General features: G+C 52.8%; 13 protein-coding genes, 1 long non-coding RNA gene, 3 other non-coding genes and 2 pseudogenes across 23 annotated transcripts; 10 read left to right on the top strand and 9 right to left on the bottom strand.

The window, feature by feature from the left end:
* The first annotated feature begins 13,180 nt into the window (after positions 1 to 13,180).
* On the top strand, positions 13,181 to 25,077 carry AARS2 (alanyl-tRNA synthetase 2, mitochondrial). Its single transcript, XM_043907618.1, has 22 exons — positions 13,181 to 13,443; positions 14,096 to 14,287; positions 14,807 to 14,952; positions 15,178 to 15,345; positions 16,110 to 16,254; positions 16,853 to 16,998; positions 17,202 to 17,310; positions 17,674 to 17,712; positions 17,814 to 17,925; positions 18,343 to 18,476; positions 18,859 to 19,003; positions 19,220 to 19,392; positions 19,945 to 20,058; positions 20,160 to 20,300; positions 20,995 to 21,132; positions 21,224 to 21,333; positions 21,486 to 21,594; positions 21,888 to 22,010; positions 22,213 to 22,323; positions 22,895 to 22,978; positions 23,091 to 23,201; positions 23,635 to 25,077. Exons 1-22 carry the CDS (start codon positions 13,207 to 13,209, stop codon positions 23,797 to 23,799), a joined length of 2,952 nt encoding a protein of 983 aa, XP_043763553.1. The 5' UTR covers positions 13,181 to 13,206; the 3' UTR covers positions 23,800 to 25,077.
* A 1,499-nt stretch (positions 25,078 to 26,576) lies between these two features.
* On the top strand, positions 26,577 to 42,378 carry TCTE1 (t-complex-associated-testis-expressed 1). The gene is made up of 5 exons (XM_043907617.1): positions 26,577 to 26,645; positions 35,536 to 35,911; positions 37,503 to 38,071; positions 40,085 to 40,534; positions 42,078 to 42,378. Exons 2-5 carry the CDS (start codon positions 35,632 to 35,634, stop codon positions 42,285 to 42,287), a joined length of 1,509 nt encoding a protein of 502 aa, XP_043763552.1. The 5' UTR covers positions 26,577 to 26,645; positions 35,536 to 35,631; the 3' UTR covers positions 42,288 to 42,378.
* Positions 42,379 to 42,957: 579 nt separating this feature from the next.
* Positions 42,958 to 50,546, bottom strand: TMEM151B (transmembrane protein 151B). Its single transcript, XM_043907616.1, has 3 exons — positions 49,883 to 50,546; positions 47,341 to 47,781; positions 42,958 to 46,930 (listed from the first exon to the last, which is right to left on the bottom strand). Exons 1-3 carry the CDS (start codon positions 50,006 to 50,008, stop codon positions 45,794 to 45,796), a joined length of 1,704 nt encoding a protein of 567 aa, XP_043763551.1. The 5' UTR covers positions 50,009 to 50,546; the 3' UTR covers positions 42,958 to 45,793.
* A 4,052-nt stretch (positions 50,547 to 54,598) lies between these two features.
* Positions 54,599 to 62,230, top strand: NFKBIE (NFKB inhibitor epsilon). Its single transcript, XM_043907615.1, has 6 exons — positions 54,599 to 55,213; positions 57,571 to 57,673; positions 58,419 to 58,641; positions 60,071 to 60,159; positions 60,272 to 60,511; positions 61,157 to 62,230. Exons 1-6 carry the CDS (start codon positions 54,846 to 54,848, stop codon positions 61,220 to 61,222), a joined length of 1,089 nt encoding a protein of 362 aa, XP_043763550.1. The 5' UTR covers positions 54,599 to 54,845; the 3' UTR covers positions 61,223 to 62,230.
* A 767-nt stretch (positions 62,231 to 62,997) lies between these two features.
* SLC35B2 (solute carrier family 35 member B2) lies at positions 62,998 to 66,346 on the top strand. The gene is made up of 4 exons (XM_043907614.1): positions 62,998 to 63,149; positions 63,677 to 63,873; positions 64,046 to 64,200; positions 64,846 to 66,346. The coding sequence occupies exons 1-4, from the start codon at positions 63,139 to 63,141 to the stop codon at positions 65,782 to 65,784; spliced, it is 1,302 nt and encodes a 433-aa protein (XP_043763549.1). The 5' UTR covers positions 62,998 to 63,138; the 3' UTR covers positions 65,785 to 66,346.
* Positions 66,347 to 68,148: 1,802 nt separating this feature from the next.
* HSP90AB1 (heat shock protein 90 alpha family class B member 1) lies at positions 68,149 to 74,171 on the bottom strand. 2 transcript variants are annotated; one of them, XM_043907612.1, is made up of 12 exons: positions 74,155 to 74,171; positions 72,225 to 72,371; positions 71,715 to 71,921; positions 71,459 to 71,618; positions 71,198 to 71,331; positions 70,758 to 71,066; positions 70,225 to 70,390; positions 69,845 to 70,035; positions 69,589 to 69,736; positions 69,196 to 69,464; positions 68,604 to 68,937; positions 68,149 to 68,519 (listed from the first exon to the last, which is right to left on the bottom strand). In XM_043907612.1, exons 2-12 carry the CDS (start codon positions 72,369 to 72,371, stop codon positions 68,410 to 68,412), a joined length of 2,175 nt encoding a protein of 724 aa, XP_043763547.1. In that variant the 5' UTR covers positions 74,155 to 74,171; the 3' UTR covers positions 68,149 to 68,409. The 2 variants fall into 2 exon arrangements, with proteins under 2 accessions (XP_043763547.1, XP_043763546.1); XM_043907611.1 differs by lacking the exon at positions 74,155 to 74,171 and adding an exon at positions 73,731 to 73,881.
* Positions 74,172 to 74,290: 119 nt separating this feature from the next.
* On the top strand, positions 74,291 to 76,753 carry LOC122697133. Its single transcript, XM_043907613.1, has 2 exons — positions 74,291 to 74,918; positions 75,960 to 76,753. Exons 1-2 carry the CDS (start codon positions 74,369 to 74,371, stop codon positions 76,142 to 76,144), a joined length of 735 nt encoding a protein of 244 aa, XP_043763548.1. The 5' UTR covers positions 74,291 to 74,368; the 3' UTR covers positions 76,145 to 76,753.
* A 7,975-nt stretch (positions 76,754 to 84,728) lies between these two features.
* On the bottom strand, positions 84,729 to 94,760 carry SLC29A1 (solute carrier family 29 member 1 (Augustine blood group)). 2 transcript variants are annotated; one of them, XM_043907609.1, is made up of 14 exons: positions 94,621 to 94,760; positions 92,247 to 92,356; positions 90,972 to 91,054; positions 89,040 to 89,121; positions 88,723 to 88,925; positions 88,478 to 88,617; positions 88,092 to 88,226; positions 87,902 to 87,999; positions 87,650 to 87,728; positions 87,121 to 87,218; positions 86,788 to 86,896; positions 86,451 to 86,536; positions 85,701 to 85,900; positions 84,729 to 85,377 (listed from the first exon to the last, which is right to left on the bottom strand). In XM_043907609.1, the coding sequence occupies exons 3-14, from the start codon at positions 90,998 to 91,000 to the stop codon at positions 85,266 to 85,268; spliced, it is 1,371 nt and encodes a 456-aa protein (XP_043763544.1). In that variant the 5' UTR covers positions 91,001 to 91,054; positions 92,247 to 92,356; positions 94,621 to 94,760; the 3' UTR covers positions 84,729 to 85,265. The 2 variants fall into 2 exon arrangements, with proteins under 2 accessions (XP_043763544.1, XP_043763545.1); XM_043907610.1 differs by having other exon boundaries at positions 94,635 to 94,746.
* Positions 94,761 to 95,287: 527 nt separating this feature from the next.
* LOC122696785 lies at positions 95,288 to 98,279 on the bottom strand. The gene is made up of 5 exons (XM_043906920.1): positions 98,259 to 98,279; positions 97,830 to 98,193; positions 97,478 to 97,775; positions 97,107 to 97,238; positions 95,288 to 95,297 (listed from the first exon to the last, which is right to left on the bottom strand). The coding sequence occupies exons 1-5, from the start codon at positions 98,277 to 98,279 to the stop codon at positions 95,288 to 95,290; spliced, it is 825 nt and encodes a 274-aa protein (XP_043762855.1).
* A 365-nt stretch (positions 98,280 to 98,644) lies between these two features.
* Positions 98,645 to 99,880, bottom strand: MYMX (myomixer, myoblast fusion factor). Its single transcript, XM_043908730.1, has 2 exons — positions 99,851 to 99,880; positions 98,645 to 99,411 (listed from the first exon to the last, which is right to left on the bottom strand). The coding sequence occupies exon 2, from the start codon at positions 99,351 to 99,353 to the stop codon at positions 99,099 to 99,101; it is 255 nt and encodes an 84-aa protein (XP_043764665.1). The 5' UTR covers positions 99,354 to 99,411; positions 99,851 to 99,880; the 3' UTR covers positions 98,645 to 99,098.
* A 2,349-nt stretch (positions 99,881 to 102,229) lies between these two features.
* LOC122697745 lies at positions 102,230 to 102,603 on the top strand (annotated as a pseudogene).
* A 12,566-nt stretch (positions 102,604 to 115,169) lies between these two features.
* Positions 115,170 to 115,242, top strand: TRNAG-CCC. The gene has a single exon. It is a non-coding gene; the product is annotated as a tRNA-Gly (tRNA).
* Positions 115,243 to 116,953: 1,711 nt separating this feature from the next.
* Positions 116,954 to 117,058, bottom strand: LOC122697922. The gene has a single exon (XR_006342248.1). It is a non-coding gene; the product is annotated as a small nucleolar RNA U13 (small nucleolar RNA).
* A 3,229-nt stretch (positions 117,059 to 120,287) lies between these two features.
* On the bottom strand, positions 120,288 to 132,747 carry CAPN11 (calpain 11). The gene is made up of 22 exons (XM_043906919.1): positions 132,729 to 132,747; positions 132,395 to 132,642; positions 131,960 to 132,029; positions 130,727 to 130,845; positions 129,728 to 129,861; positions 129,359 to 129,527; positions 126,808 to 126,891; positions 126,629 to 126,714; positions 126,376 to 126,450; positions 126,090 to 126,250; positions 125,706 to 125,875; positions 123,886 to 123,897; positions 123,389 to 123,600; positions 123,040 to 123,079; positions 122,868 to 122,936; positions 122,725 to 122,782; positions 122,547 to 122,611; positions 122,196 to 122,264; positions 121,555 to 121,633; positions 121,343 to 121,459; positions 120,843 to 120,901; positions 120,288 to 120,725 (listed from the first exon to the last, which is right to left on the bottom strand). Exons 1-22 carry the CDS (start codon positions 132,745 to 132,747, stop codon positions 120,699 to 120,701), a joined length of 2,142 nt encoding a protein of 713 aa, XP_043762854.1. The 3' UTR covers positions 120,288 to 120,698.
* On the top strand, positions 132,746 to 132,969 carry LOC122697130 (annotated as a pseudogene).
* A 10,027-nt stretch (positions 132,970 to 142,996) lies between these two features.
* On the bottom strand, positions 142,997 to 168,367 carry TMEM63B (transmembrane protein 63B). 3 transcript variants are annotated; one of them, XM_043907605.1, is made up of 25 exons: positions 168,097 to 168,367; positions 164,409 to 164,549; positions 161,645 to 161,827; positions 161,287 to 161,366; positions 160,963 to 161,001; positions 159,887 to 159,977; positions 158,187 to 158,224; positions 157,099 to 157,241; positions 156,949 to 157,000; positions 156,124 to 156,232; positions 155,489 to 155,559; positions 151,661 to 151,741; positions 151,075 to 151,198; positions 150,342 to 150,475; positions 150,124 to 150,261; positions 149,829 to 149,982; positions 148,459 to 148,565; positions 148,134 to 148,220; positions 147,895 to 147,960; positions 146,519 to 146,681; positions 145,827 to 145,932; positions 144,665 to 144,832; positions 144,313 to 144,428; positions 144,113 to 144,193; positions 142,997 to 143,811 (listed from the first exon to the last, which is right to left on the bottom strand). In XM_043907605.1, the coding sequence occupies exons 3-25, from the start codon at positions 161,801 to 161,803 to the stop codon at positions 143,626 to 143,628; spliced, it is 2,493 nt and encodes an 830-aa protein (XP_043763540.1). In that variant the 5' UTR covers positions 161,804 to 161,827; positions 164,409 to 164,549; positions 168,097 to 168,367; the 3' UTR covers positions 142,997 to 143,625. The 3 variants fall into 3 exon arrangements, with proteins under 3 accessions (XP_043763540.1, XP_043763539.1, XP_043763538.1); XM_043907604.1 differs by lacking the exon at positions 164,409 to 164,549; XM_043907603.1 differs by lacking the exons at positions 164,409 to 164,549; positions 168,097 to 168,367 and adding an exon at positions 167,491 to 167,641.
* On the top strand, positions 167,699 to 180,601 carry MRPL14 (mitochondrial ribosomal protein L14). Of its 3 annotated transcripts, none has more exons than XM_043907608.1 (3): positions 167,699 to 167,835; positions 177,482 to 177,573; positions 179,959 to 180,601. In XM_043907608.1, the coding sequence occupies exons 2-3, from the start codon at positions 177,503 to 177,505 to the stop codon at positions 180,323 to 180,325; spliced, it is 438 nt and encodes a 145-aa protein (XP_043763543.1). In that variant the 5' UTR covers positions 167,699 to 167,835; positions 177,482 to 177,502; the 3' UTR covers positions 180,326 to 180,601. The 3 variants fall into 3 exon arrangements, with proteins under 3 accessions (XP_043763543.1, XP_043763541.1, XP_043763542.1); XM_043907606.1 differs by having other exon boundaries at positions 167,780 to 167,933; XM_043907607.1 differs by having other exon boundaries at positions 167,814 to 167,937.
* On the bottom strand, positions 171,880 to 171,952 carry TRNAP-UGG. Its single transcript has one exon. It is a non-coding gene; the product is annotated as a tRNA-Pro (tRNA).
* Positions 180,602 to 205,173: 24,572 nt separating the features above from the next.
* LOC122697744 lies at positions 205,174 to 208,111 on the top strand. The gene is made up of 3 exons (XR_006342165.1): positions 205,174 to 205,346; positions 206,811 to 206,958; positions 207,977 to 208,111. It is a non-coding gene; the product is annotated as an uncharacterized LOC122697744 (long non-coding RNA).
* Positions 208,112 to 270,048: the final 61,937 nt, after the last annotated feature.

Below are 270,048 nucleotides of genomic sequence, written 5' to 3'. Positions count from 1 at the left end.
CATGCTCCTCTATTGTGCCCTGTGGTTCCTGAAAGGACAGCTGAAATGTGCGAGAATGACTCATTAGCAGAGACCAGACTGCTGGAGGTGACTGGTTCCTCAGACCCCACTAGATCCCCAGTCTGTCTCCCGATGTTATACACATGCTTCTAGTGGCCCTAATTCTTGATCTGCCGAGAGTGAGAAAACCAAACACCATAACTGTTTAGAATTGTATGTGCCAAACACACACACATAACACACATCAGATGGGAGGTGAGTAGACGTGGTTGATAAGATGGGCCTTGGAGCCCAGTTGTGTGGGTTCAAATTCCTGATTACCATTCATTGTGTGTGACCTTAAGCAAGTCACTTAACCTCTCTCAGTTTTTTCATCTGTAAAATGGGAATAACAATAGTAACTTACTTCACCGGGCTGTTATGAGGACTAGATAAGTTTTTATATATAAAGTAGCTTACCTGGTATACAGCATAAGCCCAATAAGGGACAGCTGTTGTTATTAATATGAAGTAAGTTACTAATTCCACAGGTCGAGTGGCAAAGACACTCGTTTGGTTTCTTTGTTGTTGGTGGTGGTGTTTTTGCTTTTGTTTTATTTCTTTTTTGGTCATGCCACTTGGCCTGCAGCCCCTGAAGTGAATGCATCAAGTCCTAATAACCACAAGACCACCAAGGAATCCCCAAACCACCAGGGAATTCTCAACTCTCCTTTGAAGTAAGCTTTATGAGCTTTAGGGCAGTACCTTTCAGTGCTCAGAGGCTCTCATCCCTTACCCCCCGGATCTGGGCTAAAGCCGCTGGAAGCCAGAGGGCCAGAGAAATGGAGTGTCATGGTGAACTGGAATCAGCTTGAATTTTGATATGTTTTATCTCACTCACATCCTGCATGCATTTTTAATGGCGTCTCAAAGACGAACACAGGAAGCCAAAAGCAAAGGCAAATTGCATTAACGACAAGATTCCTGATTCTGTGTTTACTTTTTCACTCTGCAGACATCCTTACAGACAGACAGTGGCTGGCCCCATTTCAGGAAGGGATAATGGAAACCTGCGCTCTAATTTATTAAACACTTATTGCGGAAAGCGCTTCTCATCATATGTCTCTAGACCAAAGCCAGAGTGACCAGCTCTGTCCCTAAAAGCCTGAACGACAAGAAGCAAGGAAACCACAGGGAACTGAGACCCTCTGGTGAATGAGCGGAGTTGCAGCCAGGAGCCGCAGCCATTACAGGATGCCAGTCTTTTAGGATGTGTTCTTGGAGACAACATACTTTTGCATCCCCAAATCCCACAGATAGGCAGGGTCTACCCAAATACCTCTGTGAAAGGGAAAAGAGAAGATGACAAACTTAACTGTGTAGAATACATGTGCATGTGTCCATGCATGCTTCAGTTGTGTCTGACTCTTTGAGACCCCATGGACTGTAGCCTGCCAGACTCCTCTGTCCATGGGATTCTCCAAGCAAGAATGCTGGAGTGAGCTGTCATTTCCTACCTCAGAGGATCTTCCCGACCCAGGGATCAAACCCACATCTCTTATGTCTCCTGCATTGGCCGGCAGGTTCTTTACCACTACCGCCACCTGGGAAGCCCTTAGAATACACATAAAACAGAAGACAAGAGAGGTGTTTTCTGGCAGTCTAGTGGTTAAGACTCAGTGCTTTCACCGCTTGTGGCCCAGGGTTCAGTCCCTGATCAGGACAATGAGATCCTGCAAGCTGTGAGTTGGCAGCCAAAATAAAAATTTTAAATAAAAAAGCAAAGAGAAGTAAAACTAGCATCAAAGTAAAGCACCTTGACGGCAGAGTCATGTGCATGATAAGACACATGTGCATCATTAAGACACAGAGTCCCGGCTCTCACAGCATAGTGCTGGTCTTTGAAATTCCGATTAATCAGGGCCTACCAACACCTTAAAATTTCCTGTCTTGATGTGTTCCAAGGAACTGGACTGAATTGTCTCATATTAACTTATAGCCTCTTATTTTACATTTTAGTTGTTAATTTTTTGGTAGGAAATGCACTTACACCGCCTGCAAACACCATAAAAAGACAGCTCAGCTGGTAAAGAATCCACCTGCAAAGTGGGAGACCCCAGTTCGATTCCTGGGTCGGGATAGGCTACCCACTCCAGTATTCTTGGGCTTCCCCGGTGGCTCAGATGGGTAAGGAATCCTCCTGCAATGTGGGAGACCTGGGTTCGATCCCTAGGTTGGGAAGATCCCCCTGGAGGAAGGCTCCAGAATTCTTGCCTGGAGAATCCCCACAGACAGAGGAGCTTGGCAGACTACAGTCCATGGGGTCACAAAGCGTTGGACACGACTAAGCAACAAGCACACACAGCCTGCAAAACCGGAACTCTGAAAAAGTAGACAAAGAGGGGCTTTCCTGGTGATTCAGTGGTTAAGAATCTGCCTGCTAATGCAAGGCACATGGGTTCGATTCCTGGTCCAAAAAGATTCCACATGTCACAGGGCAACTAAGCCCGTGGGCCACGACTACTAAGCCCACCTTCTAGAGCCCATTAAACAAGAGAAGCCCGTGCACCTCAACTAGAGAGTAGCCCCCGCTTGCTGCAACTAGAGAAAGCCAGAGCGCAGAGACGAAGACTTAGCACAGGCAAGAGTAAAAAAATAAATAAATTTTAAAGTAGACAAGGAAAGCCTCCTTCCCACTGTATCCATGACTGGGACGGGCCCCACCTCCCCTGCTCCCGCAAAACCACTGCTCTTCCTTCGTATTCCTTTCAGAGCACTACAGACAAATACAGATGTGTGTTTTTTCCCATCCGTTGTACACAGCAATAGCGTACAACTCACACTACTCTTTTCACTTTTGGAGATCTTTTCATAGCATTTCATACAGAATTTCTTTATTCCAGGTTCTCTCAAGAAAGGAAAAAACACTATACATGAACCCCTGGCCTTGGTCAACTCTGACAGGAGAATGGATTCTTTTAAAAAAAAAATGAAGTACAGATGATTTACAATATTGTGCTAGTTTCAGGCATACAGCAAAGTGATTCCGTTATACATATATTTGCTTAGATTATTTTCCTTTATAGGTTATTATAAGACATTGAATACAGTTCCTGTGCTATACAGTAAATCCTTATTGTTTATCTATTTTATGTGTAATAGCTTTTTTAAGCCCACACTCCTATTAATCCCTCCCCTGCTTTCTCATTTGGTAACTATAAAGGTAACTATTTAAGTTTGCTTTCTCTGTGAGTCTGTGTCTGTTTTGTACACAGAGTCATTTGTATTATATTTTAGATTCCACATATAAGTGATATCACATGTGATTTGTCCTTCTCTGTCTGACTTAACTTCACTAAATATAATATTCTCAAGGACTATCTATGTTACTACAAATGGTGATTTTTCATTATTTGCATGGATAATATTTCATGTACACATACCACACTTTATTTACTTATTTGTTTGTGCTGGGTCTTAGCTGAGTCACATGAGGTCTTCAATCTTCCTTGCAGCATGTGCGATTTTTTTAGTTGCTGCCTGAGAACTCTTAGTTGCAACATGTGGGATCTAGTTCCCTGACCAAGGATTGAACCCAGGTCCCCTGCATTAGGAGCAAGGAGTCTTAACTGCTGGACCACCAGGGAAGTCTCTGTACCACATCTTCTAAAAGATCAAAACTAACTCAAAAAGATACATGCATCCCAATGTTCATAGCAGCAATATTTAGAATAGCCAAGACATGGAAGCAACCCAAGTGCCCATCATCAGATGACTGGCTTGAGAATGGATTCTTAATTGAGAAGCCCCTAGGAAAGCTGCCCAGACACTTCCCTCAGTGAGCACCACTGGCTAGTCAAGCACACTGCTGAGCCACAGGGCTGGGCTCCTTGATACGCTCCCTATATCTTTAGCGTATCCTTTAGCTCCCTATATCTTAGAGTATCCTTGATACGCTCCCTATATATATCTTCCCTCTGCACAAAAGCATCTTGGGCCCATGACACAACCCCATCACTCACAACCACGCTTAAATGAAACTGCTTACTCTTCAGCTGCTTTGTAATACACATGCTCTTCTTCTGAAATTAGAGAAATGTGTAATAAACACTGCTGCTGCTGCTAAGTCACTTCAGTTGCGTACGACTCTTTGCCACCCCATGAACTGTAGCCCGCCAGGTTCCTCTGTCCATGGGATTCTCCAGGCAAGAATACTGGAGTAGGTGGCCATGTCCTTCTCCAGGGGATCTTCCCGACCCAGGGATCAAACCTGCATCTCTATGTCTCCTGCATTGGCAAGCAGGTTCTTTACCACTAGCACCACCTGAGAAGCCTGTAATAAATACTACTTTTTAAAAAAATCAGTATCTAAGCGACAGTGCTCTGTTACACATGACCTGCAACTTTTGAGTCCTTTTCCCCACTGTCTAAAATAAATGCCTCTAAATTCATTCTTTTTTTTATTTTTTGCCAGGCTTCACAGTTTACTGTATCTTATTTCCCCGACCAGCAACTGAACCCACGTCCTCAGCAGTGAAAGCATAGAGTCCTAACCACTGGACCACCAGGGAATTCCCTCATCCTATTTCTGATGCATTTCACAGTCAGTTGCAGATATCAGAACACTTTACCCCAACAGTTCAATATTCATATCAACTAGATTCAATATTGCTTTAGTTTTTTTTAAATTATAAACCATACAATTTTTAACTGATGCATAGTTAAATCGATTTACAATGTTGTGTTAATTCCTGCTCTAGAGCAAAGTGATTCAGTGTACATATATATATTCTTTTTCATATTCTTTTCCATCAGGATTTATCACAGGATACTGAATATAGTTCCCTGTGCTATACAGTTGAACCATGTAGTTTATCCATTCTATACAGACTAGTTGGCATCTGCTAATTCCAACCTCCCCAGTCCCCCCTCCCCCCAACCCCCTCCCCCAACCCCCTCCCTATTTGCAACAACAAGTCTGTTCTCTGTGTCTGTGAGTCTGTTTCTGTTCACTGTGAAATGTTTTGACATGAGTTTTGACAAACACTTACAATGCCTCAGTAAGCCAAGACACTGCTGTTGTTCTCTTTTCTATATGCCAATTAGGAAAAGACTGCTCTGCTAGGGGCTGCAGCTAAGACGATGAGCAAATAGCCCATAAGACTCAACAGTAGAGGTCCTGCTTTCTCTCAAGGATGCGCCGTAGGACAGAGTGCACAGAAAAATGCCATGCTCCAAGCTATCAAAAGTCCAGCTGGGAAGGGTAAACGGAAGACAGGAAAAACTCACAGGATTAAAATCCAAACAGACCCACAGAGACCAGAAACCCTGAAAAGGGTCTGAATTAAGTAGTCTGAGTACTTAACTGGCTGTTTATTTCTACCATCATCTTTTCTACTTTCTTAGCACCTCCTGCCCCCAGCCACGGATTATTTTATGTACTTCTGATTCTTGCTACAGGTGACACGCAAAGGTGTGGCTAAGAAGTCACGGAAGGGCTTCCCTGGTAGCTCAGTGGTGAAGAATCTGTCTGCCAGTGCAGGAGACATGGGTTTGATCCCTGGTCTGGGAAGATCCCACATGCCGCAGAGCAACTCAGCTCCTATGCCACAACTTCTGAGCCTGTGCTCTAGGGCTTGGGAGCCCGTGTGCCCTAGATCCAATGCTCTGCAACAGGAGAAGCCACTTCAATGAGAAGCCTCAGCACCAAACTAGAGAGTAACCCCTGCTCGCTGCAACTTGAGAAAAGCCTGTACAGCAAGAAAAACCCAGCACAGCCAAAAATAAATAATTTTTTAAAAAAAATAGGAAGTTATGGAAAATAGCCATGGGAAAACTGACTCGAGATGTCGCAACCTAACTCATTGTGTCATATGAAGAAAAGATCTGTCAGCAGAAGACACAGGGAGTCTAGAAGCATGGGTTCCACAAAACAGAAGACCAAGGATCAAGAACGCAAGAGTGTATCTTCAGCCCGTCCAGGGGAGAGTATATGCTAAGTCTGGCCAAGGTGAACATTCCAGTTGGATTTGCAGGTGTGTATCTGCCACCTTAAGTCAGTCATGTCAGCCACGCACTCCCCTAGTTACCTTGTTCTGCTCATCAAAGACGCTTCAAAGACATTCGTTTCTCATGCTCCTGGGAGACAGAAAGCAACAGCCAAGTGTCTGATCCACCGGGCAGTTTCAAGTTTCCTCATTCTGGCTTGTGTAGTAATCACCTGTGAAGAGGGCTAGCATGATCTGGGCACAATGGGCCACTCATATTTATTTATTTTTATAATGTTTGTTTATTTATTTATGCCTGCACTGGCTCTTCATTATTGCACACAGGCTTTCTCTAGATGCGGCAATTGGGGAGTTACTCTCTAGTTGCAGCGCGCAGGCTTCTCATTGCAGTGGCTTCTCTTCTTGTGGAGCACGGGCTCCAGGGCGCGTGGGCTTCAGTAGTTGGGATATTCCCGGACCAGGGATCCAACCCATGTCCCCTGCATTGGCAGGCAGATTCTTAACCACTGGACCACCAAGGAAGTTCTTTTTTTTTTTTAATTTTTTTTTTTTTTTTTTGCCAAACCACATGGCTTTTGGGATCTTAGTTCTCTGACCAGGGATCAAACCCAAGTCTGACAGTTAAAGTGTTAAGCCCTAACTACTGGACCACCAGGGAATTCCCACACTCTTTTCTGTCTTTTATCTTTAAAAGATATTTATTTGAAGTACTGTTCCATCAAAAAAAGAAAAATGGTTTTTATTGGTTGGATATGGAATTCCAGGTTGACAAGGTGTTTTGTTTTGTTTTTTAAGCACTTTAAAAATGCCTTTCCACTGTCTTCTGGCCTCTGTTGTGGCTATCTAACATAATTTTAAAATGTTATAGTCACCGACTCAATGGATATGAATTTGAGCAAACTCCAGGAGATAGTGGAGGACAGAGGAGCCTGGCATGCTACAGAGTATGGGATGCTACATACATGCTACAGACTATGGGGTCACAAAGAGTCAGACATGGCTTAGCGACTGAAAACCAAGAAGCTAACAGTCTCTTGTCTCCACTTTAAAATACCAAGCTTCCAAAGGAGGGAGGGCAGGGGGGACCACATATATACATCATTATGTTTTTGTTTAAGATTGTGTTTTAAGATTTGAGACATGAGACTAACTAAGGCCATTAGATGAGTTAAGGGCCTATATGGATCGCCTATAGAACTCAAATACAGCTCAAGGTTCAGGATTTCAACCATTTCCCTGAAAATGACCTTACTCATGCCAGCCCCCTCCCTCCATCACACTCAGACGGCAGAATCGCAGCCCTAACTACACCCAGTAATCTATGTGCTCTGTGCATGCACCTGAGCAGCTAAGCATGGATGGAGAAAATCCCATTGTGCTGATCAGTCTCAGTTTAAATCAAAGACCTCAAATCTTAAATGAGCAGCCAACACTGCCAGCTAATCCTACCACACTTCCCCAGCAAATCTTCTCTCTTTCCAGGTGGCAATTTCACCTCTTCACCTCACTGCATACTGACAAGGAAATAGACGTCTGAGGATGAGTCCTCCCTAGCTTTCCCAGCCTAGATCCATTACCTACTGCATTTGTATCCACATCTCCTCCTCTTATTGTAATGGAAGGAGTGTCCTTGCTTGTGGCTACACTTTGCACTGAATTTTTCAATCCCCTCAAGTACTTAAAAACTTGGCTACTAAAAAAAAAAAAAAAAAAACTTGGCTACTACAATAATATTCTCATTCTTTTGCTTTGTCAGTTTCTTCTCTGTACTGGATCACACCCATGTGCATAGAAAGACTTAATGTTGCTGTTCTTAAAAATAAATACATTTCCTAGAGCCCATAGCCCCTTCCAGACTTTTTTTCTGCTGCTCTTTCTGCAAACTCACTCCCAAGTTGTCTCTATTTCTCTGCCTTCTCATTTCCCCTTCTCACTTACTCCAATTGGCCTTTCCATCCCACCATCCCACTGAAAGTTCTCCCACTTTGCCCAATCCATTCATTAGGTCTCTGCTCTCATCTTGCTCAGCCATCAGCAGCACTTGAGGCAACTGGCCACTCCCTCCTACTGGAATATCATCTTCTCTTCTCCAGGCTTTGGTATGACCTCACTCCTTCCAATTTTCCTCCTGATTCTCATCACTTTCTCAACTTTCCCTCCAGCACCTCAGAATACTGGGCCAGGACATGACTCTCCCCTCTTCTCCTCCATCCTGCTCTTCCAATAGGTAATCTTAACTTATCCAGGAGCACCACTGTACTAGTGACTCCCAGATCTACAGCCACAGCCCTGATCTTCCTTCTGCACTCCTGACTTTGATATCCAACACTGAGTGACATCTCTACTTGGATGTCTGAATTTAAACTTATTACGTCCAAAGCAAACTCTTGACTTCCCTTCCACAGACCTGCTTCTTCCCCAGGCTTTCGGAGGTCAGTGAATTGGCAACACTAGCTACCTAGCTGCAGGTCAGAAACTTAGAAGTTAGTCTTTTCTTTCCCTGGTGGCTCAATGGGGAAGATTCCCTGGAGAAGAAAATGGCAACCCACTCCAGTATTCTTGCCTGGGAAATCCCATGGATAGAGGAGCCTGACAGTGACTTAGTGACTAAACAACAACATACATACATACATATATATATATATATATATATATATATATATATATATGTAAAATCTCCATGTATAGATGGAATCCAACCACTTTTGAGCTCCTGTCCATCACTTCTTTCCTGAACAACAAGGTTCTAACAGGTATTCCTGCCTCCCCTTTTGCCCCCACAGTTCATTCTCTCCCATTATAATGATCTTTCAAACGTGTAAATCAGGGACTTCCCTGTGGTCCAGTTGTTGAGAGGCCACCTTGCAGCGCAGGGAACCCAGGTTCGATCCCTGGCGTGAGAACTAAGATGCCACATGCTGCAGGGCAACTAAGCCAGCCAAGCCAGGACCAGAGTCTGAGCACCACCACGAAGTTCCCACATGACTCAGTGACGATGCCTCGTGCCCCAACTAAGACCCTACACATCCAAATAATTTTTAAGTGTAAATCAGATCATGTTGCTCCTCTGCTTAAAAACTGTCCCAAAGAACATTTTATCTGTACATATATATATTCTCCCCATCTCTGTCCTCTATAAAAAATCTAGAAACAAAGACCAACCCAGCAGCAATGAGCATCCCAGCACCTAATTAGTAGTGCTGAACTATCATTTCTCACTAAAAGTAACTACTCTTTTTGGAATCGGCTGATTCCAAGTTTGGGGTAAGAAATGTCTGGGGTCGCCAAACTTTTTTCAAAAAGCCAGGCAGTCTTTCAGATTTTGCTGGCCAAGAGGTAAAATCACACGGAGATTATGGAGGTCCTTACATTACCATTTAAAACGTAACCATTTGAAAATACACAAGGACAAACGCGAGCACTTGGACGCCACTAAAGCTTGGGTTCCGGATCCCAGGCGGCTCCCACCCTTCCAGCCCCGCCGTCAGCGACCCCAGCCCTAGCCGGCTCCCCAGAGCTCTGAGTGGCCGCTGGGATCCGCAGCCTCTGGTCGGCGCCGCCTCCCCGCGTCCGAGCAACAGGCAGACGCAACTTCGATCCTCGCTAGGACTCCCGGAGGGGCCGCGGGGAGCGAGCACGTACGCGCACATAGAGCTGCCAGCCTCACACACCCCACTTTGGAAGAAAAGGGAGATCCCCAGAACGCCCAGTCCCAAGCAAGTCTTTGTCCTCACTATTCCCATAAGTCCTCTACCACACCCCTGTTACTCAACGTATGGTCTAGGAGGACATGGGTACCAACAGCACTACTTAGGAACCTGTCCGAAATACAGAATTTCAACTTCATCCTAGACCTACCGAATCATTATCTACAGGTTGAACAAGATTCCAGGAGATCCCTACGCATATTAACGTTTGACAGTGTTGCTTTCACAATCCAGATAAGGCAAAGCCATAAAAAAATACATCAACATAGGAACACCTCTTATAAATTGAACTTTTAACCTAGACACTAAAATACAGCCTTTAGGACTTACAAGCGGAAGTTCCCCGAGCCGAGTTCCTTATGCTTAGTAAGGGTGAAAATCCCCTTGTGTCTCCTCTGACCATCGGTCTAGGACGGAATGCATCACTGACCTCAGGTTCCTGCTCTAGGAGTCAATGGGGAAATCGGGAAAGAAGATTTCCATTCCCAGAGTTACTTCTCATGTATAAGGCGGAAAGAGAAGGTTCAAACATAGGGGCCCTTGGACTTGCCGAGGTCAGTCAGACAGCAACATAAGGGCAATCCCTATCCCAGGGAAGACCATACCCAAACCCAGCTAAACAACCCCCAGGAAACAGACATCGTTTATATTCTAAACCTGAAATGAAATTCCTATGAGTATTAAGGCAGTGGATGAGAACTCCTGAGAGAAGTTCCCAGGTCAGTAATTTCCCAGTCTGGCACATTCTCTCCTGTATTCATCTATCTTGAGAAACTGCAGACCATAAATTTAACTTCCTCATCTGATGACAGTGGCAAATCAGAGTAAGCACAGCCCAATCCTACAAGAACCACGTGGCTTGACTGGGAAATATTAAAAAGAGACTGATTTACCAGAAGATACCATATTCCAAAAAAGCATTTTTAATGGCAAGGACAAAACAACAAGATGGGGAGAAAACTGTTTTTCAAACAGAAAACAACCCAAAATAAAATCCATGATACATACTACAACATGGATAAGCCTTGAAAACATGCTAAGTGAAAGAAGTCAGTCACAAAGACCATACATTTTGTATGATTCAATTTACAGGAAATGTTCAGAATAGGCAAATCGTTAGAGACAGAAAGTAATTAGTGATTGCCTAGGGCTGGGAGGGATGGGGTAATTGGGGGTTAATAGGTAAAAGGTATGGGGTTTCTTTTGGAAGTGATGAAAATGATCTAGATATTCTAAAATATAAACAGCTAACAACTCTGTGAATGTAATAAAAGCCATTTGAATTGTACACTTTAAGTGGGTGAATTGTATGGTAAGTGAACTGTATTTCATTAAAGCTGTCTGGAAAAAAAAAATCCGTGGCTCCATTCTAGATCCACAATAATCTACAAATAAGGAGTTCCTACTATAATGCAGACTTTCTGGGCAAAATCTGAAGGGGGAGAAAAAAGTTGACGTCAGTCCTGAGGAGAAGCCCTAGCTAGATTTCTCTAGCAAAATACTCCCATTTCAATTTGGGGAAGAATTTCACAGGCTTGTCTCAAGATCATGAATCTCACAGAAATCCCCATCTGGCTTTAGGTTCCTGTTCCAAAAACACTGGAAAAACCAACAGAGGCAAAACATACTTTCAAAACAACACCTTTCATCTGCGTGGGCAAGGGAAGAAACAGGATGGATGTCTTGGGTTCTGTCAGAATACAAAGTTGAGAACTCACTGTCACTATAGAAACTCAAGTCCAAAAAAAGACCACACATTTCCCAAGGCTAACTCTCTTCAAAGTCCCTAAATAACATAACTCACAAAGAATGGAGGCCAGAAGAGCCCGCTGGTTAGCTGAAGCCTTAGAGATGATCACATTCATCTCAGTGCTGTCGAGGCTTTAATTGAGACAAATTCTCTTCTTGACCTGCTTAATTTCCCAAATCAAGAGCAGAGGGTATCAAGAGAAGCCCAGTGAAGACCCTCGCTCCACCTATAAGTGCCTGTGTTGGCCTCACGGTGGAAGTTGTTACCATGGAGAGAAAGACAGAAAGGGGGGTGGAAAAGGTATCTCTCTTACCCTGAAGCAAAAATACACAAAAGCCTAGGGCACTGGGAGGCTGAGAGAAAGAGAAATCTCAGCAGCTATCAGCCAACAGCTTCGTCCTGCCCTGACAACTCGGATTCCCTCTAATCCCTAGGCAAATTAAAAGACCAAATGTTATTACTCAATTAATAATGGAACAGCTGCTGCTTGGCTTCTGCATCTCCACTAAACTTCTGCTTCAATCCCTAAGAACAAAATGGCCATTTCCAATGCCAAGGGCAAAGGGAAATGAGAAGTTCACAGCACAGTACCTGACACATACTATTTAGGTATCAATAAATATTTGTTAGGGCTTCCCTGGTGGTTCAGACTGTAAAGAATCTGCCTGCAATGCTGAAGACGCAGATTCGATCACTGGGTCAGGAAGATCCCTTGGGGAAGGGAATGGCTACCCACTCTAGCATTCTTGCCTGAAGAATCCCATGTACAGAGGAGCCTGACAGGCTACAGTCCACGGGGTTGAAAAGACTTGGACATGAATGAGTGACTAACACTTTCGCTTTCACTTTCAAGTATCTGTTGAATGACTACTGAGTGAATGTTGATATCACCTCCCTTAGCCGTCTCTGCCTTCTTCCCTCAGCCTGGAAGTACACACAGGTAGACATCCGGGCTTCTCACGTGGCTCAGTAATAAAGAATCCACCTGCCAATGTAGGAGATGTAGGAGACGGGGGTTCAGTCCCTGGGTCAGGAAGATCCCCGGGAGGAGGAAATGGCAACCCACTCCAGTATTCTTGCCTGGAACATCCTATGGACAGAGGAGGGCGGCCGGCTACAGTGCATGAGGTCACAAGAGAGTCAGATATGATCCAATGACTGAGCACGCACATACATGCACCACACAGAGTTGAATCCACACCTATTCACTGCAACTCCATTTGTAATCTTGCAAAATAAGAATTACTGATATATTGACAAAAAAATTTAAAAAAAAAAAAGAATTACTGATATAATACAGATTTCTGGAAGGTAGGGACTGTTTAAATTTTTTTTTTTCTTGGCTGCGGGGCATGGCAGATAGGAGCTCTGTTCTCTCACCAGGGATGGAACCCACGCCCCCTACATTGGAAGCACAGTCTTCACCACTGGACCACCAGCAAAGGCCCCGGAGGGTAGGGATTTTTGTCAGTTTCACTACTGATGTACCTTAAGCGCCTGAAAATGCCTGGCACACAACAGGCTCTCAGTGAATATTTGTTGAATGCCGAATGAATTAAGGGCCTACTATGCGGCAGGCCGCTTGTGTTATTAATAGGCAGACTCCTGCAGGCGCCTTCTTGCCGATCACTTCTACCGGGAGCCAGAAGCGGTCTTGAGTCCTCCTGCCGCCAGGGGTCGTTGTAGGAAACGCCAGGCCTGCTCTCGTTACTTCTATCCCTGCGATACCCTTTGACCTCGTGAAGTATTGCCCCCAGTTAAGATGGCGGCGTCGGTGGCAGCCGCAGCTGGACGACTTCGGCGGGCCATTCGAAGGTCGCCCTCATGGCGGGGCCTTCGGGCGCTCTCATCGGAGGCCTCTCCAACCCAGGCCGCGGCCGTACGGGACGCCTTCCTGAGCTTCTTTCGCGACCGCCATGGCCACCGCTTGGTGCCCTCCGCCTCCGTGAGGCCCCGCGGCGACCCCAGTTTGCTTTTCGTCAACGCAGGCATGAATCAGGTAGGGGCTGAACCACGCAGGGCTGGGCGGAGTTTGCAATTTTTTTCCTTAGAGAAAGGCGCTGCGGGATTGGGCAAGAGACGCAAAGGGCGGAGCTCCTACCTTTCGGGGAAAGAGAGCTTGCGCGTAATTAGGCAAGGAGTTTGGGGTGCAAATTAGCGCTTGGGGAGAACTCGATCGGGAAACTTCTGAGTTAAGGTTTTTAGTTCCAGGAATGGCGGGTGAAGGTTGACTTTTAGTTCCAGGAATGGCGGGTGTGGAGTCCCATGGGGGCAGACTGGTGGGGGAAGTCTGGCTTCATTTATTAGTTTTTTTAAATAAAGATACCATTCATTAAAACGTTGAGTACATGCTGCTGTGCTAACCTATGTGCTCTAAGCTTTCGACCTTGAGCACCACTTAGCCTCTCTAGACTTGCCCTGTTTCTAGCCACCAACACATTCGTTCTCATTTTACTAGAAGAGTCTTTCATGATTTATTTGTATGCCCAGACACCACCAGAGATGGGTGCTCCCAAGTTGCCCCCCGGGCCAAGACTTCACAGTACTCTCAGGGGCCATGGACAGCCCTCAATCTGAATCACCATCTCTATGCCCACTCCCTGCGTTTCCCTTCTGTTAGGATATGTCTCTCCCCCTTCCTGTGTTTCCAGTTCAAGCCAATCTTCCTGGGCACTGTGGATCCACGAAGTGAGATGGCAGGCTTCCGACGGGTAGCCAACAGCCAGAAATGTGTGAGGGCTGGAGGACGCCACAGCGACCTGGAGGATGTGGGCCGAGACCTTTCCCATCATACCTTCTTTGAGATGCTTGGCAATTGGGCCTTTGGGGGTGAATATTTTAAGGTCAGTCCCCAGGAAGCCCTGGAGCTAGGAAAGGGTCAGTGGTCAGCCAAGAAAGGAGCCAAGGTTAATCCTGTCTCCACTGTTAGAGTCGGCTTAAGCAGGGCCTCATACCAGACACAGAGGCAAAGTGCTCAATGGACACATATAATAGAAATGTGTCTCGCTTCCCTGGTTGAGCTGTAAACTCCTTGAGGACCAGGACTATGCCTCCTGCCTAATGGCTGATCAATAGTTATTGTGAATAAAATGCAAATGCAGGAGTTAAAAATCCTCTCAGGCTGAGGTGGGTAGGGGGTTTTATGGAGAAGGTGGGGCCTGGAAGAAAATGGGATTTAGAAGAGAGGACACTTTCTATGCAGGAAAATCTCAGAAGCAAAAGAGTCATGGCTTGTTCTGGAAACCAGGTGGGCAGTGGAAATGGTCTTGTCTTAAGCCGAGGGTGGAACTCATGTGGCTTGATGGGCACTTCAGTGGGGCCTTCTCACCCGTCTTCCTCTTTGCACTGGGTTTCCACTACAGGAGGAAGCTTGCAGCATGGCCTGGGAGCTGCTGACTCAGGTCTATGGGATCCCTGAGGACCGGCTCTGGGTCTCCTACTTTGGTGGTGACCCCAAGGCTGGGCTGGGCCCAGACCTGGAGAGCAGGGACATCTGGCTCAATTTAGGGTGAGTCCACCCCCACTTATGTCCCACTCCTGGAGCACAAGAAAACTGGGAAATAACCAGCACCGGACCTCAGAGTCTCAGCATATCCTGTGATACTGTAGGGTCAACCCTGTTCCTTGTCCTGCTGATCTTAATGGAAGGACTCCCTGGCAGATAGCAGGGGTGGGGTAGGGGGTCCCCGGCTTCTGCCTTTGTCTCCCACCATCCATCTGGCTTTCTTCTCAGGGTGCCTGCCAGCCGCGTGCTTTCCTTTGGGCCCGAGGAGAACTTCTGGGAGATGGGGGATACTGGGCCTTGTGGGCCCTGTACTGAGATACACTATGACCTGGCCGGTGGGGCAGGGGCCCCCCAGCTGGTGGAGCTTTGGAATCTGGTCTTCATGCAACATAACAGGTAATGGGTTGCAAGAGGAGGAGGGAAATCCCAGACGGAAAGTGAAAAAGTTGGCAGTCAGGAGACTTTGATCCAGTTGTTATGAAAACAAATACTTAAACAGCATTTACAATGTGCCAGGCATATTTCTGGGGGCTTTCCTGGTGGCTCAGATTGTAAAGAGCCTGCCTACAGTGAAGGAGACCTGGATTCATTCCCTGGGTCAGGAAGATCCCCTGGAGAAGGGATTGGCTACCTACTCCAGTATTCTTGCTTGAAGAATTCCATGGACAGAGGAGCCTGGCAAGCTACAGTCCATGGGGTGACAAAGAGTCAGACATGACTGAGCGACTAACACTTTCACTTTCAGGCATATTTCTAAACACTTTTCAGATGGTAACCGATTTAGTCCTCATCTTTGCCCGTGACATTGCAACTAGACACTGTGGGTCTTTGGACTCTGCTCTCTTATAAGATGGAGTTGAATTTGATAATCTCTTAAGATTTTCTACCAGCCTTGACATGCCTCTTTATAAAACAAAGAATTGTGTCCCAGAAAGTGGCGGTCTGGATCTAGGCGAGGGCCCAATCACCCTTTATGAGAAAGGAGAGGACCCAAGGCTATCATCATCCGCTTTGGGGGAAGGGGGGGATGATTCTGCCCGCTGGTTCCTCCTACTGTCGGCCCCCCAAATCCCCTCCTCATCCCTTTATGCCACTTGAGCATCATACGTGCAACCCTATGGGGGCCTCACCTTGCACACCTTTCCCGTACACCTGGCCAGAGAGGCAGACGGAAGCCTGCAGCCCCTGCCCCAGCGGCATGTGGACACGGGAATGGGCCTGGAAAGGCTGGTAGCCGTGCTGCAAGGCAGGCGCTCCACCTACGACACCGATCTCTTTTCCCCGCTTCTCGACGCCATACACCAGGTAAGCCCACCTCTTCCCTTCCAGAAGCCACTCTGACCTGCAGCCCTTAAGGCTCACCACCAGTGCTTTCTCCCTTTGTTGAGAACTCAAGAGTATTCCTGCCTGTGGGGACAGTGAGCAGCCAAGAATGTGAGGATGTCAGACGTGAGGCTCCAGTTCACGTTGACAACCTGATACTGCTCCTCACTCTTTCCTCAGTAGTTGTGATGCACATACTTAGTTGTGGCATGTGGGATCTTAGTTCCCCAACCAGGGATCGAACCCAGGCCCCTGTATTGACCAGGGAAGTCCTTGATTGTCACTTTTAAAAGGCATTCCTGTTGCTGTGCGGAGGTTGTGCTGGAGGGAAACTGGAGTAGAAGCTGAGAAATTGGGAGGCTGTTTCATAATTCAGAAAAGACAAGGTGTGGCTTAGGCTGGTAGCAGAGGAAGTGGAGAAAAGTAGATGGATTTGAAAGATCTCTGGAAGTAGATGCAAAAGCCCCTACTGATGGATTCGATGCAGAGAGCAGAGCCAAGTCAAGGCTGGCCCCCGGGTTCTTGACTTGACTAACGTGAGTGGCAAGGCCAGCAGCCGTGTCTCATCTCATGCTTCCAGGGTTGCGGGGCACCCCCTTACTCAGGCCGCGTTGGGGCAGCAGACGAGGGGCGCACAGACACAGCATATCGCGTGGTGGCTGATCACATCCGCACACTCAGTGTCTGCATCGCTGACGGCGTCTCCCCTGGGATGTCTGGTGCCCCGTGAGTCTGGAAGGGCTACAGTGAAGGGCAGGGGTTGCTGTGGGCTGCAGGGGAGAGGAGGGAGGGGGATGAAGAGGCGAGTGGGGTTGAGATGGCAGGCGGAGGAGGAAGGGGGCATACACTCTGTGTCTTGCCCTCCCTTCTCCCCTCCCTGCTGACCCAGGGCTGCTGGGGGCTCGTATCTGGGCTCTGATCCCCTCTAGGCTGGTACTTCGTCGGATCCTCCGTCGAGCCATACGGTTCTCTACTGAGGTGTTGCGGGCACCACCTGGCTTCCTGGGCAGCCTGGTGCCTGCAGTGGTGGAGACGCTGGTAAGTGCAGAGCTTTGTCGCTTCCCTGGGCCTCCCAGGGGACTCGGAGAACCTGTCAGTGAACCCAAACAGTGACCCTGCCTGGGTTCCCCACCCTGAGTGTCTAACCCAGAGTCTTCTCAGCGGGCTTACAGAAAGCAGGGAGCCTCCTTGCCCAGGCTGCTGAGCCTTTGACCTCAGGAACCCCTTCTGCCTGTATCACCCCCTCCCCTCCCTAAAGAAGCTGATTCCCCATTTGGACCCTCCCCCATCCATCAGCCTCTCTGAGCCCCCAAGGCAGCTGTCCCCAGGGAGGGCCAGGGTGGAGGGGCAGAGTGAGCTGATTGCCTCTGACACCGCCTCGGGCCTCTGCACTGTCCCCAGGGAGACGCTTACCCAGAATTGCGGAGGAGCTCAGCCCAGGTACTGGACTCGAGTGGGCGAGGAAGGGGCTGACGAGAGCTGTGGGGAGAGGCTCTCCCTCTCAGGAGGCCCAGCTCCAGCCCTGCCCTGCCCCTGTTCAGATAGCCAGCCTGGTGTCGGAGGATGAGGCGGCCTTCCTGGCCTCCCTGCAGCGTGGTCGGCGGGTCATCGAGCGGACCCTGAAGCGCCTGGGGCCTTCCGACGTATTCCCAGGTGAGCAGGATGCCTGCCCACGGTGTGAGGGTCCCACTTAGGTGAGCCTAGCCCAGGCCTCACATCTCCACCCCGACGTCTCTCTCCACCTACTCTCTCCACCACCGCCCAGCTTCTCTCTTCCCCACTGCCCGGCTGGGCCCGCCCCTGGTCGCTGCTTTCCAAGGCTGGCTGCAGGCCAAGAATGAACTTTCCTCCTCTGAAGTGACATTTGCCAAGGGAGGACCCTGGGCTGCCCCCAGCTCCTGCTTTGCAGCCTGAAGGTGACCCTCCTCTGGGGCCTGCCCAGTGCCGGGAGAGGGACCATGTGCTTGGCGTCCGGTGGCTTCTGTGGTCAGAAAAGCCTTCTCCCGACTCCCTCCACACTGCCCTCCCTCCCTCAATAGCCCTGATGCCCCTCATCTTCCTCCCTCATAGCCGAAGTGGCCTGGTCCTTGTCCCTGTCTGGGAACCTGGGGCTCCCCCTGGACCTGGTGGAGCTGATGCTGGAGGAGAAGGGGGTGCCTCTGGACACTGCTGGGCTGGAGCGGCTGGCCCAGGAGGAGGCCCAGGTACCAGCCGGGCAGCCCCACCGGTTCTGTTGGGTCACAGCCCCTCCCTCAGTCCTGGGATCCTGTGGGAAGAGGGAAACGGGAGGCTGAGGTAGGGGCTGTCCGCTTGCTCAGGCACCCCCCGCAGCCCGCGGAGAGGAAGGCCAGCGCAGTGGGCCACACGGAGGAGCAGAAGGGGAGAGGCCAGCACGTGTCCTCAGAGGGGCCATCGGGGGCCGCAGTGGGTCCTGGTCCTGAGACCCCTGCACGAGGGGAGGTTGACCAGCCAGCCCAGGGCCTGCCCAGCCCGAGGGCTTATCCCAGAGAGGGTGCGGGGTGCACAAGCTGTGTGGCGGAGCCGGGTCTCCACGCACCCCCTCGTGCACACACGCCTGTCCCACAGCACCGGGCACTGCAGGCCGAGCCGGTTCAGGAGCAGGGACTGCGGCTCGACGTCCACGCCCTGGGGGAGCTGCAGCGCCGCGGGGTGCCCCCCACCGATGACAGCCCCAAGTACAGCTACTCCCTGCGACCAGGCGGCGGTTACGGTGAGAGGCTGGGCTGAGGCGGGTGGCCACGGGCTTGCCTGACCGCGATTGGGAGGACAGAGATCAGCCACCAGGCCTGTGCCTTCCCCGGGGGAGCCGCCAGGGGTCGCTGTGGGTCCCGGCTGGAAGTGCCCCCCTGCCCCTGCTGATTGGCTTCAAGGGAGGCGCGGGCCCAAGCCCCTGCCTGGCAGTGATAAGCGGTCTTGGCCCTGGCAGAGTTCGGCACCTGTGAGGCCCAGGTGCTCCAGCTGTATACAGAGGATGGGAGAGCTGTGGCCTCCGTGGGGGACGGCCAGCGCTGCGGCCTCCTCTTGGACAAAACCAACTTCTACGCTGAACAGGGAGGCCAGGCTTCCGACCGAGGCTACCTGGTGCTGGTGGGCCAGCAGGTGGGTCCCCCACTACCACCATCACCCCCAGCGCCCACCACACACACACACACCACACACACACACACTACCACCATCACCCCCAGTGCCCACCACACACACACACACACACACACACACACACACACACAACCACCATCACCCCCAGCGCCCACCACACACACACACGTTCCCCACTTCTCCTGAGCTAGCAGGTGAGCCCCCCACTACCACCATCACCCCCAGCGCCCACCACACACACACATGCACACACACACACACCACACACACACACACACGTTCCCCACTTCTCCTGAGCTAGCAGGTGAGCCCCCCACTACCACCATCACCCCCAGCGCCCACCACCCACACACACACACACACACACACACACACACACACACACACACACACACACACACACACACACACACACACACACACACACACACACACACACACACACACACACACACACACACACACACACACTCCCCACTTCTCCTGAGCTGGAAGGAGCCAAGGGGAGGGAGAGGCGGCAGCAGTCAGTGCCTCGGTCCTGCCCTTCCCCAGGACGTGCTCTTCCCAGTGGCCCGGGCCCAGGTCTGCGGAGGCTTCATCCTGCATGAGGCGGCAGCCCCTGAGTGCCTCAAGGTGGGGGACCAGGTGCAGCTGCACGTGGATGAGGTGAGGACCCCGCCTCTGCTGTCTGTTCTCCGTGTCCTGCAGCCCCATCTCCCTCCCCATCCCACCCGCACCCAGGACCCTGGGTGACAGAAGTGTTTCAGGCCTGGCGTCTGAGCTGCATGGAGAAGCACACGGCCATCCACCTGCTCAGCTGGGCGCTGCGGCAGGCCCTGGGCCCCGGCACAGAGCAGCGAGGCTCCCATCTCAATCCCGAGCGGCTGCGCTTCGACGTGGCCACGCAGGTGAGCCAGGCACGGAGAGGCAGCCTTCATACGAGGCGCCGGGCTTAGAGTCTGGTGGTGTGGGAGTCTGACCAGTAAGAGGGCTGGACTCCCCTCGCTCAGTCACTGGGGGACCTTGGGTGGGGGGCTTCCCATCAGGCCCCTCCTGCGCCAGCGAGGGTCAGGCAAGCTGGTGTCCGGGGTCCTCTCTTGGCCTTCAGCCGCCCAGCTTCCTTGTCCCTGCTGTCACCCAGGCTGTTCTTGCTCAAGCCGAGCTGCCCTCTTCCTTATCTGTCATCCTTTCTCCATGTCCATCTGGCTCAAATCCTGCAGGAAGTGCTCACTGACTGAATCCTATTCTGCCTGATGACTCCTTCCTTGCTCCTGCGTCTCCCCCATCCTGTATTTCTCTTCCACTGGCTGCCCCTTGTAAGCTCCTGAAGTACAGAGCCTCTGTCTTCTATTTCCTGGTCAATTTTCAGTGCCTAGCGAAAGAAAGGTCTGCTGCTTTCAATAGGCCCAGTTCCCAGGTCGTTTTCTAAGGAAAAGAATTGTCTGCTCCGCAAACGTATTGAGGATGTGTTATATACTAGGCACTGTTCACTGTTGTGTACTAGCGTGGGGCTAGTTCAGTGAACATCGAGTGCTTCATCGTGCATCACTCCCAGGCACGGGGCTGACTGCCTGTCGGTCTGTTTCCCCCACAATCCCCCAGGCCCCTTTGACCCCAGAGCAGCTCCGGACAGTGGAGGGCACTGTGCAGAAGGCCGTGGGGCGGGATGAGGCCGTGTACATGGAGGAGGTGGCTCTGGCACGCACTGCCCACGTCCCTGGCCTGCGCTCCCTGGATGAGGCAAGTTGGGGGAGCCCCGTTGGTGGAGATCATGTGAGTAACCACCCCCCACTCACAGGGCTGTTCACAGACCTGCGCCTCTCACCACCAGGTGTACCCAGACCCTGTGCGGGTGGTATCCGTGGGGGTGCCCGTGGCCCATGCTCTGGACCCAGCCTCCCAGGCTGCGCTGCAGACCTCCGTGGAGCTGTGCTGTGGGACGTGAGTCTCTCCTCTCTGCCCACTCTGGCCTGGGGCCCTGGACCCCCTCCCTTCCCTTGTCCCTGGAGCCACCAGCCGCTGGCTTGGAGCTCCAGCTGCTCTTCTCTCTCTTGTCATCCCCCAGACTTCCTCCTCCCTCCCTCTGCCCACAGGCACCTGCTTCGCACAGGGGCCATAGGAGACCTGGTCATCGTCGGGGAGCGCCAGCTGGTCAAGGGCATCACCCGCCTGCTGGCCGTCACTGGGGAGCAGGCCCAGCAGGTCAGCACACCAGCGGGGCCTGGGAGGCTTCTCTGGGTGTGGATGGGGCAGGGAGCACACAGCTGATGTGGTCGGGCCGGGGAATGCCCAGCAGCAGAACCAGGATTCATACCTGTGCACTGAGCCACACTAGCTGCTGGCAGCTGGCATCTGTTGTCATCATTTGATGCCTTGATGCGTCCTGATTGTTAAATGTTTCTAACTTGTCCCCACCCAGCAATAGGTCAAGAACCCCTGTCTTGGGGAGGGCAGGTAAGCCACACTGCCCTGACCGTCCTGTGCCCTCCCTACAGGCCCGGGAGGTGGGCCAGAGCTTGGCCCAGGAGGTGGAAGCAGCCGCAGCTCGGCTGAGTCAGGGCAGCCGGGATGTGGCGGAGGCGCATCGGCTGTCCAAGGACATCGGGCGACTCACCGATGTGAGGGCCACCCCCACCGTGGAGCTGCCCCCTCCGCCTGGCCCTGTTCCCCTCCCCAACCCTGCACCCTAGCCCAGATGTTTGTTGTTTGTCTGCAGGGGGGCGTGCGGGGTGTGTGGCCCCTTCCCTAGCCCTGCTGGGCCCTGCCTCAGGGACCGTGACTCAGTGGGGCCAGGGAGTGATATGCCGCTTCTGACCACAGGCCGTGGACACCGCCACGATGCCCCAGTGGCAACGGCGGGTGCTTCAGGCCACACTGAAGGCGCTGCAGCGGCGTGCCAACACTGCCATCCGGAAACTGGAAATGGGGCAGGTGAGAGGGGGTCTGGCTACACCCCACGGGGCAGATAGCAGGCACACTTGGCGAGCATCAGAGATGCTCTAGTATGCACGCTGAGACACCTCCAGGCCTGGTGGGGAGTTGAGGGTGGGTGGCAGTTGCTACCTCTCCTGCCATCTGGGTGCCATCATCAGGTCATTCCCCCACTTCCCTCTGCCAAGCTGGGTCTCTCCCCCAACTCCCAAGCCTGTCTCAGAGTCTCCCTCCAAGAAGCTAACTTGATTACGCCATTCAGCCCTAATTGTCCTTGAGTGCGGCTCTTCCTCCCTCCGCCCCCCTTCGCCCATCTGCACTCCAGTCCTAGTCCCTTCACCTTCAGCGGCCCCTGTGTAGGAGCCTGGAGCTATAAGGAAAGGGAGGAGTGAGGAGGAGAAGAAGGACATAGAAGGGACCCAAAACAAGGTGGCCATTCTCGGCAGAACCCCTGGCATCTTTGCTGGGGGACGGAGGGCGTGGGAGGGTATTTCTGGGCTGGGGCTCAGGTCAGAAGTGGGGGCCGATTGCTTCCCAGCCCGACCTCTGCGCTATTCTTCCTGCTTCCCAGGCTGCACAGAAAACCCAGGAGCTGCTCCAGCGGCACACGGAGGGGCCCCTGATTGTGGACACAGTTTCCGCGGAGTCCCTCTCAGTAAGCGTTGGGTGTGGGGTGGGCCCAGGGTGTGGGGAGGGGAAAGTGCTGGCAGGGAGGAAGCTGGGAGTCCAGGGAGCTGCGAGGTTGTCATCTGCCCTCCCCCGTGCAGGTGCTGGTGAAGGTGGTCCGGCAGCTGTGTAAGCAGGCGCCCAGCACATCCGTGCTGCTCCTCAGCCCCCAGCCTCTGGGACAGGTGCTGTGTGCCTGTCAGGTGGCCCAGGTGAGGGGGGGAGGGCCGCCCCACCCCACTCATCTCCTAGTCCAGCTTGCTGATCCCTTGTCTTTTATTCCTCCCACACAAGAGAGCCACGGCTGGGTAGAGGTGATCTCTGAGGATACCCCAGGATGGGGACAAGGCCACCTCCTTGTCCCCAACCCACCCCGTCCCCCCCCCACCCTCAGAGGATTCCCTCAATTCCCACCACCCCACCCTCCAGGCTGCATATTTCTTGCAAATAGGTAGCAGCCATTCAACCTCTATAGATGCATTCCCAGCCCATCCCTCTCCTGTCTCCTCACCCAGTTACCCACGCCCACCATATGCCCGGCTTAGGAGAGGGCTCTGCTCACTGACTCCACTCTCCAGGGAACAGTGAGTGGGTGGGGCAGGGAGGGCTGCTCTGCATCACTGCCCCTTCTGTTTCTGTCCCCAGAGTGCCATGCCGGCCTTCACGGCAGAGGCCTGGGCGCTGGCCGTGTGCAGCCACATGGGGGGCAAAGCCTGGGGCTCTCGAGTGGTGGCCCAGGGCACTGGAAGCACTGCTGACCTGGAAGCTGCCCTCAGCACAGCCCGAGCCTATGCCCTCAGCCAGCTCTGACCAGGCTCACTCAGGGACTCACACACGCTGAAGAGACTGCGGCCAGGGCGGTGCCCGGAGCCCTGCAGGAGCCAGCAGAACCTCCCCGGAGGCTCAGCAGAGGACTCAGGTCTGGAGGCCAAGCAGCTGCGCCAAGAGGGTGCCCTGGGCTGGGACTTGCACAGACACAAGAAGATGGGGGCTGGGGAAGACAGAAGTGAGCCTGAACATAGACCCCGCGAGGTGGAGGTGGAGACGCACACGGCTGTTCTGGCTGTGATTGTTCATTAAAATGTATTTCACAGGATGGGAAGCTCGAGGGCTTCCCAGGTAGCGCTAATCATAAAGAACTCACCTGCCAATGCAGGAGACGTAAGAGACCAGGATTTGATCACTGGGTCGGGAAGATCCCCTGGACAAGGGAATGGCTACCCACTCCAGTATTCTTGCCTGGAGAATCACATGGACAGAGGAGCCTGGCGGGCTATGGTCTACAGGGTTGCAAAGAGCCAGACACGACTGAAGCAACTCAGTACACACACATATAGGAAGCTCCAGGACATTCTTTCACCTAAAAAAAGGCAGCCTTTCCCTTCTCAGCAACCTGGAATGGGTGCCCCATCCCCAGTTTGACCCCTCACACTGGACTGAAAGGCCACCTGGCATCCAGATCTGAACTCCCCTCATCACCACCACAAGCGCTTGGCCAAGCCCGCTGTGCCAGCCTGTTCTGAGCACCCACAAAGGCCTCCCTAGCCAAGATTGAAAACTGTCATGTGAAAGTCATCAGAGCTGGGCAGATCCTCTCTGCTGTCACTTATTTCATTAACAACTTCTCATTTTAATGAAGGCTCTGATGATTTGTTGATAAAGTGAGCCAACAGGGACTTCCCTGGCGGTCCAGTGGCTGAGACTTCAAGCTCCCAGTGCAGAAGGCTTGGGTTTGACCCCTGGTCGGGGAACTACTAAGACCCAGCAGAGCCAAACAAGCCAGCAGGTACTGGTCAGATGCTGAGACTATGGCAAGAAACAAATAGAACTTCCTGCCCTTGTGGAGCTTTCTTCCCATGGGGAAACAGCAATGACGAGAAAGAAGAAGGTATCAGATGGGGGTGAGATCTATGGAGAGAGCAGACGGGTTGGGAGGGTGTGAGCCCTGTGGACATCTGAGGGCAGAGTCAGTGCAGAGGCCTGAGGGGCAGGTGCTGGTCTTGGGGTCAGAAGCGGGCAGAGCCAAAGCAAGCCTACTCTTTTTTTTTTTTTTTAAAACAACTTAAAAAAATTTTTTTTTTATTTATTGTTGGTTGTGCTGGGTCGTCACTGCTGCCTGCAGGCTTTCTAGTTAGGGCGAGTGGGGGCTACTTTTTGTTGCAGTGCATGGGCTTCTCATTGTGGTGGCTTCTCTTGTGGACCATGGGCTCTGGGGCATGTGGGCTCACTCGTGGCGCATGGGCTTAGTTCTTCTGTGACGTATAGAATCTTCCCGGACCAGGGATTCAACCCATGCATTGGCAGGCAGATTCTCACCCACCATACCACCAGAGCAGTCCCAAGCCTTCTCTTTTAAAACAAGTTGCAAAACACCTGCCCCAAACCTGAGCTGAAGCTGAAATTGGCAGCTCAGAGCAGAAGGAAGGTGTGGAATGGAGGGCAGTTGTCCTTCCCTCCCAAAGTGAATCCACCCAGGACCAAGCCAGACCTCTGTTTGAAGATCTCTGTTGCTGGATGAAGGAAGGGGAACTTGGAGGACCCATCCCCAAGTCAGAGCCTCCCTGGCTGCAAAGTTCTGGGCCCTTTAGTCAAAATTTTGGAGGAGAGCAGGCCTTCCTGACAGCATTTCTTGCGTGATTTCTCATTCTAATTGAGGCAGTGATGATTAGTTGGTAAATAACTGATGAGGGCTTGAAACGGGCCTGGAGCCCCTGGCCTCTGGCTGCCTGCAGTCCTAAGAGGTTGCAAGACTTCCTCTTGGGATCTGAGCAACTGTGGCAGTGCCCAGTGTTCAGTGCACTGACGGAAGGCCTGGCTCTTAACACACAGTCACCACAGTAAGGATACTGGGTTTTTTTGAGGAGTTAACTGGGCTTCTAAGGTGGCGACTTATCCAGGGTAACCCAGCTAGTAAACATTCACAGAACTGAAATTAAGTTCTGCCTCCAGTGAAACTTCCCATCACCCTTGGTGGTTCTTCCCATCTTGAAGGACGATTTCCTTTTCTATGAAAGCTGGTCATTTCACAGAAGCTGGTCATTCCTGGTGTTGGGCTTAGGGCTGTGGAGGCTTGGGGTCTTCTGCCTGGTGCCACTCAGCCTTGCTAACAGCCTGGAGAAAGGCCGAGCTGGCTCCAAAGGGATGCTGCAGCCAGGGGTCAGCCGAGGGCCTCAGGAGAGTTCAAGAACTGCACGTGCCCTTCCATCGCCCTTTTCCGGAAGGGAATGGCCACTGGTGCTTTTCCTGGACCGTCTTCCCACTCGTCATCCCCACCTCCATTTTCACACAAAAGGCCCCCGAGAAGGAAGAGCCCCGTAGCAGTCCAGGCGCCCTGCCCCATCCCCAGCTCCCCGCCTTTCCCCGCAGAAACCCACTGCTCCTAAACATGTCCCCAGGACGCACAAAGCATGTCCTGCGGCCAGAGTTCCCACTGCACTGTCCTCACACAGTGCCTTAGATGGGGACACGTATTTGCATCGATCCTGGGCCAAGGCGCTCGGCGACAACCATCGAAGCCCGGCAGCCCTGCCCTCCACGGCGCACAGCCGAGTAAACCAGCTTGCGGGAGGACGCATGCGCACCCGCCCGCGAAGCCCCGCCCGCTAGCGATGCACGGCGTCCCTAACAACCGGCGTTGCGTGGGGACCTGCGGGAAGGTGAGCGCCCAGGTCTCGGGAGCGGTGAGGCAACCTCTGGAGAGAGAACACCCAGCCCCAGTCTCCCCTAGCAGGCTGAGCTCTCTCTGCCCCCATTCCCCCCACAGGGCACGGGAGCACCCCCCCCCCCAGAGTCAGCCCACCCGGCCGAAGTCTGCAGGTGGCCGCAGCCTTGGCTCCCGTGAGAAGGAAGGGCCGGCCTATACCTATGGGAGGCCCCCACCCCCATATGAAGTTGACCGACCGTGACGCCTTCCTCCCTATGGCCCCTGCAGACTGGCCCAGGGCCTGCGAATCAGGGGAGGGAGGGTCACCCGAGATAGAGAAGGGGAAAGTGGAGTGAGAGTCGGTCATGGGGGAGAGCAGTCCCTAGTGCTGGGGCCTCAGCCTTCCTGGAAAGACCGACCTCTATTCCCAGCTCCTGGGGCTGCAGTCCTTCCTGCAGATCTAGACACTTCTGCCCTCCCTCCCTCCCATGACAAAGCTGGTTATCCTTGGTCACCAAAGAGAAGGAGGGCCCCTTCACCCCAGGCGGGTTGGGGGAGGGACTTGCTGGCCTTTGGAGCTGAGCTTCCCTGGTGGGGTGTCTGAATCAAAGGTAGGGATGAGGGTGGAGTTCTTTTTTAAGACAACAGACCTAAGTGGGCAGTTGGGAGGAAAGCCTGGCCCAGGGGTGTGATAAGTGTGCAGACTGTCTCACCAGCAAAAGACCAGGGTTGCTGGGCTAGAACTCTGTCAGGGAAACTTTTTTGCCCCTCTTTTGTGATTCCACAAACTCTGAATTCCCAAATGGGAATGACTTGCCCTGAGGTGAAGTCTGACACAGTAGGCAGGATAGGGACTGGGGAAATGTAGACAAAAGCCAGGGCCCCCAAGGAACAGCTGACTGAGAAAGCAGGAAGCACCATCAGAGAAGCTGGGGGGGTAAGGGACGTCAAAGCCCAGTGCCCGAGAAGGGATGTCCAAGGCCACAGAGGTCCTCACAGAACCTAAGGAAGGCCTGGCACTTCTTCTCAGTTCAGAGGAAGAGAGGTGAGGACCAGGGATGACGTGAGCAGAAAGGGGAGAGGACTTCCCCTCCCCTAGCATCTTCAACGTTCCCATTTGGGCAGGCAGGTGGAGCCTCTGCCCAAAGTGTTTGGATTCAGCTAAGCACTTGAGAAAGGAGGAGGTCTGAGACGTTTGAGAGGAGGGAAGGTGCGGGAGACTCGAGCACTGAACCCTACGTCTGGGAGGAACATGGAGGGCCCAGTGTGGGCCACGGGGCAGGAGAGCACAGCTCTGCGGTATCTCTTGGGTCCTCTTGGGGCCTCAAAAGCTGAAGTGATCATCAGTTCTGCAGAAAGGCCCTGTGACGGAGCCTGGGCTGTTCAGGTCAGCACCAATGACGGTGACCCCAGGCTCCCACAGGAGAGAGTGGGAAGCCCACTGGAAAAGTACCATGACAACTGAGTCTGGGCAATTTAGGAAGCAATGCCAACATCCCGTGATTTGTCTCTGCTTTTTGTGCAGGGAAGTGAGGGACAGCTTTGGACAGACATTGGTTCAGAGCTCAGCTTCTCCATTTACTGTGATGCTTAGCAAGTTACTTAAGTTCTCTAAGCCGCTGTTTTCCTGTTTGTGAAATGAGGATAGTGTTATAATAACAATATTTGTCAATAAGTCTGAAGATTTCATAGGCTTATATTGGTACAGCATCTAACATCTTTGTCATGATATCTAACACTTACCTTGAGTGTTGGCTCTGGGCCCAAAACTATAGGGAATGTCTCACACACGTTTCCTGGTGGCTCAGACAAAGAGTCTGCCTGCAATGCAGGAGACTCAGGAGACACAGTTTCAGTCCTTAGGTTGGGAATATCCACTGGAGAAGGGCAAGGCAACCCACTCCGGTATTCTTGCCAGGGGAATTCCATGGACAGAGGAGCCTGGTGGGCTATCGTCCACGGGCTTACCAAGAATCAGACATGACTGAGTGACAACACTTTCACTTTAGTGCTTCCCAGGTGGCACTAGTGGTAAAGAACCTGCCTGCCAGTGCAGAAGACACAAGAGATGCAGGTTCAATCCTTGGGTTGGGAAGATCCCTGGAAGAGGAAATGGCAACCCACTCACTCCAGTATTCTTGCCTGGAGAATTCCATGGACAGAGGAGCTTGGCGGGCTACAGTGCATGGGGTTGCAAAGAGTCAGACATGACTGAAGCGACTTAGCACACAAGCATGCGCACACATTAGCTCCTTTAATCCTCTGGATAATCTCATGAAGTAGGAACCCAAGTTACTATCCCATATTACAGATAAAGAGATGGAGGCTTAGTGGGGTTGCATGACTTGCCAGGTTCTCCCAGATGTTAGGGACGGAGTGGAGATTGGACCTCAGGCGGTGTAACTCCTGAATCCTGAGCTGGCTGTTATGCTGCCTCCTCCTGTGCACACACTACTGAGGGCCTGCCGAGCTGCATGTGTGCACACTCAGTCACATCCAACTCTGTGCGACCCCATGGACTGTAGCCCACCAGGCTCCTCTGTCCATGGAATTCTCCAGGCAAGAATACTGGAGTGGGTTACCATGCCCTTCTCCAGGGGATCTTCCTGACCCAGGGATCTAACCTGTGTCTTCTACCTTGGCATGTAGATTCTTTACCACTGAGCCACTTTGGCCTAGAATACAATAAATCGGAGCTATGTATAGACAAGGAGGTGGTTCACGGAACACTTGTCCACCATCAAAAATGAGGACAACCCTGCCCAAACTGGGACATCTCATCCCTTTCTATTGCCTGTGCTTGGGCATGTAGAGAGCAGACCCTAACACTTAACCCTGTGAGCTACGAACTATTTCAGGACCTGGATACTGGGCCTGGAGACACAGCTGGGATTGGGGGAGGGGGAGAAGGACTCACCTTTCCTCAGGGCTTGTGGCAGGGTTGATGTTGGCGACATAGCATGTGAGGCCCCAGGGGTCCATGACCTACAGGTGTCAGGAGATGAAGGGTCACTGGTTGCCCCCACGTGCCCCATCTGGGGGCAGGGTGTGCACAAGAAGCACGCACTCGGGCATTCCCTGGCCGTCCACTGGTTAGAACTCAACCCTTTCACAGCTGTGGCCTGGTTCAATCCCTTAGTTCCCTCAATCAGGAAACTTAAGAGCCCGTAAGCCCCGCTGTGCAACCACAAAATAAAATTAAATAAATAGCAGCACAGGGTTCACATAGGGATATATACACACATGTACAGACTATTAAGATTTCGTTTCATTAGGGAGGAAATGCGTTTTACTATGACAGGTATTTCTTTTGTCAGGGGCCTGAAATTCCCATTGTGGGGTGCCACGGACCTAGTTGCTCTTCCAGCCTGGGGAGACCCTGACAGCCTGACACATCCTCTCTGCAGTGAAGACAGGATGCCTGCTCCCCTGGGAACAAGAACAGGCTCTTTTCTAGTGGAAGGTGGAAAAGAGTGGAAGAGCAGGGCAGTGTGGTTAGGGCAGCCAAGCTCCTGATCTGGCCCCAGCCCTCCGATTTATTTAGGGGCCAGTTATTTCCTGGTCTGGTCTTCAGTTTCTTCATCCATAAAATGGGGTTGAGAAGCCTGCCCTGACTCCACTGTAGAATAAGACTCTAACAAGAGAAACATTCTAAAAGAAGCTTGTAACTTTTTTTTTTTTTTAATATTTATTTGTTTGGCTGCATCCAGTCTTAGTTGCACTCATGGGCTTAGCTGCCCTGCAGCATGTGGGATCCCAGTTCCCTGACCAAGGATCGAACCCATGTCCCCTGCATTGCAGGACATATTCTTAACCACTGTATCAACAGGAAAGTCCCAGAAGCTTGTAACTTTTAAGTGCTGAGCCGATGTACATTGGTGATGCTGTCAGCGAAGAGATGGGAGGTGGGGTTGGAGGCTCGGGTGGTCAGGAGAGGAACAGGCCACCAGAGTTAGACATGAGGAACAGCCAGGCAGCTTCAGGCCATCCTTTGAACTAGTTCATCTACTGATTTGCAATTGTTCCCATAATTTCATTCACAAAACAGTAAGCCTACCCAGATAGTGAGGACCTTTTGGTCACAAAGGAGCAGAAACCCAATTCTTAGCTTCAGCAAGAGAGACTTGCTAGAAGGCCATCAAGTCAGGTCTCAGAACTGAAGGAGGCCGTCAGAGGGCCTTCAGTGATGAGGACTGGGGACGGGAGGTGCGCGGTACCGTCTGTCCTCCCTCTCCTGCTGGTCTCCACCAGGCGGCACGTCCTCCTGCTGCCGCAGACCAGCCTTTCCCATGTGAAGGGAAACAGCTTCCAGCAGCAGGGGATCTGTATCCTTCAAGGACATGTGTCCTTTCTACCTCCACTTGGACAGGTCCCAGGAAGGACTCTGATTGGCTTATATCAGGTGCGCCCCTGAACCAATTGCTCTGACCAATACAGGGTACTCCTATTGGCCAGAATCTATGATCAGAGGGAGGTGGGGCAGCCCAGAACACCAGCTGCTTCCCTGGCAGACCTGACACCGGGTTAGGGATTAGAGAGAAAAAAATGAGTAAGAAAGAGGACTTCCCTGGCGGTCCAGTGGCTAAGACTCCACGCTCCCAATGCAGGGGGCCTGGGTTCCATCCATAGCTGGAGAACTAAGATCCCACATGCCACATGGCGCAGTTAAAAAAAAAAAAATAGAAATAGTCCCCACACCTGGAGGAGCCCACAGTCCATTGTGGGTGTGAGGAGAGGTTCGTTAGTCCATTGAAGCGACACAGGTGCTGGGGATCTGACAAAGGGAAGGGGGAGACAAGAAAAGCCAAAGGCTCCAGGGGGGAAATGGTGCTTGAGTTCAGGCTCAAAATACCAGTGCTGGTCTGCTTCCCCCAGCAGAGACTGCAGGAAAGGCCTTCCAGGCAGAAAGAGTGGCTTGAGCAAAGGCTGGGTGGCACAGATTAGCCTGTTGTGTTCGAGATGCAGAGAGGGGTTTATTTCAAACAGAGCATCCGGCCATGGAGGGCCTTCTGCTCTGAGGAGCCAGGGGCTTACCCAGGGGCCTGCCAGGACAGCTGTGAGAAGGCTGAGTGCTGGATGACACACCCAGGTGCGAGGCAGCTGCAGCTACAATGACAGTGGACGATGAGGCCCTGCGCTGAGGCCAAGCAGGAAGGGACAGGAGGGACTGCGGGGAAGGGAGTCAGAACCGAGGGGACACTGCCGTGACCAGGCGGGGGGTCGGTACTGAAGGAGAGAGGTGAGTCCCCAGCTTCCAGGTTCACACACCTGGATGGCTCCTGATGCCTCTGGCCAAGGTAAGCAGCCAGGAGGAGGAGAGCCTTGGTGGAGGCACGGAGTGCTCTTGGGGGGCAGACTGCGTCTGCAGGAGCCTCTAGGTGGCCAGTGGCTGTGAGTCTGGAGCTCAGAGGAGACAGGGGAGCTGCAGCCCAGCAAGAGGAGGAACAGGGCAGGCAAGGCTCAACCCTGAGGGATGGGCAGAGTCAGAGGAGCCTGTGTTGGAAGCCTTTGGAGAATATCCGAGAGGCCAGGGGAAGAGTTGAGAGAGCGGCAGCCGAGCAGTGATTGAGAAGAACAGGTTTGGGCGCGTGACTTGATACCATCTTTGTAACATTAGTAACTGGCAGGCAAAGAGTTCATCATGCTCATTATCCTTCGAAACATACTCTGTTTTATATTTGATTGATTCTTTTAGGTATATATATATTAAAAAAAAAAATTTGGAACTAAAAGCCTTCTTAGAAGAATCCTCTGTCTGGTAACAATTTGCTTGCCAAAAATATTTCTGTGATGTTGAGTTTTTTTAAAAAATGAAAGTGAAAACTACCAATCTGATCTTATTATGAGGTTAATATTATCAACACTTGCCTTTAAAATGACATCAGACCTGGGGGTATGGAGGTCTCTGTGAATGTCATGGGACAGTAGGGGCTCTTGTTTATACCAGCCAAGCACGTGGAGCACATGCAGGGCCACTCCTGTCCCCTCCTTCTGAGGCGATGGCTCAGGGCCCTGGACCAGGCCCTGGGCAGGTCATGCAGCGTCCTACCAGAGAAGACTGCGGGCCCCAAACAGCGGCCAGGCAGTTAGGACCAGGCCTGAGGAGCCAGGTCCTAAGACAGTGAGGCATTAGACGGTGAGAACAGGGCCAGCCTGTTCCAGGGAGCACCCCGCTAGGCCTCAGGAGGGGTCCCCCAACATGTGGCTTCCCAGGAGGAAGAAGGGCCCATTGAGCAGGATGGTGAGGCCAGGCAGTTCTGTGAGAGGCCTGGAGAGCCACGCCAGGCTCTGCTCCCAGGCATGGCCCAGAGGCTGTCCTGGGTTGCATCTGGGACCAAGGGGAATACCGGAATGTGTTAGACCAGAACTGTGGAGGGAGCCCCAGGCGTCCAGACGCGGAGCTGGCGGGAGCAGAGCTGGCCTGTTGTCCCTACCCTCCTCCTCTGGCCCAGACTGCCAGCCCTCCACCCCCACCCCGTCCTGTCCAGACCCGAACATCACCACCACCTTGCCCTCACGTGTCCCCTGGAGGAAGGGAAGCACCTCACTCAGAGACACCATCTCAGGTTAGTACTCAGAAGCAGGTCTCTAGGGCTTTCCCTCTCCAGCCCAAACCCCTGTCCCTCAGAATGCCTCCATCCTCCACACACCCACTCTGGTACTCCTGCCAAATACTTTTTAAAATGTTTATTTATTCAGAACACGGTACCTTCGTTGCCTCCTGCAGGATCTTGCATTGCGGCACACGGAGACTGGTTTTTTGTGGTTGCCTGGGCTTAATTGCTCCAGAGCACTTGGGATCTTAGTTCCCTGACCAGGGATCAAACCCGTGTCCCCTGCATTGCAAGGCGCAAGGCGGATTCTTAACCACTGGACCACTAGGGAAATCCCACTCTTGTCAAATACTATGAATATGATCCAAGTATTATCTCAGGGGAATCTCCACAAAGCCTGCATAGGAAGATATTACTGTGCCCTTTGACAGATAAGGAAACTGGCACTCAGACCAAGTAACTTGGCCAAGGTCACACAGCAAGTGCCTGGCAGAGCCAGAAATGCAAAGTCATCTGGGGCCTCCAAGCAACATCCCCTCCCAGCCATACCCTCGGAGGGACCATGAGTCAAAAAGGCCAGCTGCTTGTCCCACAATGCATGGACCCAATCTGTTTGTCAATTTGCATTTGATTTGCATAAGTGTGTCACCAAAATACATAGATATCTTCCTTACACTGCCCCCTCCTGCCTCCCTCTCTCTCTCTCTCTCTCTCCCCCTCACACACACACACACACACACACATTCACACAGCCAGGCTCTTCCTCCTTGAGATGCCTGGAGGACTGGGGAGCACCATCTGGTCCCCTCCATCTGCCAAGGACACCTTTGCTGGTTTCACAGTGTTCCTGCCCACCGGCCACGACCCAGTGCATGGAGTCGGGGAGCAAACCTAGAGCGGGAGCTCCGTGCTGGGCTGAGCAGACCCTGTTCTTCCCGAGGTCCTGGGGGTGGGGGGGACACTGCAGCATGGGTGCAGGAAAGGACAAACGGGGTGACGGCGCGCCCGGATACACCCTCTGTCTTCAGCCCCAGATTTAGCTGCCTTGTAGCCTCCCACACTTTCCCACTGCCGCTTGTCTGGAATGCCCGGAGCCTGGGAGAAATAGGAAGACTGGGATGGGGAGATTGAGGGAGGGGCAAGCTAAAGCCCACTGAGGGAGGAGGAGAAGGTGCTGAGGCCCTGGGCAGGGTATGGGTCCGGTTTCCCTAGCCTTCCCTTCTGGCCTGCACTGCCTAAAACGGGAGCCACTAGCCACCAGATTTTGAAGGTTTAAATGCATATACCTAATATTTATATAGATAATAATTTTTATATTGATTACATGTTTAAATATTTTGGACATACTGGGTTAAACATAAAGTTAATTTCACTTGTTTTCTCTTTCCTTTCTTAATGTCTATAGGAGAAATTTTTAAATAGTAAATGTGGCTTGCATTTTGGCAGCCATTCTATTTCTATTTCTATACTTCAGTTGGCCAGTACTGTGCTTCATCCCTTCCTCCTGGTTAGGCAGTTGTTTTTCTGTAAAATGCTTAGTGGCAGGGAGCTGTTTTAAACTAAATGTTTATCATACCTCAGCCTTTTGGCTGAACTTGACAGACTGAGTTGTTGTTGTTGTTATTTATGTACCAGTTTTTGGCTGTATGGGGTCTTTGTTTCTGTACGGGGTCTTTGGGGCTTTCTCTAGCTGTGGAGAGTGGAGACATGGGCTTAGCTGCCCTGTGGAATGTGGGATCTCCCTAACCAGGGATGGAACCCATATCCCCTGCACTGGCAGGCAGATTCTTAACCACGAGACCACCAAGAAAGTCCCAATAGGCTGAGTTTTAATCCACCTTTGTTATATATAAGCTGTGTGACTTTAGGCAACTCAGTTAACCTCTCTGAGCTTCAGTTTCACATCAGAAAAAAAATTAGCCCATCAGCGCCTATCTCAAAAAGGCTTCTGTGAGAATCAAATGAGCTGATATGCATAAAAAAACTAAAAAAAGGGACATCATGCAGCAATTGCTCGTAATTACCGCGTAGCTATTATTGTCTGAAATGTGGCTCTGCCGCTTGCTACAGCCTCATGTGTCACGGAAAGCTGTGCCTCTTCGGATGCATTATTTTAGTCACTCTTCCCAATCATATTATTGGTAACTGCTATCCTCATTTCACAGGGGAAGCATCTGAAACCCAAAAAGCTTCAATAACCGGCCTAAGGCCACCCAGCTGGTGGGCTTTGCACCTGGACCTGCTCTAGTCCAGAGACTGGCCCTTCAGAACCACCCCGTGCTATGTCTGTTGGTAAATGCCCACCGAAACCCTCCAAAATAACAGCTCTCCCTGCTCCTCTTTCTCCAGGTTCCCGCCAGCACCCAGGATCTGCCTGTCTGAGAAGCTCTCCGTCACGTGCCCATCACCAAGGGGCCACCTGGCCCTGTGTTGCCAACCCCCAGCATGCAGGAGACCCAGACAACAGAGTCGCCGTCAATCCCCAGCCGGTCCTCAACCTCCACCCAGGACCGGTCTTCCGCTGTGGGCCAAACTTCGAGCACAGGCCCACAGCCCTCAAAGCCCACCCCAGTTATCCCCCCGCTGGTGAAGTCCACGGGCCCAAGCTCTGGGTCTGGGGTCCGGCGGATGCGCAGGATCATCGCTGAGGACGCTGAGTGGTCACTGGCCATTGTGCCCCTCCTCACAGAGCTCTGCATTCAGCACATTGTCAAGAACTTCCAGAGTGAGTCTGTTCCCTCCTCACTTGGGAGAGAGAAGGCTAGGAGTGGGGCAGGGTGGGAGGGAACTGCCTGGAGGCCAGGCCTCAGAGCTGGGTCTGGGGGCAGCCCCTGCCGTCTCCTACAACATCCTCTTGTCTTGTTCAGCCCCTCGGTCATGTCTGACTCTGCAAACCGGTGGACTGCAGCATGCCAGGTTTCCCTGTCCTTCACCATCTCCCAGAGCTTGCTCAAACTCATGTCCATCGAGTTGGTGAAGCGATCCAACCATCTCACCCTCTATCATCCCCTTCTCCTGCCTTCAATCTTTCCCAGCATCAGGGTCTTTTCTAATGAGTCAGCTCTTTGCATCAGGTGGCCAAAGTATTGGAGCTTCAGCTTCAGCATCAGTCCTTCCAATGAATATTCAGAACTGATTTCCTTTAGGAAAATGTCCTCATCCCCACTCACCTCCTCCCTTACCCCCTACCCTGAGGCCAAGTCAGTTTCTCCAGCCATCCCCACTTCCAGGCCCCACCACACACCTCCCCCATCCCACACTGTGCCCTCTATATCTAGGCCTGCTCCTTACTTTTCCGACTCTCTCCAACAAAGCCTGGCCCAAACCACATCTACCTCCTCCTCTAGAAAGCCCTCCCTGGTTGACCATCCTCCACTCGCTTGGAGTCTTCTATGGGCATGTATAGATCCTTGGTTTGTCGTGTACTTTAGTCTCTGTTAATGTTCATCCTTTTCAAAGATGAGTCGCCAACCTCTCCTACCAGACGGGGAGCTCTCTGAGGACAGGGCCATCATGTTATCTACAGCACCTGTCACCACCAGGCCTACAATATATTCATGTGGCTTGTTTACAGTCTGCCTCCACTAGTAAGATGGAGCACCTCCCTCTGTTTTATTCACTCTTGTATCCTCAGCACTTAGGATGCAAGGATAGTACGTGGTACGTAGTGTGTGTGTGTGTGTGCTCAGTCACTTCAGTCGTGTCTGACTCCTTGTGACCCTATGGACTGTTGCACTCCAGGCTCCTCTGTCCGTGGGGTTCTCCAGGCAAGAATGCTGGAGTGGGTTGCCACGCCCTCCTCCAAGGAATCTTCCTGACCCTGGAATCAAACCCACATCTCTGCCTCTTTTATGTCTCCTCCTGCATTGGCAGGCAGGTTCTTTATCACTAGCATCAACTGGGAAGCCTGTGGTACATAGTAGGTGCTCAAAGAAAAAAAAAGTTTTTGTTTTGAAATGAATGAATCAAATCACATTGGGAGCCTCTGAAGTCAGAAATTACCTCCTCTACTAGATTAAGGGAAAACTGAGGGCTGGACCTGGGATTCTGTCTCAGACAGAGAGCTCCCTGAGACCAGATGGTAAGATGTCCACCTTCAACCAGGACCACCCCAGAGTCAGGAATGGTGTGTCCCTCCTCAGATCGAGCCTCCCTGAGAATGAAGGCTATCTCTTCTCACAGACTGGGGCTCTCTGAAGGCAGAGGAGGGTCTTCCCCTTTCCTGGGTGCCCCCAGACAGACAGGCTGAGCCCAGGGTACCACAGTGCAGTGTCCCCAACACTGTGCCTCCTATTTGCCTATTCTTGCTCCCAAAGACAACCCCATCCTGAAGCAGCTGCTCCCAGAGCATCAGAAGAAGGTCCTGAGCCACCTGTCTCCTGACCTGCCGCTGGCTGTGACCGCCAACCTGATCGATGATGAGAGCTACTGGCGCCGCTGCTGCACGCAGCGGTGGCCCGTGTGCCACGTGGACAATCACGGCGGCAGCTGGAAGCGCATGTTCTTTGAGCTGCACCTGGAGAACTTGCTGAAACACTTCATCCCGAACACCACCGACCCCGCGGTGATCCTCAGCCTGCTGCCACTCTGCAGGAACTACGTGCGCGCCCTCCGGGTGGATCAGTTCCTTCCGCCCGTGCAGCTCCCAGCCGCGCCCCGTGGCGGGGATCAATCCGATTCCGGCAGCGAAGGGGAGATGGAGGAACCGGCCATGGACCACTACCAACTGGACGACCTGGTGGCTGGCCTGAGCCATCTGGAGGAGCTGGACCTGGTATACGGTGTCAAGGACTGTGGCATGAACTTCGAGTGGAACCTCTTCCTCTTCACCTACCGCGACTGCCACTCCCTGGCAGCCACCGTCAAGGCCTGCCACACCCTCAAGGTATCACCTACTCCCAGCCTCCCCCCACCTCCCATTCTCAGCGTCTCTCTGAGTCCCTCTCCCCTTCCCCTCCTCCTCCATCACCGCCTTCTTGCTCCTATTTCCTTCTCGCTCCTTGACCAAGTGTCCTTGGTGGCCCTGGACCAAACTGGGTTCTGGGAATGCAGAAACGCACACGGTTCTGCCCGGCCCATTCACCAGCTATTTATCCAACACTCAACTGCACCCCGGGCCCTGTCCTAGGTGCTGAAGATTCCACAATGAGCACAATTAGACCATATGTGCTCTCCAGCTGACAATCTGGTGGGGATAAAAGGCACTAATCAGCAATCATATAAATGCGAAATTGCAACTCAAATAGGGTTGCCAGATTTACCAATAAAAATACGGGGTGTCCAGTTAAATCTGAATTTCAGATACACAACGAATTTTCTTTTCTTTCTTTTTTTTTTTTTTTAGGTTAAGTATGTCCCAAATATTCTGGTTGGAAGAAGGAGAGCATGCCAAGAATCAGAGGGGGAGGAAAAGGAGGACATGGCATTGTGTCACAGAGCCTATGGAGGGAGGCATTTCAAGATGAGGGATGAGCAGCAGTGGGGTGGGGTGGAGCTAAGGACTGGATGTAGCAAACTTTGAGGTCACTGAGGGGAAGCTATGTCAGTGGAGTGCCAGGAGCAGAGTCCAGATCAGAGGTGTTTGTGGAGAGAGTGAGAAGTGAGGAGACAGATCAGCTTTTTCAAGAACTTGGCTGTGAAAGGAGAGAAAGGTAGAGCAGTAACAGATGAGGGTTTTGGGTTTTTCCTTAAGAAGAAACTTGCATGTGTTTAAAACCAATGTATAAAAACAAAAACAAATGGATCCTAATCAAATGCATAAGCTTTTGCACAGCAAAGGAAACCATGAAACAAAGAACCTTCAGACTGGGAAAAAATATTTGCAAACAATGCAACAGACAAGGGCTTAATTTCCATAACATACAAGCAGCTTATACAACTCAATAACAACAACAAAACAACCCAATCCAAAAATGTCCAGAAGACCTAGACGTTTCTCCAAAGATGGCCAACAGGCACATGAAAAGATGCTCAACTTAGCTAATTGTTAGAGAAGTGCAAATCAAAACTAGAATGGGGTATCACCTCACAAAAGTCTAGGAGAGTGCAGGGAAGGGCTGACTCATCCAAAAGACCTGGATTCAAAACCTGCCTCCATGGCTTAATCACCGTGTGACTATGGGCAAATGACGTTTCTGCTCAAAGCCTCCATTTCTCCTGTAAAATGCAGAGAACTTGTTCGATCTCACTAGGATGCTGGGGGTTAGAGATCACGGCTATGGAATGCTGCAGCAGCATGCCCAGCATGTAGTCATTACTCAATAAGGGGTAGTCCTTTCCCTACCAGTTGCCACCAGTTCTGCATCACTGTCATGCTGGGTAGACCTGCCCTGCCCAAAAGTCAGCCAGGTGGTTGAATCCTTTATCCCTTACTGCTCCGCCTCTCTCCCCCTTCCCAGCCAAGTTCTTCTCTCTCTCTCTCTCTTTAATATTTATTTATTTATTTGGATGGGTCCATATGCAGCATGGGCTTCCCTGATGACTCAAGCAGTAAAGAATCCTGCAATGCAGGAGATGCAGGAGATGTGGGTTTGATCCCTAGATTAGGAGAATCCTCTGGAGGAGGGCATGGCAACCCACTCCAGTATTCTTGCCTGGAGAATCCCACAAAGAAGCCTGGCGGGGTACCAGTCATAGGGTCGCAAAGAGTTGGATACAACTGAAGGGACTGAGCCACAGATGCACAGCTGCAGCATGCGGGATCTTCTATCTTTATTGCAGCATGTGGGATCCACCTCCCATACCAGGGATCTCATCTGAGCCCCCTGCACTGGGAGCTCGGAACCCCAGCCACCGGATAGCCAGGTTCTTGAAAGAACAGAATCTCGGGCGTTCCTGGCGGTCCCTCTTCTACCTGGGGGAGGTATGTAGGCAGGCACATTCTTCCTGCTGTCCACAGATCTTCAGACTGACCCGAAGCAAGGTGGATGACGACAAGGCACGCATCCTAATCCGCAGCCTTCTGGACCACCCGGCCCTGGAGGAGCTGGACCTGTCGCACAACCTCATCGGGGACCGGGGCGCGCGCGCCGCCGCCAAGCTGCTGAGCCACAGCCGCCTGCGCGTGCTCAACCTCGCCAACAACCAGGTGCGCGCGCCAGGCGCCCATTCGCTGGCTCACGCCCTGGGGCACAACGGCAACCTCATCTCCCTCAACCTGCGCCTCAACTGCATCGAGGATGAGGGCGGCCAGGCGCTCGCCCACGCCCTGCATACCAACAAGTGCCTCACCACGCTGCACCTTGGGGGCAACGAGCTGTCCGAGCCCACCGCCACCCTTCTGTCCCAAGTGCTCACCATCAACACCACGCTCACCAGCATCAACCTGTCCTGCAACCACATCGGGCTGGTGAGCCAGGCTTCTGGGGCGCGCGGGGCCAAGGGGAAGCCCTGGGGCCTTGGGCGGAGGGCTTGGAATCTGACTGCTGCCGTACTTACCGGGAAATTGTTAGGGCCACAGCCTTTACCCAGTTCTCACCCCAGCTCTGCCATTTAGCACTTGGTTAAATTTACTTAACCTTTTGGGACCTCCATTTCCCCATCTGTAAAATGTGAATAGTAATAGCATCTACCTCTAAGTGTTGTTAATGGGCGGATTAAACGAGTTATAATTGTAAAGAAGTTAACCATTGCAGATACTGGCTGGGTCCTCAGTATTTACTAGCTGTTGCTACTACTTGGGATTCTATACTATCCTAGGCACCCAGTATCCGTTAGTTTTTCTTAACCCTCAACTTATCTAGTAAAATAGCCCCACTTTATAGATGGACAATAGTCTCAGAGAGGTTAGTGAGTTGCCTGAGAGCATCCAGTCAGGTTGAAAGCCTGGGTCCTTCCCAACAGACAGTGTCTTTCAAATCTTGACCAAGTCTCAGAGTAAGAAATGCAATTTGCATGAGCACCTAGTGAACTCATACATCAACATAACATAATTGAAATTTAGCTTGCACTGCTTGTGATATATGCTGATGTTTTCCTGTATGATGTCTGCTACCTCATTTTTTAAAGATGCTTCAGTGACCCATTGAGTTGACTTTGCAACATACTGTTGGGTCACAACCACAGAAAACCAGCATTCTGCCTCCCAACAGGAAATTTTTCTTACTGGGCGAGGGCCACCCAACCCAGAAGGGGCTGGAACTATGAGGCCGAGAGAAGAAGGCCCTCCAGGCACTCCAGTTAGGGCCCTGCACCCTCTACCAAGCCTCCCCAGAGGACAGTCTGGCTCACAGACACTGACTCCAGAGAGAGTGCTCTTGGCTACAAGTAACAGAAAGCTTCAATGGGAAATGGCTTAAACAAGAGAAATGTTCACGGTGTCCCATAATCAGAAGTCCTGGAGAAAGGGGTTCTGGGGTTGGGGAGTTCCTTGGCTCAGTGCTTCTGAGGTACCTCGGCTCTGCCTACCCAGCCCCACGGCCCCGTTGTCTCTTGTGTGACTCTCATGGGCCCAAGATGGCGGCTGTACTTCCCACAGGGCTACGCTCAGAGGCAGGCAAAAAGGAGACCACTCCTCTCTTCTTTTCTTTTACGAGAAAAAACTTCCCACATGCCACTCCCTCCAAACTTCTTCCTTATATCTCACGAGCCAGATTGGTCTCACGTGCTCGTGGCTGAACCAGAAGAATGGAGTCATCGTCACTGATACAGCACCATGTTTTTCAAACCATTGGGGTTGAAAAGTCCATGTAGTGAATTTCAAGCACCATTTTTCTCAGGGAATAAGATGGAACAGAACAGAAAACGCTACACAAAGTAGGAACTGTGTTGTGAAGTTGTTGTTCCCATCACGTCTGTATATCAGTATGTGTACATGTGCACACATCCACCCATGTCTGTGTGGTCCTGGGTCGTGGTGGAAAGTGACCCTTTCCCTTGTGTTCCTGACCCAGGATGGCGGGAAGCAGCTCCTGGAAGGCATGTCAGACAACAAGACCCTCCTGGAGTTTGATTTGCGCCTGTCAGACATCGCCCAGGAAAGCGAGTACCTCATCGGCCAGGCCCTCTGTGCCAACCGTGAAGCAGCCCGCCAGCGGGCCCTGAATCCCAGCCACTTCATGTCCCCAGTCACTGCCAAGGGCCCTGAGAATCCTGTGGGATAAGATGGGAACAGGGCTGGGGCGGTGGCCAGACCTAGGTCACTGCCCCAACCCCAGCCCTCATTTCATGCCCCTGCCATGTCTGCTCTTGAGAGTCACCCTGGTCCCGAGGGAGGGGGAGGTGAGACCAAGACTATCCTGGGGGTGAGTGACTGAGGTTCTGCAGGGATCTGTGAGGAGAGGAAAGAGCATGGGATAGAGGTAGGAAGTGGGACTTAGCCCTGGTACCTAGGGAGAGGATATGAACGGACTCACTGAAATGACTGACTTCTCCCAAGAATACGGAAAGCCGACCCTGAGACTGTGAGGCCCAGACTCTCCCACAGGGGCCACCCATCTCCCCAACCACCCTCCTCCCCACCGTTGTTCTCTCTACCAAACAGATCCTTGACCTCTTGACCTTCAAATACACTCACACTCTCTCCTCCACCCCAGGTTTCAGCAGAGCTCTGCCTGGCTCTTCCACCCTCACCACTGCAGATGCCACCTCCCTCTTACTTGACTCTGCTTAAGTCTTCCAGTTCTGCAGGTCATGCCAGCCCTAGTCCACCCCACCCCCAACCTGGGCAGGAGGAAACAGAGGTGACGGGAGGGGCTCAGACCCAGCGGCCTCCCCAAAGAGTTGCTCACAGGACTGGGAGATGGTGAGAGAGGTGTGACCCTGGGAGGGAAGTCAGTGAGTCATCCGCAACTTTATTATCCACCAGTTTGATTTATACAATCTTTGCGCTTGGAAATCCACGACAGAAAGGCCACAGTGTGATGCACCCAGTTGACAGAGACCTGTCTTCTTCCCAGCCAGGCCCAGCCCACCCCACAAGCCCTTGTCCCAGGACACATGAAACCTTCCAGGCACCCTCCACGAGTCCCCATCACTCTACCACCACCCGCCCTGGGGCCACACCCACAGGAATCACATCTCCCCATGAGGCCATGAGAGGATCTGCCTGATGGACTCAGGCTGAGCCCCAGGGCCCATCCTCCACAGACTGAACCCCCAGCCCCGTTTCCAAAGGGTGGGTCACAGGCTGGAACCACAGCCTAGGAGCGCCTTCCAGGGACTCCTTCCAACAAGCAGGCACGGAGCAGAGCACCAAAGGGGGCTTGGGAGTGACCGCACACGTGTGCCTGTCTGGGCAACTTCAAGTCTGTCTGTGCCTGACACCCTCTGACAGTTCCGGAGTGCAAACTTATAGGTGTGAGGGTGTGTGTGAGTGTGTGAGTGTACATAGCCACAGCTGCTAGCAGAGGTTCTAATTAGAGAAACAAGAACATTCAGTGTAAAGTTTAATTTTAGAGATTAATTTTTCTGGTTTTCGTTTTCCCTGGCAATCAATAAAGCTACCAAGAAAATAGACCAAAGACTTGGTTTCTCTCTAAGTCTGTGCGTATGTGGGAGGTGTGAGGCTGTCAGTGTGAGAGGACCTAGGCAGAAATGGTCAATACAGGCAAAAATAATCACAGCCCCTCCCCTCTCCCCTCCTCCCAGCTCAAGCTCTGTCTCAGGCATCTGCCTGAGGCAGGGAGCTGAGTTCCTCCCTCCCCAGAGCCATGAGGTGGCCAGGATGCCCCAGACAAGGGTGTGACATCCGGGTGCCAGCTGGCCAAGAACTGGGTGCCAAGGCCACAGCTCGCCACCTGTACCTCGCAGACATCCATTCAAAGGAAAGAGGGGCGCTCCAACCCCCAGGCCCCTGAAGAGCACAGTGCTGGCAGGTAGGTGGGCACTGCTGCCCAGGGAAACCTAGTGGGCAGCTGTCCCCTCCTGCCCAAGCATCCCCTTCTCCGGCCTCCTCCCCTTCCCACTCAGCCATCTCCACCTGAAAGTTAAGCTCAACCCCAATGCGCCACAGGCCATGGTGTCCCCACAATCTGTGCACCCCCAACTGCCCAGGGAAGGGGAGCAGGGGAGCCAGAGATGTTGCATAGGTGGAGGCCACGCCCCGGGCGGTGTGGGCCTGGCCAGGCTGGAGGAAGAGGGGAGAGGAGTGGCTCTGATGGCTCAGATGAAGTGAGAATCATCAGCGGCGAGCCATGTCGAGGCTGAGGGTTATCCTCTCCGGCTGCAAATGTGAGCTCACTCCCTGGGCGCTAAGTCAGCTGGGAAAACGTTAGCCAGGGGAGCTGGGCGGGCAGGGGTTTTGTACACAGACATGCACACGGAAGCACATCAGGGTAGGAGCGGTGGGGGACAGGACACGGGGCCAGCGCCCTGGGGTGGTGACAGCATGCCCCTTTGAAGACCCTGGGACACACAGCAGGGCTTCAGCTCACGGGCTAGGGGAGGACAGAGGGATGGGGCAAGATTTAGAAAATTCCTGCCTCTGACCCCACCAATGGAACGGAGCTTCCTGCTGGGCTTGTGACAAGGTCCTCAGCCCCGCAGAGGCTCAGCTTGAGGACGACCACTATCCACTCCTCCCCACGAACACGGGGGAGCCAAGGGTCGGCCCCCACGGACACCCCCACCTTTGAGGATCTTTTCTGATCCTTTCCTCTTTGACTCCCACTTGCTTCCTGAGTTCTCTGTTGTCACCCAGGCCTGTCTCCTAGTCTCCCCGCTGAGTCGGACGCCTTGGTCAGCTTAAAGGAATGCCGCCTGAAGGGGGTGCCCTCCCAGAACAGAGGCAAGGAGGTGAAGTTTAAATGACTGAGGTGCACTGCCCTCCACAGTTTGCCTTCCCCCTCACCCTGGCAACAGCTCTTCAGAGCCAGGGAGCAGGCTGGGGAAGAAGAGCTGTGGTGAGCAGGTCCCCCCAGGACCCAACCTCCCCGGGGGGGCCCAGGGAGATAAACAACAGCGGTGGGAGTGGCGGAAAGGAAACCCCGATCTTCGGATCTTGTCGGGGCCAGCGCCAAGAAGAAGAGAGCAACATCTCCAGGGCTTTGAGATGGAGTACCGCGGCTGACACCTGGCCCCGGCCTCAGACCCACTGAATTCATTAGCTTGGTTGGAAGCCAGCCCTGCTGTTCTCCGAACCACTGCCCCCTTGGTAGAGTGAGGCCCCCGCAGGATCAGGCTGCAGCGAGGAAAGAAAGCCGGCCGGCCCTTCCCGCCCCCTCCTCCGGCCTCCAAACCTCCCCAGCTGCACAGCGAGGGCCTCTCCCTGGAGACGGAGCCCAAGGCGGGTTCCAGGGCGCAGTCGCCAGGTAACAGTCATTGGATCCATTGAAAGGCGGGACAGGGAATCGCCAATGTGCGAGTGTGTGTGTCGGAAAGGGAGGTGACCCCCTAGGAACTCAGGGGCGGGCAGGCCTGGAAGAGACGGCTCTGCGGGGGTGGGATTGTCTCCCCTCCCCCCAGCTGTTTCTTTATGTACAGGAAGTGGGGGGGTCGGATCGGCCCCGTCTGAGTCTGGCCCGCGCCCCCTCGCCTCCCACCTCCCCACCCGCGCCGTTCCCAGCACGGCCTCGGCCACACTCGTGACTCCCCCCTGCTCCACCCGCGGGACGCGCCGTCCCGGCAAGGGGCAAGGAGGAGGCCGTCGGGCCGGTCCCGGGACCCGGGGTCACAGTGAAGTCTCTACGCAGGAGCCGTGGCGGTGCAGCGGCCGGTGGCTGTGGCCCAGACACCCCTCCTGCCGGTGCACGATGAGCACCGGAAAGTAGAGGGCGTCGTGGTAGGGCGGCGGCGGCCCGGCCTCCTCCTCGTCGTCGTCCTCCTCGTCGTCCCCCATGCTGGCCTGGCTGGACAGTCGCGTCTGCTCGGTGGGACAGCTCGCCTCGTTGACGCTCCCGCTCCGGCTGCGCCACAGGCAGCTGCGCCGCGAGCCGTAGAGGCGGCCGAGAGAGAAGCGGCTGCCCCCGCAGCCCGCCCCGACTCCTCCGGGCCCGGGGGCGGCCCGCGGGCTGGCGCAGATGCTCAGGGCGCTGCGCGAGAAGATGGACGAGCTACTGACGGCGCGCTGGCAGTGCTCGCAGCTGCGCCGGTACGGGGCCAGGCCCGCCGCTCCCGGTCCACCCACCCCACCGTAGCGGCAGGTGGGGGCGTAGCCACCGGCCGCTCCCCCAGCGCAGCGCGCGCCCAGCCCCGCCAGGTCCATGAGCACCGCCTCCGAGTAGCTGGGCACCAGCTGCTGGTTGGAGCGGATGTGCCACTCGAGCTCCGTGCTGTCCACCGTGTTGACCCGCGGCAGGCGGTGCGTGAGCGGCGGCAGCAGCTCGTCGCTGGGGCTGAGGCCGCCGCCGGCGCTGCCACCCGCCGAGCCGGGGCCCTCCAGGCCGAAGAGCTTCTCTACGTGGTAGTGCGCGTAGGCCGTGCGGTACTCGGCCAGCACGCGCAGCGGCCACGACAGCGTGAGCAGCGCCGCGGCCCAGAAGGCGGACGAGCAGGCGTACCAGGGCGGCCTGGCCGGGTCGGGGAAGGCCACCATAAACTCGCGGAAGTCCACGTTCTTGAGATGCATGCCCTCGCGCGCCTCCATGTAGTCGTCCAGGCCCTCGTTCTCGGCGAAGAAGCGCGCGCGCTGGCACAGGTACGCGTTCTCGGCCTCCACGCTGGCGAAACTGAAGCACTTGGTGAAGCGCAGCCGTGTGGCCGGCGCGCCCTCCAGCCCCACCAGCGCCTTGGACACGTCGCGGACGCCACAGCGCGCGTAGTCGAACTCGGCCTCGGCCACGTGCGTGTTCACGCGCTCATGGTAGACCTGCGGCGCCGGGGAAGGCGGCGGGGTCGCTTCAGTCCGCTCACCCTCGTCCGCCCCATGGCGGCTCTCGGCGCCTGATCGAACCCTCAGCCTGTCCTGGCTTAGCTCCCGGTTGGAGCCAGGTAGGATCGTATCATCTCCAGAGACACAGATCCTGGAGTCAGACTGCCAGGCTTCAAATCCCAGCTCCACCACACACTAGCTGTTTGACTTTGATATTGGTAAAGTAGTTAGAGCAGAACCTGTCTGCTAGTGTTTGCTGTTATTTTTATGGTGGTGGTTATTGCTCTTCTGTGGCAGTGCCCACAAGAGCTCACTGCGGGCTGTGCTCCCCCTGGGGACAGTCGGGCAGGGTCCCAGCCCTTCCCCCTCCCATCTGGACCGGCCTGTGCTCCCCTCCAGCTCCTCACCTGGGTGGTGGTGTAGGCGTCTCCATTGCGGTATCGGGTGACTTGGCGCGTGCGGCGGACGTAGTGGTAGCTGATGGCCTTCCACCAGATACAGGGCGTGGCCTGCTGCATGCGGCCCACGCGCTCTCGCACGCTGCTCACGTCCACCCGGTGCTGCAGCTCGTGGCGGGCTTGGCAATGCCAGCACTCCACCAGGTAGACGGCATACAGCATGAGCAGGAAGGCCAGGGGGATGTAGACATAGCCGTTGGAGCAGGGGCTGTCGTGGTACATGAGGCTGTTGCCCTGGTAGGCGCTGCTGAAGGTGAGGCGGGTCACCGTGGTGACGTGGCACCAGGCCACCGCCCCCAGGCAGCCGTACATGAGCAGCGAGAGCAGCAGGCACTTCCAGTGGGACTCACGGCAGAGGGACTTGGTGAAAGAGGGCTGGATGGGACGCTGCTGCTCAGATGCGCAGGCAAAGGGCCGAGATGATTGGGGAGTGAGACGGAGGGGCAAGACCCAGTACAGAGGTGAATGCGGGAAGGGAGGGCCAGAGGCCAGCACCCGAGATGACAGGCAGAGACAGACAGGGACGTGGAGAGAAGAGTCAGACCAAGATGGGAGGCCAGGATCAGAGATAAACACAGAAGTGACCCAGAGTGAGCCATGAGGACAGGAAAAAGGAACGGAATGCCAGTTTGGGGAAGTTCAGAGAGAGATATCCCAAGAGGCAGAGGGATCAGAGCCAGGGGTGGAGGGAGAAGGCCCAGATAGCAAAGAAGACACAGATGGGCAGGATGGCACCCAGAGGAACAGTCCAAAGACAGATACAAAGATGGCAGTGAAACAGGAGAAGGTGTGGGTAGGGAAGACAGGGAGGACAGACAGGCATCAGCGAAGGCAAGTCCCCAGCCCAGACCCCTTCCAGGTATTCTAGGAAAGGAGGGAGGGGCCCACTGACATCCCCTTCCCACTTCACAGGTGGGGCCCTCCCTTCTTCCAGAACCTAGGAAGACCCATCCACCTCCCTCATACCTCCCAGGAAACCCCAAGCGCTGTCTCCTTCCCCAAGCTCTGGACCCCAGGTCCCTGGCAAGTCTCCTTAACATCCTACTCCTGTTCTAAGATGGAAAGCAGGGGGTTTGTGTCCCTGAGTAGCAGGTGGTCCAGGAGGAAACATCCAGAAGGGCAGAGGCATATGGCTGGGGAGAGGGGATGGGAGACGGGGGTGGGGGTGGGAGGCAAGGAGGAAGATATTTGTGGCCCAGCTCTTTGACAAGAGAAAACAATTCTCAGTACCCAGGCTTCTTAAAGCACTAAATCATGTTCTGCCCTGCGGTGGTCCCAGTGAGTTGTTTATGTGTCTGGCTCCTTCACTAGACTGGGTGCTCCTGAAAGCAGGGCCTCATTCTCTTTGCATTCTGGGTGCTGGCACCCACAGCCACTCAAGGACAAGTATCCTGAGTCAGATGTCTGGTGGCGACCTGGGCTTTCCCTCTGCTCCCCCATCTGCTCCCCCCACCGTCTAGCTTTAGGAACCCTCCACACACCCTCCTGCTGAGATCCTGACTTATTCTTTCCATTCCCCTGCCTGGACCTGGAGGCTCCCCAGGGGAAGGGAGAGAAGGTGGAGAGACGAAAGGCACAATAACAGGCAGTGGGCCCTGGACTGGTGTGAAATCCAAGGAAAGATCTGGAAGTACAGATAGGTGGCTGGCTTAGGAAGTAGTGCTCAGCACACGCAGACAAGATTAGGGTGCATGTGCCTTTGTGAGAGCCTCGCCCTTGGGGGGTGCATGTGTGCCCCTTTGCATGCCCACTTGAGTGTGTGCTTGTCCCAGTGAGCGTGCGTGTGACAGGGGCCCTCCCTGCAGGTCCCGCCTGTGTGCTTCTGCCCCAGTGCAGTGTGTGCGGGAGCGTGCATGGGAGATTGGGGAGCCCCTGGTACTTTCCTTCATCGCTTTGTCTCCAGTTTAGTATGCCCCCAACGAGGGGTAGGTATGCTCGGTACCAACACCCGGAAAGATTCCTGGGAGTCCCCTGGAGGGGGGTGCTACACGGACCTTGGATGAAAGAGGCGCACGTCCCCCTCCACACAGCCCCAGTGACCTCAGGGGGGATGGCTTCTGCTCACATTTGACCTTCTTAGGACCCCAGCTCAGGTAACACCACCGTTTCCTCCGTGGACCTGGCAGGTACTCTCCTGCCTCCCGCAGCCCCTCTAAGTCACCCTTCCTGGCCTTCTAAAGAGCATCTCCCTCCGCGAGATAGGATCCCGGCTACCGTCCCCACCCCCACTCACCCGGGGTCCGCGAGGCTCCGCCCCTAGGCCCCTCCCCCTGCCCGGGACCCCCCGAGCCCCGCCCCCGGCGCGGCCCCTTCCCCGACACCGCGGACAGCTCCGGCCGCCGGGCGGGGGCAGCGGCGCGGGACTGCGGCTGCGGCGGCCGGCTCGGGGTGCGGGGCGCCGGGCGCGCTGCGGCGGAACCGGCGGGGGAAGGGGCGCCACGCCCGGGGAAGGGACGACCGCGCCCTGGGAAGGGGCGCCACCGGCTCTCACCTCCTCTCGGGCGGGGCCCTCGTCCGTAGCCGCCGCCGCCGTGGGCTCCTCCGGGACCCCGGGGCCGCCACCGCCGCCGCCGGCGCCGCCGCCGCTCTCTCCCGCGGCCGAGCCAGGGGGGGACATGGCGTAGAGGGGGCGCGTCGAGCTCAGGGCCTCCCGGGGGGCTGCCGGGGGCCGGGGGCATCCTGCGCCGGCCCTGGGGAGGGGGGCGGGAGGGGGCGGGGCCCTCGCTGCTCCCCACCCCCCGCCGGGGGGAGGGGGCCTGGAAAGGGCTCCACGGGTAAGGGGCTTGGGGATGGGGATGGGGAGGCGGGCTGGGGGGCCGGGCTGGGGGGGCCGGGGCCGGGGGCGGGTGTCACCTTGAGGCCCTCGCGGCGCCGCTCCGCCTCCCGCCCGCTCCCGCCGCCGCCTTTTGTCTGAGCGGAGCTGGAGCCAGCGCGCCCCCCCTCTTCCTCCCAGCACAGGAGCCCCGCCCCCGGCCCCCCAAACTCCGCCTTCCCCAAGCCTACCTAACAGCCACCCCAAAAGGGACAAGCAACAGGGGCTCCCGGCACCCCTTCCTCACTCCCAGCCCCGCTCACTACCCTCACCGCCGCCATCCTTCCGAGGAGGAGAAAACTAAGCCCAAACTCCTCCGTCTGTTCGCGGAGGGGGCGCCAGCGGCCAGCTCACATCCCTCCCCACCGTTCGTTCTCGCAAGTTCCCAGGGCTGAGAGTGGGGAGAGGAAATTGAGTTGGGGAACCCTAGGCAAGATCCCCATTCCCAGTTGGATGGTAAAGGGTTAAGGCAGGACTTCAGAGGCCAGACCCAGCTGAACAAGGTTGGGAAAGGCTGAAAAGGAAAGGATTGGAGCTGGATGTGAGGAAGGACTAGCAGAGGGCAGAAGAGAGGATATTGAAACCAGCCTTCACTGAACTAGCTCTCTATCCTAGAAGAAAAACCCCAGAGAAGCAATGAAGTGTGTACATTGCCCTAGACTGGAGATCAGGAAACCTGAGAAGAGATTCTTAATCCGGGCTCTGTCATTAGCTGTGTGACCTTGGGCAAATGCCTTCCCCTCTCTGAGCCTTAGTTTCCCCATTTGTGCAGTGAGAAAGTTGACTGAACAATCTCTAAAGCTCTGACTTTGAGTGTAGGAGGCCAAGTCAGAGGCCACATGCAGGTCGCCTGTCTCTTCATGTCATCCACCCACAGTGCTCTTTCCCACCCCAGTTAGGGGCAGAAAGAAAGCTGCCATTCATTCATTCCTGAATGCATCCATTCAATAAGAAAGTATTAAGAACCTACTGTGCCCTGTATAGAAATGCAAAATACAATTGCCCATCTTCAAGGAGCACAAAATCTAACAGGGAAGAAGGACACGGAAGCCTGTCATTATGAAAAAATAAGATAAAGGCTATGTTTGACCCATTTGTGTGTGCACAGTCACCAAGGAAGCCTGTTGTGTGTCATGCGCTACCTTAGTCTTTGACATATAGTGACTTTCCCCATTTACCCACAAGGAACCAAGGCAGAGAGGAGGTGAGGGACTTTCTCAAGGTCACCCGCTGGTACTCACAGAGTGGTCCTAGAATCCAGACCTTTCCCATTCAAATGTCCATGGGGATCTTCAGGGGTTGGAGGTCAGCTTGAGGCAAAACCTGGATATCTGATCTTTGGAAATAGAGGACAAGCCCACTGCTCTGCTGACGGTCCTGCCCCTCATCTGGGGCAGAAGAGCCTCTACCTTCACCCACACACCCACCTCCCTGCTCTTGGTCCTGTCTCCATGTTACTACTCTTCTCTTTCCAGGGAAGCTGAAGGGGGCTCTTGGTCTGCCTGTCACTTCAGTACTACCCAGCCTGTGTGATCCTCCCCAGGTCAGTGAGTCCATCCTCCCTGCCCAAACCTAGGGGGAGTATGGTCCCAAAAGGCATGGTTCTCCTTCATCCCCATGGCAGAGGAGGAATCTCGTTGGCTCATTCCAATGTCTCTCTCCTACCCATAATTTTTGAGAAGTCCTGCCCACAACTAATTCTGACTCCTCTTCTGGTTTCAGTTCATTTCACCTAATTCAGTACTTACTGCAGATAGAGAGCAGAGGTTCTAATCCTGGCCTTTCCTAACCCAGATAGGATCTTCACACTCCCCATTTAGTTGTTCTAATCTTCCTCCTGTTCCCCAGCCCCACTGCCTTCATCACTCCACTGCAGGGGGCTTCAGAAGAGAGATAGCTCAAGTTCTTTTGGCCAACCCCGGAGCTTTCAAGAGATAAAAGACCACCTCCCCTTTCTCCATACACATGCATTACCCCTCCTTGGAAGCCCAGAGAAAAAAGGGGGCTGTGGAAGGAGCCAGCTGACCAGCTGGTCACCATAGCAACTGGGCCTGTTTCCTGAAGATGAGTCTGGCTGGAGTGGGCAGAGATGGGGAGTGGGAGCATGACAAAGGGAACCAGAAAACAAGAGAGAGAAGAGGACCTTGGAGAAGACTGGGTGGGGCTGAGGGAGTGAAGTCAGGACCCTGATCATGCTGTGACTTGAGTCAGAGTGCCCAGGTCATCTTTCCAGATGACACTGCCATGGTCCCTGTCCCCATTCGTGAATTGTACTCAGAAGGGCTTCCTATCAGAGTACAGACTAGGTGCTGGAAGCAGTTAGTGACTCAATGCTGACCTCATGTGGCCAGAAAAGGGGCTGCTACATACCCGTTAGGGTTTAGAGCCAGACACGGATAGGTTTCTGGCTAGGTTAATGGGGTAGGTTTTTCCTTAAAATCAGCCTGTGGGTATAACAGAGGTGCTCCCTGCACACCCTTGAGTTCTTGTGTCCTTGCAAAGGGCTCGGATGCCCCCAACTTCTTAGACCTTCATGAAGGAAAGAAAGTCACTGAAAACATTGTTTGTTTGTTTTTATTTGGCTGCACCTGCCCTGGGGCTTAGCTGTGGCATGCAGAATCTAGTTCCTTGACAAGGAATTGAACTTGAGCCCCCCTGAACTGGCAGCTGAAAGTCTTAAGCCCTGGACTACCAGGGAAGTCCCTCACTGAAAACATTTTTAAAGTTTTGTATGAGGAACAGGAGAACACAGCTCTACACTTTCAGATTGTTTGACCTTGGGCAAGTCAACTCACCTCTCTGGGCCTCAGCTTCCCAACTTTAAAATGGAGATGATTTTGAACCCAAGTGGTTAAGGTCTGTATTTTTGCTGCAGCCTTTGAGATTGGGAGAGGAACGGGTCAGGGGAGGAAGTTGAGGATGTCTGAAATCACAATGACCCCAAGGGAAGGAGATGCCTCATTTTCCTTGGGCTTTCCCCTCATGGCTCCTCACCCTCTCATGCTCAACACAGCCTCCCCACTCCAGTAGAACAGTGGGTCACCTCCTCCAGTCTGTCCTCCCCCCTCCCTTCTCCCTCCACTCACCCCCTTCCCGAACAGAGACAAGATACTTCTCCCCAGCCCTCTTCCCTTCCCATTTCCAGTTCAAATGGAACCTCCTCTACTGCTCACCCCATTGGGTAGTTGGCCCCATGCTGTGTCCCTCCAGCATCCTGTTCCCACTCCTGTCTTAGCCCAATCATTCTGTGTTGTAACTGCTAGGGGGTTTTGAAGGCTGGAACTGTGGGACATTGTTTGTTTGTTTGTTTGGGGGGGGGTGGTAGTTGTTGGTTATTACTGTTACTGTGAGCCTCCGTTTTGCTTCCAGCAGAGAGAACAATGTCAGGCTTATAGAAGAAGCTCCTTACATGTCTATCAAATGGATGAATAGAATGAGGTTTCATGGGGAGGGTGGGAGGGAACCTGGTTAGTAGCTGTGTGTTCACACCCCAGCTTCCTTCCTCCAAAGCCAGAGATGGGAAAGGGAGATGTTTTCTTAGAGGTGATTTTTCTAAGAGCATTTCTGGAACTTGGGGTAGGGGATAAATATTGGGCAGCTGATTTGGGGCTCACCACGTGGATGGGATTTGCCTACAGCCTCCTGAGGCTAGGATCAGGGAAAGTAGGGATGGGAAAGGCGGAAAGACGTGCTGGTACTAGGTCTGAGGCTGCCAAGGGGACCTCAGCAGAACGCTGCCCAGAATGTCTGGGGCCTCCCCATCCTGGCCCCACCATGAGGAACTACACTTGCCCAACCAGATACTGTTACTGTCTGAGACTAGTATTTTATCCCTGTGAGGAATGACCACTCTGCTTTTTTAGACTTTTCAGCAGAAAAACCACTTGCGAAAAGCACATCCTCATGTCCAATTCTATGTGATCTGAAAAACTGACACAGGAGACTGTATCCAGAACCCAAAGGGAGAACTCCTTTAAAGACATGGGTGTCCCCTTTGTCTCCGGGAAAAGCAAGAGAAATTGAGAGTAGTAGGCCGGCGACAGGTAGCACCTGTCCCACCTCCCACGTGCCCTCCCCAGAAGACGCCCAGCTTGTGCAGACGATTAACATATATTCCTCTTAAACGAAAGAATAAATGAATGAATGGAAAATGAATGAAGAAAACAGAGGAAGTGAAGGAAGGAAAGAATGCATGGCATTAATACATGAAATGAAGGGAGGGGGAAAGAGTGAATGAATGGACGGTTGGATGAATGAATGAATGGGTGAGTTAACGCAAGAGTGAGTCAGGACCGGGGAACCCCTGACTCGGAGCCAGTGCAGAGGGCGGGGTAAGGGGGATTCCGAAGGGCGGGGCCTCCGTCCGGAAGCGCGGCGCCTGCCGGGGGCGGGGCCTGAGGGCGGGGCGAGCGAGCGCTTCTGACTGGGCTGCCCAGCTGCCCCGAGTAGCGGCTGCCGTGGACCCCGGCGGCGCTCCGAGCCTCATCCACGCTTCTCGCCGACCCCCGCAGGCCCCCCAGCAGCCTGGGAAGGAGGCCATTTCGGGTCCCGCACCCGCTCTGCCAGGCGGACCTGCAACCCGGAAAGGCGGCGAGGAGTCGGATCCTGCTGGGACCGGGCCCGGCGGGCCGGCGCCGCGGGGATGTCGGAGGCGCGGAAGGGGCCGGACGAGACCGATGAGAACCAGTATGACTCGGGCATCGAGTCTCTGCGCTCCCTGCGCTCCCTGCCCGAGTCCACCCCGCGCCCAGTCTCGGGGCCCTCAGACGGCGGGGGCCCCCAGCCCTGGATTCATCCTCCGGGAACCGCCAAGGAGCCAGAGGAGAAGGAAGACACGGACGGGGAGCGGGCTGACTCCACCTACGGCTCCTCATCGCTCACCGAGCCCCTGTCCTTATCGGGGGACCCCAGGACCGAGGACGCAGTTTCAGACTCACCGCTCCCCGCCGCCGGGGCGCTGAGCCCTCAGCAGCTGGAAGCACTCACGTACATTTCCGAGGACGGAGACACGTGAGTATGGGGGCTAGGGTAAGAGAGGACCCCTTCCTCCTTTCCAGTGCTAACTCGGGGCCTTCCCCAGGAGCCGGGCAACAGGCCGGGCATTCCCTTTGTGAGGATCCCTAAAGGCACCAGCTCTGGAAGGGGCGGTCCCCACTCTCTCTTTCAAACTGAACTCTCAACCCACTTTTGAGCTGTAGCCAGACCCAGTCCAGAGGACCTGGCATCGTCTGTCTGCCCCACCTTTTGGCAGGGCCCTTACCAGGCACCTGGAACCCAGCTAGCATCTTGGAAATCTACCAGTAACCCATCCCGGGGAAGAGAAAATTCCCCTGACCAGCCTAGTTTTGTTTTGTTTTGTTTTTCTTGCTGGGGGACAGGGCATCCTTGTTTGCTTAATATCTGGGATTCCCGGCCTCTGACCTCAGAATGCCCTGTCTCAAAGAACAAGAGGGGCCAGTTACAGGCTGCCAGTGGGCCCAGGAAGCTGGGGTCCGACGTGCTGCCAGGGTGCATGGCTGAGGCTGGCCTGTGGAGTAAGTGAGCCAGGCTGGGGCACTCTTGCCCCAGCAGACAGACAGGCGGCTGGCTACCCCAGCTAACTTCCTCCTCTGTTGAGAAAGGGGAAGTGAGGGCTAGAGTCAGCCTTACCGACACTCTCCACCTCCTGAGCCCTACAAATCCCCCTCACTGTCCTGTGTGACCCCTTCACTTCGTCCTTCCTCCCCAGGCCCAGGTGGAGCTTGGTGGAGACTGGGCTGGGGTGAGGGTGGGGGGGTCAGAGGGGCAGTTGAAGTAAGAGGCAGTTGTGTGGTAGGGGCTGGCCAGGTGAGGATTCGCCCTTCAGGAAGAAAAGACTGACGAGAGGGGGGGTGGCTGGGATTTGGGGATGGGAAACAGAGTGGAGGGGGGCTGGGGTCCTGGACCTGGGATGCTGGAATGAACCGGGATGAGGAGGCGGGAGCTCTCTGTCTTGATCTGCTTTTTTGGAGATGCAAAGGTCCTGGCTGGCCTCTGACAGAGACAGACTCTGGACCCACTGGGTGACCCTAGACCTTTTTGTCCTCTGTGCCTAGAGATCACCAGCTCTCAGGCTCACAACCAAGATTGTGCGGGCTCTGTGCAGAATACCTGTGGTTGACCTTTGACCCGTGGAGTGGAGGCTTCTGCCCTGCCCCCCTTGCTTAGCCTCTCAGTCCCAGCTTTAATTGCCTCTAGTTAGAGACAGATGTGGAATCTAGACCTGGGGGCGGGGGGAGGGAGGGAGGTGTCAAGACCCCCCAGGGAGTTCCCTGAGAGGAGAGGGCACTTTCTTCCCTCTGGAGGTGTCTGGGCTGTGGACATATGGAAATGGGAAGAGGAAGTGGGAGGAGGGAGACTGAGGGAGAGAGGGAGGTGGCTGCAGGAATGTGACCAGAGAGCAGGCCCTGGCCGAGGGGATTTCCAGCGCGGTTCCTCCCTCCCTCCCTCCGTCACTCTCTCCTGGGCCTCGCCAGCCACCAAAGCCCGCCCCCCCTCCTGCCCCAAGCAGCCCCCTCCCCAGCCCAGACGGGCCTTTCAGCCAGGCTTCCCCCTGACAAATGCCCCAGCAGCTGCCCGCCCCGGCCTAGACCCTCCGGCTCTGGCTTTCATTTTCCCCACCTGATGTGGGGAAACCCCAGGGCTGGAACTTCCCCTCCTGGCCGCCCCAGGTTAAGGCTCTTTATCCCCCACACCAAGCGCACATTTTCTGCACTGCACAGTCCTCCTCTCAGAGGCACACGCAGGAGCGGGGCCCCAGGTCAGGCCCTGTCCCGGCCCTGCTGTCTGAAGAATGGCCCTCTGGCTGGCCCGTGGAGGGCAGCAGAAGAGGGTGCTACTCTGTCTCCTTGCTTCTCTTCCAAGCGCTTCTGTCTCCTCTCTTTCGGGAGGTGTTTATGAGGGGACAGCGGGTGACCCCACCCCTGCCCTCTCTGCCCTCCCCACTGAGGGGGGCAGAGGTGGGGAGCCCAGCTCTGGAAACCACCTCTGTGCTACCCCAGCGGCTTTCAGTTTGGCTTTGAGCTGCAGCTGCCTGGTGGGGGCCCCAGGGGGCCAGAGGGGAGCGGGGTGTGGGCAGGGTGGACAGGAAGGACCTTGTCCCGTCAGCACCCTGCCCACATTCTCACTCAGCCAAGACCCTCCCAAAGGCCAGAGATGGGAACTTGGAGCTTCCACCCTCGGGATCCTGGCTTCCCACAGCAACCCTCACTTCCTGGCCCGAACTCTCACTTCCTGCACCTACCCTCTGGGTGGCAACTTAGACACTGATGGGTTCCTTCTAACCCCAGAACCCCGGCCCACTCTGTGTGGCCTGAGCCCTGACCCCACACCTTGCCTCTGCCTCCCAGGCTGATCCACCTGGCGGTGATTCACGAGGCCCCCGCTGTGCTGCTGTATTGCCTGGCTCTACTGCCCCAGGAGGTCCTGGACATTCAGAACAACCTTTACCAGGTGGGTGGAGATGGTGGGCTGACCAGATAACCTATGTCTGCCCCAGCAGCCATCCCCAGCCACCAGAAAGCATCCTTTGGCTGCTCCCTCAGGGAACCATATGCCAGACACTGGGCAAGAAGCTGAGGACAGACAGACAAGTAGGAAACAGACTCTGCCCACAAGGTGCTCAAGCCTGGCCTAGAGGACTCGTGTCAACAGCTAATGACACAGCACGGTGACAAGAGTGGTGACCGAGACACATACCAGCTGCTGTGGGAACCACTGTGGGAAGCAGCCAGGGAAGGTGTTAATACAGGACATGATGTCTGCAGGGAGCATTCAAGGAGTGTGCCGGGCAGAGCCTGCGCGATGCCTCTGTCGCCTCCTGCTGAGACCTCAGCCCCTCACCTAGGATAACAGGCTTCCCCAGAAGATGAGAAGCTAGATTCTGCTCCCACCATCACCATCACACCCTGTCCCTCCCTGCCCCAGCTCTGTTCTTTCTCCGGGGCCGGGGGTTGGGGGTGGGGTGGTGCTAAGGGGACTTAAAGAGTAGCAGGGGGCCACTTGCCTCACCCTACCTCCAGAATCGGGGCCCCGAGAGTTTGATAGGGGATAACAGAAGGAAGACCAGGGCCATAGCCTTTATAAGCATTCCTCAAAGAAGGGGCTGGCTGCTGGCAATTCCCATGCCCACCCTGGCAGGTTCCCAGAGGTTGCAGCACGTTGCAGCCACCCCGTGACCCTTTCTTTGTGCCTGCAGACAGCACTCCATCTGGCTGTACATCTGGACCAGCCAGGTGCAGTTCGGGCCCTGGTGCTGAAGGGGGCCAGCCGGGTGCTGCAGGACCGGCACGGCGACACAGCCCTGCATGTGGCCTGCCAGCGCCAACACCTGGCCTGTGCACGCTGCCTACTGGAGGGGCAGCCAGAGCCGGGCAGAGGACCACCTCACTCCTTGGACCTCCAGCTGCAAAACTGGCAAGGTACAGGTGGCCTCAGGGCCCCTGGGAGGAGGAGGGGACAGGAGACGGGGACCCCACTCTCAGGGAAGGGAGGGCCACAGCTTGTCTATTGATACATCTCCAGTTCTAAGCACACAGGTACTCAGAATACCTTTGTTGAATGAAGGAGTGAATGAATGAATGGTTTCTGGTTAGAATTTATGGAGAACGTATTACATGCTAAGCAGAGAGCTCAACTTTGCCCTCAAGATGTACAGTTTGGGGGGCTTCCTTGGTGGCTCAGTGATAAAGAATTCTCCTGCCAGTGCAGGAGACACGGGTTCGATCCCTGATCTGGGAAGATCCCATATGTCGTGGAACAACTAAGCCCAAGAGCACCAACTACTGAGACTGTGCTTTAGAGCCTGGGAACTACAACTGTTGAGCCCATGTGCCACAACTTCTGAAGTCCGTGTGCCCTAGAGTCTGTGCTCTGCAACAAGAGAAGCCACCACGATAAGAAGCTGTAGCGCTGTAACTAGCAGAGTAGCCCCTGTTCACTACAACTAGAGAAAAGCCCGCGCAACAACGAAGACCCTGGCCCAGCCAAAAACAAATCAATAGATAAAATTATAAAAAAAGAAAAAAGATATTCAGTTTGACAGAGATTAGATGAACTCCTTAATCCATTCAACAAAAAGGTACTGAGAACTTTCTCTGTACCAGACATTATTGTAGGAGCCAGACCTGTGTCTGTGAGTAAAACAAGAGAATATCTGAGACAAGCAATAAACATAAGAAGTGAGTTCTCTGGCAGATTAACAGGCAGTCACTGCTGCCTGGGGACAGGAGAGCCAGGTGAGGGGGCTTAAGTAGGGGGTGGTGGGGCTTGATGGCATTTTTAAACAGAGGGGTCAGGGAGAACCCTCATGGAGCAGGGACATTTGAGCAGAGACTTGAAAGAGATGAAGGATGTGAATTTGCATCGAGTTCTCAAGAAGAGAGGTAGCACAAAGACTAGGGGGGCTTATGGAAGGAGGAGGCCCCCGGGGAGGGGCTGGGGGCCTGAGGATCCCTAGAGCTCTGAGGAAGGTGACTTTTAGAAGGGGCCCAAAGGCGGGTAGAGTTTTACAAAAAGACTGTGTGTGTGCGCGGACAGGGGAGGACACTATGTGGTGGGGGAGGGTGTGTGTATGGGGGGGGGGGGGGTGTCACTCAGCAACCTGACTCCCGAAGCGTGAAAGTTTCAATAACATGACTGAAAAGGTGGAAACTTTGAGTTCCTTTCCCCCCAGACTTTTGAGGGGTTTTTTGGGTTTGTGTTTTAACAGTCTTGTGATCAGAGGCACTGAGTAGGCAGGGACAGGGCGGGGGGGTCCCTTGGGGCTGAGGGGTAAGGGAGGTCCCTGAAGAAAGGGAGAGCGAGCTGGCAGATGCAGCCCCCACCTTCACCCCATCCTCCCCATCTCAGGTCTAGCCTGTCTCCACATCGCCACCCTGCAGAGGAACCGGCCACTCATGGAACTGCTGCTTCAGAACGGAGCTGACATTGATGTGCAGGTGAGGTGGCCCATCAGAGAGCTGCCGGGCCCAGGGCCCAGGCACGGGGCCCCTCTTCTTAGAGGCATGCCCCCTCTGAGGGCCTTGGCTGACATCCTTCTCCCCCCCGCAGGAGGGCACGAGTGGGAAGACAGCGCTGCACCTGGCCGTGGAGACCCAGGAGCGGGGTCTGGTGCAATTCCTCCTCCAGGCGGGTGCCCGGGTGGACGCCCGCATGCTCAATGGCTGCACGCCCCTGCACCTGGCGGCAGGCCGGGGCCTCAGCAGCATCTCGTCCACCCTGTGCGAGGCAGGTGCTGACTCCCTGCTGCGAAACGTGGAGGATGAGACTCCCCAGGACCTGGCTGAGGATGTAAGAGGCAGACACTCAGCTCTGCTGTCCAGGGCCTCCCACATCCCTACTGGAGACAGGAGCTATCACAGCTGAAAGGGCCAAGGAGTTAGGAGCCTGGGGTTGTAATCCACGACTCTGCCACTCTCTCAGCCTGTGTTCTCAGGACCCAGGGCCCGAACTTGGGACTCCTGCAGGAGCCATGCAGCTAAAGCGGGCTGGGTGTAAGACAGCCAGGTGCTGGGGCCTGCAGGAAACCAGTCTTTTGTCTGAGGGTCACTCGCTCTACTCAGCTTCAGCAGATTCTCGCAGCAGAGGAAGACGGACCCAGTATTTCCAGATCTTGGATTTTTTTTAAAGAGAGATAAAACCTAAAGTTTGTGTAGAATCTTTCCCATTTTTAAATATTTGATGAAAAAAAAAATTCAAAATGTTTTGTCAGTGCCCTCTCTCGACACCCTCCGCTCCCAAAACGAAAGCCAAAACAGGCCCCAGTTGCCCAGATAGACCACTGTTTGGGGGATTAGTAGGAAGATTTGCTCCCTGATGTCCTTCAGGGATCACTTGGTGGGGAGGAGAGGGCCTAATGGGTCTCCCAGCTTCCTTCCCCCACTGCCGCCTCTGTCCACCAGCCCTGATCTTGCTTCTCTCCATTCCTTTCCTCAGCCCTTTGCCCTGTTGCCCTTTGACGACCTGAAGATCTCCGGGAAGCCACTGCTGTGTGCTGACTGAAGCCGGGACACGCTCTCGGACCCCGGATGCTCCCCCTCTTCCCATCTGGAAGCTGGAGCCACAGCTGCTGCAGTCTGGGCCCAGGCCGTGTGTCCTGGGAACTGCTAAGGCCAGAGCCTGGGGCCAGCACAGTCTTAAGCTGAGAGGAACCATCCCAAGTGAGAGAGCCAGTCTGGAAGGAAGAGCTTCGGAGTGGATAGAAGATTCCTCAAAGCCCCAGGCAGCGTGGGCGAAGCCTGTTGGCCTCTGTCGAAGATGGCAGGGCTCTCGTCTCTCCCACATGGGGTCAGCCTGAAGCTGCCAACCAGTTAAGACAACATGGACTCTTCCAAATGAGGAGAGATACTGAACTGTGAGTGAGCAGGGCCCCGAAGGGTTCCAGCTCTCTGTGGAGGAGGACTCTGAAACACTGTTGCTTAAAGACTTCACACAGAAGGCCCTGAACTTCTGGGGATGGGGAAGTTTCAATAACATGACACTAAAACGGCAGAAACTTTTAACTCCCACCCCCACCCCCAGTTGTTTGCGTGTGTGTGCGTGCGTGCATGTGTGCACTGGGGATTTCTAGACAGACCTGTCCTGTGACCTTGTGGTGAAGGCAGAGAGAAGGAAATTGGTACTTGAGCAGTGTAGGGCCTTGCCAGGGAGGGTAGGGAGGCTGATGGTCCTCAGCCCTCTCTGTTCAGCCCAGACTCTTGCCCTTTCTGTGGAAATGTAGAGGATGGAGGAAGAGAAAGAGGAGTGAGAAGATGCAAGTGGGAGCCTCATCACAGCCCTGGAAGAGCCTGGGGAGAAGGGCTAGTCTGTGAAGAGTACACGAGGGAGCGTGGCTTTGTATGTTTTTTTCTCTCATTCCACATGTTTGAGGCATCTATTAGGTCAGGCTTATGCTGTGATAGAATTTGGGGAATAAAGCAATACAGTTTCTGACCATTTAGAGATTATAGTCTAGTGAGTGAGACAGATATTAAAATCATAAACATCTAAATATGTAATTGCAAGTTGCAATGGAAGGAGAAGCTCGTGGGAGGGAGAATGATGGACTGGGTGGAGGGCCATACTTGGTGGTCAGGGGAGGCCTGAGTAGGGGACACGTTCTCAGTTGCTCAGTCGTGTCTGACTGTGACCCATGTACTGTAGTCCACCAGGCTCCTTTCCATGGGATTCTCCAGGCAAGAATGCTGGAGGGGGTTGCCATTTCCTCCTCCAGGGGACCTTCCTGAGCCAGGGATCGAACCTGCATCTCCTGTGTCTCGACTTGCATTGGCAGGTGGATTCTTTACCACTGAGCCACCTGGGAAGCTGCAGGAGGGGACAGGGGAGAGCTTCCCTGGGGAAAGGTTTTTTGGTGAATTAGTAGAACCGGGAGCAAGCCAGTACGAATCTGCAGGGAATGGGTGAGTGGGCGAGGTACACGGAGGACAGGTCATGCACATCCTCAAAGGTCATGGGGATGGGGGAGCAGGACCGGCCCAAGCCCCCAAAGCAAGTAGACATCTTCCTGCCAGAAAACGGGGAAGCGGTAACATAAGGGGGGATGTTAAAACGGTAACATAACGGGTATATACTTGGAATGCAGAACCTCCATATCCGCGTCCCTAGGACGGCAGTGGTCACCGCCACCTCCAGGCCGGTGGACAGGGCTGCGGGCGATGACGAAGCGGAGGTGGCACCGGGCTCCTGCGCGCCGAGCCTCGTCTGCCGCCGGGCCGCGAGGGGGCGCTATGGCCCAGCGGCGGCCCGGGGCGCTGCATGGTCGCGGCCGGGGGCGGAGGGGGGACCGCGGGAGGGAGGCGGGAAGAGCGTTGCACTTCCGCTGGCCGGCGGCTCCTGGAGGCCACTGTGGGAGCGGAGGGAGCGCGCGGCCCGGGGCCCCGCAGTCCCCGGCCCCCCCTCCGCCCCACGCAGCCGGGACCATGGACCCCAGGTGGGGACTAGGGGGTGGGGGGGAGCGGCGAGCCCACGTGACCGAGCCCCGCGACACGTGACCGCCGATCCTCCGCGCGCGCGGGGGGCCGGGCGGGGTCCCAGCTCCCGGGCGGGTGGCCGGCCTAGCGCCGCCCGGAGCTGGCGCGGGTGGCGACGCGCCGTGGCCTTGTGCTTCTCGGGGCCTCCAGGAGGGTCGGGAGGGACCCTGGATCTTTGGGAGCTCCGAGGGCGGGATCGGGGGGCGCCGCGCCTCTAACCGGAGCGGCCGGCGGGCGCTGGAGGGAACAGAGGGAACCTGTGTGGCCGGAGGGGCGGGTCCGCTCTTGAGGACGGAGGGAGCCCAGCCTGGCCCGCGCCGCCCTCCACCCCACCCCCCCCTCCCAACCCGGGAGAGAGAGAGGCTCTTTGTCCGTGCTGGGCTGCAGCTGAGGGGGGCGGGGAGGAGGCTCTGGGCCCTTCTCCAGTGTCGTCTCCTCTGGAGGGCCCAGAGGGTGAGGAGCTGTACTCTGATCTTGGTGCCCGCAGGTGGTGGGCAGTGGTGGTGCTGGCTGCGCTGCCCTCCCTGGGGGCAGGTGGGGAGAAGAACCCCGAAGCCCCTCCGGAGTCATGGACACAGCTCTGGTTCTTCCGCTTTTTGGTGAACGCGGCTGGCTATGCAAGCTTTATGGTACCTGGCTACCTGCTGGTGCAGTACTTCAGGCGGAAGAATTACTTGGAAACAGGTGTGTGGGGAAAGGGTGGGGGAAGTGTGCTTGCTCTAGATTAAAAATTAGGAGAGTTGGCCGGCAGTGCAAAGGGGATGGGCTTTGGCACGGGAGGCAGGGCCGGCTGGCGGCAGTGGGGAAGATGAAGTGCTGGGAAAAGTTTCTGTTTCACCTTGTGCACTTTCTCCAGGTAGGGGTCTTTGCTTCCCCCTGGTGAAAACGTGTGTGTTTGGCAATGAGCCCAAGGCCCCGGATGAGGTTCCCCTGGCTGCCCGGGCAGAGCCAGTGGAGACCAGTCCCACTTGGCAGGCCCTGAAGCTGCTGTTCTGTGCCTCGGGTCTCCAGGTAGGTAGGTGGGCTCTGCTGCTTTCCCTGGGTGGGGTCCCCGAGGAGCCAGCATGCTCACCCCACCAGTCCCAGCAGTTGGCTGGTGGCTGTGTTTGTGTGTTCTACCAGAGGCATACCATCATCTTAGGGGTGGTTGGAGGAAACACTGTCTTTTCTTTCCTATTTTCTCACCCTCTGGGATTCTTCCCTTCCTCCTCTACTGTATGTAAGACGGACACTGAGACGCTGACCCCATGGCATGTTGGAGTGGGCACTTCTGTTTCCACCTTGTATGCTAAGTTGGACTCATGGGTGTCCGATCTTTGTTAAAAAGTCTAGGCCCCTGGAATTGGTTGAAAATAGAGAAGAAAATACTTGGGATGGAGTCAGCTCTGACATACTCTATTGTGGGGACAAACAGGGTCTGGTCAGTCTTAAAGCATTAATCATTGTGTTTCACACACACTTGATTCTCAACAAGGTGAGTCCAGGTTTGGGAGAGAAGAGGCAAGTAACTTGTTACTACAGAGAGTTACGGTGTCCATCTTAATCATTTTCAACATCATCCTGAGAAAGGAGGAGGTGGTCAGGATGCTTTGGGGCCTGCCTGCTGTTTCCTTCTCTTGTGTATCTTCTCCGCTGTCTCTGCCCTGCCCTGCCAAGGTGTCTTATCTGACGTGGGGAGTGCTGCAGGAAAGAGTGATGACCCGCAGCTATGGAGCCACAGCCACATCGCCAGGCGAGCGCTTCTCCGACTCTCAGTTCCTGGTGCTCATGAACCGCATCCTGGCCCTGATGGTGGCTGGCGTCTACTGCATCTTATGCAAGCAGCCCCGGCATGGGGCACCCATGTATCGGTACTCCTTTGCCAGCCTGTCGAATGTGCTCAGCAGCTGGTGCCAGTACGAAGCTCTCAAGTTCGTCAGCTTCCCTACCCAGGTGCTGGCCAAGGCCTCCAAGGTGATCCCCGTTATGCTGATGGGAAAACTGGTGTCTCGGCGCAGCTATGAGCACTGGGAATATCTGACGGCTGGCCTCATCTCCATCGGGGTTAGCATGTTCCTGCTGTCCAGCGGACCGGAGCCCCACAGCTCGCCGGCCACCACGCTCTCAGGCCTCATCCTGTTGGCAGGCTACATTGCCTTCGACAGCTTCACCTCCAACTGGCAGGACGCCCTGTTCGCCTATAAGATGTCATCGGTGCAGATGATGTTTGGGGTCAACCTCTTCTCCTGCCTCTTCACAGTGGGCTCCCTGCTAGAGCAGGGGGCCCTCCTGGAGGGCATCCGCTTCATGGGGCGACACAGCGAGTTCGCAGCGCACACCCTGCTGCTGTCCATCTGCTCTGCGTGTGGCCAGCTCTTCATTTTTTACACCATTGGGCAGTTTGGGGCTGCCGTCTTCACCATCATCATGACCCTCCGCCAGGCCTTTGCCATCCTCCTCTCCTGCCTCCTCTACGGCCACACTGTCACTGTGGTGGGGGGCCTGGGAGTGGCTGTGGTCTTTGCTGCCCTCCTGCTCCGGGTCTATGCCCGGGGCCGTCTAAAGCAGCGGGGAAAGAAGGCCATGCCAGTCGAGTCATCTGTGCAGAAGGTTTAAGGGCCCAAGGGATGACTAGGGCCCGCTCACTGTACCAGTTTTTCTCTCCTACTGTCACTTCTCGGAGGCAGCTGGCTCCAGGGCACAATGCAGGTTTCTCTACCAGCGCTGCAGCAGGGGGCAGGGAGCCCAGGAGGCGGCCTTCCCCGTTGCCTTAAGTCACCAAGCCTCCAGTGGGCAGGGTTCTTCCCAGGGTGGAGAGAACAGTGGGGGACTGAGAAGGTGGAGGGGCCTTCCGAAGCCCCTCCCTTCTCCGGTTCCCCGAAGTCTTGCCCTGGAGGCTCTGCTCTTGCCCTGCCCTGACTACTACACTTTCAGACTCCGAGACATGCGTTTCTTACTTCGGTGAGAGGCACAGGTGTAGGCTCCCGATGCTGCTTTCCCAGGAGAGAGAGTGAGCGATGGTGCTGTGCTGGGCGAGGGGTTGGGAATCCTGCCCGGCACCACCAGCCCCCTGCTCCTGGATCCCTAGGCTCTGCCCTACAAACCAGTTGCAGGTTTTGGTACTTTGGAAATATAACTTTTGCTCTTATGATTTATTTTATTAAATTAAATTGCTGCAGTGGGTCTGGTCCTGTGTTTTGGTTGACTAAGTACAAACTTTGAACTTCAGATACCTAAAACTTCCATTAGCTCAGAACAGCCTACAATTGCTGTTTTACGAGTGTCAAATGTTTAACTTGTTTAAATACTGAAAGTGAAAAAAAAAAAAAAACCCAGTGGTTGTTAACATGTACCATTTCTTTGTCCTTGTTTGTGGCTTGGTGGCTGACTGGAAACTGCAGCTCAATGCCCAGCAACACCAGTGAAGGTATACTATCAGCCCAGGAAAAGATCAAAACTCAGAAAGTACTGAATGTATGGTTTTGTACTACCATAGTAAACTCAAATTTTGAGTGAAAGATCCTCTGTATGTGCTCAGCTTAGCAAAGGGACTTTTCAAAGTGTTACGTGCTAAGTTGCTTCAGTTATGGTCAATTCTGTGACCCTATGGACCATAGCCCACCAGGTTCTTCTGTCCATGTAATTCCCCAAGCAACAATGCTGGAATGGGTTGCCATTCCCTTCTCCAGGGGATCTTCCCGACCCAGGGATTGGATCCAGGTTTCTTACGGTCTCCTGCATTGGCAGGTGGGTTCTTTACCACTATACCACTCACCTTCAGTGTTCATCATTATTTTTAAACAATTGTAGCCAATTCAGTGTTAATTTCTGCTGCACAGCAGTGATTGTTTCACAGTATTTTTTCCACTATGGTTTATAACAGGATACTGAATGTAGTTCTCTGGAGGACTTCTACATAGGAAAACTTAGGCCAGCTGACCCCAGCGCCCTATTCTGTCACCATCTCAACCACCAGTCTGTTCTTCATGATTTGATTCAGGGATTCATTACATTTTCTACATATATCCCACATAGGTGGTTATCAAGTGGTATTTGTCTTCCCTGTTAGTATAACCTCCAGTTGCATTACTTTGTTTTTAATGGTTGAGGAGTAGTTCACCGTATATGTGTACATCTTCACCTGTCAATGACCATGTGTCCACTCGACTACTGTCAGTAGTGCTGCTGTGAACACAGGGGTGTAGGGTTTTTTTTTTCGATGTTTTCTTTGGATGTTATGTCCCAGAGTGGGACTGCCATTTTCAGTTTTCTGAGGAACCTCGTTTTCCACTGTGGCTGCACCAAGTTTGGACCAACAGAATCCCAGTCCCATCCACAGCATAGGAAGGTTCCCTCCAGCATGTGAGTGCAGCTTTTACACGATGGCCGTTCAGACCCATGTGTGGTAGTACATCATTTTGGTTTACATTTCTCAAATGAGCATCTTGAACATCTTTTCATGGATCTACTGGACACCTGTCTTAAGAGAAATGTCTGTTCTTTGTCCATTTTTTGACTGAGTTAAACGAGCCATTGTGGAAATTTAGCCTATGTCCACTGCATCATTTGCAATTATTTCCTCCCACTTTTGACTACAGCTCATTTTGTTTTTGACTTCTAAATTTACCTGTGATGGTTTTAATGTCTTCTCATGTACCATAACTGGGCTTCCCTGGTGGCTCAGCTGATAAAAAAGAATCTGCATGCAATGCAGGAGACCTGGGTGGGGAAGATCCCCTGGAGAAGGGAACGGCTACCCACTCCAATGTTCTGGCCTTGAGAATTCCATGGACTATATAATCCACAGGGGTCTCAAGAGTCAGACAAAACTGAGCGGACATGGCTGAGCAATTTCGACTTTCACTTTATGTAACGTGTTATCTATACTCAGGATGATGGCAGGTTAAGATTTGTGAAGGGATACATACAGGATAACTCCAAACGCAGCACTGTATATACTTAAATCTACGAAAGCAGAACTGTGTAAAAAACCTGCATCTTCTTTATTTTTAATACTTTAATTTCAGAACAAAATAAACAAAACACAACACACAACATTCAAACCCCATGTCAAACGTGGAAAGGGACAGGGCTTGAGGCCCATGTATCCTGCCTTAGAAGGAAACAAATAAAACCACTAGACATCAGCAGAGGGAACCACATGGGCCAGAGCCACTGGGGCTGCTGCTTCGGGAGCCACGGGGACGCTATACAGAGGGAGCAGTCTGCAGGGGAAAACTCCTAATCTACTTCTTCCATGCGAGAGGCGTCCTCGTCACCCTCAAGGGGGGGAATCTCATCAGGAACAGCAGCACTGGGCTCCTCTGCCGTCACCTCATCTTCATCAATGCCTAAGAGCAGGAAAGAAACCATTTCAGACAAGTCTTCAAAAGTGCCCGACACCCCTTACTACTTGAGAGGACACGCATACTCACCCAGGCCAAGCTTTATCATGCGGTAGATGCGGTTGGAGTGGGTCTGCGGGTCCTCGAGCGAGAAGCCAGAGGAGAGCAGTGCAGTTTCGAACAGCAGCACCACCAGGTCCTTGACAGCCTTGTCGTTTTTGTCCGCCTCTGCCTTCTGCCGCAGGGTCTCCACGATGGGGTGGTCAGGATTGATCTCCAGGTGCTTTTTGGCCATCATGTAGCCCATGGTCGAGTTGTCCCGAAGTGCCTGGGCTTTCATTATACGCTCCATGTTGGCTGTCCAGCCATAGGTGCTCGTCACAATGCAGCAGGGTGAAGACACGAGCCTGTTGGAGATCGTCACCTGAGGGCAGTCACAGAAACTTGTTATACTGAATCAAATTACCACCTCAAGGCAAAGATGGTTACCTACTACTCTTCAGGGGAAAAATGTGTCATCTTTGGCAAATTCTATAGAAACACCAACCTTAAGAGAACAAAAAGTAGAATGGCACTGAACAAATCAGGCTGCCTAAACCACTGACTGTGTAGCAGCCAAAGATGGAAGGAAACCTCTCTGAAGGCATCTCTTACAAGGTAACTTAGCTTCATAATGGCTTACCTTCTCCACCTTCTTATCCAAGATCTCTTTCATGAGTTTGCAGAGGTTCTCAAACTTGGCCTTGCTCTCTTCCATCTTCTTCTTCTCCTCCTCGTCCTCAGGCAGCTCCAGGCCCTCCTTGGTCACGGAGACCAGACTCTTCCCATCAAACTCCTTGAGCTGCTGCACACAGTACTCATCGATGGGCTCCGTCATGTACACCACCTCAAAGCCCCGCTTCCGCACGCGCTCCACAAACGCAGAGTTGGCAACCTGCTCTTTGCTCTCACCTGTAGGATTACTCAGTGTGACTCAAAGGCCAAAATGCCTCATCCTGCCAGTTCCCCAAGACCCTTGAGTGTTCTCCCCACACCTCTCAAAAAAGGCTTTGATCAGACCCAGATTCCAACGCACCAGTGATGTAATAGATGGACTTCTGGGTCTCCTTCATGCGAGACACATATTCTGAGAGAGAAGTCATCTCGTCTCCAGACTGGGACGTGTGATAGCGCAACAGCTCAGAAAGGCGTCGCCGGTTAGTGGAGTCCTCGTGGATTCCAAGCTTTATGGGTGGGGAAAAAATCATTTTGTTAAGAAGTAACTTATCCTCCAAGTGAATTAGAGAAAAAAAAAATCCATTATAATTATTAAGCAAATACTTCCTGCTTACCTTTAGGTTTTTAGAGAATGCCTCATAGAATTTCTTGTAGTTCTCCTTGTCTTCTGCTAGCTCAGAGAAGAGCTCAAGGCACTTCTTAACAATGTTCTTACGAATAACCTTCAAGATTTTGCTCTGCTGGAGCATTTCTCGGGAGATGTTCAGAGGAAGGTCTTCAGAGTCAACCACCCCACGGATGAAGTCTGAAATCAAATATGGAAGCTGGGTTTTAAAGATACAGGAGTGGCGGGGATAAAGACAACAGGTATATAAGGTCATCTGGATTTAACAGAAGGACCGATTTTCTCACCAAACCTTCACTTGTTAGATAAAGACTCCAGTCCCCCTGAAAACGCTGAAACGAACTACATTAGGGCAAAAAGATAACTTACTGAGGTATTCCGGAATCAACTCATCACAGCTGTCCATGATGAACACACGGCGGACATACAGTTTGATGTTGTTCTTTTTCTTTTTGTTCTCGAAGAGATCAAAAGGAGCCCGACGGGGGATGAACAGCAGTGCTCTGAATTCCAATTGACCTTCTACAGAGAAGTGCTGAAAGAAATCCAAGATAAGCCAACTATGTAGTTCAAGACAAGAGTGGCTTTTTGTCCCAATACCAAAATGTCCAGTTCCTTGAAACAAAAATCTTCCTATCCCTGTAAAGAAGATTTAAGCCCCAATGCCCTAAATGAATCCAACATGGTACAAGCACTGTATAATCTTTGGGTCAAAGACTTCAGGTGGGTCAAGCTGCCAGAGACAGTGAGGTCACGGGGGAAGATGTCATTTCTCCACCCTGGAAGGGTCCATTAGCAAATAAACGCATAGCATTCACAGTTCCCAGCTACCAACCAGTTGCATAAGTTCCCTTTGTTCATATCAGCTCCTCCTATTGAGCCAACAAGTTAAGACGTCTTACCTTCACTGCCAAGTGATCTTCCCAGTCATTGGTAAGACTCTTGTAGAACTCGCCATATTCCTCTTGGGTGATGTCATCAGGGTTCCTGGTCCAAATGGGCTTGGTCTTGTTCAGTTCTTCCTGATCAATGTACTTCTCCTTTATCTTCTTTGTTTTCTTTTTCTTATCTTTGCCACTATCATCCTCCTCGTCTGAGCCCACATCTTCAATCTTAGGCTTCTCTTCATCATCTTTATCTTCCTCTTCTTTCTCACCTTTCTCTTCTTCAGCCTCATCATCACTGATTTCCTTCTCACGTTCTTTCTCCAGCTAGAAGTATCAAAGATGACAGTGTCAAGAGTACAAAAAAGCAAAAAAAAAAAAAACAAAACCCCCCCCAAAGTCCATGCAATTCTCTAAAGCAGCAGTTACCTGCACTTGAGTTACCAGTCCATACTCACATAAAGTGTGATGGGATAGCCTATGAACTGTGAGTGCTTCTTTACCACTTCTTTGACCCGCCTCTCTTCCAAGTACTCTGTTTGGTCTTCCTTCAGGTGGAGAATCACTTTGGTACCACGGCCAATAGGTTCACCTAGAAAGAATCAACCAGAACAGAGTGTAAGGAACTAAAGAAACGCAGAACTGTAACTGCTTTACACACACAGTGCAAGAGCTTCATTACTGTTTCCCCAGACACCGTAACAGGAATGCTAACTCACCATGGTCAGCACGGACAGTGAAGGAACCCCCAGCAGAAGACTCCCAAGCATACTGTTCATCATCGTTATGCTTTGTGATCACAACCACTTTCTCTGCCACTAAGTAGGCAGAGTAGAAGCCCACACCAAATTGCCCAATCATGGAGATGTCTGCACCAGCCTGCCAAAAAGTTTAAAAAAGTCAAACTCAAGTTTCAAAGAAATGGCAAAGCAAACACCAATAATATAAATGGGGTGTGCCTAACTAACCACGTACCTGAAGAGCCTCCATAAACGCTTTAGTGCCAGACTTGGCAATGGTTCCCAAATTATTTACAAGATCAGCTTTGGTCATGCCAATGCCCGTGTCTACCAGAGTCAGAGTACGCTCCTGGGGGTTCGGGATGATGTCGATTTTCAGCTCTTTACCACTGTCCAATTTGGAAGGGTCTGTCAGGCTCTCATAGCGAATCTTGTCCAACGCCTGAAAGTACAAAATTGCAGTTTTACAATTCTGCTTCCTCAAATTCCATTTCACCCAAAAGAAAGTTTTTTAAATTCTCCAAACACCCTAATTCTGATTACCCCTTTAGCTTGTAGGTTGAAAATGACATCCAGTGGGTTACAGTACCCCATCTATCCACAGAGAGCAAGGCAATAGTTTTTGGAACGACAGTTAAGTTTATATCCCCTTTATCAGTAAACACCACAAAATGCCAAACCACTCCCACTTGGAGTACTTGAAAAACAAAAAACCAATATCAATGAAGACATTCAAGGCACTCACATCAGAAGCATTACTGATCAACTCCCGAAGAAAAATTTCCTTGTTGGAATAGAAGGTGTTGATAATAAGAGACATGAGTTGGGCAATTTCTGCCTGGAAGGCAAATGTCTCCACCTCCTCCTCTCCATGGTGCACTTCCTCGGGCATCTAAAATAAAAACGCAAGAATTTAAGACTCCTCAAGTTCACCCTCAGCCACAATACAGACTCTACTCAAGCTGTTTCGAGCTGGGTACTAAGACTGGAAAATCCTCCCCCTCTATCAATTTCAGGCAGCACCTTAGAAACAATGTGGGGAGGGGTGCGCCTAACACGTTGAACAAATTGCGTTAATATTTCTTGTATTTTGAAGCCAAACTGCCGTTAAGTGAATCACAGATCAGCACAATCTAGTTCATTTGTTAGGCACTCCAACCCAGGTATCTCGAACGCTTGAGGTAGACTCACACAAATTTAAATACGCAAATTACTGACTATAGTTCTATCTTCAAGGTAACTAGTTTCACATTAAAGGGCAATAATTTAAAACTGTCCTGCCATTAGATAACTCCAAAGAGATAATGTGGTACTGCTGCCTCCCCTAGGGAGCTGTCCCATAGAAACAGCTAACTCGAGATTGGCGGGATGCCCATCCAGGTGGGCTATTAAGACAAAGAACCGATAAAGCAAGGGCTCCGTCGTGACCCCTCAGCACACGTGACTGAAACTCAAGACCAAACCAAACACTAAGATGGTGGCCTTAGTCTGCGGGGCCGACTCTCGTCACGGCTGGACATGCGTCGACCACGCGAGGAGGGGGCGCCACCGCGCAGCCTCCCTTCGCCCCAGCATCCGGGCACCAGGGCGGGGCGCCGGGCTCCACAAGCTTCCAGAACAATCTCAGCTCTCAGCGAGGGGCGGGGGAAGGGATGTGCCCACGAATCCCAGAGCCTTCCCCCTCCGCTCGCCAGCCCCTCCTCCACCGAGACGCAGGAAAGATCTGGAAGGATGGAGGAAGCACGATATACGCTGCCGGCGACCGAAAACGGAGCTCGCCGCAGACCCTCACGGAAAAGCCCCGAACAAAAGGACTTTAAAAAAATTAGCGTCCTACAAAAGAAGTGGCACAACCTGGTCATGACCAGCCTTGCTGAGTCACAGCGGGCGCGCCCACCCGCCCCGCTCGGGGACCCTCCCGGGCCCCGTAGCCGCGTCCGGAAGTGGAGAGGCAAACATGGCAGCGTCCCGGGCCGGCGCGGCCACCACGTGCAGTGCCTACCCCTCCGCCCCATTCTGCGGCCCCACAAAACGACGCTTAATAGCTGCGGAAAAGCAGCCCCGCCGCCAACAGTAGAAAAGTGTCTTATTAAGAGCTCGCTCCCACCCCCCCCCCCGCCAGAGAAGAAATGGGAGCGTTACGCCAGAAGCCGCCCCAAAACAAGATGTAGGTCTCGGAAAGGAGGCATAGGCCGAAAGCTACGCGAAAGAACAAGCTACCTGAAAAGCCCAGATAAGACCGGAGCCTTACCTTCAAAGATAAGAATTACAGGTACTAGAGAACACCGAATGGGCAATGGCTGCCTCAGGCTCACTCGCCTCAAGAAGGCTGCACAGGGGTGACTCAAGAGAACGGCTGAGTGCCCCCAATCGCTTTATATAAGGCGAAGCACAGCGCAGCTGCCCGCCCCCGAATCCCTCCGCCTTAAAGGAGGATGCCTGTCGGCCGCGCACCTGCCGCCGCCCGCCCAGCCACCCACCCACCGTGACGTCACGGTCCAAAATAGGGGAGGGGGCCGTGAAAGGCGGGAGCCGCAGGCCCGGAGAGCTCACGTATTTACTGATGTTCACAGCCCCGTTTCCGAGCTCCAAAAACAGGACACCATCAGAAACAGATGTTGGGAGTGCTCATATAACATAGGCGGTGGAACTAGAGGCGAGGATTCCCCACTGACCTCTGTAAAAACCTGCAGGGCAGGCGTCTCCACTCCCGGGAGTCCCAGCCTCGGGACTAAGATCCAAGCCAAACAGGGGTCACCCACTCCCCGCTACGCTCCTAGGTTCGACCTCCTCATTAGAAGCTGCCCTACACATACTCCAACTGCCTGATGCGGGAAAGGGGTCTTTTCCGCGGGCGTTGCGGAATTAAAGAGGTCCCGCTTCGTGGGCATGCCCGGGATACAGGCCCTCCCGGGGGCGGGCCGGCGTTTCGCCGCGGGGCGTGGCTCCGGCTGCGGGTCGGGCGCTGGCTCAATCCGGCGAGGGGATTCTTTGCCTGCACACGCGGCGGAAGGAGCCAGGGCGGCGGTGCTGCGACACTTCCAGCAGCTTCCAGACGGCCAGGGCGGCTCTGCCCCGCCCCTTCCCTTGAGGCCCCGCCCCACCCTCTGCGGCCTGGGCTGTGTCTGCGGCGGCTCCGCCCCGCAACCGCACTGCTGGGATCCTGGGGGCCAAGGAGGCTATGCCCTCATCGCATTTCCTCTAGGAAACTGCAGATGGGACCGTCTACCCTACCCGCCAGGCCCAGATAGCCCGGCACTGCGTCCTTGGTGGGGTGGAGCGGGGATGACCCCACTTCTCCTCCCATCGATCACACAGCACACCGGCCGGTGGGGCGGCTCTGAGGGCGCCGGCTTCAGAGAGCAGACACTGGGGATGGGGTCGCGTACCCGACGGATTGCCCCCACCCTCCACCCCCAGCTTCTGCAGCCGCCCACAGGTGCGGGAGCGCCGAGACTTGCATATCGAGTTGTTTCTCAATCTGGCTTCCTTTTTCTTTTTTTTCCCACCTTCTTCCCTCCTCCTGCAGCTGCTTACATATGGGAAAAGTCGGGTCTCTAAGGACTCCTGCAGGGTGGCAGGAGTTCTTGTCAGCATGATGACTCTGGTCAGAGTGTGGCCTGCTCCAGATGCCAGAACCAAGTCGTTCCCCTTCGGCTGTGGCGCCGGAGCCTCAAGGCCATGGGCCTGCCCAGGGAGTGCCAGACGGACGCCCACGTCTGCTGTCTCTGCCCCGTTTGCGTACCCTCCAGCTGGTGAGCTGGCCTTGCTTTTCCAAGGCCTTACCTCTGAAGCCTCCTTCATGCAGATACCCTCCAGGAGAGAATGGCCCCTCCCTACGCCGTGACCCTTTGGATGTCCAGCAACTCCTTTTGTGACCTTCTTTGTCGGTCCCTGGCATCCTGGGGAGAGTTGCCCCACCACCCACCCGCGGACCTCCCTCAGCAGCCCTGAGACTGGTGCCCAGTCTCATTCTTTAACATTTTCTTTGTTCATGTGTTGGGTTCCAGGGAACAAAGGACCCTTGCCTCCCTTCTCCTTGGCCCACACTACAGCCCTCAACAGCTCTGCCCCCATTACCTCAATTTCATCTCTCCATAGACTTCTACTTTTCTTCCTTATGGTGTGGGAGAAGCCTGTGGCTGGGAGAAGTCAATGACTGTGGGAAGGGGCATGGGCGCTGCTGCTAGGAGGGGCCCTCGGCTGCTCTGTTTCTGATGGAAACCTCAAACCAGGAGCATCACCCCCACCCCAGTGCACAGAAGGGGTTAGTTAATTAGACACCTCCCTGGTTCACTCGAGCATCCACAGTATTTTACAGTCCTGTGAAGGGGTGGGAATGAGTCTGCACACCTAGAAAGTGGGAGAGGAAGGCTTTAGTGAGTACCCCTGGGTGGGTCAGCTCAGAGCCTTCGCTCCATTAACTCCCGTGCTCCCTGTTGCAGAAATCCAGTAGTGCGGATGATGTTTCCCTTCCCAGGCTCAAGCCGGAAGCGGAACAAGAATCACTCCTGTGGACCAGTGTCGGGACCAAAAATTCCTCAGGGGGTTCCTGATGGGAAAATCTCAAGTCTCAACACCAGCACAGAAATTCTGATTTCTCTTCTGGAAGCCTCCCAGGATGACCTCTCCAGCTCACTGACACTCACTGAGCTCCACTTGTAAGCCTAGCCTTACCACGCGGAGATGCGGCAACAAGACAAGAAGTCCTCAGCCCACTGGGGGGAGCTGCGGCAGACCAGCTGTGAATCAGAGCAGCTAGAAGCAGGGGAGAAACCTCAGAGTCTCCCAGCTCAGCCTGGGGAAGGTGGCCGACACAGGTCTATACCCAGCAAAGGGAAAGCATGGGGAAGGCACGGCCCTGACAGAGGGACCAGGAACCCTCAAGGGAGGCAAAGTCAAAATGAAAGAAAGTGAAGTCGCTCAGTCGTGTCCGACTCTTTGCTACCTCATGGACTGTAGCCCACCAGGCTCCTCCGTCCATGAATTTTCCAGGCAAGAATACTGGAGTGGGTTGCCATTTCCTTCTCCAGGGGATCTTCCCAACCCAGGGATAGAATCCAGGTCTCCCGCATTGCAGGCAGACACTTTACCATCTGAGCCACCAGGGAAACCCGGGGAGGCAGGGGGCACTGAAAGCGGCTCAGCAGGCAGGCGTCAGGTCACATAGGGTCACAATGCCATGCTAAGTAGTTCTGACCTTAACTTAGGGTCAAGGAAGTCACTTAAGGCTGTTAAAGATGACTTGACCCCACCCCACCCCGACCCCCAGAAGTCTTTTCTCAGCAGCATTTGCAATCCTTGATGTTCCCAAGATACCCTTTATTTCCAACCAGGCCTCAAAGACCCAGCCTCACCTTCTGCTGCCTGGAGCAACGCCAGATGAAGCAAGGACTGACAAACTATGGCCCTCAGCCAGTGGTCTTATCACTTGCTTTTGTGTGGCCTGTGAATAAAAATGGTTTTTACAATGTTTAATGGTTGAAAAGAATCAAAGGAAAGATAGTATTTTGGCATGTGAAAAGTATGTGAGGACTTTCCTGGTGGTCCAGTGGCTAAGACTCTGCACTCCCAAAGCAAGGAGCCTGGGTTCCATTGATGGTCAGGGAACTAGATCTCACATGCCACAGCTAAAAGATCCCACATGCTGCACCTAAGACCTGGTGCACCCGAGTAAAATAAATATTTTTTAAAGTAGATGAAATTTGAATTTGTGTCCATAAAGTTTTACTGAAACACAGCTTTACTTCTCTGTGTACATGTTGTCTTCAGTTTGTTTCACACTGTAATGAGGGAGCTGGTAGTTAAGACAGAGACCATATAGCTTGCAAAGTCTAAATATTTACCCTCTCACCTTTTGCAGAAAAGTGCTGCAGACCCCCGATCTAGCTAAAGCGACGTAGGGTCTTGCAAGCCACACAAGACCTGGATAGAGGCTTCCTGCTGCTGCTCATTCTGGGACTTCTAGTTAGGAAGTGCAAATGGTCATTCATGGGGGTCAGGGGTCACTGAGGGGAGTTTAGATACAGGGCAATGGATGAATCAAACAACTGCGGGCATCAGGACATCAGAGACTGTATAAGCATGGAGACGTAATAGATGTGAATTTGATCCCTGGGCTGGGAAGATCCCCTGGAGGAGAACACGGACAACCCACTCCAGTATTCTTGCCTGGAGAATCCCATGGACAGAGGAGCCTGGCAGGCTGCAGTCCATAGGGTCACACAGAGTCAGACATGACTGAAGCGACTCAGCATGCACGTAGCTCTGGATCCTTAACCCCCAGAACAGGCAGCCCCCCAAGTTCAGAGCCTGCCAGGCATCCTCTATATCAGTTTTGGTCTTCCTGGTTTCACCAAGTTTACATCTCTCAATTCCTGAGCTGACATCCTCCTGGGTCAATGGACCTGACATTAAGATAACGATGGGACAGCTGAGCAGGTCTGCAGGGCCAACCAGTGTTCCATCTCTTTGCCTTAGTTTCCATGTTCTGCTGGGACATGCCTTGCACAGCATTTGCTCATTTGATTGTTATGTTATTTTTTGATGCAGTGGCAAACGGAAATTTTTGTTCATTTTCTGTTTCCTGGAGAGTCTGAAAAGCAATTGATTGTTGTGTATTGATCCCACAACTTGGTAAGCTATGTTACTAATTCTTAATTTGTCCGTCAGTATTTGTTTTATTTTCTTGTTTTCTAGTACAACCCTAGCTATCATCTGAGAACAATGATATTTTGGTTTTTGCCTTTCTAACCCTTGTGTGTCTTATTTCTTGTTATACTGCACCAGCTAGGACCTGCAGAAAAATGATGTGTGAAAAGAGTGGTCCTGGGCATCCCTGTCTCCTTTCTGATCAGAAAAGGAACCCTTTATCATTGAGCATATTTACTGTCTCTGCTCCCCACTTGTGATACATCTTAAACTGAATAAGTATCAGGATTTTTTTTGGCATCTATTGAAAATATTGTTTTTAAAATTTCCTTTATCTATTGATATTTTTAATTCATTAACAGACTTACTAATGTTACACTGAGATTATCTATTTTCTTTTAAGTTTTGTAGAACCCATCTATAAAACTGCCTGTTGTTTCTATTGTTTTGTATATGAAAACCTTTTAGGGGCTTCCCTGATGGTGCAGTGGCTGAGACTCTCTGCTCCCAGTGAAGGTGGCCCTGGGTTTGATCCCTGGTCAGGGAACTAGATCCCCATGTGCTGTGCCGCAACCAAGACCTGGTGCAGCCAAATAAATAAATAATACATAAGATTTAAAATTTTTTAAATAAAACATTTTAATTAGAAACTCAATTTTTTTTCATGATATATGTGCACTCAAGTTTTCTACTACTTACTCCTTGAGTGAATTTTGTTTAATAATTTTTCCGGATGTTTCTTGAAAGCTTTAAAGATTATGGCATTCTATTTCCTTGACTAACTTTTAAATCTCTGTTCTGTCTCAAGTATGTCTCCTTATTCACTCCTACAATTCTTTCTTGTGTCTTTTCCTTTTTTATAATAATCAGTTTCACCAGGGACTTATCTATTTTATTTACATAATTTTTCTGCTTAATTCTTTAATTTTTTTTTTACTTTATTCCTTTATTTTTAAAATTTCTGCTAAACTTTTTCTCATGGATTCTATTTTCAGGGGATCGAGTCTGTTGTTCTTTTTCTATTTTCTTAACTTCAATACTTGGCATATTAAATTTCAGCCTTTCCCCTTTTCAGACATAAGGATTTAAGACTATAAGTTTCTTCTCAAGTACTATTTTAGCTATATCCCACAAATTTCAATATATAGTATTTTTAACTCAGTTTAAAGGATTTTGATTACCCTTATGGTACCTTTGTTGATCCATTTATAAGTGCTTAAAATGGTCAGTTGTTTTATATTATCTTTTCATTTATGCCAACAATATACAATGGTATGTATGGTGCTGAACTTTTGTATTTGAGACTTCCTTTGTAATCTAGGATGTGGTTAATATTTATAAACCCTCCATGTATGCTTGAGAAAAAGTATCTATCACCTAGCTGTTGGATAAGTCTAAATATGTTAAACCTACTAAATCAAGCCAGTTAATTGTGTTGTTCCAAACAAACAAAACACCCACTTGGAGACTCCTTGGGACATAGCTTGGAGAAGGGAGAGGCTGAAGGTGGGGAGCTCACACAGGGGTGGGGCAGAGGCAGGGTGCATGCCTTTTCTGAGGTAGGGTGACAGAAGTAGGCCTGAGGCAATGCTCTGTGCTCCCAGAGCAGGGCCCGGATTCTATCCCTGGTTGCGGAACTAGATCCTGCATGCCACAACTAGAAAGATCCTACATGCTGCAGCTAAAGATCCTGCTCGCTGCAACTAAGACCTGGTGCAGCTAATAAATGTATAAAAATTAAAAATATCAAAAAAAGAAATGGGGATGGGGAGGGAGGGTCAGGATGGGGAACACATGTACACCCATGGCTGATTCATGTGAATATATGGCAAAAACCACTACAATATTGTAAAATAATTAACCTCCAATTAAAATAAATTAAAAAAAAAAGAAATGGGGGCTGAGGGGAGGAGGACCACTCTGGGTTGGAGGGGTCTAGAAGTCTATTTCAGGATTGTGGGGCATCAGAGAGAGACATTCAGGAGGCAAAGGCTGACGGCTGAAGTCAGGGGCAAGAATGAAATATGTCAGGAGAGTGGGGTGTGAAAGCCCGAAATTGTGGTCTAAGCCATTCAGGAATTGTAAATGGGGCACACCTTTGGTAACTTTCTCTTTAATATTCAATATCAGTGTCTTGACTCTAAGGGCATAGTTATATGTGGCCTGGGGGGGTGTGACAGTCCTGGCTACCTGCTGTGGTCAGCCCAGCCCCCAAATGCCTGTCCTCCTGCCATTGCCCCCACCAGGCAGCCCTTTTTGTCCTGGGCGTTGTTCAGTGTTCTGGGTCCCCTCTGACTAAGAAGGGAAAGCATAACCCCAAACCGGCTCAGCTCAGAGCAGATTATAGTCGGAAAGGTGCAGGGGGCAGGTGACACCGCAAACAACTCTGACCTGCTTAACTGTGCTGCCTGACGCCTGTCCTGCTCCAGGCACAAGGCTCAATGTGCAGGTCTCAACTGCCCGGATTTCTGGGTCAGTCACAGGACTCAAGGCTTGCCTGGTCCACCTGCACCAGGTAAGAGACGGGTAGGGCCATGGTACTGCTGGTGGGGGGTGAGGAACTCACCAACAGGAGGGGCTGAGGCTACACATCAGGAAGGACCTTGCTGGTTTCTCCCAGGAAGGATGTCAAGGGAATTCGGGATCCTAGGAGGCTTAGAATCCCTGGGATGTTAGAAGATGCCTCTCTGGAATGTTCTGGAGGCAGGGAGGCAGGTGATGGTGCCACCCTATCACGTGAGGCTCTGGACCTTTTCCCACGCCCTTCACTACCTTGAAACGTGTGTGTGTGTGTGTGTGTGTGTGTGTGTGTGTGTGTGTGTGTGTGTGTGTGTGTGTGTGTGTGTGTGTGTGTGTGTGTGTGTGTGTGTGATGAGGGCTGAGAGACACAGAGAAACAGAGACTTAAACGTACCTGGTGCTTTGAAGTTTACAAACTGTTTTCCCATCCGTTAAACTTTCCAACCTCGGTTTTATGGACGAAAACAGGCATTGGCCATCGTCAGCCCTCCTTAGGATTATTAGACGTTCGTAGGAGTCAATATATGTAAAAGGAGCCGCAGGTGAGCGTTATTCATTAACTCCGTGAGTTTCACAACCGGGAGAGGTAGGCTAGGCAAATATTATTACCCCTGCTTTACAGATGAGCGACTGTGACATGGAAAGCGCTTGGCTCAAGGTCTCCCGGATTTAACGGGCAGTAAAGTCTGCCCCCCACCCCAACTGGCAGGGGCCAGATGCGAAGAAGGGCTGCGCGGATGCAGGCCGCGCTCCCGCGAGGGGGCGCGCGCAGCACGCTGACGTCGCGTCCCCAGCCCCCGCCGCGGGGCGGGGCTAAGAAGGACGCAGGCGCCCCTCGTTCGCGTCCCTGCCTGGCGGTTCTCGGCTGTCGCGCGCGAGGCAGGGACCCGAGTGCTCGTTCGCACTTGGCTGGGCTGAAGGAAATGAGGTCTGGTTCTCGAGGCTTCCCGGGGCTGAAGGTGCAGGGGAGGGGCCCGAACAGCGTGGAGGGAGGAGCCGCGGGTCGCTTAGATGGGGGCTGGGAGCCCACCAGAGGTCGCCCTAATGACTCTTGGCACCTCTGTCTCTAGGGCTCGCATCTCCCGCACCCAGGCTCTCCCGCAGACTCGCTTAATTCCCTTAGCAAGTCCGTACACGTCACCCCGTTAAAAGAACAAGAATCTGGGCCACAGAGGATGGGTGACACAGATGGTTCTTGGCAGGACCAAGATGGAATCCTCGTCTCTGAATCTGAACCACGTCCCCACCCCGTACAAAGTTCCTGGGAGCGGGTAGCTGTCCTGAGCAGAAGCCCCTGCTTTTGTGAGGTCCTGCTGACTCATTTAGTATTTGCCCTGCTGTCTGGAGCCAGAACGCCGGCGGGCTCACTGGCAGGGATCACCCGAACCGCCAAGGCTGTGGGGCTGTGGTGAGCACACTCTCCCAAGGGCACCCACGCAGGAAGCCGGATCAGGTGGAGATGAGCGGGAGGAACCCAGCTGGGACACAGGCTCCTGGTGGGTTGTGGGGAAACGTGGGTTCTGCTCACCTTCACCCTCCCTACTAGCTTGCCCCAGGAACCAGACAGGCCTCCCTGGAAGCCTGGCTTCCCTCCTTCAGACTGCCACTCTTCCTGTGTGTGTCAAGACTTGGGTTTCACCCAGGGCCTGCTGGCCAGAACCCGGCTATCTCTTTAAGGTGACTCTGCACTTCTTTGCTCACATCCATTTTGAATCACTATCAAGAGTTTTACATCCTGAGAATAATTTTCCCAATAATGGGGGGGGGGGTTTCCTTTCAAGCACCTGCTTGCGTCATACTACCCCACACTCTACTCTTCCCATCTTCACTCCAAAGACTACAAACAGGTATATTCCAATTCATCAGTTATACGTGATGGTTCACTTCTGTTTTTAAGGATGATGGCTAATTTTGCTGGGGCTCTTTAACTTTTCAAAGATTTGAAGCCCCAACAATTCACCAAGTAAGATTAAAAAAGAGGAAAGTTTCTGTGGGGCTGTGGCGGCCACCTCAGGGAGTACAGCAGCCTATGCACAGACCACTGCTTGGGGCAGAAATGTCACACGAAGGAAGGCGACGACCAGTACAAGCCCAGCCTTTGCCCACTTTACAGGAAGCAAAGTGCCGGGAGGAAAGGTGAGGCCCCAGAGGCCTGCCTCCCACAGGCAGCGTTGCTTGCAGAGCGCCCACTTGTGGTCAGAAACTGTCACTGCAGTTGGGCCGGCAGGACCTGTTGTCTAACCCCCAGAGCTTTCTAACCACCTGGCTCTCAGGTGAGGATGGTGAGGTCTTGAGTAAAATTAATGAGATTCACATTTTTTGATAATTGCATTAGAAAAATTTTTGGAAAAGATATTCTAGTACTCATCTTCAAACATCAGTTTCAGTCAGGGGACTTCCAGTGGCTAAGACTCCACATTCCCAATGCAGGGGGCCTGGGTTTAATCCCTGGTCAGGGAACTAGATCCCACGTGATCAAGCACAGTCAGATAAATAATTTTTTTTTCAAAGTTCAGAAAGATGTGACTGTAATCTAAAATGTTTGTCCTTCAAGTCACTACTGGAGTTGAACTGAGTCCTACCACACAGCTGGAGTCTGGCCTGCAAAGACTGTGAGGGGGACAAACAGATTCAAGGAAGCGAACATTTCTGAGTATCTCTGGGAGCTTAGAGTGAAAACGTCAAATGTGGACCTGAACCTGAAAAACATGACTGGTAACTGGAGTAAGATAAGAGCATAAGCCACAGTTACAAAAGGTGCAGAAGGGGAAGGAACTATGGAAACTGGTGGCTGCTGGTGGTGGAGGAAGATCAGGAAATGCCTGACGTGCTCCAGGATATACCAGCCTGTGACTGAATGTTCTTTTCAGATTACTCTGCAGCCGTGTGTGTGATGGGCTGCAGTAGACCTGGCTGGAGTCCTGAAAGGCCAGGCAAGAGGCAGGAAGGGGCCCAGGGAAGAAGCACAGGGTCCCTGAAGGGCTGTGCTGAGGAAGGAGCCCTGTAGGACTGTCCGCTGTGGGTACCATGGGTCTGTCGAGGAGCAAAGGGAGCAGAGAAAGGGTGTTTTCTCGCAGCCTCGTGACCAAAGGGCTCTGCAGGGATGGGAGAAGACTCAGGGCACCCCTTGCTTTTGAAACTGATAGGAAAGGAACACCTTGTTTCCCACCAGCCTCAGATTACGTGTCCTGGTTTGATGTGTATCCTGGGGTATATCTGTGGGCTCCAGTTCCCCATATGATAATACTTAACTCTCTGTTAGGACTTCGGAGCTAATCAAAGACCCTTAAAAATGTGCCAACATCCCTTAAAGAAGTCTTCAATTAAACTGTCAGAAGTAAAGCCCTGACAGAAGTGCCAAGGGCATGGGGGAGCGGTGGGGGGTGGGGGTCAATGTCAGCTCAGCAGCCAGAGCTCTGGTTTCACTTCCTATCAGGAAGAGCTCTTTCTGAGAAGGGGGACTCCAGTGGTATGGCCCCCTCCACCGAGTCCTCTCACGGTCCTGAGTCACTGCACACCTCCCCAGGCCAAAGTCTGGGAAGAGAAAGGGGCCCAGCTTCAACGAGGACACACAGGCCCCTTGTTCGCCAAGGAGTCTGCCTTGACTTCGGGGTCAGGGCCTAGTGCCAGGCAGGGCAGAACCCTCCAGCTGCAGCCTCTTCCTGCTGGTGGGGTGGGGGTGGGGAGGTGGAGCTGGCTGCTTTTAGAGAGGTCCCTCCCCAGGGTTGGGGTGAGGACAGAATGGAGGGGGTGACACCGAAGACAAAGGGAAGATGGGGCACTGTCTCCACGCCCAGGCCTCTGAAAGGAGGAATGAAATGGCAAAAGGAAATAGCCTTTCTCCATCTCAGCCAACAGTCTGGGTGTCCTGGCTCCAGGCCTGTCTCTCTTCTGTGGCCCCAGCAGGAGGCACTGTAGTGCCTCTGAGACTACAGAGGACCAACCCCACCCCTCAGGCCTTGGACCCAGGCCCAGTGCTGGCCAAGGCCCATCTGGGTCATGCTCATCCCCCCAGACTCAGGCTGCCATCCCTCTAGCCTCTCCAGGGCGTGAAGCCAGGGCTGCAGGACACAAGGAGCCACGGAGGAAAAAAAAAAAGTTTATTTAATCAGCCTTTGAAGGCACCTGGTTTGAGTATAAAAAAAGGCAGTAAAATGGCAAATGTACAGGGTTCATGATGGGTAGGAACATGGAGAGGTGGGAGGAAGAGGCACATGGGGAGAAGGGGGCTGCGGAAATACCAGATCAGACTTCAGAACAAGCAGTCCTGGCCCCCGGCCACCCTCGGTACAGGCAGACGGACAAGACACACAACTCACACTCTCTGAGCCTAGGAACCCCTGCCACTCTGCCCGGGCAGGCACTGGTCAGAGCCAAGAGTGGGGGGTGCACGTGAGCAGAGACTGCGTCCCCTCCCTCGGCTCTGACCCTCCAGCCCACAGTGTCCCCATGTTCATCCACACAGGCTCTCTCCTTGGGGCCTGGATGCTGGGCCCAGTGCAGGCCATGAGCAAGCAGAAGATGGCTAGACAAGAAAACCTCCAGAGGACCTCTGCCCACCCCTAAAGGGGAAGGCAGGACCCGGCAGCTGGTGCCATCTTGCTGTCCATCCGCGGTCACACGACTGCCCGGAACAGGAAGGAGAAGACAGCCCCCAGGGCCAGGCCCAGAGATAGAAAGAAGGCCATGATGGCTCCAGCTGTCTCTGCCTCAGCCGGCTTCACTTTCCTAAAGGAGGGAGGACGAGCCGACCTTAGGATGTCCCCAACCCCAGTCCCCAGCCTCACCCAGAGCATCTCATTCTGCTGACCCACCCACCTGTCCTCCTCTCCCTCTTGGGGAGGGGGTGTGTCCTAGGGCTGTCTCTACCTTTCCCTGGGAGCCCCTCCTCCCCTCCCACTGCCTGGGCCCCAAGAGCCAGTGGGCTCCTCTCTCAGCCTGGAAACCCTGAGCTCCACGATCAGAAGTCTCCTTCCGCCCACGCTCCCTCTGCTGAGTATCCCCGGCTGGAGCACTAGACCGCATCCGAGGCCACCATACTCCCCACTCACTTGGGCCCGAAGCACATGCAGAGACTGGCGAGGTAGCCATTGGAGAAGGCGAAGCCAGCCATGAAGATGATGAACCAGGAGTCGTGGTCAAAGACCACAGGCAGGTTGCGGCGGGGCTGGACGTTACACAGCAGCAACAGGGGCACGAAGGCCAGCCGGGCCAGCACCAGGCTCGGCAGCCAGTAGCTGTCCTTCCCAGGCTGTGGGGACCAGGCCATGCCACAGTCAGGCTGGGCCAGCCCCCAGGGCTCCATTCGGAGGCCCTCAGGACCTGAATTGAAACCTCCAAGCCTAGTTACCCTTGTAGGGGTACTGATCGGGAGTGGCCATGGTAGATAGAGCCTTCTGGCCATGTGCTACAGCGTGACCTGGGTGGTGATTATCAGGGGTATGTGTATGTTTACGTGTGTGTGTATGTGTGTGTAGTCATTAAACTGTACATCTACAACTTTTACACCTTATTATACACAGATGTCTCAGTTTTTAAAAAAAAGCACGTGGGGAGGGAGGCGGGAGGGGGGAATCGGGATGGGGAACACTTGTAAATCCATGGCTGATTCATGTCAATGTATGGCAAAAACCACTACAATATTGTAAAGTAATTAGTCTCCAACTAATAAAAATAAATGAAAAAATAAATAAATAAATAAAAGCACGGTCCCCTTTCCACCATACTTTCTTGGTTCCCTCCCTGGGTGTCTGTCTGGACTCTCCCACCTCACAGGGGCTTGGAGACCCTCCTTCACTTACCCACATGGTGATGGTTGTGAGGCTCCGGCCCAGCCAGTCAAAGACATTGAAAGTCAAGAAACAGGACACGGGAATGAAGTAGTCCTCTGGAAGACAAACAGGAGATTAGGAGAGGGTTAGGGGGTCCAAGAAAGGCAGGATCTAGCAACCCTGACTCTCACTGGGACTTGGGTTTCCCAGCTGTGAAATGGAGAAGATGCTTCCAGGCCGGGGAAGGGTAAATGGACCAGCAGAGTCTGGCTGCGGAGGCAACAGCCCAGGCTCCCCTCTCCCAGGCTCCTAGCCCTGCTCTCGAGTCCCTGTCCTCCCCCATCCTGGGAACCCATGGTTTCCTCACTCCAGGCGCTGCTGCCGTCAATGCTGGACTTGACTTCAGCTGTCACAGCAGGAAATAGCCCAATGGTGATGGTGAAGACGAAGCAGACGGAGAAGGCTGGGACTAAGATCTGGAGGAAAGGGACCCTGGTTTGTGTCTTCATGGTGGTTGTGCATCATTAAAGAATCAAAATTCCCCAATACACACACATGCACGTGCACATACATGCAGGAAAATTCAGGAAAGTGGCCAGTCTCCAGTCAGAAAGGGAGGGGATGGGCATGGGGTTGGAAAGGATCAGAAAAAAGGGAAGAAAGGGAGGGGTAGAATGCAGGATGCCCCAGCCCCACATACACTTTTGAGGATAGTGCGGACAGAGTGGCTTTCCTTGGTGGGCTGAGAGCTGGGGGCTGAGAATCCGGTCTCCTCTTGGCCTGCTTTTGATTCCTCTCCTGGGGGGTGACAGGTGGTAAGGGGGTCTTCAAGTTATGGGAGGAACAGAGCAACAGGAAATGACACAATCCCCAAAAGGGCTGGGGTCAGCTGGGGGTGGACACCCCCTTAAACCAGTGCACAGCCCCACCCAAGGCTTAGCCCAGATGATTTCCAACCCCCACTGCCTAAGTCCTCTGGGTCCTGACCTCTCCCAGGAGTCTCAGGTCAGGCCACGCCCTGCCCCCAAATCCGTAATTGCTTCCCAGTTGCATTCAAAGCCACCCAGAATCTCCGCCAGCTTCTCTAGCCCAGCCCTTGTTTACTGGTGTTACCCCTCACCCCCACATCCCTCTGGCATCACTGCAGGAGGCTCATTCTTGCCCCCAGCTCATGCTAGCCCCCTGCGGAGCAGCCATCCTCCACCCCAGCTTCCTCAGGTTCTTCAGACCTTTACTAATGAGGTCCAGCTTGGTCTCCTGCTCCCCGGGCCCTTCGAGCTTGAGCTGCCGGTAATAGCGGTAGAATTCCTATCAAGTGAAGGAAGGTGGATTCAGAAGCAGAATCTCAAAAAAAAAAAAAAGAAAGAAAGAAGCAGAATCTCCAGAGCTTCTCCTTCCCACAGGTTTTGTCCCCTTGGCCTGGAGCCCTGGGCCCCCTCTCTCCCTGCCAAGATCTCCAAACCTGGGGTTCGAGTGCTCACCAGCCGTGGCAGGCCCAGATAACAGATGATGGTCAACATGATAACTCCACAGGCTGTGATAAAATAGCCAAAGGCACTTTCCGACAGCTCGGAGCCACCTGGGGCGGAGGGTGTCAGCGATCAGAGGCCGGCCCCGTCCCCTCCTCCCCGCAACCACCAGGGTGACAGGCAGACAGATGGCAGGACTTACTGGCAATGGCGCAGATCATGGCCACGGAGGTGAAGAAGCCTGCCAGGCCCTGGCCACTCATGATGGGGGCCATGTAGCTGGCGGGCAGGAGGCCAGCCAGGCCAAACAGGCTGCCCTGCAGGATGGCGCCGAAAGCTGTGCAACAGGGTGGACAGTGGAAGGGAGAGGGGAGCCGGGTGGGTCGTGGGGCCTTGGCAAGTCCTGCTTGACCCCCAGTAAGTCCTGACGCTGAGCAACCCCTTTTCTGCCCACTCCCAGGGCCCCATCTCCCAGCCCTGGTCCTTCCCTGCTCAGGCTCTTGAATCCTCACCACCCAGAGAGAGGAAAAGTTTCCTCTCTGACCAACCATGGGACTTCTGTCCAGGTCCCCACCCAGCCCTGCTTACAGTTAATGAGCATGATCTTGAGCATGGTGATGACGAAGAAGGACAGTGCATGCAGGGGCACCTTCACCAGGATGGCAGTGATCAGGAACACCAAGAGGATGGCCACCAGGCTGCCCAGGATCCGCACAGACTGGGGGATCCTGTTGGAGAGGAGGTGGTGGCAGAGATGGGTGGTGAAGCTGGGGGCCCAGCCCAGAGAGGGCAGGAGGCAGCGAGGGGGTCAGGGTGGGGGCCTAGGGGCTCACCTCTGATGCAGGAAGGAGTTGAGGCAGGTGAAGATCAGCAGGGGCACCATGGCACATAAGGTCATGACGTTGTTGAAGATGGCGCTGAGATGGTTCCGCTCTGGCGAGGGTGTCGGGGGGCTGGCTGAGGCCTGGATGTCTTTGCTTACTTCAGCAGAGGCCAAGGACATATTCTGGGACATGTCCAGGCGGCTTGTGAAATACTGTGAGGATTGCAGAGAGGAGTGTTGGCACCTTTCGCCCTGTGCCTGCAAGCACGTATCCAGGCCTTAAATGCCCAGTGGATGAGCTCCTGGGAGCCCATTCCCACATCTCACCTTAGTGGCTGTCATGAAGAAATTCCAGGGCAGCAGTGTGCCCAGACCCAGTACGAAGAAGATAAGCCAGACGGCTTTGTACCTGGGGATGGGAGAGGAAAGTGGGGCCAGGTGACCCACCATCCCACCTTCCTTCCCAAATCAAACCTGGGGCAGTCCCACCCACTTCCATCTCTCCAGCTGTCCCAGGGCGCAGAATATGCAGAGGAGGAGGTGGCCTGGGATGGGGGAAAGGGCACAGATGAGTCCCGAGGGGGAGGGGGATCAGGGACATAGGACCGAAGGGCATGGCCAGAGGACCTTGGTTCTCAGTCCCAAAGACTCGGGGGACCCTGCAGGCTTGGGAACCGATGTGACCCACACATCCGGAGGTGTTTTTGGAAATCTTGCTAAAGGCTGGGGGGTGGGCGGGTGAGTGAGAAAGCAAAACACAAGTCTTCTACCCCTGCTGGGTAGGCTGGAAGTGACTACACTGTCTGGGCAGGGCTGTGTGGCTTTCTAAAGAGGAATCTGAGGTCAGGAAACTCCCAGACCATTCTGGATCTAGGAGGACAGGGATGCGGGTGTCTTGGGACAGCTGGGAAATGAGGGAGCTGTTTTTTCCTGGCCCAGACAGAACCAGCTTTGTAGGCTGCACCACACAGGAGGCCGGGAGGGATGGGCCATGAGACGTCATCTGGGCTCCAGAGTGTAAATAAGAGCCTCCCAGCCTGGGTCAGGACACTCACTTGCCCCAAGCCCTACACCTCGGGGCCTATCTGGGATGGGACAGCTTCTCCCAGGCAGCCCTGTGGTCCCCAAATGTGTCTGCCATACTTTCCCCAGTGTCCACACCTGCTGTCTTCACAGAGCTGGCAGGGACAAGCCCAGGGAAATGAGGAAACTGGTCAGGCCAGAGAGCAGGGCTTGGCCCCGCATCCCAGGTGGGCAAGTCTGAATCCTGACAAATGCAGCCCCCTCCCATCTCCCTCCTATAGTCTTCACCCTGAGGAAGAGAGGCAAGGCCTGGATTCAGAGGCCCAGATGAAGGGAGCAGCTCCCAGCCAAGGTCCCACAGGATAGGGACCCAGTGTGGGGCCACTGGAGGAGGCGGAGGGGGTTCAGAGGGCTGCCACCAGAATGGGGGTGCTGGGATGGGGTGGTAGGCAGCCTGGGAAAGAAGGACACCAGGGAGGGATCCTAGCAAACAACCTTGGGCCCTGTACTTACTATGTCTCCTTAAATTCCCTCCCATCCAAGTAAACCCCACCTCTGCTTCACAAGTGGGAGGCAGTCCCACAGAGATAAAGCTAAGTGCCTAAGATCCCACCGCCAGAAGTGACCTATGGCGCAGAGGGCCGGGATGAGCAGGGGATGGGGCTGGGGGACTGTGATGAAAAGATGTTTTGGGGACCAGGCATGGCTTCATCAACTTTCTTGGGGTCTAGACTCCTGGAAGAACTTGAATACAGCTACAATCTCTTCCCCCAGAACACACACGCATGGCCATAGCTGTGGGTCTAACTGGAGGGAAGTCCCAGGCTCCGGAGGTGGGGAAGTGAGAGGGAGGTCAAAGCCAGGACCAGGGCGGGCCAAAGTCATCTGAGGCCGAGGCCAGCTCCATCCGCTGGCCAGCCTGGGAATGAGGGGTGCTGCCAAATGTCTCCCCGCGGTGCTGGCGGGAGGAGCCGGAAGCTGCCGAAGAGCAACACTGGGAACTCCAACAGGCCAGGGAGGGGCCACCACCACCGCCCTGGGCCTCCCTGGAGACATTGCACTCAGCACGCAGCCATGACACGCAGGGCCCCCTGATGCAAACGTGACCTGTAGCTACCTGGCTGGAAGGCTCATCAGCAGTGGCAATCCCAAATTCCAAAGGACACAGCACCCAGCCCCCCTGGAGACCCATTCCCGCTCCCCTGGATCCACAGCCCAGGTCCCCCTCCCCGGTACCTGTCCTGAGGCTGGTGACTGGTTGTCATGGTGACGGCGTTCTTGGTTATGCCTGGCTGACAGCTTCCTCCCTCTGGTGCTTGCTGGGGGCAGAAGCAGTGTGAGGCCCTGTCGTGGCCCTGCTCCCCTACAGGCCTCTTCAGACTTGGTGGGTGAGGAGGGCCAGGCCGACAGAGCAGGCAGGCTGCAGGGTCCTGAAGGCCCTGCTCCTGGCCCTGTCTCTCAAGGCTGCTCCTTTTGACCCCCTCAGGCCAGTCCCACTGAGCCCCCCTGCCTGCTCAGACGCTACCTGGCTCCCGGCCTGGCCTGGCCACTGCCTCCGCTATTTTTATCCCGCAGCTGAGGCTGTCTGTGAGCAGGGAAACAGGGGAGGGTGGAGAGCAGGAGAGGAGGAGGAGGAGAAAGTATGGCTGAGAGGGAGGGAAAAAAACAGGCAAAGGCATGACGGGGGTCATGAGAGGATGAGAGGGGTCAGCGACAGTGACAACGATGGAAGTGGGGACAGAGGAGGGAAACAGAAGAGAGATAAGGGGGAAGAGGGAGGGAGGAGGACGCAAAACAAACAGATCTGCTGCAGCAGCAGCTTCAGGCGTGATGACCAGGCCAGCCAGAGAGGCCGGCCTGCCTCGCTCCCTCCCTCCCCGGGGCAGCCTCCCTCCCCAGGGCTCTCCCTCTGATCTCTCTGCTCTCCTGAGGAGCCCTTGGGCTCATGGCTAGGGCAGGCTCTGGAGAGCCTGTCCCCTCCTGCAGGCAACCCAGATGCCAGCCTCTCTGTGGGTGGCACCTTAACCATCCTTTCCAGCCAATGCCCAGAGTTTTCCTGGTTCCTGTCCTGTTTTCCAGGAAAACACTTCAGGACGTGCGTGTGGGCACAGCTGCTCCCTTGACCCCCGGGGACATCCCATCCCCCCTCCCCCCCACTGCTGGGTTCCTCTCTGACTCATTCCCAGGCCCCTGGCTTCTTCCCCTTTCTGAGAGCAAAGTTGGAAGCAAGATGGAGGGATGGGAGCAAGGGCCTGCCCAGTCCCCAGCCTCTCCACTTCATACCCCTTCCCTGCTCGCCGCTCAGGCGGGGGGGGGGAGGGCGTGGTTCCCTGGCACTAGGAGAGGAACCAGCTTTCCCTTGGATGGCATGGAAAGCCAGGCAGGAATTGCTTCTTGGCCTTTTGGCTAAGATCAAGTGTAGAAAGCCAGCCAGGCACGTGCGAGCACTAGAGCCAGCTCTGCTGTTCTGGGTGAGGACTGGCTTCCTCGCCCACCTGGACCAGCACTCACCAGATGCCCAGACTTGCCAGCAGAAGGGTCGGGGCAGAGGGGGTCCGGGCGGTCTGTGGGAGGTGGTCCTAGCTCAGAGGCAGGCGGCAGGTCTTGTCCATGGGCTCCTCCTGAACAAGGGTCCAGAGTGAAAACTGCGGCAGCAGGCGTATCGGGAGAGAACCCCCCAGGTCCTGCTGGGGGACAGAGCACCTCCATTCTGAGAAGGCTTCTGCACTAACACAGCCAGGGAGATAAAAGCCAGCCCTTATCTCCCACCAGCAGTCTCAGCAGGAGAGCTGAGGGGGTGGGTCCACTCCCAGGTGCAGCCAGTACTCCAGGCCCCAGCCTGAGATGGACAGCCCTAGGGCCTCTGAGAAAGGACCTGGACAGACCTTTCTGCTCCTCCCCAAAATTCCTCTCCACCCCTCCCTGCGTCAACTCCAGCCTCTCCGAAGGCCTTCCTCCACTCCTCCCCCCACTACACCTGGACGATGACAGCACAGGGACAGGAGAGGCAGACCCAGACACCCCAGAAGGAGGCAGAGGGCTTCTTTCACTCTTCCTTCCTTTCCACAAATATGTACCAAGGACCCCTGCATGCCAGCCAGGCAATGTTCTAGGCACTTGGGAGAGCGGTGAACGACAGTTTTTACATTTTCTAGAAGGACGGGGGTGGTGGTGAGAGGGCTCTACTCTGGGGGGTGGGCAGAGGAGGTGAGAGACTCATGTTTTCTATTAGGTAGAAGGAGGGAAACCCCCAGCTTCTCACTTCAGCCAACCCTGTGCTCCACCCACAGGCAAGATTCCTGGCAGTCAAGAGCAGGTGCAGTTTCAACATAGGTGGAGACTGGGGTGGCGGACAGAGTATCTCCTCTTTTTCAGGAAAACCTGGCTTAGGCTTAGGAGTATTCCTTTCTGCCCTCTGGCCCTCCTCTTCACCTCCCCCAGCCCCCCCCCCACCCCCCACCAGCTACACCCCTACTCTGTGTTCTAGGCTGCCCCCAACCCCAGCCCTGGGCACAACTCAACTCCAGGGGCAGCCCACTCCTCCTGCCCACATCCTGAAGGTCAGTCACCCCTTTTGCTTTTGTCTGCCTTGGCCCAATCAGGGATTTTATACCAGTTCAGAACAACTGGTTTCCCTCCAGCCATGCCCTGGCCTGCCCAGATGGGGCCCTGATAGCAGCCACCAAACTGGGCACCTCCCCGGCCCCCTGGTCCCCTGGCTCCCAACACCTCTCACCCACGCCAGCTTCTAGAGACATCTCTGTGGTGGCATCAAATTCACCACTTCCCTGGATCCCATATGGGGCAGCCACTACCTGCAGATACACTCTCTGGCCCTTGGCTGCCTTCACCACCACCATAAGCTAATATAGATTGTCTCCATTGAACAGATGAGTACAGCTGAAGTTCAGAAAGGTTGAATCATTTGCCTAAGGCAACAGAACTAGTGAACGAGGGAGCTGGAATTAAAACTCAATGTGAAGTTTACGCTAGGCTCCTTCTGGGGAGGGGAGGGAGGTTTAAGGGCAGCTTCCCAGCCAGCCTCATATACTGGGAGGTGGGGTAACTCTACTCCAACTAAGGGGTTAAAAAATAAGGTGGGGGAAAAAAAATAAGGTGGGGGTTAAAAAGTAAGGTGGGGGTTAAAAAGTATGGTGGGGGTCAGGTCATCTCCAGTCTGACTTGTGTTGGGTGTAAGGCGCTCCCCCACCCCATTACACACACATCCTGGCAAAGAGAGCTCACACAGAGGAAGAAAAGCCAAGAGGATCTGGAGGTGACCGTGACCGAGAGGAAGGGGCAAAGGAGTGGCCCCAATAGGGGTGAGGGGCAGGGGTGGGAGCAGCCTTCATCCGTCACAGCTCTCCCCTAGGAAGAAAATCTGGGATGTCCTTTAAAGTGAAGCAAGGGTGTTCTCTCTGGGAATAAACGAGGACGCGCCCAGGAAGGGAGGGAGGCCAGGTACACGGGTTCGGCCAATAAAAGGCCGGGTGTTAAAGAGACAGCGCCTCGACCTCTACTCCGCGTGCTCTCCAGTCCAGTCCCCGCACCCGGCGCAGTTAACGGTGCGGCCCCTCCCCAGTACCAACGACGAGATTGATCGAGATTAACCTTCAACTCGCCCGCCCCTTGGGGAGGTCAGCTCGGCCACAGGCAGTTTCAGGCCCGGTAGCCAGGTCGTCCCCGCCTGCTGGGGTCCAGGTCCCCGCACAGTAACCCTATGCCCGGGCCCCGGCGCGCCACGTGCTGCGCGGCTCCGCACGGGGGCCCCACCCCGCATCCCCCAGCCCCGGCGGCGCAGCTGCCAGGCCCAGCCTCCCTGCCCGCGTGGCAGGAGGCAAAAGCGGCGCGCCTTCCGCCCCGGCGACCCCCGGACCCCTCTCACCCGCCGGGCAGCACCTGCTGGGAAGGAGTTCTCCCGCGTGAAGGTCTGCGCGCTCTCCCGGGCCGCTTCCCGCGCCCGCCCGAGCACATTCAAACCCGCCCTCCGCTCGCCCCGCCCCGGCGCGCCCCCGCCCGCATCCGCTGCCCGGCGCTCGCCGCGGCCCCGCCCCCGCCCCGCCCCCCGCACGCCTGCCTGGAGCAACAAGGGACCCCCAGAATCGAGACCCCGTACCTGCCTGGCCCACTCTTTGTACTATTTCTGTATACTGGACCTCTGGGGGCCCTGCCCCGCCAAACGCTGCCCCATCACGGAGCACGTGGCGCTGAGTACATCCCTGGTCTCCTCGCTGGGGTTACACAAACTCCTACACGGCCGTCTCGGGACTCTCCCAGCGACAAACCTGCTCAGGCAGATCCGGAGCCCCCCACCCTCCCCCCTCCGCCCCGTCCAAACCCCGTCTCAGATGTTCCGTTATGGCTCGCGAAGCTGCCTCCTACATACACCACTCTCCCACCGCACCCTTTTCCTTTCCAGCGCTCCCTTCCCTTTTCAGTGCACTTTCTTCGTTTGGAGCTATCCTCTCAGTCCCCATGCCGGGGCATCCCTCTGACCGAATCAATATGATGGGTGACCAGGGTTTTCCCACCTCGAACACTTACAGATCCGCTCACCCACAACTGTGATTTAGAGAGAGATGTGTGTAGGGGGTGGGGGAGAAGGTTGGGGGAGGGGGTGGCAGCCCTACTGTAGCCCTCTTATGATTCACCCTTTCTAAATCCAGAACTTTGGAAAAGCTAAGGTACTGCTGGGAACGGGAAAAGTCTTACATCCTGAGTGAATCCTGTAATCCTGATACTCAGGGAGGGAAGCCTTGCTGAGCCCCACATCCTCCCAATCTGAGGAGGAAGGGGGTGGGCACGCTGAGGGATGATTAGTTCTTCTTGTACCTGCAAGGAAGGAGGAAGAATTCCCTCCTTTTTGGTTGGTCAGTAAATTTAGGGGACAGGGGAGTCACTGCCCCTGCAGCAGCCCTCAGTACAGGAGGACGATCCAAAGGCTAGTGAGATTGCTGAGGACAGAAAATCCAGTCCAGTCCCACTCCTTTAACCCAATTACCCAAGAGGCTTTTACCCTGGAGAAAGTCACAGACACTAATTAACAATTAGCAGTGCTAACATCATAGGGATGTTAGTACTAACACCCTCTCTCCAGTGAACAGACTAGGCTTTGAGGCAAAGGGTAATTTTTCTTCTTAGGACTGATCAGTGGGGTCACCCCAAGATACTCAGAAGAGCTGTTGCCAGCCTACTGGCTCGGAAACCCACAGAGACATGATACACCATCATCCCCCGGCCTTAACCAGCAGAGGGCAGGAAGAGGGATATGAGTAGTGTTTATCTAGGCACTGCCCCACAGCTTGAGGGCAGCTTCATGTCTGGGTCTCCCCCACCCAATTCCTACGCTGTGTTTGTCAAGCCTCTTTCATCCTCTCTGGGCCCTCCTCTCCCCTTTTTCTTGGCCCCTGTCTCTCTGCCCATCCTCATTTCCCGTCTCTGAGCCTGTGGGGGTGGCGGGCTTTAGTGGCCAAATGGATCCGGCATGCGTGGCCAGGCTGGTGGCAAGTGGCTGCAGTTGTGTGCAAAGGGGGCTGGAAGCGGAAAGAGACTGGGAGGAAGTGGTGAGGGTCCCAGGCCAGACAGGGGAAGGCTGGTTCCCCTCCCTACCCCTGCTGAAGCCTAGCCGGCTAGTAGATGGCAGCAGGCAGGGCTGTTATTGCTGGACAGAAGCCTGTCTGGCACCCTCCTTGCCTGGGCCCCCAGCCAGCACCCACACCCCTCCAGCACCGCCTCTCTACGCAGGGATGGTTGCTGAGGGCCAGGGCCCTCTGCTGGACAGCCTCGGAGCCCAACTCACAGTGGCCTGGGCCCACCAGGCCCAGCCATTCGCTGCCCAATCTTTTGGCTCCCTCAGGTCCCGGGTCCAGTAGGGTGTGAAGCGCTGATCCAGCTGCACCCCCCACCCCCACCCAATCCCCCACCTCTGTGAGGCTGTGACCTGTGACTCCCTCCTCCCCCTTCCAGGCCCCAAGGGTGCCTCATCACCTCACACACACAGTCCTATCTTTTCCTAGCCCTGCCTCCATCTGCGTTTGCTCTAAGTGTGTTTGCTTGGCTCTGCAGTTTGTCACCAACATGTCTCATGACTATGTTCTCAGTTGTGTTTGTGACTCTTTTGTGTGTGTGTGTGTGTGTTTGTGACTCTTATCTCCATGGCCTTGCGGCAGGGCTGGGGCCAGAGAGAGGCCAAAGAGGCAACTTGCCTGAGGTGCAATATTTAAGGGGGAGCCCAAATATTCCAGAATCCAGATAAATAATGTGTTAATACAATATTAAAAAAAAATTAAAGTTAATGAAAGAAACAAAAATCCATGACGAACAAAATATCAGCTAAGATGAAGACAGAATCCAGCCCTCTCAGTCAGATACCTCAAGTCCTTCACCTTCCTTATTGGGTGTGTAAAGGGGTCAGGGTTCAGCAAGACTGGACTTGGTTTTCCAGCTTCATGTCTCAGACCTCTGCCCCATCCTTGGCTCCGAGGTCTCTGACCCTGGACACATCTGCAAGTGATTAGAGGAGGGCAGTCATCTCACCACGGCCTCCAAAGTCCGCCAGAAACCGCAGATGCAAACTCCGTTGATTTACACCACCCCACGAGAGCCCCGCCCACTCCGTTCTCTGCCTCGCCCCGCCCCGCCCCGCCCGCCCGGGAAACAGCAGGCCCCGCCCCCTCGCCGCTGCCCCGCCCCTCGCCGCTGCCCCGTCCCCTCGCGGCTGCCCGCCTCTGCTGCCCGCGCACCTGCTGGGACTTCCCAGGGGGCCTCCGGTGTCAGGGAGCCGGGACGGAAGTTCCCAGGCCAGTTGGCCCCTGGTCCCCGTTTGGCCTCCTCCCTGCGGGACTGGTGTCGTCGCCGTGGCCGGAAACTGCAGACTGCGCCGGGTCTGACCCTTCTGTACCACCGGGCAGGGAAGGGGGTGCAGCGTACTACCCCGGCATCCGCCCCGCGCACGGTTGCAGACTCCCGAAAGAGGAACTCTCCGGGAGGCCAGCGGGAGGAGAAGCCTGGAGCGGGCTGAATAAACAAGGCGCCCGGGGCCTTGGAAGGGACCAGGGGTTCGAATCTCCTTCACCCCGCCCCTCCCCAGGCTACCTCTCTGAGTGGGCGGGGGTGGGGCGCGAGCACGTGCACTGGCTTTTGATGACTCCGGGAGGAAGCAGATGGTGTCCGGGCGTGGGGAGGCGGTGTCTGGCGGAAAGCCCCGCGGGGCCGCCTTGGGGGCCCACAGCTCTGATCTCGAGTCTTCCCCCCAGGCCAGCCTTCTAACGGGGTGTGCAGACAGGGTGAGGGCCCTGAAAGGGGTTTTGTCGCCTGTCGTCCTCACTTTACCGCTTTGAACCGGGAGCCCGGGGCTGGGTGGAGGCGGGTAGGAGGGAGGAGTGTAGCCGAAGAACTGTAAGCAAATTATCTGGAAGCAGGTATGCAAATTGCCTCTGACAACTCTTGTTTGAGATCCCTAAGGGGCCTCCCACTGGAGAGGAGAAATGAAGAGGTGAATTCCTCAGATCACATGCCACCTACCCTGTACCCCCTAGATACCATCCTGGGCAGAGTACCCCTCAAGGGTATGCATCTCTAGTCTGCTTCTCTGGGGTTCTGCCCACAGGGTCCCTCCAAAAACAAATCTCCCTCTTCCCACACCACTAGCTGAGAAGAGTGTCCACACTCGCTGGAGGACATTAACCTCCTTACCTTGAGCTGCCAGCAAGACCCAAGACTGCTAACTCCCAGTGTGCGACATTCAAGTTAAAAAGAGAAACAGCTTCCAGGGCATTGGGACTGAGAGGGACAATGACAGAGGTAGCAAAAGGAAGGCTTGAGGTGTTCCCCCACCCGTTCTCCTCTGGACAGTTTCGACTGTCCTGCAGTGCAGGAGTGTGACAGGACTGTCAAAGGCATCCTAAGAATTAAAGGCCACAAATTATTTATTGAGCCCCTATTGCATACTGGGCTTTGGGGGCAGGAGTAACTCCCTGGGGAACCAAGTTCTTATTATTTGGGAAATCTCAAACCAGAGGCAGTCTGGATTAGCCGAATTGTCCATTGTCCCAGGGTTCCTCTTTGGACCTCCGGTCTCCATTTGCCTGGGTGGTGGAGTGTCAGTTCCCCTCCCTCCAGGGGCCAGAATGCGGGGAAGAATGCTGGGAGGGAGGGACGGTGATCTGTTTTCTGGAAGCAGAGCATCCTTCCAATCCTTTCTGCTGGGAGGGGGGGCCATGTCCTAGCTGGACCCCTCTCATGCTCAGTCCCCCACCATGTCTTCTGCCCACTGGGGAGGCTGCAGTCAGTGATGGAGCCAGGACTGTCTTACTCTGAAATAAAGCATTTCAGGGGGCACAGCTGCTACCAGGATTCATGGCCTCATTTTTGGGAGGCTAGCCTCTCCCTCCTCTCCAGGCGGGCCACTCTGGAAGTCTCCCCGGTGTCCGGCGGGCGTCTCTGACTGAGGACGAACAACAGACAGCCCAGCAAAGCCTCTCTCAAATCCTGGGAGCCCAGGCGGCGGGCCAGCCGGCGCAGCAGGGGCAGGAGGTGCTGGCGGGCCAGGCGGGCAGCGGGCAGCAGCAGGCGGGCCAGCAGCGTGCGGAGCAGCAGCGGGAGCAGAGGAGCAGGCATGGCTGGTGACTTGCAAGGCGATCCAGACTCCACGCTCTCCTTTCTGCTCCCTTCTCACCTGGCAAAGACACGAGGAGGTGGGCAGGAGTAGACTCCTGCTTCAGTTTACACCCGCCAGCCCCCAGATCTCAGTTCATGGATCGTTTTAGCTTTCTGGAAGCCCTTTCTCTGGGAAGGGTGGCTGGGGCCAGAGGATTCTCATCACAGCACGGATGGAGATGGAGTCAAGGCAAGAGTGAAGCCCGCGCTGGGACCTCCAGCTCGCCATTTCCAGCCTCTGGGGTTCCTACTGTCCCTAGAATCCTCCCTTCCGTCAGTCACCTGCTCCTTCTACACACCCTCAGTCACCTGGCATTCCCTAACCCCTCTCCCTCAATCCAGCAAGAGCTCTTCCCTAGACAATTCTAAATTCTCTTTTCAGGGACCTTGATCCAACCAGACCTGACACTTCCTACCCTCCCAGTTCCCCACCCCCACCCATGGGCAGCAGCTCTCACCAGTCAGACTGCTGCTCAGCGTGGATGTCTGGCTGAATTTGCCTGTAGGGGCCACATCCTGAACACTACACAGGGCTGCCCCGCCCAGCTCAGCCCCACCCAGAACAGCTTGCCTGGGTTGGGGGAGCAAGGGAGAGACAGCTGTGTTCTGGTATCTGGTAGGTGAAGGGAGGGGGCAGCTGGGCTGGAAGAAGAGATGCAGTAATTTCTCCTACCGGCTGCAGACCTCAGAGTCTAAACCCAGATTGCACTTTCTAATAGTGTGATCTAGGGCACATTGATTCTTCTAGGTTCCGGTCACCTCATCTGTTACCTGAATACTTGGGAGGAGTAACTGGAATGGGACAATGCATGAGACCCACTGACCCAAACCTCAGAAGCACTAAGGCTGCAACCCACACACCGGGCATGCTCAGAGCAGCCCAGACAGAGAATAGGAGCAGGGCAGGCATTGTGGGCTTTCTCCTGGGGAGTGGAGAAGTGGGGTCAGAGTTCATATCATAGCTGGACACAGCGGGGTAGAACTCCCACTCAGGGATGGGAAGAGGCATACCCACGTCAGGACCCTGTCCACATTTTTCTCTGGAAGATTAAATGGAGTTCCATGAGATAGCCAGGTAGAGACAGTCCAGATTTGTTTTATTTTGTTTTTAAATACCTCATACTGACATGTGCACACTGCTATATTTGAAATAGATAGCCAACAACCACCCGCTGTATAGCACAGGAAACTCTGCTCCATGCTCCATAATAACCTAAATGGGAAAAAAATTGAAAAAGAATTTTTTTGTATATGTATACATATGTATATATTCAGGTATACAATATGTATACCTGAATCACTTTGCTGTACACCCAAAACTAACACAATATTCTTTTTTTTTAACACAATATTCTTAATCAACTATACTCCAATATAAAATAAAAATTTTTTAAATAGTACATAAGGTAAATACCTCATTCTTCTACTTCCTAAAATTGGTATAATTTCTGCCTTGATGGACTCAGATGAGATAATGGCCATAAAAGTGTTTTGTAGAATAAGGACATGGGAATATGATTGTTTATCATCAACCTGTCACCACCCACCATTAGCATCATCATGATCTCCACGTCTCCACCATCAACAACCTTGAAGGAAGAAAACTTTCAATTTTGTCAAAAAGGTCTGTCCTCCTTCTACCCAGAGGAAGCAGGGAGTGGGTGGCAGCTAGAGTACAGATGTATAGATGTGGTCTTCCTTTCCTTCTTGTCCTTTCCAGAGGAGTTGTGATGGTCAGTGTTTTCCCTGGACTATGGTTGGGACATGTATTAAGTACGTGAGTGTGTCACACCTGTGAGTTCATTTTGTTGTTCAGTCGCTCAGTCGTGTCTGACTCTTTGTGACCCCATGGACTGCAGCACGCCAGGCTTCCCTGTCCTTCACCATCTCCTAGAGTTTGTTCAAGCTCATGTCCATTGAGTTGGTGATACCATCCAACCATCTCATCCTCTGTTGCCCCTTTCTCCTCCACCCTCAATTTTTTCCCATTATCAGGGTCTTTTCCAATGAGTCAGCTTTTCGCATTCAGGTGGCCAAAGTGTTAGAGCTTCAGCATCAGTCCTTCCAATGAATATTCAGGATTGATTTCCTTTAGGATTGATTGGTTTGATGTTGCTCTTCAAGGGACTCTCAAGAGACTTCTCCAGCACCACAGTTCGAAGGCATCAATTCTTCTGTGCTCAGCCTTTTTTATTGTCCTGCTCTCATATCCATTCATCTCATATCCTGCTCTCATTTCCGACTGCTGGAAAAACCATAGCTTTGACTATACGGACCCTTGTAGGCAAAGTAATATCTCTGCTTTTTAATATGCTGTCTAGGTTTGTCATTGCTTTTCTTCCAAGGAGCAGGCAAGGAGTTCATGATCTCACTCAGTTTTCACCATTGCTCTTCAGGGAAATGACTGTTATGGCGTTTGTACAGATAAGGAGACTGAGGTTTAGAGGGGTTAAGCAATTTACCCCAGATCACACAGAGGATAAATGACCTGGTCACCCCACCAAGACCTGCCCCTCCTCCAGGCTCTCCCATATCTGTAAGAGGTAACTACCTCTTTCTAATTATTCTGACGAAAGTCCTGGAAGTTATCCTTCACCTCTGTCTTCTTATCACCATTCACTACCCGCATTAGTAAATCCTGAAGGTTCTGTTTGTCATCTTTCACCAGAATCATTATAATAGCCTTCTAACTGGTGTTCTTGTTTCTCTTTTCCATACAGTGACCAGGGTGATCTTTCTAAAACATGAGTCAGATCCTGTCCTTTTTCTGCTTAAACTACCTTTTCATTAAGAATTAAAGCCAAAGTCCTTTTTGTGCTGATATCGCTCTAGCAAACATGGTGAACATTCCAAAAACCCGCCAGACTTTCTGTAAGAAGTGTGGGAAGCACCAGCCCCACAAAATGACACAGTACAAGAAGGGCAAGGATTCTTTATAGGCCCAGGGAAAGCAGCGTTATGACAGGAAGCAGAGTGGCTATGGTGGGCAGACTAAGCCAATTTTCCAGAAAAAGGCTGAAACTACAAAGAAGATTGTACTGAGGCTTGAATGTGTTTAGCCCAACTGTAGATCGAAGAGAATGCTGGCTATTAAGAGATGCAAGCATTTTGAGTTGGGAGGCTATAAGAAGAGAAAGGGCCAAGTGATCCAATTTTGAGCTTCATATTTTGTTTTATTATGAAGACAATAAAAGTTTGAGATCATTTACTTCATTTAGTTCCAGTTGGTTTTTTTGGAAGGGAAATAAAAATGTCATCAATAAAATCCTCTTTGGGAAAAAAAAAAAAAAGAATTAAAGCCAAAGTCTTTAACTGTGACCTCTGAGGCCCTGGCTTCCAAGTTCTAGTCCTTGCCTGTCTCACTGTGGCAGCCACACTGGCTTCCTGCTGCTCCTTAACTGTGCCAGACATGTTTTTTTCTCAGGGCTTTTGCACCTACCATTGCTCCTGCCTACAAGGCGCTATCTTCAGGCATCCATATGGTTCCATCGCTCACCTCCTTTAAATCTTGGTTCAAATGTTATGCATCCACTCTATTTAACAGGCCATTCACTCCACTCCATCCTGCCTTTTCTCCATCCTCTCTTTTGCTTTATTGACCTCCTCAGCAAATCCCTCTCACAAACTATATCCTCCTTCCTTATCTTGCTGATTGTCTGTGTCCTAGAATATAAACTCCATGAGAGTAGGGACTTATGTCTGTTTTGTCTGCTGCTCTGTCCCCAGTGCTCAGTAATAAATATTTTTCGTAAGAATAAATAAGGATGTATTCTGTCAAGGGCTCCAAATCCAGGCCTGCTTGCTGCAGAGCCTGTGCTATTGAGCCCCAGAGCTCTGTGAATCTGAACACATTTCTAGGATGTGTGCAGAACCCCTGTAGGCCACAGTCAGCTGGAAAGAGCCACTCAGAGGGGAGGAGCTGACCACGGTGAGCCCAAGGGAGGGGAAGTAGGTTCCCTCTGGGATCTGCCAAAGTATGTAATCTCCAGAGAAACTTAGAGGTCCCACCATGCACTGACCCAGATCTACAATTGCTGTGACCTTGGGTAAGTCACAATCCATCCCTCCCAATTCAGTGTACACAGATGTGAGATCCTCTGAAACCGTGGACAAGCCCCTGTGTCCTTGTCTTCTTAAGTAAAATGTTGACTCAAGAGTTCATGACTGGGAATGTGAAGATGTAGAAGCAAAGAATAGCTGTTGGACTAAAGAGTTGGTAACAGTTTAGACTCTAATTCTGCCACATAAAACAATCACCGAACATCCAACAGTGAGATCCTTGGATCCTGGGCCTGGGGCTGGACTTCTGTCCCTTCCCTGTCCCCGGCAGACAGTGAGGGGCTCCAGGGGCCCGGGACAGTGAGGCAAGTAAAAGAAACAGGATGTTGTCTCCGGTAACAATGGGAAACCCCAGAGGGGGTTGGGAAGGGAGATGGGGCAAGGGCCGCAGCTGTGTCCAGGGCCTGGATCTGGTTTCAGTTCATTCTCTACCCTTCATCCCCTTTTGGGATTAACTCACTTCATCTCCTTCCCACTTTCACCTGGGATTAATCCCACCAAGTGGCCTTCCCCAAGGCAGAAAAGGATTTCTTCAGCCTTTCCTGGAAAGATAACCATCCCTTTTGGCAACAGAGCTGCCAGCGAGCAGTTCCTTCTAGTTCCTGATTTAGCTTTGTGTAATGGATCCTGATTGCATGGCTTTGACCTCTGCCCCCAATCCTCTGCTGGCAGGGGAGGAAATTGGCTAAAACTCCTGTTCCTCAAAGTCAATTAAAAAGAAAGATGTATTTGGGTGCCAACTTGTGAAGTTAAGGCCTGTAAGCTGAGTCATAAATGACCCCTGAGGTCCTTTCAGTGGTTTTCCCTGGTACCCAGGCTTCCCGGAAATGTCCTGGGGACTCCCTCCCCCTGTACATAGACATCATTTTTTTATATAATTTTCTTTATTTATGTATTTATTTATTGGCTATGCTGGGTTTTAGTTGCTACATGGGCTTTTCTCTGTTATGATGAGCTGGGGCTGCTTTCTAGTTGCAGTGTGAGGTCTTCTCATTTCAGTAGCTTCTGTTGTTGCTGAGCACAGTCTTCAGGGTGCACAGGCTTCAGCAGTTGGGGTTCCCAGGCTCTAGAGCACAGGCTCCATAGTTGTGGTGCACAGGCTTAGTTGCTCCAAGGCATGTGGGATCTTCCTGGACCAGGGATCGAACTCACATCGCCTGCATTGGCAGGCGGATTCTCTACCACTGAGCCCCCAGGGAAGCCCACATAGACGTCATTTAATTGGGCCGTTCATGTCAACAGCAAGCATGTACGCAGTGCTGAGGACACAGGACACACACATCAAGAGTCAACAGCATGACCGACAAGGACATGGGCAAACCAGTTCAGTGGTGAGAGTTGGGAATAGAGCTGACGGGTTCTCGTGAGACCTGGGAGCACTGGGCCTTCTGCTCCTCCCACCCCTGTCTGCTGTCTTCATCTAGGGCTTCAAAGCCCTGTACCACCCTGCCAGTCATTCTACTAGGACCCAGACAGACCCGTGACGAGTGTTTCCAATGGTCACTCCAATCTGGACTCACCCTCCGGCTCTGGGGCCCTCAGTGCTGCTCTGGATGACCAAGCATGCTGGACAAGGCCAACTGGGGGTGTGAGTGACTTCTTGGAGTTGTGCTGCTTGGCGGTTCTCCTCCCTACAGTGCTAATCATCATATAATCTGCCTCAGGCAGGATCAAGAGTTGGGAGATGTCCAGAACTTGGCTTTTAGAAGGTGTTCAATAAATAACATTTTCCTGCCTGATTGGGAGTTGGGGATTTGCAGATGCAAACTGTCACATGTAAGATGGATAAACAACAGGGTCTTACTGTAAAGCGCAGAGCTATCTTCAATATCCTGTGATAAACCATAATGGAAAAGAATATGAAAAAGAATATATGTAGGTAGAACTGAATCACTTTGCTATACAGCAGAAAATCAACACACACTGTAAATCAACTACACTGCAATTGAAAAAAAGAATGTCCTTTCTTCTATCATTTTGGGTTGTCTCTCCCAGAACATCCTGTGTCTAAGGCCAGCCAGACAGGTTGCTCCTGGAAGGCCTGGTACGATGCACCCTGACACCCATGAACAGCCAGTGAGACTGGGTGCTGGGGCTCATTTATCACTTGAAGAAGCCATGGAGGCCTGGATTCTGGTTCTGCCGTGTTCCAGGGTCATCATCCCTAGGGGTGATCAGCACTGGGCTGTAGCCAGTGGGCCATTGAGAGCGATATCAACCCCCAAACAAGGATGCCGAAAAGAGGCCAGAGAGGCCTCACTGAGGGCAGGGAGTGCTGAGGGGAGCAGGTGCCGAGAAGCAGGTGCGGAGGCCAGCCAGGTATAGGACATGTCACTGGGGAGGGGCAGAGTCCCAGCCTTATCACTTATCACAGTACCTCTCTGCCTGCGACAGTAGTCACTAATCTACCTAATTGGGGCCACTCTGAGGATTTGAGACCTGAACATGGTGACAGCTAAGAGAACACTGTCAGTCCTCCAAGGTTAGAGAGGGATGATCCATTTCCAAGACCACCTTTCCTCTGCCCACCAGTTCCAGTCAATGACAGACCCATGAATGGGCAATCAGCCCATAAGACACACACGAGAGACAGGCTCATAGGACGTTCAGAAGGGACTTTCCCTGGAGGTTAAGACTCTTTGCTCCCAATGTAGGGAGCACAGTTTTGATCCCTGATCAGGGAGCTAGATTCTGCTTGCGGGGTGGGAAGGGGTGGGGTAGGGTGGGTGGAAGACATGAAGAAAGGGGTTGCCCGAAAAAGTAGCTAGAGCTGACAGGTGCAGCCCTTCCCTACCACAAGAACAGTTGCTCTGGACTGGGGGAGGGAGGCTCAGAGAGGGGCCTGTATAGAATGCAACTCATTGTCCCCACGGAAACAACTGCACCTCTCCCCAGACTCAGCTGACAGGCCCTGAGGTGGGAGGTGGGAGCCCTGTCCACTTGGCAAGGCATCGAAGAAACAGTCAGCTGTTGGGGTAGACAGCTGCTGCCTGGACCTGGGGGGGAGGGCGTGGACCAAGCGGGTGAGGAAGGATGCACCTGGCATGGTTGATGTGGGGGTGGGGGAGGGGGGAAAGCCAGCCACAAACCCCACAGGCCCCAGGAACAAATCTAACAAAGGCTGAACAGACCCTCATGGGGAAAACAAGCACATTTAAAAATATACATATTTATTTACTTATTTGACTGTGCTGAGTCTTAGTTGCAGCAGACAGGATCTTTGATCTTCACTGCAGGATGTGGGATCTTGTTTCCGGACCAGGGATCGAACACAGGTCCCCTGCACTGGGAGCTTGGAGCCTTAACCACTGGACTACCAGGGAAGTCTTCAAACACACATTTTTACATAAGGACCGAAATAGAAGCCCTTGTACATGGACGGATATGACAAGGTGATGTTCAGGAAGGTATCGTGTTAGAAAGATGTTGCTTCTCCCCAAAAAAGAATCTGGAATTCAACAGGATTCCAGTTAACCCAGGATTGTTGGTTTTTTTGTTTTTGTTTTTTTCCTTTCTGGAATTGCGTAAGCTGATCATAAAATTTGTGTGGAAGGAAAGAGGCTAAGAAGAGCCAAGTCAATCTGAAGAAGAAAAAGAAGAAGGGATACCAATCTGGCCTGACAGATACTACTGTGGCCAATCTGGTAATATGGGAGTTAAAACTGCGGCAGAGGGGACTTCCCTGGTGGTCCAGTGGTTAAGCATCCACACTCCCAATGCAGGGGGCCTGGGTTGGATCCCTGGTTAGAGAACTAGATCCCACACACTGCAACTAAAATGAAAAGTGCTTCATGTCACAACTAAGACTCTACCTAGTTGTATTTGTAGGCGCAGCCAAATAAATACATTAATTAATTAAAAAAAAAACTGTGGCAAGATGAGAGTACACACAGTGACTAAGGAACAGAATAGAGAGCTTAGAAGCAGTCTTAAGGATATATGGGGCAGAGGGGAAATTTCTGGTCAGAGGAGAAGCGATAAACAGGATCAGAAATAGAACTGGACACAGTTGGCCATCAATGAGGGAAATATATTTGATCCTCTCCCACAGCAACTACAAAAATAAATTCCAGTGGCATTAGAGACATGAATGTGGAAAGTAAAATGATGAAATATAGGAGCTGATCTTCAGGAATTTGGGATGATAGAGAATTGTTTTATGGATTTTTAAAAACCTTTTTGCTAGGGCAATTTTCAAAATTATACAAAAGTAGAGACAACAGTATAATGATTCCCCATGTATCAATCATCCAGCTTCAATAATAATTCGAAAACATTTAACAAAAGACACTATAGGAACTCCCCTGGTGGCCCAGTGGCTAAGAATCCACTTTGCAATTCAGGGGATGCAAGTTTGATCCCTAGTTGCGAAATTATATCTCTCATGCCATGACTACTGAGCCCTCATGCACAACTACTGAGCCCTCACGCAACAACTACTGAGCCCTCAAGCCAAGACTACTGAGCCCTCAAGCCAAGACTACTGAGCCCTCACGCCAAGACTACTGAGCCCATGCCACAACTACTGAGTCCTCACGCCATCACTACCGAGTCCTCACGCCACAACTAGAGAGTTCATGCACCACAATGAAAGGTTCCTTGTGCCACAACTAGGACCCAACACAGCCAAATAAATTTAAAAAACAAACAAACAAAAACAAAAGACACTACAAAGTGAAAGTCTCTTACAGACTGGGAGAAGAAATTTGCAATCCACATAACTGAAAAAGATTTAGTATCAATCATAAATAAAGTACTTTTGTAATCAGGAAGAAAAGGACACACACAAAAAGCATTACAGAAAAGTGAACAGAGGATATTTGCAGGTTATTTCTTGAAAAGGAAAGATGATTGGTTCATAAATGTGAGATGCTATTTATCCACTCTGGTTCATGGAGACAGGCAAAGTATTTTCCAAGAAGAAATTCATGGAGTACTGGACACAATCATTTTACAGGGCAATTTGGCAATATCTGGTAAAGCTGAAAACACACATTTCTTTGGAACTCAGCAATTCTACTTCTAGGTGTGACTCTAGAGGAATTCTCACAGATGTGCACAGGGAGATATATATGAGGAAGTCCATTCATGGTTTTTATAATAACAACAACTAGAAACAGCTTCACTGTCACCCAACAAGATAACAGAAATATAAATGCGATCAAAATGGAATACTATACAGCAGATAAAATGAATGCAATCTCGTATATTAACAGGGATAAGTTTCAAAAGAATGATGTTGAATAAGATAAAACCAAATGGCAAAAGAATATAAGCCAAATCATACCAAGTATTTAAAAATGTAGAACACATAAGCAAAAGTATATATTTTTTATAGATACCTAACCCACATACGCCCATATAGTAAAAGTTGAAACATAGATGGGAGGGACTTCCTTGGTTGACCAGTGGTTAAGACTCAGAGCTTTCAATGCAGGGAGTATTGGTTCCATCCCTAGTCAGAACTAAGATCGCACATGCCATGTGGTGTATACAGAAAGTGTAAAAAAAAAAAAGTAACCTAAGAAACATAGATGGGAGAAAGGTTCTAAGTAGCTGTGTCTATAATGTATCGTGTTGTTGTTGTCTAGTTGCTCAGTCATGTCCAACTCTTTTTCCACCCTGTGGACTTTAGCCTGCCAGGCTCCTCTGCCCATGAGATTTTCTAGGCAAGGATACTAGAGTGGGTTGTGCCATTTACTTCTCTAGGGGATCTTCCTGACCCACAGATCAAACCCGTATCTCCTGCGTTGGCAGGCGGAGCCACCTGGGAAGCCCCTGTAATGTACTATCCCTTGTTTAAAAAGAAAAAAAATGAATGAAAAGGGCTTCCCTGGTGGCTTAGTGGTGAGCAATCCATCTGGCAATGCAGGAGACATGGGTCCAGTCCCTGAATTAGAAAGATCCCACATGCCATGGAGCAACTGAGCCCATGGGCCACAACTACTGAGCCAGTGCTCTAGAGGCTGGTAGTCCACGTGAGGCAACCGCTGAAGTTAGCGCCCCCGAGCCATGTTCCTCAGCAAGAGACGCCACCGCAAGGAGAAGCTCCTGCACCACCACGAGAGAGCAGCCTCCATGCACCACAGCTAGAGAAAAGTCAGGCAGCAGCAAAGGCCCAACGGAGCCAAAACTCCAATAAATAAATAATTTTTTAATGAATAAAACTACGGGAAATATGGCAAAATGTTTAGTTCAGTTCAGTTGCTCAGTCGTGTCTGACTCTTTGCGACCCCATGAATCGCAGCACGCCAGGCCTCCCTGTCCATCACCAACTCCTGGAGTCTACCCAAACCCATGCCCATAGAGTCGGTGATGCCATCCAGCCATCTCATCCTCTGTCGTCCCCTTCTCCTCCTGCCCCCAATCCCTCCCAGCATCAGGGTCTTTTCCAATCAGTCAACTCTTCACATGAGATGGCCAAAGTACTGGAGTTTCAGCTTCGGCATCAGTCCTTTCAATGAACACCCGGGACTCATCTCCTTTAGGATGGACTGGTTGGATCTCCTTGCAGTCCAAGGGACTCTCAAGAGTCTTCTCCAACACCATAGTTCAAAAGCATCAATTCTTCAGCGCTCAGCTTTCTTCACAGTCCAACTCTCACATCCATACATGACCACTGGAAAAACCATAGCCTTGACCAGAAGGACCTTTGTTGGCAAAGTAATGTCTCTGCTTTTTAATATGCTGTCTAGGTTGGTCATAACTTTCCTTCCAAGGAGTAAGCATCTTTTAATTTCATGGCTGCAATCACCATCTGCAGTGATTTTTGGATCCCCAAAAAATAAAGTCTGACACTGTTTCCACTGTCTCCCCATCTATTTCCCATGAGGTGATGGGACCAGATGCCATGATCTTAGTTTTCTGAATGTTAAGCTTTAAGCCAACTTTTCACTCTCCTCTTTCACTTTCATCAAGAGGCTTTTTAGTTCCTCCTCACTTTCTGCCATAAGGGTGGTGTCATCTTCATATCTGAGGTTATTGATATTTCTCCCGGCAATCTTGACTCCAGCTTGTGCTTCATCTAGCCCAGCATTTCTCGTGATGCACTCTGCATATAAGTTAAATAAGCAGGGTGACAATATACAGCCTTGACGTACTCCTTTTCCTATTTGGAAGCAGTCTGTTGTTCCATGTCCAGTTCTAACTGTTGCTTCCTGACCTGCATACAGGTTTCTCAAGAGGCAGGTCAGGTGGTCTGATATTCCCATCTCCTTCAGAATTTTCCACAGTTTATTGTGATCCACACAGTCGAAGGCTTTGGCGTAGTCAATAAAGCAAAATGTTAACACTGTCTAATCTTGATGCTGAATACATGGACATATTCTGTTACATTAATTGCTGTCCTCTTCATCTTTTCTAAATTCGGCATATCGATCATTTAATAATGAACATGGGTCCCCTTCACGTCTGCCCTTTTTCTCTGGATCTCTCTAACACTCTTCCATCTTTTGCCCTCTCTTTTACTCCTGGCATCCAACAAGTTTTTGGCCTCCCTGAAGTAAAGGCAGTGTGACCTAGCAGTTAGGGGGCATGGTGCCGGGAGGCAGACCTCTTGCTTCTAGCGGTCCCATGGGGAGGGGGACTCCTCCTTTCTGTCACAGTCTCTCCCTGGGTGTCCAGCACTGACCTCTTTCTGCCCCTTCTCCTTTCTCTGGTGCCCATAGTGCTTTGCGCCAGGGACAAGGCTGGCATCAGGGGGTGGGAACAGAACAGACAAGGGAGGGAGACCAGGGAAACTTCTTAGATGGAGGTGATGCAGCCACGCCACCCTCCATGGTCTGAGCTACAGACACCAAAGGATCCACAGAAGCTCTCCTCTCTCTCTTCTCCCAGGCTAAGCTCTTTCCTCCTTCCCCCATCTCTCTCTTGGTGAGGAAATTCTGAAAATGAGGGAAGGGATGGGAAACCTCATCCTCAGAATGCTTGAGGACCTACAAGTGTGGGTTTGGGAACAGACGTCTTTAAGGACTTACCACTGAAGGTAAGTCCATGTCAAGTATGACAGAACAGATGTCTTTAAATGTCTCTGTTTAATTCAGCTGATGAGTATTTATTCTATTTGAACCTGATAACACAAATGTCGAAGAAGAAAAACTGTGGGTGTGGTTCTTTTGTTTATTTATTTATGGCTGAACTGGGTCTTGGTTGCTGTGCGCCTCTAGCTGTGGCGAGTGGGGGCTGCTCTCTAGTTGCGGAGTGCGGGCTCATCATTGCGGTGGCTTCTCTTGTTGCAGAGCACAGACTCTAGGGCGCGTGGACTTCAGTAGTTGCAGTTCGTGGGCTCAGTAGTTATGGGGCATGGACCTAGTGGCTGCTTAGTGGTCTCACAGCCTGTGGGATCTTCCTGGGCCAGGGATGGAACCTGTGTCCCCTGAATTGGTAGACAATGGACTCTTAATCACTGGACCACCAGGGAAATTCAACATTTTTATTATTTTTAAGAGCTACATTTTGAACATGTCTCTATCCTTGAGAGGTAAGTGGTTATCTACACAAAAGTCTACCTACAGATTTACCATTGGAGTTAGAATCGGACCAGGAGAACATGGCTGTATGACTGGGTCACAAAACCCAATTAATTAATTAATTGAAGAAGGCAGCTCTCAGACCAAATAATGCTAAGTGTATTATTTAATAGATGGGCAATACAGGGTGGTAGTTAAGCAAGTGGAGTTATACGAAATGAAAGTCGCTCAGTTGTGTCTGACTCTTTGTGACCCTATGGACTGTAGCCTGCCAGGCTCTTCTGTCCATGGGATTCTCCAGGCAAGAATACTGGAGTGGGTAGCTGCTCCCTTCTCCAGGGGATCTTCCCAACAGGGGGATTGAGACCAGGTCTCCTATGGATTCTTTACCATCTGAGCCACCAGGGAAGCCCAAGAATACTGGGCTGGGTAGCCTATCCTTTCTCCAGGGGATCTTCCCAACCCAGGAATCAAACTGGGGTCTCCTGCATTACAGGCAGATTCTTTACCAGCTGAGTTGCTAGGGACACCCGAGGAGCTATATGACCCGGGTTCAAATCCTAGCTTCTCTACTGCCAGTGTGGAATCAAGGCAAATCAGTCAAGAACTGCTCTGTGCCTTGGTATACTTTTCCATGAAAAGGGCATAATTTGTTGGGATGAAAGGCATTAATATCAGTGGTTGGGTGTTAGAACAATGCCTGGTATAGAAAACGTGCCTGATGAACAGTAGCACTCTTTTTTATAATGTACCCACTCCTGGTATTCCTTCATCACATTGCCATTTACAAGGTACGTCATTCACTTGGTCCTCATAATTCTCCAGAGTGTTCTCTTCTGTAGACAGACGAGAAAAGTGAGGTTCGAAGAGGACCTCGGGGACAGTCGGAAGGAAGGCAGTCAGACCAGGTGACGGGGCTTGCATATCAGACCTAAGAGGGTACCAAGTCCAGCCAGGCCAAGTTAGCCCTCCAGGAATCACGCTGGATGGAGAGCTTTGAGGGTTCAATGTGGGAGCAGTCACACATTAGCTGGAGAGTCTTTCCTTTCCTCTATGTCAACAAACTTATTTAATATTCATACGTGCAGACACTCGAAATATATCAATGAAAAAAACAGTCCTGCCCCCAGTTTATGGTCAGTAGGGAGACAGAGTAAACAGGAATTACAATACAGAGAGATAAATGTTCTGCCAGGGGAAGTGCCTGGCACCTTGGGAGAATGGGGCAGCCTGCCAGCAAGGGACCTGGGTGTGTGCATGCAGCACGGCTTCTCAAAGGGGGCCCCCCTTGGAGCACAGAGCCAGGGAAGTTGGGGGGACTGTGGGGAAGGGAAACCAGGGCTGCATTGGGGCAGAGGAGGGGCAGAGTGTGACAAGGGTCCTGGGGAGATCTGCTGCCGGAAGGGGACCGTGTCCAGGCGAGGAAGAGCTTGAGGAAAGCCCAGAGACCAGAGTAGCGTGAATTGGGGAAATATTTGACGCGCAAGACAAGACGTGGCCGGAAACCATGCTTAGTGAGTCTTGGATCTTACTCCTGGCTGGTTTTACTAGCAGAAGGAGGGAAACCAGCATTGTTTGGGAGGATGAGTTGATAAACTCAGGTTTCCACCTGGGTGGTTCTAAAGAACAAGGGAGACCAGAAGTTTGACGTCTCTGGCAGGGAGTGTGCAGCAGTTAAACTTGGAGCGGGTGGGAGTGGGGCAGGAAAAACAAGTCCAGGAGAGAGTGAGTCTGTTTGGGGGTGGGCAGGAAGGAAACATCCCCCCCATGTCAGCGCCTCAAGATCACCTCCTTGTGAGACAGAACAGGGACAAAGAGAAACCCAAGAGGTGGGAAAGTGCAGTTATCCACTCCCAAAGGGATTGGATAAATTTAAGAAATGTACTTTGTAAATAGAAAAACCTACACACAATTAAAAACATGCATAGGCACTGGTAAACTGAAAACGGTTATCCTGGGAGGAGGAGTATTAAGTGAGTTTTGCTTTTCATCTGTGTACTTTTCTGTGTTTTCTGTGTGCTGATGAGAATGTGTAACCGCTAAAGTCGATAAAGGACAGAATAAAGGTTATTTGCTCACAAGAGGCATCTTCAGCATAGAGTCAGATGTCACCAAGAGATCAAAGGCCACCGGGAAGGATTCCATTTGTGGTCCAGTGGATAAGAGTCCGCCTGCCAGTGGCAGAGACATGCGTTCAATCCCTGGTCCGAGAAGACCCCACGTGCCTCTGAGCAACAAAGCCAATGCACCACAACTACTGAAGCCCGAGCACCCTACAGCCTGTGCTCTGCAACGAGGGAAGCCACCCCAGGGTGCAGCTCAGGCCCCACGGTAAGAGTAGCCCCTGCTCGCCGCAACTAGAGAAAGTCTGTGTTGCAACAAAGACCCAGAGCAGCCGAAAACAAATAAATAAATACATCAAAAAAAAAATGCTACCAGAAGAGTGAGGAACTAGAGGGTCTTCTGGATGTGTCTGTGAGAGGGGCCCCATGGCCTGGAGAGGTAATTTCTGAGGGAGTGAAGGGGTGGAGTCTATGGGGCAAGCTTAAAAAACAGAGTGAAGAGACACATGACCAAGGAAAATATTTGCAGCCCCTGTGCCGACAAAGGTCAAATCTTCCTAAAATGTAAATCGCTCCTAGAGCTTTATAGGAAAAAACATGAAAGCCCAGTATAAAAATGAGCAAAGACTAGAAAGTGCTCACAGAAAATGAAATGCAAGGAAAACATGAATATTTGCTCAGCTTCAATTTGCAAAAAGAGAAATGCAAATTACAAGGTCAGAAACCGTTTTTCTTTTATCACATTATAAATATGCAAAAGTTTGACCACATACTGCCTTGAATGGGGAAATGTGTGCTCAGTGGTTCAGTCACGCCTGACTCTTTGCGACCCTATGGACTGTAGCCTGCCAGGCTCCTCTGTCTATGGAATTGTCCAGGCAAGAATACTGGTGGGGAAATAGACACTCTCATATTGCTGGTAGGAACTAATTGGTATTACCTTTATGGAGGAGAATTTAATATGTATCTGAGTTACTGATTTATATATTCTTGAGCTCAGTACCCCCCTTTTAGAAATTTATCTTATAGAAATATTTCCACTATATAAGATGACCTATGGACAGTGTTAACTATAGCATTGTTTATAGTAGTGAAAGGTTGCAAACAACTTAATAAATAGCTGATAAATGATGAGACTTTGCTGCAGTGGAATACTATGCAGCTATAGTAAATCAAAAGGAGAGACTTCCCTGGTGGTCCAGTGGTTAAGACTCTGCACTCCCAATGCAGGGAGCCCAGGTTTGATCCCTGGTCTAGGAACTAGATCCTGCATGTCATGACTAAGACCCAGCATAGTCAACAACAACAAAAAAATCATAAGGAAGCTCTCTGTATACTAATAGAAAAATATCTCCAAGATATGTATCTCCTCCCCGCACCCTTCTCCCCACGAGCAACTGTTTTTTCTCTGTGTCTATAACTCTGTTTCTGTTTTTGTCTGTTCATTTGTTTTATTTTTTTAGATTCCGCATGTAAGTGAACTCATGTAGTGTTTGTCTTTCTCTGTCTGACTTATTGCATTTGGCATAGTACTAAGTCCATTCATGTTGTCACAAAGGCCAGATTTCATTCTCTTTTTTGTGGCTGAGTAATTCTCCATTGTATGTATATAGTCTCTTGACTATCACAATTTCTCATACTTGCCTTGTTTTTGATGATGTTGACAGTTTGGAGGAGTATAGGTCAGGAGTTTTGCATCACGTGTCGCAACTGGGATTTGTCTGATATTTTTCTTATGATTAGACTGGAGGCTAATCTTTAAAATAAATATTTATTATTTATTTATTTACTATTCATTTTTGGTTGCAATGAGTCTTCATCCCTGCAAGCAGATTTTCTCTAGTTGCGGCAAGCAGGGGACACTCTTGGTTGCAGTGCACAGGCTTCTCACTGCAGTGGCTTCTTGTGTTGTGGAACATGGGCTCTAGAGCACAGGCCCTGTAGTTGTGGCCCACGAGCTTAGTTGCATCCTTGGCATATAGAATCCTCCCGGACCAGGGATTGAATCCGTGTCGCCTACCTTGGCGGGGAGATTCTTAACCACTGAGCCACCAGGGAAGTCTTGGGGTTTGCGGTTTGGGGGAAGGAAACCATAGACATAAAATGTCATTCTCATCACATCATATCAAAGGAATATTCTATCCACATGGTTTTTCTCTCTTGATGTTAACCTTGATCATCTGCCTGAAGTCGAAGGTCCTATTTGTTAGATATTTTTTTGGCCATGCTGCACCCCTTGTGCGTTCCTAGTTCCTAATTCGGCAGTGAAAGCAGAGTCCTAACCACTGAAGCGCCAGGGAAGTCCCAGGTTTCTCTACCTTGAAGGGACTCTTTTCTCTCAGTTTCCACCCTGTCCCTCTTTGGAAGGAAGTCACTATGAGCTGCCCACATTTAAGATGTGGGGAATTACACTTGACCTTCGACATATTCCCATCATTGTGATTTTTGTTTTTGCTATTTTTTTTTCTTTAAAAGCATTTCCGTACTTTCTGGCACTCAGGATGCTAGGGGCTCATCCTGTATATTTCTTGTCACACCCTCCACCCTATTCCTAGATTTAGACATTCCTTTCTCACTTTTCTTGTGATGAGAACTTTTAAGATCTATAGTCTTAGCCATTTTCAAATACACAACACAGTATTATTATTTTTTTTTTACAACACGGTATTATTAACCATAGTCACTGTGCCATATGCTACATTCCCATGACTTTTTGTTCTTTTTTTATTTCTTTGGCCAACCCGTGCAGCTTGTGGGATCTTAGTGCCTTGAGCAAGGATTGAACCCTGGCCCATGGCAGTGGAAGACTGAAATTCTAACCGCTAGACCACCAGGGCATTCCTTCCAGCACGTGTTTGTCACTGAAGTTTCTTCCTTTTGACCACTTTCACATATTCCACTAAGTCCTCATCCCCACCTCTGGCAACCACCAATCAGTTCTCTGTATCTATGAGTTTTTTTTTTTCTTTTACATCAGACAGGTAATGTGCCGATGTCATAACAAGGTTTGGAGGGAGGCACATGTCACGCAGCAGCGTGAACACCCAATCATCATGCTCATGATCTACGAGTTGTTTTTAAGTTATTTAAAACATTTTTTTAGATTCACACATGAGATCATCCTGTGTTTGTCTTTCTCTGAGTTATTTCATTTAGCACCGTGCCCGCAAGGTCCATTCCTCTTGTTGCAAACGGCAGGATTCCTGGTCTATTTTGACCCTACTTTCTCAGAGAGCAGAGGAAGAAACTCCAGAGCTATTCTGGGGGACCTATGTTTCCCCGACATGACCTTGTCTTTGCAATACAGATGGAGGCTGAAGAGGGGGTCTGAAGGGAATGGGGGTAGCAGCTGTGGAAAGGGGTAGTGAGTCACCCCGAGGTAAACTCTACCACATGACCTCAGTCACAGGCTCAGCGCGTGCTGAGCAGGGTGCTGGCAGCATGGTCTCATGCCCTTCCCCAGCAAAACACTGCCGTGAGCAGAGGAAGCTCCCCATGCTGAAGACCAGAGAAGAGCAGAAAGTGTGATTATAGACCATCTCTGGTGATGGCAGAGATGGCATGGGAATGGCCTCCCAGGCATTGGCGGAGATGGGAGTCAGGGGGTGGGAGGCAAGTGAATTTGAACGGATTGAGTCAGAAGGAGTGGTCAGGGTGTGCATGCAGAGTGCAGATTTGACCTCCAAGAGGAGAGAGCAGCCAGGCCTGGCCATAGCTGGGGAGTGGGTAGGAGGGGGGACAACTTCTGTTTTAGAGTTTGGGTGTGGAGGAATGTGATGAAGATATGTTTGCAAACATATTGAATGAATGCGTGAATTAGATATATTTATTCAGTGTATACTGGTTCATCTCACTTCTCTAGTACAGCGCAGTCGTGTGGTCAAACTCTGAGGGTGCCTCTCACATCCTAATTGGGGTGAATGGTCCCCCTTGGGTTGTTCAGAGCACAGACTATATATGGGGTTCTGCTCAGCATGGTGACAATGGAGGCAGAGAGGGTAGGGGGTCCCTGGAGGAAAAGAACCAGATACTGTTTTTTAACATAAGAGAAGTCATTTTGAGCCTAAACCTATTTTGTGACCTTGGCCCGGCCACAATGCTTGCCCTTGAGTAGGTCTCAGTAATGATGGTCTTAGGGGAATGGAAAAACAAATGACTCATGAGGCAAAAGAAGTAAGAATGGCTAATCAGTTATAAATTATGACTTCCAGTTCTGTTTCACTGGTAAAGATTAGCCCAAAGTGCTCAACCATCAGCTCTACAGAAATGTATGGGATGACAAGGTTGACCTTTTCTGACCCCTGGTGACTTCAACTGAAGCCTGTCCTCTGTTAACCTTTGCCATAATTTCAGGCAAAATTCTCCTCCTCTCAAGCCCCTTCATGTATATGCATATACCCTCAGTTTAAAACTTCCAATACAAATTTTAAAAATTACTTTTTTTAACTTAAACACAAAAACAAAACAAAGAAAAAACTTGCCCAATTTTGCTGTTTGGGGCGACACAGCTTTGGGAAAGATCTCTGGTGTTCTCCTTATTTGCTGCAAGTAATAAATCCTTCCTTCTGCTCTTTGAGTTGGTTGTGTCTTTTGGCTGAGCATCCACTAAGAGGGGAACCCAGTTTTCAGGTGACAATGAGAGCTTTACCATCTGTGGGAAGCACAGTGCTTCACCCTCTTAATCTTAGTCATCCATACAGCACCCCTCTGAGACAGGCACTATCACCCCCATTTTTTGGGGGGTTATGCCGCATGGCTTGCAGGATCTTGGTCCCCAGAGCAGGGAGTGAACCCCAGCCAAGGCAGTGAAAGCCTGGGATCCGAACCTCTAGGCCATCGGGGAACTCCCTGTCACCCCCAATTGACAGATGAGAAAAAGGAGACTGCTAGAGAAATAAAATAACTTGCCAAGGCCACCCAGCTAGAAGATGGTGACATCTCCCGCTGGGGCAAGGGACGAGGAAGGGGTGGGGTCAGCATCTCACTGGGCTCCCTAGAACCAACTGGGGCTGCCTGCTCCTCTCAAAAAGTCAAGTTTTCCAGCCTCTCCCAAACGATCCCTGCTGCTACCTAGGGACCTTAGCTCCTTAGCTGCTCTGAAAGGAAAAGGTGGTGGTGGAAGACAGGGTGGAGGAATCAGTCTTTAAGACCCTTGTTAACAGACTATGGCCTCTTTCTCAGACAAGACTGCAGAGGCGAGAGGATGGGAGAGGAGGGTGGCAGGGCTGGAAAAGATGGCTCGGAGGCGGTGGGGGAGGCAACGGAGATGGGTGGTTGTCACAAAGGAGACAGGGGGCAGGGCTGGTGCTGGGAATTGGTCACCAGATCCAGGAAGACTGGAATCCCACCCCCACCCCTAAGCCTAAGAGGAATGGGTGGGTTTAGTGCATAGAAGGAAGTCTCTGGCCTCTTAGTGCAGGAGGAAACCAAGCCAGCTACCCTTGGAAGCTGAAAGTACACAGAGCCGGGACGGATTCCAATTCATTGGGGGTTTGGATTCGTTAGACCCTATTCTAAAGGAATTTACAGGCTGTCTCTATGCAAGAGGCTGCAAAGCTCCCAAGCAGAGTTACCCGGGGCGAGGCGGCGGGGGTGGGGGGCGCGGGGGAGAGCCACGGGGAGATCTGGAAGGTCGAGAGAAGTGCAGCTGGGGGCACGGCTGGTGGTGTCAGCCTTCCCGCTGCAGCAGGAGGCTGGGGTCTAGGGGCGGGAAGCTGGAGGCATCTGAGGCTGGGACTCCAAGGTCAAGGACTGGTGGACTAAGGATCCCGCCATCCTTCCGATGAGGACAATAGCCAGGCAGCAGTTTTTAAACAATAAGGGTGATTTGAATTTGAATACCTTTTAAGGTAGGAATGAAACTAATCTGTGGCCACAGTCCCCCACCCATCCCCAGCCATACATCCAGGAGGCTCCGTGCATTTCTTTGACTGGCTGACTCCTGTAGGGTTTTTGAACTCTGAGACAGCAGCAGTGCCATCTTTGGCGATTCCAGTCTGAGGGAGGAGATGGGAGGGGATGCTCAGTGTCTGGCGGCTCAGCTCTCCCCTAGGATGTTGCTCCGGGTACCACGCTGTGATAGGGCATTCCTTGCCTTTAGCATCCCCGACACTGTCCATAAATGCCAACAGCGCCGTCTAGCTTCTGTGACGATATTGCATTTCCAAACGCCTCCTGGACAGGGGAGTGGTACCACCCCAACGGAGAGCTACCGGGTTCCCCCTTTTTGGTGCTAAGGAAACGACTTACACCCCTGCCAGCCTCTTCCTGACGTAGAAACACAGAGACACAGAAGCCAGTGGCAAGTGTTGTTCATTATAATAATGCCCCCCACAGCCAGTGAGGGGGAGGAGGGAGGGGCCGTGAAACAGGGGAGCCTGAACAGGGTGGAACGCGTGGACCACCTCCCCAGCCGGGGACACTGGGGAAAGTGTCACTTAACCTGTAGTGAAATATGCTTGGAGAGGGAGGAAACTGTGGAGTAAATCCAGCCACCGGAAGTCTGGTTGGGGTAAAAGAAAAACACTTTGAATGGGGAGGGTGGGCCCGGAGGCCCACTGGTGGAGTAAGCCTGGCATCCGGGGTCCATTCCATCAGCAGAGACTGCAGAGCTGAGTGCCGCAGGGAGCACACCGATCCCAGGCCAGAAGCCCTGGGGTCTGGTGGTGGTGCTGATGGTGCTGGTGGTGGAAGGAAGTCGGGCTCCTGCCGTGACTCTAACCCCACATAGTTATTTGCAGCCACTGTGGGGTGAGAAGAACGTCAGAAGATGGACGAGGTGGGGGTGGGGCACGATGTCCGTGGAGAGGGAAGGGTCAGCGGAGCCATGGGTGGGGGTGCCTGAGATCCCTTCCATGTACCTGGTTCAGGTCCAGGGAAATCTGGCCGGTGTTCTTAGGGTCCATGGTTAGGAAGTACGCTGTTTCGGGGAGGAGGCAGAGGGAGGAGGGTTGGGAGGTGAGTCAGTGGTCACCCATTCTCAACTAGGGCAGAGGTCAGAAAGGGTATCCCCCTCTCCAGCTACATCCCCAGTCCAGTAGGGAGTTAATGATAAGGACTCCTTCCTAAAGCCTTGCTCTGAACCACGGCCAGTTCTGAGTGCTCTCAAATACTATCTCATTTAACCTCTACCATGGACCTATTCAGGCAGCACTGTTATCTACGCTTAAAGGCACAGAGATACAGTGACTTGGTCAAGGCAACAGAGCCCACAAGTGGTGGGGCGGGGATGTGAACCCAGATTGTCTGCGCCCTGTGGAGGGGAGTGTTCTGGAGCAGTGCTTCTCGTGCGGGTATGCGGGAGAAGGCCGGTGGGCCAGTGGCCCGGGGTGGGGTGTGGGCAGGTGCCCGCCTGACTCACTGAACATGGCCTTCAGCCTCAGGAAACAGCTGATGAAGCTGTCAAAGTCCATGATCAAGTCGTCATTCGCATACCTGGCCACCAGCACCTGTATCACCTTGTTGTTCAGTTTGATGCCTGGGAGAGAGAGGGGTGTGGAAAGAGAGAGTCCAGCCCTTTGGCCGCTGCCTCCCCCGTCCCAGCCCCCAGCCCCTGTCCTGCCCCTAACCCACCTGCTTTCTCAATTGCCAAGCGCATCTCATAGGTGTTCAAGGTGCCTGACTGGTCCTGGTCACACTCTCGGAAGATGTCCTAAAGGGACAGGCAGTTGTGGTAGGGCCGTGTGCAGGGCCCAATGCTTCGCAAGGGATGAAATGCTTTACGACCACTAGGCAAGCCCCCAGGGACCCCCTGCCCCGTCCCCCGCTGGCCCACACCTGAGCGCCCATATTCCTACTGCCTGGTGACCGCCGAGCTGGTTCCTGGCACCTTGCTCAGGGCTCTCTGCCTGTATTCTTTATGTTAGTTGATACCTAGACTCTGCTGGTTATTGAACATTTTTTTTTTTTTTTAGCCACATTGCAAGGCAGGGATCTTAGTTTCCTGACCAGGGATTCAATCCACACCCCCCACACTGGAAGAAGTCCCAACCACTGAGACTGTCAGGAAAGTCCCGGGAACTTTTTGACTATTTCATATGGCAACATGTCAACAACTCCATCCCAGGGTGTATGTGTATGTGTGTGTGTGTGTGTACATGTGCACATCTAGTGAGGGGCTCCTGTTATAGTTTCATCTTTGTTAGACCTTCTAGTCCTCATTCCTCACAAGGACCTCTCTCACCCCCATAAACTGCCCCTTCAATGCCCTTTACCGTCCATTTCTTGATTTTTCTCCATAGGACCTGAAACTCCCGAAGCCCCAGTTTGCCAGAGCCATCTTTCTGAGAGGAGAGGCAGTCAAGGATATCAGAGGAGGGGGTGGGGAGGACATCCCAGGGGCCAGGAAGCAGAGCGGCTCACGGAGGTGGGGACCAAGACCGAAGGGTCCTGTAGGTAACTGTGGTAACAGCCAGAAGAACTGGCATCTTTCGTCATCCCAGAGCCTAATCCCCATCCAGGAGGGCATGGCTGGCCAGAGAGGTGGCCACCTTGGAGCCAGGCTCAGGGGTAGGGTGCTGGGGCGGGATAGCACTGGGCAGGCTGGCCCACTGACGGGAAGATACGTCCAAGAGGTTGATCATGCAGCGGCACACGTCCAGGCTGAAACCATTGGTTTTGAAGTTTTTGACTGTGAGGGAGGTAGGGGGCAGAAAGAAGGGGAGGGGTGAGCTGAGTGTTGCTGGGGTGCGGGGAGGGACAGGGGTTGATTAAGGGAATGATTGTAGGGGGTGGAAGACTCACATCTGGAGACCACCTTGTTGAGCAGCTTCTGTAGCTCATACTTGCCTATCTCCTTGCCCTAGGAAGGGGGACCGTAAACGCCCGCTCTGGCCCCTTCAGCCCCCAGCCACCCCCTTTCAGCACCCCAGACCTCTGCCTCTCACCTCTCCACCTGCCACTATGTGAAACAAACGTATGAAGTCCGGGTCTATGTCGTTCTCAGAGATCCTCTCCTGGAGGGAAAGGGGTGGGAGAGGGACACGGTCCAGAGTGCTCCTTCACACCCCAACCCACACATTCTGCCTCGAATCCCCCAACCTCATGGCCTCCCCTCACCTCTTGGAGAAGCTCAGCGTAGTTGGCTTCATCCAGTTCCCTGGGCAGAAGTGGATGAAGGTGTGGAATTAGCAGGGGTTCAGGGAAACAGGGACTTCATTGGGAAGGGTGGGGAGGTCATGTGTGTCTGAAGCAATAGGAAATGGGTGCCATAGGATTGGGGTTCCAATTCTGACTCTGCTACTACCTTGGACTTCCCTGCCTCATGCCTCAGTTTCCTTGACTGTAAATTAGGGACAGAGTGTCCGGGGGGGGGGGGTACTACCAGATGACTGATCCCTGAGCATGACATCCTACAGCTCGGGGTGGAGGGCAGGTGGCCTTGGAGCAGTGAGGTAGGGCCCCTCACCAGGTCTCGCTGTGCTTCTCAGTGAAGACCCGCAGCAGGAAGTCGGCGTCCTTGTGTGGCTCGAAGGTGGAGGGGATGATGATGTACTCCCCTGGGGGCAGTTGGAACTGGCTGCTCACCTCCCGCGAGTTGGTGAAGATCTCCGAGAAACCCAGGTCCTGGTACTTGACGAAGAAGTCCTTTTTCAAGTGGACATCCTGGAGGTTCTGAAACTGTACGTGCCCTGCAAGTGGGTCCAGGGTCCTCGGGGGGAGGGCAGGGAGAGAGGGACCCCCACAGTGAGGCCCAGCTGGGCAAGGTTAGGGGGAGCTGTCCGGCTGTCAGGTAACCCCAATGTGGTCGTTTCCTCCCCTGACTCCCACCCAGGGCCCAAGATGGCTGGAACCCTGACCCAGTGGCCCCCAGAGTCCTTCACTGAATTCCACCCCTGGCCCATCTACACGCAGCCAGGTATGGGGTGGGTGTCTGCCAGGCGTCAGGCCCCTCGTCTTCAGTACCTCCTTTGGGATCTGGGAAGGGAAGAGAGAGGAGGGTCAGATTCCCAGGATGGGTAAGGGGCTCAGGTCCGTGGAAGCCAGGCTGTATGTGTGTGTGTTGTGGGGGCTGCTAATAAGGGTCCTGGGACACCAGTGTGGGGAGGAGCATGGGATCTAAGAGCTGTTAAGTCCCAGCTTTAATAACCTTTCCTTTTGCTTTGGACAGCAAAGTATGGTTTACGCCAAGTTTTGCCAAGGGGATATTTTATCACTTCGGGTTAAGGATGGGAAAGGAAATCCCCCAGAGGTGGTGAACTAACTCGCCCAGCCTCACACTTCTGAGCAGTTGGAGAACTGGGAAAAAACACGGGAAGAGCATTTTCCATGGAGTGCTCATTTCCCCCAGGAAGTTCATAGAAACCCAGAAATGAGCACAGAGAAGTCTATAAAAATGTGACTTAAGCCAAGATAAATACGTTGCTCTCCTGCAGAAATATAGGTTCCTGCAGAATTTATATACTAACGGCCCAGGGGAGCTCTGGGTGGGCGTAGAGAAGGTAGCCTTTCTGGGAGGGGTCGCATCTAACCTTAGAAATGGCTTCGGGTGTATCTGTCAACCTGGGGGACACACAGCCTAGGAGTAGGGCAGGCCTCAAATCTGCTTTTGTTCATGATTGAGCATACAGTAGGTGCTCCATGGATACTGTTGACTATGTAAGTGAAAGGACAAATGGGCGTTTCTAGGATTTTGCAAGGCACAGTTTGGGAAACACTTGTCAGGGGTTTTTCCTGGCCAGACTCCATGCTCTTGGTGGGGTGGCTATGCGGAAGTTTGGGGGCTGTGGAGAAATCTCTGAGTGTGTCGAAACCGGTATGAGTTTGGACTTGACCTTGCCTCTGGCTCCCGGTCTCCTTCTTTTTTATTAAAGGCGTTACCATTTGAAAAGCCCTTGGAACAATGCCTGGCACAGAGGAAGTGCTCCCTAAGTGTTTGTTTGTTTTTTTTTTTTTACATTTTGGTTACACCACGTGGCATGTGGGATCTTTGTTCCCAACCAGGAATAGAACCGGTGCCCTCTGTGCTGGACCACTAGGGAAGTCCCTACTTAAGGGTTTTCGATTTAAAAAATTTGGAAAGAAAACTGTCAGCCCTGCCTTAAAAGCTCACACACCACTCAAGAAAAAGCCAGAAAAAATAAAAATAAAAAAAAAAATAAAATAAAATAAAAAGAAAAAGCCAGGGCAGGGGGTTGGGGGGAGGGATAAACTGGGAAATTGGGATTGATATACACACACTACTGTAAATACAATAGGTAACTAATCAGAACCTGGCTTCCCCAGTGCTCAGCGGTGAAGAAACTGCCCGTAGCGCAGGAGACAAGGCAGGGGTAATGGGTTGGATTCCTGGGTCAGGGAAGATTCCCTGGAGAAGGAAATGGCAACCCACGCCAGTACTCTTGCCTGGGAAATCCCATGGACGGTCCACGGGGTCACAGAAGAGTCAGACACGACTTAGCAACTAAACACCACCACCAATAAGGATCTACTGTCCAGCACAGGGAACTCTACTCAATACTATGTAATGACCTATGTGGGCAAAGAGTAGGTATGTGTCTATATACAACTGATCCACTTTTTTGTACACCTGAAACTAACACAACGTTGTAAATCAATTATATTCCAATTTTTTAAAGCGGGGGAGCGAAGAAGAAGGAGAGCTAGGGGTGCGGAGGTGGTTGAAGGGAGGGTGTCCTAGTCCTGGGGCTGTGGGGTGGGCAGTGGTCCGGGGGGGTGAGGCCACTGCGGGAGCAAGAGTGGCCAGGGGCCAGCTGAGCGCCCACCGAGTAGATGACAAAGCCGATGGTCTCCAGCTGGGCTCCGTGGGGCCTTGTCCTTCTCCAGTTCTTCTGCATCAGGGCCACCAGGCAGGTGCAGACGGCTTTGTCATCCTCTATGTCGTCATCCTCCTCGGGGAGACAGATCTTAAACTGGGGGTTGGTCCAGAATGTGTCTGTGGAAGAAGCAGGTCAGGATGGCCCTGCCCTTCCCGGGGTGGACAAGCTTCCAGGCCACACGCCCGCCTCCTCAGCAGGGCCCAGTGGCATCTGATGGACCTTGCCCCGGGCCCCTGGGCCCCTGGCCCGGCTGTGCAGTGAGTCAGTGGCCCATCACCCACTCCCTGCCCCGAGTTCCACCCCCCACCCCCCGCCCCCCTCCCAGCCCACCCAGGTAGCTCCGGCAGCCCCCTGCGGTGCTGCCCCTCCGCCAGCTGCCCTCATAGAAGGTGGAATGCCAGCAGCTTTTGTAGTCCCCGGAGAGCGTGTCGGGTATCACGTTGCAGATTTCCAGGAGGGTGAAGTTGCCAAGGAAATCTTGGTAGGACATCCTGTGGTGGGGGGGTGCGCAGAGCCATCAGTGGCATGCCACACCCATGACCACCCCACCCCAGAACCTCCCCATCCAAGGCTCAGGTGCAATGGGCGGCAGGAGGATGAAGGGCTTGGGACTGACCAGAACTCCCCGTCCTCTTTCCGGTGCAGCAGCTGCCTCTGGACATCTGGGGCCACCTCCTCCCACTCCTTGGCGCTAGAGCAGAGACAGGTGGGGGGCAGAGCTCGTTCCCCCCCCAGGGCCCCCCTCACCCCTGAGCTACTTGAGAGTCCCGGTTAGATGGAGACTCTCTCGGTGGCATGGCCTTGCTCCGTGGGGGTGGGGCCTGCGGTGTGCTCTGCCCCTCCCCCCAGAGGGCTGGCGGGCCACCTACTTGTCACTCCAGGCTCCATTCCACTCAATCCGGCCCCAGGGATTCCGGACTCGGATCAGCGTTTCTGTCCTGCCTTGGTAGGAGACCTGGGTGGGTTGTGGGCAGAGGTCAGGGGTGTAGGGTCAGAGAAGTTCTCCTTCTCGCGCCCCTCCGGGTGGGGTTGCAGGGGTCAGACTCACGTCCTGGAGGCCCGTCACTGAGTAAGCATGTCCTTTCACCAGCATACCCTGTGTCAAGGATTCCAGCTCACATTCGCTGGTGACCTGCAGAACACAGAGGGCTCGAGAGGAACTCAGGAGCTGGTCAGGGGGACAGGGGCGCCTGAAGACAGGTGACAACTCTCTGAGCTCCCTGTCTTAAAACTTATTTTTATTAGGGAAGAGTTGCTTTACAATGAATGTCGTGTTCATTTCAGAGGTACGGCAAAGTGAATCGGCTAGACGTGTACATATTATCCCCTTTTTAAGACTTTCTTCTTATTTAGATCTGGGTTCACTTTTTTTTTTTTAATTAAACTTTGCCTTTTCTTTTTTTTTAAACTTTGCCTTTTCAAATGCTTGCAGACTCACAAGCAATTTTAAGAAACGATACAGAGAGATTCTGTGTGCCCCATGTCCAACATCCTACAGCCGTAACATCTTCTAAAACTATAGTGCAGGGACTTCCCTGGTGGTCTGGTGGTTAAAAAACCTACCTTCCACTGCCCTGGACCAGGGTTCAATTCCTGGTTGTGGAACTGAGATCCCACGTACTGTCAGGCAACTAGGCCCACACCCCACAATGAAGACCCAGCGCTGTCCAAATAAAAAAAAGTAAATAGTTTTTAAAAACTGCTAAAAAAAAAAAAAAAAAAGCTGTAGCATGATATCAAGGTTTTTTGTTCTGTTTTATTTTTTTAGCTATGCCATACAGCATACAGGATCTTAGTTCCCCAGCAGGGACTGAACCTGTGTCCCCTGCAGTGGAAGCGTGGAAGTCCCTATAGCACGATATAAAAACCAGAATGAATATGTTGACACAATTTGTTGATCTAATACAGATGTCTCTACTTTTACTAGTATTCATTTGTGTATGTTTTATGCATTGTTATCATATGTATAGTGTTCTGTATCTATCACCATCGTCACAATACAGAACATTTCCGTCACCGCTAACATCCCACATGTTGCCCTGTTACAGTCAACAATCACCTCTTATGACCGTCTTCCCTAAACTCTGACAACTCCTAATCTGTTCTCCATTTTTCAAGAATTTTGTCATTTCAAGGCCTTTCCTAAGTGACTCAGTGGTAAAGAATCCATCTGCCAATGCAGGAAACACGGGTTCCATCCCTGATCTGGGAAGACCCCAAATGCCTTGGGGCAGCTAAGCCCGCCACCACAACTATGAAGCCTGTGCTCTAGAACTGCGGCTACTGAAGCCTGGGAGCGCTAGAGCTCATGCTCTGCAGCAAAGAAAAGCTGCAGTGAGGAGCTTGTGCGCCACGACGAGAGAGTAGCCCCTGCTTGCTCCAACTAGAGAGTAACTTGCACAGCAATGAAGACCCAGCACAGCCAAAAATAAATAAATTTAAAAAAAATTTTGTAATTTCAACACTGTTATATAAGCAATCATACAGTATGGAACCTTTGGGAATTGGCTTTTTTCATTCAGCAGAATTCCCTTGAGACTCATCCAGGTTGTTGTGTGTGTCAATAGTTCATGTCTTTTTATTGCTGAGTAGCATCCCCTGAAATGTGTTCATTGCAGTCTGTTCAACTGTTCACCCGTTGAAAGACATCTAAGTTGTTTCCAGGTTCTGGTTATTACAAATAGACCTGCTTTGAACATTTGAGCACAGGCTTTTGTGTGGACCTAAGTTTTCATTTCTCTGGGATAAATGCCCAAGAATGCAACTGCTGGGTCTTACAGTGACACCCTTGTGCTCAGTCACTCATTCATGTCTGACTCTTTGTGACACTTTGGACCATAGCCTGCCAGGCTCCTCTGTCCGTGGGGTTTCCCAGGCAAGGATACTGGAATGGATTGTCATTTCCTCCTCCAGGGGATCTTCCCCACCCAGGGATTGAACCAGAGTCATTTGTGTCTCCGGCCTTGCAGGCAGATTCTTTACCACTGAGCCATCGGGGAAGCCTCACAGTGGCTCTCTGGGTTTATTTATTTATTTGAACAAATATGTGTTGGGAATCTATTGTATGCCAAGTACCACCTTAAGTCCCAGGACCAGCAGTCAAAGAGACAAATAAGGTCGCTGCCTTCATGGAAGGGATTCCCTAGTGGCTCAGATGGTAAAGAATCTGCCTGCAGGGCAGAAGACCTGGGTTTGATCCCCCACTCCAGTATCCACTCCAGTGTTCGTGCCTGGGAAATCCCATGGACAGAGGAGCCTGGAGGGCTACAGTGCATGGGGTCGCAAAGAGTTAGACGCACCTTCGTGGAATATGGAAACTGTCTGGAGAAGTTTGGTCATGAATATACACATTAAGAAGTATGACACCTTCTGACTGTGATAAATGTTGGGGAAAAAAATCAGAACAAAGTAGAGAGGAAATCAGGGGTAGGAGCAGCTAACTGACATTGAGAGGCAGGGAAGACTAGCCTGAGGGAGAGGTACTGGCGCTGAAATGTGAATGAGAAGGGGCTAGTTATGCAAGTATCTGGAGAAAGAACATTCTAGGTGAAAGCAACAACAGGTGCAAATGCCCTGAAGCGAGACCAAGCATGGTTTACCTCGATGGAGCAGCCCATGAGGGAAGATCGCTCTACGGCCTTCCTAAGCATCCTCTGCAGGTTCCTAGGGGGATTCTGGAGTTGGAAGCTCTGCGTCACGCCCCCCGTGAAGTCCTCAAAGCCCTCCACCGTGTTGCCCCCCGACAGCGCTTCATAGGACCCGTTCAGCCTGCGGGCACAGAGAAGGCACTGTCTGGGCTCTGTCTGGGAGGCAGCTGGTTGTGAGCTTGGACCTCAGAGGGGGCGGGGAGGGAAGTGAGGGATGCCCCGCGGTCCCCCTGCCTCTTCCCCTGATTCCAGGTGCTTCCGTGGCTGCCAACGGTCGGGGCAGGCTTGGAGGCCAGGCCCGTCGCTTGGCTAGGCACTCACTTGGCGTATGCCTTCTCCAGCAGGGCGCTCCAGAACTCCGTGCGTTCCGCTGAGTGCACAAACACCAGCTTGCCATTCTTTGTGGGCAGCCGGTCATCCACCACTACGTCCATCCACTCCCCAAACTGCCAGATCTGGGGGCAGCAAGGTGGGTGTCAGTGGGGTGTGAGCATCTGTCTGCCCCAGGCCCCCTTCCAAGGCACGCACACACACACACACACACACACACACACACACACACACACACACACACACACACACACACACACACACACACACACACACACACACACACACACACACACACACACACACACATCCTCTCCTTGCAAGAGGACTGTTACACAAGTGCCCCCTGGTGGCCAATTCAATGACATACCAGTGACAGAGAGCCCACCCACCTCAAGAAAAGCAATGAAAGACCTGAAAGGCCCTCCAGCCTCTAGTCAGGTTCTGCCATGGCCTCCAGAGGGATCCACCCGCCTTTGGACCTTGGCTGGTCTTTTATTTCTGAGGTCTTGTGATTCAGAAAAACTCTTGTGACTTTCAGAAATATTTTTATGACCCGAGGAATTTGTCCACACGTTGCATAATTTAAAGAGCAGATTACAAAAATTATGCGAAACTCCCACGTCATAGATGTTGACAGACAAACACACACATATACATGCATATATTGATACACATATGTGTGTTTCTACTGAGAGAAGGAGAGACAGAGACACAGCGAGAAGCAGGAGAAAAAGAAGGAGGAGGAGGGTCACAAACCAATACAACTGTTTTCTTTTGGGGCTTTAAAAGCTTATATGATTTCTTTAGTGAGAGGGTATTTCTCTAATAATTAAGCAAAAATCCACCCTAACAAATATATTTTTTTTTCAAGAGGAAAGGGAAAGTGTAAGCTTCAAAGCATGTACTAATTCTCTCTCACGCAGCCTCCACACACACATGCACACGCCTCAGACACAAACCAACTCTGGCTTTCAGATGATCCTTCACCTGAAAATGGAAGATGCCAGCGTAGTTCTTCTTGAAGCTCTGCCCCTTGGGCACCACGCGGGACAGCAGTTTGGGGTACGCGGTGAGGGAGCCAATGGCGGCCAGCAGCCAGCAGTCTCCTGAAAAGACAGCAGGACTGCCCCCCTGCGCATCCCCCTGTGTGTGGCCCCAGAGTCCAAGCCGAGGATGGGAACCGGCTGTAAGAGCCCATGCGAGAGTGGCTCTCCTTCACCTAATACCTTAGACTGAGGAAGTCGGAGCACCTGCAGGGACTTTAAAAATGTGTCCACAAGTCCTTCTACAACCCTTCCCCCAAGAGCAGAAGGCTAGTTCCCCCACCTTCCACGGGAGTTGGATTGCACGCATGCAAGTTTTTTTTGTTTCTGGCCAAGTGGCACGTGGGATCTTAGTTTCTGGACCAGGGATCAAACCCGTGCCCCTCTGCAGGAGAAGTACAGAGTCTTAATCACTGGACCACCAGGGGAGTCCCTGCAGGTTCGTTTGCTTTTACCAGCAGAACCTGGGGGAGGTCACTGCCTGTTTCTCCTGAGACCAGCTGGTGACGTCAGTCTAGCCTCCCCCTTGTTCTGTCTCAGGCCACTCACTCTGGGGGATGCCAGCTACCATGTGGGGACACTCGAGTGTCCTGCGGAGAAGCTACGTGGCAAGGACCTGAGGCCTCCTGGCACGTGAGCGTGCCATCTCAGAAGGGGACTCTCCAGCTCCCGTGGAACCTCGTGAGAGACCCTGAGCCAGACCCGCCCAGCTCCATTGCTTCCTAATTCCTGCCCTGGAGAAACTGTGAGATGATAGATGTTTGTTGTTGCTTTAAGTCACTGAGTCTTGGAGCAATTAATAACTAATATGTTGCTGTTCAGTCGCTAAGTCATGTTGGACTCTGTGACCCCATGGTCTGTAGCCTACCAGGCTCCACTGTCCATGGGATTTCCCAGGCAAGAAAACTGGAGTGGGTTGCCATTTCCTTCTCCAGGGGATTTTTCCCAACCTGGGATTGAACTTGCGTCTTCTGCAGGCAGGTTCTTTACTGCTTAGCCACCTGGAAAGCCCGATAACTAATATAGCACCCTACTTATTCCCAGACCCAGATGGCAGCAGGTGGGGGGTGGAATCTGGCTTAGGGGAGGAGCAGGGAAACAGAAGAGCTGTCTGAGTCTTGGGCTTCCAGTTCCCCAGCCCCAGAAGACACCCCAGGCTTTCCCACTCCCCACTCACCGAGCACCCCCTGGCAGATGTCAGTTGGGCTGACCCCATTCACGATGAATTGAGGATTGCTTGTGATTTGCTGCAGAGAAGGCAGAAAGGTTTCAGGGAGCCCAAGCCATCCCCTCTTCACCTCTCTCCTACCTCCTCGGGGAATGCTGCCTGTGTCTTGGAGTTCCAGGGGAAACATGGATGGGGGAGATGGGGTGGAGGGAGGGAAGTTGGCATAGTTGTAAGCCGTGACAGCAAAAGTCAGTGAGTGACCTTCCCAGGGTCATCTGAGAGATTTTACTTAAGCACTTCCAGAGCTGTCCTTAACCCAAATGGGGGTGGAATCCAGGGCAGAGCCAAGAGAGGGCGGTGGGGGATTGGAAATCATGCAAGCGACTGGGGCATCACTACATGCCCCATCCCCCAGGAGTCCACGCCTCCCCTGCCGGTGCCCACACTGGGCCGCTGCCAGCTGATGTTCTGCACGTGTTTGGAGTTGGGTGCCAATTCCTTGAAGCCCAGTGACGTGGGTTCTGCAGGGAAAAAGGGGTCCTCGAACAGCTCTCCCCTCCGTAGGCAGAGTGCTCGCAGGTCCTCAAAGCTCTGGTTGTTGTAGTTCTGGGCGTTGTGGTGCTGGCCCATGCCCTTGGCCTTGAGTCGGTTCTGGCTTATGTGGGCTGCAATCCCTTTGTCAAAAACGGTCTCTGCTTAATAATCAAAGGACAAATAACCCATTAAAAATGGACAAAGGAGTCCAGCGCTCCAATCTGCTCCAGCCCAATTGCCTGACCCAGATCCGGCGCTACCATGCCCAGGTGCCCCGTGTGCAACAAAGAGGTGTACTTTGCCGAACGGGTGACATCCCTGGGGAAGGACTGGCATTGGCCTAGCATGAAGCGTGAGAAATGTGGAAAGACGTCTACCTCGGGGCGAGGGATCAGGTAGAACATGAAGGCAGGCCTTGCTATGTGGCCTTGCTCAGACCCAAATGTTTTGGGCATGGTGGAGCTGAGAGCCACACTTTCAAGTAAAGCCAGGTTTTGGAGACCTCTCTCTCCAGCTGCCTGCCAGGCTGCTGCCCTCCAGACCAACAGCAGGCCTTCCCCACAGGTACTGGGCTTCCCTGTAGACCCCCATCCCTCCATAAACCTGGATCCTTAGGAGAAAAAAAAATGGACAAAGAATCTGAATCGGGGTCTCTCTGAAGAAGATATACAAATGACCAATAATCACATGAAAAATGCTCAGTTATTATTCGTCACCAGACAAACGCAAGTCAAGTTCAGTTCATACCCACTGAAAGTCAAGTGTTAGTTGTTCAGTCATGTCCGACTCTTTGCGACCCCATGGACTATAACCTGCCAGGCTCCTCTGTCCATGGAATTCTGTAGGCAAAAATACTGGAGTGGGTTCCCATTCCCTTCTCCAGGGGATCTTTCCGATCCAGGGATCGAACCCAGGTCTCCCACATTGCAAGCAGACTCTTTACCGTCTCAGCTATCAGGGAAGCCTGCTGCTGCTGCTACTAAGTCACTTCAGTCGTGTCCGACTCTGTGTGACCCCAAAGACGGCAGCCCACCAAGCTCCCCTGTCCCTGGGATTCTCCAGGCAAGAACACTGGAGTGGGCTGCCATTTCCTTCTCCAATGCATGAAAGTGAAAAGTGAAAGTGAAGTCGCTCAGTCGTGTCCGACTCTTAGCAACCCCATGGACTGCAGCCTACCAGGTGCCTCCATCCATGGGATTTTCCAGGCAAGAGTACTGGAGTGGGGTGCCATTGCCTTCTCCGGGGAAACCTGCTAGGACAGCTCTAATCCAAAAGATTGGTAATGAGACGTGTTGGTGAGGATGTGGGGAAACTGGCATTCTCAGACACTGCTGGTGGGGATGTGAAAGGGTGCAGCCGCTTTGGAAAATAGTCTGGCAGCTCCTCAGTTAAACACAGAATTACCACACGATCCAGCAATTTCACCTCTAGGTATATATACCCAAGAGAGCTGAAAGTATGTTAATACGTCCAGGACTTCCCTGGTGGTCCAGTGGTTAAGAATCCACCTGCCAATGCAGAGGACACGAGTTCAATCCCTGATTCTGGAAGATTCCATGTGAGTCGCAACTAAGCCTGTGCGGCACTAGTGAGTTCCGCAACAAGAGAATCCACTGCAGTGAGAAGCCTGTGCGCTGAAACTAGAGGCCTGCCCCACTCGTCACAACTAGGGAAAGCCTGCGTGCAGCAACCAAGACCCAGCGCAGCCAAAAATAAATAAGTCAATAAAATTAAAAAAAATCTGTCCATACAAAAACCTGTACACAAATGTTTATAGCAGCAGGATTAGTCACAATAGCCAAAACGTGGGGGGAAAAACCCAAATGTCCCTCAGCTGATGAATGGACAAGCAAAATGACGGATACATGGACGATGAAAATAAATCAAGCAATGAGATGAACCTTAAAAACACTTGGCTAAGTGAAGACAGTGGTCACAAAGGACTACATATGGTATGATACCAATTATGCAAAGTGCTCCAAATGGGCCAATTCATATACAGACAGGAAATATAATTATGGTTGCCTAGGGCTTAGGGGGTTGCAGGGTTGGAAATTGATGGCTACAGGGTATGGGATTTCTTTGGGGGCAGAATGAGAAGTTTCTAAAACTGACTGTGGCGATGGTTACACAACTCTGTGAATGTACTGAAAGCCATGGCATCCTACACTTTAAATGGGTGAATTATGCGGTAGGTGAATCACAGTTCAATAGAGCTGTTTTTTTTTTTTGAAAAATGATCTCCAAACCGTGCAGACACTGCCTTTTGGGGAGAGGGGAAATAACGGAGGGTAGAGGGGAAATAACGGAGAGTCGAGGGCAGCAGGGCAGAAGGAAAGGAGCGACTCAGGGGTGAGAGTCAGTTAGGGAATGACCCCGCGACTGAGTCTCTGAGAGGAAAAGTCAGGCCGGCTGACAGACCCTGGGTCAGCGGCAGTGGGGGGACCCAGGATCCGTCCTCCTGCACAGGGACTGCAGGCTCTTACCTGCTTCCTGAGGATTCCCTAACCATGGGACTGACTCCCCTCTGCCACCAACAGTGAACCCCAGGGCAGAGCACAGAGGAGGGGCAAGAGGCACTGAGACCTCAGAGCGAGACCCACTCTGAACGTCCAGTCCTACCCCCTGGGCACCCAAGGACGGTCCTCCCATCTCCCCATATTCTCAGCTGTTTCTGAAATAAGGAAGCACTTAGCGGGGAGGCTGGAAGGATGTGGTTAAACTGAACCCAGCGGGGCCTGGGGTGAGGGAGGAACCCAGAGTGAGGGAAAGAAGGGGGCAGCTGCAGAGAGAGGCGGGGGTCCTGGGCTGTCCAGAGGGGAGACCGGATTGGGCCCCGGAAGGGGCGCTGCGTTCTTCAGAGGTGGGAGCCGTGGGCTCAGCTGTGTTTCCTCCCTTGAGCTGGTCAAGAAGAGTTAGAGCAGCTGAGCTGACGGGCCTGAGTGCCTGCTCTGTGCCAGGCACCCCAGGCCCAAGAGAGGGCCGTGCGTTACCCACAGTTATCAGAACAGGAAGCCGCAGCACCAAGGTCAGTGGTTGGCCCAAGGTCTCAGAGTCAGGGTTGGACTCAATCTGACCGCAAACCCCAGGCTAGGCTCGTGACCTTCACGCCACACTGCCCTGGAGGGAGGCATGTCTCCTCGGCCGGAAGGCCTGGGGACACCTCCCCATTCTCCTCAACTAGGGAGGTCACAGGCTATTTGTGGCTGAAATTGCCTAATGCCCCCTTACTCTTCCCACCACCCCACGCAAGCAAACCCATTCTTCAGTCCCTCATCAGTGTCTCCTGGGATGTCCGTGGGTCCAGAAATGACCCCTATTCTCTCCGCTTATTAGCCTGACAAACCCACCCAGACTGCCCCTAACCAGCCCAGAACCTTGGACCACAGGCTGCCTCGGTGCCTCTGCTTGGACTCATTCCTGACCCCACGCTCACATCTGTCCACTGGGAAAAGTCCTGGCTCAATGCCACCCGCTCGGTGAGGCCACCCCCCCAGACATGCCTGTGCAAAGTTGGGACTGTCCTGATGTCCAACACTGAGGTTGGCGGGTTTCTGTTTGTGGAAGACCAGAGTGGGAGTCAGGGGAGAGGGTAGGTGGGTGGGGCCAGAATCTGGGACTTATTCCCTCCACCCCCTTTCCCTCAGGCCTTTCGCTTCCAACCTAAGCCCTCTGGGCTTCTCTTAGGAATGATCAGGAAAGGGTTGTTTGTGTGTGTGTGTCTGTGTGTCCCGTGTGTGCATCTGTGGAGTGTCTGTGTGTGTAGTGTGTCTGTGTGTGTGATGCGTATGTGTGTGTGCACGTGTAGTACGTGTGTGTATCTGCGGAGGATGTGTGTGTGTGTGTGTCTGTAGAGAATGTATGTATGTGTGTCTGTGTAGTACGTGCAGTATGTGTGTATTTGTGGAGAATGTGTGTGTGTGTAGTATGCGTATGTATATGTCTGTGCTTCTGTGGAGTATATGTGTATCTATGTGTGCATGTGTAGTATGCGTGTGTTTATCTGTGGAGTATGCGTATATGTTATATGTCTCTGTGGAGAATGTGTGTGTGTGTCTATGTATTGTGTGTGTCTGTGTAGTGTGTCAGTGTATGTGGAGTATGTGTTTCTGTGGAGAATGTACGTGTGTTGTCTATATACTGTGTATGTGTCTGTGTAGTTGTGTCTCTGTGAATGGAGTATGTGTGTATGTATATGTGTGTGTGTATCTGTGTGCATATGTAGTATGTGTGTGCATCTGTGGAGTACTGTGTGTGGAGAATGTATGTGTGTGTCTATGTAGTGTGTATGTGTCTGTGTAGTGTGTCTCCGTGTATGGAGTATGTGCATATGTATGTGTGTGTGTATCTGTGTGTGCACATGTAGCATGTGTGTGCATCTGTGGACTACGTGTATATGTATATGTGCGTATCTGTGTGTGCACATGTAGCATGTGTGTGCATCTGTGGAGTATGTGTGTATGTATATGCATGTGTATCTGTGTATGCACATGTAGCATGTGTGTGCATCTGTGGAGTACATGTGTATGTATGTGTGTGTATATGTGTGTGCACATGTAGCATGTGTGTGCATCTGTGGAGTATGTGTGTGTGTATGTGTGTGTGTTTCTGTGTGTGCACATGTAGTATATGTGTGCATCTGTGGAGTACATGTGTATGTATATGAGTGTGTATCTGTGTGTGCACATGTAGCATGTGTGTGCATCTGTGGAGTACGTGTGTGTATGTGTGTGTCTGTCTCCATGGAGAATGTATGTGTGTATGTCTATGTAGAGTGTGTCTGTGTGTCTACGTAGTGTGTGTGTGTCTCTGTGTGTAAAGAGTTATGTGTGTATCTGTGGAGTATGTGTGTGGGAGGAGGATGTGTTTTTTCTTTTGCCCAGAGATGAAGAGGGTCCTGAGAGGAAGGATGAACCCAGAATTTGTGCTCGTTTCACCGCCAGGCCGGTCCTCACCCACTGTCGCCATCGCTGGCAGGAGAGGCTGTTCCTGACTGGGGTGGGTGGAGCCCAGGGCCCCCCCAAGAAGGTAAGTCAGCTCTCCTCGCTGAGGGGCGGGGGTGGTCACGCCCCAGGGAACAGTGCCGTCAAGAGGTGCTTTGGCTGCCTTAACTGGGGAGCAGGGTGCAGGGGCTGCTGGCGTCCAGTGGGTAAAGGCCAGGGATGCTGCTAAACAGCCACAGTGCACGGGACAGGTCTTACAACAAAAAATTATCCTGTCTCCGAACGTCAAGAGGGTGGAGGGTGAGGAACCTGGGTTAAGTGAAAGGCCTAAAGCCCCCCATAGTGAGGGAAGCCTCTGTGCCCTTCCTCCAACGGGGCTCTCCAGAGGCCTCTGCCTGGCTGCCCCCAGGAGTGGGTGTGCTGAGCTCTTGGGATGGGGGGCGGTCTGGGAGGACCACAGAAGGTGCTGGTGTCCCAGAAAGCTGGAGAACATCAGAGAGGAAACCAAGGCGATGAGTCTCCCTAATCTCCCTGGAGCCCTCCCTCCAGTTCATCACCCAGCGGAGAGGTCATGGCTCACTGTCCTCACTCCAAACCTGCCTAAGGTCCTCGATCCTCAGTCCACCGGGTCTGTGCTCCTGACGCAGCAGCTGGGCTGGCAGGGAGGGCTCACACACAAACACACACACATGCACACACACACACACTCCACCACAGTTATTCCCCAAATGTCTCAGGGCCAGGCATGGGGGAGCTCAGACAGACAGACAGACAAGGCTGGCTGGAGGAAGGCGAGGCGGGTGGCCAGAGCAATATGTGAAAGCAAGGCATGAATAGATAGGTTGATTTTTGTCCTAGGTGCATGTCTTGTTTCTCCCATCAGATTGGGGACTTGTAGATTTAGGGGCTAGGTCATGTCCGGCTCTTTGCGACCTCATGGACTGTAGCACGCCAGGCTCCTTGGACCTCCACTGTCTCCCGGAGTTTGCTCAGATTCATGTCCACTGAGTTGATGACGCTGTCTAACCATCTTATTCTTTGCCGCCCCCTTCTCCCTTTGCCTTCAATTTCGGGAAGGGACCCCGATGCTGGGAAAGACTGAAGATTTAGGGACACCACCCTAATTCCCAGAGCAGAGAGTAAATGAAGTAAATGAAGATGTTGTCTAGATTGGGCTTGGGTCGCCCCTGGGCCTACACTTCCCGAGAAGCCTGGAGACTGAGTCTAGGGTGCCTTTTATTTCCCTATCGGCCACGGCCAAGGGGGCTGTCCTCACACAAGCCCGTTCCCCGGACGGCTTTGAGAGCAGGTCCCTCTCCTCTCCCCAACTCAGTGGAGACAAGGAAGTTGTTCTCCTGAGGGTCTGACCATCCGTGGCCTGTTCTTTCCCAGACTGGCTGAGGAAGAGGCCCAACTCCTGAGCCTCGGGAGCGTCCAGTCTGATGGAGGAGTCACCCCCAAGGACACACAGCCCCTTCCCGGGGGGAGGCCCTCATCTGCCAGGCACACGAGTGGGACAAACCCCATCAGCGCCTACCTGGAGGGTGCAGCATGCTGGTAGCCTGCGTGGTGCTTGACAGTTGAAGGTTCTGGGGGTGGGGCATCTGCAGAGGACCCCTCCCCCCAGAACTCTCCCAGAATCCCCTGGGATTCCTAAGCTGCCTCCTTCCCACTTGTCCCCCGAAGGCTGGTGCTGGTACTAATGGCCCCTTTCTATCTGCCTGGTCCCCACCCACCAGTCCAAGGGCCATCTCCCTGCGGGGACCGGAGACCCAGCACTGCCACTCTGGGGGCCACCACCAGGCTGGCTGTCCTCTCTCCATCATCTCAGGATAAGTCTGAGTCCCTCTTTTTTCGTCCAAGACTGCCAGGTAGGGGCTGTCCCTGACACTCCAATGGGATCTCTTTTATCTTGAAAGCCTCCTCGATTCCAAAAGCCACTGACATGGCGTTCACCCTGTGCATCTCTGACTTCACATGGCCTTCGCTGTGCCTCTCTCCTGTTCTTATAAAGACATCAGTTGTATTGAATTAGGGACCCATCCTTTTCTAGCATGACCCCATCTTATCTAATTGTTTCTGCAATGACCCTATTTCTACATAAAGTCACATACTGAGGTGTTGGGGATTAGGACTTCAATATATCTTTTCAGGGGATGACATTCAACCCATAACATTCTTCTTGGCATGGTTAGGCCACTGGTATGCCTCAGAGCAGGCGAGGGGGTGTTCCTGGCTTAATTCCATAACCCCAGAGGAAAGGGTCTGGTACCACGCCAGTCATTTTGGCCTATTTTGGGGTCCTTGACTAATTACTCTCCTTTCCGTGTCAGTTTTCTCAGCTGAACTGTACAAAGTTTGAATGAGGCAAGATGTCCTGTCTTTAAGCTCCCATAGCATCCTAAGGGTTTTTCCATCCTGCCTTAGCTCCACTGTGTCCAGCTTGTGTTAGCTGGGGCAAGGGACATCCTGGTCATGGGCCTCACGCTTCTCATCTATCAATTGGAGTTGATAGATGGGCTCCTCTGAGGACTCAATGACAGGTCCATCTCATTTCACTGAACTTTGAAGATACTGCATTTTTTACAAACTGAAGGTTTGTGGCAACCTTGCTCTGGTCAAGCAAGTCTACCGGGGCCATTTTTCCGACAGCATTTACTCCTTTTGTGACTCTGTCATATTTTGGTATTTTGAACTTTCCACTAGCAAAAACATTACAACTTGTTGAAGGCTCACATGATGCCTAACATTTTTTAGCAATAAAGTATTTTTAAACTAAGGTATGTGGATTTATTTTTTTTTGGAAATAGTGCTGTTGCACACTTAACAGACTACAGTGTACACGTAAGTTTTCTGTGCGTTCAGTTCAGTCCTTCAGTCACGGCCGACTCTCTGCGAACCCATGGACTGCAACACGCCAGGCATCCCTGTCCATCACTAACTCTCGGAGCTTGCTCAAACTCATGTCCATTGAGTCACTGATGCCATCCAACCATCTCATCCTCCATCATCCTCTTGTCCTCCTACCTTCAGTCTTTCCCAACATCAGGGTCTTTTCCAATGAGTCAGTTTTTCGCATCAGATAGCCAAAGCATTGGAGTTTCAGCTTCAGCATCAGTCCTTCCAATGAATATTCAAGCCTTATTTCCTTTAAGATTGACTGCTTTGATCTCCTTGCAGTCCAAGGGACTCTGAAGAGTCTTCTCCAACACCACAGTTCAACAGCATCAATTTGTCAGTGCTCAGCTTTCTTTATGGTCCAGCTCTCACATCTGTACATGGCAACTGGAGAAACCATATCTTTGACTAGATGGACCTTTGTTGGCAAAGTAATGTCTCTGCTTTTTAATATGCTGTCTAGGCTGGTCATAGCTTTCCTTCCAAGGAGCAAGTGTCTTTTAATTTCATGGCTGCAGTGATTTTGGAGCCCAAGAAAAGAAAGTCAGTCACTGTTTCCGTTGTTTCCCCATCTACTTGCCATGAAGTGATGGGACTGGATGCCATGATCTTAGTTTTTTGAATGTTGAGTTTTAAGCCAGCTTTTTCACTCTCCTCTTTCACTTTCATCAAGAGGCTCTTCAGTTCCTCTTCGGTTTCTGGCACAAGGGTGGTGTCATCTGCATATCTGAGGTTATTGATATTTCTCACAGCAATCTTGATTCCAGCTTGGGCATCATCCAGCCTGGAATTTCTCATGATATACTCTTCATAGAAGTTAAATAAGCAGGGTGACAATATACAGCCTGTGCACTGGGAACCCAAATTCGTGACTTGATTTGCTGTGATATTTGCTTTATTGTGGTGGCCTGGAACGGAACCCAGTTATCTCTGAGGTGACTGATAGAAAGTGCTAGAACAGTGCTAGACCTAGTGAGCGCTCCCGTCTGTCTGTCTTGTCCTCTGGGTTGTGGATGCCCAGGAGGCAGCCTTACCCCTTACCCCTTACCCAGCCTTACTGGGTCACTGGTGCATAGTAGGTCCTCAGGATGGTTTGATGGGAGGATCAAGGATGAGATGCCCTTTGCAGCCTCAGGGGACTGCTGGAAACTGCACCCCTGCTGGAAACTCAGCGAATCTCTGCTCATCCAGCAGCTGGCTGGTTGGTTTCCTCAAACCCTCGGCCCAGCAGCAACTCCAGCCTCAGGACTTTGGGATATCCCTGGGGTACACATTTCCTAAGTTTGCGGATCTGACATACAGGACACACAGGCAATCTTTATCAGGCTTTCCGCTGTTTGCTGTCCTCACTGTTGGCCATTTCTTGGTGACAGTCTGCAGGCCCTTGGGGGTACTCATTTCTTCCTCCTTCTCCGTCTCCTCTGAGATCTCCTCTCCCCTCTGGGAGTTCTTTGACTTGCTTTCTTGCTTTCTGGGTCCTGCTAGTGGGCAGTGGCTGGCAGGTGTGTAGGAGGATGCTTCAGGGCCTTAGGGGTCACCTGGTCATGCTCCCTAAGATTACTGATGAGGAAAGAGATTCAGAGAGGAGAGGCAGGTCCCCTGCGGACACACAGTGAGTGAGTGACAGAACCAGGACTGGAGTCCAAGTCCTCTGGAGGGGGTGTGGAGAAGAATGCTCACGGGAAATTTGCTAGAGAAGGTGAATTTGAGTTGGATCTTAAGAGGATGGATCAGCTTTGAACTGGAGGGTCTGTCTGGGGGTACTACTGGGGCAGGGACAGATGGGCTGGGGGTCAGTTCACTGAGATGTTCAGGAGAACATTTCAAGATTCCTCCCAGTCTGGCATCCCTGGGCAAACCCCACACCCTCTCTGAGCCTGCATCCTTTCCCATAAAATAAGGAAAACCACACCTGCTTTGTAGGTCCTATTCATGAGCATAGTATTAATTACAGTTGACATTTATGGGGTGTTTACCTTGTGCTAGGCGCTGGGCCAAGCGGGCACCTGACATATATTATCTCATACAGCTCTCAGAGCAAACCCACGCCTGACCTCACCGCAAGCTCTGAATAAATGCTTTAAGAAGCACAGAAGTCACTTAGTGTAATTTCAGGCACATTAACAACCACTCGGTAAACAGCATCAACAATGACAAGAATGACAGTATTTGGTCCTTTCTTGTGGCCTCATTTTCTTACTCTTCCTCCTCCAGAGAAGCCCGCTAAGAATCTCTTTTTGGAAGCAGCTGTCCTGGAATCTTCCTCCTCCAGGAAGACTTCCTGGACCAGCATGGAATATGTGGCTCTCCCTGGCCTTTCTCCCCTAAATCTCTGTCCTATTTGTGTGGCTCTTGGTGATTCAGAGTGTGGGCCTTGGGTCCCTGTTCCCCAGTCTGAAAGGTTCCACAATTTCCTCAGGGCAGGTGGCAGGGGCGGGGTGGGGGGTGGACATGGGTGCAAGGGGAGGGTGCTGGGGAGGTTGGCATGGTGAATACAGCATGCCTCTGCCGCTACCCTCTCCTCTCCCTGATGGAGACGCCGAGACTACACACAGGAAGTCTCTTGCCCAGGTCATGTGGGGATGCTGATCTTGTAGGTCCTCCAGACCAAGAGAAGGTGGTTGGACCCCAGCCATGAGTCCAGGGCAGCATCACAAATCAGACACCTGTCTCGGAGCTTTTCATTTTTATTTTAAAGGAAAGAAAAAAAAAAAAAAAACAACAGTGCAAAATCCCATTTTCCAGTGTCAGCCATGCCCACCCCCCACCCCCAGGTCAGTCCCCCTGGCTCAGGGCTGGACTCTTTTCTCCCACTCAGCACGCTCTCCCCTCTCATCCCACCCCGTAGGGGCTGGAGGCTCCACTTCCCTGGGGCGCTAGATCCCAGCGGGACTTGTGGGGAGGGGAGGTAAGAGCTGGGGGGGCAGTCCCTGGTCCGTCTGCCCCCACCAGGTCTCCAGCCGTGGCACAGGTACCCCTCTTGGCTCTCATTAACCCTTTCCTGATCATACTACTAGCCCAGGGGGGTACTGATCTGGGGGAACCCTGTCCACACCCCTCGTTGCCCCGGGGCCGGCTCGGGGCTCTCCTCACTGAGGTTGGGGGGGAGTTCCCACCCACCCTCCCTCCGTGGTGGGGGAGAGAGCGGTGAAGTCCCCAGGTTTAAATACCTTAATGAAAGCAGGGGATGGGGAAGGAAGGGGCTTTAGATCTAATAAATTATTAGCGTTTTGTTTTTAGTGTCCGTGGGGGGCCGGGCGGGCGGGGGGCAGGGCGTGGCCGCCAGGGCCCTCCCTTCCCTTACTGGCGGATCTCGTTCTCTATGAGGCTGTCCTCACAAGACTGGAAGTCTGTGTCCGTGAGGCCGTCAGGCTGCATCAGCAGCTCCTCGTCTTGGGAGGAGGACGACGGGGGCTCGTCCCCCGAGCTCCCGGGACCCCCGTCCCCGTCAACTTCTGAGTCCTGCAGCACCTGAGCGATGTATTTCTGAAGGGGGACAAGGGGGCGGTGTGAGCGTGGACAGCGGGGGGCCCCTCGTGGGGAAGGCGGGGGCGGGGGGGGGGGGTCTCCCGGCCTGTGGGGGGAGGGGCAGCAACTCTCCTTCCAGGGGGGACATGGAGCAGAGCCCCCACCTGGCAGAACCAGATCCCTTCCCTGCCCCCGGGCTCTGGGACAGGCTCTCCCTTTCCTGGATGACTGACAGGACACCCAGCTTCGTGGGGAAGACATGCTTCCCACCCCCACCCCCACCCCCACCCCGCGCTTGGCCTTGGGCGGGGGCACTCACCGCAGATTTGGGGACAGCGGCAGCATTGGGGGGCCGTCCATTGCTTCTGGGGTCCACGGAATCTGTCTCCGTGTGCTCAATCTTGAGGGGCCCGGAATGAGTCAGCGGGTGAGAGGGGAGGCCCTTGCCCTAAGCTCCCCAGCCCCACCCCCAGCCCGCAGATTCCGCCCTGGGCCGCCTCCCTGCCCCCTGGCTCCCACCTTGTAGTTGTGGGCACTGAGGTATTTGAAGTGTCCGAAGCAGACGTGGCAGAGACAGACGACAATGGTGATCACCAGGACGACGAACGTGAACATGGACGTCGGGGCTAGAAACCCTGGGGAGGGGGGGAAGGCAGAGAAAGGGCTGCGACCTCTCCTCCGGGCCCCCCTCCCAGGGGCTTCTGCTCCCTCCTGAACGCAGGCCCATGCTCCCCTATACTGCGGCTTCTCCCAGGCCCCCAGCCTGCACCCGCCCTCCCCGGGCCTGTGGTCTGCTCGGCCTGGATCCTGGCGGGAGTCTCCTCTGCCCCCTGCCCCCACCCCAGCCCCAGACGGTGGGGGCGGCCCTCACCCGTGCGCATGGTGGAGAAGAACAACAGCCAGAAGAGGCAGAGGATGGGCGCAGCCACCACCTGGTTGACAGCCCCCGAGTGGATCTTCTTGTCCAGCTTGGCCGGCAGGTAGGCGTAGTAGAGATTGTACCTGTCTACCAGGTGCTTCAGCAGCATGTACATGAGCCCTGGGGGAAGCCACACGCGCCCTGACCTCGGAACCAGCGCTGTCGGGCCTGCGTGTGTCTGTCACGGCTTGTCCCGGGCCTTGCAAGGTCACTGGAGGGCTGGCCCCCTGCTTCTTCTGCCCCAGGCCCAGTAGAGAATTGAGCCCCAAGCCCCTCGCAGGATCACGGAACCTCAGCTTCCCCTGCTTCAACCCCCTCACTCTGCAGCCCCTCACCAGGAATTCACTGTTAGAAATCTACTGGCTTGGGTCAGCAAGCACCCTCCTGCATGTTGTCTTTTTCCTATTCCTGACCCTAAACAGAGGAGTATAAGTTAGGCGGTAAGGTCTCTCTTCCTGGGGGTTGAGGGAATGGGACGTTTCAAATGGGGACAAGGTGGTTAGTTTGGGAGTCTGGAGCCTTCAATAACCAGGGAGGGTAGTGAATGGATTAGAGTGTTAGTGGGGGGGGGTGGGGAAGGACAGATGGGGGGAAGGATGGGGGTGAAGAGAAACTTTGCTTAATTTTTTCAGAAGGAAGAGGGACTTGCCGAGGTCACATGGTGCAGTGACAGCAGGGTATTTCCAGGAGTGGTAAGGACCCGAACCCTCCCTGAAACCCAAAGGTCTTTCATGAGTGTGCGGGGCTGTGTACAAGTGTGCCCATGGATCCTGTTTACGACTGTGTGTGTGTGTGGACTCCTCAGTGGGCAGGTGATCTGTGTCCAAATATAGCCACTTGCGTGAAGGCACTGGTGTGAAGGAATACGGCCGTGTTGGGGAGATGTGGCCCAGGGACCCGCACACGGGCCGAAGCCAGCCTGAGCTGAGATGGCTTTACCCTCCTCCCCCCCAGGCCGAGCCCCAGACTGAGCCAGGGACCAGGCGGGAGGCCCGAGGGGCCGGTCTCCCAGCCGGGGCCCTGTCCACTCGGGTGGCCTGCCTTGCTAGAGTGGAGCGGGAGAGGTCCTGGGTCCCCCCGAGCAGGGCCCAGGTCCCGGCGCGGCGGTGCCTACCGAAGGGCACGATGATGGGGCAGGTGATACTGTAGGTCATGACCACCGTGAAGACGCACATCATCCAAGCGTAGGCTGCGCCAAACTGGAACTCGTAGGCCTGATGCTGGGGGGGAGATGGGCAGGAGGGTCGCTCAGGGAGGGGAGGGGAGGGGGAGACTGGAGGGGCTCAGGCAGGTGGGAGGAGGGAAAGGGACAGGAACTCTAGGGCCAGGAAAGAAGCCGAGGGTGGGAACGGAACCCAGTGTCCAGGGCAGGGCAGGGCGAAGCTGATGGCGAGGGGGGCTGTGGCTGAGTCGGAGGTCAGGGGGGGTATGGTGATGGGGCCTGGGGAGGGGCCTTCCAGGGGTAAGGGGCTGGCTGGGTGGTGGGTTTGGGAATTGGATGCCCAGAGCCCTCTGTGTAGGATTAGGGCAGAGGGACCCTGGGTCTAGACCCAGACCTCCCCTAGTTCCCATCACAGAACACTAGACTGTCAGAACTAGAGGGGCCTTCAGGGTTAGCTACGCTATGTCACTGTACACACGGGAAAACTGAGGCCCCAGACGGGAAGGGGGTGACTGAGGGCCTTGGAACAAGGCTCCCCAGGTCCCGGCCCCCTGGGGCCCCCTCGCTCTAGCACGGCTGCTGCAGTTTTTGATTGGGCCACCAGGGGGTGCTGTGCGGGCCGCGGCAGCCCCGGGCGGCCCTACCCGCTTCACGTTGCGCCTCTCGGCGGCGGAGCGCGCCAGGCAGAGCCGGATCATGTACATGAGCAGGCCCGGGATGCGCAGCAGGTCCATGGCGTTGCCGATAAAGGCGGAGGCAATGACGTAGTTCACGAAGAAGGCGCCGTTGTCGGGCAGGAACACGCACCTGTGGGCACCAGGTGCTCCAGCTCTGCACTCTTGGGGGACCCAGAGGCCCCCTGCCCACTGCCAGCGTGCCAGCACCCCCAAGGTGCCATTTTCCACGTGGACCCTCCAGCTGAGCCCTCAAAGCACCCATGTCTCAGGGACCCCTGAATATGAACGCCCAGATGCCTCCAAAGTAAGCCAAAGATAACCTCAGTGTGTGTGAGCCCAGAGGCACTGCTAGAACTTGTGCCACATAAGGACCCCTGGAGAGAGTGGAGAGACCCCTAAGGAGACCAGTATTCAGGGTATGATTCTGGAGATCTCCACGGCCACCCCTCTCCCTGTGAGACCCTGAGGGTGTGAGCCCCAGAAACACCCTGAAGGCTCCCTGCCTTAGATCTTAATTTAACCAAGAGTAACCCCCAGAGTATGAGCCTCTGACAACCTCCAGAACTCAAGCTCCAGAGACCCTCCCCCAGAAATCTTCAGAGTGGGGGAGCCCAGGGACCTTTGTCAGTACCCATGACACCTCAAATGTGAGCCCAAGGTGACTACAGATGGCCTAGAGCAAGACCCCTATAGCCTGCTCCCACATAAACAGCCATGGCATGTGTCCCCCAAGACCCCCCTCACAGAGATTCCCAGGGAAGGGGCCCCATAGAGAATTGCACATTCACACCTCTGGGTGATAGCCTGAGACTTCAGTGGTGTTCCCAGAGCTTGTGCCCCAGAAACACCCCAAGGTGTGACCCCCAGAGTCCCCCATGGTCATTCTGAGTGAGGTGTAAGCCCAAGAGCCTTCCAGAGAGACTCAAAGGGGTGATACCTGAGACCTTCAGGGAGCCCCCTAGGAACCCTCACATCACTCCCACAGCACAACCAAGATCCCACTATAGACCTTTCCAACCCCCCCAAGTGAAGCTCCAGCTCCCAATTAGTCCCACGATACAAGCCCCAGAGCCCACCATAGAAACCCCCCCGAGTGTAGGCCCCAAAGCCCCAAATATACCCTAAGGGTGACCTCAGAATCCAGAGAGGTTCCCAACACAGACCCTCGGACATCCCATGTATGCACCCAAGACAGCCTGTGGGGGCGACCTCTGGGATGCCTGACCATGATATAAGCCCCTCCTCCTCCCCACCGCAGGGGTGGGTGCTTTGCTGCACCCTTCCATGGGGGAATACTCCCCCCCCAAATCTGGTCTCCTTCCCTGGGGACCCTGGTCACTCACTCAAACCGGATAGCTGCCTCAGCCAAGAATTTCTTGTCAAAGAGCCAGCGGAAGAAGAGGTCCAGGCTGGGGAGGAGAAGAGAGGGGATGGAGGTGTCAGGGGCTGGAGTAGCCAGAACACCAGAGGGGACAGCGTCCCATCCAGGAGCTCTGAGGATGCGCCCCAGACCTGGGGCCCCTGGCTGCTCCTCTTCTTGCTGTCCCCCACCCCAGCTCCCACCCCTTCCTCCGAAACCCACCTGCTCAGTCCCAGCGAGGGCAGGAGCAGCACCATGAAGATGAGGAAGGTGTAGCACTTGTGCATGGTGGTCCTGTTCTCACCAGAGCTGGGGTGGGAGGGGGGCACGGATGGGGGCAGAGGTCAGGCGAGCCAGCCCCATGCCTGCTCCCCCGAGCTCCTGCAGTCCCAGGAGGGTCCCCTGGGAAGGAGGCGGCCTTCCCAAGGTGAGGATCCCAGTCACCATCCCTCCCCTGCCAGCTCTGGGACTGCCCGGGGCGTGGGGGGTCTGAAGGTGGAGGGTGTGTGCCCAGGAGTGTCAGTGTGTGTGTAGGGGGGTGTCTCACCGTGTCCAGTGGGCTTCAAAGAAGGCAGAGTAGTAGACGATGGTGGGGAGCAGGGCCGAGAAGCACCACAGCAACAGGGTGGGGAAGAACTGGGTGATGATGGGGTTCTGCAGAGGGCAGCAGGGAGGATGTGTCAGGCAGGGGTGGTCTAGTGGGCCCAGCTGGTGTGGCTTACCTGCCCCCCTCCTCCACTGAGCCCTGGGGCCCCCCCAGCTCCCAAGGCCTCATCGGAAGTCCAGAACATTGGGACTTCCCTGGTGGGAAGTCCCACCATGCCTTGCAGTGCAGGGGTAGCAAGTTCAATCCCTGACTGGCGAACTAAGATCCCACATGCCTCAGAGGAACTAAAAGCCTGCATGCTTTGTGGCATGTGCCACAACTAGAGAGTCCACATCCTGCAACTACTGAGTCTTGTGTGCCACAACGAGAGAATCTGCGCACTGCAACGAAGGACCCCACGTGATGCAATGAAGCTCCAGCGTGCCACAACTAAGACCCAAGGCAGCCAAATGAATAAATAAGCCCAGAAGCTCGGGGCCAGGGCCATCTGTACAATCCCTGCTCGAATTGTATTAGTAGTTAGCATTTATGAACACCTACTATGTGCCAAGCACTGATGATGGACTTTTTTTGGATCATGTACTTTTCATGTATTAATTCTTACAATAATGATATTACCCCGTTTTAAAAATGAGTAAACTGAGGCAAAACAAGGTTCCATAAATGAGACAGTGAGAAGTAGGGGTGGGGGTGATTTGAACCCAGGCAGCCTGGGTCTTATCTATTATGCTATTACCACCCAGTGATTTTCAAAGTGCCTTCTCATGAACTTTGAGGTTCCCAGGAGGCTTGTAGGGGGAGTGAGGACAGAGGAGCAGAAGCTCCCCCCTACCACCAACCACTGCCACCTGAGCAACCTTGCTTTTCCACACTGAGTTTCACGTGAGATTTCCTTGGATAAAGGGCATCAGAATCCAAGTTTGGAGGCCAAGGATCTGGTCTGGCCCTTCACGCTTTGATTGGAGAGATTGAGTGGTTTGGAGGAGGGCCTGGTTCGAGGTCACATGGTTAGTTAGGGATGGACCCAGGCTCTCTCTTCCTGGGGAGCCCCTCTAGGTGAGTGTGAACCAAGGGAGGCCTCTCCCAGGGAAGGGTGGCAGGGAGCCCGAGGGAAGAGCACAGAGCGGGTCTGCAGCCCACGGTGGTGTGGGACCTTCTTAGCGGGGCTGGGCTAGAAAAGCAGAACAAGAGCTCAACTGGGCAGCAGGGAGCCTGGCTCCACGCCCCTCACATGCCCTTGGCCGGGGGGATCGGGGGCCTGGGGTCTGTGCCTTGGTGCACAGTGTGGAGGGTTGGGGTGTGGGCCTTACGTTGAGGTACTCCACAGGCTTGGTGACGTTGAACTTGTCCATGGTGGTGATGATGATGGCCGGGGTGGTGAGGAAGAAGAGCAAGATGAAGAGGACGACATTGATGACCAGGCAGCGGAGCCACCAGATGAAGCCGCGGATGGAGAGGTGCTCCCTGGGAGGGTGGAGGCGTCACCCCGGGGCTGGACGGCTGACCCGACCCCAGAGACACCTAGGACCTCCGTCTTCTCCCGTGCCCCACTGGGGCCCCTACTGGCCCCACGGAACCACCCCAGCGCCATCCCCCTCTGCTCACCAGTAGATGTTCTGGGGGTCGGGGGCGTAGGACACGGTCCAGTTGGAGATGTGTAGGGACTCGCTGCAGGACGAGGAGCGGGGCTCCCCGCGGCAGGTGCAGCCCTGGCACTTACACACGTTGAAGTCCTTCAGGATGCTGGGGGAGGGGGGCATGGTTACCGGGGACCCAGAGCCCCGGCCGGTCCCTCGGGGCTGGGGCGGGCGGGCAGGGCTCACATGGCCGTGATGGTCTCGTTGTGGAAGGTGACAAAGGCCATGCCGAGGGGCTTCTCGTTCACTTTCTCCTTCTCCCGCTTGTAGTCCTCCTTCAGCTTCTGCTCCAGCTTCGTGTAGTACTCGATGGCCTCCACCTGCCAGGACGGACGGGGAGGTGGGGACTGGGTCAAGCTGCTGGTCCCCTCCCTTCACCCAGCTGGCCCCGCCCGGGGCCGACTGCAGCCTGGGCACTGCTTAAGCTCTCCGTTCACCCACTTCTCCTCACAAGCACCCTGAGAGGTGGGTACCAGCAGCCCTGTATTACAGATGAGGAAACCGAGGCATGCAGTGGTCCAGAAACTTGCCGAAAGCCACAGAGCTAGTAAATTCAGCAAGCTGGCCTCTTGGCTGACCTCTTCTGATATGGGTTTTGAAAACTTGGTTGCTGTAGGTGTAGGGAACAGACCCAACAGTGGGACTAGGGCTTCCAGGACGTAGGAACAGAAGGGAGGGGCTGCCCCTGCCTGTGGTCCTCACCCCAGCTCTGCTTCCTCGGGGGACCCCTCGACTTTGTGGTATTTATGTGTAAGGCCTGCTTGTGTGTGTGTGGGTGTTCCTGAGGTTGTGGGACAGGCTCAACTGGGGGGTGCATCCGTCTCCACTGTGACCTGTCTCCCTAGGACCCCCCATCCCCCCCCAGCCACGGGGAGCCGGGGGGCCCTGAGGCCTGAGCCGAGCCCAGGACGCCCCATACCTGCTCACAGCCACGCACCACACAGCAGCACAGATGACCACAGGGCTTGGGGTTGATCATGGTGGGGACATTATCCTTGCTCTGGAGGTTTGTGAAGTAGAGTTTTCCCCGCTCGGCCTTCTTTCTGTGGGAACCAGGCGCCTGGTCACCCACCCCCCAGCTGGGTCTGCTGGAGGATGGGTAGGTGACCCAGCTCGGGGGTCATGGAGTCCACTCCCCAAGGACAAGAGCCACTGTGCTCTTGGGTTTGCTTAGGGTGCATGGTTCAGACATGTCCCCAGTCCAGGGTCTCCCCATCATCCCCTGAGGGCCAAAAGTTCTTCCCATAGCCTAAATTTCTCACACTGTAGCAGAGGAAGGGTACATCTTCAAATGGAGTGGGGGAGGGACAGTGGAACCCCTTCCTCTAACCTCCAGGACTTGCTCTTTCCAGAGCTGAACTGACAGGCGCTCCGGGGGTGAATTAAAATCAAACGCCCTGGGAAACAACTGGAAGGGGAGCCAGACTCCTGAGTGGCAGCCAAGATGCGCCCCACAGTGGGCAGGGGGCCCTCCAATGTCGCCCTCCCACCCCCAGCCCCACTACCTCTCTGCATCGAGGAACATCAGACGAGCCACGTTGTAACATGGGCGGGCTTCCAGAACCGTGCAGTTGGGGTAGGCCTCCCTGAAACACAGTCCACTATCACCCTTGGCAGGGACCCTGTCCCTCCCTTGTCCCCAACTTTCCTCCATGACCCCATCACCTTTCAAGACACACAGCCCCAATTCAAGCTCCCTCTTTCTGAGTCTGCAAAGACGACAATTCCCAAGAATAAAACTTTGAAATTGCTCCTCCTGTTTATCCACATCGGGGGGGAGCGTGCACAGGTTAGCCTGGGCATGGACCCAGATGAGAGCGCGTACTCACAGAGTGCTGGGGACATCACAGCTGTGGTCTGATGCCTGTGTGGGGCTGGGGATTTTACGTGCAGAGAAACTGCCTTTAGCTACGGTCGTTCTCTTAACCCTGCTCCCAGGAGACCTGGTGACCCTGAGTTCAGCACTGAGCCGTGACCATTGACTGATCCTAACTAACCCATAGCCCTGGGCTACAGAATGGTCTCTGGCGCAAGAATGACCAGAGGTTGATCCTGAAACCTGACCTGAGACTGACCTCTAAACACTGACCAGAGACTGATCCTTTATCCTGACCCAACTGACCCATAACCGAGACCCAAGACTGACCTCTAACCATGAGCCAAGGTTGACTCCACCTTGACTTGAGACTGACCAGACAGACTCTCAGTAGCTGGTACCCAGCAGGGCTTGAGGGAGGCTTACAGCCTGCATGGAGGAACACTTCCGTTTTCATCCTGATCACACACTGCTCCCTGATCCTAATCCCTAATCTAGATAAGAGGTCCTGCCTTTTTTTGGTTTGTTTAATATTTAAAGAAGGAAATACCAAGTGTTAAAGATGTGGAGACATGATTCTAAAGTAACAAGATGGACCTCACAAGCCCATGAGAATTTGGCAACTTAAATCTGGGATGGCGTCCTTAAAAGGCACTTCCCAGGAGGCTCCGGACTCTTCCCCTGACACAGGATGTAGGATACGAATAGTGGGTGTGTGCTCAGTTGTGTCCGGCACACTGCGACCCCACGGACTACAGCGTGTCAGGCTTCTCTGTCCATGGCATTTCCCAGGCAAGAACACTGGAATGGGTTGCCATTCCCTACTCCAGGGGATCGTCCCCACCCAGGGATTGAAGCCAAGTCTCTTGCATCTCCTGCACTGGAAGGCAGATTCTTTACCACTGCGCCACCTGGGAAGCCCCCTGGAACTGCCGCTGCTCAAACCATTTCAGGTTCCTCTTCGGAAGGGCTGTCAGCCCTGTGGCAGGCTAAATCCTCATTTTCACCCAGCTAATCTCTAATCCCCTAATCCCTACCACACAGGTTCCCTGATTTTGCACACAGGTCCTCCCCTGATTCTTCTGGGTTAGTCCTCCAATCCAGACAGACCCCAGGCCTGGAACCCAGACCCTGGTGGGTACTGACAACTAGCAGGGGCTCCACAAGGACAAGGGCTGCCTCCTGCTCAGCACCACGTACCCAGGTGCTGGGTCAACAGCCCTCACATAATCAACAGCCTTCGCATAGTAGGTGCTCAGCAAACACCCACTGTGCTGTGCTGAATGGATGGGTCAGTGAAATAATGCTCACCATGACGCTAAAAACGCCAACGAGGACTGCAGTCTCCCCAGCCCCTGCTTATAGGCTGATCGCTAGACTTTTTTACATTATTTTTATTTATGTATTTATTTGGCTGCATCGAGTCTTTGTTGCAGTGTAGTATGAGGGCTCTCCAGTTATGGTGCATGGGCTTAGTTGCCCCATAGCACGTGGAATCTTAATTCCCCAGTGAGGGATTGAACCTCCGTCCCCTGAACTGGAAGGCGGATTCTTAACCTCTGGACCACCAGGGAAGTCCCCCTGACCGTTAGTTTTATTTTATTTTTAAAAATAAATTTATTTATTTTAATGGGAGGATAATTAACTTCATAATATTGATTGGGATGGTTTTTGCCAATGACCGCCAATTTTAGTCGGGCTGTCTCCTAAACAATACCACAGACGGACCCCTGAAACAGACATCTTGGACTGTGAGTTCCTCACGGACATGACTCAAGCCTGGCTCTTCTTTGTCTCCCTGGGACGAAGCTCATAGTAGGTGTAGGACAAACGTGTGCTGGACCCATGGATGCTCAACTCCCAGGGTTCATTCCCTCACTGCGCACAGGGCTCTGTTCTCAGGCCACCCTGTCAGAGCCCCCGCCGCCCACCCCATCGGAAACAGCAACCCTCCATGACCCCTCGATCTGCCCCTCTGCCTGCTCTGGTTTTCTTCTAGGTACCCACCCCTACCTGCCAAGGTCATTTCTTTGCCATCTGGTTCTCCCTATTAGAATATAAGCAGATGAGGGCAGGTTTTCTGCCATACTCCCAGGTTCCTGCTCCAGTGTAACACAAGATGCTCAAAAGATACCTGTTACTGGGACTTCCCTGGTGGTCCAATGGCTAAGACTCTGCGCTCCCAATGCCTGGGGCTCGGGTTCCATCCCTGGTCAGAGAACTAGATTCCACATACCACAACTAAGACCCCGTGCAACCAAATAAATACATAAATAAAAGAAAGGGTCAATTTAAAAAAAAAAAAAAAGAGCTATCTCCTTAAAAAAAAAAAGATACTTGTATAGACAAGTTACTAGAGGACTTGTCTGTATAAGCTGACAGCTGACTCCATTTGGACAGTAACATTAAGATGTCACTTAATTCTCAGCACACACTGTCCTTAATCTTGACCCAGCCTGCCCCCTAACGCTGAGTACAGCTTGAACTCCAGATGGGACCCCAAATTGTTCTCTCATACTGACCAATGATTGATGAGCTAATTATAGCTGTTGTTCTGTAAACTATGGGAGGGCAGGACCTGTTTCTAATTGATTTATGCCTGGTACACAGAAGGGGACCAATAAATGCACGTTGAATAAAAAAGAGGATTCACTCAAAAACCCCGGTCACAAACCAGTCATTCTGTAACACAGAGGCCTGGGATCCGACCACAATCCCATCCTAACAGCTGACTGCTCATCCAGGCCAACCGACCTCACTAAGTCCTGATCCTCACTAGAGACCAAGCCCTGATCCAGACCACCAGTGGCCCTCGTCAGGACCACCGACCAACTCCTAATACTGTCCCCAGACCAATCTCTAAGGAGACCATGGACTGGCCCCTAAAGCTGGCCTCTGCACTGCTAAGCCCTGAGAACTCGATGGTCTTGCATTCATTTCTGTAGTCCCCAGGCCACCACATGGACCTCAGCGTGCCTGAGAACATCCGCTGAGTGGACAGATGGACAGATGCTGTATACAGACTGTTCTGGCCACTGGAGGTGGATTTCCTTTGCTTTACTAAGACAGACTTCTGGCTGAAAAGCACCTCAGAGAACATGCAGCCCAGCTCTCCTGGGCTCCCTGAGGATGCACTGAAGGCTGAGACCCTTCTCCCTGCCAGTCCGCGTGCACACAGTCTCTAGAACAGCACGCACAATTCTGAGAAGGCCCAATCCTCAAGGGCCTGTGGACCCGGGGTACACAAACCATGAGCTGGTTCAAGCCAGGAGGAGGAAAGGCCCAGGGACTCACTTTTCAAGTATTTCTCCAGCTCTTTGAGGGACCTGAAGTCCAGCCCAACTGCTAGACCACCTTGGAGTCGGAGAATTCTTCCTTAGCATAACTCCCTACCCTGCACCACAGACCCCTAACCCCCCCCTGGAGAGAGAGGCCTCTGATGATGCTCTTGGAGCTGGAAGAAGGCAAAGAAGGGTCCACAGGTCCTGGGGTTGGGGAGGGGGGAGGAGCTACTCACTCAAAATGCTTCTTGATCTTCTCTGACTCTGCATATTTGGAGATTCCATTGATGAAGAGAGTCCGCTTCACCTGGGGAGTGAAGGGGGCCAGTTTGCCTTCCTGAGGCTTGACCCTCAGAGAGAGGGTGGGGAACGGGGGAGCAGAGAGGGGCAGGTGGGTAGGAGCAGACCTCGGGATAAGCCAGGGGCAGTGTTTCTAATAGAAATCAGTGAGCAGAGTGAAAGCCCCCTGGCCTCTTGCCCGCTGAGGGCTTCTGGGGGCGTGGAGCGGGTGCCACTCGCAGATCCTCAGGGAGGCCCCAGCCCGGGTGGCATGGAGTGCGTGTTCAGTACTGGTTTGGGGAATAAATATAGGAGAAGAGGGACAATCACTCCCACAGTCATTTCCTGCCCCAGGGCCTTCTATGCACCGCCTCACTTCACCGCACCCACCCTGGGAGAGGGACCGTTCTCTCCTCCTACAGAGGAGGGGACTGAGCCTGGAGGAGGTGACTTAACTGGCAGGATGGGGGCTCCTGGGCTGCTGAGCCAGGATTCAAAGCCAGCTGGCCTCACCCAGGGGCTGACCACACCTCAGACAGGAAGAGTCCCTGGAGGGTGGGCTGGGGGGTGGGCCTGGCTCTGCTGCACTCACCAGGTCGTCCTCCTTGTAGCGCATCTTCGAGGTGTGTCTGCGCATGCTGTAGACGGTCAGCAGCAGGTACAGGAAGGCGAAGGAGGTGTGCAGCCATAGCAGGTTGTTCCTGGCGGGACAGAGGGGTGAGTGGGGTCACCGGGGCTGGGAACACTCTCAAACACCCCCAACCTGCCAGTGTTCATGAAACCCTGGTGGACTCCCCTGGTGGTCCAGTGGTGAAGAATCCGCCTGCCAGCGCAGGGGACACGGTTCGATCCCCGCTCTGGGAAGAATTTCACATGCTGTGGGCCCTGCAGGGCAATTAAGCAAGTGCGCCACACCTACTGAGCCCACATTCTAGAGCCCGCGCTCCTCAACAAGAGACGCCACCGCAGAGCAACTACAGTAGCCCTTGCTCGCCGCCACCAGAGAAAGCCCTCTCGCAGCAATGAAGACCCAGCACAGCCAAAAATAAATAAGTACCAAAAACAACAACCCTGGTGCAGGGCCCCTTTAGAGACTCGGGTCTTCTGACACCCTCCCAAGGCAGGCCCCACACCCCACATCCTCTAGACCCCGAGACTGTCCCATTCCAACCGCACTGTCCCCAAGAGGTCATCTCTTCACGCCTTCCCTGCTGGGTACACTGCCCTCCAGCCACCACCAGCCAGTCCTCCCTGGGATCTTCTCCTTCTTGCTCCATCCCAAGCTCTCAAGGCCCCACCGTCATCTCTGCAGCCTCAGTACCTCTCCCCCGAACACCCCCCTTTTTCCTTGCTCCCCATTCCTGCCCAGACTCTGCCCGCAGACCCAGGCCTCGCTTGACCAGCTTCCCACTCTTACCCTGATTTCAAGTTGGCAATGGTGGTTCTCCCAAAGCTGTAGGCATTGTTCTCTGGGGGGTGGGACGAGGGAGAGGATGACGGAGGGATCAGGGCACGTCCCCTTCCATCCCCTCCTCTTCCCACTGCGCCCATCCTAGCCCTCACTGACCCAGCAGGTCCCCTGAGAAGTTGACGGGCAGCACAATGCCTACAGAGAGGACACCCACGGCCACCAGCAGCCCGATGATGTGCCGCTGGAAGGACAGGTAGTGCACGGCGTCGCCTCCACATTTATCCCGGATCTCGTCATCCCTGCGGGCATGGGGACAGGGGGATGCGCTGAGGACCAGCGTGCCGGAGGGGCCACGGCTCATCTGCCCTGGCCCACCTCAGCCCACATCCACCCTAGCCCTGGCTGATCCGGCAGCAGGATGGGGTCGAAAGAGGGGAGGGGGGCTCTGGGTCCCCCATGTCCTAGGAGGGGAGAGAGGAGGGAGAGGGAAGGGGAGGGAGAAGAAGGAAGGATGCAGGGAGAAGGGGAGGGAAAGAGAAAAGAGAGGAGAAGAGAGGGGTTGGGGGAGAGAGACAGAGAGAAGAAAAAGAAGGCAGACTGCAGAGAGGAAGAGCAGCAAGGGGTGGGGAGAAACGAAAGGGAGAGGACCAACCGAGAAGGGTGGATGAGGACAGAGGCAGGAGGAGACAGAGGCAGGAGGGCGGAGGGAGGTCTGGGAAGCAGTGGTGCCTTAGTGGTGTTCCCCCTTAGATTTGGGGAGCCCTGGGGGCCCAAGAGCCAGGGCGGTGGCGGTGCTGACCTGTCCCGGCTTCCTGCCTCTCTCAAGGCTCACTGCCTGCCTGCCGCACTCTGGCTCCATCTCCTGACTTCTGCCTGCAGGAATACTGGCTCCTGCCTGCAGCTGGCTGGCTGCCCCCAGCCTGCCTGTTGCCCCCACCCGCTGGCTGCACATGGCTCTGAGGTGGCAGCGCCAGCCCCTGCTTGCACAGGGCGGCAGGGGCGGGGAGAGCTGAGGGCAGAGCAGGCCCTCCAGGCAGGGGCGGTGGGGCACAGGAGACTGTTGGGGGGTAAAGTGAGGCCAGCCCAGAGGAACAGCAGGGGCCTGGGCCCCCGGAGCAGGGAGGGGGGTGCTGGCTTGGCTAGGAGCGCTAAGGCCCTCAGAGATGCCGGCCTCTGGACTTGGTAGGGAGATGACAGGTCTGTTGTTTCTCTCTTTCTTTAGAGCTTGAAGACTGTTCACTTACTTTATCCTGAAGATGGCTGTCAGCCAGGAGCAGAAACCCTGGGGGGTGCAGAGGGCTGTCAGCTGCTGTCCCCATCCCACCATCCCCCGCCACCCCCGAGCCTCCCTTCCCCCTTCTAGCCTCCCTCCTTCCCCGACCCCAATCTCGTGACCACCTCCAGGCTGTGGCTCACCTTCCCACAGCTCCCACAGCCCACACAGAAACCAGCTCATCCCAGAGAGGGGCGAGGAGGGTCGCCCAATCTCAGGGAGGAAGAAGGACCAAGGCCACATGGGGTCACCTGTGGACTCCTGGGCTCTGATTGCAGGTCCCCGCAAATACCCAAGGGCAGCGGAACCAGAGAGAAGGTCCTGCAGTTGTGTGGGCCAGGGTGGGGATGGGTGGGGATCGGGGTCCGAGGAAGGGACCTCAGACCTGCAGCTTCTGCGATGTGGAGAGTCTGCAACGTGGCTGCCAAGAGCAGAGGAGTGGGCCACACTGCCCACGGTCCTGCCACCTACCTTCTGTGTGCTCAGTTGCTCAGTCGTGTCTGACGCTCTGGGACCCCATGGACTGTAGCCCATTGGGCTCCTCTGTCCATGGAATTTTCCAGGCAAGGATACTGGAGCGGGTTGCCATTTCCTTCTCCAGAGGATCTTCCCGACCCACGGATCGAACCTGCATCTTTTGTGAATCCTGCATTGGCAGGCAGGTTCTTTACCACTAGCAGCACCTGGGAAACCCCAAGAATACCCCAGAGGGACCATCCCAGGGTCACTGTGAGCTGTGATCTCCTGCTCTCCAGCCCCCAGGCTTGTCTTCAGTAGGAGACCCCGCTCAGGGCAGGGTGGGGCTATGTGGGGAAAGGCTGGGCAGAGAGACCCTGACCCAACTTCCTACTGGGAGACTTCCAGCCAAGATACAGGACCGTGCTATCTGTTGCCAACATCACCTAAGTCTGGGGACCATCTGGACAGCTCTGGCTGGGAGGGGTGATACCTCTGCTTTGTCACTTACCAGTATGAATCCAACTCAGGAAGCTGACAGGCTTCTTCTGCTACGGGGGCCACAGGAGCTGCTGCTCCCGGGGCCCCCAGCCTAAGCTGGACTGACCAGGGCCACCCTATAGCCTGAGGATTAGAGTTCTGACCAGGGTTAGAGTTCTCACCCTGGCAGAATGACACGGGGCCAGACAGGTAATGCCAGAGTGTTGGGTCTGATCTAAAGGGGCCTGGGGTCTGCTATGCCTCCCCAAGTACATGCCTTGTCTACAGGGGCCCCGCCCCTCAGTCCAATCTACAAGCAGGTCAGCTGGCCCCAGATTGCCAGGGGCCACCAGCCTACAACCTCTGAGCAGCACAATGGATTCTGCATGTTTTGCTAAGCAGGCCTGGAAGGTTCATGATTACTTCCAGGAAAATGTCTAAGGAAAAGAGGTCCCTAGGATTGATCACTGGAGAGGGGTACAGAACTCTACTGGGGAAAATGACATTTAGAAACCACAGATGTTCAACTTCTGCTGGTTTGGAGGCTGCCGTGGAAGACAGAGCCCCGAGTTCTGGGTCTGGGGGCGACCTTGTGGCTCTCGGATGAGCATCACCCTTGCTGGGCAGAAGGCCCCATCACATAGACCCCTGACTCCATATCACCTGAAGCCAAGGCTGCTGAGCCCACGTGCCCTGGAGGAGGGGGTGCTGAGAAGCTGGGGGGAGGACACTCACATTGTCCCTTTGGTCAAAGTCGACGGAGCTGGAGACAGACGTGAGACGCTCATACCGGTCGTGACTGTCCCCGTGCATAGCCGAGGCCACACTGGGGGTGGGGAGGCGAGAGATCAGAAAGGGGGGTGAGTCTGAGTTCCTGGGGAGCCGGGGAGAGTGGGTGGGCTCCCACTCCAGAGCTCCAGACAAGGCACAGAATGCTCAGAGGCAGAAGCGTGCAAGAGTGACTGCCCTCTCTCTGCCTCCCTTGAACCCGCACCTTACCCTCAGGGGCCCCGGGGGGATGTGGGGGGCACTGATGCAGGGATGGGGGAAGGGTGGGAGGGGGAGTCTTCATCAGCACCCCATGATTGCTGAACAAAGGAAGTCAGCAGGGCCCTGAAGTTCTGGAGCTGACCAGCGGGGGCTGGGGGAGCAGAGCCCACCCTGGGCAAAGGGCAATGGTGAGGGGGGGGGCACGTGGTGATGGGGAAGGACAGGCTGGACCAAGAGAACCCCAGAAGGGCCGGGGGCTAGGGAGGCTGGGAGGTGTCCCCCACCCTCCCCCTTCCCTGACCCCAGCAGCTGCCGCAACTCCAATGCCAGGCCTATAGACAGAGACGGTGACGGACACAGAGGGCCACGCTCAGAGCTTCTCTGGCCGCCCCCCTCCCAGGCCTCCAGAGCAGGTGAGCGGGGAACCCTGGAATAAGAAGAACTAGCTGTTAGGGGATGAGAAGCCACTGGAGACACCCAATCTTGTCTCTGCAACCAACAGGGTGACTGTCGGGTGGGTTCCCAAGGAAGATGGTTCCTCCGCCCCAGCCAACCGGGGTGGTGGACGCCCACGTGCGCGGGGCACACAGGGAGCCACTTCTCCCAGGCCAGGAGCCGGAGGGAGAGACGGGGGAGAGAGGCAGAGACAAGCTGGGGAGCCCCCTGCTCTGCGAAGCACACCACCTGCGTTAATCCGAACACGAGCCTGCAGAGGGGAAAACGGAAAAGAGACACCGGCAACGTGGTAGGAAGAGAAGCATGAAAGAGAAGAAAAAGGAAAGCTGGTTTAGTGGGGGCGAGGGGGCTGCTGCCCCACATACTATTCCTGTTCCACTCGGTCTCTCTCCTGCCGCCGGCGCCTGGGGACAGAGAACAGACAGGGTTAGCGGGGGCTGGGATGGGTCTCCAGGGACTGGCGAGGGACCAAGGCCCAGCTGTGGGCCCCGGTGCCCGCATGCCCGCTCTGGGACCGGTCCCTCTTCATCCCCACCCCCGCCGCCCCCACCAAAGAGGATGAGAGTGGGCTGACTCTCCTCCTATCCCTGAGGAGCGTGGACAAGGTATGTGTGCATGTGTGTGTGTGGGCGTGCGAGTGCGCACACCAGCCTGTGTGTAGGGGTAAGGGGAGGGTCCCAGAGCCTTACCTGTCTGCATCTGTCACCAAGGCCAGCCGCCCGTAGTCCCAGGCCACCTTCCGGAGGATGGAGAACAAGAACAGCAGTGCCTGAGGAAGGAGGGGGTGGTTGGCAGGAGGGGAGGCCATTCACCCCCTGGACTAGCTAGGAGGGCAGGGCAGAGGGGCAGGATTTTTGTCTGAGAAAAGGATGACTCTGGGTGGGATGAAGGTCCGAGGCTGGACTTGGGCTGGGTGATGGGGATTCCCACCTGCAGCCACACGTGGGGAGTCAGGGGCAGGTGGGGGAGTGGTTAGAGTGGCGGGTGTTAGCCAGCTGTGATGCAGGGTGTGGTGCCAAGGGTGGAGGGGGGCATGTGGGCACTCACAAGGAAGCACATGAAGTCCAGAGCCAGCACGGTGGGGACGCCCCCGAACGGCAGGCCCTGCAGGACGGTGCTGCGGATGCGGGCGCTGTAGCAGTAGTCCTTGGGGTTGCTGTTGTTGAGGGCCATGGTGCCCAGTGTGGCCAGCAGGAAGGGCAGCATGGCTGCTACTGCCTCATGGTTCTCCTGGGCAGAGGGCGGAGCGGTCAGCCAGGCTCAGCCCCTGTCCCCTTCACGGTTCTGCCTGGGGCTTCAGCAGGGTGGGCGTAGGGAGGGGACAGTGAGGACAGATCACCGGGCTGCCTGGGTGGATGGAAGCTCTGGCCTCTGGAGATAAGGGCCCAGGAAGGGAGGGTTGAGTCACACGGCCTTACTTTCCCTGGCTTTTGGGCTCTGGGTCTGGGGAACTCAGCCTGGGTCTGGACTGGGGCGACTGGTTTTTCTAAGCTGGAAGATGTCTCTGAGTCTCTAGCTATTTACCTCTCACCACGTCCATATACACACATACACACACACACCCATTCTCTCCAAACACAAACTGGCTCTCTCTGTCTCTGTATCTCTGTCTGTCTCAGGCAGGGGGCAGAGCTGAATCTGAGGGAAGATGGAGAGGGGTCTTAGGTCTGAAGATCCAAGACTAAGTGGAAGGGTCTCCAGGCCAGGGGAGGATGGGTCAGGAGCCAGTTACCTGACCCTGATTGTCTCTTCCTACCCCTGTTAGAACAATGGCATGGTTTTATCTGCTCAGTTTTCAACTCAGTTAACCACCTTTCCAGTATAACTGGCTTCAAAGTGAGATATTTAACTTTAAAGTTGACCCTCTGTCCTCAGAGTAGGGGTCTGAGGATGGGGTCGGTGGGAAGTCTGTTAAAAAGCAGGACTTCTGCATTTGCGCCACCTGTCTCACTCAGCCCAGCCACACCTGTTTACCCTCATTCTTTTTCCTGGGCCATGGCAGCAGCTACACCTTTCTCCCCTCCAGTTTCCTCATCTCTTTCCAATTTTCTCTGCACCTGAGTTGTAAGGACTACGATTCCCAGCGTGCCCTGCTCCTGCCCCCAGAGCAGGGCAGGCTGGGAATGCCGTGCCCTGCAGCGAGCTTTTCCATTGATTGGCAAAGGAAGGAAGAATGAGCCAGGGGCCTCTTAACCAGCCCAAGCTCCCTGCAGCCAGGGAAGTGCCCTCTGGCCTGCTTCCCTGACACTGCCAGGCTTTCAAGCCTTCAACGGTCCCAGTGGACGGGTGGGGGGGAGGAGGAGGGAAGGGGCAGCTAGTCCTGATGCCTGGGTTCTGGAAGTGCCTGGGGACCAGCTGGGCAGGGCTCTGGGGAGGCTCCCGGGGTGGAGGAGATGTGTGGGCGCGGCTTCGTGGCCCCACCCCCCGCCCTACAGGAGGGCCCCTGGGGGCCCCTTCTGCTGACAACACAAGCTCTGCTTTGTGGGGGGGGGGTCCCCAGGGAAGAAAGGAAACCAGACAAAGAAAGAGAACAACAAATCTGGGATGGGTGACTGCAACTCTGGGAGCAAGCATCCCCTAGCCCCCTGGGTGGCTCAGAAAGTTTCCCCTGCCCACCCACCAATCCCAGATTTTCAGCTGCCTCTTCCTAACATTTCAACTGCAGGGCAAGAGGCACCAGAGGAGAAGCTGGGGTTGTCTGTGTGTCTCACTTGGTTCCAGGGACTGAAAAGCCTGGGTTAAGAAGGCTAAGGGAATAACTGCCCTGTGTTGTATGTCCTCCCTCTTCCTTTCCAGCCCATGTTGCCTTAAAAAAAAAAAAAAAAAAATTAATTCAGTAACTGTAGCAGGTGCCATGTATAGAGTGCCCAATGTTTCAAGAAGACATACATTTTTCATTTAATCATTAACTCTTTGGAGTTGGAATGTCATTCCCATTTTAAGATGAGGGCATAGGACTCAGAGAAGTTAAGTAAGTTTCCCAAAGTCACACTGCTCATAAAATAATGGACCTGGGCATCAAACCTAGGTCAACTTCTTTTTTAAAGCCTGAACACTTTTCAGGGCACCTTGATGCTTTTCTGACATGCTTAGAACAGGATGCTGCAGAAGCTTTGTGAATGCTCATTATGTGTTCTCTGGCTAGGGAACACCAGAGCACTGAGAGAATGTGTGTTTAGGTGTGTAAAACTTGTGTTGATATGTGTATCTGTGTGTGTGGAGGTGGGGAGCTGGGTGACTACACAGCTGTCTTTGGAAATGAAGAGAGTTGTTAGTGTCTAAGTGGAGGTGTGTATGCAGGTGTGTCTGGGAGCCTGGGTATGTAAATACAAAAAGCCCCAGGAAAGGTTAAAGGTAGGTATAGGTATCTTAGGGCTGTAATAATTGGGGAGGGGGGCCCTCTATACTAGTCTCCCCACCTCTAACTCCCAACTCAAACACATTTCAAAAATCAATCCAGCCCACACATACTCCTTGCCTGTTTGTCTCTGAAATTCCAAGGCTCCCCCAGGTCAGAGTGTAATGGGTACAAACCCCTAGAGTTACATGCCCCCCCTTCTAGCCTCTCCATTCGGAGGAAGGTGGAACATTCTGGGAGCTCCTACAGAAGGGAACCCAGGAGAGTAGTGAGGGTCAAGGTCTGTGCTTCAGTAACCGAAGTCACCACGTCCATCTGCCACCTCCCTCTTTAGAGTCACAAATCACTCCCTCCTCAGTTGCACCGCTCTTCCCACCTGCACCCTGAAGTAAGCAGGGCACACTCCCCATCGGCAGGGGAGGAAGCAGGGACCCGGGAGGAGAAGCCACTCACAGGGAGGTCACAGGGCAGGAAAGGGTGGAGCCAGGGCTGGTGGCTCAGCTTGCCAGCTCTCCGACTGGGTTACTCCAAGCTCTTAATTGTGGAGGCGGGGTTGCTGGGCTGAATTTCACCCTGGGCAGCTGCTCTCAAAGCCTTCACAGAGAGCAGCTGAGAGAAGGGAAGAGACTGAGGCAGAACATTTGGGGGAGAGAGGGACATTTCATCCACTCTACAGGGTTGTCTGAGCCAGTGGTATCCCAGAATTTCTCTGGTCTGACACTGAGGCTTTAGCTGGAAAGGTGTAGGGAGAATGATGGAGGATTTTATTTCTAGCTCACTGAAGGTTATTTTATCATCAAGAAGTGTGTGCATGTTGCTGGGGGGGGGGGGGGAGTTTAGGAAGCTATAAATTAAAAGTTTTTTTCTTAAAGAGTTACTAGGGAAGATTTAATTTAGGACTTGGGATCATAGGAAGGCAGTGTGGTCTGTTGGGAGGAGATAAAGATGGAGACTAGTTTTGTTACTATGTAACCTGGGCCTCAGTCTTTCACTCTGTAACAAATAGATATTAATATCCTCACTCCATCCCTACCAACTTCTGAGATAGGGGTAAAAATGTATCCACAAGTGAGGATAAAAGTAGTAGGAAAAGAATGCATTTATCAAATACCTTTTTAATTCCTATTTTATGCCAGCACTGTTTCAAGTGCTTTACAAATATCATCTCATATACTCCTCATCACAACCTTAGGAGGACGATGAGGTTCAGAGAGGGTATATCACTTTCCCAATGACACACAGCTAGTCTGTGATAGATCTGGATATGGACTTAGGCAACCTGGCTCAAGTCTATGCTTTTAACTACAGCACTTTGCGGCCTCAGCTAACAGAGGAGTCACTTCCATCAGGAGGCTGGGGGCTGGGGATTGTCAGTTACAGCTCTGGAGAAATGCCACACCCTATTTCTACCTGTTTGCCTTCCCTCTTGCTTCTAGCTCCCTGGGTTTGTGATTTTGAGTTCTGAGGCAGGTGGAGGGGACAGGCAACAGAGCCTGTTGGCTAAGAGCATGGGCTCTAGGATGAGACAGATAATGGCTTCTGACCTGAGCACATTACCTCACCACCCTGGGCCTTGGTTCCCTCATCTATAAATGGGGATAATAATTCAGTCACGTGGTTGTTTTGCGAATTACACAAGATGATTTAGGTGAAGCTCTTAGTACAGTTAAAGGCGTAAATGGATTCTAAAACAAAAATTAGCTATTGTTATCAATAAAGTGTAGAATGAAAGGGATTGGTTTAGTGGAGAACTGGTACAGATCAAAATAAAACTCCTCAGTCTAGCTGGGCTTCTTGTCCAGACTTAAGAGCTTAGACTGCTTTCAGGACTCAGCCAGTGAGTGACAGGGGAATATTTCTAAACTCTTCAAACAAACTGATCCATCCCCAGCAGGCTGGCCGGGGTGGGGGGTGGGGGTGGGGGAGCATGGGAGGGTGATGATACACCAGGATGGGTCAGAAGTTCAGAGAGAAGAGCTCGTTATTGATCAACTACCAGGCAGGGTGCCAGGCTCTTTACCTGTACTATCTAGATTGATCCCCATAATTAATCTTGTAAGGAGGTGGTAGTGAGCATACTTTTTATTTATTTATTTATTTTGTGAGCATACTTTTTAAATTGACACTAAGGTTCAGAGAAGTTAAGTAACTTGTCAAGGTCACACAGCTAAAGATTGGCAGAGCTGGAATTTGAACCCACATCTCCAAGACTGTTATAATTGGAGGGAACTTGTAAGATGTCTAAAAGGGGCTTCTTCCCTACTCACCATCTGCCTTCTGCCTTGCCACATCCCTCCCCACCCAACCAGAGGCCAAGACCCAACAGCAGGTCCCAGCATGTGCCGCCTGGGGCATGCCAGGGCCTGGACCCTCTGGTACCCTGGAGGATAGTCACGCCGCCAGTACATCCCTGCTGATAGACCCCGCTGGGAGGGCCACTCCCCTCCTCACACGTGCCTGGGACTCCTCCTCAGGAGGGGCTGGGGATGCAGACCCAGGGAGAGGCTGGAGAGTGGTCTTAGGTACGGAAGTTCTGGTCCTCCCCATTGTGCACCCCCCAACCCCCTCGCCCCCTTCCAGGAAAGTAGAGTGCGGAGCGGCCAGTCCTCCACCCAAGGGACCCAGGCAGGTGGCAGCACAGAGCCGCAAGGGCAGCCGGCCCTCTGACCTCTCCTCTCCACTTCCCAAGGGTCCTTATCTTTTGGGGGAAGAAGGCGCCAAAGCTTTGGGACTGTCCTCCCTAGGAGGTTAAGGAGGGTTAGGGACAAAGCACGCCCCCTCCCCCCAGCAGGGCCTTTGCCCCTCTCCGGTTCCGCGAACCAATCCTTTCTCCACCGCACCCTCCAACGCAGGCCCGGGCGGCTCATGAATGAACTGCACTGTGTGGGGCGCAAGGAGAGGACACGCTCCCGGGGCCAGTCGCCTCCCCAGCCGTCCGACCAGTCCCCAGACCGGCCGAGGACAGCGGCCGGCCTCGCGCCAGCTCTCGCGAACCCTGCCCTTGCCCGAGCCTGAAGCCCCTGCCCCGGGCCGACTTCGGGGGTACTCGGCCCCTGGAGCCGGGGAAAAGATAAAAAGACGCCGAGGGCATTGGACTTGGCGACCCTGGAATCCAGAACTCGGGGGCGGGGGCGGCAGATTCCCTACCGCGGCGGCGGGCTGATCCGGCGCAGCTGGAACCCCGGAGGGGCGCGGAGGGGAGGCGCACCTGGACCGGGCAGGTGGGGAGGAGAGTGGTGCTAGGGGGCCGGGGGCGGAGGTCCCACCCCTCGGATCTCTCGAGGGGTGGGGACAGAGGGCGGTGTACCTCTGGACCCCAGGCAGGGGTCGGAGGACTCACACGATAGGCTCAGGATGGTGCCGGGATTGGGGGCACCGCGCGGCACCCCTGGGTCCCGCGGGCCCCGGGCACCTCTGGGTCCCGCAGGAGGTTGAAAGGGAGGGGACGCGCAGCTGAGATCGGGGTTTTTCTTTAGGGTGGTGGTGGGATCCTCAAAAGAAAGGAGACGGGGCTGGGGAAGGGTCGCGTACTCACCCCCAGGCGCAGACTCGGCTCCGGCTCCGAGCCCCGGGTTGGGGCGGGGCGGGGCTGGGGGAGGGGGAGGGGGAGTCGCTGGGCGGTAGGAGCTCCGGGCTCCTGCGGCGGCCGCGGCAGTGTCTGGGGGAGGGGGAGCGGGAGGAGGGAGGGGGAGCAGGAGGAGGGGCGGGGCCGCGCAGGCCACACCCCCACGCCAGGACACGCAAGGCGCGCGCGCACCCTCAGATCACCGCCCTCCCGGCTGGGTCCGCCGCGCAGGCGCAGAGCGAGAGGCCGCGTGGGGGGGAAGGCGGCGCCGGGCCAGTGGGGCCCGCGGCGGGATATTCCTAGGCGGCGAAGGCGGTATGGAGTGTGTCTGGGGGGAAGGGACGTCACGCTCCTGACTTTCTGCTTCCCGTCTTCCTTTCTTCCCGGCTGGAGCCGTGGCGCGCTCCCCCGGGGTGGGTGAGGAAGGGCCGGAGTGCGGGGATCGTGGGCCTTCCAGGGGCAAAGGGTCCCTACGGGGAGGGAGACCTCTGACCCGGACCCTGCTCTCTCCCACTCTCCGAGGGCGGCCCCGCTCTCTGGGGCCTCTGAGACCCCGCGCCCCTGGCCCGCGCTCACCTGCTTTTTCTAGGGCTGGGGCGGGTTGCCGCCAGGCTTCACGAGGTGGCCTAGGCCGATCAGTCTGGCGCGGCTCCTCTGGTTTGTCTTATTTCTCTCCTTCTCCCTTTCCTTTCCCGACTTGGGTCTTGAGATGACGTTGTGGCTCTTTTGCCAGGCGCTTCTCTGATTTGGAGAGTGAGCCCACCGCTTTCACGGTCATGCCGATGAGTGGCTCCCCCGGCTCCAGGGGGTTCCCTGGTTTCTCATTTCACCCGAGGCTGCATCTGCCAGGGATTAAGACTGGAAAGATGAGAGAGAGAGGGGGGTGGGGGTGTGTGTGTCTGCGCGTGTGCATAACTCCTGTATGTTACCCAAAAAATAGACGACAAAGGCATGCGGAATACCAACTTGTTCGTTTAATTGTGGGCTCATGGAAGGCTTTCTTCTCTTCAAGCTTGAGAACAGGCTTGCGGACAGAAGGGAAATACTGCTTTACATGGTGGGCAGTAAATGAATTTTGCCACCTTAAGAGATTCATGGACTGAATTTATAAAGAGGTTAATAAAATAGCATATGATGGAGTCACTGGGTTACTGGGGAAAACCTGGAAGGTTGGGAGATACTTGTGGGGTTGCTGGACAGAAGATGGGCACTGCCTATTTGGTTGTGGTTGGTTAGTGTGTCTGCTCTCTGCTGGGTTTTTCAAGGGCTCAGTAGCAGCTTGTGGAAGGCACTGGTAAGGTTTACATACAGTTCAAACTGAATTCCCATTGCAACTGTGCCATTGGTTAGTTGGAAATCAATTTAGTGGATCATGGCCATCATTTAAGAAAAAGTAAAGTAGAATAGAAAATATTAGTGCATTGTACCTAGGGAGGGTAAGTATTGTTTTTGGACACCTGCTTCAAGTATACACACGTGAAAGTGTGAGTATATTAGGAGTTGTGATACAGTGTGTTTCTGTGCATCATGAAAGTTTGAAGTGCGTTGATTTCCTGTGTTCTCCTGTTTGTGGTCTTACCTTCATCAACCTGAGTTTTCAGTCATTTAAAATTGTCCGTGAGGATGCAGTCAGGACAATAGGGATGTATAGTAAGGAGCAGGGTAGGTTGGTTTTTTCAGAAAGGGCTGTGCTAGAGGAAAGTTCACTCTTCACTCATGGAATTATGTACAATGGAAGAAAAAGGATTTTGTTGGAGTAGGAAATGTTACTTAGGAAGGATAGAAAGGGAGATGGGGTTAAGCTATGTTGGCAGACTGCCTGGTGGGAGAAGTCTTTGCAGGCTTGGATTCTGGGAGCTGTTTTGGGTAGGAGCAAGCAGTTTGGATGACAAGGAATCTGTTCTCTTTGTGTTGTTGTTTTTCCCTTGTGTAGAATTGTCCGTTTTACCCTTAGCGCTTCTTGGATGTGTATTTCCTATGGAACTTTTTACATATTGTGTTGATTTTATGGTAGTAGAGCTGGTATGATCCCTTGCCGAGTAGCACTTGTAATGGGGTATCTGGAAAGTGAGAATAGAACCCATGTTACCTGGTTTGGGGACCCCTGAGGATCACTGAAAGGTATTTCTCATGTATTATTATCTTTTTAATAATGCAGTTAGGTATGTTAACGTGTGGTGGATTCCGGATCGATTTCTGCCTGTGCCTAGTTAAGGGTCACCACATATTAACAGAGGAGACATTTCAGAAAGCCTGAAGTGAGAATTGAATTGAGTACCCTGTGGAATACATGAAGGGACGATGGCCACAATGTTTTCTTATTGCCCCTGAATATGAATGGTGCAAACCTTCCCTGGAATTCATATTTCAGAAGGGAGCCTGTTGGGCACCAAACATGATTACTTAGACTCTCCTCAGCATTTAGCATCTTACATGATGTAAGAGTCCTTTGAAGCCTGTCTCACTCCACTCTTGTCTTGGTGTTATGACACCTGGACCCACATAAGATGGATTTTCCTGTTGTTTTGTTACTAGAATAGTTTTTATGGCCATGAAGGGGCTGGGGAGGGTTTCAGAAATCAGGTTACAATTGATCTTCCTTTTTAGAAGCTGACGGTTTGTTCTGGGTTGTGGCTCACCCTGGTGCAATTTTACACCATTGTGTGTTAACAATGACAACCAGCTTGTGTGAGAGAGCTATGATTCAGATCCCAGAAACTGCTCTGGGTCAAGTAATATGCTCTCCTTTTAAGAAAGGTGCCAGGGGACTTCCCTGGTGGTCCAGTGGTTGAGAATCTGCCTTGCAATGCGTGAGACACTGGTTTCATCCCTGGTCTGGGAATTAGGATCATGTGTGATGTGTAACGACTAAGCTTGTGTATGGTAACTATGCAGCCAGATAAATAAATTACAAAAAAAGGTGCCAGGTAGCCTGTTATTCCCCAGTGAAACACAACTCAGAATGGGAAAGTCTCCTTGTCAAAAGCTTAAAAAAAAATCATCTATGTCATTAGAAAAGAGAGAGCACTTTCCATATCTACCGTTGTTTTTTTTTTAATTATTAATTTATTTGGCTGTGCTGGGTCTTGGTTGCTGCACGGGCTTTCTCTAGCTGTGGTCGGCGAGCTGCTCATGGTGGTGGCTTCTTTTGTTATGGAGCACAGGTTCTAGGGCACAAAGGCTTCAGGAGTTGGGGTATGTGGGCTTAGTAGTTGTGGCTTCCAAGCACAGGCTCAGTAGTCATGGCACGGTGCATGGGCTTAGTTGCTCCGAGGCATGTGGGACCTTCCCAGACCAGGGATGGAACCTGTATCTCCTGCATTGACAAGTGGATTCTTATCCACTGTGCCACCAACGAAGCCCTTCTGTGTCTACCTTAAGCTGAAACACACTTTCAGGACTGAGTGATCTTTGACACGGATAGTGCTGCCCTGAGAATTGGGGAGTGAAGCTGTTCTCACTGGGCAGAATCCAGAGAGGGATTCCCCTACTTGAAAACAGCCCCTTCTGTGGGTGAAGCTAAAACACTTTCATTTCCATGCCTCCTTGCTCTTCCCAATGACCCCTGCTTGACAGAGTCACTGAGGCCTAGAGAAGTGGATTCCAAGGTCACAGACTTGGCAGGAGAAGAGGGGCGGTAGGGGTGGAGGAGATACCTTTTCTGTGGGCTTTTCATCCCACCCCACCCACCCTCCTGCCTTGCCTGCCCATCTGACATCTCCATAAACCTAGCTCCTTGTCACCGCTTGGTAGCGGTGATTAAGTAGAATTTAACTTCGGCTTGTACAGTTTTTCTGAGATGACCATACCAAGAATGTTACAAACTTCTGGAACTATAGGTGTTTGCACATCTGTGAGGTGGGGATGGCAGGGGATCAAAACTATAATAGATTAAAAATCTACATATTGAAAAACCAACTTGAATAATCAAAAGCTGTCAGATATTTTTAAGAACCATGATTTTAAATACTCCTGTAACAAAGTGGAACAAATGAATATACAAGTTAATAAACACATATAGGTAAATAAACAGAGAGAAGAACCCTGGAAATGTTTTTTTTTGTTTGTGAGTCAGCTTGAGAACTGGATGGAATTCCCTGGTGGCCCAGGGGTTAGGATGCCCAGCTCTCACTGCTGAGGGCCCGGATTCAGTCCTTGGTCGGGGAACTAAGATCCCACAGGCTGTGCAACCTCACGAAAAAGAAGCAAACATCCAGGACTTTCCCAAAAGAAAAAAAAATGGAGAGTTGGGGTCCTCATTGGTAGCCATGGTAGAAACAGCACATTGAGCTATTGAGGGATGTTTGCTTCTTTTTAAAAAAAAGTTTTGGCTATGCTGCATGGCATGTAGGATCTCAGTTCCCCAGCCAGGGATCAAACCTGTGCCCCCTGCAGTCCAAGTGCAGAGTCCTAACCACTGGACCCCCAGGGAAATCCTGGATGTTTGCTTCTTGATAGTAGAAACTGTGAAAACTCACACCTTTGCGGGCGTATCAGAATCAGCTTCAGAATTGGTCCTAGGCTGTGCTGTGTGTAGAGCAGATATCTATTGAAAAGATGGCTGTTTTGAGTTTTAAAAGATGATGTGGCAGCTTTGAGAAAGGAGAAAGAGTACTTGGACTGTGTGGGGTATGTTCATTTCTATAAAGTTTATTAGTGGTTAAAGCAGCACTTTACCTGCTCAGGTATTGTGCGGGGTGTAGTAGGAACAGCTTTCTACCCTTCTTCCATCCCTAGGACAAGTCTCTTAGCACTTCTGACTTAATTTCTCCATCTGCAAAATGGCACTCTGTTGAACCTTGAACTGTTCAGAAATCCTTAGTGGAATCAACCCTCCCCAAACGGTTGCTGTTTGTCATCTGTCTGTGTTTCCGTTGGGTGCTCAGAAATGAAGTCAACCAAGAAAGGGATCTGTGTGAAAATACTTTGAGAATTGTGAGATGGTGTATAAACACAAAACTACTGAAAGAGACTCCTTCCCCAGCAAAACAGTAATGAGTATTTAAGCAACAGATAAGAGTATTTTTTGGTCCAGAATGATTGGGGCGAAACCTGCAGCAGATGGGAGGAGCTGTCTGCATGACACACACGGTGAAGGGTCCAAGGAGGTCTCTCTGTCTCTTTTTTTAAATTTTATTTGTTGAAGCTGCTAGGCCTCAGTGTTTTCTTGCTTTAATGAAGAAGGACATTTATATCTTTATGCTAGGCAGAGTTTGTCTGTTTTGTGGCTGGACCTTGCATTTAATTTCTCTTAGTGTTTCTTTTCACTTCTGCCACTTACTAACAGAATGGCCTTTAAACTGTCTTTTGTGATTGTGCTGAACTCTTTGTTTTTTCTCTCTTCTTTAGAACCTGGACCTAAAGAGGGAAATTGTTAGGGTAGAAACAATGTATAAATGTATATGGATCTGTGATACTAAGTACAGTATTTTGCTGACCCTGAAGCTCAAGTAGGCTTCCCAGTGGCGTTAGTGGTAAAGAACTCACCTGCCATTAAAGGAGACGGAAGAGACCCTGGTTCCATCCCTGGGTCCGAAAGATCCCCTGGAGGAGGGCATAGCAACTCACTCCAGTATTCTTTCTTGGAGAATCCTATGGGCAGAAGAGCCTGATGGGCTACAGTCCATGGGGTTGCAAAAAGTTGGACATGACTTAAGTGACTTAGCATGCATGCATGCAAAGCTCAAGTAATGGTACTTTCTAGCTTTCTACAAAGCATCCCTCTGCTTTTCTAGTTCAGTCTGTCTGTATTAACATTAGCTAAAAACGAGTTCTCCATGTCTAGTAAGCTCCCCCAAGCCACTGGGAGGCTGAATGAAGGGCACAAGAAAGACCACCAACCCTCTGATATTGAGTCTGTCTAGAGCCAGAGGGTTAGTTGCAATTGCAGGTAAATAGTGTTCATTTAACAGACACTTACTGAGCTCCATTTGTGTGCCTGGCGCTGCTGTAGGCCCTGAGCAGGCGGCTCTGGGCAGGGCATGGACCCTTCCTGCCCTCACAGAGTCCAGTGGGACCCACCCTAACCTGAAGTGATGCCAAGTGAAAAACTCACCTGTGTGACCCTGAAATCTGCAGTCCTCCCTGACCTCCACAACTGAAGGGAGAGCTTAAACCAGGATGGAAAATAAGCACAACTCTTGGGTTATATTAAGTAGTTTCTGTCTGTCTCTCTCATCTTCCTCCTCTTGCCCTCCCATTCCCCCGCCACCAGAGGTTGTGATTCATGTGCTAAACCTGGAGGACAGTGCTCCACGCTGACCAGGAAGCGGCCTGAGAAGCCATATCTGGCACCATAGTCTTCCGAATACTTAGCCACCTCTGCGTGAGAGTGCGGAGGAGGAAATACCATCGGAGTTAGCTTCCTGTGCAAACACAGGACTCAGGATAACGTTGTTTGTGAAACAGAGCAGTATATATAGTCTGATCCGAAGTGGATCAGGGCCTGTGTCTATAGGATGGATTTATCCTAAGAAATAACATCAAGGTCAGTCAAAGTTGCTGTGAAGGAAATTACTGCCTCCATCACTCCTCCCTGATCTGAACCAGTTGTTCAATGGTGGGATGAGGTGTTTTTCCACAGTGGGCAGTGATGGCGCCAGGCCCAGGAGATGATTCCAGGGGCCTGTAGACGTAGCATGGGCTCATTCTCCCTCGACTAACACCATGGGTCTCCTAAAGCTTGTTTGCATGTGTTGTGTGAGGTCCTGATAAACAGATAAGATTTCCCTGTGTGGATCACGGGTGTGGGAATCTGTCTATTGGCTACCTCATTTATTTTATTCATTAAATATTTATTGCATTCCCACTCTGTGAGGACCTGCTGGGATCTTTTGCTGGAGTGGCTGTGGAGGGGACCACAGCTTTTTTCTTTTTAATATGCAAGAATATTTGGTTCTTTTATGCTTTCAAGTTCATAGGAATGCTTACTGCTGTCCATTGGATGTCTTTAAGTCCTTTGGGTCTGGAGGTCACTATCAGATCTGCCAAAGACCTAGTGAAAAGTCTCTGAATTGGGCCTTTTCTTGTGAAAATGGTGGTGCTCCCTGGAGATGGGAATGTGTTACTCTTGTGTTTGAGTGCAGTACAAATGATCCTGTGTGTGTGTGAGTTCTGAATTCCTGTAGAGAGTTCAGATACCACATTGTCAAGATCTCTGTGGTCTGAGTTTTGGATAGTGAGTAGCAAGAACTGGAATGTTAAGGGATATCAGCCTTATCTAAAAAAAAAAAAAAAATTCCAAATTTATTCCACGTCTGAGTTTGGTGATCAAAGTGGGAGCCACGGAGTTCCTTGGCACAGATGCCCAGATGTCCTCGGAGTGCAGCAGGGGCGGCAGCGGATGCGGCAGCCTCATACAGAGCTGCTCGGAGGAGGTGTGTTTGGAGCCAGGGCTGCTGAGTTGGGCAGAGACAGCCCAGAGGGTGGGGGTGGCCTTGAGCGAGGCGCAGAGAGGCGGCCTGGGTGTGGTTTGTGTGCAGACCGCCCTGCAGACTCCCGGGAGGCGCCTTGAATGGGAGAGTTTGTTACACCCAAGGCAGGGAGAATTCTGGGGAGCCCCTGGGCTCCTCTGCACTTGTTGGATTCCCATGAGTACCATGGAGGAAATGGTGCTGAGTGGAGAGGCTGGGTGTTGCAATCCTCAGGAGAGGGAATGTGGGTGCCGCCAGGCTCGCTTGGGGGTTCTGAGAAGCCTCTTCTCTCCCAGGAGAGCAAGCAGGGTCCCCAGAGTGAGATGGGGAGGCTTGGCCGAGACTGGATGTAGTGGCTACCTGGACCAGAAGGACTGCTTTTTAGAGCTCTCTCTTTTTTAAAAAACAAAAAACAAAAAAACCCCTACAATTTTCCATTATTGTTCAGTATGTGGAGCTCTTCTTGCCACCTACACTACAAATTGTCTTCAAAACCTAAATTGGATAAAAGTGAATAAGTTTCACCTGCTGTTTGTCTACGTTTCAGTCGACTCAGGAAGCACTGAGTTGGTGGGGCTGAGTAAAACATGCCTGTGATAACAGTATTCCCGATGGAACAAAGATGATCTAACGATTGGAAAAATATTAACATTTAAATTGAAGTTACCACGTTAATTCCACTGAATAAGAGAAGGGAAGCCAGCTACTGCCTTTCAGATTTCCGCTTTTGTCGCTCCTGGCTGTGCAACTTGGGCAGATCATCTAACCTCTGTGGACCTCATTTCCTCAAGTATAAAGTGGGGTGAATAATAGTGCCCATTTCATAGTTTTGGGGAAACTTAAATGAGATGATAATGGAAAGCACTGAGACACAGTATAACTACTCTACCGAATACATTTTCATAAACAAAGCAAGCAGGAAAAGACCAGGTGACCCTCAAAGCTGTTCCTCACCCTGAGCCCCTGTGTGAAGTGGGCTTTGTACGGCAGAGTGAGGCCACACAGTGTGGAGGGAAGACCCTTGGGCCAGAGCTGGGTCCACTTCTGGTTCTGCTTGTGCCCTTGGCTAGTTACGGGGCTTAATGCAAGTCCCCGTCTCTCTCTCTCAGTTTCCTCATCTTCAAAACGGATGTGATGTGATGACGACGATGATGGAGAAGGCTGATAGGTATTGAGTGCGGACACTGGGCTCTGTGCTTTGTGGGGTTTACCTCATGACTGCCCTGTGAGTAGGTGTTACTGGTGGGGAAACCCTCAGTTACAGTTGGGGAAGCCGAAGCTCATAGTTCTTGTCCAGGGCCACGGAGCTGTTACGGTAAAGCTGGCGTCATCCGATAGTCTTTGATTCTGTGTGTCAGTTGTTAATAGTTCCATAAGTTGACCATCTTCTCTTGCATGTAATTTTCTGATCATTTGGGCCACTCCTCCTTGGGTTGTCTTAAGGAAACAATGGATAATAAGCTTGAGCTTTGAGGTTAAATCATAGTTAATAAGCATTTCTGGAGTGTTTAGGTATTTCTGTGAAAGTAAATAGTGAGTTTTCCCCACCTTTATTAAATAAAATCTTATCTAAGGTGCTTTGAACTTAGGCAAGGCAGAGCTATGTGTAAATACTACAGTGGTAGAGGCTTTCTCAGCAGAGCTCTTGAATGAGGCCCTCTGTGGCCAAACATTTGGGTGGAAAACAGGCACGTTTTGCAGCTGGAATTACCAGTTGGTTGTAGGTTTTTCTTAAACATTCCCTTCACTGATACCCAGGTATTGCGGAAACCTGGGGATGGGCCATAGTGCTCAGGAGCCGCGGGGTTGAGGTTCTGCAATCTGGAGTCACCAGTGTTGGACTGGTGTTTACTCTTTTATCTCCACCTTGTTCTCCCAAACCCCACTTTCAGCTGCCAGTGGGGTAGGTAGTTTCCCTGTGTTATGCTGTCGTTTGGGAGACTGATCCAAATAGAGACCGAGGTCACTGACTTGACAAGGGCGTCCTTTGCACTGCTTTGCCAACCCTGAGCTGTCCAGGTGTCTGGCTTTTACATTTGAGGGAAAGGTGATGTGGTGGCGGACAACCTGGGTGGTTCCTCCAGGTAATCTGCTCTCCTCCAAGGAGTGGAAGTTCTGATTTCAGGAGGCACTTGAGTGTCAACAAGGGACCAGTGTCGTCTATGGAGGATGTGGGAAGTGGTCCCTACCTGGCTGTGTCCCACGGGATTCCTTTTTTTCCTCCTGCCTGTGGAAGTGAGGTAATGGTGAAGGCACTCACTGCGCTCTTGTGTTACCCACAGCGAGAACTGCTGCGGGCCATTCCAGTGCTCTGACCCCACTTAGAATATGAATCAGCAAAACTGTCGCTGGAGTTCATCTAATCATCTGCCTATCTTTTAACCACTAAGATTTATATTTAGTGACTAATGATCCTGTGCTCAAAGTGCCATCTCCCACACAAGTCCCCAATAGTCTTTAAAAAACAAAACAAAAACCAAATACACCAAACTACTGGCTCTGAGTGAGGACACTGACTTAGAAATAAATCCTTGTCTCTTTCCCTGCAGGAGTTGCCATCTTGGGATCCCATGGGTTTCTCTAGCGGACTCTGGGGCCCCTGCGTCCACATGAGCAGAGCATTCAGCCAGCGCTGTTTCAGGTAACTTTTCCTAATGAGTTCTTCAAGCTGTGTCTTTGAGTAAGCCCCCTATCAGGACTGGGTATTGTGGTGAGTAGAGTGGCAGTGGACCCTCAGGGAGGTGGGCTTGGGGTCCGGGAAGACTAGAGGACTAGATGGAGCTGGGGTTTGGGCAGCTCAGGTCGGGGGGTAGGTAACGGGGCGATGGTGCTGTTGGAGACGGGACTGGGAATGGACCTGGAGGAAGATGAAACCTCCTTGCCTACCAGACTCTTCCAGTGAATCTGCTGTCTCTTGACCCTGTTGTTCCCTAAGTGCATTAAAACCTTCTCTTTTTAAGAATAAATATCTATATATTTATGTGTGTAATGAATAACTTTGCTGTGCATGTGAAATTAACACATTGTACTTCAGTTTAAAACATATATACAAGTGAATGAAAGTAGAGGGCAAAACCCTTCTCTTTTAAAAATATATGTATTTTTACCTCACAGGCTAATTACCACTCAAGCATGATGAAAGTGTGGCAGCCTCCCCCTTCCCGTTTAGATGCTAAGCCAGGACTGAGAGTGCAGGTTGCATTCTTGTTGGCAAACATGCCTTTTGGCCCTGTTCGTGCACTCATTCCGCAGGCGTTTACTGAACCCTGTGCCTGGGTTTGGTCATAGAGAGATGAATAAGACTTGCTTCCTGCCCTGGCAGAGTTCTCACAGTTGGCCATGGGAGCAAAGTTGGAAACAAATAACTCTAAGAAAAATGTGACCAGTATAATAATAGAGGCTTGTACAGTTCTTTGGAAGGCTCAAGACAGGGGCCGCTAATAGAGGAGGAAGCGGGTGGGAGGGGGAAGACGCGGACAGAGGCCACCTTCCTGGAAGGGAAGTGGGGGCAGGCCCTGTCCCGGCCCCCAGAGAGGGCCGTGAGGCTGGGCAGGCTTGGACAGCTCCAGGGGTTCCCGGCCCCAGGGCTCAGAGTAGATGTGTGAGTGGCAGAAGGTGGAGGATCTGGGAAGACAGGTACATTAGGACCAGGTTGTTGACAGTGTAGACAAGGGGGACCACTGAACAGTCCCGAGCAAGGGAGTAGCCTCTGTTTTATATTCTAAAAAGAGGTCTTGGTTGGCAGAGTGAGGTGCGCAGGGAGCCGGTTAGGACACTAACATAATGGTTTGGTGTAAGAGTGTGAGCTGCTGGATGAAGGAATTTGTTGATGGGGTGGAGGGGAGGGTCAGAGGTGTTCAGAAGGTGGCGCCAGCAGAGGTTGGATGGAGAGAGGTTTATGGCTCGTGAGCTAGAGTTTTTGGAGAAGCCACTGTCTAGGCAGAAAGCCCACCAGCCGGAGGAGGCTTGCAGGGGAGGCGATGAGGTTCCTGTGGGACCGACTGAATTTGCAGCCTCTGTAGGACACATGCGGAGAAGGCAATGACACCCCACTCCAGTACTCTTGCCTGGAAAATCCCATGGATGGAGGCACCTGGTAGGCTGCAGTCCATGGGGTCGCGAAGAGTCGGACACGACTGAGTGACTTCACTTTCACTTCTCACTTTCATGCATTGGAGAAGGAAATGGTAACCCACTCCAGTGTTCTTGCCTGGAGAATCCCAGGGACAGGAGAGCCTGGTGGGCTGCCGTCTATGGGGTCGCACAGAGTTGGACACGACTGAAGTGACTTAGCAGCAGCAGCAGCAGTAGGACACATGAGGAGCTTGGAGTGGAACTACAGGACTGGAAGATAGGCGAGGCATGGGGCTGGAGATGGAGTTTACTAGTCGGAAATAACAGGAATAGATGACATCGCCCAGGGCAGGCATGTAGAACGAGAGAGGACCCCGGGTCGCCCCAGAGAACCAGCACTAGGGTCCTAGTGACAGAGGAAACTAGAATTCCCACTGTCATCAGGTGGCTTAATAGTAGCTCATTTGCCTTTAATAGTACTCTTTCTATTGGGGGGAAATTAAAAGATTGTTAGCTTATTTTCAGTTTCTGCTGTGCTGTGTCAAGGGACTCCCTAGGCAGACATACCCACTCGGATCTAATGGTTCCAGCACCAAGCAGATGGGACATCTGGGAGTCAGTGTTTTCTGGGGGAGCAGGTTTTGCAGGCTAGGCAGGGGCAAGGCCTGGCCTGTAAGGTATTCCCTTAATCCTCCGAGGCCTGTTGGAAACCAGAGGCTTTAAATTAGGGCTGCCATGCCGTTCACTGTAACAGAATATTGGGTGGCCTTTAGAACCCATCCAGATCAAGGTCCTGACCCGGCAGCAGAAGCTGTAAGGAACTTCTTAGAGTGAGGACACCTCTGGTGTCAGGGCCCTGCTGATGTGCGTGCTGCCAAGCTGGGCCTGGCAGAGGCCGCTGCGCCCTGACTGGCAGAGCTGCAGGCCTCAGACTTTCTTCCTCTTCCACCAGCACCACTGGCAGCCTTGGCGCAATTCAGAAGATGACGCGGGTGCGTGTGGTGGACAACAGCGCCCTGGGGAACACTCCTTACCATCGCCCTCCTCGCTGCATCCACGTCTATAACAAGAACGGGGTGGGCAAGGTGGGCGACCGGATCCTGCTGGCCATCAAGGGGCAGAAGAAGAAGGCGCTCATCGTCGGGCACCGCATGCCTGGCCCCGCAATGACCCCCAGGTTTGACTCCAACAACGTGGTCCTCATCGAGGACAATGGGAACCCAGTGGGGACCCGAATCAAGACACCCATCCCCACCAGCCTCCGCCGGAGGGAAGGCGAATTTTCCAAGGTCCTGGCCATCGCTCAGAACTTCGTGTGAGCGGAGCCCAGGTGCTGGCCGCGGGGGCTCGTGGATGGAGCCGTTCTGAGAACTGTGCCTCTGCTGAGAGGGAGCCCGGGAACAGTGTCCTGTGGGAAAATAAACGCTTCCATGTACGTCTCTTCCTGAAATTTCTGGGTGTGGCCATGGGGTAAATGGCACTGGAACGGCTAAAAGGTGCCACTCGAGACGGTTGGTCTTTGCCCTCAGTAGCCTGTGAGCTCACCCGGGATTATCAGGTGCTGGAAAATTGAATTAAAAGCTGAATGTGCCAATTTGTAGATGAACATTAGAACCTCACTTTCTAGCCAGGCAGACTACTTACTTGCCTTCCAGAATGTCATCTCCCTGCGTCAGAGGGCTGGAGGTGCTCAGTAAAGATGACTGGATTACTGGGTGAGCGTGAGTGAAGCAGGGGACTGATTCCTCCAGTGGACCATGGGCTCCCAGCTCCGAGAGAACCCGCCCAACCTGCCTTCCTCCACCACGGGTTGCCCTCTGCTAGGCCCCAACTGCTGCTCTGGGCCCAGAGAGGACAGCTGCCTGCCCTGGTGTTTGCAGAGCCCCTGGTGGTGGGGCTGTGCCGGGGATTCAGTGATAGCTTAGCTCCCATTTGTTTGCTGGTCTCCTTGTGGAGGTTCGGGCAGGGCTCATTCCATCCATTTAAATGGAATCTTTTCCATTCATTTCTACAGTCACTCTGCACTCCCAGTGCAGGGGAGCTAAGATGCTGCATCCCCACGACGTGGCTAAAAAATAAAGTCACTCCTTTATTCGTTCAAAATGTCCTGGGCACTTCTTGTTATTAAACATTGCAGTGGCCTCTAGAGGCAGAATAGCCTGATGATTAAGAACACAACGCTCTCTTCCTGACTGCACCACTTGCACTTAATGCCTTTGGGCAAGTTATTTCACTTCTCAGTCCCTCGGTTTCCTTGCCTGTCAAGTGAGGATATGATGATGGTATATGCTTGATTGGGTTGATGTCAGACGTCAGTGAGTTAGCACCTCTGAGTGCCTGGCAATCATAAGCACGTGATAGGCGTCAGTTGTTTTCCATCATCACTGCTCCGAAGCTGCCAGTGCTGGGAAACAAAGTGAGGGTAAGCAGAGGCCCCTGTTCTCCTGGGCAGATCGATGCCGGTCACCTAATGACTCCGACATGCACAGGTCCCCAGGTGTAACAAGTGTGTGTGATGGCGGGGTGAGACTTTTTCAGTGGGACTGGAGGCAGTTTCCCCGAGGAATGGTTGCATTGGCTGCCTTCTGAACGAAGGGGCGTTGTGATACAAGTCAGAACAGCAGTCACCTGGGGGGTGGGGGAGGAGCATAGACTGCTAAGGTCACAAGGGAACCTTACGGTATTGGGAACGTTCTAAATCTAGATCTGGGTGGGAGTCACATGAGTGTACACATCTGTAAATAATTACTGAGCTATGTATTTCAGTGCACTATATGTACTTTATACCTTAGGAAAAATAAGTGGACAGGCATTAGCTTAGTGAGAGGAGGGAAAAGTGGTCCAGACAGAGGGAAGAAGATGTGCAAAAACCCTGTGGCAGAAGGGACTGGGTAAGTCCCAGGGACTCGAAGGAAAAGCCACTGTGGCTGCAGCAGGTGAGCAGGAGGGAATGTGGGGAAGGACAGGGCTGGCTGGGCCTGGGAAGCCTGCTGCATCCTGAGGGTGCTGGGCTACTGGCGTAGGGTATTTAGCAAGCAGGGTGGGGTGGTGGGAAGGAAGATACAGTGAGACTGACTGTGGAGGGGCGCTGGGGGAGGCCAGAGTGCACCATGATGTGCTGTTGGCCTGGGGTGGAGGAGGGGAGCAGAAGCCTTTAGTGGGTGCAGTTAACTGGGCTTGGTGATGCTGGGGAAGGGCCAAGAATGGGTCCCTGGTGTCCGGCTCCCTTTGCTGGATGGTTGGTCCTGCAGAACGCTGAACTGGGTGCTCGGGGAGAGGCCCAAGGGTGGGGGAGGAGGAGCTTCGGGGGATCTGCACGGAGGCACCTCTGTGAGGTGTCCCTCAGGTAGCTGGATGTAAACAGTCTCTCCAGCTGGGATAGCGCTTAGGGTGTGTCCTGAAAGCATTTATGTGGATGTGCATTTTTGGAGTTTCTCATGGTCCTTAGGTTTGACAGCCCCAGATCCTGTGTTTTCCGCAAGGACTTGCCTTTCAGAGGTAACGTGATTCCTCAGGGTGATTCTTGCAACTAGTAGCTAGTATCAAGGGCAAATCCTATCAGTGACTTCAGCTCAGGGGGTCCTCGCATGATGTCTTGGGGTCTTTCATGGTTGGGGAGTCGTCGCCGTCTTGGGCAGAGTCTCACCGGCTGTGAATCTAGGTGATGACCGTCTGGTTTTCCCAGAATCAGTGGCTTCACTTGGAGCCTCACCAGCTCTGCCTTGACTGCTTGGAAGCGGAGGCTCTTTGTTTCCACCTTTCTGGTTGAGGTGTGCACCGGTCACCAGGGCTCCTCTGACCAAGCCTGATTTTAGGAGTAACCGCCCTCTTCCCGGGGCCCTCTGGAAGGGCTGGGAGACTGGCTGAGGTCTCTGCCCCACACTGGGGCCTGCTTGCTCAGTGGGGAGTGTCTCTCTGCTGCAGCAGCTGCTACTCAGCAAGCCCTTAAGGCCTCTGCTTTCTGGGCTGCTTCCCAAAGGGCTGCAGGAGAGAGAGAGACCCCTGTCCTGAGAAAAAGGAAGGGCGGGCTTGTCCTTCTCAGCCTGGCACCACCTGCTCTGGGCATCGCCTTTGGTCTGACCAGGGCAGCTTGACCAGAGCTGCCCTCTAGCTTGGAAGGGCACTTGCTTTCTGGGGTTGGGCTCACTTCTCCTCCTGTCCTTAGTCAGCAGAACGCGTGTCCATCCTTTCACGGGTCTGCAGGGCACCGGCCCGCCTCCCTGCTGTTGAGGTTTGCCCAAGTCATTCAAATGACTGTCCTGCCGCCCACTCCCCCGCCCCCTCCTTCCCCCCATGACTGCCTCCCAAGGTGTTCTGTGCTGATCCTGGGAAGGTGGTGGTTTCCAGGGGCCGGGGGCCAGAGCCGGCGCCCTGACCGTGACCGTGACGCAGGGCCTCCGGTGCACAGCCCAGAATAGCCTAGGCTGCGCTCTATCCCAGCCGCCCTATCACTTTGCAAACTGGAATCTAATTTGCTGTCCACCCTCCCCACCCCAGTCTCTCAGTCCGTACCGCTTTCTTTGCTCATGAAATATTTATAATCACAGATTATGTTTCCCTATGAGTATAAACTTGCTTTTGTTCTTTTCCCTTCTTCGCACTTAAGAAGCTGCCTCTGACAAGTCAAAGAGCCTCATCTCTCTGGGTTCATAGACCTCATCCACGAGTCTGCTGCAGCCTCCGGCTCCACCCCCGGGTTGCCAGACAGACCTTGAACATCGGGGCTTGTGGTTGGGAGACTGGCTTCCAGTCGGGCCTGTGCGGCGAACTAGCTGAGTGACTCTGGGCGAGTCAGCACCTCGGGGAGCTGGTTCCTCCAGTGGTGGGTGTGCCTCCGGGGTCACCAGGCATGGCCCTTGCCCCAGTCACCTGGAAGGGTGTGCCCTTGGTGGCAGATGTGGACCTGGCCAAAGAATGTGCAGGGATCAGCCTGTGGCCATGAAGACTCCTGGAGAAATAACCCAAAGCCAACCACCTCCAGCAGGGATGGTGAGGCCACACCACTGCCTGGATGGCAGGCAGTCCCTCAAACCCTCAAGCCCAGCCTTGCTTTAGTGAAATAGGGGGATGGGGGGGTGGTGGGCACTGGCGGGCAGGACCTGTGAGAGGCCAGCCTCCTCCCCTCTGCAGGGGCGGGGCGGGGCGTGGCTGGGCCTCGGCTGATCACAGCCTCCTTGGCCTCTCTGCTCCATCCTCCTATTGCCTTTCTTGGCCTCTTACGTTCTCTCTCAGCTGCTGAGAATTCTTGTTTTGATGAAAATTGCATGATACTGGAATCAGACGCTTAACTGAAATTCAAATCTGTCCCAACAGCTGCTTTTCTTTCCTTCCCCTAATTTTGTAATTCAGTCTTTAACAAAAAAAAAAGAAAAAATTCAGGATGTCATTTTATTCTTTCCCACCTGGAGGCTGGATCACAGTTCAGTTCCCCTCAGTATTTTGGACATTTGCTGAATTGTTTTTGCCAAATGCTAGTAATTTCCCGGATTAGTTGGACTTCCTAGGCTCAAAGTGAAAATGAGTTCGCTTCTCCATTTTTCACCATCAAGCCAGTTTCTTTATGATTTCTTGAAGCCAGTGGTTTCCAGCCAGATTCAGTGATAACCAGCTGTCACTTGCTTGATATTATGACAGGCTATCTCATAAGACATACCACTAGCTTTTTAAAATTTAATTTATTTTTATTTTGTTGGCCGCACTGTGCAGCATGTGGAATCTTAGCTCCCTGACCAGGGAATGAACCTGTACCCCCTGTCTTGGAAATGTGGAGTATCAACCCCTGGACAGCCAGGGAAGTGCCCCCCCCCCCCTTTTTCTTAAAAAGGAAGTGAATTTAAACTTATTTTGAGAATTTCATCAGAGCCCTTGGATAATTGGGATACCCCTGGGTATTATGAAACTGTGACTAGAAGTTGATTTTAGGCCAAATATTTACATGACAAATAGAGGCAACTCTTGGTCAGCTGAGACTGATGATCTGGTGGGCGGGCGATCAGAGCCACCCTCCCCGCTCCCTGCTCTGGGCTCCTTGTTGATTTGTCTCTCTCCTGAGGAAGAGGAAAGAGAGACGTTCTCTCCCAGTGCTGGCCTTTCCTGGGGATGCTGGGCCGGGCCTCCCACGATTTCCAGGGCTGGGAGTGGGCGGTGCTGCCCCGGCCCCACAGGCTCACCCAGCGCCCTACCCAGCTGGCACAGAGCAGAGCTTCCATGTGTTCATGTACCTTACTGGCACTGTCCTTACCCAGTTACATTGGCTCATCCGTTTGCTGCCAGTTCTGGTGAAAGGTTTGCTCATGAAGAAGAATGAAACCCTTGCTTGAAATGAAATTTTAGAGTTGTCTGCGGATTTTGTTTCCCCAGGCAGGGTTCCCACAATAGACAAATGATTAAGAATTCCTTGCATGGGTGCTCACTTCGCAGCGCATATACTAAAATTGGAACAAGACACAGATGTAGAGGGTAAAGTTATGGTACATGTACACAAATGGGTACCAAGGGGAGAAGGGGGAAATGGGATGAATGGGGAGATTAAGACTGACATGTGCACACTGCTATGTATAAAGTAGTTAACTGTTGAGAACCTACTTTATAGCACAGGGAACGCTACTCAGCGCTCTATGGTGACCTAAATGGGAAGGAAATCTAAAAAAGAGGGAGTGTATATATTTGCTTCCCCGGTAGCTCAGCTGGTAAAGAATCCGCCTGCAAAGCAGGAGACCTCAGTTCGATTCCTGGGTCAGGAAGATCCCCTGGAGAAGGGACAGGCTACCCACTCCATTGTTCTTAGGCTTCTATGGGTGGCTCAGATGGTAAAGAATCCACCTGTAATGTGGGAGACCTGGGTTTGATCCCTGGGTCAGGAAGATCCCCTGGAGGGGAGGGCATGGCAACTCACTGCAGTATTCTTGCCTGGAGAATCCCCATGGACAGAGGAGCCTCATGGGCTACAGTCCACGGGGTCACAGAAAGTTGGACACAACTGAGCGACTAAGCACAGTATATATATATACATATATCTATATATAAACTCACTTTTCTGTATAGCATAGCATTGTAAAGCAACTATACTCCGATAAGAATTTTTAAAAATTACATGGTTATGCATTTATTTGAACAGTGTTTGCTGCAGATCTGCTGTCCCATAGGCTTCCCTTTGTAATGAATTAAATTGCTTTTTAGTAGGTAACTGCTTGCAGAGTGATAGCCCACTTACATGTATTTTTTCTTCTGTTACACATAAAAATTGATTTTAGTCTTACCCATTCCCTTTATTTATAAGATGTATTTATGGTTTTAAAAAGTCTGATACTGAGGCAAGACTTCAAGATCAGTACTTCAAGATATCTGAATCATGATATCTGGTATCAGTGTCATGATATCTGAAAGAAATTACCAACTGACATATAATGAGGAGTATATGTTGATTGTGCTATTTTTCCAACTTTTCAAAAATGCTAAATTTTTGGGCTTAGAAACAGCATCTGTCTTGTTCGTGGCTGTCTCTCTGGCGCTCAGCAAACGCACAAAAAAAATATTGAGAGCTCAAAGGTTAAAATTTGGATTCTTGGGATGAAAGAGATAAAAAGGAATGACTTAAAAAAAAAAAAAACTGAAGTCTAGGGTCTTCCCTGGTGTCCAGTGGTTAAGAATCGGCCTTCTAATGCAGTGGGACACAGGTTTGATCCCTGGTTGGGGAACTAAGATCCCACTGGCCTTGGGTAACTAAGACCTCTCGCTACAGCTACTGAGCCCACGTGCTGCGGAGCCCTGGCGCCACAACTAGAGAGAAGCCTGTGTGCCGTGACAGAGAGCCCACATGCCGCAACCGTGATGCAACACGGCTGAAAATAAATAAATACTTGGAAAAAATTCTGGGAGGAGGAATCAAGATGGCAGAACAGAAGCACGTGGAGATCACCCTCTCCCACACACAAAAAATTCTGATGAACACCAAACCTGTGTTCCAAACGTGTTTGCATTGGCCAGGACCCTGGCTGGCCCCGAGCTGTGGCTCTCTACTGGCCGATGGGGATGGGATGGTCCCGGCGGCAGGAGCTGTGGCCGCCAAGTACACTCGCAGCTGCCCATGCGCCAGCTGCCAGCCTGGCCGGTCTCACCTCCCTCCCTGCGCTTGGGCCAGGGCTCAGGTCGTATTCTATACGAATATGGTTAGAGTATTTCCTTTGTTCTTCCTCTTTTTTAAAAAAATGTTTGAATAATTAACTTTAATTGGAAGCTAATTACTTTACAATATTGTGGTGGTTTTGGCCATACATTCACATGAATCAGCCACGGTGAGCATGTGTCCCTCATCCCGAACCCCCCTCCCACCTCCCTCCCCATCCCATCCCTCTGGGTTGTCCCAGTGCACCGGCTTTGAGTGCCCTGTTTCATGCATCGAACTTGGACTGGTCATCTATTTCACATATGGTAATATTCATGTTTCAATGCTATTCTCTCAAATCATCCCACCCTCGCCTTCTCCCACAGAGTTCAAGAGTCTGTTCTTTATATCTGTGTCTCTTTTGCTGTCTCGTGTATAGGGTCGTCGTTACCATCTTTCCAAATTCCATATATATGTGTTAATATACTGTATTGGTGTTTTTCTTTCTGATTTACTTCACTCTGTATAATAGACTCCAGTTTCATCCACCTCATTAGAACTGATTCAAATGAATTCTTTTTAATGGCTGAGTAATATTCCATTGTGTATATGTACCACAACTTTCTTATCCATTCATCTGCCAGTGGACATCTAGGTTGCTTCCATATTCTAGCTATTGTAAACAGTGCTGTGATGAACATTGGGGTACATGTGTCTCTTTCAATTCTGGTTTTGTTCTTTTTTTTTCTGTTTTGTTCTTTCTCTTTTTAAAAAATATTTATTTGGCTGCATTGGGTGTTAGTTGTGTCATAAATAAGATCTTGCCTTGGCAGGTGGGCTCTTAGTTCCCTGACCAGGAATTGAACCCGCATCCCCTGCATTGCAAGGTGGATTCTTAACTCCTGGACCACTGGGAAAGTCCTGCTACAGTATTTCTCTTAACTCTGTAATTCCAACACCTGGCACATAGTAGACGTGCAGTAAATGTCAAACTAATAGATTCCCTGTGTTCAAGTTGGTGGTGAGTATTTAAAGGAGAGGAGAGTTTTGTGTTTCCTAAGTGTCACTGCTGGTTGAGGTGTAGTTTGTTTCCGGGAAGGCGTAGGGTACCTCTCTCACCAAGGACACGTCACAGCTAACCCAGCTGTGGCCTGAGTTCATTTCCAAACAGAAGTGGAGGGACTCCTACCCGTGTGGTTTGAGCATTTCACTATGACTGTGTCAATCTGGCGGCTGAGGAGCCCCCTGAATTTCACAGAGGAAAGCAGCAGATTCAGTCGGAGCTTGGGTTTTCTGGGGCCCAGTCCAGTTCTTTTCACCTCACAGCACCACTGAATACTTTCTTTCACCACGGAGTTTAGAGACATGATGAACTTTCTGAAAAATACATTTGCCTGGGGCTTTACGGTACCCAGCCCGCAGGGGTAGGAAGCCGCATTGCTTCTGAGAAGCTTGGAGGATTGGGGCTCCCCGGTGACCGTGATATTTCCCGAGGCATGGTGTGCAGTGGTGATGGGATCAGGAGGAAGCAGGCTTGTGTTGCTGTGGTCTGAAACCTTCCCTCCAGCCCTTCATATACTCACTGGGTCCCAGGGCTTCAGAGGCCCCTCACGGCCCTCTCCTCCCCCTGAATAGCCAGGAGCTTCCTCACTGGGGTCAGTATGATCTCTGAACTTCACTGAGGGCAACCCTCTACTTCTGCAGTCCTTTTGCTGGACAGATGTCTCTACCTTTGTGATCTTACCTCGTGCCTACTGTGAAGGCTTCCTGCAGCCTCGATAATGACGCTGGGTGGTAGGCAGCGCTGAGGTCCCTATTTTATACATGGAGTAAGTGCACAGTGGAGTTGAGTCCAGTATCCCTTCTTATTACTCTATGGGGCCTCTGCTATGCCTGGTACCAATCCCCCCACCCCAGCAGAGTGCTTGTCACACCTCTTTGTAATTGATAACCCCCCTGGGCTCAGAAACAGCATCTGTCTTGTTCGTGGCTGTCTCTCTGGCGCTCAGCAAACGCACAAAAAAAATATTGAGAGCTCAAAGGTTAAAATTTGGATTCTCAGTTTAGGAGTCAGTACAGGTGTCTAGTATAGGACTTGGCAGACATTGACATTTATGATATATTTCCAGGGATTGGTGCTGGACAGGGTTGCATGCATGCATGCTAAGTCGCTTCAGTCGGGTCTGACAGTTTGCGACCTTATGCACTGTGGCCTGCCAGGCTCCTCTGTCTCCTCTTGCCTGGAATTTCCCAGGCAAGAATACTGGAGTGGGTTGCCATGCCCTCCTATAGGGGATCTTCCTGACCCAGGGATCAAACAGGTTCTTTACTACTAGCGCCACCTGGGAAGCCCACAGTTTTGCATATCTGCATGGAGATCCTTCCCCAGTGGACTTTGCCCACACTGGCTGGATGCCCAGCGATTCCTGCTCATATGCTATCTTCCCATGCCAAGTCTGGACTGATAACCCTGTTAAGCTGGAGTTCATGTTTGCGTCCAAAGAATCTATATGTGCTTTTCTGGAGAAAACCCATGATGAAACGTGACTTTTGGCCGTACCCTGGATATATCTTACCAGGATTAGCCAGGCATGAACAAGGAACCCTTAACTGGAATTTGTTTTCTTTCTTTTCCAAATATAAAATATTCCTAAATTTGCTTTCAATCACACACAAAAAATTTTAAATATCTTCAAACACATTTAGAAAACAGTAAAGATAGTTACGAAGCAGTTTATGAGGCTGTGGTTTCTACAGGGTTCAGAGGGCAGCCATCCCTTCAGGCAGGTGAATGGGAATTATCATGAATCGTTGGTTCCCAAATAGCGGTGTAGAACTGTAGGAATGAAACCCACATAGAACTCCTGCAACTCTGCACTTGACTTCTGTTTATCTGCCGATTGCCCTGACTTGAGCCCTAGTGGTAGAGCAGGTGATGGAGAATCGAGAAGACTGCAGCTTGTTAAACGGTTGAGATAATAGAGCAGCAGAGTCAAGGCCATCAGAGCACTGGGCCCTTTGGCTCACAGAGTGCAGATGGAGGGACTTGGTCTGCAAGAGATGTTCTGGGCTGGGGGTCAAGGTCAGCTGATTGTGGGGTGGCCTGCAGGTTGGGTCACTTTTGTTTAGTCACTAGGTCATGTCTGACTGTCTGTGACTCCATGGACTACATGTAGGCTGCGCCAGGCTCCTCTGTCCATGGGATTCTCCAGGCAAGAATACTGGAGTGGGTTGCCATTTCCTTCTCCATGGGTCACCTTGGTGAGCCACTTTTCCCAGAGCTTTGAAACCCTGCTCATTCTCTGTGACTGTCCTAGCAGTAACCTTCCTACCTTACAGACCCACAATTTGGGGTCACTGTGGGATTTGTCTCGCTGTTCCCTGTCCGGTTTTATTGATAGTTTTCACAAAGTGCTGCCTATTCCCTTACAGCACAGTGGTCTTTCACCCCCATCCCATCCCAGGGCCCCATCCCAATTCCCCAACCCAGCCTAAGCACACTGCTGCCCAGTTACTGTCAATATCCAGCCACTCCCCCTGCCCCCAGAGGCAGCTCTTTGTGTACAAACGCCATCTCTTCATGCATCACCCCATCTAGAGGCCTGGGGTCTCTAGCACATGGTAGCAGGGGCAGAGACCCCAATGTATTAAGAAAAAGCAATGTATTAGGGGCTTACTTTGTGCCAGTTTGTGCCAGGCACTTGATAGATTCTGTCCCAAGCAGTCCTCACAGTGATACTGCGGTCCCTGTGCCTGAGATATGGCTGAGAAAGCCTAGCTGAGAAGGGTCAGGGGACAGGTGGTCAGGCGCGGGCTGGGGTTTGAAGTTGGCGCATCTGACCTCATCTTTCCTGCTCTTTCTGCGGCACTGACTCTGGTGGAAATATTTTTTGGTTACATGCCCTCGCTCAGCTATTAAAATGGTCTTCCGGAAGCGCCAGCTGCATGAGGGCTGCGGACACTGGCAGTCACTCCCGGTCGCCTCCTAGGCCAGCTCCCTGCAGCTGGCCAAGGGCAGCTCTTCCCGCTGGAGGCCGGCTCTCTGCAGTTTCCTGTCCGCTGCAGCCCCCGGGGTCTATGCTGCGAGGAAAGCAGGAAACGGGCCTCTGCCTTTCATTGCGTTTGCCCAGCTGCCCGCGGGCTCCTTGGTGGTACCCAGTCCTGAGTGGGTTCCCAGACAGAGAGTGTGGGTCCTTCCCCACCTCCCACCAGCGCCCCCCCTACACCCGAGGAAAGGCTGTCTCTGCTTCTCCAAACCCATCCCTCAGTTGGAACACCTAGGCAAAGCCAGTGGGGTAGGAGGTGAGGAAGGGGGCAAGGGGACTTCTTCAAGAGGAGAGGTGGGCTATAGCTAGAGGCCCCCCCACCAAGGAGCTTTTTGTTTATTTGTTTGTTTTTAATTGGAGGATAATAGCTTGACAGTGTTGTATTAGCTTCTGCTGCACAACAGGAATCAGCCTTAAGTATATTATATGGCCTCTGTCTCTGGAGCCTCTCTCCCACACCCATCCCTGCCCCATCCCACCTGTCTAGGTCATCACAGAGCACCAAGCTGAGTTCCCTGTGCCGCAGCTGCTTCCCAAGGAGGTCTTTGGTTTGAGAGACCTGAGCACCTCTCCGCAGATATATGGGTTCTCCCCTTGCTGTGCAGGGTCTTTGGTAAGAAGATGTTAGCAAGGTGAATACCAGGAGGTCACCTTAGCAGCAGGAGAAGACCCGCATGTGGGCCTCCAGGGACGCCGAGGCTTCAGGAAGTTGACTCCCATCCCTCATAGGACAGCGGAACAAAACTGCCTGGGGGAAGGTGGGGCTCTGGGGGAAGACCCCAGGAGGGAAGGATTTAGGGGTTCATCTGACTTAGACTGAAAGATGACTCGAGGAGAGCAAGCCATCACTTGGAGCCATCCCCTTGTCTCTGCATCCCTGATCACCCAGTGATCATTCAGTGGTGCCTTCATGCCCTTCAGATGCTGGGGGTGTGCCCAGGGGCCAGAGCGACAGTGAGCACTTTGAGGACCACTCTCTGCCCAGCAGCCCGCTTCCAATCAGTTCGTGCACTGGCAACTTGACTTCTCAAGACCCTAGGAGTCAGGGTCCAATAGTCTTACTAGGTTTCACCCTGTGCTACAGATTCAGGAACTGAAGCTCGAATTGAAGGAGTAACTGGTACCTGTCTAAGGTGCCGGGGCCAGGAACTGGGGTGTTCAGTCTCCATGATGCTGCAAGAAGGGAGGGCGGGGGAACTGATGGCTGAGGCCCTGGGGCAGGCAGGAGGCGTGGGGCGGGATGCCTGGCACAGGTGGTTTTATTCTGTCTTCACAACAACCTCACCAAGCAGGTATTAGTCATCTGACTTTGTAAAGTGGAAACTGAGGCTCAGATATTACTTAGTTGCCCACAATGAGGGTTGGAGCCAGACTTTTGACCTAGATCTGACTTGAAAGGTCATCTCAGCACTAGATGGAATCCTTGTTGGCACAACCTCTGGGAAGGAATATGCTTTATGCCGCCCGCCCTGTCCTTGTGAGCTAATCACACGGTATTATGCAAAGACACAGAAGGTAGAATGGGACAGCACTTTATAGCTTTTATAAGGCCCTTTGGAAACCTGAAAACAGTGAGGTTTTCTGGGGATCCTCTCCCCAGAATAGTCCAAACACATAGATAACTCTAGGTGAGATTTCAGGGGTTCGAGGCTCCCCAAAACCTTCAGTGGCTCCCAGTTGAGAACTCCTATGACACGTGTTGTTCAAAGCGGTGACTGTCCACACCCTTCACAGGACACATCATAACACACAGGGACGTCTGTATGTGGATGGGCATTTCAGCCTCATTTTTATTTTCTTATTTTTATTTTATTTATTTGGCTGCCCTGGGTCTTAGTTGTGGCACACGGGATCTTTGATCTTCCCTGTGGCACGTGGAATCTTGAATGGCAGGCAAACTCTTAGTTGCAGCATGTGAGATCTAGTTCCCTGACCAGAGATTGAACCCGGGCCCCTTCCTTGGGAGTTCGGAGTCTTTGCCACTGGACCACCAGGGAAGCCTCTCAGTCTTCTGTTTAATCATGAGAACTGTTAACAACATGTAGAGGGCAGTTCTGGAAGCAAAGTCCATCTTTGCCACGGAGTAACACATGGCAGTTTCAAGGAAGGATGGCAAGGCTCTAAGCAGGCGCGGCTCCCCAAGACATATCGTTGAGTGGGGAAAAGCATGTTGAAGAGTGATACACGATGCACACACATCATTTATGGAAAATCAAACAAAAATACTCAGCAATATTATTTATGCCCTACACATGCAGAAGAATGCCTGAAAATGCATGGAAAATGGGCTTGAATGATATATAAGATGCTGCTAGTAGTGGGCAGAGTGGAAGATCCTGGTTCCAGGTGACACAGCTCTGTCTGAACTGCTTTAACATTTTTATAAGGAGACTCTATCCCTAAATTATGTGTATACCGAAAACTAATTTTCAAATGCAGCACACCCACGGGGTATATGGGGGGAGGATGATGGAGGGAAGGGATTCTGAAGGAGGTAGGGTAGGGTAGGGGGAAAACATTTGTGTCAGACAATCCTGTATTCCAGCCCTGACCTTGACAATTACCTGCCTGTGACCTTGGGCAAGTCACTTTAAGTCTCCAATTTCTTCTGTGAAATGTGGATGATAAAATCTGCCTTCCAGGGCTCTGGTGAAGATGAAGTAGGATAAAGAACTCTTAGGACATAGTAGGTGCACAATGAATCACAGCCATTATTGTTATTTTAAATTTTAGCTCCCCAAATATTTGAGTTCTTATTAGGTGATAGGTGGGTCAAGGGCTTCAGGAGCATATCTGGTTCAATCGGAGGTGACTTTCTGCAGGAGGAGGAGTTACAGCTACTAGAATGTGTGAGAAGCAGGGCATCAGTGAGTCACAGAGAGGGCTGTGTGCAGCAACCAGGAGGGATCATATCTATGTGCCAATTATCACTAATGATATTACTATCTCCATATTACAGACAATATGAGAATCTACATAGGAGAATACAGAGAATATAAATAAGTTGCCCATGGACATATAGCACAGAACTGATCACAAGGGAGGGATGGGCTGATGCAGAGACCTCGGGGAAAATGCGGAAAACTGGAGTAGTTCGGTGGCAGGGGGGAGTAGGAAAGAATGGGTCTTGGCACCAGAGAGACTCCTGAAGATAGGGACAGGGACATGTCATGAACCAGCCTGGCCTTGGTGAGGCTGGGCAGAGACAAGCAGAGCAGGCCATGGGAGAGACAGCAGGACCTAAGGTCTTATAATCACCAGGTGCTCCTTTGTTTGCCGGGCTTGAACCCGGCCCTTGGCAGTGAAGGCAGAATCCTAACCGTTGGACCGACAGGAAATTCCGCAAGGTGCTCCTGACAGAGGCCGCCCTCCAGCAGCCCTCCAACTGCCCTGAGGCCCAAGAGGAAAGAATTTGGGCCAGCCCGCAGGGAGGATGCCAGGCCACATGGTCCCATGAGGCCGCAGACTTTCCCCAGGAAGCTTCCAAGAACTGGGTGAGTTGAGAGCTGGCTGGAGGTGTGCATTTAATTGTCAACGCATGCCCTGTGACCTGGCAATTCTGCTCCCTAGGTTCCCTGGCAGGGCCACAGGGGACACGGGCGAGGGAGCTCCTACAGGGTTGTTGAGGGGTGTTGAAGGGGACGTGGGTGCCTATCACCAGCAGAGTGGGTAAATACATGTGGAGGGCACACACCATTGCAACATGAGTGGGTTTTAAAAAATATGGTGCTGAGTAACAGTGAGAATATATGGTGTATTAAATATGAAACTAGAAAATACAGGCTGAGGTTTTCCCAAGAACACATGCAAATGGTTGGCTATGAGGGCCAGGAGGTGGTGAAGAATGGGGTTAAAAGTGAGAGAAACACAGGGAGTGCTGTGAAAATTCATCCCCTCCGCGGGTGAGGGGGCAGCTCAGTGGTCAAACCGCATTTCTGTGTGCATCACGCCACCTAGTGGGCACAGGGCCTCAGAACACCCTGGGCCAGGGCGTTGCCTGGCTGGGCCCTGGAGCAGAGGGGTGGAGGGCTGGCTGGGGTTGGTTGCGGGCCTGGCTTCCACGTCTGGGGTGGGAAGGGTTCAGACAGGCTTGCCCTACTCCCAGGGGGCCTTCCCACATCACGTGAGCTCCTCCACACAGCTTAAACTGTTCCAGAAGCTTCCTTGGGTTCTCATTGCCTGTGAGTCAGTTCGTGCATCCTTGGTGACACTCGTGGTCCCTTATAATCCGGACCCCACCCTGCCTTCTCAGGCTGTGATGTCTATGCTCCACAACCCTATTGCCTTCAAACAGGCCACGGACTTCTCGCTTTGAATGCTCTTCCTCCTACTTCTCCACCTGGTAAAATCCTCCTCACACTTTAAAAAAAATTTTTTTTATTTTGGCTGCACTGCATGGCTTGTGGGCTCTTGGTCCCACACGGGGGATTGAACCCAGGATGCAGCAGTGAAAGTACTGAATCCTAACCACTAGACCACCAGGGAACTCCCCAGAGTCCTCCTCACTCTTAAAGGCCTTGTTCAGTGGTCAGTTCCTCCACAAAGACACCCCTGGCAAACTGGTCACCCCAAAGCCCCTGCCATTAAACCCATGGTCATTAATCAGGTACCAGTTCCCCACGGAACAGCCAGCCCAGTGCTGTTAATGGGTAGAGCAAAGAAAACAGGGGGGCTTTGATGTTAGATTAGGTCCTGGAGTCTCAGCGTGGCCACTCACCAGCTGTGTGACCTTGAGCAAGGTAGTTAAGCATTTGCTAAATGGAAATAAAGCCCTTATCTTGCTGTTGTTCAGCCGCTAAGTCCTGTCCGACTCTGTGACCCCATGGACTGCAGCCTGTGAGGCCCTGCCTGACCTGTCTCCATCCTCTCTCCCCACGGCTGCCCACACTCCAGCCTCACTGCCCCGCCCTGCTCTTCCTTGAACCCACCAAGCCCCTTCCTGCCCCCTGGCCTTTGCACCTGCTGCTCTCTGCCTAGAATGTTCTCCCTTCTCATCCCCCTCCACTTCATTTCCAGTGTCACCTCCTCAGAGAAGCCCTCAGCAACTCCCCTTGAAATCCCCGCCCCTGCTCGGCTTTGTCTCACCTTCTGTGTATTTTCTTCTAGGGTTTACCGCGACCTGGGATTTCCCGACTTTTTTTTTTTTTTTTTGGCTGCGCTGGGTCTTCGTTGCTGCAGGGGCTTTCTCTAGTTGCTGCACACGGGGGCTACTCTCTAGCTGCGGTGTGCGGGCTTCTCCTGCCATGGAGCAACAGGGACTCCTCTGTAGGGCACGTGGGCTCAGTAGTCACCCCATAGCATGTGGGATCTTCCTGGATCAGGGATCAAAGCTGTGTCCCCTGCATTGGCAGGCAGATTCTTAACCCCTGGACCCCCAGGGAAGTCCCATTTTCTGACTTCTTGGTCGTCAGCTCTGGGTGGATGGGGGTCGTGAGTCTGGGATTATGGGAAATAAACAGACTTGCAAGGTGTCACTCCCGACCTGGGCTCTTCCCTGGGTCCTGCTGCTTACAGAGAGCCCCTCAGGGCAGGGGTGTGTCTCACCGTCTCACTCAGGTTTCCCTCGTTAGCACCCAGCCCTGTGCCCCAGCCGGCGTGGACCCTTAGTCTGGCTTTCTGCCTGTCGGTCCTTGTTCTTGCCCCCTCTTTCCCCTTAGCGGCTCCTCATGGCTGACAGTTTCTAACGTGGGTCAGGTTTGAGCCTGGCATCTCCCAGAATGGGAGTGCCCTGAGCAGGACCAGCTCTCTCTATCACTCAGTTTCCAGGTCAAACATAGGATTTTTAAGTGAGGAGTTCAGGTTCCATTCCTGACTGGAGTTTTAGAGGTCTTGGGTGGTAAGACAGTGACCTAGAATGGTCTGGTCTAACCGGAGGGACTTAGAGAGGCCAGGAGGTCCCAGTGATGCCCACCGACCCCTCTCAGGTCGAGGAGCTTGGACTGTGAGTTGCCCAGGCTGAGCGGGGTCCACACAGTCTAAGGAGGCATTGCTTGACCCAGAGGCAAATTGGTCCCTGAACACAGCTTGCCCTTCCTGAAGCTGAACCAGAGGCCTGGTAAAGGCGGCAGTGCCACGGCTGTGTCACCCATGCGGAGGCTGGAGGACAACCCCTGGCACCAGGAAGCAGGACACAGCCTGCTGGTACCCAGAGGCTGGCCTGGAGTCAGTCTGCTGCTGGGGGGCGGGGGGTGGAGAGAGCCCTCAGGGTCCTGCCATCTACCAACCCACCGAGCAAGTGAGGCGGGCTTCATACCCCTCCCCTCACAGATGAGGGGTACTTGTGGGGGTGGGGGGTGGGAGAGTAGAGAAAGTCATCCTCCTTGAATTTGAAGATTTACAATAAAATTTCAAAAAGTCACTTTGGGAACTGATGTGAGGGCCACTGGCACCTTATTTTGTTAAGCGAAGACATAAGGATAATTTATGAAATATACATTACTGTGTGTAAAACAGATAACCAGTTCGAGTTTGATGTATGACTCAGGGCACCCAAAGCCGGTGCTCTCTGACCACCTGCAGGGGTGGGGTGGGGGGAAGGTGGGAGGGGGAATCAGGATGGAGGGGACACGTGTATGCCTGTGGCCGATTCACGTCGATGTATGGCAAAAATCATCACAAATTTCTAAAGTAATTATCCTCTAATTAAAATAATGAAAAGAATAATTTAAAATTAATTTTCTATTATCATATCCTAAAAGGTGAGCATTGTCATACCAAAAAAAGAGAAATAAGAAGTAGTCATTCCCCAGAGGGACTTCCCTGGTGGTCCAGAGGTTAAGACTCTCCCTTCCAATAAAGGGGGTGCAGGTTTGAACCCTGGTCGAGGGGCTATGATCCCATATGCCTCGTGGTCAAAAAGCCAGAACATCAACAACAGAAGCAATATTGTAACAAATTCAGTAAAGACTTTAAAAATGGTCCACTCAAAAAAAAAAAATAGAAAGAAATAGTCTTTCCCCAGAAAGATTGATAGGCATTCTTTTTTTTTTTTTTTTTTGATAGGCATTCTTATGCTGACATTTTGAGCTGTGGGCAGGTGAGAACACAGCTGGGGATCAGCTCTTGAGAATGTTGGCTTAGCGGTTTGAAGGGGTGTGTGTGTGTGTGTGTAGGAAAGAGTTGTGGAAGCTGGTAGCTGCCTAAGTGGTGTGATTAGGGGGAAAAGGGAGCGCTTCCCACAACCTAAATAGTTCTCGGACAAACCCACAATGTCTCCCTTTCTCTGTATCATTTAGACTTCCTGTGGATTAACTGGTTTTCTTTTTGAAAGTGCAAATATCCCATGGGCAGGGTCCATTAGGCAAGCTGGACAAGTGTCGGGTATGTAGACAGCCTCCGGGACGTGTTTGTCCAGGGGCCGTCTGGTTGGGATAAACATCAAGGGTGCATGTAGGAACAGCAGGAGAGAAAAGGGTGGCCTCACTGAGCCCTCAGCGAGGCACGTCGGGCGCTGTCCCTCAGGCTGTCCCACATGGGTCCACTCTCTGAATTCTCTTAGCAACACAGACAGTGTCTTCTTTTTCTGTCCATTTTCTAGATGAGAAAATTGAGGCCCAGAAAGGACACAGTGTGTGTCCAAGGTTACACAGTCTGTGCTGGAACCAGTGTTTATGTCCACATCTGTCTGAATTCAAGCCCAGAGCTTTTATTTCTCTAGCAGGCCAAGTCTCAGAAATGTTTTAAAACCACTTGAGGGGAATTCCCTGGTGGTACATGGTTAAGACTTAGAGCTTCTGCTGCAGGGGGCACCAGTTTGATCCTGGTCAGGGAACTAAGATCCTGCATGCTGAGCGATGAGGCTAAAAAAAAAAAAAAGGCAAAAACATCCCACTTGCATCCCATGTCTGTGTCAGGACAGTGTCCAGTAGACTTGTTTTTTATTTGTTCTGTCCACCCCCAAACACCGTGGCTGACCTTGTTGCCTGCTTCCAGGCCAGTGGAGGGAAGGGTCTCAAACTGTTCTGGTCTGGTCCAGACTCTGTCCTTCAGTCACTATTTTTAAACTTAAAAAAAAATGGTGAGGGCTTTCCTGGTGGCTCAGTGATAAAGAATCCACCTGCTGATGCAGGAGACATGGGTTTGATCCCTAATCTGAGAAGATCCCACATGCCTCGGAGCAACTAAGCCCGTGGGCCATAAGTACTGAGCCCGTGTGCTGGGACTACTGAAGCCCGTGCGTCCTGCAGCCTGTGCTCTGCAATAAGAGAAGCCACTGCAATGAGAAGCTCTCACTGCAACTAGAGGGTAGCTCCTGCTCGCCACCACTAGAGGAAAGCCATTTCTCCTCCCCCGACCCCTGGCAACCACAGATCTGCTTTCTGTCCCTATGAATCTGCCCATTCTGGACATTTCATAGAAACGGGATCACACGGTATGTGGCCTTTTGTGACTGGCTTAGCACGTGGCTTAGCATGAGGTTTTCAAGGTTCATCCACGTTGTAGCAGGAACTAGCATGTCATTCCTTTTTGGGACTGAGTCATATTCCAGTGCATGGATAGACCATATTTTGTTTATCTTTTTATCGGTGGATGGACACTTAGGTTGTTCCTACCGTTTAGCTACTGTGAATAACGCTGCTGTAAACATTTTCATCCAAGTTTTTGCCTGGACACCTGTTCTCAATTTTTTTTTTTTTTTTGATCCCTATTAGGAGTGGAATTGTTGGGTCATACGGTAATTCTATGTTTAACTTCTTGAGGAGCAGCCAAACTGTTTTCCACAGCAGCTGTAGCATTATACATTCTTACCAGCAGTGAGTGTATGAGGGCTCCAGTTTCCCCATCTCCTTGCCAACACTTGTCATTTTCCTTTTTATAGCCGTCCTAGTGGGTGTGAAATGGTATCTCATTGTGGGTTTTGTTTGCATTTTCCTAATGACTAATGACATTAATCATCTTTACTCCTTGGGAGGCCTGAAGCAGGTCCCTCATCCTCTCATGCCTCAGTTTCCTCATGTCCAAATTAGGATACATCTAAGGAAGATACGAGGATGAAATGAGTGAACCAGGGTGAAGAACTTAGCATTTGTGTCAGGCGCAGACTTGGGGCTCCTAGACCGTCTCAGGCAGCCCCTGGCCCACCCTTGCTCAGCTAGTTGGGTGGCTGGCTACTCAGAGGACCCTCCTGGCTCTGACCAGCTGGGACTCTGGGTAAGTTAAAACTGCTCCCTTCTGTCTCCACCACCCTGGACTCCACAGGGAACCACAACCCTTAAGGCTGGGCCAGGGCTGATTTCCGTTCAACCCGGAAGACAGTTACTGAGTGTACCAGATCCCCTGGGACCTCTTTTCCATTTCCGAGGACCAGCTGCCCTTCGAGTGTTTTCCCTTCTGTGCTGAACGTTTTACATGTGTTACATACAGACCTACTTCATTTAAACCTGTAAAAATTGTTACAGGATGCTATTATCATCCCCACTTTACAGATGAGAAAACTGAGGCCCAGAGAGGTTACCGAATATGTAGCCATTTAGTGCAGAGGGATAAGCTCTGGAGGGCAGGGGGAAAGGCAATACCCAGCTGCTGTCGTTCAACAGAGAATAGACATTCTCCAGGGCCACACTATGACTAGTTGTGAGGGTGTTTCAGAATTTTAATTTGTTACTGACTTTGGTCAACTTTGTGGGAATGATTCAAATTAAGAAGGAAAAAAAGAAGGAATTCAAGTCCATCCCTCTAATACTGTCTCTCTCAGCTCACTTTCTCCTACTCTGCTCTCCTGAGCAAGAGGTGGGTGGAGGTCCTGCCTGCAGGACAGCGCTGGATGCCCTAGCTGAAGACCCTGCCCCACGCATGTGGGTGCAAATGGGGTACCAGCTGCTGCCTTGCCTGGTCTCCCCACCATCTGAGCTCCCAGGAGGCCTGGTGGGGAGCAGGTGTCCTAGGTGGCCATGGGGGAAAGAGGCATGAGCTGTGCCCCTTTGTGATTGAGCCCCCAGTATCGACAACCAGCAGACCCCTGGAAAATGAGAAGCACCATCTGGGGAGGGCTATTGCTCTCTGAGCGTGTATGGGGGTGATTAAAGACACAGACCCAAGGCAGACAGCCTGCGATCAAATCCTAGCTCTGCTGTTTACAAGTTAAGTGACTTTGAGAAAATTATTTACCCACTCAGAGCCTTAGTTTCCTCATCTGTAAAATGGAAACAATAATAACACTGGCCTCTTAGGATTGATGTGAGAATTAAATGAGATAATATACACAAAGTAGATAGAATGCTGCCTTGGATGTAGTAGGAACTATACACGTGTTGGCTGATTATTACTTTTATTAACTATTGTTGTGAAATAGAGTCTGTGCCCAGCTAAGACACTTGGCTCAGGTCTTACCCAGCAGTCCCTGATGGAGGCCTTGAGTCTGGACGGATTCTCCCACACAGATATCCTGTGACCCCTGTGTGCTCCTGGGGGAAGGATAAAGGCTTCTGCCTCCCTCTTGCCCCAGCCCTCCCCCACTGGCTTGCATCTTGCCCCCACAGGGTTTCTGGGGCTCCCCTGAGTTGGAGGCGCCAGGAGTGGGACTGGGGGCTGGAGCGGGGATGGTGCCAGGGACACCACCCTGGACTCTGAATGAAGACAATCTGTCTACCAGCCTGCAAGCCTTCTGGGGAGAGGGGGGGCTGGCAGCTGGCTCTGTGTCCTGTGCCTGTGAATAAGCCGGCTCCCTCCCCTGGTCCTGGTGACGAATGAGCATTTATGAAGCACTGCCTCATTTAATCTTCATCCCCATCCCCCTGCCAATGGTTTTGGTCCTCATTATCCAGATGTAGAAGCAGAGGTAACCAGAGGTGAGTGACTGCAATAAGACCAGACAGACTGGGTCAGGGAGGGGCTGGGCCAGTGGACATTCCTGGAATGTAATCATGAGTGGAGCTACTGGGTTTGATTAAGCACAGCCCACCCCTGTCCATGCTGCACACAGCTCAGGGTCGCTGAGTCCCCACCTCCCTGCAAGGCTGGCCTTCTTCCTCATTTTTGTCCATCCTCCAGAGGTGAGGTCTGTGATTGTCAATGCCTCTTCTTTTTTAAAAGTTACTTTTTATTTATTCAGTTGCACCGGGTCTTTGTTGCGGCATGAGGGATCTTCAACCTTTAATTGAGGCATGTAGGATCTAGTTCCCTGACCAGGGATCGAACCCGGTGCCCCCTGCATTGGGAGTGGGGGGTCTTAGCCACTGGACCACCAGGGAAGCCCCTGTCAGTGTCTCTTCTCTTGCTTGTTAGCTTCAGGGGCCTACATCTCCTTTTCCTGCCTCTTCGTGGCCTTTGTTCCTGTTGGGGTCGGGCTGCTGTCCTCTTGTCGTCTGCAGGCATTCCTTGTATCCTCTAGTCTAGATGTTAATCCTCGTCTGTTTGGACATGGCGAGGATCCGCTATCATTCTGTCATCTTCGGGCACTTTGAAACCTAACTCCTCTCCCTCCGGCCTGCTGCCCGGCTCCTCTCTGAGCGGAAGGCACAGGTGAGGCCCTTCTCACTGTCTCTGCCCTTTTGGTAAATGCCAGGCATCCAGGAGAGGGTAGAGTCTGCGCCAGGAACTTGCTCTCAGCCCAGGGACGGGGCACAGGGGCAGGGAGGGGTGCCCAGCCCTGGCCTGCCCCCGGGGTTCCTGGTCAGGGCCTCTGGGCCCAACTGGTCAGGGTTCCTTCCTTCCACACACACCAGCGCTCGGTTGATCACCGTATTGGGCCTGGGGCCTCCAGCTTGATCAAGACCCTGCCCTTGGCCTCAAAAATGCCCACTCAGTGCGGCAAACAGCCTGGCCGCTGCCCAGGGTGGTGGCTGGGCTGAAGCCACACAGAGAGGACACTGCAGGACGCAGACTTGGACCACTGCCAGCGTGGGCAGGGAGGGCTTCCGAGAGGAGGTGCCTTTGGTCTGGGCTTTGCAGGAAGCCCGCACATTCTCCAGGCCTCTGCAAGGCCTTCGTTCAAGCCCGGACGGGATCGGGAGCCCAGCCTTTCATCTTCCTTTCCAGGGAACATCCCTTCTAGGTCTTTCCCTTTCATGGAGTTGAGGGGGTCTTTGCTCCTAGCTTCTCCTTCTAAACAGGGGTCAGGATGGCTCACAGGGAAGGGAGGCGGCTTGGGGATTAGCAGACCTGCCTCCCATCCTTGCTGCCCGAGTGACCTTGGCCAAGCCCCACTTCCTCTCCGCAGTCCCCTGGTGTGAATGTGAGCATGGGGTGGAGACGTGTGCTCCCAGAATCCTCTGGGATCCAACATGGCAGCCATGCATCGTCCCGTCTTCTCCACAGCCCTCAAGGGACGGGGACCTGGAGGTCACCCGGAGTCCGTGGCCCCAGGCCCTCCGCGGCGTCTCTGCCCTGTATACCACCTTGCTAACAGCCCCGGGTTTGCTCTCAGACCCCTTCCTGCACTTTCCTCACAACAGCTCCTGTGAACAAAGGAGGTCCCGTGGGCCAGGTGCCGTGCTGGTGTTTTACACCCATGGCCTGGTTTACTTCTCACAAATCTGCAAGGTGTGTACAACGCCTGTCCCCTTTGTGCACGTGATATGGTGGGGCTTAGACAGACTGAGCCACACGCCTAAGGTCACCCAGCTTTTAAGTGGCAAGACCAAGGTCCCAGCCCAGCTCCGCCTGCTCCAGAGTCCTTTTTCTAATTGCCTTCTCCCACATTCCCATGGTAACTCCTTCCTAGGTTCCACCTACCTGGTTAGCATGCCCCAGCCAAGCCCTCCCTGTCGCCTTGATCCCCAACCTCTATCTCAGGCAGACATTCGGCCTCTCCCAGGCCCACTCCTACTTTCCCCTTGGCCACCTGCTTTCCCGGTGGACCCCCATCTGCCCCTTCTCCCAGCCTCTCCTCACTTCTCTGTACCCCCTAGAGTGTGGTCCAGGGGCTGGGTGCCCACAAAGGGTATCTGAGACCCCTCATGAAGCCCCCAGGCCTGCATCACAGGCTGAGAAAGGCCTTGGGTGGGGGATCCAGGTTTCACATTCTGGGGTGTCGTCACCCCACCCCCCATTCCTGAGGTTGAGCCGGTCAGCCACGGAGGAGGTGGCCCTCTAGGGCCCAGAGGGGCTGGGGACCTGGGCCTTGGCAGCTGGCCTGGCACATGCCCGACGTGGCCAGCCTGAAGGTGACGTGCCTGTCTCTCTGGAAGCCGCTGGCTTATCAGAGGGGAGTGAAGGGGCTGGGACAGCCCGTCTCCTGGGACGTGCCGGGACTCACGTCACCCGGGGGTGTGCATGTGTGCGTGCGTGCATGTGCCCGCCCAGGGCAGCCCGGCTGGGCCCCGGAGGAGGGGTGGTGGGAGCTCTCGATTCACCACAGGCTTCCCCTGCGTTTAACAGTGCAGTGTCTGGGACCCAGCAGGCCTATGGCCTGCTTTCGCTGTTATTCTTTTATAGTTAGGAGCTTAAATCACATTTTCTTTCCCCCCAAGGCAAACCCATCTTTCACATGGAACCCCAGCTGATGGGCATGTGTGTACGTATGTGTGTGTGTCTGTGTGTGTGCTGGACCAGGAGCACAACTGCCCAGGCTGCATCCTGGCTCCACTTCTCTCCCAGCTGCAAAGTCATCCTTTCGCAGACTCAGCTGCCACTCGTCAAGGAGGCCCGCAGCACCTGGAATGGTTGTTGAGTTTGAAATGAAACCCGGGCTGTGCTGAGTGTAAACACCACCGTGCAACAGAGATGTGCATGTGGGGGGGTTGCTGGTCAGCATCTTCCATTTCTACTGAGCGCTGTGCCAGGGCCTGCAAGAATGGCTGATGGATTCCTGGCTCCTCTTGTTTAGGATTTAGCTCGTGCCCTTGAAAATGAATTGGGTTGCCTTGGCCCCTGAGATGTAGAAGCTGGTGGGGTGAATCCATTGGGTGAATGAATGGACGAAAGAATAAGTGAAGATACCTGATTTTACAGGTGTTGAGGTAGAAGGTCACTGCCCAGATGGGAGGTTATGTGGGTGGGTGGGTGGAGGTGGGGCTGGACCAGATGGCTTTTGAGGTCACTTCCCATTGTTGGTTCTTTCCAGGTTCTGTGACGTGAGCTGACTTGTCCCATCTTTTCAAGAGCCTCTCACCCCAGACCCTCTGAGCAGCCAGTGCTGTGCTGGGCACAGTATTCTGTCTACACAGTCCTGCCCTCAGGGTTTCCTGGGTCAAGGAGAATTCCCAGTGAGCAGAGCCAAGGCTGATGCAGGACCTACGTGCTGGGCCACGGGTGAGGCTGGGGAGCGGAACACTCTTTGGGAGGTCATGGCTGGGTGTGGGGAAGGGGATTTTCAGTCCTCTGTGGATCAGCCTGGAAGGCTTCCTGGAGGAATCTGTGTTGAATCTCAGTGAGAGCACGCCTAGTCCCAGCCATCCCAGGTTTTTGGTAACTAGCATGCCCCTCCCCTCTGCTGGCCATGCCCCGCCTATGACCCTGGAGGGCAGGAGGGAGGGGTGCTGGCTGTGGCAGGCGTGGGAGCTCAGGAGCTGGCAGGTGTCAGTCCTTGCCGGCCCATCTGGCAGTCTCTAGGGGGGCTGGGGCTCTTAGGTGTGGTTCTGATGCTGTGTGGTCTTTGTTGTTCAGTCTAAGTCCTGCCCTTAGCTGGTTCTAACCTCTTAGAGCCTGTTATCTCCCCTACAAATGAGTGGTCAGTAAAGGGACCACCAGCGTGAGCTCTGGGTGGGGGTCTGCTCGGAGCTGCAGCCCAGCCCCAGACCTCGTGCCCTGGGCTGAGTTGGGGGGTGGGGTGATCCTTCCTCTCTTTGCGGGGTCACCTCCTGCAGGGCCTTCTGGGGGCTGGAAATGACCCCCAGCAGAGTCGACTCCCTGGGTCTTGCACCCCCTACCCCCACCCCAGGTCCCTGTGCCCCGTTTTGTCCCCTCGGTATTACATTCCGCAGAGGAAAGTGATCCCTCACTCAAGGCCTGAGGATTACAGGCTGGAGAGAAGTCGGCGTTGCCCTGGGAACGCTCACGTAGCCCTTTTCCGTTTTCCCATCAGTGCCCTCCTCCTTCTGCCAAAGGCTGGGGGCGGGGGCGGGGGGGGGGGGATGATCCTGGCTGAGGTTGGGGGGCTGATCAGCCCTTCCCTCCCTCTCTGAGGGTCAGCAGCCCTGGAATGGGGGTAAACTGTGCTGAGCTTCTAGTAGGCCTTCTCAGGAGGTGGTTAGGGGTCAGGGACCCTGGGGTCTCCAAGTGTCTGGACTCCCCTGCCCCCTCACTTCTACCCTGACGCCCCTCCTAGGCTGAAGCCCCTCCACCCCTACTAAGCTGGGGATTTCCGCAGGCTGAGCCAACCGCCTGACCCTCATTATGGCGCCTTCATCCAGTTGGGGTTAAGCTCCCGGTGGCCTTCCCTGCCCCCCGCCCCAGAGGCCAGGCCGGGGGTCAGAGATTCAGGAGGCTCAAGCCTGCTGGGTCCCCTCGGGGAAGGGCTGTTGGCTCGTCTTCTCCCTGGGGCCCCAGGGGTGGAGAGGCAGCTTGCCCTGGGGGTCTGGGTGGACAAGGGAAGATGTGCAGGGAATGCTCCGGGAGGAGGGGGTGGTCCTTCAGGGAAGAGGGAGCTGATGGCCTTTAGAGGGCAGTGAAGTCGAGAGATTAGAAATCCCAGGGGCTGCTTTCACAAATGTAGAGTCATCTAGAAAGAGTTTTAAAAATACTCAGCCCCACGCCTCCTGATTTTTATTTCATCAGCCAGGACTGGAGCAAGCATTGGTATTTAAAAAAAATCCTCCTCGGGTGGCTCTCATATTCAGCCAGTTTGAAAATCACTGCTCTACCTGACGACGCCCCATGGTACTGCCAAGGAGACTGATGAGCCATCAGAAGGCCCTTGAGGGAGGTAACTTCACCAGCTGGGCAAGACTGGGTTGGAACTTGGGACAGGCCACTTCCTCTTGGCTTCCTCCATCTGCTGGAGGCTTGCCAGGTCTCACGTAATTATTTGGGTCCTTCGGAGCTGTGTGACTGAGAACAAGTGTGCCTGGTGATACTAGGCCCCAGTGATAAGAAGAGAAGGAGATGATGCCTATAAGGCCCCAGCAGCACTTGGGGGAAGGGTAGCCATTGTCCTTCTGCTGGGGCCAGGGTCTAGGCAAGGCCTCCACCATCTTATCCATCAAACAGGCGCGACCCTCAGAACTCCAGCTACTCTCAGGTAGAGTAGGGTAGTGGATATCCTTGAGGTTCCCTGGGCCCTGAGAGGGAGCTGGGAGGTGCAGGGGAAGTGCCGGAAAGAAGGGTTCCCTCACCCTTGAACCTCACACCTTTCTTGTTGGGGGTGTCACTGTATCCTGCAGATATAGAAATGGCCACCAGGTGTCACCCTCAGCTCATGCTTGAAGTGAAGGCAGTGCAGAAAGAGGGAAAGGGGCTGGGTGGAGAGGAAGGCACGTCTCCTGGAGTGAGTGAACTTGGAGAGTGCCTGATGCTTTGGGGGCGGGGGAGGGGCTGTTAATTTCTGCAGGAAGGTGCTCTGCAAAGGTTCATTTGTCTGCCTTCAGAATTCTCCTTCCCATGCTGATGGCAAATCACAATTCAACAGGTTCTTTATAGGGCACCTGTTGCACACAGGGGTGGGAGGGTGGAAGGGGGGGGTGGAAGGGTTGGGGGACAGGGGTGGAGGGGGGAGGTGGGGGGAGGCTTAAGAATCTTACTGAACACCTACTCTGTACCAGATCCTATACACACAGGAGGCCACTCAATATTCATAGCAACCTGGTAAAGTAAGTACCATGATTAGTCCCATGTTACAGGGCAACTGAGGCTTATACTGATTATGTGTTGGGCCCAAGGTCACCCAGCTGGACAAAGTTGGAGGCTTGTCTAGAGCCTAACTTCTTTCTCCTTTACCCATTTAGTCAGGGGACAGGAAACCTGCAACGGTCTTCCCACCAGGCTGGGAGAGGATGTGGTGGGTGGCGACCCAACCCTGCCTGGCTCTGCTAATCAAGAACCAGCGAGGAGCTCAGAGAGGCCTGCTGCCAGCCTGCCGGGTGCGGGTTGATGGGGGGGGGGGGGGGACCTGTGCTCACTGGGGTGGGTGGAAGTAGGGTTTGGGTGCAGGCTGGGTGTCAGGCAAGGGCAGGCCACAGACACAGCAGCAATGAGGGGCTCTCACCACCTGCACACATACTCCTTGGAGCAAACTTCCCAGCTCAGAGTTACTTCAGTTTCCTCACCTGTCAATTCTAGGGGCCAACTTTGCTCATCCAATACCTTGTCCCTGTCCCCTGCTGGACTCTGAGCTGACCACTCCTCGGGTCAGGTACTAAGATGGACATGATCTCAGCCATCCCTCACCTGCAACCCTCCACTTTCAGCTTAGATCAGCTTTAAAGTTTCTTTGATTATGCCGCTTACCAATGAAACAATTGCTGAGCATGCATCTGTAATAGAAACATATTTTCATATTGTTTACTTTGTAAAACACACACTAAATGGAAAAAGATGAGATGAAAAAATAAATGTCCTAATATTTTCCTTCTGCACCTCCGTTACCCACACTCCCCACCCTCCAAGGGCACTTTAGATCCAATTGCTCCAGGAAATGGAGGGTAGTCAGTCCAACCCAGCTCAGGAGGGAAGTGTGGTCAATGTTCTGGAACATCCTTGCCCACCCCTTCATGGCCCAGCACCAGAAGAGAGACACTTCAGTGACAGCAGGTGGGAGCGCGGGCAGACGGGGAGCATGAGCAGGGCCATGTCAGGGAGGGGTTTCGACAACCTGGACAAGAGGCAGGTTTTCATTTTATACCCTGATGCTTACAAAGTTTTGTGATTAATTTTTTTTACTGTCCCAGAACATATAGAACCAGGACATTGTGTTCTAGGTAGTTATCTGATATGTGTCCTTCAGGTAGTTCTATTCTGTTTCCAACAGTTTAAAAGTCCACCCCCTCCCCCGCCTCCTGGAGTTGGGAGCACTCCTTCCAACACACACACACTTGGGACAGGAAGGACAGACACAGCTTAGGTGCCTTGTCCTCAGAGGCTTCATCCTCCACTGCCCCTCCCTGGTTGGAGGCCCCTGTGTCGTCCTTGCCTGGACGGGCCCTCCTGCAGGGTCGGCACTTGGGGACCTGCGTGAATAGGAGATGGAGGAGAGGAGGGGCAAGAGGCTGTATCTGGGGTACAGAAGTGAGCCCCCCCTGACTGAGAGAAGTCTTGAGAGAAGCCCCCTGTCCCCCAGCCCAGGCTTGGGGCTGGAAAGGACCAAATGGCTTACAAAGGCATCTGGCTGCCGGCCCTCCCCCAGGGTGGCAGCCATGGTGGCTGGCCCAGTGTGGATGCCTTTGTGTTCCTTGACTGTGTGTCTGTTTCTGCAGTCACTGGGTGCTTGTTCTGTGGGGTGAGGGGTGTGGGGGTGGGGGCATGGCCTGTGGCTGGGCAAGTACGTGAGGCTGGGCACGAACAGCCTCACCTACCAGCCCTACTCCTGCCAGGTACAACCAGCTGCTGCGGCTGCCCGCCATCCGCCTCCTCCCTTCCCTGGGCCTGGCCAGGCCGGGGGGCAAATGACTTGGCGGGCACCTCCCCTCACTTGGACCCACTGGGGCAGGGCCGGCTCACCTGGGCACAGCCATGGGTCCCGGATAGGTGGGTGCTCTGCTCACCCCTCCCCCACTCCTCACCAGGGAGATGGGTGGGGGGGGGGGCGGTGCTGTGGCCAGGGAGGGGGCGCGGGGCAGAGCTAGGGCCCCCTTCCTCTCCTAGACAGTGGATGCCTACAGCAGGGCAGAAGGGGGGGCCGAAGGAATGGGGGAATTTCTCTGTTTCGGGCCAGGAAATGATTTCCATGCAAATAAGATGCAAACTCCTTAATGAATTTGCAATTAGGAACGGAGGCTGCCAGGTCCGGGCAGCGCCTGCGGGTTTTATGAATGGGCCCGCGTGGGGCGGGGGTGGGGGGCGGCGCGCCGGCCCGCCCCCACGTTTCCCTGCCGCTGCGCCCGCGACATGCCGCGCCGCACGTTGCTGCCTCCCGGCCCCGCCGCGACCTGGCCCGCCGCCAGCAGGTCAGCTGCTTCGGACCAAGCGCGGGAGGCTGCCGGCCAGAGTCCTCGCCGCGCTGCCGGCGGCGAAGCGTCGGGCCGCGGCACGCCCCCTGGGGCCTGGCAGGGGTCTTCCCTCTGGCGTCCCATTCCTTGGTGATTGGAACGGTCTCCTGAAGCTGGAGGGAGTGAAGTGAGCTTTCAGGCCCTGAGGATGGGCAGGCCTGGGAGGTCACTGACCACAGGAGGAGGGTAGGCCCCTAACCTGGCTGGGGTTGGGGCAATGACCTTGGGAGGGATGGATGTACAAGGAGAGGAGAAGAAAGGGGTCAGTTCCCATCCCAGCACCCGCTGCACCTCGCCAGTCCTCAGTTCCCATCTCCCTAACCTCAGCAGGCCTTGCCCACCACCCCAGGGCACCTGCTTTATTTTTTTTTTCCTCCTGCAGGGCCACCCCAGTCTGCTCTGGGCCTTGCTCTGACCTGGCGGAAGAGTGGGTGTCCTGGGTGGGTGGGTTCGCTTGGGTCAGCTCTGGTCCGGAAGGAGACTCACCAGTTTGAGTCTGAGCCCTATTAGGCCACAGACTCCATCCCCTCCCCTCCCCCAAGCTTTCAGAGTAAATTAACCAATTACCTCTAATTAAAGCGCCATGCTTTCTGTTCCCTCTTGGGCCTCAGTCCCCACCCTGGGAGTCCTCTTACCCTGGCTGCTCTGGAAGGGAGCCGGGCCAATAAGGTGGAAGCCAGTGAATCAGTGAGTAGAGCTGGGCGGGGTGTGGAGGGGAGGAAGTCACAGTGCCATTGACTTCTGGGGAGTGGTCTGGGAACTGGGCCTTTGTAGGGCTTTGGAAGGATGGGAGCCCCAGGCTGCCTTCGGAGGTTGGACCTGTGTAAAGCCCTGTGAGGGTGCTGAGGCCTTGGGGGCGACCCTCCTCGGAGGACTGGCGGGGCAGTTCTAGAAGTTGCCGGTCCTGGGTGGCACCTGCTGCTCGCTCACCCACCATACCAGGAGAGACTCAGCCCTAGGGGGCTGATGGGGAGGGGGTCCATCCTCTCTCTAACCCAGCTCCTCCTGTGCAGTGAGAACCCCTTCGTTCCTCTCCGCCTGCCCTCCATGGCCCTGAGGCGCAGGCCCCAGCGCTTGCATGGCCTGCACCACCCTAGCACCTCCCTGGCCCCACGTGTGAGACGTGTTGGGGAGGATGCCCAGTGGCCAGAGGCAGGGTGATGGGCTGTTGACCCAGGTCTCACCTCTTGGCAAGCTGGCCTTTCCTGAGACGGGCAGTACCCCGCCAGGCTGTGACTCAGGCCCGTACCCTACCTTGAGCCCTGCCATGCCAAGGATCTGTGTACGTGGGGTGGGTCTGTCAGCTGTAGACTCCTCTCTCGGGTCACTTTCTCTGCCAGCCCTAAGGAGCCAGGCGGTGACCAGAAGGTTCGGGCCTTCCAGCTCTGGGCCTTCGAGCTCTGGCTGTTTCTCCCAGCCCACCACCCCAGTAGAGGCTGACGGTGAGGGAAGGCCCCCTTGCAGGGCACAGCAGTCATCAGACCCTGCGGGGGTGTGAGCCACCCAGGACAGGGGTAGGACTCGCCACACAGGGCGTCCTGAGCCCCCATCTGCCAGCTTGGTTGCCCGTCCCTGCTCAACGAAAGCTGGCTCAAAACTCCCCGCCTCCAGCAAGGTTTCAGCATGCCTCCCTTACTTGTGGCCAGCCCAGTCACTACTGTTCACTGGCTCCTGGTTTTCATTTGTTTCTCTGACTTTTGTCCGCTTCTCCAGACCCTCCGCGAGTGCCTCTGCACGACTCTTGTTCTTTCCTGCATTTCCCAGTGGCCAGCAGAGGGCGCCTCCTAAAAGACTGCGGGACCAGGGAGGGAGCGGATCCGCTTCCCCGGATCCAGGCACTGTGTAAAAGCCCAGGCTCACGGGTACGTTTGTGTAAACTGAAACTGACCCAGAACACCTTCCTTCCTGGCGATCTAGACTTAACCAGCCGGCAGAGGGCTAGAGATTAGACCACAGGTTAAACCCAGGTGGCTGTCTCCGACGTGAAACCAAGTGCCCCCCCCCCAAAGGACTGAGAGGATAAGGGAGCCCCCCCCACCCCCCGCCAGCAGCCCGAACGGGGAAGGGGCACCGGAGGTCGCCGGCTTTCCTCCCTTGACCCTGGGAGAAGAGTTGGGAGGGGCTGCACCGAATAGCTGGTGTCCCACCCCATGGGAGGGGCTGCTGTGCACGTCTGGGCCACATCTGGGTTCTTGGCAGCAAAGGGAGCTGGTCTGTTTGGGATCCTCCAGGGAAATACGATCCACCCCTTGGTGGCTGCTCACCATTACATTCCTGGGGAGCCCTTTACACACAGGTGTATGGGACACATCCGTAATGCGGGTGAATTCATGGTAGCCTAGGGGGGACCCTCCAGACACTCGCTCCTTTCGACAGGGACTTAGGCTCCTGGGCAGCAGCCTGTTCTGGGCCACCAGACCTTTCCGCTATCCTATGTTCGCGTGTGAGATTCTGGGCTTCCCCTTCTGGAAATCCTGGGAACTAGACTCTAACGTCCATCCAGTCCGTTCTCCTTCCTCCAGCTGGGGGGTAAGAGAGAGGAGAGTGAGGTTACAGCACCTCTTAGGGACTCCATCATCATGCAAAGCGGAGTGGGAAACGGTCTGCTGTTGGGTCATTTCACACAAAAGCCTGGGAATGTGATCAGGACGGGAAGAGGGGACAGCAAAACTGGTTCTTTCTTGGGTTTGGGTCCTGGGTTTTGGGGAGGGGACAACACGGAGAAAACCCCTCTTGGTCGGCTGGGTTCCTGGACGTCCGAGCAGGAAACAGAGGGCTGGCCGGAATGGCCTTGAAGTAGGCTGCGACGGCGAGGGGGGAAGGGGAAGGGGGAAGGGAGGGAAGGTTGCGCCCACCCAGGGTCCCCCCGCCAGCCCCTCTCCCCAGCTTCCCCCCGCCCGGCCCGCCGCGGCCCCTCCTCCAGACCTGGGCACCGCCTCCCCCTCCCCTCCTCCTCCCCCTCCCACTCGGCGCTGCAGCTGCTGCCGACGGACCATTCTGCACGTAGCGAATGGAGGAGACGCACAAGGGAGGCCTCAAGTGCGCGCGCGCGGGAGCCGGCGCCGCGCGGGCGGGGGAGCGGCTGCGGGTACGCGTGCGCGTGCGGTGCCGGCCCCGAGCGCGCGCGCAGGGCTCCGGAGCAAGCGGCTCCTCTGCGCGCCCAGGTTAGGGATGCTCTGCGGTGGGGTTCCCGCCGCTCCGGGTCCTCCCATGCACTCTGCCTTCCAGGGAATCCCACCTCTACCCAGCCCCTTTTCCATCGTGCACCCCAATAGCACCGTCCTTCACGCGCAGCAGCGCTTCATGGTGACTGGGTGCTGAAATGAATTGATGCTCTGGCCCTCCTCATCCTCTGGGTCACTGCTCTACAGTCCGCTGGGCCCTGGGCTGAGAGGCAAGAGAGGGCTGAAAACTCTGGTCCCTTGGGCACTCGGTTCACAACCCTATAGACCCACAGGGCTTCCCTGGTGGCTCAGATGTAAAGAATCTGCCTGCAATGTGGGAGACCTGGGTTTGATCCCTGGGTGGGGAAGATCCCCTGGAGAATCCCCGTGGACAGAGGAGCTTGGTGGGCTACAGTCCATGGAGTTGCGATGAGTCCGACACAGCTGAACCAGTAAGCACGTATAGTCCCACCTGTGCCCGGGGAGAGCTCTCAGCCTCCTGGAGACTCTCACCCTGACACCTCTCTGCACCTGAATCCAGGGCAGGCCCCATAAGGCCGGTAGAGACCCTAGACAAATGGCTGTCAAGGAAAGACAAATGAGTTCTTTGACCTTTATCTCTGCTGGGACGGGAACTCCCAGGGGAGTGCCGTTCCCCGTCACCTCCTCCCGGTGTGTCACCTGCACAACTCCCACTCCCTGGGGCATCCAGGACAGGATTGGGCTCTGTTCACACCGCAGGCAAAGGTGTGGTACGGTGAACACAGATGTCCTGGGATGGCCGGGGAGTGCAGAGAGGCCATGTCAGCCTAGGGTAGGCAGTACTCATCTTGGAGGTGTCTTCTGAGTCTGCAGGGCCCCCTTCCCACTTTCTGAACCCCTGATCCTGGTGGGTCTGGAGGCTGCACCTTCCTTCTGTAGATGGCCCAGGTTGGCACCTCATTCTACCCTCTGCACCACTCAGAGGTGTGGGGTAGGGCCTCTTCGGGCTGTGTGGGCCCTGGGCCTGGCAGGTGCAGGGCCTTGCAAAGAGGAGCTTGAACTGCATCGGTCACCTGCTGGACCTCCTGTTGGAGGGCGGGGCAGTGAGTTGAAGGGCTGAAGGTGACTGAGAGTTCTTTGTCACATGATAACTTGACCTTGCCCAAATTTGATCTCTCTAAGCCTAAATTTCCTGTCTAATGGGAGCACAGCCTTATCTAGTGGGGCCGTTTAGGACTGAAATGTAGTCTGCATATAATGCCTCACGTGTTGGAGGCAAGTGCTCAGCAAAGCTTAATCTTTTTTTTTTTTTATTACTGTGCGCGGACTGGCTGAGAGGCTGGGGACATTTTCTTCAGCTGTGTTTCCAATGGGTAGAGTGAATTCAAATCCCAGAACTCCTTGGAATTTGGAGGTTGGATTTTGTGAAAACTATAGAGAAACCAGTAATATGTCATACTTTTGTCATCATCCAAGAATGAACCATTTCACATTAGTTTTCCAGACGTTAATATCCGAGACCTTAAAAAGAGATATTTTGGATGGAAATCACTAGTGGATATTACACACTTTCCTGCCTTCTTAATCAGAGGTTAGAGAACATGTGAGTCCTCATGACTCAGAGTTGTGGTTGCAAGTGTCCATCATGGTCCTGGTTGTAACACAGTGAAAATCCAAGGTCTTGTTTGACTCCACACTGAAGGCCCATCCCATGATGTCTTTATTTTCATAGTTCTCGTGTCTTTTCATAGTTCTTCATCACTTCACCAGCTCCCTATTAGCTGTCACTTCCACCACCATCACTGCCTCAGGTCGACCACCATCCCTCCTCTTTCTTCTCAACTTGTTTCTATTCCGCTGTGGGCTGAGATAGCAGAAAATCACATCTGTTAGAAGATGTGGTGAAAAACAACCAATCTTCTGAACTTGACAAATTATATTAAAATTCGTCTGGAAAAATAAACATGCAAAAAGAGCTTGGAAAATTCTAGAGGAGAGGCATTATAAGGGGCAAGTAGAGCTACTGAAATGTTGTATAAATCTTCAGTAATAAAACAATTGGGTACTGGCACCCAGAGTGTCACATCAAAGGAACAGAACAGAGCCCAGACACACACTGTGAACAAATGGAAATTGAATATACGGTAAAGTGACTTTTTAGATCAGAGGAGAAAAGATTCAATCAACTTGAACAACTGGCTAGCTGTTTAGGGGGAAAAAAAAAAAAGCCAGTTCTCCACTTCATTCCTCATTCTGAAATCAGCCTCAGATGAATCAATTATTTAAATGTGAAAAGAAGCCCATGAAATTACTAGAAGAAAACATCAACAAAAATTTTTAAGTGTGTTGATATATTCTTAAACTGGGGAAAGGAGGACAAAATATAGAAGTCATAAAAGGAAAGATTTTTAAAATAATTTTATTTATTCATTTATTTGGCTGTGCTGGGTCTTCCTTGCTGAGCGGGCTTTTCTCTAGAGGCAGTGAGTGGGGGCTACTCTTCACTGTGGTGCACTGGCTTCTCATTGCAATGGCTTCTCTTGTTGCAGAGTACAGGCTCCAGAGCATTCAGGCTTTAGTATTTGTGGCACATAGCCTCAGTAACTATGGCTCCTGGACTCGAGAACACAGGTTTAGAAGCTGTAGTTCACGGCATGTGGGATCTTCCTGGCAAGGGAGCGAACCTGAGTCTCCTGGATTGGCAGGTGAATTTTAACCGCTGAGCCCCCAGGGAGGCCCACAAAAGGAAAGATCTTTAAAAACTAGTTACATAAGCAAGTAACATCTTAAAGTTTACAGGCAAATAACAAACCAGAAAAAATATTTTCAATATATCTGACAGATAAGTTCATACTAATCAATAAGGAAAAGAGAAGCAAATAGAAAAAGGGGCAAAGTTCATGAACAGGAAAGGGAATACTAAAGGCTAACGAACAGGTGAAAATTCCTACCCTCAGTCAAAATACAAGAAATCAAAAGTAAGAGATGATAAGTCTCCTTATCATCTTTTCCTCCTTACGATGGACAACAACTGAAATAGGAGACCCCTCACTTTGTGTACACAGGCATCCTCAGAACTGGTGGGAGGGCAACTGCACCCAGGAAGAATTAATTCACAAACCACTTGCTCAGGGGCTCCACACCTACAGATTTATTAGGTATGCTGTCACAAATGTTGCGAGCGTTTAAAGTATCTGTACAACTGTATTCATGACAGTTTTATTTCCGAATCTTAAAAACTGGAAGCAACGTCAAGTCCATCGGTAAGGCACTGATTAGCTATGTTCTGGAGCATCCAAAATGCCAGAGGTGTGTGCTGGGATTAAAAAGAGTGAGGTACTCAGCTGGTAATGAATCTGCCTGCAATGCAGGAGACCCCGGTTCTGATTCCTGGGTTGGGAAGATCCCCTGGAGAAGGGATAGGCTACCCACTCCAGTATTCTTGATCTTCCTTGGTGGCTCAGCTGGTAAAGAATCCGCCTACAATGTGGGAGACCTGGGTTCGATTCCTGGGTTGGGAAGATCCTCTGGAGAAGGGAAGGACTACCCACTCTAGTATTCTGGCCTGGAGAATTCCATGGACTGTATAGTCATGGGGTCACAAAGGGTTGGCCACCACTGAGCGACTTTCACTTTGACAGTGTTATAGGCTGATATTCCCTAATGAGAAAGTAAGTGGCAGGACAGCTCTGGTGGTACTAGTCCACAAAGGGTAGACCTTTGGGCAGTATTGAATCTTGAGAAGCCTGCTGGAGACCCAGAATCTCAGGGTGGGGGATGGGGAAGGTGGGATGGAGCGCAGAACACGTGGGCTGGGAACCTGGGGCTGAGGTAGAGTAATCTGTTTTAACATGCTCTCTAGAGACTTCTGACTTCATATTTGAGAAATACAATGAGGAGTATGTCACTTTTTGTGTAAAAATAAGATAGATATAAATTTATCTGTCCTCTGTTTTGGAAATTTCAGGATTTATTCTAAGCAGAACAAGGTAGGGCTAAGGTGAACTTTCACTTTTCATTTTATCTGCTTCTGAACGCCTCAGATGTTTACCCTGAGAATATGTTACTTTGATTTTCTAAAAGACTTCATCAACAAGCTACCCAAACAGAGAAACAAAATATGGTCTATACACACCACGGAATATTATTCAGTTTTAAAACGGAAGGAAATTCTGACACATGCTACAAGGCAGACAAGCCTTGAGGACATTATGCTAAGTGAAATCAGCCAGTCACAAAGGGATAAATACTGCATGACTCCGCTTTAATGAGGTACCACATTCATAGAAACAGAAAGTGGAAAGGGGATTGCCAAGGGCTGGGGGGAGGGAAGAATGAGGAGTTATTGTTTATTGGTCCAGAGTTTGAGGGAAGATGAAAAGACTTCTGGAGAAGGATGGTGGTGGTTACACAATAATGTGAATTACTTCATGCCACTGAACTGTGCACTTAAAAAGTGGCTAAGACAGTGAACTTTACCTTCAGTGTATTTTGCCATGATTAAAAAAATGTTTGAAACAAAGAGAGCTACCTGACCAAAAAGGTGTGTAAGGTAGGGCTAGGGTTTGAAGCTGGCAGGTTCTGGGAGAGCCTTTCTCTAGATTACAGAGTATGAACTTGAGGGTTGGGCTTGATGACAACTCTTTCTGCTGTAGGGTCGGGTTGCAGCAAGTCTTGGCATCTGATAGAGAGACCACATCCTTGCCCACACAATGGGAAACAGACCTAACGAACTTGCTCCCTTGAGAGATGGCAGTGTGGACAGAGAGTGGTTTGGATGGAATACAGAGACCTGTGAGGTTATGGGGAAGCTGGGTCGTGGCCCCCTTCCCTGTTACCTCTGCTGAGACCCTTCCCTGGGCTAGGGAGGGGCTGACTCTCCACGTGGGTCAGAGCTCTGCAGAGAGGGTGGTGAGCCCACTGGCTGTGGGAGATGGCTTATGTGGGGAGAGGCGAGAGAAGAGGGCAGGATGAGCAGCAACTGCTAGGATAGGGCACAAATTTCTTGGTGACAAGTCTGTGTTCAGGCATCTGGCTGGTGCAAGGACTGTATTTGAAAGAGGGATGATCGGGAGGGGTGGTGGGATAAGAGGGGTGGGGGCACTGGCCAAGCCGGACCAGGCTCCAGTCAATTGGCTGGAGCCCAGAGGCAAAGGACATCACGTAGGCTGCTGTCTGCCCTTCTGCCAGCTTGGGTGACAGGGCTCCTGGCCAGGCTCTAGGGGCTTCTGCAGGTGGCCCAATCTGGCCTAGATGCAGGCCTGCCTGTGCATCCTAGACCCTCCCTCCCCCAGTCACCTGGAGTCTGGGGCTGCCAGGAACCAAGCAGGGGGACCTGTGGCCCAGGAGGGGACGGGAGTTGGGGAGGCCCTGTAGCCAGCCTGATCAGACTGAGGGGGTAGTGCAAAGCAAAGCGGAGGGGAGAGGATCTGGAGACTCTTCTGAGCTTCCATGTGTTCTCTAGGACTAGGACAGGAGACACGATAAGGGGAACTCTGATTGGAGACTTTCTGCAAGAATCCCCCACCTCCCAGGGCCAGCCTAGGGTCTGCATTCATCCTGCCCTCTTTTAGCATGCTCCTTTCAGGAAGCTAGGGGCTTCCCCGGTGGCTCAGCAGCTAAAGAATCCATCTGCAATGCAGGAGACACAGGAGATGTGGGATTGATCCCTGGATCAGGCAGATGTGGGATTGATCCCTGGATCAGGCAGATGTGGGATTGATCCCTGGATCAGGCAGATCCCCTGGAGGAGGAAATGGCAACATACTACTGTATTCTTGTCTGAAAAATCCCATGGACAGAGCAACCTGGCAGGCTATAGTCCAAAGGGTCACAGAGTTGGCATGACTGAGTGATACTTACTCACTCACTTTCAGGAAGCTGGAGACAGTCTCTGATTTCACAGAGCTCACAGTCCCACTGAGGAGTGGGGGTTGGGGGGCGCCCTGACACTGGCAGACTCAGGTATGGCCAGGGCACTCTAGGACTGGATCTACTCTGCCCTGCAAAGTCACAGGCCTCAGTCTCCCCTTCTGTACAGGGGGTGGCTAGCTCAGGGTGCTCTCAGCCATGGTGATACTCAATTCTCAGTGCTAGATGGGGAGTAGAGATTTTCCAATACCACCTGAAGTCTTTGCTTCCACTGTGGCCACCAGCCCCAGTGATGCATGGTTTCATGGTTCATTTCCCTGAAAGAGGTGTGGGAGGTGAAGAGGTGACGAGGGGAAATGGAGGAAGAAGGCTGGGGAGAGCCCTGCTCTTGGTGTGGAACGGTGATTAAGAGAGTGGGGTGGGATTCCCAGGGCCCGTCCATCCTGTTTCCTGCTTCCTTCACTCCCAAAAGTCTCTGCTGCTGGGCAGGGCTGCAGTGACCCATGGGGGTAGCAGGCCTCCCCTCTAATCTATGGGAGATGTGTGCAGAATAAGGACGAGCTCATAGGAGTTGAGACCCACTTCCTTTGCTGATTTGGACTCATGGAGCAAAAGCCTGCCTGGTCCAGCCTCCCCAGATACCTCACACAGATGCCTACAGGCTCGTCCACCCTGCCCCAGGCTCAACTGCGGATTTAAGGGGAACTGGACCTACAGACTCTCCTCCAGTTGAGGACGGCTGGGTGTGATGCCAAAGAATGCCTGCTCTCTCCCCTTCCAGGTCCCGCACGTGTCCTGTGGGTCCGCCGTTCCCAGCAGGTGATTTAGCATGAGAAACTGGGACTAGACAGTGGGAGAGACCACCCAGAGAGGTGAGTAGGTGTACAGAGAGCAGGCTGCTCTCTGCGGGAGCCCCTGCAAGTGAGTATAACTGGCCTCCCTCAGGAGCCAGCTTTGTTGGGAAGTTGCTCCCTCCCACCTCCAATCCTCCAACTAAGTCTGAAAATCCCAATGATGTAGATGGTGCATGAGTCACCTGTTACAGAGCTAAATGAGATCCAGTTCAGATCCAGTTTGATGGGAAAGACACCATCCTGCCTCAGGGACCTAAGTCTGAGGGGAAGACACAGCCCTGCCCTTTGGGAACCTCAGTCTGGGGGTAGATCAGCTTTGTCATCAATGTCCCACTTGACGGGGAAATGCCGTGTGCTCTCTACTTACTCCCTCCCTGGACCGATCCTCTGCTTTCCTGGAGCTTTTCTTCTCCAGAGAGGATGGGTCAGGGCCTGGGGGAGGGGGCATCGGGAACTCCGGGCGCCTCTCTTTGGCTGACTCCAAGCCGGCTCACCGTGCCTGCGTGAAACCGGTGAAGCTGAGTGTGAGGGATCCACTGAGTCATGGTGACTCAAGGGTGGACTAGACCCCCTTCGCCCCGACAGCAGTGGCTGTGTGAGGGTGGACCAGAGAGCCAGAGGTAGGAAAGGAAGCGGCCTTCCCCGCCCCCGCGGTCCTCTCTGTGCGCACTAGGCCTGCGCATGCGCGTGGGAGAGCTTGTGTCGCTCCAAGCCCACGTCCTCCTATCTCCGCAGACACGAGGCGCGGGAGTGAATCACTGAGCAAGAGGTGGATGTCTGGAAGCCAGATGTGGCCCAGCTGTTCAGGGCAGTGAGCCCAGCCACCCCAAGACCAGATGGGGCGGTGCTTCTCTTTCTCTCCACTCTCTACCGCCCAGGCGCTCAGGAGGACTTCTGGGGAAGGTCCCCTGCCCTGGGCTGATGGAGGATTCTGTCTCTACTGTGAGGAGTTATCTCCCCGCATCAGGCGGGTGGTCTCTGAGGGAGTTCCACACAGGGTATTCACCTATGCCTGCACACCTTTGCTTAAGACTGAGTGCTTAAGGCAGAAAGCGGGCTGGGGGCAGAGTCCACGTTTGTTGCTCCTATTAGAGGGTCTGAAGGAGGACGAGGAGGGTGCTCCCTATAGATGCCCAGAACTGCAGGTCCCCGAGAACAGAGGCTGTCTCCTGTCACGCTGTAACCCCTGAAGGCAGACATCCGTACCACTTCCCCATCGGATCGGGAGTTCCCTGAAGGCAGACTTCCTTTTTCTCCACATCAGACTTCAGCTCCCCCAAGGACAGGCCTGTCTGTCCTCATCACCCTGTGAGGTCAGGGCTGCCGCATCTCCCGCTCAGGCTGCTTCCTCCTGTTTCCCTGGGGGACTCGAGTCAGCTGCCATTCCCTTTCTGTCCTATCCGGCCACCACCTCATTCCTTGAGGCTTCCGGGTGTCTCCTGTGGTCCCTCCTGTGGTCATTTCACTCTCAGTGGCTGGGAAGGCAGCAGATTCCCAGCATCTCTGGCATGGCCGGTGACTCAGCCCTTCTTCCCCTGCCTGAGCAGCCTCAGTCCCCACATCATGTGGGGAAATCCCTCTGCCTCCCTCCTCTGACGTCTATGCCTGTCCCCCAGGTCCTCCCAGTCAGGACAGCTCCCTCCGAGCCTCACATGCACACTGTCATCCTAATCCACCAGCAGAGATCATGAGGAGGGAGCTTGTCACACACACACACTTGTGGCTTTGTCTCATCTTCACTAGCCTGGGGTGCATGCATGTATGTGTGCTCCGTTGCTTCCATCGTGTCCAACTCTTTGCCATCCTGTGAACTGTAGCCCACCAGGGCCCTCTGGCCATAGAATTCTCCAGGCAAGAATACTGGAGTGGGTTGCCATGCCCTCCTTCAGGGGATCTTCCCAACTCAGGGATTGAACCCATGTCTCCTGCTTTGCAGGCAGGTTCTTTACCGCTGAGCCAGCGGGGAAGCCCCGCTTGGGATGCAGATAGGAAATGTCATCTCCACTTGACCATGGGCCCAAAGAAAGTGCTCAGGGTCACACATCTCTTGGGTGGTGGACTAGAAGTGGAACGGGCCCGAATATGCATGTTCCCTAGCTCGGTAGCAGGATGGCATGGTTTGCTCAGCTTCCGCTCTTAGGGAGCCCCAATCTGGGGTGTCTGTGATGAGGAAGCACCTTTCCTTCAGACCCTCTGGTCTGATGGAGGAGGCATGGCCTCTACCCTCAGGTCCCCGGCAGGTACTCATAGTCTTCCTGGGGAGAAGGAAGAAGGGAGAACCCAATGGCCATGGTGGTTTAAATGATGATGCTGGGGCTGCCTGGCTGGACATGCTGGTGGCTTGCAGCAGAGTCCAAGTGCCAGGGAACATGGTTTGCCTGAGGGAGGCTGGGATGGTAAACTTCAGCCAGCCAGATGTTCTAGAGGGCATTCTAACGACTTGGTGGAAGGATACTCTGAGCTCTGCTAGGTGAGGGCGAACACCTTCTCTGTGTGAGGCCACTGTACTTCATCACTGTGCCCATTTTATGGGTGAGGAAACATTGGCTTAGAGGGGATCTTCACTTGCCTTAGAGCATGCAGTTCCCGGCCTTGAGCCCATGTCTGTCAGATCCCCAAACTCTCGTTCTCCTGGGTAGGAAGCTGAGCATTGCCCAGTCTCTCCCTGTTCCCATTGTATTCTGCTGGATGTGGTTCGGCTCTTGCCTCAGGCTGCGTGGTTTGGACCCTGATTCTGTACCTGCTTGCTGTGTGGCTGTGCATAAGTTGCTCAACCTCTCTGTGCCTGTTTTCCCATGTACTAAACGGGTATGGTGTAAAAGTACTTATTGTATTGAGGTATAACTGGTTTTTGTGAGCTGACCCAGAGTAATCATAGGAAGAGGTTGGCCTCTTCCCTCTCCCCCACCCCAATGCCCTCAGTCCAAGAGAAGAGTGGGTGAGAGCTGGGACCTGGCAAGATGGGGCTAAGGTCTCTCTGGGGGTGGGACATTCCCCAAGGGGAACTCCGGGCCTGCTCAGGGCCCTCCTTGGGAGTTTCCAGAGGCAAGAGGAAGCTGAAAGCCTTACTCCCTACCGATTCCATCTGTCCCGGGCTCCCAGTCCTCTCCCTATTGCAGAGTGTGGGCATGTGGGCTCCTGGCACGTACCCAGTGATAAGGGCCACCCAGCAGGCAGGACGTGGGCTACGTGAGGGGCCAGCGGAGGCGGCTGCTTCGGCCGGCAGCTGCCTGCCCAGCTCAAGGGGCCAAGGCCGGGAGGCTGGGCTGTGGGGTCCATTGTCTGGCGAGCACAGACTCAGCAGCAGCCGGCAGCGGGCTCTTGGCAGAAGCTCTGGTCCTGCTCCCCCCACGCAGGCACGCCCTGGCCCGCACGTCCTCGCCTGGGCCTCCAGCCACCATGGTACTGCCCGCTGTGCTGGCCACTGCTGCGGCTGTCCTCCAGGGGGCACTGCTTGGGCACCTGGGAAGTCCTTGCAGGGTGAGTCAGGGCCTGGGTCCACCAAGGTGGAACAGACCAGGCAGAGATGCAGGGCAAGGCGATCCCCGGATGCAGCCGTGGAGAGTTACTGAGATGTCCACCTCAGATTTCGGGTGGACCAGGGGGCGGGGAGCTGGTGCTAGCCAGTGGTGTGACCTTGGGCCTCCTCTCTCAGGTCACAGTTACCTGCAGGATGGGGACAGGAGAGGCCCGTCTCCAGGTCACATCCTGTGATTTGCAGTGTACCTTTGCTCTTCCTGGCTCAGCTCGGCCCCAGTTGAAACCAGAGCACAAGATGGGGCATGTTCCGATCTGTGTCTGCCTTTTCCTGTCTCTGTCCAAGTGGGCTGCGGGCTGGGGTTTCCACCGCCCGGTGCCCTTGAGGGTCATTGAGGGGAGGCCTGACGATTCACTTCCCCCTGAGAACCGGCAGCTCCGGGCCTCCCAGGGCCAGAGCTGTGGCCTCTGATCAACAGGTTAAAAATAACCCCCACGGGCTCTTCTGCCTCCATAGGAATGGTGTTTGTGTTGGCATCTGTGGCCCCTCGGGCCTGCCAACTTCCACAGCATGTGACATTGTCAGGGGACTATAGGTGTGAGGCAGTCAGCCAGAGGGGCTCATGCTGCCCCGACTCCAGGTTAGGGCTGGTGCAGGGCTCAGAGACAGCTGGCAGGGCCACCTGGGGCCACGGGGCTGCCATGGGGCTCCCACGGGGCTGGGGACACATGAGGGGCAGGGTGAAGCCCACTTCTGGAAGTAAAATGATGTGGGTTGTGGGCCGGACTGTTAGGTCCTGCACAGAGCAGAGCTGGGAAGACGTGTCATTCTTGGTCTTCAGATCCCAGAGTCAGAATCAGGAATGGCCAGGTGGTGGAAATCAAGTAATTCTAGACTGGAAAAGAATTCCGAGGGACCCTTGCTGTCTGATCTCTGCCCAGACAGGAGAATAGCAGCAGTCCACAAGAGAATAGTTATGGAGCTTGTCCTGAGTGCCTGGTTTCAGCTGCCACCCACTGAATTAATCTTCCCAGTGGCCCTTTGAGCCCAGCTCTGGGATATTTATTTATTTATTTTTAAATTGAAGAAGAAACAAAGGCACAGAGCAATTAAGTAACTTTGTCCAAAGTGTTAGTTGCTCAATCGTGTCCGACTCTTTGCGACCCCATGGACTGTAGCCCACTAGGCTCCTCTGTCTGCGGAATTCTCCAGGCAAGAATACTGGAGTAGGTTGCCATGACCTTCTCTGGGGGATCTTCCCGACCCAGGGGTTGAACCTGTGTCTCCCGCATTGCAAGCAGATTATTGTCTGAGCCACCAGAGCTTCAAACTCACCCGCATGATTCCTAAACCCAGTGATTCCCAAATCATTACCTTGTGTGTTTTTGCAGAGGTGGGAGCAGAGACCTGGGGACTCAGATACGGGCTGGAGGTTCTGCTTAAGGTGCGGGACCCTTTCATTCTTGACTGTCCACAGCTCCCTCCACGTCAGGGCTTGTCTCATGGACAGTCAGAGTTCTCCCTTAGGCCAGCTGGAATCCCAGTGACTGTTTTGTAAGATCGTTTTTTCTTGTTTGCTGCTCCAAGGAAATATGACAGCTTCTAGTTCCCCTGGTAAATAAAGTCCCTTCTTACCCTGAATTCAGTCTCGCTCAGATTATAAGCCCTGGGGTTTTCCTGGGGAGTTTAAGGAAAGGCATCCCTGTGAATCGGCTCATGGACCCGCTGAGGCTGGCATCAAGGTGGACCCCCAGCCTACCCCTCCCCAGACAGGACAGGCCAATGCCTTTTCCCTCCCTCTCAGTCATGTGTTCACCCTCCTTGCGGCCTCTGTGGCTCTGCGTGGTGTCTCGCCAGCTTCTTGTGACCACGCGTGGACCTGCTGAGGGTCTGGTCTCACTGCGGTGGGACTGCGGGCTATGCCCTGGCCGTCCCCACCTGGCTGAGTCTCCCTGCTACCTCCATCCCCACCTGTGTCCATGGGGCCATGATGCAGTGGGAGGGTGGCTCTCCCAGGGCATTAATGTTCCTTGATTTTATGTCCCTGAGGGCTGGAGCTGTTGCTGTGGGATGAGGAGGCCAGCCAGGTCTCTCTCTAGACTCACACCACAGGTCACCCAGTGGCAGCTCTGTCCCTCACATCCCAGGGTAGGATTTCACGAGCGGCTGTAATGAGCTCCTCGGATTTCCTGCGAGCTGAACTGCGCCAGGTACTGAGGAGGCACGTCGCGGAGTCGGCTCCTTGAATCCCCATGACACTCAGAAGCGTGGGCTCCAGTGTGATCCCCGCTTTCCAGGTGGGGAATCCCAGGACATCGACGGGCTCTGGGCTGTGTTGGCGCAGTGCCACACTGACACCATCATTTAAAAAAAAACATAAAAAATCACTGCTCATTGCCCTTGAGTAGTGAGGAAGTAAGAGCCATTCCCGGAGCATAGACAGAAAAACTGAGTCAGACATGAACAGTGGGTCAGGCTGGCCATCCTGCCTCCCTCCACCCAAGCCTGGCTGGCTGAAACCTGAAGCATCTTCCCAGAGTATTTCCCTCTTTCTGGATATCTCTCTTCAGTATACCCACTTATCTGAACTTTCCTTCCTTCTGTTTTTATCCATCCATCCATCCATCCATCCATCCATCCATCCTTAGCTCCTCTTGGAGATAAATCCTTCCACCAAGGCTCCTCCTGGCCTTGCAGCTCACACAGAAGGAAGTGCTCCTTGAGGGGATGTCAAATCCTTGGGTGACTCCTCTCCCCCCAGACACCCCATCTGTCCCCCCTCCCCCCCACCCCCAGGCACACCGTGAGTCTGAGGTGATTCCACCAGAGAGGCCTATCAGAGTTAAGTTTGAGCAGAGGGATGTGCATTTTTTTTTTTTTTTTTTTTTGCTTCTGTACTTGAAGGTGGTCTTGCCAACTATGTGCTATCATGGATCTAGGCTGCTTCTAGCTTATTGATCTGCTCGGTGTCATTTCCATTTCCAAGGTCACTCCAGCCACTGGAGCTCCAGCCAGAGGTAAGGAGAAAGAAAAGAGTGAAGAAGGGCCTGCCCCTTCCCTTTAAGGGAAACTTCCTGGAAATCACACACACGGCTTCTATCCCACTGGCCACAAGTCCATCCTCCAGCCCCACTATGGCCCAAGGGAAGCTGGACCAGACAGTCTTTCCCTCGGGGGTCTTGCTGAAAACTGGGAAAAGAAGGATGAATGGAGGTTGGGAGATAGTCTGCCACCAGGGCCTTGGTACCTTTAGACTGCAGCTGGCAGAGGGTGGGTGAGGGCTTCCTAACTCTCTTTCTCAAACAGCTGTGCTTCGCTCCCTTCCCTGAAGCCTCAGTTCTTCCTAAGACTTGGCATTTCCTACCCGGGGCAGGTAAGGGCAGCAAGACCGGTTGCCATGGACCTCTGTCCATCCATTGCCAGGCCAGGGCACTCATTTTCAGTGCCACCTGGGAGGCAACTCGTCTTAGTCCCATTTTACAGTTGGAGAAATTGAGGCCCAGAGAGGTTGGGTAACTTTCCTAAGAGCACCCATCTGGGTTCTGAGCTTAGTTCCTCTGTGTGTGTTCCTTTCCCACAGAGCCTTCCCCAGAGGAGTTCCCGCCCTGGGCCCTCTTGGGATCTGCCAGGAGGAACTGGAATGGTCTGGGCTCCAGGAGGGCTTGTCTGGGAGGAGAGGGCAGGCGGGCCGTGACATCAGTCCGCAGGTGTCTCCTCAGCACTTACTCAGTGCCATGGTCAGCGGACGTGTCTGAACAGGGTCTGCTGACGGGCTTGGGGATTTCTGCTGGCGCCAGGAGCTGGCCACTGCAGCCACATCCTCAGACGCCACTTTCTCCGGCATGTGTGTCCTGGACCCGGGGGGTGAGGAAGGGCAAGTATAGGGCACCCTCTGCCACTTCCCCTCTCTTGCTCCCACCCACCTTGCCTGAGCCCAGGCCCCAAAAAGACTGCTTTGGGGAGGGCGGAGAGGGAGGGTGTGTAACCAACTCTGGGGAGAAGGGGCAAGATTCTGGACTTTTCAAGCAGACCAGGGTCATCCAGGCCATCCCCCTGCCTCTGGGAAGGATTGTCCTCACTTGCTGTTGACCCAGGAGGGTGAGGTCACTGCTCTGCCCTCGGTGTCGGGGGAGGTACTCTGAGCGTAAGCACTGTGGTCACAGACACGACATGAGGTTAGTAACGTTGCTGTAATCTCTGCTCCCCAATCTCTGGCCAAGAGGAAAGGCTCCTGAGCCGTGAGTCACAGCTGGCAGCCGACTGCGGGGTAGGCCACGTGCGACTCCAGGGGGTGTGCTGGGGATGGCCCTGAGACCCAGACATGACCTCTGGCCTCTGGGACTTCCCACAGGAAATAGGTGATGAACAGGAAGAGTCGATTGGAGCCTAGAACCCTGCCCCCGCTCCCCTCCGACTTCCCTGTCACCTCCACTGGGAAGTCTTCCTTGGTTAACAGCCCTGGGATCGCTCTGGGGTGGACTATGGGCTCCCAGCTCTGGCAAGGTTGGTTCCAGCCCACCAAGCCTGGGCACCTACAGGTTCTGTGCTAGGAGCAAGGGTGTGGGCAGGAAGGTGGAACTTTCATTCAAGTCATTCATTCATTCATTCATTCTTTTGACAAATGTGCCAGGCGCTCTGTAGGTGAACCCTATAGACTCAGTCCTGCTCTCCCAGAGCCTGGAGGAGAGACTGAAAGCAGACAGTCACACAAATAAAAAATAATTACAAACTGGACCCAGGGAAGGCAGGGTCTGGAGGTGAGGGGGTGGGGATTAGGGGGCTTCTAGGGGCTTGGGCCATTCCCGGCGGGCGCAGATCCCCCCGGGGAGCCCGCCCCCACCGAAGAGGGTTCTGCAGGGAGATGGCTGGCTGACACGGTGGCACGGTGCCCGCCAATGGGGGCCGTGCCAAGCGTGATGTGATGTGTGCTGATCCGTCTCCACTCCTTACTGAGGACCAGTGTCTGCTGCCCCCGCAGCACAGGGAGCCTGGGGCGGTGCTCCCATCAGGTCTGGGGGTGTCTGGGGGAGGTGTCGGAGTCAGGAGACAGAGGGGCCAGTCTCAGGGAATCTGGTCCTTCACCCCAGCTGATGGGGTCCCTGGTGCTGCCCGGGGTGTCAGTCCCTCTGCATTCCACTTGCCCCTGCAGTGGACAGAGGGGGTGGCCCTGTGGCCCCTGCTGCTCCTCTTGCCCCATGCTTTGAATCTCCCCCTCCAAGACATTGTTGGAGACGTTTTCTTGCCCTCTGTTGCCTGACTCTGCCTGTTTGGGCCCTGGTTTCAGGAGAGAAAGAGTGAAGGATCCAATGTATAAAAGGGGGCTCAGAGACAGAGACGCTTCCATGCCTCCGGAAATAACCAGTGCACACTGACAGGGCTCTGTCTCCATTTCCCTCCTGCAAGGTCCCGGTTGTCTGAGATGGGTGGGAGGAGGTCCAAAGTCAAGGGCAGCTATTGTATTTAAGAATACAGACTGGACTCCCTGGTGGTGCAGTGGATAAGAATCCGCCTGCCAGTGCAGCAGATGCAAGAGACGTGGGTTCTATCCCTGGGTCAGGGATAGAAGATCCCCTAAAGATCCCCTGAAGTAGGAAATGGCAACCCACTCAAGTATTCTTGCCTGGAGAATCCCATGGATAGAAGAGCCTGGTGGGCTACAGTCCATGGGGTTGCAAAGAGTTGGACACGACTGAGTGACTAAGCATCCACACACCTACCCTGCATGCCTAGAGACTGTGCTCCACAACAAGAGAAGCCTCTGCAGTGAGAAGCCTGAGGACTCCAACTAGGGAGCAGCCCTCACTCGCTGCAACTAGAGAAAGTTCACACACAGTGATGAAGACCCAGCACAGCTAAAAATAAATAAATTATAAATTTAAAAGATTGTCCTCTAAATAAATGAATAAATATAGACTCTTGGCTCCTACTTGAAAAGTTATTATTAAAAACAATAACCTAGGTCAAGCACACGGCTCTGCGTGTCAGCTCTGTTCTGAGTCCATTAACTAGTGGGGTTCTGAGAAAATGTTATCCCATCTTACAGATGGGGAAGTTGAGGCACAGAGGGATTTTTAAGGAAGCTGCCCAGAGTCACATAGGCTAACGATTGGCAGGGCAGACCAGGCAGCCTGGCTTTGAAGCACTGCCTCTCTGGCACAGGGCTTTCTAGGGAGAGGGATGGACTTGTTTTTTCATTCATGTTCTTCTTGGGGAGTTCTGGAGCTGGACTGCCTGCCTGGGGTTCTGGTGTTCTGTTTGGGTGAGGCAGGCCTCAGCTGCACCTCTGGGAGTCTCTTAGACTCCAGCAGGCCCTGCCCACTCTCCTCTGGGCGTCTCTGCTCCTCTGTGGTTGCTGCCTGCATCCTACTTTTCCTTCCCCTGCTCCCAGGTCATGTTCACTTTCTCTAGCTGTGAGCATCTGAGCCCCACCAGTTGTCCTGGGCTCTGCCTACCCCAGGCTGCCTCGGATCAGAACCCAGTGACCAGGGAAAGGCGAATCTCCCGTCAGGCTCCAGCCTGCGGCCTGTGTCCATGGCTCCCTCTGTCCCCAGGGGCTGTGGGTATGACATCACTGGCCCCCTGTGAGCTGCCGTTTATGACCCAGTAAATCACTCAATGACCCCCACCTGGACCTTAAAGAGGGCCAGAGCCCACTATGACACCCCAGTTAACCATACCGTCTGTTTCCCTTTTGTGGTGAGCAAGAGCCCAGAGTAGGGATGCTGTGGGGTGGGCTCTGAGCTGGTTTTCTTCCCTGGAAAATGACTTAACCACCCACCCAGACCTCTGCCGTGCCCAGGATGTCTCCCCTCCCTCACAGGGGAACCTGGGAGCCCTCTGAAGGGCACAGTTTTCTGTCCCATAGTAGCTGGCTTCTGCAGCAGGCTGGTTGTGGGTTCAGCAGTGACTCAGAGGGGATGCGGGGCACCCCGTTGTGTAGGAACTTCTTGGAGATTGGGGAGGCCATAGGTCAATGTCAGCAAAAGTTTCTGAGTACAGCAATGGGCAGGAGGAGGATGGGAAAAGGGAAGCCCGTGGTTGGTGAGGTCATTCTGGGCAATCCTCATATTCTTTCATTGATCCATGGGTTTATGGAACACTTCCTGAGGGCCTGGCACTGACTGGATACAGAGAGTGAGGGAGGGCTTTTGGGGAGCTTAGAGGTCAAGGATCTTCCTGGAGGGTGTGGACTTTACTGTAGTTCAAGGAGTAAGCCCATTTCAGCTCCAGCTCTTTCCTGAGGTCAGAACCCTGGTGAGTGTGAGAGTCCATGTGAACGCTGGAAGGCGGAGTTGGCAATGTAAATTGGAGAGGGATTAAGTTGAGATAGGAATTAGAAGCATTAGGAATAAATGGTAAAACGAGTCTGTGATCAAATTCTGAGTTGGGGTAATCAGAGGGTAGTGTCTGGAACCTGTGAAGTGGTCTTGGGGCCCGAGAGCCTCCTGGGGAGTTCATGACTGGACGGATCCCACTCTGGCTTAAGCAGAAGGCATCGTCATTCACTTCTCTCCCAAATATATGGCAATTATACAGCACGCACATTGTCAGTGTCTATTTCTGCACTACAGCAGGCATCACTAGTTGATCACAGTGCTCTTTCCTTCTAAGTCCAGAAGCAGCCTCATGTACTGGTCCAGGTAATCGCTACCAAATGAGCAGAGTTGATGGATGAAATGAAAATCGATTTACCATCCTGGACTGGGATGCAGACATGCACAAGGGTCTAAGGAAACTCCAAGAAGAAAAACTCATAGAAGGGGAGAGACAGTTGGGAGACAATCTTGGCCAAGTGACAATGCTTCACTGTTGAAGGGCAAGTATGGGCAGTTCTAAGCCGAGTTCTAATCCAGTGATTGTCACTGGATATGCTCTGGTCCAGCTCTCTGGTAGACGCATATCTGGGTCTGAGAGAGAGCAGGAGTGAGAGCTGGCAGCAGAATACAAAGAGATATCCATCAGGATTCCATTGCAGAGAACAGAATCCACTCTGGTGAACTCAAAATGGAAGGGGTTAACAAAACAGCTATAGAACTATTGGGAGGGCAAAGACATAGATTCAGAGTTGAGCTTTCAGGAGCAATTCTCAGAGCCACATTGCAGAACTGGGCCACCAAGGGAGCTGTTGCCTCTTTGGTAATCATGATAGCACCAACTCCAGAACCACAGACAGTACTATGATCCAGAAACTGCTGCTGCTGCTGCCAGCTCCACACCGCACCTGCTGTGATCCATATAGGAGATGGATGCCCTAGAGCTACTAGAGTTCTTGACCCCCTCTGCCAGCAGAGAAGCAAAACAACAACAACACAAATTGCACCCCCCCATCCCAAATCCCAGAATGCATCAGGAGCTGCAGAAACATAGACTTGCAAATTTCACACAAGTGCGACTGATTGTCTGAGTCAGGATTACATCCTGAATCCTAACAACAGGCAACACTGAGAAATGTGGTTTTTTTTTTCGCTGTTTTTGTTGCTGTTGTTTTTAACTCTTCCTGTCTTAGAAGGCACCTAGCAGAAGGTGGAGTGGACACTGAGAGCCTGTTCACCATTTCCAGTGCACACTGTCTCCTAAACTTCTGTGAGATGCTAGGCACAAGCAGGGCTGTTTGGAGATTCTCTTCTAGGGGAATGGGAGGGGGAGATGCCTTCTATTCTCTTTACCACAGACCACTGTTTAGCTTTGGCATCTAAAGCGCTTAGGCACATCAATGTACCATTTACGGGTGATCCAGGGCAGGGTCAGTTTTGGCGCCAGGTCATTGCACCTTGTGAGAACTCCAGGTACATCCCCATAGGTCAGTCTGGGATTGGTTGGTGGGACTTTGGAAGCAGCAGAGACCAGCACATACTGGTTGTTAGGGTTTAGGTGATTTTATTTAACTCCTGGCTGGATCCATCTTTGGAAACACTTCCGTGAGCACCTACTATGTGCCAGGCACTGTGCTGGGTGCTGGGAATATGGACAGGAGTGGAATCCTTTGTGATACCTTGTCTAGACAAAGAAGAGACATGGACAGCAGATAAAAGGATGCGTGTGGTGCATCAAGGGTGTACAAAGAACAGACCCAGGAGAGCGAGGGGTCTTCCTAGGAGAGGTGACATTTGAGATGGGCCCCCAAAGGCTTGAAGATGCTGAGAGGAGGTCTGGGAGGGACAAAGGTATGAGTGAGAAAGGTAGAAAGGAACGTGGGTGGGGCAGGAGATGGGAACTGGGTTTTTTCAAGATCCAAGACTCAGCCTCATCTAGGCCAGGCTGCCATTCCTGTGCTGGACACCTGCGCCTGGCCAGTCCCGCAGTGCGTTCCCCGCTGTCCTCTGGCTGTGGAGAAGGGCTGACTGCCTCTGCTCACACAGGCTCCCGGGAGTGACTCACGGATGAGGCGGGGCTGGGGGAGTCACGGGCTGCTGCCCAGGCCCTAGGCACTGTGGTGGCCTCTCCTCCCGGAGAGGGAGCAGCAGGAGAACTAGCCTATGTGGGCAGGGCGGTCCCCATCTCCCCGCTCTGAGTCTCCAGGCAACCGAGGGAGTCATGGAACCCCCCGCCCCCTCCTGCAGCCCTCCTGCACTCTGCTTTCTCCTTGAGGCAGGGGGCCCCTCCCTCCCAGCATGCCGCTCCATCTTGATGCCAGGCCTCTCGGCCTGGGTGGCTAAGGGTACCCATGGTGGGGTCATTACAGGACACGGCAGCCCGAGGGGCAGGATGGAGGAGGCCCAGCAGTCAGCTGGAACCCATCAGAGGCCAAAGCAAGCCCTGGCAGCTGGCAGGAGGGGGAGGGCGGCCCATGAGAAAGGTGGCCCTGCGAACTTTCTTAACCCTTCTCCATCCCATCACCAGGGTATGTCCTGAGATTGTTCCACCATGACAGGTAGCTCCAGGTCCCTGGTTCTTCAACCCAGGTTGGTGGGAGTCGGGGAGAGACCCTGCCCTTGCCTCGGGAGCTCTTAGTCTGAAGAGAAAGAAACAACAGAGTCCCTGTTTGCAGGGAGACCTTAGTCATACGAGGAAGATGCAGCTCAGCCCCAGCTCACCGTCCTGCCTCAGGGAGTCCCGGTCTGAGGGGACACAGCCCCGCCTCAGGGAGCCCCAGTCTAAGGGGAGACACAGTCAGGGAGCCCCAGTCTGAGGGGAGTCACAGCCCCACCTCAGGGAGCCCCAGTCTGAGGGGAGACACAGCCCTGCCCTCAGGGAGCCCCAGTCTGAGGGGAGACACAGCCCTGCCCTCAGGGAGCCCCAGTCTGAGGGGAGACACAGCCCTGCCCTCAGGGAGCCCCAGTCTGAGGGGAGACACAGCCCTGCCCTCAGGGAGCCCCAGTCTGAGGGAAGACACAGCCCTACCCTCCTTTAGCTCAGGGTCAGAGATGGGAGAGGGAAGTTTTGTCTTGGTTTTAAACTGAGAAATCAATGTAATGGCACCACTTTTGACTTTCTGTGTGATTTTGTGATGAACTAGCAACTTGAACACACGTCCGTGTGCTATAAAAACCCAGGAGTGATGTGCCTGCAGGTCCAGAGGGCTGTCACCAGTGGACAGCTTTGTCTTGGTCACACCCTCAAGGTCAGCTGTCCCACCCTGGCCGCCTGCTCTTCTGAGACAGACCCCCTCCTCATCTCGAAAACCACTCAGCCCATGGGTTCTTTTCAAGAGCTTGTTCAACTCCTTCTTTGGTATCCACGGAACTTATGTAACTCACAGCTTCCAATTAACAATTAGAGCTGGTGAGCAAGAGCACAGAAGGAGACAAGGCTACGTGCAGCTGGCCCCTCTTCAGCTGTGGGGTTTAGATTTCCCTGATTTATTTTCCACAATTAGCAGCTGGCCTTCTCCCAGTGACTCTCCCAGGGTTCTTGTTGGGGCAGCCACTGGCCGGGCCCAGGGACCGGCAGAGTGGACTGCAGGCACCGCTGCCCCTGTTGGGATCACCGGAAAGGTCAGGCCTCTTGGTGATTGGACCGCCGGGCATTAATCATCACGCTCTTCACGGGCAGGGAGGAGGGCCAGGCCACACACAGGCCAAGGAGGAAAGGCCCAGGAAGGCCGATGCCTTTGCCAGCCTTTGCCACGCTCCTCGGTTTCCGGCCTCATTCTGACTCCTGAGCCTCAATGTCCACATCTGTTAAATGGGTGTGAACAGTGGGGCTTGGTGGTCCCTAGAGTTTGTTACACTTGGACTTCACTGTTTTTGCCTGCTTACCTCCTTACCCTGCTCTGGGACCTCCCCACACCCTGTCAGTACCACAGTGGGGGGATTCATCATGACCTCCATCAGAGGCCAGAGTGATCAGCAAACATGCCACTGGTCAGTCTAGTGATACTGGCTGAAGGGCTGCGGCCCATCTCTTTTAATCCTGGTCCAGCACTGTAACCCCCAAGGACAGAGTAAACCTATAGACCAATGGGACTTTTGGGCCACAGTCCCTGGAACTCCTCTGAGTCGGCCTCTGGGCCTCACACTAGAGGGGCCCCCAGCACAGGGAGGTGAATACATCCAGGAGGCTTGAGCGTGGCAACTGTCACACTTTTACTAAGCACCTGCTCTGAGCCAGGTCCTGGGTTGGAGAGGGGGGTGACAGAGATGAGCGGGCAGATGTGGCTCTGCCCCTCATGGTGCTTAGAGGCCTGTTGTGGGCCCTGACATCGATCTGCCAGATTTAAACCCTGGTCTGATGCTCCCTTGGGTGAGGCACTTAGCATCTTAGCATCTTACGCCTTGATTTCTCCCTCTGTGAAATGGGGATGCTAACAGTACCACAACCATGGGCTGTGGTGAGGAGTAAATGAGCCTATGAATGTAAAGTGTTTAACATTCAGGGTGTAGTCATTACAGCTTTTATGTCATGAGCACCAGCTCTGCTCCAGGAACTGTCTGTGGCATTTGGTATAAACCAGAGCCCTTCTAGGGAGGAAGAGAGATCACTTCCAGCTTCGCTGAGGAAAGAGTCTTCATGGAAGAGTTGGTGTCACAGTTTGGTCTAGAAGGATGGAGCTAGGGACTTCCCTGGTGGTCCGATGGCTAAGACTCCAAGCTCCCAATGCAGGGTCCCTGGGTTTGATCCCTGGTCAGAGAACTAGATCCCACATGCTGCAACTAAAGATCCCTTGTGCCACAACCAACACCCAGCACAGCCAAAAAAAAAAGATGGAGCTAAATATGATAGGGAGCAACAGGGAAGGGCATTCCAGGAGGGAGGAACAACATGACAAAGGTATGGAGGTAGGAAAGCAAAAAAAAAAAAAAATGCATTGGTGGCACTCTGAAAGGACCAGAGGGACTCACTTATATGGGCGAAAGAAAGTTAGAAAGTGGGCTTAAGCCAGATGAACGACCAGACCATAGAATGTGGCTTTTCTCCTCTAGGCAATGGGGAGTCACAGAGGGTTGTAGAGGGAAGGCATCTTGCAGGGAGATGAAGTTGCTGTACTTAAACAGTACAGTAGGGTCAGCTTCTCTAGATGATGATAACAATGAGAATGTTAAGAATGTTAATGAGAACCCTTTAGTAGATGTAAAGTTCATTGAGCATTTTCGTGTGTCCACCTTGTCTGATCATCATGGGCCCTGAGAGGCGGTTTGAGCAGAGATGATCACCTCAACTTTAAAGACAGAGGAGGGGTTACGACTTCACCTTTCAATGCAGGAGATGAGGGGTCCATCCCTGGTAGGGGAGCTAGGATCCCACATACCTTGCAGTCAAAAAAACCAAAACATAAAACAAAAGCAATAGGGGACTTGCCTGGTGGTCCAGTGGCTAAGACTCTGTGCTCCCAATGCAGGGTACCCGGGTTCAATCCTTGGGTCAGGGAACTAGATCCCACATGCTGCAATTGAGACCTGGTGCAGTCAAATAAATAAAAACAATAAATATTATTAAAAGAACAGAAGCAATATAGTAACAAATTCAATAAAGGCTTTAAAAATGGCCCACATTAAAATAAATAAATAAATAAAGGTAGAAAGAGGAAGCTGAGCCAAAGTTATCCAGGGGGTGATGGCAGAACCACGGGGAGTCTAAGTCCCCATCCTGCGCGTGGGAACCAAATCGTCTTCTTGAGCCCCATCCTCAAGTTCTCTCTTGTCAGGTGGCTTCTGCCTTGTCTTTAGGGCTTGGCAGGTCTGTAAGCGTGTGTGTGTTACAGATGAGGATGTTGGTGCAAGGATCCCTCACGCCGCTCCCTGGTCAGGCCATCACTGGGCCTGTAGCACTTCTAGCCCGCTTTCAGGGGTCTACCCACCTAGCCTGTGGGAGATGGGCATCTCATCTTGTCCTGAGAACACTGGTGACTTGAATGGGGGAATGGGAGGGCAGGCAGAGTCCTGGGGGCATGGGGTAAGTGCATACCAGGCTCTGCCCTGTCTCCTCTGGGTTCCTGCCCCAGGAGTCTGATTTCTGATGCCCCAGTCTTAGCTATTTCCTCTCTCGGAATCCCACCTGCTTGGCTGATACCCCCTCTGCCTCCCACACTCGGAGCTTCCTTCTCTGATGTTTGTTTTCTAGGTCCTGGAGTAGGGCTTGGGGATGATGAAGGAAAAGGTCAAGCCCCTGGCCCCCTGAGCCCTGCTTCCTGTCCCCCAGCTCTGGCCAGGCTCGCCCAACTTTGTAGGGGACACAGCCCAGGGCCTGCCTCTCAGCGTAGCCCATGTGACATCTGTTGGTACTGTCTGCCAGGGTCTGCCTTTCCAGGGTGATCCAGCAGCCCTGGGGGGTAACAGTGAACCTCCTGAAAAGGGCGTATTAGAAATGAGAGAGTGCTCCAAGCAGAGGGCTTTACAGGGTTCGGAGCAGGTGAGGTCTTAGAGCAGGAGAGAAGGTGGCCAGGAGACTTCCTGGAGTGAGGCTCCTGCCTGGAGCTGAGCCTCGAAGGGTGTGGGGCTTGGGGTAGAGGAGGGGGCTAGGCAGGAGATCCCTCCCAGAGGGTGGGGGGGGGGGGCGGGGTTTGAGTGGGGAGAACAGAAGAGGCTTGCATCATCACCGCCCTGAAGGCTGGTAGGTTAAAGGCCCTAAAGGCTTTTCATTCATTCATTCACTTATCCGTTCAGTCATTTGCATGTATCCAGTACCTCTTCTGTGCCAAGGGCTATCCTCTGAGCTGAGGGCTTAGTGGTGAGTAGCACAGACGTGTCCCTTCCCTCTTGGAACTCCTGGTTTAGCCGGGCAGCCGGAGGAGTAAACAGCACAGCCCAGCACACTGATTCATGCCAGCGGAGGAGGGCTGCAGGACTGCAAGAGCAGAGAGGAGGGCTTCAGCTTCAGACCTGGGCAGGGTGGAGAGACGCGTAGAGTGATGAGTGAGCTGGAGGAGAGGAGAGCACTCTGGAGCTGGTGAAGATCCTGGCCTGAGGGGGCGGTGGAGGGAGGGACGCTAGTGGCAAGGGCCAGACCCCACGTGTTGAGCTACATTAAGGAATCATCTGGAGGGCACTGGGAAACCTCTGAAAGGCTTTCAGCAAGGGCTGGGTGGAATCTAATTTGTGTTTTGGAAAAATGGCTTTGGCTCAGGTGGAGATCTGGTTGGAGGGTGCCCGAGGGCTGTCCTGTACCAGATTCAGCTCTAAGACAGGGAGGGGAGCCTCCTGCGCACCAGCCCTGCGCAGGCGGGATGGCAGTCTTCTTGCTGTGACTCCGCGGGGTCCAGTGGGGACTGTTGCTCAAGTCTCATACCACGGAGGTCCTGGGTGGTGGCGGGTTTTCTGGCTCATTGGGTCCCTTCTCGGGGCTGAGGTGCATCTACTGGGGCATCTACCGTGATGGGGGCCTTCCTCTCCAGAATCACTGGGGAGAGACAAAGTGAAGGCTTATCACTTGGGTGAATGCTTCCTGGAAGGGGTGGGGTAGCCTCTTAGAGGGGGCAGGGAAGGGCCCTTCAGGTTAATCCATTAATACTTGCATCTCCTCCCCTCCCTCCAGGTGAATCCTTTGGTCTTTAGGAGTTAAACGCATGTAGTTCCCTTTGCTTGGGGAGGGTGGCATTGAGTGGGATTCTAAGCCCAGCCTGTGAAAGCAGATGGGACCCGAGATGAGGGTGGAGATGAATGTCATGGTCAAGGGGACAGGTGGGGTGGGCTGGACTTTCAAGTCTGCTGCCCTGGGATGGATGGGAACCTTGTAGAGTCTGGGCCTTTGGGGTCATACCTGAGCTCATCTGCTGGCCGCCTGTGTGGGCTGGGGGATGGGAGACCAGTGGTTCAGGAAGCTTCCTTCTCCCCCATTTCCCCACACAGCCCTTCCTCTCAAGGGAGAAGGGAATGGGAAGGGAGAGGAGGGCTATTTGGCCAGGCCCCCAGTTCAGCTGAGCCTGGGAACCCTGCCCGGGGTGCCCAAGACAATACTGGGAATGGAGGCCGGCCTGGCCAGAGTCAAGCCTGGGAGGGGGAGGAGCTGTGCCCGCTTTGCTCGCAGTTCTGGCCTGGGAGCTGCACAGTGGCCCCTGGCACCAGCCCAATCCTGGGCTCCCCACTCAGTCCCGGGCATCTGCTCACCCACCCCTTGGCAGCTCCCAGCCAAACCATTCTCCCAGAGGGCTCTTTCCTACCCAGCTGGGTCCCAACCTCCTGAAGCACAAGTGTGTATGTGTGTGTGTGCCTGGATGAGTGTGCCTCGGTGCCTGGGTGTATATACATGTGGGTGTGTGTATGTAAGCATGTGAGTGTATGTGTCTTTGAGTGTGGGAGTGTGTACATAAGTATCTGACTGTATCTCTGTGGGTGGGTGTATATATGTGTGTGAGTATATATAAGTATGTGTGTGTGAGTGTGTGTGTGTGTGTGAGTGTGTGTGTGTGTGGTGGCCAAGTGGTGAGGAGACAGATGCTGAGCCCACTCCCCCGCCCCACCCCTCCCCTAGCCCTTGTGGTCCGGCCCGACCTCTCATCTGGGGACACATGCCTGGCATTTCCTAGGACAGCCCTCATTCAAACGATTTACCCCCCTGCCCCACTAGTGCCCTTTATTTTTCCAACCCACAGAGCCTCATATTCAGTGTAGAAAATGCAGCCCCCGTTTCTGGAAGCCTCCTTCTTCTCTAGGGCTGGGGGTGGACCCCACTGTTCTCTCTACCAGGCCAGGGAGGGGCCACTGCAGGTTCTAGGGATCGTGGACCCCTCTTCTGGGACTCTGGACCCTGGGGGCATTGCGGGGTCAGGCTTTCCTGTTCCCAGCCCCAGGCCTGGCCTGGATTTCCCTGAAGGAGACAGCGGGAGGGAGCTCTGGCCCACAGAACTGGGATTTGGTTGTTAAACCAAGTTGCAAGTTCAGTCCACTTTCCCGGCCAATTTTTCTTCCCGCCTCCCTTTCTCCTCAAGATAATAGAAAGGCCCGGGAGGGGTTCCTTTCTTCCTGGGCCAGCTGGGGGAGGCCGGGGGCCCTGCCATTGGTCCAGGCCCTTGTCATTGCAGGCACACCCCCCTGGGCCTGGGCCAGCTCCACCGCCCCCCCCACAAGGGGGAGCAGTTACATCAGCCGCTCTCGCTCTGGCCTGACTGGAGCCTACTGTGGGAGAGGCCTCAGACACAGTCCCTGAAAGAACCCGCTCATCCTGAAGAAGGAGCATCACCCTCGACTATGCCTCCTGCCTTCCACTCTCCCTGCCCCTGCCAGGCCTCGAACCCGGCAGCAGCTGGGGTCAGCTGGCTGGGGATGATGCCTGGATGTGAATCCCGGTTCAGTCACTTTCCAGCTGTGTGATGTTGGGCAAGTCACTTACCCTCTCTGAGCCTCAGTTTCTCCATCTGTAATTGGAATGATCATAGTGCTGTATTTATAGGTTTGTTCTAGGGATTCAATGAATTAGTATTTGTAAGGGATGAGTGCTTTCTCTTTTACTATATAAGTGCTGGTTAACTAAATACATCACTTTCCTAAATAATGGCCAGCTAAGGACCAGGTGGATAGGTGGGTCACTGACCTGCTAACCTCTAGCTTTGTGTCTCAGCACTTACTCCAGTCCTGGCAATTCACTCCTACCCCAGATTGACCCAGGAAGACTCTGACCTCCACTCCTTTCCTCTGCATCATTTCTCACTGACCATGGTACTTCGGGCTTCCCAGGTGATGCTGTGTGTGTTAGTTGCTCAGTTGTGTCCAACTCTTTGCAACCCCATGGACTGTAGTCCTCCAGGTTCCTCTGTCTATGGGGTTTCCCAGGCAAGAATACTGGAGTGTGGGTTACCATTTCCTTCCCCAGGGGATCTTCCTCACCCAGGGATCAAACCTGGGTCTCTCTTATTGAAGGTAGATTCTTTACCGTCTAAGCCATCAGGGAAGCCCAAAGAACCTGCCTGCCAATGCAGGAGACATAAGAGACGTAGGTTCAACCCCTGGGTCAGGAAGATCCCCCGGGGAAGGAAATGGCATGGCAATCCATTCCAATATTCTTGCCTGGAGAATCCCATAGACAGAGGAGCCTAGCGGGTTACAGTCCAAGGGGTCACAAAGAGTTGGACATGACTCAAGTGACTTAGCATGCACACGCATACACTTCAGGTCCTGGGGTAGGGATTTCACAGCGGAACATGGAGTCCAAAAGGGGCTCAATAGAGACTGTCTCTCACTCTGAATGTCTCCAGCTGCTCTTCTAGAGGTGCAATAGGTTGCTTCCAATGCCTTTGAGGTCTTGGCTGTTCTGGAGGGAGGAAGTGGCAGCTTTGCCTGCTGGGCTAGAGACATAGGTTTTGGTTTGAGGATGAAAAAGATTCACTCATGAAAACTCATCCACCTTCCTGAGACAGTGATCTTGATCCACTTCCAGACCCTTGTGCTGGGCTGGGGGCTGTAGTGCTGGCACTGCTTTCCCCTTGGCAGGACTGGCAGAGGGATGCTCTGTCCTCCCAGGCTCCTCCTCCAGCCTCTCCCTCCTCCCGGGATTCAGATCCCACCAGGGGGACAGACCTCTGTCATGGGTCCCCTGCACTTCTCCTCTTTGAGGGCCGCATGGAATATTGGGCCGCTGTGAGCTGCAGGCTGGAGCCCCACACTGCCCATCACCTCTGCCTGGCTCCGCCCTGGCCTCCTGCCCCCAGCCCCTCCTGATTTGCTCACTTGGGGGCTGGAGACCGAGGCAGAAGCTAAGGAGGCTTTTCCCTGGGCTGGGGGCCTGTCTGAAGCTTGACTTCTTCTTTTTTTAAAAATATTTATTTATTTGGCTGCAATGGGTCTTAGTTGTGGCACATGGGATCTATTTCACCAACAGGAATTGAACACAGGCCCCCCGCATTGGGAGCATGGAGTCTTAAAGACTAGACCACCAGGAAGTTCCCAGGCCTGACCTCCTTGTGCTCAGAAACGTCCAGTTCAAGTCAGAGCTCTAGCGTGGCTGCAGGGACCCTCTCTCTGCTCTTTCGTGCCTGGCATTGGTGGGGGGGGACGGGGCTGAAAGAGACCCAGGTGGTCTTGGTCACCAGGGAGCTCCAAGATGAGTGAACAGTCCTCCAAGGGAAACCGAGGGCCGTGAGAGTGCTCCCTCCCTCCTACAAGGGTCTGCTGAGCCCACCATAGGAGCAGGCCATGCCGGGCCCTGCCATCAGTGAGGCTCACCCTGCTCTGTGGGACCCATGCAGTGCTTTCTTTCTATTGCATCCTGCAGCTCTGCCCACTGGGGGCTCCCTCAGGCCTGAATCTCCACCCACAGACTCTGAGCTCCCCGAGGACAGCGCCTCTCACAGGGCCTTCTGCCCTGGTTCATTCAGTCAGTCAGTCCCTCGGGGGGCCCTGCTAGGTGCTGGGCTCTTGTGAGTGGGCCAGTCATACCCATGCTGTCTAAACCGGTTTCCAGGGGATGAGAAGAAGCCGGTTCTGGGAAGCGGGTTCTCAGCACATGCAAAGCCAGGGTTGGTGTAGGCAGGGAGGAAGCAGGGCCTGCCCCGGAGGTATGGAGAAAGAGGTATAGAGAAGGACTGGAGATTTCACTGCTGCAGTGGCAGGAGAGAAAACCCAGGAGAGTGTCAAGTATCCGTTGCCCAAAGGAAGACAGGAATTCAAACTTCTGCGGAATCCCTGACTCATGGCTGGGGGTGGAGGGAGAAGGGAGAAGGCTGGGCTTCCAGGGCAACCGTCAGCTCCCTCCTCACAGACTCCTCCTCCTGCATGTCCTGCGGGCAATGAATCCTGGAACCCTCACTGTCATCAAGCACTCCCTCTTGTCTAATCACAGTCTCTCCTGCTGCATCCTTGCATGTCATTGGTGAAGATGCACCACATTGGGGCCTGACAGTCTCTTTTCCCCATCCCCCTCTGGCCTGGTAGAGGCCCCTCCCCATCCCTTTCTTGCCCCCGGTACTGTCCTGGGCCACAGGGGCCGGTCCACGGCATGGGTTTGAAAGTGAAAGTTGCCCAGTCGTGTCCAACTCTTTGCGACCCCATGGAATTCTCCAGGCCAGAATACTGGAGTGGGTAACCTTCCGCTTCTCCAGGGGATTGTCCCAACCCAGGGATCAAACCTAGGTCTCCTGCATTGCAGGTGGATTCTTTACCAGCTGAGCCTCAGGGGAAGCCCAAGAATACTGGGGTGGGTAGCCTATCCCTTCTCCAGCGGATCTTCCCGACCCAGGAATCAAAGTAGGGTCTCCTGCATTGCAGGCGGATTCTTTACCTACTGAGCTATTAGGGCATGGGGTTAATTCCTGGGAAACAGGTTCATCCTCTGCCCTCGGGGCCAAGCTTCCACCTTGATCTCTAAGACTGACTGAAGTCTTAGATCACATTGGAGGGTGCGGGAGCTCTGTCTTCGATCACACTGGAGGGAACATTGCTCTGTTCCCGTCACTTCCTTACCTTGGTTCTTTATCCTTTTTCCTGTCTCTTTTTCTCCACTGCCCCTCCCCTTTTTTTTCTTCTTTCTCTCTGTCTTTCCTTGGTCCAGTCTCTGCTTCGCTCCTTCCTGGTCTCTTTTTGTCTCTGCTTCTCTCCCTCCCACAAGGTCACAGCCTCTGTACCCATGCTTCTTCTTTCTGACGGTCCCCTGGCTGTGCTGGTGGACGTGCTGGAGGAGAAGGTGGAATCAGGGGGCCCCGGGCACACTTGTGCCCAGCAGTGGGCAGGTCATCTGGCAAGGGGTGCAATGCACGGCCACCGTCTTCTTTACCAAAGTCAGAAGAGATCAGAGGGCCAGGCCTTGCAGCCTGGCTTCCATACCAGGCCCACTGGAGGGGCTCATAGTGAAGGGCCGGGCACTGAAGCCCTGAGAATAAAAGCAATATGGTTGCTTCTTTAAGAGGGAAACCCTGACCAGCCAGTCAAGGGAAGGAACAACGCATAGTAATTGGACTTGAAGCTTGTCCAGCAAAGGTTTCCCCTTCAAACTCTTGGTGGGGTTGGGGACACTGCTTTGTCATGGAGCGGGGATGGGTTGGGGCAGCAAACAAAAGAGGAGGGTGACCAGTTCTTCTTGGCCAGTCCGCAGCTCCCCTGGGCCTTGGAGCTGGGCTGGGTGTGCCCAGAGCTTCTTTCTGGGCATCTCACAGGAGAAGGGGTGCTCTGAGTGTGCAGAGGAAATTACTCTCTTGGAGGAGAGACAAACAAAATGACGGGAAGAGATTTCCAGAGGGTTCTGGATAGTGTGGAGTACTGGGAAAGCAGAGTGGGGATGGGGGCAGGTTTCTCCAAATGTAAGGTGATGCCTTTTAGGGGAAGCATGAAGCTACCCTGGCCCAATGCGTGGTGCCGGCGGTGCTGATGGGCTCGTGTCCTCACATGAAGTCTGCAGGGACTGAGAGGTGGACAAGCGATGTGGACCCTCCAGTCTGCATCTTGAAGGGGAGGAGGTGGAAAATTTCCTGGTGACAGGCTGATGTGGTGACTGGGGGCTCTGTGGGAGAGGAAATGGGACCCCGTCCTGCATGGCTGATGGAGGAAGACACTGCTTCCCCCACGGGAGCTCCAGGGTCCCCACGGGGCCACGTCCTGCCCCTGATCTGAGGTCCTTCCTCTCACGCCTCAGTCTCTGCTGTTCTCTTTCCCTGTGTGTGCGCATGCGTGCTAAGTCACTTCAGTCGTGTCCGACTCTTTGTGACCTCATGGACCTTAGCCTGCCAGGCTCCTCTGTCCATGGGACTCTCCAGGCAAGAATACTGGAGTGGGTTGCCATTTCCTTCTCCAGGGGATCTTCCCAGCCCAGGGATCAAACCCGCATCTTCTGTGGCTCCTGCATTGTAGGCAGATTCTTTACCACTGAGCCCTGGGGGGAAGCCCCCTCTTCTCTTGCCCCCACCCATTTTCTGCCTCAGCCCCTGTTTTCTTCCTCTTGTCCTCCTGTCTCTCTTGGCCCCCCACCCCGGTTTCTCTCTTGGCCTCTCTGTGCCGTCTGGTACAAGGAGAATCCCCTCCTTTCATAAACATTTCCTCCCACTGGGCACCGGGTGACCCGTGTGTGTGTGTGTGTGTGTGTGTGTGTGTGTGTGTGTGTGAAGGGGCTTCTGGCTGAGTCAAGGTACAGCAGGCTGTGGAGGCTGTGGCTGAAGGTGGACGGGGTGAGGGCCCGGGCTGCCGTCCCTCTGGGTGGTGGGCAGAGTGGTGGACAGAGCCAGGCCTCCTCGGCAGAGGCATCTCCCAACTCACCCCTCCCTGGGCCCACACTCATTCTAGGAAAATCACAAGAGCCCGCCCCAGCATGACTGGCGTACACAAAGCACTTTGTTCCCCTCCCGGGCCTCTCCCCAGGCCTCTCCCGGCCCCTGCCGGCTTTGCTGCCAGTTCCTGGTGGCAAGCTGGCAGCCTCGCTCTCTGCGGCCAAGACTGCCCACCTGACGAGGTGGGGCTCCTTCCGCTGCTTATCTGTTGTCCCCGCTTAGGAGGCAGGGGCAAGAGCCCCTCCGGGGCAGGGACAGGCACGCTGAGCCTCAGGCATGGCACCCACGCCCCTACCTGCCAGCTGCCCACCCCCCACACCTTGCCCCATTCTAGGAGCTGTTCGAGCTGGTCGGCCCTCCATTCCCACCCCAGTCTGCTTTTTTCCCAAAAGCCTTTGAAGAGATCAGGTTTCCCGCACGGAAAGCTCACGCTCTCTTTACTCTGTTTGTTGGGCTTTTATTCCTGCCTACAGCTCACCGCCTCTGGGAAGCCTTCTTGGATTGCCCACTTTCTTTCCCAAAAGTCTTTGAAGAGATCAGGTTTCCCGCACGGAAAGCTCACGCTCTCTTTACACTGTTTGTTGGGCTTTTATTCCTGCCTACAGCTCACCGCCTCTGGGAAGCCTTCTTGGATTGCCCACTTTCCCTCCAACCTATTCCTTCTAGGCACTGCCAGATGGCTGGGCTCACAGTGGACACAGTGTGTGATTGATATCCAAGTCTCCTGGCTGAGTGCTGTTCCTAAGAACAGCCTGGGGCAAAGAGAAGATGCCAGCACTACCACCCTTCAGCTGCCAGGCACTTTTCATGCATTATTGACTTCATTCACACAGCAGTTCTTTCAGGTAGAGATTATTATTCCCTTTTGACAGATGAGAAAACTGAGGCTCCGAGAAGTTACCAACTTGCCTGAGGTCACACAGCAACACCCCCAAATCAAGACACTCTCAAAATGAGACTTCCAGGGTAGGGGAGGGGCAGTTCTTCCCTGCCCCACCACCCCCACACCCGTCCCAAGGACTTGGAATATTTTAGCTCCAGGGCATGTTTGAATGGAGGGTCCAGGTGTTGCTACCAGAGTTTGGGATGAAGGCGGGAGGATGGATGAAATGATTGTCCTCCCTATGAAGACCTCCCATCACCACTGACAGAGGTCTCAGCCCGTGGCTCTGCCTTGGGGGCAAAGTCTCCTCAGCTTCAGGTCCCTGCCCAATTCCCCAGACCACACCTTAGTCTCCCTTCCTCAGGGCTGGCCCTGAGGTGCCTGGAGAGGCCTGGTTTGGAGCAGCCTGCTAGTTCACTTGGCTGGGATTTCCCCAGCATCTCCATCCAAAGTGTTTCTCTGGCTTTGGGAGGACCCTGGATCCAGACTTCTCATCCCCGTGACCATACAGAGAGCCCACACCTCCTCTTCTCACCTTGTCTCTGCACTCCCTTCTCTCTTCCTCTGGGATGCATACTATGTGCAAAGCATTGGGCCTGAATGCCGTGTACGTGGGTCCCTCAAGAGCCGACCAAACAGAAGCATGAACTAATGTAGCAGGAGTCCGTGCAGGGCACTGTGGGAGCCCAGGGAGGAATGCGGAGGCAGGCAGGCGCCTTTCTGGACCAGCTTTGATGGGCAGGCCTCTGTGTGCGGACCTGGTGGAGGGAAGCGCCTTCAGGCCACTCCTCAGAGAAATCTTCCGTCTTGGACTGTGAGCTGCTGGGCAGGGCCCTTCTCCTCTGAAGCAGTGCTTCTCAGACTGCCTGGGGGAAGGATCAGTTGTTTTCTTTTAAATTCCTATTTGTCAGAGACCAATAAAATTATAAAATACAGTACAGAAGAATTGCTAGAAAAAGAAAATAAGACATCCAAAGGACAAGCCCCAACATTTTATTGTTGGATACAACAGACATAAAATCACCCTGTCAAATAGCTACTAAGAGTCTGAGTGCCTTGGGCAGGGTCTGCACTGCCCTGTCCTGGGCAGCCGTGGTTAGTGGGTAGGTGACTCCTGGAGTGTTACTGCCCTGGGGCAGGGTGTCCAGGCTGCAGGTCATGACCTGCTAGTAGGGTGGGAAATTAATTCCCCAGGTCGTGACCAGCATTTTCAAAACACAAAATAGAACAGAGTAGGAAATGCAGTGTCTTACCTGTAGTAGCTGAAGTGTGGTTGTATGAAACATTTATTTCAGGCATCTGCACGCATATTCACACACACACACACACACACACACACACACACACACGTGTGCGAGCTTGCCCTGGTTTGGGAGGTGAGATGTCTGATAGGGTCTGTGGCCAGGTGCCCCTCCCCACAGTGCTGTATAGACCAAATCTGTTCTCTAGTGCCACCGTCCCCACCATCCCACCCCCCCCGAACCCCTCTTTCCCTCCCTCTAAGACCTGTTTCTTTCCTTTCTTCCTCCCGCCACCTCTGGGCTCTGGAAACCTTGGTCCTTCTGCTTGCCCATTTCTTTTTTGTGGACCGTCCTCTTTCCTTTCTCACATTTCCCAGATGGTCCCTTCCTCCTGGGGCCCCCTTGAATCAGGCCGCTAGTGCTGCTTTGGGTCCAGGTCAGCCCCCAGATGCAGAACAGGGGTCCTTGTGCTCAAGGAGGGAGTCGTCATCCTAGCGGATCAGAGTTGTTCTGGGGGATCAGGGATTGGATTGCAGAATATAAAGGAATGTATGATAGTAACTGAACCCTGAACCCAAGCCCCTGCTGGGCTTGGAGGCTTGGTTCTCCCTGGAGTTTCTGGGTGGGGAGAACCATATGACCCCATCCAGGGTCCCTGCTGAGCCATCACGTCCTCTTTCAGGGCTCTGTAACTTATTTAAACAATTCTCTAGAAATGAACTGCTGAGTTGTTTCCAGCTTTTTTTTTTTTTTTTTTTTAAAGAATTCTAAGCAATTAGAAAAGATGCTGTAATGAACATCTTTGTTCCTCTCCTTCATCACATTTGAGCTGCTGACTCCCTGACGTCCCCTCACTTCACCCCCCATTTATCTCATCTCTAACCACACTTGGCCCACATTTCTTCTCAGCCCCCAGCTCATGTCCTGGGGCAGAAAATGAGCCAGAGGTTTGGAAAATGTGATCTCCTTCCTCCTCAGGCCACACATCCTCCTTCCTTACAACGACTCATTTGCTTTCTTCAGCCAGACTTCCCGAACACCAAGCTGTATCATAAGAACTTTTGACTGGAAGTCACAGAAAACCCAACTCAAAATGGTTTAGATAATACAGGAAGTTTTCATTTCATAAGAAAAAAATGTCCTGAGGTAGGGTGGGTCCAGGGTGGTTAAATGAGTGGGTCTACCACTTCAGCAAGCATCCTGGTTCTTTCTGTTTTTCTGCTCTGTTCTCAGATGTTGGCTTGCTCCTTAAATACTATTGTTCTCCTCATGATTGCAAGATGGCTGCTGAAGATCCAGATATCACATCCAGACATGACAGGTCTGGAGGTGGAAGAAAGACCATCTTTCTCTGTGGGTGTATTTTTAATAAAATTAATATTTATTTATTTATTTGACTGCATTGAGTCTTAGTATTTTAATTGCCTCATGTGAGATCTTTCGTTGCAGCGAATAGACTTTGTAGTTGTGGCTTTTGGGCTCCAGAGTGTGCGGGCTCAGTAGTTTCCATGTGCGGGCTTAGTTGCTCTGCGGCATGTGGGATCTTAGTTCCCAAATCAGGGATTGAACCTATGTCCCCTGCATTACAGGGTGGAAATTCCTCTGGGTGTATTTTTTAGATCAAGGAAACTTTTCTCTGAAGCGCCAGTAGCGAAACTTACCATTGACTCTCATAGGCAAAGGTTAAGGCACACACACACTCCTTGGTTAACTCTTGGTAGGGAGAATGAGGCTTCCCGGGCTAGTGAGGCATGGGGCTGTAGGAGGTGGGCTGGGTTTTGAAGGAGAAAAGGGGTCTGGGGACAGAGACTGAATAGACAAGCCATAGTGTCTACCAAGTCTCCCCAGTGATGGATGGACTCCATTTCTGTGTTTCTCAACCAGCTGGGCCTGTGTCTGCTGCTCTGGAGACTTAGCTTGACACTGATTCAATTAGAAAACATTTTTTGAAGGAATGAGATATGGTTTCGCCCTGGAGGGATTTTGCTGCAATGCGGGAGAGAAGAGAGCAGGGCCAGCATACATGGCCTGGGAAGGAAGGCTAAATTTGTTGAAACTGGAGACAGGAAGTGCTCTAACCTTTCTGAAGCAAGGAGTTGATGAGGAGTCTTGTTCCTACTGGATTAGATGCAGGGGGCAGACTGAGATGACCTTTGAGCTGGGCTTCCCCTGGAGCTGAGGCCAGCTCTGTGTCAGGTACGGGGAGACGAAGTTCCTGCAGGGACAGAGGTAAGGTAAGGTACAGGCACTTCCCCCGAGTCAGGGTCCCCTTTCTCCTGGCCCTCAGGTGGGTCTTGTCCTTGCCGGTGAGTCATAGAGGGACAGGAAGGAGAGAAGGAGGACTCTGAGTCAGGAGCCTACCTGGGGAAAAAGGCAAACACAAAAAGGAAGTGACTCAAGGCCTACAGGGCAGACAGGTGGTCTGTGGCGCCTGGGGACAGGGCCTGGGGGTGTTGGCCAAGGGCGAGGGTCCCCTCCCCAGAGGCCATAGGGCACGCCGTGCTGGCTATTTCCGCCCACCATGTTTCCCACAAAGCCTTTCCCTCCTCACCACAGCAGGCTGGCTGCCCACTCACCCACAAACCGAGCCACCAGCTGTTGCGATTCCTGGCACTGGTCCACCCCCTGCATCCGGCAGGGCTCTTCACCTCTGACCCCAGAAGGTGGGTCAACCCCTTCTGCTGCCTACCCCTGGTCCATCTTCCCTGCCCTCTCACCCAGAAGGGAGAGATGCTGGGGCTGCTAGAGGGTGGGGCTCTTCTGAGCAAAGCAGATGCATCTGTACAGACATGTATGATGAGGCCGTCCTGGGGGTCAGAGTTGTCAGGGTCACATCCAGGTGGAGGGATGGGGACAAAGGTAGTGGGAGCAGAGGCCTCGTGAACCACTGTATCCTCGGCTGGGAGCAAGTCAGAGGGGCTTTTGTTCTAGCAACTGGAGTTCGGGTTTGAGGTCAGGGCCCCAGCTAATAATAACATGATATTTTGCTTCCTTTTACCTCTGTTCTTATGTATTAAGCTTCTTTAGGAACCTCTGGAGGAGGAGGTGTGACTGGGCCAAGGCATAATTAAGGCATATTTTAAACAATTATTTATTCATTATTTTGGGGCTTCACTGGGTCTTTGGGCTGCACGGGAGCTTTCTCTAGTTGTGGAGAGCAGAGGCTACTTTCCAGTCACTGTGAGTTGGCTTCTCATTGCAGTGGATGCTCTTGTTGTGGCTCATGGACTGTAGGCACATGCGCTTCAGTAGTTGTGGCACACAGGCTTAAGTTGCCCTGCAGCACGTGGGATCTTACCAGACCGGCGACTGAACCTGTGTCCCCTGAATTGGCAGGCAGATTCTTAACCACTGGACCCCTAAGGAAGTCCAATTAAAGTATATTATATTAAATTTTATTTTACTAATGTTAGGCCACATTACAGATAGGAATTCCCAGGTGGCGCTAGTGGTAAAGAACTTGCCTGCCAATGCAGGAGACGTAAGAGATGTGGGTTCAATCTCTGGGTCAGGAAGATCTCCTGGAGGAGGGCATAGCAACCCACTTCTGTATTCTTGCCTGGAGAATCCCATGAACAGAGGAACTTGGCAGGCTAATCCATAGGGTTGCAAGGAGTCGGATACGACTGAAGTGATTTAGCAATGCATGCATATTGTAGGTAAGTTTAGCAACTTGTTTTTTTTCACTTATTTTTATTTTAGATATCCTTCTACAATAGTATATATAGAAAGCCTCCTTATTCTTTTAATAGCTGCATAGAATTTCACTCTAATGAAGACGCTATAATGGAGAAGGCAATGGCACCCCACTCCAATACTCTTGCCTGGAAAATCCCATGGACGGAGGAGCCTGGTAGGCTGCAATCCATGGGATCGCACAGAGTCGGACACAACTGAAGTGATCCGGCAGCAGCACCAGCAGCAAGACCCTATAAATGAAGCTCTGAGTTGTTCCCCGAACTGCTCCTTTAAAAAAATTATAAACAATGCTGCAATGAATATCTTTGTCCATTTACCTTTGCTGCCAAGTCGCTTCAGTCGTGTCCGACCCTGTGCGACCCCATAGACGGCAGCCCACCAGGCTCCGCCGTCCCTGGGATTCTCCAGGCAAGAACACTGGAGTGGGTTGCCATTTCCTTCTCCAGTGCGTGAAAGTGAAAAGTGAAAGTGAAGTCGCTCAGTTGTGTCCGACTCCTAGCGACCCCAAGGACTGCAGCCTACCAGGCTCCTCTGTCCATGGGATTTTCCAGGCAAGAATACTAGAGTGGGGTGCCATTGCCTTCTCCACCATTTACCTTTGGGCACATGCAAAAGGTTTTTGCAGGATAAAATCCAAGAAGTTAAACTTACAGGTCAAAGAGTATGAACATTTAAAATTTCATGCTGCTGCTGCTGCTGCTAAGTTCCTTCAGTCATGTCCGACTCTGTGCGACCCCATAGACAGCAGCCCACCAGGCTCTGCCGTCCCTGGGATTCTCCAGGCAAGAACACTGGAGTGGGTTGCCATTATAGGTAATGACTAATTGTTCTCCACAATTTACTAATTTCTCTTCCATCGTGAGACAGCCTTGTAACCACAACTTTGTGTGGTATGACTCTTCTTAGGGACTTCCCTGGTGATCCAGTGGCTAAGACTGTGCTCCAGATGCAGGGGGCCCGTTGTTTGACCCTTGGACAGGGAAACAGAGCTCACATGCTGCAACTAGATCCTGTGTGCCACAACTAAGGCCTGGTGCAGCCAAAAAAAAAAAAAAAAAAGGAATCTTCTTAATCTTTGCCCATCTGATATGTGAGAAATTGTATCTTATTTCCATTTGCATTTAAAATTGTTAGTGAAATGGAACATTCGTATATTTTTATCAGCCAGTTGTGTTTTTTTTTTTTTTTTTTTTTTAATATTTATTTGGCTGTGTTGGGTCTTAGTTGCGGCATGTGGACTTAGTTGCTTCGCAGCATGTGGGGTCTTAGTTCCCCAGCCAGGGATCAAACCCGAGTCTCCTGCATTGGAAGGCAGATTCTTGACCACTGGACCACCAGGGAAGTCCCCAGCCAGTTGTGTTTTTTGTGAATGACCTATGTATATTCTTCACCTGTATTCTCCCACTGGATTATTGTCTTTTCCTTATTGCTTTATAAAGGATGTCTTTTTTAAATTAGGAAAACGAGCATCTTATCATACATCTTGTGGGTATTATTCTCTTATTTCATCCTTTGATTTTGTTTATGGAGCTTTTTTCTTTTAATTTCTACATAGATGCATTTACAAATCTTCTCTGTTGTGACTTCTGTTTTGTTCTGTGACTAGGAAATCCTTTGCTACCCCAGAATCATAAAAACATTCACACACATTTTCTTCTGGCATTTTTATGGCTTTAGTTTTCAAATGTTTTCTTTTCAAAAAAATTTTTTTTCTTTAAATCTTTTGATCCTGTTAAAATTTGTTTCAGTGTTAGGAGTGAGGTAGGAAATGTAGATTTATTTGTTTTTGTCCTAGTGTCTCAGTATATTGAATTGAATTCTTATGTTGATTTGGGTCAGTTTATTTCAGCATTCTTTACAACTGATCTGTCTGCCTGTACCAGTCCCATACTATTTTAATTTTTATGGTCGTATAATACTTTTTAAAGTATTTTATAGAGTTACTCCCTATCCCCCTTGCTGGCTTGCTTCTTTTGTTCCAAGAATTTTCTGGCTATTCTTTTCTATTTATTTTTCCAGATGAATTTATAGTCACTTTGTCACATTTTCTAAAAAAAGAATCTATTGACTTAATGTATTCATTATGAGAACTTTGACATGCTTTCACTGTTATTGATTTTTTATCTAAGAACAAAGTCTTTCTCTCTCTATTTATCCAAGTCTATGATAAAGTCCCTCATTTGGGTTGCATAACTCTTTCCATGTATGCTTGCACATTTTTTTTCTACATTTCATGTTATGATTTTATTGACTTTGTGCATGGGACCTTAATTCTTGTGTTTAGGAAATCTTGTTATTTAAAAAATTAAAAAAAATTTTTTTTAAATGTGGGCCATTTTTAAAGTCTTTACTGAAATTGTGACAATATTGCCTCTGTTTTATGTTTCATTTTTTTCGCTGTGAGGCATGTGGGATCTTAGCTTCCTGACCAGGGATCAAAACTGCATCCCCCACATTGGAAGGCAAAGTCCCAACCATTGGACCACTGGTGAAGTCCTGGAAATCTTGTTTTTAAACTAGTCACCTTGCTAAATCCTTTGATTATTACCAGAAGCCCTTTAGCTGATCCTCTTAGAATATCCATGTATAGAATATCATCCAATGATAATAATTATGCTTTTTCCTTACAATACTTATATTTATTTTATTTTTTTATCTAATTGCATTGTCAAGTAAACTCTAGATTTATGTTAAATACTGGTGGTGGTATTTGATGGGGACAGCTGACATCTGTCTCTCATATGGAGCCACTTCTAGACTCTTCTCAAAAATATGTTGTTTACATAATAAGATTGTGGGTTACTGGGAGGAGATCCAATCAGTCCATTCTAAAGGAAATCAGTCCTGAATATTCATTGGAAGGACTGATGCTGAAGCTGAAACTCCAATACTTTGGCCACCTGATGTGAAGAACTGACTCATTGGAAAAGACCCTGATGCTTGGAAAGATTGAAGGCGGCAGAAGAAGGAGACAACAGAGGATGAGATGGTTGGATGGCATCACTGACTTGATGGACATGAGTTTGAGCAAGCTCCGGGAGCTGGTGACGGACAAGGAAGCCTGGTGTGCTTGGGGTCACAAAGAGTCAGACATGACTGAGTACCTGAACTGAACTGACTGAACAAATATACCTCTCCTTAGCTCAGAACTTCTTCCTTGGTTGAGTATTCCTCCCTTGGAAGCAGAGGTGTGGGAGATAGGGTGGAGGTGCGAGATCAGGGAAGAAGCTGAAGTTTAGGATGTGGGCTCTCAGCCTCCAGTCCACAAGGGAACTCGGATCCGCAAGAAAGCCCTCCAAGACTGAGAGAGGAAATAGAGCTGAGTAGGGGGTGGGCTTTCCCGGGGAAACTAGTGGTAAAGAACCTGCCTGCCAATGCAGGAGACATAAGAGATGTGGGCTCAATCCCTGGGTCAGGAAGATCCCCTGGAAAAGGAAATGGCAGCCCACTCCAGTATTCTCGCCTGGAGAGTCCCATGGACAGAGGAGCCTGGTGGGCTACAGTCCTTAGGGTTGCAAAGAGTTGGACGTGGCTGAAGCAACTTAGCACGCACCCAGTGGGTGGGGAGGGCCAGTGAAAGGAGGAAGACTAGTGAGAGCTAAGCAGCAGGGGCAGAGGGTCTTAGAAGGAAATCAGAGACCCTTCTGCTTGTCCTTGAAGGTTTTCTACCCCTCTATTGCTTTTATTGACTATGCCAAAGGCTTTGACTGTGTGGATCACAATAAGCTGTGGAAAATTCTGAAAGAGATGGGAATACCAGACCATTTGACCTGCCTCTGGAGAAACCTATATGCATGTCAGGAAGCAACAGTTAGAACTGGACATGGAACAAAAGATTGGTTCCAAATAGGAAAAGGAGTACGTCAAGGCTGTATATTATCACCCTTCTTATTTAACTTATATGCAGAGTACATCATGAGAAACGCTGGGCTGGAAGAAGCACAAGCTGGAATCAAGATTGCTGGGAGAAATATCAATAATCTCAGATATGCAGATGACACCACCCTTATGGCAGAAAGTGAAGAGGAACTAAAAAGCCTCTTGATGAAAGTGAAAGAGGAGAGTGAAAAAGTTGGCTTAAAGCTCAACATTCAGAAAACTAAGATCATGGCATCTGGTCCCATCACTTCATGGGAAATAGATGGGAAAACAGTGGAAACAGTGTCAGACTTTATTTTTTTGGGCTCCAAAATCACTGCAGATATTGATTGCAGCCATGAAATTGAAAGACGCTTACTCCTTGGAAGAAAAGTTATGACCAACCTAGATAGCATATTAAAAAGCAGAGACATTACTTTGGCAACAAAGGTCCTTCTGGTCAAGGCTATGGTTTTTCCAGTGGTCATGTATGGATGTGAGAGTTGGACTGTGAAGAAAGCTGAGCGCCGAAAAATTGATGATTTTGAACTGTGGTGTTGGAGAAGACTCTTGAGAGTCCCTTGGACTGCAAGGAGATCCAACCAGTCCATCCTGAAGGAGATCAGTCCTGGGTGTTCATTGGAAGGACTGATGTTAAAGCTGAAACTCCAATACTCTGGCCACCTCATGCGAAAAGTTGAGTCACTGGAAAGGACCCTGATGCTGGGAGGGATTGGGGGCAGGAGGAGAAGGGGACAACAGAGGATGAGATGGCTGGATGGCATCACTGACTCGATGGACATGAGTTTGAGTAATCTCTGGGCGTTGGTAATGGACAGGGAGGCCTGGCGTGCTGAGATTCATGGGGTCGCAAAGAGTCGGACACGACTGAGCGACTGAACTGAACTGAACTGAACTGATCGCCCTCAGAGTAATCTCAAGTCCCAGTCTTCTTGAGGAGACATGGGTCTGACCCTCAGGTTTTTCTCAGGCTGATGGAAGCTCCACAGGTACAGGTGGGCACACCTACACCAGGGGGAGTTGAGGCAGGTTAGAGGAGTCCCCTGGAGCTGCCAGGAGAACCGGGAAGACATCCAGCCTGGTTTGGTTACTTCTCAACATTTGGACTTCACCCAGTGCTCTGAGGGCAGTAAGCCCTCCTCCCATCTCCTGCAGGGTTCTGAGGGCTGGGTTTTTTCTTTAACATTTATTTATTTATTTAATTTGTCTGTGTTGGGTCTTGGTTATGACATGCAGAATCTTCATTGCATCATGTGGGGTCTTTTATTGCAGGGTCTGGACTCTCTAGTTGCAACGCTCAGGCTTAGTTGCCCCACAGCATGTGGGATCTTATTTCCCGACCAGGGACCGAATCTGTGTCTCTTGCATCTCAAGGTGGATTCTTCACCACTGGATCACCACGGAAGCTGAGGGCTGTTCTTTAGTCTAAAAACAAGGCCTTGCTCCGCCTTCCCTCCACTTCCTGATGCAGTTGTGGGGTCCTCTGGCTATAACCCATTATTAGGAACCTGGCTGACTTCATCATCACCCTTGGGTGAACTCTGCGGTGCTCAGGGTTAGGGGAGGGAGGAAGGGACTTTTCAGTGTGGTCCATGTTGGGTGCAGAGACATCAAAAAGGCCGAGGGCACCTGTGTACATGATGGGCTGAAGCCAGGTATCCAGAAAGAGACGAGAGGCCCTTTTAGATGTCTTCTCGGCACTTGCCTCCCCTCTTTACAAGAAGGAACAAGCCCTTGACTCAGAATCTCTGCATCTTCCAGACCCGCAACCCTCTCTCCCTTCAGCTCTTATTGATCCAGTCATTTAAGAGGAAGGGAGGTGGATTTGTGGCTGTGTTCATAGGATTGAGTGAATATAGACGCATCCCACTCTTTTCTCATGAGAGATCAAGAGCATAGACACAGGTGTGGGGGATAAACCAAGTTTCAGGAAAAATGAGGAAGAGAGTGATCAGTCATTCACAGGAGTCAGGCTGGAGTGAATGGAGTCATTCCCCGGAGGCAGGGGATTGAACGCAATGGCCTCTGGATGCTGATAATGCTGTGAGGATTAAAGAATTCTTGAGTCTCTGCTACTTTTGGCACATAGTAGGGGCAACTGGGATGAACTCCATTCCCCGGCCATGGGAAGCTGGGCAAAGAGTGTGAGGGGAAATGATCAGCCAGCAGAGGTCCCTGCCATCAGGCTGGAGTGAGTGAGTGTTAGTTGCTCAGTCATGTCCGACTCTTTGCGATCCCACGGACTGTGTGTAGCCCACCAGGCTCCGCTGTCTGTGGGATTTCCCAGGCAAGAACACTAGAGTGGGTTGCCATTCCCTTCTTCAGGGGATCTTCCCAACCCAGAGACTGAACCTGGGTCTCCTGCACTGCAGGCAGATTCCTTACATCTGAGCCGCCAGGGAAGCCCATCAGACTGGGACATGGAGGAAATCCAGCTCCTCTAAAGATGGCAAGATCAAGGCAGACCCCAGCCCTGGGGGCATCAGGACTCTGGGTGGGCACTTGAGGCAGGGGCTTGGATAGAAAGAGGCCGGAAGGGCCCCTGAGTCTGGACTTGGAGTTGTGGAACAAGGAGGGGTGCATTCAGGATGAGGAGCCCTTAGGGCATTTGAGTTGGTCCCTACCAGCCAAAACCCAAAGGGCTTTTCCTAGAATCATCTTGCAAAATCATGATGGATTCTTAAATGACGTGGCTTCCTGTGGAAAAGTAGGTGCCCCTGGTGAGCCCTGTTGAGTGACTTGGCAGGAGTCTTACTCATTTCCAGTTCTTCTCATTTTCTGCATCAGTCCCAGGCCCCCCGGCGGGGGAGGGGGTGAGTTGCTAGTAAACACGTCCCAGATGTGCCGTGTGAGGCGAGCCAAGATGGTACGCGAGGTGGCTGCTTTTTGGAATAACAGTTTCTTTGGAAAAGCCTTCTTCTTTGGGCAGACGGGCTTCCCTGGTGGATCAGATGGTGAAGATTCTGTCTGCAATGCAAGAGACCTGCATTCAATCCCTGGATCGGGAAGATCCCCTGGAGAAGGGAATGGCAACCCACTCCAGCATTCTTGCCTGGAGAATTCCATGGACAGAGGAGCCTGGTGAACTAGAGTCCATGGAGTCGCAAAGAGTCGGACACGACTGAAGCGACTTACCGCACTCTTGCCCAAAAAGGGGATACGTGTTTTTTATAGCAAAGAGGGAAAATTCAGAAAATGAAAGACAAGGAAGAAAAGAAAGTAAAAAATAATAAAAGAAATGATCACCGTCCAATTACCCAGAGAAAACCAGATGCTGTATCTTGAGGCTGGTACTTGTTTCTATGCAGCCATAACAAACGACCACAAACTTGGCGGCTTTAAGCAATACCCATTTATCATGTTAGTTTCTGTCGATCAGAAGTTTCAGTGTGCTTGACTAGTTTCTTGGTTTAGGGTCTCAGGAGACGGACATCAAGGTATCGGCAGGGATGTTTTCCTTTCTGGAGGCTCTGGGGGAATGCATCTGCTTCCAGCTCATTCAAAATTTGGCAGAATCCAGTTCCTTGCAGTGTGGGACTGTTTGCTTGCTGTCTGTCAGTTGGGAGTCCCTAACCTGTAGAGACCTCTCTCTGGTCATTGCATGTGGCCTCTACTTTTCAGAAGCAGCAATGGCATGAAATAGCCATCGGATTTTACTCATCAGACTTTCTCTGACTTCCCTCCCATCATCTCTCTCCTGTCTTCCTCTTTTGTCCCATCTTTCTTCTACTTTCAGCCAGAGAATGTTCTCTGCTTTTAAGGGTTTATGTGATTAGACTAGGTCCACCCGGATAATTTAGGAAGGCCTCCTTATTTTAAGGTCTGAAACCTTAATCAAAAAGTCTCTTTTGCCAGGGAACATATTAATAATATCCTTACAAATTCCAGGCATAAGAGCAGAGACATCTTGGTGGGGGGGGTTTGGCGTTACTTGGCCCACTACTGTGTTTATGCTTTCCGTCTTTTCTCCAGGCATATTATCTTTGCAAAGAAATATTTGTAAAAGCGTGCAGTACTGTTTGCTGGCAACTCAGTATCATTTCCTTCCCCCGGTCTATGCTTTCCTCTGCCCAGCAGGGGCTGGAAGCCAGGAAGCTACAGTTCTCAGAATCCCCGCCAGCCTAGGAGAGGAACTTGTATTGAGATCTGGCGAGAGGGAGAGAAGCATAAATCATGGCATTGTTCTCTCAGCAGCTGAGGGTAGGTGTGTGTGCTTCGGCACATAGAAGATTCTGGAGCAGGCTTCAGGCGTTTTCTCTGTGTTGGGGCTGAAGGCTCAGGTGTCCTGCGGTTTCAGCAACTTCCTAGCACCTAAAAGCTTGCCGTGAACCCTACAGCCAGCCCTTCTACAGCTTTGTAAATACCTCATTCTCAGTACTAAATCCCTTTCTGCTTGAAATGCCTAGAATGGTTGCCACGTTCCTAGCGGACCGATTACAGGGATCTTGTTGACCCTAGCAATTTATAACCTGCTAGTTTTCACTTGGTGATAGATCACGAAGATAAACCTGTTCACAGGTCATTCAGTATTTTGAACGTATTTTTTAAAATCTGGGTTTTCATGTTAGCCTCTCAGTTGTGTCTGCCTCTGCGACCCCATGGATTGTAGGGGCATGCTAACCTATCCTGGGAATGTACCATATTTATGTAATCAATCCTCTGTTGTCAAACATTTAGGTTGTCTCCTGTCTTTCACTCTCAGAACCTGCACTGTCATTAGCCATGAAGCATCCTGCACTTCCAAGAGTGTTTACATAGAATATATTATTGAAGTGTAATTTTTAGTTAAATAGCATTAGCTTTTGGAAAGCCTTTATGCCTATATGCAGATAAGTCATCTGTATTTTCTTTCCTATCTCCTCCTACCTCACCAGCTATGCATTCTTGCTCTCCTTGGCTGCTTTCTTCTCGTCCTTCTGACCTGCAGCCAGTGGAGAGCCCTGGGATCAGTCCTTGCCCCTCTTCTCTTTTTTATCTATATCTATTCCCTTGGCAGGGCTTCCCTGGTGGCTCAGATAGTAAAGAATCTGCCTGCAATGCAGGAGACCTGGGTTTGATCCCTCGGTCAGGAAGATCCCCTGGAGAAAGTAATGGCTACCCACTCCAGTGTTCTTGCCTGGAGAATCTTGCCATGGACAGAGGAATCCGGTGGGCTATAGTCCATGGGGTCACAAAGAGTTGGACAGGACTGAGTGACTAACACACATACACATTCCCTTGGCAAATTAACGTACTCTCATGATATTTGTATGTTGGTGACACCTTTGTTTCTGTCTTAAGCCCAAGCCTTTCCCTTAAACTCCAAACCTGTGTATTCAAATTGCCTTCTTGGCATCTCTGCCTGGATGACTGATGGGAACATCAAAATCAGCATGTTCAAACTGAACTCCTGTCTCTGCCTCACAAACCTGCTTTCTCCACAGTCTCCTCATCCCAGGTCTAAGCACAACTCCTTCCGTAAGTTGCTCAGACCAGGGGACTGACAGCTTCCATCTCTTGGAGTCCTGGACCACCAGAAAAGAAGTTCAGACCCCTCACTTGCAGGATGCCATGGAGAAGATCCCAGCATTGTCCAGCCTTCTAAAAGCTCTCACCCGGCACAAGACGTGAGAGAAGCTGTCCTGGATATCCTAGACCAGACCAGCTATCAACCAAGGAGCCCCATAGGACAGTCCATGTGGAGCAGAACTGCCCTGTTGAGCCAGATGTCAATCCCTGACCCTCAAAATTGTGAGATATAATAAAATGGGATTGTTTTAGACAATAAAGTTAGGCTATGGTTTTAAATTTTAACGTTAGATTTCAAAATTATTGTGTTAGGCTTGGAGACAAATGTTACACAGTAATAAATAACCAGAACACTTATTTACCTAAAATAAAAGCTTGTTTAAAACAAAAAAATTGTTTAGACAAAAAATCTATAGTCCTCCTTGACACCTCTTTTTTTTTTTTTCTCATGCTCTTTGTCTAATCTGTGAGCAAATCTGTTGGTTCTAACTTCAAAATGCATCCATCTTCCAACCACTACTCAGCAGCTTCACCATTACCACCTGGTCCAAGCCACCATCCTCTCTCAGCTGGGTCATCGCAAGAGCCCCTCCTAACTGAACTCTCTGCTTCCCTTCCACTTGGTCTATCCTCAACAGCGGCCCGGGTGATTCTGTTAATACGCAAACCAGATCATATTTATCCACTGCTTAGAACCTCCCAGTGGCTCCCATCTCCCTCAACATTCATATATGTGACCCACAAAACCTTGACGAATGCCTCCCCCTTGCTGCTTGGACCTCCTCTCCCCACTCTGCTGCTGCTTTTTTTTTATTTTAAGTCTAACTCTTCTCTGTTTTTTTAAAGAAGTTATTTATTTTTGGCTGCGCTGGATCATCATTGCTTTGTGTGGGTTTTCTCTAGTTGTAGTGAGAAGGGGCTACTCCCTAATTGTGGAGCACAGGCTTAGTTGCCCCAAGGCAACTAAGTTCAATCCAGGACTGGGGATCAAACCTGTGTCCCCTGCGTTGGCAGGAGAATTCTTAAGCACTGGACCACCAGGGAAGTGGCCCACTCTGCTTTCTTAATCCACTCCAGCCCCTTGAGCCTTCTTGTTTCTCAACGATTCCAGGAAAGAGCCTTCCCCAGGAGTTCACATGACAGATTTCCTCACCTCCTCAGGTTTTCGGTCAAATGTCTCCTCATGATGCCTTTGGAAAGTGACAAACCCTAGTCACCTTGACACCCCTCTGTTTCTGCCTTACTTTTCTCTAGAGCTCTTATCATTACCATCTGGCAAATATATATAAATACAAAACTCATTTATTTTATTGTCTGTCTCCTTCATTAAAATTCAGGCTCTTTGAGAATGGGAAATTTCGTCTTGTTGGTTCACTGATACATCCTATAAAAAAGTTCTGAGAATAGCAGGCACTGGATAAATATTTGTTGAATAAGTAAATGGAGTTGGTGTTTTTCTTTCAGTGGACTCTTTGGGAAGCACATTATGGTTTACAATGTAGATCTCACTTCACCTCAAAGACTGACAAGGAGGGTTGGTGCAGGGGTAAAGAACACCACCTCCCTGTGAACGCTTTGGTGCTGTAGTTTCTCATCTGCAATAACAATAACCATCTCAGAGGCTTGTTGTCAAAACTAAATAATTTAAGTAAATCGTTTTCATAGTACCTGGCACCTGTTCATCATTAAACAATTATGTTTGTTTATTGCTGCTTTATAGTAGGCAAATCTAAGGCTCAGAAAATTTAGGAATTTGCTCAAGGTTACATGGTAAGGGGAAGAGTGAGGTTTGAATTTAGGACTTTTGATTCACAACAGTTTCTTTGTTTTCATGTTTATGAGTTTATTTATTTATTCAGCAAGGATTTATGTAGCATTACCATACACCAGGCACCGTTCTGAACCCTGCAGTTTTGCTTAGTTGCTAAGTTGTGTCCTGTTCTTTTACTTGGCCCCATGGACTATAGCCTGCCAGTCTCCTCTGTCCGTGAGATTTTCCAGGCAACAGTACTAGAGAGTGTTGTCATTTCCTTCTCCAGGGGATCTCCCCGACCCAGGGATCGAACCTGTGTCTCCTGCATTGGCAGGCAGATTCTTTATCACTGAGCTACCCAGGAAGCCAGGTTCAAGATACTTTCTGCATAAAATAAAACTTATGTAATAATTAAGGGTGTGGGACTCTCCCTCAAAGCCCTGAGGCTAGAGGGATTGGGGAGTCTCTTGATTCCTGTCTGTTGTTTGAGTCCCTCCTTGAGTTTTGGCCAAGTTGTCACTTCTGTTTGAATCTCTCTGGGTTTGGGAAACTCACTGCCTCCAGGCTGCTGGTTCTAGACAGAGGCATTCGGGCATCTGTGCAGTTTGTCATGCTGGGTGGGCAAGGTGGCAGGTAGTGTTAAGTGCCCACCAAACAGCCCTCCTCCCTGCCCTCCTTACTTATACAAGTCCAATTCTCTCCAGGGCAATGTGCCCAGCAAAAGCTAGACTCATGTTTCTTCACAATAACTGTGGGCCTTGTGACATAGTTCTGGTCAATAAGGTGGAAGTGGAGATAACTGTATGGTTTTCCTGAATAAAAGGGGGTAGGGATTTTTAGCAGGCAGCATGCCTTGCCCTTCACTCTTGCCCCTTTTCCTGACTGGAATATGGATGTGATGGCTGGAGGTTCAGCAGTCATCTTATGAACATGAGGAGGAAAGCAATGTGCTCAGACTGGAGGGAAGGAAAGCCTAGGTCATGGAGGGCAGTGTGGACATGGAACATCAGCCTCAAGTTGCTGTTATCACTGTGCTTCTCACTGTGTGAGGAAAATAAACCCTTTTTGGTTAAGCCTCTGAAATCAGTTTTCTGATACTTGCAGCCTAATGCAGTCCTAACCAACACACTGACCCAAACATTCTATAGTGGATGCTGTTCTTTAGGCTTGAGCAGCTTGGCCTTTAGTTCCATTTTACATGAGGCTCAAAAAGTTCCAAGGCTGTAGGAATTTGTTGCATTCCCTGGGAAGCAACAGGGGTTGATACTCCTGTGACGGATAAACACAAGCTACAAGAAATCCCAGCTGGACATTCCCTAGAGAGTCCTGCTGAGGTGGGGCCCTCCTCCCCTGGGCTCATCACCAGGATGTCCTAGAACAGGAGATCATGCCTAAGGAGCAAGATTTGAAAAAATGCATCTTGTTTTGGGCCTAGCAATTTCACTTTTAGGATTTTGTTTTTAAATAACAGTCGAAGAAATGAACAGCTATTTGTATAAGAGAATATTCATTCACCACAGCCCTACGTGTAACAGTGGAAACTAGAGAAAAATTAAAAACCCTACAGCAGAGAAATGGCTAAAGAAATTATGACGCATCATATTATGCTGTAGGATGTAACCCAGCGCAGTTGTGTTGTGGATGGCTATTTATTAAGGCGAGAAGTTATCGCTGAAAAATATAAAATTTGAGCATGCTCAGTAGAGTTCCAATTTTGTTAAAACTACCTCTATATGGCCCCTTCTCCTTGACTCCAGCTCTCTCAGGATGCGCCCCAGCGGTAGCTGCTCCTATTATGCTTGGCTGCCACTGCTTACCCCACCAGAACTTGTGGCCTGGAGGACAGGGATCCTGTCTTTACTTCTTGGAGTCCCAGGGACTCACACCAGCCCCAGCACAGAGCAGGCCGACATAAACTTTTCTGGAATAAAAGAATGGAGAGCTGGCAACCAGAGATTCGCTGCTACCCGCTGCTCCCAGGGAGGGTCTCGGTGTTTCCAGGTCCTGCTGACCTCTCTCTCTGGTTCTCTGCCTGGCCCAGTGACCACATTCAGGCGGTCTCCCAGGTCAGAGACTGCTGTCCCCACTCCTGGCTGTTTGTCAGCCTCACCTGGGCCTCACCCCACACCAGAGGAATGAGAAGCTCTGGGGTTGGGCCGGCCGTGTACATCAGGACCACGCAGCCTGCAGCCTCAGAGTGCTGCCCCGGAGATGCTGCGGGGAGTGGGGCTCAGTTATGATGCTGAAAGGGGATCTCAGCTGCTGCCAGCCATCGCCAGCCGTAAGGCTATCATCCTCACCCCATGTTGCTGCAAACAGGCAGTGTTTGGGTGGCCCTGGAGGAGCAGCCATTCCCACTCCATGTGACGTGGTAAGAGTTCACCTGCGGGAACAGTCGCAGATCTCAGATCCCGCTCCTAGGCTTTCACTGGGTCCATTCACGTAGTCCTTACAGCCAGCTGTGAGTTGGGCATCACTACTACCATCTGCATCTCACAGAGGGGCTGACCCAGACACAGAGAAGTCAAATAGGCCTTTCTGGTCACATCCCTGCCCAGGGCTGAGGTGGGGTACCATCCCAGGCAGCTTGGGGCTGCCTGGGGGCAAAAGAGCCCTTTTGCCCTGCTGAGTGGGAGTTATGTGTCTAAGCACCTTCTACGTGCTCAGAACCCTCCCGTATGCCACCGTTTCAGAAACTTGAAAGGAAGGCAACATAGATAAAAATATAAGGGGAGTGAGAATAGCAAAGATGGCAGGCTCTTTTCCATGCTGCCTTCCCCAGATCAGTCTTGGGGTGGGGGCTCTTTCCGTATTTGTCCCCTCTGACTCTTGTCCCCTCTTTCCCATCCTTCTGGAAACCTCCCCCTTGTCCCCAAAGAACCCAAGTTCTCTTGAACGGAATTGCATTATTACCCAAGACTCATTGGCTTGGGCTGCCGGATGCGGGGCGGGCATCTACAGGATGAAACTGGGGCGATGGAGACAGATGGAGACCGGAGGGAGATTCGATTACCTGCTTCTCCCCAAAGCCGATCCGCCTAGTAATGATATTAGGGCCCATTATTGATAGGCTTCCTCTTGGTTGCTGCTTGAAATTTGGTTTGTCTGTGACTTCTTATATCCACTGATGCTCAGAGATGGATGAGCCTGGACCGAGCTAGGAAGTTTCAGGAGGAGGGAGAAGGGAGGTGGCAGAAGATGAGTGCTGTGCAGACAGTTGGGGAGCAGGGAGTCAGCCAGGGTCAAGTCAGCTCAGGGCAAGGGGCATCTGGTGAGATGGGGGAGAGAAGATGGGTCTGGAAGGTGGAGTATAGGGGCATCCTGAGAAGGATGGTTTACATGTGGGCAGTAATAGGGAGCTATGGTAGGCACTGAAGCCAGGGAAGTGACTGAAGCTAGGTGAGTATGGTTTTGGAGAAGAGGAGAAAAAGAGTGTGGCAAAACTCAGAGGAGATGGACTTCTTTGGTGGTGCAGTGGGTAGGAATCCACCTACCGATGCAGGGGACACAGGTTCGATCCCTGGGGTGGGAAGATTCCACATGCTTGAAGCAGCTAAGCCTGAGAGCCGCAATTGCTGAGCCCATGCGTCCTACAGCCCATATCCCACAGCAAGAGAAGACATCAGAAAACGAAGCCTGTGCTGGACCACAACAAAGAATAGCCCCCACTCACCACAACTAGAGAAAGCCCACACGTAACAGTGAAGACCCAGCGCAGCCAAAAATGTAAAAAAGGTCAGACAAGAGAAGGATGGTGGGCATCTCTTGACTGTCCCTTGGAGGAGAGCAGAGGATGGAAACAGGGGTCCTCACCCCTGGTGAGTTGGGGGAGGGAAGGGGACTCACTAGGTTCCGACAGAGGCAAAATATCAACAGAAATGTGGCAGACACGACAGAGACTGCTCGAGACCCGCACTTGTGTTAGCTGTCAGTCCCCGAAGGAGGTCTGCGAGGGATCTTGTGTGTCAAAGCGAAAGTGGAGGCCTGGGAAGAGTGAGTCATTGCCGGGCTCCCTCAGTAGGGAGGAGGTCCAGCCCGGCCTATCTGATACCAGTGCCGTGTTCCTGTCTGATGCCAGGGCCGTGATCCTATCTGATGTCAAAGCCATGTTCCTCACTGAACCGTTCAGCCTTCCAGGGCTCAGGATACGCCTGTTCTTCCCCACTCCTCCCTGCACTTGCGGTCATAACAACGGCAACAGTCAACTAGCCACTACTTACCAATACCGCACCTTATACACGATCTCTCCAGTCACCGTTGGGCTTGATGACCCTCATTTGACAAGTGAGGAAGTGAAGCTCGGGCAGGTCAAAGGCCTGACCAGACCGCACAGCAGGTTCAAGCTGCCTGGTCCCCTTTAGCTCACCGTGCCCCATTCCTGGTTCCTGGCTCCTGAATTCCTGGGATTATAAGGAGGGGGAATTGTCAGAGCAGCTCAGAACGAGATGCTCTGCATGGAAACTTCTCTGAGCACCCTCAGGCCTTACTCCTGCCTGCCCCATCTCTCTTTACAGCCCAGACTTCCATCTCTCCTAGCCTCCGCTTTGGCTGTTGTGGGGCAGGGACTGTGTGGTCGGGCTGGGGAGGGTCTGGGGCCCGTGGGCACGTGGGGGCTGTGTGGCCAGGCTGCAGCCCTGGGCTTCCCATCCCTGGTTGTACCAGGGAGGGGTGTGGTGAGTTGGGGGAGGGGAGGGGGGCCCAGAGAGTGGGAGCATGTCTCCACAGGAAGCCAAGAGTCTCAGAGGAGGACCAAGAATGACTGGGCCTCAGCCCGGTCCTAATCCCTCTGAACACACTCCCTTCCCTAAGGATTTTCCTTCAGAAAAATCTGTTTAATTTTCCCAGCTTGGAGACAACGAGTGGAAGATTTGGGGTGGAGTAAGGATGAGTGATGGGGAGGCCAGTGGAGCAAATGGAAAAGCCAGTGTCTGATGTACCTTCTCTCCCCAAGAAGAAACCAGGAATGCCAGCCATCTGACTATGGACAGCAGAGCTCCTGACCGGCCATATGATCAAAACGTTTGGCTGCTGAGTGTCTCTGCTAGTTTATTTTGTTTTTCATGTGTGTTCTCAGAATAGGAGACCCCAAAGACAGAAACTGCGTGTGTCCGGCACAGGAAATCTCACATTGGTGAACGTAATTATTGTGGTGGGGCGGACAGTGGCGGTGGTGGTCACCGTGGTGGAGGCCACGGTGGGTGTGATGACGGTGGCCCTGTGGTGGTGATGGGGGTGGTCACGATCACGGAAACCCTGAAATCAGGACGGGGGTGGGTGGGGAGGGGGCTGGAGGGTGAGCTTTGTGACCTGACACAGCTGGGTCCCAGCCCTGTCTCAGCGTCCTTTAGCGGCCACTTGGGAAGTAAAGCCTCCCTGAATCTCACTTTCCTCATCGGGAAAACGGGGATCATTAGAGCTATTGGGGAAGCTCAGGGGCCCGTGGGGTGGGCGCTGACTCCCTCCGTTCTGCTCCATCTCTGGGGGATCTCTGGTCCCTCTGTCTGCCCACAAACTTCCTCCAGTCGTTCCAACTGGCTCGTCGCTTAATCACCACCTCCATTCCTTCCTTCAGAGCCCCACACATTCTAAAAAAGAAGTTTGCACACATCGCTGCTTCTTCCTGGCCTCCCACTCACTCCCCAACCCCTTCTTAGCAGCCTCTGGGTTCCCGACACTCTCTACGGAAATTGCTCTCGGAATGAGCAGAGTCCTCCTCCACGCCTCAGCCTCAATGTCTTGGAGGAAATTGACCCTACAATCCTCAAGGCTTCGAGAGAGCCTCTTCCCAGGATGGCCGGGCCTGCCTCTCCCTCCTCCCCACCACCTGGTGCGTGTTCAGCCTCCCTCTGTCCCCAAGGACCAGTGCTCTGATGGCATCTCCTGGCTTTGCTCATGTTCCTCCAGTGTTGCCTGGTGTGAGTCCAATCTGTGCACAAACAGCTCCCAAGTCCATGTCTCTGTTCTACAAGATCACCTGGTTAGAACCCCACTTCTGGCCACTGTCTAGGCTTCTCTGCTGGATTCCCTCCAACGCAGTAAAGGAAGGCGTCCAGTGCCAAACTCACTGTGTTCTCCCCAGGTCTACCTGCCCTCTCCCCTTCCTATCACCCTCATCCTTTCCTATAAATTTCCATCCACCCACCAGTCCTGTCAATTTCCCCCGGTCACGGTTCCTTTAAAATGAACAGGGAATTTAATTTTATTTTCAAAACATTTAGACTTTGTTTAAAACATAAACTCAACATTTAACTTTGCCCTTTGAAAGTTTATAATCCTGATTAGCCAACACTCTTTGGTATTAAAGTCAATGCATTAGATAAATCCCAGATCTTTTTTTTTTTAAACTCAGAAACATAAATTCTGCTGTGATAATCCATAGCATGCTAATCTGTGTTGTGCAAACTGTTTACTTAAAAAAACACACATCTTTTTAATGCTGTTGCAAACATCTCAGAAGTTTCCTATACATCATGGTGCTTGATTTCAGAAACAGGAGACTAGGAAATGTGGACTAACCTTACTGCTGGAGGTAATTAGAGAAGAAAAAAATATATATAAATGTAGTATATATATATATATATATAAAAGTATGTATATATGGGCTTCCCTTAGCTCAGTTGGTAAAGAATCTGCCTGCAATGCAGGAGACCTGGGTTCGATTCCAGGGTTGGGAAGATCGCTTGGAGAAGGAAATGGCAATCCACTCCAGTATTCTTGCCTGGAAAATCCCATGGACAGAGGAGCCTGGCTTTGCGACCCCGTGGACTGCAGCCCACCAGGTTCCTCCATCCATGGGATTCTCCAGGCAAGAATACTGGAGTGGGTTGCCATTTCCTTCTCCAGGGGATCTTCCTGACCCAGAGATCGAACCCAGGTCTCCCACACTGCGGGCAGACGCTTTAACCTCTGAGCCACCAGGGAAGCCCCCATATATATAAAAATGTATGTATATATGGGCTTCCCTTATAGCTCAGTTGGTAAAGAATCTGCCTGCAATGCAGGAGACCTGGGTTCGATTCCAGGGTTGGGAAGATCGCCTGGAGAAGGAAATGGCAATCCACTCCAGTATTCTTGCCTGGAAAATCCCATGGACAGAGGAGCCTGGCGGGCTACAGTCCATGGGGTTGCAAGAGTCGGACACAACTTAGCAACTAAACCACCACCATATATATATACACGTGGGTATATATATATATGAAAACACAAGACAACAACAGACTGTTTAAAGCATCTAAGTGCTAGTAAGATCAATAAGGCCATAGAGAATTATTGGGCTGAGATGTGGAGATGAGGGGGGTGTTCCAGGTTTCAGAAATGCTTTTCCTTTGGGAAGGAAGGAAACATCTAAGATGCTGCAGGGTTGATCAATGCTTCTGAGTGCATCCTGGGTGGTAAGAGACAGGCCTATCAGGAGAAGTGTTTGGGGACCCCCCCTTGCTTTGACTGGGGACCCTAAATGGCTGTATCTGAGGAGAAAGGATGAGCTGGGAGAAGACAAGTACTAACAGGGGTTGCGGCTCAGCTCGGACTCATCCTAGTTCCTAGAATTGGATTAAGGTGATCCAGGACTGCCAGTGCCTTCAGGCTCTTGTAGATCCTCTCTAGAAGAAGTTATCATCCTGGGGTTAGATAATTTCTACAAATGATTTTGCAAGGACAATGTCCAGGGCATACGCACACAAAACAAAATCTCACAAAAACCAAAAAAAACAAGACTCCTCTCAAAACCTAAAAACCGAAAATGAGACACATGATGAAACAATACAAATATATACTATATAAGAAAAACATATATAACAACCTCTCTAGATGTTGGAGCTACGCATGCAGATTTAAAATTCCCTGGTGGGAATTCCCTGGTGGTCCAGTGGTTAGGTCTTGGCGCTTTCACTGCTGGGGCCCGAGTTAAAAACTTGGTAGAGGAACTCAGATCTTGCAAGCCCCATGGTGTGGCAAAAAAAAAAAAAAAAATGCTTAGCATGATCGAGGAGATAAGGCA

The sequence above is a fragment of the Cervus elaphus genome, chromosome 7, assembly GCF_910594005.1.
Source record: "Cervus elaphus chromosome 7, mCerEla1.1, whole genome shotgun sequence".
In the NCBI taxonomy this organism is placed as follows: Eukaryota; Metazoa; Chordata; class Mammalia; order Artiodactyla; family Cervidae; genus Cervus; species Cervus elaphus.
Note: the sequence above shows the minus strand (reverse complement) of the source record. Positions and strands in the feature narration are given on the sequence as shown.

Excerpts from the sequence above, each read along its gene's own strand:
- AARS2 (XM_043907618.1), top strand. The coding sequence starts at position 13,207 with ATGGCGGCGTCGGTGGCAGCCGCAGCTGGACGACTTCGGCGGGCCATT. Across the intron at positions 19,004-19,219 it reads GCGACCAGGCGGCGGTTACG|AGTTCGGCACCTGTGAGGCC; the intron begins GTGAGAGGCTGG and ends TGGCCCTGGCAG. Across the intron at positions 21,133-21,223 it reads GCCTGCGCTCCCTGGATGAG|GTGTACCCAGACCCTGTGCG; the intron begins GCAAGTTGGGGG and ends TCTCACCACCAG.
- TCTE1 (XM_043907617.1), top strand. The coding sequence starts at position 35,632 with ATGCAGGAGACCCAGACAACAGAGTCGCCGTCAATCCCCAGCCGGTCC. Across the intron at positions 35,912-37,502 it reads CATTGTCAAGAACTTCCAGA|ACAACCCCATCCTGAAGCAG; the intron begins GTGAGTCTGTTC and ends TTGCTCCCAAAG. Across the intron at positions 38,072-40,084 it reads AGGCCTGCCACACCCTCAAG|ATCTTCAGACTGACCCGAAG; the intron begins GTATCACCTACT and ends TGCTGTCCACAG.
- TMEM151B (XM_043907616.1), bottom strand. The coding sequence starts at position 50,008 with ATGTCCCCCCCTGGCTCGGCCGCGGGAGAGAGCGGCGGCGGCGCCGGC. Across the intron at positions 47,782-49,882 it reads AGGGCCCCGCCCGAGAGGAG|CAGCGTCCCATCCAGCCCTC; the intron begins GTGAGAGCCGGT and ends GCATCTGAGCAG. Across the intron at positions 46,931-47,340 it reads ACGCCTACACCACCACCCAG|GTCTACCATGAGCGCGTGAA; the intron begins GTGAGGAGCTGG and ends CCGGCGCCGCAG.
- NFKBIE (XM_043907615.1), top strand. The coding sequence starts at position 54,846 with ATGTCGGAGGCGCGGAAGGGGCCGGACGAGACCGATGAGAACCAGTAT. Across the intron at positions 55,214-57,570 it reads ATTTCCGAGGACGGAGACAC|GCTGATCCACCTGGCGGTGA; the intron begins GTGAGTATGGGG and ends TCTGCCTCCCAG. Across the intron at positions 57,674-58,418 it reads TTCAGAACAACCTTTACCAG|ACAGCACTCCATCTGGCTGT; the intron begins GTGGGTGGAGAT and ends TTGTGCCTGCAG.
- SLC35B2 (XM_043907614.1), top strand. Across the intron at positions 63,874-64,045 it reads GAAGAATTACTTGGAAACAG|GTAGGGGTCTTTGCTTCCCC; the intron begins GTGTGTGGGGAA and ends CACTTTCTCCAG. Across the intron at positions 64,201-64,845 it reads TCTGTGCCTCGGGTCTCCAG|GTGTCTTATCTGACGTGGGG; the intron begins GTAGGTAGGTGG and ends TGCCCTGCCAAG.
- HSP90AB1 (XM_043907612.1), bottom strand. The coding sequence starts at position 72,371 with ATGCCCGAGGAAGTGCACCATGGAGAGGAGGAGGTGGAGACATTTGCC. Across the intron at positions 71,922-72,224 it reads TGATCAGTAATGCTTCTGAT|GCGTTGGACAAGATTCGCTA; the intron begins GTGAGTGCCTTG and ends TTGTACTTTCAG. Across the intron at positions 70,391-70,757 it reads AAGATCACTTGGCAGTGAAG|CACTTCTCTGTAGAAGGTCA; the intron begins GTAAGACGTCTT and ends GATTTCTTTCAG.
- LOC122697133 (XM_043907613.1), top strand. The coding sequence starts at position 74,369 with ATGCCCGGGATACAGGCCCTCCCGGGGGCGGGCCGGCGTTTCGCCGCG. Across the intron at positions 74,919-75,959 it reads GCTTCTGCAGCCGCCCACAG|GCTCAAGCCGGAAGCGGAAC; the intron begins GTGCGGGAGCGC and ends TTCCCTTCCCAG.
- SLC29A1 (XM_043907609.1), bottom strand. The coding sequence starts at position 91,000 with ATGACAACCAGTCACCAGCCTCAGGACAG. Across the intron at positions 88,227-88,477 it reads CAAGATCATGCTCATTAACT|CTTTCGGCGCCATCCTGCAG; the intron begins GTAAGCAGGGCT and ends CCTGTTGCACAG. Across the intron at positions 85,378-85,700 it reads TGCATGTGCTTCGGGCCCAA|GAAAGTGAAGCCGGCTGAGG; the intron begins GTGAGTGGGGAG and ends TCCCTCCTTTAG.
- LOC122696785 (XM_043906920.1), bottom strand. The coding sequence starts at position 98,279 with ATGGTATCTAGGGGGTACAGG. Across the intron at positions 97,776-97,829 it reads ACCCCCGCCCACTCAGAGAG|GCCCCGGGCGCCTTGTTTAT; the intron begins GTAGCCTGGGGA and ends GTCCCTTCCAAG. Across the intron at positions 97,239-97,477 it reads CCCCTGGGAAGTCCCAGCAG|ATGTGTCCAGGGTCAGAGAC; the intron begins GTGCGCGGGCAG and ends AATCACTTGCAG.
- MYMX (XM_043908730.1), bottom strand. The coding sequence starts at position 99,353 with ATGCCTGCTCCTCTGCTCCCGCTGCTGCTCCGCACGCTGCTGGCCCGC.
- CAPN11 (XM_043906919.1), bottom strand. Across the intron at positions 130,846-131,959 it reads CATCTGCCAGGGGGTGCTCG|GAGACTGCTGGCTGCTGGCC; the intron begins GTGAGTGGGGAG and ends CTGTCTTTTCAG. Across the intron at positions 125,876-126,089 it reads GGGCTGCCGGAGCTACCTGG|ACACATTCTGGACCAACCCC; the intron begins GTGGGCTGGGAG and ends CTTCTTCCACAG.
- TMEM63B (XM_043907605.1), bottom strand. The coding sequence starts at position 161,803 with ATGCTGCCCTTCCTGCTGGCCACACTGGGCACCATGGCCCTCAACAAC. Across the intron at positions 150,476-151,074 it reads TGGTGCGTGGCTGTGAGCAG|GTGGAGGCCATCGAGTACTA; the intron begins GTATGGGGCGTC and ends CCGTCCTGGCAG. Across the intron at positions 146,682-147,894 it reads GAGGCAGCTATCCGGTTTGA|GTGCGTGTTCCTGCCCGACA; the intron begins GTGAGTGACCAG and ends TGGTGCCCACAG.
- MRPL14 (XM_043907608.1), top strand. The coding sequence starts at position 177,503 with ATGGGTTTCTCTAGCGGACTCTGGGGCCCCTGCGTCCACATGAGCAGA. Across the intron at positions 177,574-179,958 it reads TTCAGCCAGCGCTGTTTCAG|CACCACTGGCAGCCTTGGCG; the intron begins GTAACTTTTCCT and ends CTCTTCCACCAG.